The 288,358-nt window shown below is 40.9% G+C and overlaps 1 protein-coding gene, 1 long non-coding RNA gene and 1 other non-coding gene across 10 annotated transcripts; 2 read left to right on the top strand and 1 right to left on the bottom strand.

The window, feature by feature from the left end:
• Nucleotides 1-148,935: 148,935 nt before the first annotated feature.
• On the bottom strand, nucleotides 148,936-272,041 carry TLE4 (TLE family member 4, transcriptional corepressor). 8 transcript variants are annotated; one of them, XM_050944159.1, is made up of 22 exons: nucleotides 271,070-272,041; nucleotides 270,118-270,215; nucleotides 268,766-268,829; nucleotides 267,373-267,417; nucleotides 260,630-260,680; nucleotides 238,329-238,391; nucleotides 225,081-225,155; nucleotides 207,799-208,003; nucleotides 207,417-207,433; nucleotides 163,587-163,706; nucleotides 163,030-163,083; nucleotides 162,267-162,419; nucleotides 159,897-160,029; nucleotides 159,562-159,755; nucleotides 159,292-159,368; nucleotides 156,564-156,813; nucleotides 155,294-155,541; nucleotides 153,608-153,755; nucleotides 152,886-153,036; nucleotides 152,503-152,579; nucleotides 150,278-150,722; nucleotides 148,936-149,744 (listed from the first exon to the last, which is right to left on the bottom strand). In XM_050944159.1, exons 1-21 carry the CDS (start codon nucleotides 271,112-271,114, stop codon nucleotides 150,615-150,617), a joined length of 2,376 nt encoding a protein of 791 aa, XP_050800116.1. In that variant the 5' UTR covers nucleotides 271,115-272,041; the 3' UTR covers nucleotides 148,936-149,744; nucleotides 150,278-150,614. The 8 variants fall into 8 exon arrangements, with proteins under 8 accessions (XP_050800116.1, XP_050800117.1, XP_050800120.1 ...); XM_050944160.1 differs by having other exon boundaries at nucleotides 207,799-208,000; XM_050944163.1 differs by lacking the exon at nucleotides 225,081-225,155.
• LOC127048554 (U6 spliceosomal RNA) lies at nucleotides 175,495-175,596 on the top strand. Its single transcript, XR_007773730.1, has one exon. It is a non-coding gene; the product is annotated as a U6 spliceosomal RNA (small nuclear RNA).
• Nucleotides 272,042-272,503: 462 nt separating the features above from the next.
• Nucleotides 272,504-277,456, top strand: LOC127046762 (uncharacterized). Its single transcript, XR_007773189.1, has 3 exons — nucleotides 272,504-272,590; nucleotides 274,063-274,205; nucleotides 277,177-277,456. It is a non-coding gene; the product is annotated as an uncharacterized LOC127046762 (long non-coding RNA).
• The last annotated feature ends 10,902 nt before the right edge of the window (nucleotides 277,457-288,358 follow it).

Below are 288,358 nucleotides of genomic sequence, written 5' to 3'. Positions count from 1 at the left end.
ATTCCCCACTTTCCTGGTGTTCAATTCAGCATGCCAGAGTCAGTACACAGGGGCTTTATTATTGGATTAACTAAAAATGAGATAGTGAAACAAGTTTTCAAAAAAAAATAAATATCCACTGTGTCATCTGGTGACATCTGTGAATTCCCTAGGCTAATGATACTGTTTCTTCTTAGCTATTCAAATAAAAAGTATTACCCACATGACACAGCAGGGCCTGCTTTGACTGATCACAGCAGGGCCATGCATTTAAAGACTAGGCTATGTTTTGGGGGGGGGGAACCTATCTTCTTCCAAGTCCTTAAAAGTTGATGTCTCAAAGATTTTTATGTACAGACAAAAGACCTCAGATCCACTGCCTCTATGGCAACTGAAAGTCTTAAAATCATTCACTTGTTCCAGTGGTAATCCATCTGAATGGCATTTTTTGCATTAGTATATCAAATCAGTCTCTTCCCTGAGGAAATCCTGATTCTGTTAGGTCCAGTCAAAACATCCACACCACGCGACACACGGTTTGCTCCAATAATCCCCCATTACTCTAGCCTGCATTGGTTTCAGGCTCAGGTCCCACAGGCTAAAGAATGGATCATTAAATCTACTGTGCAATCAATCCCCTGCAGTTTGCCCATTCTTTGATGCATCACTGATTTAAGCGAGCATTCTGCTTAATGGCAAAGGCAGAAATGAGCAGCTCAGGAGGAGATGATGCAAACAAATAATCTGATCTTTTAAAATCCTCCCTGTGACTACTTAGCAAGGAGATGAGAAGGGGAGGAGAGAAATCGGGGGGAGAATTAGTTTGAAGGTTGAATCATAAACAGGTTTGACTTATTAAAAATAAAAAAAAGGTTACTTGAACATCCCCCAAAACCTCACACCCATCCCCTTTAGGAAACCAAAGATGCCCATCTGGGTTGTCATACATTTAACACACACCCGGAGTGTTAAGTGTCACTGGCTCCTGCACAGAAAATGTCATCATTCCCACCTCCTGGTTGGCATCTTTAAATAGCTCACTTTATTTATGGTGTACATAGTGTTAATGTCCTTCAGTTGCTCTATTTTCAAGGATGGAAAAGCAGTTGCTAAGCATTTCTAAATGACAGCCCCAGGGTTCATTAAAAATATGGCAAACATTTGCTAAGCTCATTAAATGCTGTGTGTGTGTGTGTGTGTGTGTGTGTGTGTGTGTGTGTGTGTGTGTGTGTGTGTGTGTGTGTGTGTGTGTGTGTGTGTGTGTGTGTGTGTGTGTGTGTGTGTGTGTGTGTGATTCCTCCTCTGCATGTTATGCGTGACCAAACATCTATTAACCCTAATCCCATTGATGAGTCTGATACATTCAAACCAGCAATTAGACAAAACAAAAGGGATATTTATCGAGAGAGACTCATAAATGGGCTTTCATATTGGTCTAAGCTGCTGCAAAATGACAGTTTAATTCCCTTCTGTTAATCCCTACCTACTAGAGTACTCCCTTTGTTTGATTATAGGTTGTCAGATTTAGGGATTCTGATTGAATCAAAATTTGAAGTAAACTAGAAGTACACAATAATTACCCTGGCTAGGCACTGTTGCCTACTGTATAAGCAAAATAAACAACACAAGTCAGAAAAAAGGCTGAGCAGGAGAGGTTTCGGAAATCTGCTACTTACAAAATATCCTCAGCTTTTCTAGTTTACTCTGATAACAGTAACAAAAAACCTTTTGCTATCCATTAAACAAGAATATTTTGAAACCCTGAATTTCTCCATGACCAGAGAAGCATTCTCTCACTCTTCTCAGGAAAGAGTCCTCTAAACCAGAGTTTATCCCCATGAACACTGGCATCTTGTATACATTTTTCAATCACTCTGAACCATACACATAATTACAAGCCCTGTGAAATATTTGCAGAGTTTCATTATGAGAATGAAATCCAGAGCTTGGGTCCTCACACTCATCAGAACATTACTCAAAGGGTTCATTAACCCTCTGAACAATTTTGGGCCCCATTTTGGGTGCCATAAATGACTTTCAAGGAAGCCTGGTCAGGTTTTTGTTTTGGCAAGAAAATCATGCAAGATTCAAGGTTTCTCATTCATTCGTGGAAAAATGGGGAAAACATTCTTTTTTAATTTTAAGAGAAATTCTCCAGTCAGCTCTACTTCTTATGCAAAACCAAATAAAGGTCATGTGTTTGGACTGGATTTTTGCTTAAATATTTGTGGTTTATTTGAAACTGAATCTAAGGGTGAGATCTTGAGGTATACAGAGTCCATGTAAGTTCTTTTAGATCTGTCATTAGATTTTTATATCATTCATCATGGCATGTGTTAATTCACTCAGATGCTCTACTAGAGCCCTACAGAGTTGCTTGAGAACCTCCATTTTCATTTTGAGAGACACCCCCTCCCCCAAGAAAACAGCTGTGGATAACTGTTCCTCTGTACCAACTATTCACATACAGCTATCTATGTTATCACCTTTCTCCCTTGTTTGACCTGCATTTGACCTCAAAAAGTTACTTAGATTGCAATCCATACCTTATCAGTATGTTGACACCCAACTCTATCTAACCAAAAGATACGGGAATGCATAACTCAATCGATGGGCCCTTGGGACTATCCAAGAGCTGTGACCTATACTGGAAAACCTGAGATTCACTTAGATTATAAATTCTTCAGGACAGTAATTTTCTTCATTTTGTGCATGTGTGCACACAGCACCTGACACAATGAGATCTGGATCTGTGATCAAGGCTCCGAGATGCTAGTATAATAAAAAAAATTAACAATAATAATGGCAAGTTAGAGAACCAGACAGAAGAGCTATCAGAATTTATATCAGCACCCTGATTAGAAGAATTTGACCATCATTGTAACACAGGTGTGCAACTGAGACGTAATCCTGGGCTGCCCCTGTAATCTGCCATATTTTGTCTTTCATGCAAACCTCACCATAATTTTCTGTGCCTCTCTCACCTAAAAAACACCAGAGAGTTCTGATATGCTCCATATGGAGTTACTCAGAAAATTAAGCTAGTGCTGAATAGAGCTCTCTACTTGGCATTTCACAATGGATAACATTAAAATCAGAGCTCCAGGAACTTCATTGGCTGTCAATACATTTGAGGATGAAAAGCAAGCTGTTGGTTTTAAACCTACAAAGTCTTGAATGGTTTGGGACCTGTTTGGCATCTCTTACACAGGGATAAACTAAAGAAATGAATGTTAACCAAATGAACCTTTGTCAGCTTTTCACAGTTTAAAAAACAAACACAAACAAACAAACATTTTTGCCCATGAAATCTTTTCATCTTCACATAAGATGATTTAAGGCAAAAAAAGGAAAAAAGTTTCACTTTTCCTTGAATCTGTGGCTTTTTCCTGGCAGATTTGTTGATCACAACAATGGTTTCCACTTGGATCTGTAATAGAAATGCCTTATTCAACTTGACATTTTATAGCCACAAAAAATAAAATGGTCTGTTTTATTTAGTTACAATTTTTATAAGCCATTCCCAGATACTTTGCAAAACAGGAAATTATTCCACTTCATACCAGTCTAAGTCTTCTGAAAAGAGAATCAATTGATTTCCTCAGAGGGAAAAGTACATATCATAGGGATTTATTGTAAATAATCCATCTGCTATCCATCCAGAATGAAATTCAGAAGTTATAGGAATCTACAGGAGGAACATTTGTATATGCATATGCACTCACACAAATCCCAACAGATTCTGACACTAACTAGAGTAGCTTTTGTCACCAAAATCCTGGAATAAGAGAATTAACAATTTGCTTATATCTGAAACATACTGTATATTGAGGATTGAACATTTCAAAATAGCCCCAGAATCTCTTACTCTATTAAACTGGCGCGCAATCTTCAGTCTACTGAACATCCAAAAGTGTATGACAGAAGATGATAACTATCATCCACCCCAAATTACCTAATTCAAAAACTCTTCCAGAACTAATATGATTTTGTAATTCCTCCAACTTTTTGTCAACTCCAGCACCCTGAAAATAACCTCTCCAAAAACCTCTCTCAAGACTCAGTGAAAGTGACACTCACACTCCTCCAACACGTCTGCATCTCTTGGCCAAAAAGGCACTACAGACACAAGAAATTAGACGAAGGTTTCTAACCATTAGAGGAGTGAAGTTCTGAAACAGCCTTCCAAGGGGAGTAGTGCGGGCAAATGACATATCTGGCTTTAAGACTAAGCTTGATAAGTTTATAGAGGGGATGGTATGATGGGATAGCCTAATTTTGGCAATTAATCAAAGATCAATTGCCAAATTATCAGCAGGTAAGTATGCCCAGTGGTCTGGGATGGGATGTTAGATGGGATGGGATCTGAGTTACTACAGAGAATTCTTTCCTGGGTGCTGGCTGGTGAGCCTTGCCCACATGCTCAGGGTTTAACTGATCGCCATATTTGGGGTTGGGAAGGAATTTTCCACAAGGACAGATTGGCAGAGACCCTGGAGGTTTTTCGCCTTCCTCTGCAGCATGGGGCATGGGTCACTTGCTGGAGGATTCCCTGCAGCTTGAGGTCTTCAAACCACAATCTGAGGACTTCAGTAACTCAGATAGATTGTATGGCCTGCATTGTGCAGGAGGTCAGACTAGATGATCATAATGGTCTCTTCTGACCTTAGTCTATGAAGAAGAACAGGATGCTCTGGAAACACTAGATTTCATAAAGCAGAGGGTCTCCCAAGAGCTCCAACACATGCATTGCAGATTCAGCATACTTATGTCCGGCTATAATTGTGTCAAGTGATGTTTTTAGCTTGCTTTTTAATTTTTCAGCCTCAAATAGCTCCATGTAATAACTCAATGGAAGGATGTGTTTGCTTGGAAGAAAAGTAACTAGCCCTAAGTTTTTCAAGTCTGAAATCAATGAACATTAGTGCCTCTGTTCTATGTAACCCTTCTGCCAGGAGGAGTCAGCAGCAACAAGGGCGCTGTTCAATATCTAGGGAGTTCCTCTCCACGATACAAAAGAGAACCACCTTGAGCCCCCACCCTGTAATCTGGGAAAATGTAATAGCACCTGAGTGCCTCTAAGAAGTGATACTTCCCCTCTTGCAAGCACCGAATCTGTGTATAACAAAAGAGAACTTTTAATAAAAGAGAATCAAGCATTAATTTTGGAAAACACCACCACCACATTCAATAGCATGCAACCATAAGCAAACCCAACCTAACAGTTAGGGCCGGCTTTAGGTCAATTCCCCGGAATTGGGCCCCATGCCCAAGGTGCCTTTTTATTTTTTTTAAACTCACCGGGTGGTGGTCTGCTCTGGGGTCTTCAGTGGCATTTCGGTGGCAGGGGTGTCCACTCTGGGGGTCTTTGGCAGCATTTCGGTGGTGGGGGGTCTGCTCCAGGGGTCTTCGGTGGCATTTCAGCAGCAGGGGGTCGTTTGGTGCCACGGAAGACCCAGAGAGGAGCCGCCGAAGTCCTGGACTGCCACCAAGTATTCGAATCGGGCCCCACAGTTCATAAAGCCAGCCCCGCTAACAGTAGATTGGGCAGTGTCCTTTGCATCCGTTTCCCACCTTGTGGTGGTAAAGTCTGATGAACCAATGTTCCTTTGACACATCACTTCCCCCCCCCAATCCCTCCTGTGCACCACACTCACAGATGGCTGTCCTTGGTTAGTGGAAACCTAGAGTTCAGAGGTGCATTCACCGGGTTCATCTCCCACCCTGGGGAGAGAGGGGTATTGAGTAATGCCTCTGCTGCTGCCACCTCTGCAACTGGCTCACAGCTGGTTGCTGTCACATTCTGATATTCCACCACTTAACACAGCTCCCAGTGATTTCAGCAGACAGTGGGGAACCTCACTGCCAGTGTGGTTTGTGTTATCTTTTGCTGAAACGCTGCCCCTTCACAAGGTCCAAAGCTGAGCCCCTAACCCTACTCAGCAGTGATGTCAACTCCAGGGACCACCAAGCAGAAACGAGGACTCTCAACTGAGTCTAATCAGCTCTATCTTTAAATACTGGATAGAGGAAGGTCAAATAAGTTTCTAGGTCTCTTAAGGCAGAGTTCACACCACTGGATAGAATAACAGTCCCCAGCCACTCTGATCTTCACCAGGATTTGGTATCCTTGTTCCCTACTTAGCAAGTGAAGTTCAGTTTAGGGTGACCCCCTCAATCAGGGCATGCTAAGCACAGCTCTGTTGCCCTTTACTCATACATAAAGGATAACATTCCATTATTCATGCTTTCAAAAACTAGAGTGATTCATAAAGCCAAGCCAGTCCAAACTGATCATTTTGACAAAGCAGCTCCATCTACCTACTCTGCCTAGGTATATCTACGCAAACACACTCAGCTCCTGAAGTCTTTTCCCCAGTCTGTCATTAGACCTGACATACATCAGTGATGCATGGGGTAGGGGGGGCAGGTAAACCTAGTGATAGAATGGTAAAAGGTAGATGGTTAAAAACCAAAAATACAATTCTCTCTTGGGCATTTCCTGCAGATGTGACACTGAAATGCTCCTAGAGGACAGCATCCCTTAAACTCCCATGCTTGTTGACCTCAAATCACATTCAAATTCATGAAATCAAACTAAAGACTGAAACCTTAAACTTGACTCAATGTTCTCTAGGTAGCCTGCCAGCAGAGAGTGGGAAGTACAGGGGTTAGAGACTCTCTGTAATCCATGTTGTTGAGGAAATCTAGACTCGTGAAGACACCCCATAGCAGTACACTCTACAAAATATTTTCCTCTCCCTACAAACTCTGTTGGATTTAGTTTCAGCCAAACACTCCATGTGCTAATCTTAGCTAGACATGGAGATATGTGGATAGCAGTGATAATAGTGTAAATTATCAATGACAGGTAAAGTTGGGTGTTATCTGTCTAACTTACCATGATTTTTTTTTAGCTACTGAATTGCTACCCAGCAATGGAAAAAATACTATCATACAGAATGACACTATGGCAAAGTTCAAGTGACCTACCAGTGTCTGTATTCATTTTAACAAGACTTTCTTGACCCTGGTGACCTGCATGAACAACTGCTTAAGATTTTAGCATCTATCCATTGGCAGGCAAAGTTTTAAATGTTACCCAAATTAAAAATAAATAAATAACTAAATGAAAGGAGGTTTTTAAGGAAAAAACAACATAATACATACTCTATCCACAAAGAACTTTCCTTTCATCTGACACTCTTTTTAATTAGAGTGTCTCAGTAAAACAAAATTAAGCAGATTCCATGTCTAACATTGCCTGGATGATCCCTGACCACACAAGACCTTACCATCTCAATTGTCTGATCTACTGAAGCATATGCAACAAAGCAGAAGTCAACAATTGTTCACCAACTCTCCTTCCAGATATAATAAATCTGGAACTGGTCTAAATTCAGCCACAGCTTTCCTTAGGACTACCTCCAAACAGAGACATCTAACATGCTCAAATGCAGCTCACAAAATGGATGTTATTCTCCCAAATATCGACTCCAACTACACGTGGACTCGAGTACTTATAATGAAGTCCATATAAAGGTTGGACCTTCAGTTCTTAGACAGCACTTGCATCCTAGGGCCCAACTAAGGGACATTCAAAAAAAAAAACCCTCAGGAAAACCATCATACAACAATTCTTTCTCTGGATGGGTTGTTTTGATGGCTGGGAAGTATTTTCTCTGTGGGTCACTGGCACTGTCATATTTTGCAGCTAAACCTTTCTCCTTCTTCATTCTTTTCTTGCCAGGAAGCCACTTGAAGCACTTGGCAGTGAGGCATGACTCACAGTACTATAAGCAGTCACATGCCTACATTTGCAGGTTTTTTGCCACCTACACTGGCCTTAATTGAACTGCCAGCACATATCTGTAGGGGCACTGTCTGAACTGACATCTTACAGATAAAATGATAGAGGTGAGTTTTTGCCCTCAAGACTCATTTTTATTACTTAATATATTACTGAAGTTGGTTTCAAAAGACTATTTTCTTGGAGGCTGGAGAGAGACCTTTCTCAGAGGTGCAACAGTATTAAAATTTATGATGATTTTTTAGCTAATCAAATATATATACACACCTACCCATATATATGCACATATTTTACTTACATCCTTAATGTAAGATCAAGAAAATACTTACATTAAAAAAAGGGAGATAATACAATTTCAGTCAGTTTATCTGAAGAAAATAGCTTAAAACACATAAGAGATAGAACATCTGGTAAAATCTGAAAAATCTTTGTTTTATACAGAAAAATAATTTGGACTATGCCACTGGACCTATGAAATTGAATTTGTTCAACTGGAGTGGTCAAGGAACAAAATCCAACCCATAAATTTTAAAAAAAACAACAGCATACATAGAAACGCATCAAAAGTAATCCAATAAGGCTAAAAATAGATTTCTCCTAGGTTTAGGATTTTCTGGTTGAGCATAAAAGTACATTTGTTAATGACAGAAAATGTGCACACGGAAGTTGCACTTTAAAACTTGATTTTTTTTTTAAAGTGAAAGAGCTAAAAATAAAAGAACAATTTAAATTACAGATCTGTGGATTTATGCTAGTGCAAGTGACATCCAGATCAGGCCCTCTGATCTCAGAAGTTCAGCTCTTAATTACTGGAAGCCAAAATCTGGACACAGCATGGCCCCTGCTGTTTTAATTCCCAATTGCTTAAGAGCTTTTTTTAATCCCTCCTCCCCCTTTTTACATTCTCAGCCCCCGACTACAAGCAGCCATTGCACAGCTGCACACCTTTTGCTTTGTGCTGCTGGGCAGGGAACAATAACAGTCCCTGTGCCCCTGCATTCTGACTCTTCATCATAGCATTATAGTCCTGTCCCCAGGACTTCTAATCAAGGGTCCTAAACCACTGGGCCTTTTCTGTTCTTTTGTTAAGCCTTTACCTTAAATAAATCCATGGAATGACTTTAAATCATTATTATATTTGGACATATACATTTTCACTAATCCAGAGCAAAATTGCTGAGCAGTTCTTTTCAGAACCAAACCTCCAGAACCTTCATAGTAACCTATCCCAGGATTTCTTTACAAATTAACAGAGGACCCAATTACGCTAACTCCAACTAAGTTAAGTCAGCTTGTGACAGTCACGTGAGGTGATAAGGGGAGTATTTGAATGAATAAAGTTTTGGAAGATAGGGCCTTTTATATAAAGCCTTCCTCAGCCCCATTTCTCTCTCCATCCCTACCCTATTTAAAAAAGTTACACTTCTTTATTTCCCTCAATTTTCATAAATTCTTTCACAAATGGACACTCTTGCAGTTCTAAACAACATTTTAAGCTTAGATGCAGTTCATTTTTCCAGTAGTATTTTGTCTCGTTGAGACACATCTGCTTATTTTTTGTAGCAAGACATTATTATCCCTTTTCACTTCTACAAGAGTGAAAAGATGAAAATATTTTATAAGTATTTAAAAATTAAAGCATGATCTTACCTTCTATTTAACTTGCACGTGATTTGTACCTCTCCCTCAGTGAGCTATTGTCTGAATATAAATCTTTGAGGTTCTCCTTGACGTTAATACAATAAGCTGCTCTTTTACCGCACCTTTCACACAGTGTCCCATGTCCCAAGGCACTCTACAATCCAGCAATTTAAAAACAAACCATACACCTATTTCACTAGCTTCCTAACCTGCATGTAGTATTTTGAACGTCTGGCTTTAACTACATTAAAATGTAAAGGTTTCCAATTTCGGGATACTACTTTTTTAAAAAGAAGGTTCATTTTAAAGCAACATTTAGAGGGGAAGGAAATCGACTTTAAAAATCCAAGCTCATACACCATATTCTAAAGATAAAACAAGGAGTATTTTAAGAGATAAGCTCCAAATGGAAATCCACCTTTTTGTAGAAGATAAAAGATTAACAAACAAAAATACAACATAGAGACAGGTGTCACAGAAATATTAAGCTTTAAACCTGAAGTTTAGACATAACATCTTTGTGAAATCATAAGTATAGAAATAGCATGTTAGAAGAGAAGGAAAAAATAATAGGATTATCTGCCAGTGGTATGGCAGAAACAAAATATCTACATTAAAAACATGCTGTTCTTCGTCAGTCGTGCATCCAGCCTGTAAGCCTGTTAGGCCCAGCTATTCAGACAGGCTTGGCAGATTTTCCCACTGGCTCACTGAGCCCAATGCTAATATGAGTATCCTTCAGCTTACATAGTTCTAATTTAAATGCATATCCTATTACAATGGAACAGCAAGTTTCTAGATCTCAACTACGTTGGCATTTGCTCCTAAGACAGACAGAACAAAACGGTCCACAAAGGTCCCATTCATGTTAAACTGGTTTCTGCTAAAATCACGAATGGCTTGTTATCGAATAAGTTACGCAGCAAAAAAGCATACCATTGATCAGCTTTGGTTTCACCAGTACGAGTCAGGACCATACCATAAAGGGCTTCTGATAGGTGCTGTAGGACTGTTAGATAATCTAGCTAACTTTAAATAAGTGAAAAAGAGAGAAACAGTAACAAAAACAGGTGTTGACAGCAGTAACAGTTTGAGTATTGTCAAAACATTTCAGTTCACAAGGTGGCCATTTGAGGGTAAATTTTTGCTCAAGGAAATACATGGGGAGTTGCACATTAACAACCAACCCCTTTTAATGCTAATGCAATTTTGTGCACCCTACTTTGAAAATGTAGCCCTTTAGGGCTTTGATACTGTTAGCATACCAAGTAGCAGCGTCCAATAGCCAGGATGAGCGAACATACAATTAAAGCTCCATGTCTTCTGAATCAATAAGAATTGATTGAAAAATAAACACTTGGGTTTAATCTATTAAGGTCAGGCAAAATTGCCCCCTTGCTAAGTGGCGCTGAGAAATTTAACCTGACCTTTCACTTCTTTGCAGACAGATACCTTTCAGAAAGGACAATCTGCAAACTCACAATCATCCAAAGTGCAACCATAGCAAAAAGGGCATCACCTGCTGCACAGATTTGACTGAAGATCTGATTATCTATGGATAAACTATTATTTAAGCATAGTGGATTAGTTGGTTAATTTCAATCACCACTAAATTCCTGTAGCATCCTAATCAGGGTATTCATCAGTTAGAATGACTTGATGTACTCCTTTACTGTGATTCCCCTGACCTCTCTTCATCCCCCCTTGCCCCTTTCTGCTTTACCTGCAACCCTCCTGCTGTCCCTTGACACCCTCATCCTCCTTACTGAAGAATTTGGGCCCAACAGTCTCTGTGCCAGGTCCAAGAACACAACCTGTGGCAGTTGAAAGGCTGACAGACAGGAAAGTGGTTGTGGGGACACCCTCAGGAAATAAAATTCACAGCCCCCCTATTTTTACTTGAGACAAAATCAAAAAGTTGATCGTACAGTGCAGGGGGAGATAATGGCCCAATTAGTCATTTCTGATCTTGATTTGATTTTTGCTTATACGATCAACAGTTGCACTAGGAGGTTTTGTGAAGGAAGTTGGTACGTTGTAAAGACATCAAAATTAAAACACTAACCCATCCAAAATGAATCAAATTCCTTCTTTTTTTTAAAGAAAAGTTTTTCTTTTAAATTAAAATCTTACATTAGACTATATGCTCCAAGTGATTTTCATCTTGTTATTTTTACTCATTTACAAGAAATTAAAGTGGGAGGGATGATAGAGAATGAGAAAAGTGCCAGCCCAGGGGGCTTTAATGGAACAGACCAGAATAAGAAAACAGAATGAAAGTGAGTAGGAAAAGAGAGACAAAAACCCCTATAAAACGAAAGATCATTACATAGAAAAATGGGGAGGAATCTAATTAAAAATGCCTTCTTGGATACAGAGTATGAAGTTTGTTATTTATTCCTTTCCCTGCCTTACCACATACTGCAAACTTTAAATAGAAAGTCATCTCCCTCTGTTCTGCACAACAAACAGTCATGTGTTCAGATGCAAACTGCTGCAACACAGCCACACCCACCTCCCTCTCTCATGGAGACATTGTTTTGGTGCTCCCTTTCTGGAATTAACCTGCTCTCCAAAAAATAAATAAATAAATAAATGGTGGTTCTGATTAACAATATAAACTTGCTCCTTATAAAATATAGTTATAAAAGAATGGGACATAAAAGTATGTGTTACCAAAGGCATAAAGCGTGGGGGGGTACGGTTGGGTGCGGGGGGAGACAATAAGTTGTGATGGTCTAAATCAAAACCTCAAATCCAACCCACCCTCTGTTTGAAATCAAAACCTGCAGTCATGTCCAAATATCATTGCTGAACCCTGCTCCTAGAATGGAGAGAACTCAGACATCGTGTCCAAAAATATTTTCCCATTCATACACTTTGTGGGGAAGGGAGATTCAACATTCCACTCTGAACAGCAGCAGCAACTTCTCTCACGCAAATGTATGTTGCATACACCTTAAAACACTCATTCGCTGGGTTATCCAAATCATTATTGTAGATTAGTTGTAAGGATCAGTTCTGACAACGTCCCTTCTGATCAGCATCAAGGAATCCTTGAACCCAAGAGCAGCCCAAATCAGCCATGTTAATGGAAACAAAACCTACATCTTGACAGGACAGAGTGTGCCTGCTAGGCATTTTAGTGCTAACACACTTTAGTCAAGCTATTGTTGTTTCTAACTGACACTCCCACAGGCTGTTCGACTCTTTACATGAAGCCAAGTAGCACTCAACGATGTGAAATACTTTCCAGACTTTGAAAGCATCAAAAGGGAAAGAAAAAAAAATATCAAAGAAACTGTTTCCATTCTGAGGTGGAGGTTAGGTTCAGCAGTCCAGGTTAAAATACTTTGTCATTGAAAGTCATGTGAAAAAAAAGCAAAACAAAAAACAAAAAACACATGCCCCTTACTTAGTTGCCAGTATTGCTGGATTACACTGCTTGAAAGTAACAGTTAGTACCACAGACTTCCAGCCTTAATGACACAGGATTGTTAGTGTAAAAGGGAACTTACTGTGGAGGGATGTTTATACTTGATTTCTTTTTAGGAACCGTTCAGAACACACAAAACAGACCCAATCCAATTCCCGTATATAAAAACTTAAACCAAAAAATGTTGAAGCCTCCATCTGATACCTTATCTCTGATTACAGGGACTTTAATAGTGGTTTTCTGTTGGAAATGGATTGAAGACTCCAAATCCAATAGAAAAATCTTTGTTATTTTATTGTGCTTTAATTTTTCCAGTGTGCATCATTTAGCTGTTAAACCATAATGGCTCCTTCAGCTACCTTACTTCACAAGCTTATATGTACAAAGGGACTTTTAAAATACACAATAAATAGGTATTAACCAGAGTATGGCATTATTATAGACCTGTAATACTGAATGAATGATTAAAATAACACAACATAAAAAGTTGTAAGTATGCATGGGCAGTAGCTGCTTTACAAACTTGAATGAGAGGTTTACAATTATTGGTGTTAATCAGAGAGGGGTCTGGATTATATTAGCAACCCTCAACAATTCCAGTTTAAAGTCAAGCTCTTACAAAAAAAAATTAAGCTGTCAAGGAGCAAAAAAGCATTTAAAATCTGTAAACTGGAATCAATCAAGCTTCATTTTGATAGCGTCATGCTGGAAAACCCAAGGAGTGTTCCAGTTATATAGGTTAGAAATCCATACCCAACACATAATAGACAAATTGTTTGAAAACAGATCTCACTAACACAATTTGTAAAAGCTACAGAACATTAAGCAAAATACCCACCTCTCTTTTTGTGTAGTCTTGAATAAATGCTAAGTGGCCTCACATCATACATGGAGATCCTGCCTCAGCCATAAACTCCTACTGGAAAAAGCCCATGCTTTGGTAGAATTTCTACTTAACTCCCAGAATTGTTGATATCTTTTCCTCAGGGATGTCACAGTGGTGAAAAGGGATAAGCCTACAAAATACACCAGTTAAACTGCTGGCAAAACACTTATACTTCTTTAAAGGCAACATCCCTGTCTCCTTATTTAGGCCAGATCCACACTACGCAGTTAAAGCGATTTTAACAGCGTTAAATCGATTTAACGCTGTACCCGTCCACACTACAATGCACTTTATATCGATTTAAAGGGCTCTTTAAATCGATTTCTGTACTCCTGCCCGACGACAGGAGTAATGCTAAAATCAATATTAACATATCGATTTAGGGTTAGTGTGGCCGCAAATCGAAGTTATTGGCATCCAGGCGGTAACCCACAGTGCACCACTGGCCGCTCTGGACAGGAATCTGAACTCTAATGCACTGGCCAGCTATACAGGAAAAGCCCCGCGAACTTTTGAATTGCATTTCCTCTTTGGCCAGCATGGAGTCTCATCAGCACAGGTGACCACGCAGAGCTAATCAGCACAGGTAACAATGCAGTCTCCTGAGAATTGAAAAAGAGCTCCAGCATGGACCACACAGGAAGTACTTGATCTGATCGCTATATGGGGAGAGGATTCAGTGCTAACAGAACTCCGTTCCAAAAGAAGAAATGAAAAAATATTTGAAAGAATTTCCAAGGCTATGATGGGAAAAGGCCACACCAGGGACTCAGTGCAGTGCAGAGTGAAAGTGAAGATGAAGGAGCTCAGACAAGCCTCCCAGAAAACCAAAGCAGCAAAGGGAAGATCAGGGTCAGAGCCAAAAACATGCCGCTTCTACACTGAGCTGCATGCAATTTTAGGGGGCTGCGCCACCAGCCCCACCCCCTTGTCCGTTGATTCCGAGGTGGGGGTTATAATCTCAACCATGGATGAGGATTCAGCGGAGGGGGAAGATGAGGAGGAGGAGGAAGAGGAGGAAGAGCTTGCAGAGAGCACACAGCACTCCATTCTCCCCAGCAGCCAGGAGCATTTTGTGACCCAGACGGAATTACCCTCCCAGCCCTCCCAAGCCACTAGCCCAGACAGTGAAGCCATGGAAGCGACCTCCGGTGATTGTACCTTTGTAAATATAAAACATAGTTTAAAAGCAAGCGTGTTTTTAATGATTGATTTGCCATGAGGGCAGTAAAGTTACTGGAAAAGTTTGTTAACATGTCTGGGGATGGAGCGGAAATCCTCTAGGGACAGCTCCATGAAGCTGGAGGTACTCCAAAAGCCTTTGCAGAAGGTTTCTGGGCAAGGCAGCCTTGTTCCATCCACCATGGAGGACACTTTACTTGCTACATGCATGGCGTGGTAATCGGGTATCATTGCATGACAAAGCCTAGCTGCATATGGTCCCGGTGATTGCTGGCATTCAAGAAACATCCGTTCTTTATCTCACTCTGTTGTCCTCAGCAGAGTGATATCATTCATGGTAACCTGGTTGAAATTAAGGAATTTAAGTAAGGGGACAGAGAGATGGGGGAGGGGAGGAAGGATAGCGCTGAGCTTTTTGGCGTTTGGCCAGCAGGAATCTTCCCAGCTACCAGCCACGCGGTGGTGCGGGGGGGAGACAGGGGGTGATTAGCAGTGATCTTCCATGATACCAGCCATGCGGTGGGGGGAGGGGTAAAGCAATTCTAGAGAATTGGATGCGGGGGGAGGGGTTGGCATCTGCTGCTCCTTGTTAACAGGAAAGAAGCAGCAAAGGTAGAAGGTATGCCTTACCATGACAGCATGCAAGCTGAATTGTGATGCCCGGACCTGCGTCTGTGTTGATCTGTAACACCAGCCGCAGGCACTCAAAAGATTCCAAATGCGACCTTGTAGTGAAATCACATGTGCTATGTAAGGTGAATAGTGTTGTTCACTGTGAAAGAGTATAACCATTGTTCTGTAAAATGTATCTTTTATAATCTCTCTCCCTATTTTCCCCCACTCATGCAGCTGCACATTTTTCAAGCCTCCCTACTCCATCCCCAAGGATAGCTCAGATAAGGTGGAAGAAGAAGAGGACGCGAGATGAAATGTTCTCAGAAAACATGGAAGTAACCCGCAATGAAAGAGCTCATCTGAGGGAGTGGAAGGATGTGGTAGCAAAGTACAAGAAAGATGCCAGTGAATGTGAGGACAGGAGAGATGCTCGAGATGAGAGGTGGCGGCAGGAAGAAGATCAGCGGTGTCGGGATGCAACGCTGGAGCTGCTGTGTGATCAAACTGACATCCTCTGATGTCTGGTGGATCTTCAGGAGGAGCAGTGGGGTCACAGAGTGCCGCTGCAGCCCATGTTTAACCACCCTCATTACTCACCATGTTCCATGTCTTCCTCACCCAGACGTGTAAGAACGCATGGGGGAAGGCTTTGTGCACCAGCCCATTCCACCCCCGTGGACAGTCCAACCAAAAGGCTGTCATTACATTGAAATGTGCTTAATGGCCTTTTCCTTCCCTCCTATCCTCCTCCCAAACCACACCCGGGATACCTTGTTAATTCTCTTCCTCTTTTTATAATTACATGCTTTTTAAACGAAGGGGGAGGGTGGGTTGCTTACAGGGAATAACTTTTAAGAAAGAATACATGCTTTCTAAATGATAGTGACTTTATTTCCATAAGCAAGCTGTAATCGAAGAGGGAGGGTGGGTTGCTTACAGGAGGAATCAATAAAGGGGGGAGGTTCATGAAGGGGAAACAAACACAGCAGTCACATCGTACCGTGGCCCGTGATGAAACTTGTTTTCAAGGCTTCTCTGATGCGCACCGCTTCCTGGTGAGCTCTTCTAATCACCCTGGTGTCTGGCTGAGCGTAATCAGCAGCCAGGTGATTTGCCTCAGCCTCCCACCCCGCCATAAAGGTCTCCCCCTTACTTTCACAGAGATTGTGGAGCACACAGCAAGCAGCAATAACAAAGGGGACATTGGTTTGGCTGAGGTCTGAGCGAGTGAGTAACGTTCACCAGCGTGCCTTTAAACGGCCAAATGCACATTCTACCACCATCCTGCACTTGCTCAGCCTGTAGTTGAACAGCTCCTGACCACTGTCCAGGCTGCCTGTGTATGGCTTCATGAGCCATGGCATCAGGGGGTAGGCTGGGTCAACCAGGATAACGACAGGCATTTCAACATCCCCAACTGTTATTTTCTGGTCCGGGAAGGAAGTCCCTTGCTGCAGCCGTTTAAACAGAACAGTGCTTCTGAAGACGCGAGCGTCATGAACCCTTCCTGGCCATCCCATGTGGATGTTGGTGAAACGTCCCTTGTGATCCACCAGTGCTTGCAGTACCATTGAAAAGTACCCCTTACGGTTTATGTACTGGGTGCCCTGGTGCTCCGGTGCCAAGATAGGGATATGGGTTCCATCTATCGCCCCTCCCCCACAGTTAGGGAATCCCATTGCAGCAAAGCCATCCACTATGACCTGCACGTTTCCCAGAGTCACAACCTTTTGTAGCAGCAGCTTAATGATTGCTTTGGCTACTTGCATCACAGCAGCCCCCACAGTAGATTTTCCCACTCCAAATTGATTCTCGACTGACCAGTAGCTGTCTGGCATTGCAAGCTTCCAGAGGGCTATTGCCACTCGCTTCTCCACTGTGAGGGCTGCTCTCATCTTGGTATTATGGCATTTCAGGGCAGGGGAAAGCAAGTCACAAAGTTCAAAGAAAATGTTCTTACGCATGCGAAAGTTTTGTAGCCACTGCGAATTGTCCCACACCTGCAAAACTATGCGGTCCCACCAGTCTATGATTGTTTCCCAGGCCCAAAATCGGCGTTCAATGGGTAGAACCTCCCCCATTACCAGCAGGAGCTCCAAAGCGGGGGGGGCCGTGGTTAGGGAGAAATCAGTGTCCATGTCCTCATCACTCTCGTCGCCGCGCTGCCGTAGCTGCCTCTTCCTCGCCTGCCTTTGCAGTTCATGGTTCACCATAGACTGAACGAGAATGTTTACAACGTCCACGATTGCGCTATTGATCTGAGCAGGGTCCATGCTTGCTGTGCTATGGCGTTTGCTTTCAGTTCACCCAGGAAAAAAGGCGCAAAATGGCTGTCTGCTGCTTTCAGGAAGGGAGGGGTGAGGCTGTACCCAGAACCACCCGCGGCAATGATTTTTGTCCCATCAGGCACTGGGATCTCAATCTAGAATTCCAAGGGGCAGGAGGGGCTGCGGGAACTGTGGGATAGCTATGGAATAGCTACCCACAGTGCAACGCTCTGGAAATCGATGCTAGCTTAGGACCATGGACGCATACCGCCGAATTAATGTGCCTAGTGTGGACGCGTGCAATCGACTTTATAATATCTGTTTTATAAAACCGGTTTAAGTTAATTCGAAATTACCCTGTAGTGTAGACGTACCCTTAGACACATCTCTCATTTAAATCAAATGTGAGTTTTGTGAGCCAGACTCATTCCTGCACTGGTGCAGGGGCGGAAGGAGGCATCCACCTCCCCTATTCAGAGACTATTGGGGGCCATCTCCACCACGGTGCAGTGACCACTACAGGTGCAGGGATGCAGAATTCCTAGGGCACAAGTCAGCACCAGTTACAACTTCTTTCCACTCCAAAACACCCATGCTCTGGAATGCCTTTTACATCAGAGGCCCTTGCAGGGGCAGTGCATAACTGATGGGGTCTCCTGTTGCCCCAAGGATATTCGTAGGAGCCTAGTTAGTACAAAAACTGTCAGTAAATGATGGGCCCTGTATGAGTAAGAGCACTTAACACATGGAAGAAAGGGAGTTACACCAAGCTGGTTTCAAAACGGCAGCTTTAAGTCTGCAGCTGCTTGGCTACCAATTAAGAGAGACTGTAACAGAAAACAAGTAAGAGAGTGTGTGTGTGTGTGTGATCGATCCTATAAAAGAGCAACTTTACATTGGGGAACATCCTCAAAGGAAGGTGTTGCTTTGAGAGTTGCATATCACTATGATATTGCATTTGTTCTCTCTCTCCCTTCATACTACCTATGTTTTATTTCCAGTACAACAGGATTAAATATAGGGTCCAATTCTATAAACAATTATTGTGCATAACATGTATGTAATACCCTTGGATGGACAATGGAGATAGAATATGGAGATGTTTAGCACCAGAAGAACAAGTCTCTTCTATTTGAGCCAAAGGAATAATCCCAATAGTTGCTCGCAATATTCTGGTCCTTGTACAAAAGATTGTTTACCCAGGTTTTGTACAAGGAATGTAAATTTTGTCCATAGCTTTATTCAATAAATGACTCCAGATGAAATGAATAGGAGCTTTGACTGACTGATCTGAACAAGGCATCATGGAGCAAGAATGACACAATAAATTTACATGGGCCCCATTATTGTAATAAAGAAGCCAAGTACTGAATATGCTCTCTCCAGGTCAGGCCTGAGGGATATTAGTGTTGTGAAGTTCAAGAAGTTTTTATTATAGCTATCCAAGTGGTAGCGGATTTGTAAAGAGAAGATTGGTTTTTCAGGCATGTCCATCTACCTTCTTCCACAAGATTAAATTCCAATTATTAAAAAACACAAGAAAACAAAAAAAAACCCGGCTCAGTTCCAACCCTGTAGACAAATGGGTCTGGTTCACAATCGTATCAACAGTACACTCTAAGAGCTTGTCGAGATGAACAGTTACTGGGCAGCAAGCCAGGTTGTAAATCTGCTGTGTTCTAGTGTACTAACTGTACATGCGTACCTGCTAGGACTTACTAAAAGTTCCCTAATGTGTTTTGATTTACTCTGCTTTGAAATAAAACTCGATCAAAGCACACAAGAGAACTTTTAGTGTGCAGTAGCAGGGTTCACACAGAGTTTTAGTGCAATACTGGCTAGTGCAGGACAGATTCACATCCCAGTTTGCTGTGCATGAACGTTTGTCTAGACAAGCTCTAAAGTGAAGAGCTGGTGAGAGGGTTTTTTGTTTAAATACAACCACAAGTGGTACTCAGAAATGTAGTTTAAACAGCACAGAAATGGGAGCAAATCCCCACATCATCACTGGTATGTATACGATTGAGGAGAAGATAAGGTAGCAGTGATAGGGTTGACCGAGGGCGTGGCACAATCAGAGGTGTTACAGTACAATTGGTAAATGCAAAATGAGCTACGTAGTAGCCAGTAGTGGGGTCTTTAATTACTCCTGCCAACCAGGAATAGTTCGTTATTCGAGAGTGCTTATAAATACAGCTCTTAAGTGCATTACAGCAAGGGCAACTATAAGGGCCAGCCACTGAGAGATGATTTTGACAGTTCTCATGAAATCTCTCTCATAGTAAGCTAGTCAGGGCTTTCTGACTTACACTGACCACAGCATTCTTGGCAGCTGGCAGCACTCACTCCCTTCTGCTTACTTCATTTTTTGGATTGTTAGTAACAAAGCACCAGGCTCAGCAGTCCTACAGATGACTCTCTCAACCCTATTCTACACTCCTCCTGGAATAAGCCCTGAATGTTTACAGCTGAGCTACACTTTTTAAATAAAAGGGTGTTTTTAATTAAAAAGAGAGTTTCTTTCTTAATACAGATCCTTAATTCTATAGTGCAGTATTGTTTGGTGTCACTGTATTAAGTGAACACATCTAAGATTCAGACAGACAGTGAGATGCATTTGGAGCACACTCCTACATTCTTTGAGTGACCAAAACCATGAGTTTCTGGTGCTCAGGAATTGCAGGATTGGGCCCTTGGGAGAGAAGTGCGCTGGAAAGAGAACTTCTACCATTGAGCAAGTAACTGCTCAATACTGCATATTCTGACATGGGATGCAAAGATAGGTGCTGCTAGTAACAGAGATTCAACCTGGTCTAAATCTTGATTCAGGTTTTTGAGAGAGTGAAGAGGTTCCATTGTTTGGCTGGTTTTTAGAGCATGTGTCACCAGTTTAGATACAGGAGGAAAGAAGGACACAACCATTAAAAATGTTCACAGGATAGATGTGACTGCCAGCTCATAGTTTTGCAATAATCATATGTCGAAAGTAAAAAGTTCAAATAGGAGAAAGGTGGGTAAACATGATATTCCGTACAATAAAGGATTGACATGCATTGGTGTGTGTATGCAAAGCATAAGATGTTTGTTTTAATGCTAGTAAAGTTTTCTATGCCTGCTAGGTCCCAGGCTTTCACAAACCATTTCTAACTGGAATATTATTTGGTGCTTTCCATTCGGAGGTGACCAGTACTTTGTGGCTAGAAGTGATGAAGTAAGGGATGGAAAGGATCAGAGCTCTTTCCCTCATTAGATCCTTACAGAGCAAAAAATTTGTTGCATGAGAGAAAAATGAACTCAAATATGAGAGGATTGCAGGAGATGTTTTTAGCAGGATAAACTAGTCTCCCTGGAAAACTGTATCCGATAATAATAATTGCATTTATCATTACATAATGCCTTCCTCTGGGCATCTCAAAGTTAATGGTGACTCTAAGTCAAAATTTAGGAAGGGTTACTCTTCTTAGCTTATGATAATCATTAAATCAGGGACACTTGAAAGGATCCTGGAGTCTTCTGCACTGGCTGATAGGTTACTAAATGAAATGAAGGGGCATTCCCTGAAGTCTTGCTGTTGCTGGAAAGCCCCTGCCTGAACAGATGTTACAGTTTAGAACACTTACCCTGCAAGGTTCATTTATCTAGAAGACAGAAGTGCTACCCTTATCAGAACACCACCTTTGAATGGCACACAATTGAGATTTGCTTCGATTTAATTTTTCTAGGCCTGTTCTCATGAACATTTCAAGAGCCCCTGAAAATATAGTCAGTTTACAGTATACTTTAACTGTTATTTTTAGTTTCATAATCATATTTCCCCTGTTTCTCAGTTTCTGTAAACCCTGTGCTCCATGGGAGCGTGTACAGGCCAGTGCTAACTGTCAGGTATTGCAGATGGAGCAGGAAACTAGGACATGACTAATGAATCTGTGACTGTATGGAGGATACAGAAGCAGTAGCCACAGAACAGCCTTTCGGGGGGATCCCGTCTAGCAAACGGCCCATCTTTTTGCTAACATGTAAAACAACATACATGCCTATGGCACTTAAGCGTTAGATAGTAATAATTCCTAATAAGCACCACAGAACCCCCTCAGACAAACCATTCAGGTCTAGCATGGGGACCATTGGCCCATGCAGGGGAAATCTCCCTTTGTGCTGTTTATTTTCATAGCTTTTAAAGTAACCTTCATTTCGTTTGGGCTTGTTTATTTCTAGAATAAATATCTAGGCATATGTATTTAAAAATAATGAACATGTGTGTTTATAATTAAATGGGAGGAGAAGAGTAAAGCAAAAGTATATAAAATGGCAGTTATTTTAAGATCTACCTCAATATGTTTGCCAACCTTTAAAGTCTGGGAGAGCTTCCCATTTCTGTGCCCCCTGGATGTTCTCCAAATCGTTAATTTCAGCACATATTCACTGGAGAATGGCAAGTCGTCCAAAAATGGGAGGATGGGATTAGATTCTTTGTAACACAAATATGACAATTCAATCAAAATGATCTATCTACAGTCGCTTTGTTTGCATGTCTATTCACTGATTAAAGTCATTTTTCAAGTTCCAAACAGGACGTGAGGATAAACATTAAGAGAGCACAAGAGGAAATATAGGGAGAAAGACTGCATGAACCATTTCTATACATCAGGCCCTCTGTTATTTAGAATTTAAATTATGCCTTTATGCACACTAACTGAGCTAGGGGTTTATGAACAACTGCACTAGCTGAGCTGAAGTGGCTTGAAGCATTCTGCATCCATAGCGCAGAATACTTCAGTAGAATTGCACAGACAGTCTGATCTCTGCAGTCAGCACACCACCTTCAGTAAGGTGTAATGTACAGGCAGTCAGATGTTAGAAGACATGCAGGAAAGGATTGGTCATGTCCCAGTCATCAGGATACACCCATTTAAGGTTCAGAATGCTACTGGCCAGGGGCGGCTCCAGGCCCCACCATGCCAAGTGCGTGCTTGGGGCAGCATGCTGTGGGGGGCGTTCTGCTGGTCGCCGGGAGGGCAGCAGGCAGGTAGCCTTCGGCGGCATGCCTGCAGAGGGTTGGCTGGTCCCATGGCTTTGGTGGACCTCCCGCAGGCATGCCTGCAGAGGGTCCGCTGGTACCACAGTTCCACGCCTGCAGGAGGTCCACCTGAGCCGCGCGACCGGCAGAGCATCCCCCGCGGCATGATGCTGTGCTTGGGGTGGCAAAATGTCTAGAGCCGCCCCTGCTACTGGCTGAGCCGTGCACACCGTGTACTCAGGAAGAGTTAGCAGGAACATTCTGCCTGGGTTCTGACTGGAACACAAAGAGGTAGATGAACAGGATCCCTGCAACCTTGTCCTCCCTGGGATGGTCCTCACAGAAAGAGCCACAGATGTCCCTTTTAGAGCTTTGTTCTTATAATGGGAATTCACCACAATTGACCACATTAAGAAAAGAAACCTGAATGCCATGATTTTGTACATGATTTTTTGTAGAAAAATCTAGACACATTAATAAAGTGCTGCATTTACATAGGGATACTTCACATGCACATCTCAAACAGATTTTACAAAAAAAAAATCATCATCTCACTTATTCAGTGTAGAGTTGGGAATAGGACCCAGGCCAATCCATTAGGCCATAGGAAACGCCCAGCTTCTGAGATAACACTCGCTAAAAAGCTTTATGACCTTTTAAAGTAACTGTATCAGCAGCTAGACAGCTAAACCCTGATTATCTGCTGTGCTTGACAAGGAACACACAGTACAACCAGACAGGGGAGGTGTTTCTAAGGTACCTTTCCACTGCTCCAGCCATAGGCCATCTTTTGTATAAGGCCAGTCCCTCATCCAACGGAAGATCCCCTTTTGCTGGGGTGGTTCTTCTGTGAATGACTAGATTGGGTTTAGAGCTGGCACAAAGCTGCTCTAACAGATCTGTGGATCAGGGCCATTTTGTCACATGTCCAATATTCTATTGTACACTCCTTGAGGCAAGGACCACATTTATAAAGAATCAGCTACAATACTGGTATTATTTAAAACATACTTTTCAGGGGCTGTATAAATAGATACCAGTTGGTTACTGAAAACGCCATTAACTGAGAACTACAGCATACACACAACAATGTTCACAGTTTGGGATCTACAGATTTTACAGCCATACTTATTGGGACAGTGAAACAGAAAGTGCTTTGACCCAGTGGATATCCTCATTAGAGCTGGGCACAAAATGATCTTCCCATCCCATGAATATTTTCTCTCTCACTCTGGCTTTGAACAGAAATTCCATGCTGGACCTGAGAAACCTTTCCTAATAAACGTAGGGTCAAAACTGGTCCTGCAAAAGGTTTCAAAGAATCAACATTTTCTAGTGAAAAACCTTTTGTTGAAAGTTTACAGACTAACTGTTTCCAGACTAGCTCTAGGGGCCACAAACGACCCCAATTCTCCACTACATCCAAATGCAGCTAGGAGGTAGTGGACAGTAATGGCTGTACAGGGCACTTTGCAGTTCCCTGATCGTCATCTGCCCAGCAGGAAGAAATTAGACCAGTGAGGGGCCTGCTCTAGGTTCCACCACTCAAATTTTAGACCTGACAGCAGTGGAGAATCAGGCATACAGGAGCTCTGTTTCACCACACCTCTTCCTACCGATGTCTTATCATCCCCAGAATGCCAATGATAGTCACTCCTCCTTCCTTTAACATCAAGGCATGGAGGGCAACTGGTGCAGGAGGTGGCAGAAGGCTGGTGGGATGGTTCTATTGAGTAGAGATTCTCTAAGAGAGAGAAATTCTCCACAGGCTACATACAGCTATTTTAAAGCCATCTTATGCTGTAGCCTTAGTGGTCCAGAGAACTGAGCCAGTAATGTCTGATGCAACCAGAATGCTTCAGGGAGCACTGAGAAAACATGCAGAGTAGGAGATGTGAGGTTTCTTGAAACAGTGAAAAATACACTTATTATTGTGCTGATTCTGCTCCTCAGACTGTGGACTCAAGCTCATCCTAGGTGGCATCCAGCAACTAGAAACCCTCTCAGTTGTGAGCTGGGAACACAAGTCTTTGCTGGTGCATAACGAGATAAAAGGCTCTTTAGACCATGCCCCCAAATTCATGCAGCCAGGGAAGGCCAGCTACCTAAACTATCTCTCTCCATAGATGCTGTGATGTTGCACTCCATATCTTTATGAAAATATGCTTAAAAAGTGAATATAATGTAACTGGAATATGCTTTATGCAAAAAGTCTCTTGTACAGAGGTCTCACCAGGACATGTGAACAGGTCACATGATACTGAAATCCATTTTAAACCTGGGGCTTTTCCATTTAGAAGGAAGTGTGGGAACCCAGAGAAACAGAGGATTTCTGCCTTGTGCCAAAGGCATAAAAAGGGGGTGGAAGAGAACAAAGGCGTGACAGTCATGAGAAAACCCCTAGTTACCACCTGAGCTGGAACTAACAAGAACTGTACCAGGGGAAAGGATTGGGCCCAGACTAAGGAGGAGTCTAGTCTGTGAAAGAACCTTATTGGAACATCTCTGAGGGTGAGATTTGCCTATATTCAGTTTCTTAAATGTATTAGGCTTAGACTTGTGTGTTTTGTTTTATTTTGCTTGGTAACTTACTTTGTTCTGACAGTGATCACTTGAAACTGCTTAAATCCTACTTTTTATACTCAAACAAAAATTGTATTAACAATACCTGGGGGAGCAAACATCTGTGCATATCAGCGTTATAGAGGGTGAACAATTTATGAATTTACCCGGCATAAGCTTTACATTGAGTAAAATGAATTTATTTGAGGTTTGGATCCCATTGGAAACTGGGTCTCTGGGTGCTGAAGATAGGTAACCTGCTGAGTCATTTTCAGTTAAAGCCTGCAGCTTTGGGGGTGTGCTGTGTTGCAGCAGACTAGCGTCATCTGGCTCAACAAGGCAGGGTTCTGGAGTCCCAAGACATCAGGCAAAACAGGCTCAAAGGTAATTTCAGCACATCAGGTGACAGTCCTCCGGGGGTCTCTGTGACCAAACCTGTCACAGATGCATTTATGTTTTGTTATACAAACCTCAGCAAACATTACAAACAAAATTATTAAAATAATTAACTTACAGTTTCAGTCCATTTCATTCATATTAAAAGCATAACGTAGTGGTGGGCAAAATTTCACACAAATAATTTGTTCAATAAAAAATGCAGTTTTGATCAATCCAAACTGATTTGCAAATTAGACACAAATTTGCCAAATAGTTTGAGGGGTGGGCAGGTAGAGTCACAAGGAGATTTTGTCAACATTCACAAAATGAAGAGGGAGTGAACTTGGGTATCCCTTCTCCTTGGTCAGTGCCCTGACCGCCAGGTGAGATAGTCATTCTCACACATGGTCTCTCTGGCCCAATGGCTATTTAACTATTTCATGCAAAGTATAACAGCTTCAACAGATTGAGACCAACAACTCTGAGATATACCCCATAGCCCAGCGGTGAAGGCACACTTTTGGGAGGTGGGAAACCCAAGTCCCTGCCCCGCATCAGGGCAGGGGCATTGAATCCAGGTATCATGCACTTTGGGATGAGTGTCCTAACCCTTAGGCTAAAAAGCTGTAAGGGGACCACCACTTCCTTATGTTTTGTGAATTTAGCCCTTTAAAAATGCCCTGAAACAGTTTTTCTGGTTAAATAAAATGTTTCCTTCAACTTGAAAAGGACTTTTCAAATCTACCCCCCCAAAAAAATCTGATTTTTTGACCCAAACTTTTCCCCCCCCCCAGAACTGCCAGTGAGGCTCCTGCCCCCCGCAAAAAATCAGTTATTTTTCCATCTTTAAGTATAATTAAAAATATTAAAGGACCCTACATTTAAAAAGTGTTATAAAAAGCTACTAGCAGCCTTCTAACCAAACACCCATAATAAACACTACATAATTAATGCTTGGGTGTTCCAATCCAATGGTTCTCAACCAGGGGGATGAGTACCCAGGGAGGTACGCAGAGGTCTTCCGGGGGTACATCAACTCATCTAGATATTTGCCTAGTTTTACAACGGGCTACATAAAAATCACTAGCCAAGTCAGTACAAACTATAATTTCATACAATGACTTGTTTATACTACTGTACATTCTGTACACTGAAGTGCAGTACAATATTTATAGTCCAGCTGATTTTATAATTATATTGTAAAAATGAGAAAGCAAGTGATTTCAGTAATAGCGTGCTGGGACACTTGTATTTTTATGTCTGATTTTGTAAGCAAGTCATTTTTAAGTGAGGTGAAACTTGGGGGTACACAAAACAAATCACACTTCTTAAAGGGGTAACAGTGGTCTGAAAGCCACTGTTCTAGTCTACATTTCTATGGGAATACCCCACCCTGCAGAGCTCCTGTTCTCTCATTCTCCCCTGATTCTAATCTCATTTACACACTTTTTAAAGTGGTGAAATTGCAAAGACTTTGAGAGTTACTCCTGATTTAAATCAGTGTCAGACTATCAGTGTAATCAGAATCTGATCCACTGATTTGAAACACACAGACCTCATTCTGATCTCACTGACTGGGGTAACTCTGCTGAAGCCAGCAGTGTAAATCTAGTCTGCTAAGATCAGAATCAGACCCTCTACTTCCTCAGCTGTGCAAAGCATGTCTGATTATGCTGAAAAGACTTGTAGCCCAGTAAGGAAGTGCTAGATTGCAAGCAGAATATTGTGTCCAAACATGACATGTAATTCACTGCACTTTCCCATATCTCACCTACATCTATTGTCAGGGGTCCCCCCCCCCCCACTACAATAAAGCATAAAGATGTAGTAAAAGTCAAGAGGTTGAATTTTAAAGTCAATTCTTATACAAATGTGCTCATTTGTTAAAGCTTAGCATTTAACCACAGGCCATGACTGGAATTTATTAACTCACTTTAAAAAAAAGAAATATACTATTAGGTCCTCAGCCGTTGTATAATGACTGCTTGCTTAATTTTCCATATCTAAAGAGTTAAAATGGTGGCTCTTACTATTTGTGATTCTTCAAGCTTTCTGCTAGTGTGCAGTGTACTGTATATTAACAACACAGGTCATTGAGTGCCTACTGAAAGCTCACTCTGGAAATACCTGAAGGACACAACAAGCTCTTCAGAAATCTATGTCATGATACTTCATGTGTTAACAGAGTATGTTGCACAGTGATGCATAGCAAAGGATCAGCCTAGGGTGGGCATCTAAAGTGCTCTGCTTCACTGGTGAATGCCAGAGTGAAGCATTGTAATTTTATTCCAATTATACTCTTAGTGCCATGATGTCACAGCATAAATTTGTACTTTTGCATGCAGCTCATGCTGGTGTGATGACAGCTCTTAAAATATTGAGTGATTGTGAGCCCGTCAGCATAAAATTATTCTAACATGGTGCCTTTATTAGTGCTTCAGTAAATGCCATTCTTCTTGTGTTCCAAGGTGGCATTTGCAAATGAGCTAATTTCTCGGCAGTAAAATAATTGCATTGCATTTGTTTTGCAGACGGATATGGGGGGGGAGGAGGAGGGAAGAAAAAGTGCTGTTACATAAAAGGGGTTCTTTTGCCATCAAAACTACATTTGCTGTGGTTAGGCAAGTTTTAAAAAGAACACATTAACTAAATGACTGTACAATTATTCAAATGAGCTTGCTGCTTGATAAAGCCATGGAGGGGGATAAACACTTTGGGGTGGGGGGGGGGAGGTGGAGTAGTAACAGAAGATATGACAGGAAAACATTTTCTGAAAGTCAAGTGCTGTTTGCTGATTGGCAACACATATTTTGGGATTCACAATGCATTTCTTTCATCACACTAAATCCAAACTGGATGTCAGCTAGCTCAGTTCACTGGGGCAAGTCAGAAGGAGGGGGGTGGGAATAAGAGGGAAGACAGCCTTTAAATCTTGCCTGTCAGGTTTTGGTGCTTGCATCATCTAGATAAGCAATAAAATGTGAAGCAAAAGCAGCATAACTGAAGCCAGGTGACATTAATACAAAAAAAAAAACTTAACCAAAAGGCCTGTGTGTGCTATATCGATTGTCAAATGGATGAGCCTGGGGGGAAAAAAACTGACAAAAATTAAAATCTTGGGCTAAAATATGTTCCTGTATGTAGACTTAGGCTTCTAAGTAGCCCGATTTCCAAAAGCGTTGAGCATCCTACAGTCCCCTGGGCAGGGTGCTCCGAACTTTGAGAATCAGGCCACTTATGGTACCTGAGTTCATATTTAAGCACCAAACTTTGGACACTCTTTTTGTTTCTGAAACAGCATAGTTCAGTGGTTCTCAAGTTTTTGTGTGTGTGTGGACCACTTCAAAATTTCTGGGGGTCTCAGGGGACCACTTAATGATCTTTCCAAATATTGTTTGTGCCATTAGCTAACTATTGTAAAGCACTTTGGATAAAAGCACTATATAAAAAGAAAAAAAATTGTTCTACAAATAAAAGTGCACAACTCGTATTTTAATTTCAGTAGTCTTACCTATCTAATGTGATGGATGTGCCCTCTCTCCCCCACCATAGCAGCCCCCAAGCTGGGCTGGGAAGGAAGCGGGGGTCTCTCCCTGGCAGCTGCAGCCCTGGAACTGGGAAAAGTTGCCTCTTTCTTGGCCGCCACAGCCCTGCACATCCCAATTTCCCTCCACCCCCTCTTCTCACCTCACTTCTGCCTCATACCTACCTCCTAATCCCCCAAGGCCACCACCCCACCTTACATGTGCGTCTTCTCCAGGGTCCATTCATCTAATTAGTGGAGCCACGCCTGAACAGAACTCGGGGACCACAGTTTGAGAACCTCTGGCATGGCAATGTGTTAAAAATTCAGGGGGCTAAACCATGTTAGCTTTCTTCAGATCCACAAGCCCAAATAAAGAGGAAATTTCAATCATTTATTCATGATGAGTCACAAATATTTTGACTAGAAAAGTTTTTTTAAAAAGTTTTATGTAATCTGCTGTGGGAAGACAACAAATAGCTGGACAAAACCAGATATATCATGTGACATTTGTGGTAATAACTAGCTTCCTCCACCAACCCATGGGTCTGAACTTTAGACACCCTCAATGTTCTGTCATGCCACAACTGCTAGCAATACACCCCCCCCCACCACCCCCCCCCCCCCCCCCACGCCCCCCCCCCCCAAATTAAAGCCACCATTGGAAGGCATTACACTGAATGAGAATGCCAATTTAAACCATTTTAATGAAGGGGAAAATCCAGCAATTGAGTGAGATGGTATGACATTTCCCAATGAGGATCAAAATCCGTTTCTTTGTTTAAAAACATCCAAGTGTCTGAATGCCATTGGGTAAACCCAAGCTAAAGCATGGCTTGGGAATCCACTTCTCAGGTGTAGGGAGTAAATCTCAATAACTTTTAAAGGCCAAGTTCTGAGCGGCTCTCACATATGACAAAATTGAGATGGACAGGAGGGGAACAAAGCAATACAACTGATCTGACTCCCAAAAAACCCAGACTGAGACAACTGGTCCAGTAGCAGAACCGTATTCTGAGGAGGGGCACAGAGGTCAAGGAGTGTGGCCCAGCTACTGTATTTTCCACACAGATCACCCTAATCCTCCTGCCACCACTACCCACATTTAGGTACCAGCATGACTAGCAATCTATAACTGCCAGGATAGATTAGATAAAAGAGAAATGAAAGACACTGCCTTACTTGGATTGTTTAAACACACGATGAGGATTTTGTCTTTGTATAGGGAATATCATGGAGGCGACAGTAAACTGAAATTCATGTTGCCTTATTAAAAAATTCCATGGGCTACCAATGTATTTATTTCATTGGTCACCGAAATGTTACTGCTCCGGATAGCAATAATATGGGTGATTGTATACCTGGAATACTCACAAACACCAAAAAAAAAAAAAATCATGTTAATTTGTTTCTGATAGCTAGAATTTGACTCTCAGTCTTGAAAGCCTTTTATAAATATCATAAAGCAGTACAAATAGCCACCTGGCAATAGTCATTTCTTTAAAAAAAAAAAAAAAAAAGGGTGGGGGAGAGGGCGAGTAACTAGTCTCCTGGAACTTTTTCAACTAAGCAAGGTAATTTGTCAATGTTACTGTAGTATTAATGGTATTCCCTATACAAAGGCAAATCCTAATAATTTAATTAAAAGCCACTGTGCAAAAAGGATATAATTCCACTCAGAAATTCTCTTGACATCATAAACTACTAAAGCAGAGCTGCTGGAGTGGTTTGCCTCTAGAAACTCAACCTTCCTGAATTATTTTTGTTTATTTGCTATTATATAACGTTATGTTAGAGTTAGGCTTAAACAGAAGGTTCAGCATCTACCCTGATGAATTATCTGAACAGCTAGTAAATTACCCTTTTATTATCTATAGAAAAGATCAGAACAGGTTTCCAATCCCTTTACTAGCCTACAGAGAAATGGGGAGGGAGAAGCATCAAAATGATGGGAAAAAGGCACATAGGGGCACTAAAGTTATATTAGAGATGTTTCAGATCTTATTATTCATACTCTGTCCTTGGCAAACTGCTTAAAAACAGGCAAGGGAGCATTATGGCCATCACAGACACAGGTGGAGAGAGCTTCAGTTAGTGGCTTCTTGCAAATAGGGGACAAGGGACAGGAAGGAAAACAAATATGTAGTGTGCATGATTGGCAAGACAGAAGTACAGTGTTCACATGAACCAAAGTGGACAGGCACATGCTCCAGAATGCATTGCATGCTGTTACAGACAACATAGATCTTGGACAGAGCAAATTCAAGAAGTCCATCTCCAGAGTGGTCTCAGATTTTTTTCCTCTCACTTTGGACATCGCCATCAGTAATGGCTTCTCCTCCACTATCCCAACTTACTTCTCCCTAAGGACTAGAAGTCTAACCTTTAAGTCTCAAATACATGATCATCCCTTTATAAGACTGCAAGTACATGTGTGCTGCATGTTTCAGAGAAAAAAAAATCTACAGCCAGTGGCGCATAACATTTTGCTGCAGTTGCAAATAAACAGAATACTAATGCTTTCTAATCATCTAGTGTAAAGAACTCTATAGAAATGGTAATGAAAGATAAGAAACTAAGGGCCTGATCTAGCCAGGGTACTGAAGGTACTCACTTCTCATTGAAGTCAGAGGGAGTTGAAGGCCTGGATGGCCTCAGCTAAGAAAGGTCAGAAGTGAAATAGAATTATCAGCTAGAGCCTGATGCAGCGGAATACATATAAACTCCTCAGATGCAATAACTATGAAGAGCCACATATGCAGGCTGTGTGACAGACTGATCACAAAAAAGGGTCAGAGTGACCTGCCACAGAAGCCAAAATGAAATAAAAGACTGCAACACGGCAGCTGCCAGGAAAAAGGCAAAGGCTGGGAACCACGGCCAATGGGAGCTGCAAGGGTGGCACCTGTGGACAGGACAGCATGCAGGAGCACCTGGATGGCTCCTACACAGAGGGAGGGGACATGCCACTGCTTCCAGGAGCTGCTTGAGGTAAGCGCCGCTCAGAGCCTGCACCCTTGAGCTCCGTCCATGCCCCAAACCCCTGCCCTGATCCCCTTCCACCCTCTGAACCCCTTGGTCCCAGCCCGGAGCAGCCTCCTGCACCCTAAACCTGTCATCCCTGTCCCCACCCCAGAGCCAGCACCCCCACCCAGAGCCCTCACCCACTTCTGCACCCTAAACTCCAATTTCATGAGCATTCATGGCCCGCCATACAATTACTATATCTAGATATGCCCTCAGGCCAAGAAGTTTGACCCTAGGCCAGGGGTGGGCAATCACAAGCAGGGCCTAGAGCAGAGATGGACAGGCAGTCTTTGTTGTTGCTCAGACAGCTCCCCTTCATGACTTTCTGGTTTATGTACTGGTATCATCCAATCAGTGGGCTGTGTGGGGCCATCACTCAGGTCCTGCTGGGTGGTACTACTTGCTGAGCCCAGCCTCATGGGGTCCTTTCATGGGAGCCCAGCCTATCGTAATACGGAGGCATCAATGTCTCAGAACCCCCATGGTTTCAGATTCCAGCTCTGCAGGTTCCAACTCTCCCTTGGTGGATCTGCTGCTGGAACTGGTCTTCTTTCCATCCCTACTTCCGAAACGATGAATTTTGTGACAGTCCAGGGCTTAACTTTCACTTTCAATGCCCACCCCTTTTTTTTGCATCATCATAGCAGAGCTCTGAAATACAGCAATCAGGTTATGAAGTTATGAAGACATAACTCAGTCTCTTACTTGGGCAATTGCAAGCCAGGAAGCTTAACTCCATTGCAAGCTAAACAGATTGAAACTATAGGAAAGGACAGAATAAAACATACAAAAAACAAGTTATGTTGGAAAAAAGAGTCAACATGGTTTTTGTAAAAGGAAATCATGCCTTACCAATCTATTAGAATTCTTTGAGGGCATAAACAAGCATGTAGATAAGGGGATCTATTCAATATGGTGTACTTGGATTTGCACAAAGCCTTTGACAAGGTCCCTCACCAAAAGGTGTTTAAGCAAAGTAAGAAGTCATGGGATAAAAGGGAAGGTGCTTGCTCTTGGATCACTATCTCATTAAAAAGATAGGGAAAAAGAAGGGGGAACTGACTATTTATTCTTACAAAGTATCTGTACTGAGACTTGTGCTGTCCAAGATATTCATAAATGATCTGGAAAAGGGAATGAACAGTGAAGTGGCAAAGTTTGCAGACAATACAAAATTATTCAAGATATGCAAGTGCGAAGCTGACAGTGAAGAGTGACAAAGAGAACTCACAAAACTGAGTGACCAAATATCAAAAGGATTAGATAAATTCTTGGAGGATAGGTTCTCCAATGGACTATTAGCCAAGGTGGTCAGGGTGCAACCCCTTACTCTGGGTGTCTCTAAACTTCTGTCTGCCAGAAACTGGGACAGATGGTGGGATGGATCACTCAATAGTTGCCCTGTTCTAGTCATTGCCTTTGAAGCATCTGGCTGCTCTAGGGTATTGCACCTAACTCCCCTGTTGCTCACGCACAAAGTCCTCTCATCCAGGGTTGGTGGTGCTTTAAACCCGGGCCAGCTGGGGTACAGGTTACTCAGCTTACTGCAGTACAAAGAACCATGGGATATGACCCCCGCAATCTTAGTGATATAGTAATTTGGGCTAGCCTAGTGGAGGGGTGAGCAGCCACACTACAAAGCCATACTCAAGTGCCAAATCACCCAAGGTAACTCTGCAGTGGAAATATGCCCTCATGCAGAAACATCCAATTAATTGGAAACTACAGTCCTTTCATTTATCATGATTATTTCAGGTTTGATTTTTCCAAATGCTGAACATTCACACATGCAGCCAAAGCTCATGGGAGCTGCAGGCTCTCAGCACCTCTGACAACCAAACTCTAGTGCATAAGTGGCATGATCACTTATAATCAAGAAAGAAAAGGTCCCTGCCTCATTGATCTTACAGACTAAATTAAATGTTAAAAAAACCCACACACCACACACACAGATGACAAATGGCAGCAGACAGTGATGCATGAGAAATTGGGATTGAAGGGGATCTGGAAAGCGTCAGCAGCTGAAGAGGAACCTGCCTGTTAATTCATTGGGGATATCCCTTGATGTGATATCTTGCTACCCTCTGTGCCTGAAGTAATTTTGCTCTCTTCATCCATCAAAGTGCCCTCTCTCTCTCCTCTTTTAAATCCCTACTTAAACCCACCTCTTCCCTAATTTAAATAATTAATAATAATAATCCCTGCATGTACATACTTTCCTGAACTGCTGTCCTATATTTTGCCTCATGTTTGTCATGTTTTATTTAGATTCTAAGTTTGCCAGGAAGGGCATGTATCTTGTAAATATATGGTGCTGCATGAGGGGTGTTGTGAATCTGCCCTGCCTTGTCAATGACCCTGGGAAAGAGGCACCTACCGAGTTCCTAATCTGGCACTCTGGTCACAAGAGACAGAAGGACATCCTCTCAGAATAGAGAATCAGCTAAAAATGAACATCTTTTCCACTAATGTTATTCAAGGATAAGAATTCACTACGACCCCATATTCCCCTTAGGTTTAAAACTGTTTGACAAGTCCAATGGGTCATCACTATTTGTTCAAAAAGGAGGTTCTCTAAATACAACCAAATTAGACCTGAGATATACGCACAAACGTATGTGCATCACACCCACCCACATGCTTCTGTCATACTTAAAATAAAACTGCTGCTTGGTATTTACACTGAGGCAGATGAGCACCTCCGTGCCACGAAGGAACATCTGAATCATACAAGGAAGGAGAAAAGAAATAAAAAGGTTGCTCAGTGGGCTAAGTAGATGAAAACTCTGGGAGCAGCCATTTGGAAGAAAGAAGACAGATCAGACCAGAGATAGGAAGAAGCTACTTGGCTCACAGGAAAAAAAAAATCTGCAAGAAGTTTTGGGGGTAGGGTAAAAATTTAAGAGAGCCCTTTTAGTCACTGACCCTCTGTGACCCTAACAGCATTCCACTGCAAGAAAGCAAGGGTGTCACTGGCATCTGGTAGTGAATTTCAGCAGGCTTGACCAGTTCAGTTTACCCAAACTCATTTATGTCAAACTATCTGAAGTATCATGTAAGGCATCACTAGAAAATTAACAATGCACTGATAAGTGTTCTTCCATAGTATATGCAGAGTAAATGCACAAAGGACCATACACATATAAAGGAAATGTGGAACTAAAGTGTGGGGAGTGGGTAATCAGGTTTATCCCAGAAAGAGGACAAGCTGACACCTCCAGCCAGGCATCAGAGTTGATTATCAATCACTTCACGTGACCATTCATTTATATCAGAGAGGGTACTAAACATCAAATTGTATTTTAGCAAACAGCAGCAGGGGAAGAAACCAGCCTACTACTTCCTTCAACACCAGACTCCATGTCTCCTTCCTCAGAGTTTGAATGAACTGTATTTAGGGGTAACCTTCAGAAGAACCCATTTCAAAAGGCTCACTGACTATGAGAGGGGGGAAGAACCCCAAGTTTTCTTTCACCTAGGAAGACAAAGGGAAGTAGCATCCTGTACTTTTGCAGAAGATCCTGACAGAGTCAGAGCCATGCTAGACAAAGCGATTGGTGAGAGAAGCCATCTCAAAGGCTATACCTTGCTAGATTAATGTTAACCTTTATTTGCTTGAAAACATCTCTATCCTTTTTCTTTCTTTCACTTGGCATCTCTTAGCCTATGTCTTTCTAATAAACTTATTTTACCCAGCCCAGTGCTGTGTCTGAACTGAAGTAACTCAGAAATCCAGTTGATGTGGAAAAGCTGCGGAGTACTGATTCTTTAAGGAGCAACGGAACCTTGTTATTCCTCTGACTGGTCCAGGAGATGGAAAAATTTAGGAATGGGAGTGTGTTGGAGTCACTTGGCTACTAATTACCAAGACTGGTAAGATACTAGAGTGTAGCTGGGATGTTACAAGGAGGCTGCTGGAATCAGAGTGCTTAGGCAGAGCTGCTTAACACACACACACTCGGTGCAGGCTTGTCTGCTGGTTGTTGATGTCCTGGCTGTGAGCCACAGCAGCAGAGCATTTAAGGTGCCCAGAGTTACAGGGCAGGCAGTCATACAGGCCATCAGGTCTGGATTGCACCGCAGAACATGATGCCTTCCTGGCCCAGTCCTACAAATTACAGAGTGCCACCTGCAAGATCCTGAGGACCCACAGCTTTCTTGTGCTTAGACCCTTGTAGGTTTTTCATTGAGGGGATGAGACTAGTTAGGATGGCAAGTGTTTCTGAGAGGCAACTGCCCACAAACCATGATAATCTAGTACAGCTAATAATTCAGTTTAAAGAGCCAGCAGGGTAGTTTGATGCCCTAACAAAAACTAAGCTAAAAACCACTATTGGAACAAGTAGACCCCCAGAAGATAGAAAATTCATATCATACTTCATTTATAGAAGACAACATACATAAACAACAGGCAATATTTAAATAGAAACAAAAAAGCAGGGCAGATGAACAGTGTCATGAAAGAATCCAGAATGCTGAGTGCTCCCTGGGATAGGATCTCTCAAGTTGATTAGCATCCTTGCTCATCTCAGCTACTAAGATAGAAGATAGGGCAACAACCCACTCTGCTAATGGCCTGCCCTCTGGAGTAATCAAGTTACAGTTAATTGAGTTCTTTGTGCTACAGGAAAGTATAAGCTCAGAGAAATGTGAGATCAGTATAGCTTTCTTTGTGTCAAAGCTAACAGCAGCAAAAAGTTAAAACAGTTCTTCTGAGTCCCCCACCCCATTTCCTCAAGAACAACCTAATAATTTGAAGACTAAAACTGAATCAAGCCGAAGACTGAAATTCAATTTGTAATCAATTGAGTGACAACATTAACCATTCTACCTCGTACTGCACCTGAAAAGCAAAACATGGATGGGTTTATTATTCCCAATGCAGGCATATATTTTTTTATAAAAACAACAACAAAATCTATACAAGTAACAACAGTGGGGGAAAGGGTAAATACAAGTAATATACTATAGTAAAAAAAAAGCTTGATTGCAGATGTGAAAATGAAATTTTACATTTCCCCACATCCATTTCCCCATTCCAAGAATTTCAATGGCTTCTTATAGATATGATAGCCATCAACAGTTCATATTTAAAGGCAGAGACCATTTACTACTTCAGGTCTGTAATATGCCTAGCACAAAGGAGCCTCATTCTCGGTTGGTCCTTCATAACTAATTTCAAAATTCCAGCAAACACTGGGTTAAACTCCACCGTCATATACACATGACACAAAACCACTGATTTGTGGTGAGGGTAGAATTTGTTTTTGAAAAATCCCTTCCTACACAGAGTACATCCATTTCCAGAGACAATCCCTGCAATTGACTTTTTTTTTTTTTTTTTAATAGAAAGTCCAATTTCTATGGGCCTCAATTGTGCGTGATGCAGAATGCCTCCAGCAAGCTGGTAGGCATAGGATAGGGGTCTTCACACCTTGTAGGAATAAGCCCATAATTAGATGTGGTTGAAAGTGTCATTTTGCTGAAAAATGGTTCTTTGCTCAACATGAATGTCTTTGGTGAATATTTTCCATGTCTAAATTCCACCCCCACCTCCAGTTTTTCAAAAAAATAAAAAAAATCTGTTTTCTGGGTAGTTTTTTTTCAGTTTTCAAAGACTTGTTAAAAATCAGCTTTTGTGTTTGTTGCTGAAAACCTGGAAAAATTCCTCAAAAATATTTCAGACAAAAGGAACATATTTAATTTCAGGAAGAACAAAAGCTTTAGTCCATGCCAGATTCACAGCTATAGGCTTTCACTGTTATTTTCCCTCACTAGCTCATAAAAAGTAGGAAAACAAACTTTCCACTTGAAGCAATGGTCAATAGCAATAGAGAGAAGTCCTGACTGTGCTCATTTATAATGGTGAAAAGCAGGAATAGGTCCATCAGAGCCAGAGAGTCATATAAGTGTAAAACAAGTGTAACTGAGAGGAGACTCAGGGCTAGCATCTTAAATTTTTTCCCCTCCTACTCCTTTCTCCTCTTATTGCTTTTCTCTTTCTTCCTGTTAGCAACCAATTTTATAACATAACTTAGACCATTAACTCAACAGGGATGTGTCACATTCCAGGGTGCAATCCAGGCCAGTGAGGGGTTGTGTCACTACCTGCCCTACAACCGTGGGTGCCTCGCAATCTCTAGGATCACATGTGGACCCATCTTGAGTGGGGATTAAACATGGGGAGGGAAAGCCCATGCTTTGATGCCTCTATATATTTTGGTGCTAACTCTACAGCTCCAGTCTCTCCCAGTACTATCAGCTCTTTGCTGGGAGTACTTCACTAAATCTTCTTAATTGCTGAAAGCTTGCATTTTGATCCTTCATAACTACTGCCTAAAATCAATTCGTTGTCAGGCAACAGCTGCAGCATTCATTGTTGCTGGTTCCCACGAAAATGGCTAATTCTGAAAAATGTTAATAGCTTCAGCCTTCAATGGGAAGATTTAATAAATTAAATTTTAATTTACAAAAAAAAGTTTAAGAGACAGGTTAACCTGTCAAGAACAACATCACTTTTGATCCAGCCAAGGCAGACAAGGAGATTGTATATCCTCATTAATACCACAATTGGCATCTGGAATCTGTTCAAAAATTCCGATTTACTTCATAACAGAGGATTATGGTAGAATCTGGAGTTCTTTATGGCCCGCAGAGGCTTGTGAAATTCAAATAGAAAAGCTTTCAGTTAAACATTTCATAAAAAGCCTTATCTTATACTAATCCAAAGAAACACTAACAAGTGCTTGACGGGATGAAAATCCACAATATGTTTTGGTAGCTACCCTTATGGAAACATTAACATTCTTGGGCAGGGTCGCTCAGTGAGTTTCTGAAGTTAGACACTGCCGGGATTCAGTTCTTAACACACTTCCAATGCACTAAAAAAAAAGTCAGAAGCCTCTAGTATTTATGAATTATTAATGCTCTCTTTCTGGGTGGTGGGGTTTTTTAAGTTTTGCTTTTGTGTGTATGTTCAGCTGAGTAATTCAATAGACAGAGGCATGAATAGTTATGCTAACTAGCACTGGGGCTAACCTTTAAAGTTCGTTAGAGCTGTCAGCTTTCCCTGAAATATTTTCATTTTTCTGAACAGGAAAACACATTTGTATACTGGGCGCTGGAGGGGGCATCTTCAGGAACTGGATTTTATGATTAAAGAACAGAGAGAACAGGTTCAAGAAGGGTGTCAGGTTCACAATTCTCATTTACAATCCTTGCCATCAAAACGTATTCACATTGTGCCAGTTGCTGCTCTCAATTCTCATTACAGAAACGTTGTCATCCAAACGAGGTGTGGGAACTTGAATAACTCACACATGTCCTCTGTGAAATATAGCAGGATCCAACAGAAAAACACAAGGGGTTGGGGGAGGATGAAATATTACATCAGTGGGTTGGAAGCAACACAAAAGAGGTGAGCTTCAATTCAGGCAGAAGATGGGAAATAAAGATAGCAATAAAACATTTTTGACCAGTTGAGGCCTTTTTAAGAAGCGAACTGTAAAAGGAAAAATAGAGGCAACTGACCACATACTGCCTTCTATACCTTTTCACTTTACGAAAAAAAAGTTTGTTCCTTAACACGATTTTCTTGTGTGACAAAATCAAAGCATCATGATGTTCATTGTACTACATGTTCCTGTTAAAGCTAGAGAAGACCCTGAGTCACAAGTGTTTGGATCTGGAATCAAATAACAAAATAAAATAAATAATAATAATGTGCAATGATTGAGAGATCTTGAGATCAAAAAGCACCCTAACGTGGGTATTATTCCCATTTTGCAGATGGGGAAATTGAGGCACAGAGAAATAAACTTGCCTAAGGCCATGGCTACACTGGAGAGTTGCAGTGCTGGTGATGGGGTTACAGTGCTGCAACTCACTCTGCGTCCACACTTGCAAAGCACGGCCAGTGCTGCAACTCCCTGGTTACAGCGCTGGCTGTACACCTGGTCTGCCTGGGGTGTAGTGATTCCAGCGCTGGTGATGCAGCGCTGGTCATCAAGTGTGGACACCAACAGCGCTTTTATTGGCCTCCAGGGTATTAGGAGGTATCCCAGCATACCTTTTCAGCTGCTCTGCTCATCATTTCACACTCCACTGCCCTGGGCTCAGGTGACCCGCCCTTTAAATGCCCCGGGGAATTTAAAAATCCCCTTCCTGTTTGCTCAGCCAGGTGTGGAGTGCAATCAATCAATCAGTGACCATGCCTCCATGCCCCAAGTGAGCCCCAGCATGGAACACTTCCGAGCTGCAGGACCTCATCAGTGTTTGGGGTGAGGAAGCTGTGCAGTCACAGCTGCACTCCAGCCGTAGAAATTATGATACCTATGGGCAGATATCAAAGTCCTTGCTGCAAAGGGGCCATGAACGGGAAGCGTTGCAGTGCAGGATAAAAGTAAAGGAGCTGCGCAGTGCCTATTGCAAAGCCCGTGAGGGAAACCGCCACTCAAGAGCTGCCCCCACGACCTGCCGTTTTTACAAGGAGCTGGATGCCATATTTTGGTGTGACCCCACTGCCAATCCGAGGAGCACGATGGAGAGTTCAGAGCAGGGAGAAGTGGGAGAGGGTGTAGAGGAAGCCGAGAGTGAGGCTACTGGGGTGGAGGGAGACACCCCGGAGTCCCAGGAGGCATGCAGCCAGGAGCTCTTCTCAAGCCAGGAGGAGGCTAGCCAGTCGCAGCAGCTGGAACTTGTTGGTGAAGAAGAAGCAGAGGAGCATGTTCCCGGTGAGCAGATTTTATTTTTAGGATGGAAATGTTTTGTGAGAGGAGAGTGGGTGTTATGGCTGCCTGCCTGCATGCGTAAATGTGGAATAGCTCATTGATTTGGTCTATCACGTCTCCGTAATCGGCCTTGGCAATCTCTTCAAAAGTTGCAGCCAGAGCGTGGGCAATGTGCTTGTGCAAGTTTATAGGGAGAGCCACCGTGGTCCTTGTCCCGGTCAGGCTAACTCGTCCGTGCCACTGTGCTGCGAGGGGTGGGGGGATCATTGCTGCACACAGGCAAGCTGCATAGGGTCCAGGGCAGAATCCACATTGCTGTAGAAGACCCTCCCTCTCTTCCCAGGTAACACGCAGCAGCGATATATCTGGCAGTAGAAAATCCTGTTGAAAATGTAGTGATGATTGTTCAGTGCAGGTCCCCAACTATCTGCCCTCTGCTTTCCCCACTGCTGGTCCCCAAATGTCTGCCCTCTGCTTTCCCCAATGCACAGAAACCCCAGCCCTCTGGCAGTTCCCCTTCCCAGGTGAAGTCACGGCAGAAACACTCACCCCCATTGCTCGACATGCCTATGCCTTCGCTGCCGTGGCCTCTCTATGCTATGTTAGGTATGTGGGAATGATGCTACAAAAAGTCTACAAACTCCTTCACTGTGATAATAAACAATGTAGCCTCTGTATTAAATGTTTCTATTTATGTTTTTTTAAGTGACCTTGAATAATCCAGCCCTATCACCGCCTGCGCGAAGGTTACAGAACTTGAGGAAAAATCCTAGAAAATCAAAAGAAGTTTTGATCAAAGCAGTTACGAATCAGTACAGGAGAAAGGAATTGGCTACCAAGAAAAGCACAAAGCAGCTGATAAGCCTCCTGGCTCGCCAAACAGACTGTATGCAGTCTCTCGTAGCCATGCAGGCAGATCAGTACCGTGGTAACCCCCACCCCTCCCAAAGCTCTCTCCCTTGTTCCCCAGTGTTTGCACAAAACACCTTTCTCCAGCAGCCTGGTTCTTACCACCACCAGCTGCCCCCAACACCTGTACGTTCACCTACCAGCCCTGATAACTACAACCCTTACCCTATGCACTCAACCCTCATCACAATGCAGCATATTAATCCTGAAGTGCAGCAGGTATTGAACAGCAATCCAAGCAGGACATATTCATACCTCTGAATGTACAGTCCACCACCCTACCCCCCTGCCCTTTTATTACTGTATTTTGAATAAATGATTTCTTGGCTTATAAAACATTTTTTATTATTGCAGAAAGTGATAAATACTGTACCCCAAGGGAAAAACGGGCACAGCAAAGGCACCAAACATTACTGTTGGCTTTCAGCCTCAGATTGCTTCCTTAAGGCATCCCTAATCCTTGAAGCCCTTTGCTGGGCCTCTCTAGTAGCCCTGCTCTCTGGCTGTGCAAATTCAGCCTCTAGGCGTCGAACTTCGGAGGTCCATTCCTCACTGAATCTTTCACCCTTCCCTTCACAAATATTATGGAGGGTACAGCATGCGGATATAACCGCAGGGATGCTGCTTTCCCCCAAATCTAGCTTCCCATAGAGACACCTCCAGCACGCCTTTAAATGGCCAAAAGCACACTCCACAGTCATTCTGCACCAGCTCAGCCTGTAGTTGAACCGGTCCTTGCTCCTGTCAAGCTTCCCTGTATACGGTTTCATGAGCCATGGCATTAAGGGGTAAGCGGGGTCTCCAAGGATCACTATGGGCATTTCGACGTCCCCTACTATGATCTTGCGGTCTGGGAAAAAAGTCCCGGCCATCAGCTTCCTGAACAGGGCACTGTTCCGAAAGATGCGTGCATCATGCACCTTTCCAGGCCATCCTGAGTAAATGTCAGTGAAACGCCCACGGTGATCCACAAGCGCTTGGAGAACCACGGAGAAATACCCCTTGCGATTAACGTACTCTGATGCCAGGTGGGGTGGTGCCAGAATAGGAATATGCGTCCCATCTATTGCCCCTCCACAGTTAGGGAAACCCCTTTGTGCAAAGCCATCCACAATGTCCTGCACGTTCTCAAGAGTCACGGTTCTTCTTAGCAGGGTGCGATTAATGGCCGTGCAAACTTGCATCAACACTATTCCAACGGTCGACTTTCCCACTCCAAACTGGTTCGCCACCGATCGGTAGCTGTCTGGAGTTGCCAGCTTCCAGATTGCAATAGCCACCTGCTTCTCCACTGGCAGGGCAGCTCTCAATCTCGTGTCCCTGCGCCGCAGGGTAGGGGCGAGCTCAGCACACAGTCCCATGAAAGTGGCTTTTCTCATCCGAAAGTTCTGCAGCCACTGCTTGTCATCCCAGGCTTGCAGGACAATGTGATCCCACCACTCAGTGCTCGTTTCCCGAGCCCAAAGGCGGCGTTCCACAGTGCTGAGCACGTCCGTTACTGCCACAAGCAATTTAGTGTCTTGCGCGTCAGGCGAATCAATATCATCGTCTGACTCCTCACTGTCACTTTGGAGCTGAAAGAATAGCTCCACTGCCATGCGTGATGTGCTGGCAACATTCATCAGCAAGGTCCTCAGCAGCTCGGGCTCCATTTGTAACAGAAATCGCACTGCAGACTCACAATGCTGCCAAACTGCTCGGAATGTGTAGCAAAGCACCACGGGGCGTTGGAACAGGAAGAGGAAAGACCTGCACCCTTCCGTCCCCTTCCCACAAGCCACAGCGCCAAAATGGGACGAGGTGCTCTGTGGGATAGCTGCCCACAATGCACCACTCCCAACAGCGCTGCAAATGCTGCAAATGTGGCCACACTGCAGTGCTGGCCCTACACAGCTGTACGAACACAGCTGTAAATCCCAGCGCTGCACAAATGTAAGTGTAGCCATACCCTAAGGTCAGAGTCAGAGTTAGAATCCAGGCTCATTGTTCCCAGTCCCATGCTATAGCTACTAGACCATTCAACTTCTTGAGAATAAAATCTGATATCAAAGTTCAAGGTTGCATGCTTTCTGTGTTCTAGCTCAATCCAGAATGGAAGCAGGCTTAGCTTTATGACCTAAGATCATGATTCAGATATGAACTTGCCCAGAGTTGTGGGGAGTTTAAATCCAGCTATTGCGTAGTTGTAATTTAGACCTAACCCTAATTGCAAAAGCTTCACTTTTTTGCATTTACCTTTTTAATGCAAACTGGATTTTGTTACAAATGTGCCACTTAGCTCAGGCCAGCCTATCTAAGTTGGAGTTCTGGGCATTTTTACACGGTTTCAACTTGAGAACAGAAAAAAAAAATTTTTTTTTTTCCTGGTGAGCTTTGGTAGGGGTGTGTGGAGAGGAGAGTGAGCACACACTTAAAACTCAGAGAAACTCAAGAGCAGAATTTACACTTTGGGTGTTGCATGTTGAGGTTTTAGGAAACAAGGTTTAGCTGAGGGGACACACTGATTTGGGTGCATCCTACCCCAGTAGAAAACTATGAGGGGAAGTTACAGAAACCGTTTGCCATTTGTCAGTTTGAATCCCTCATCTGCAGTGTCTGAGGGCCAACCTGGTACAAAAAGAGGTATAATTTCTTCCTTCATGCACCATGTCTGGTAAATCTGGCTCAAGAGCAGGGACATTTTGCAAAACAAAATATGAACCAAACAGTTCTATGCCTGAGGTAATTGTTGAGCCACAGCCTGTAATCAATGTAAAATTAGGATTTTGTCCTTTCATTATAGATGTCACATGACAATATCCCAGTACTCTGGGTACAAGAAAAGACTAATTTTATTACTTCAACCTCTATAGCCAAATTTTCAAAAAAGAGAGGGATTTATCAGTAATATTTATTTGTATTGTGACAGGGCGTAAGGCCCCCAATCAGAGATTAGGGCACCTTGCACTAGGTACTATACAGACACACAATAAAAAGGCAGCCCCCGCCCTAACGGCTAAATACAAGACAAGAGATGACAAGTAGACATGACAGATGGGAGGAGCATCAGGTAACACTGAGATGAGTCTTAACTTGTCTTCCAATTTTGCATCTGCAATTATTTGCGTGACTGACTGTTGGTGAAGGCTCAGAAATGGAGGCTAATTTTGAAAATCTGGCTTTTAGATAGTAATTAATAACCAAACCCTAAAGCCACACTTCTACCCAAGCTATAGGGGACAGCAACAGTCCCATCCCAAAGAGTGTCTAATTCAATTCATACAGGCTAAGAAAAAATGCAAACTGTATATACTGCATTGCATAGAGAATGAAATATAAAATCTAAAGACAAGCGATACCAAGCATATTACAATTGCAGATATCCTGTTAATCTGGACTCTGGAACAAAAGGGATGAGGGAACAACTATATTCACTCAGATAACAGCTCATAAAAGGAACTTTGACACATTGAACCCCCCAAAAGAAGAGCGCTTCTAATTTCCAGGCAACAAATTGTTCTGCTCTGTTAATGGGTTAAAATCCTTATTACTTGTCTTTAACTGAGATTTATAAACCAAAAGAGGTACAACACTCTATTGTATACAGAGTTTGTATATGCTATTCACGTTCTTGCGCATCACTACTTATATTGTCTCTATTTGCCAGTAAGACTGAATTTTGACGAAACACTTGTTTTTGCCCTTTTCCCAAAATTAATGAAGAAACTCTCTTGGTAGAATCTCTTTCATTTTTGCCAGATAGAGGACAATTGCTTCCATGTTCTCATTTGTAAAAAAGGGTTCCTTGCCTCCATTCTATTCTAATGATGATGATCATCCTGTTTTTCCAGTCCTGGTATTTTTTCCTAGACAGCAGCATTCAGTGAAAATAAAGAGCTCTTCCTCCTCATTTGTTTAGATACCATTGGAGGGATTTTGTTACAAAAGTTAACTGAAATCCAATTCCTTGGATGCCGAAGGAAAAGCCTAAAAACTTTTGGATTATTTGACCTAATGTAGTGCTCAGCTATTCCTAGTCTTCTCTATGCAATTCAAATTCGTCTATACAACAATTTTCTATGCTTTCCTGTGTAAGGGCTAAACTCAGCTTTCAGTGATATCAATGGGGTTGCTAATTGAGAGCAGAGTTCGGCTCAAACGCCCTGTTCTTTTCTCTAAGCCCTCACATTTTCTTAATAAAACCCAATATTTCTCTTCAAATCATGGTAGAGATGTCTGCAATCCATTAGGCTTAGTATGCAAAGGATTCACTAAAGCAGGGATAGGCAACCTATGACACGTGTGCCGAAGGCAGCACACAAGCTGATTTTCAGCGGCATTCACACTGCCCAGGTCCTGGCCACAGGTCTGGGGGGCTCTGCATTTTAAATGAAGCTTCTTAAATATTTTTAAAACCTTATTTACTTTACATACAACAATAGTTTAGTTATATATTATAGACTTATAGAAAGAGACCTTCTAAAAATGTTAAAATGTATTACTGGCACATGAAACCTTAAATTAGAATGAATAAATGAGGACTTGGCACACCACTTCTGAAAGGCTGCCAATCTCTGCACTAAAGCCTTAAGAGCTACTTCGTGCCTGTGGTAGGCAAAGGGCTGTGGCAATGCAAAAGACAGTTATCAAAATGCAGCTTGCATTTCCACACAGGTGGAATAAAGTTATGTTAAAATGTGGTTGTACTTCACCTTTTATCCAGGGAACTCAAAGCATCTTACTAACTTTAAAATAACCCCACAAAACTTATGAGGGAGATAAGTATTATTATACTCACTTTATAGATTGGGAAACCCAGGCACAGAAAGTAAAATGACTTAAGCAAGACCATGTGGCAGAATCACTCTTCATTGCCCTAATTGCCAGATAACATTGTCCCCTCACGCCAATGGTCAGGGAAGACTACTCCTTCAAAAACTCACCCACCACTCTTCACAATGAAAAGGGCAGAAAGACTGTACTCTATTAAAGAAATTGTCTAAATATAGCTCCTTATTGAAATCCTAAAAATGTTGCGTGTGGACTCTCAGAAGTCAAAGCATGAATGTAAACTGGGCATGAGAAAATACATTAAAGTTAAGCAATTGCCAACATTTACCACACAGGAATATCTGAGATACCAATATTAATAAAACAGGAGCTACAGTGGTTGCTATCACAAAGTTAAATGTTCATATTTAAGGATTATTTGTATTTGGGAGGGGATTCATATGTGGAAATAGACTCCTCACTATGAAGGTTATCCCAAGTTTAATTTGACTTCTCAACTCATCCCTTTGAAGACATCTAGCTTCTGAGATCCACTATCTTCACTTCCAAATCTCTCTGGAGGTCAGAACATCTCAAAAGTCTTTGGTATTGGTGAACCATTTGGGTGCTGGGTTCTTTTCTTCCCCAGGAGATGCTGGACACCAGGCCTTGTGAAAGGGAAATGAAAAAGCTTCCCTTTGTTTTCAAAGACTCACTGGAGGAGTTACAGTCACTCAGCATCAGTTCAAATATAAATTGCTGGCTCGCAGAGCTATGAGCAACAGTTTGCATATCTTACAAAGGTCTTCTAGGGCAGTGCTTCTCAAAGCCGGTCCACCACTTGTGCAGGGAAAGCCTCTGGCGATCCGGGCCAGCACATCCCTTGGCTCAACTTTGAGAAGCACTGTTCTAGTGTCAGGGCAGGCTCCAGGCCTGCGGCGGCACGCAGCAGGGGGCGCTCTGCCGGTTGCCGGGAGGGCGGCAGCTGGCTCCAGTGGACCTCCCGCAGGCTTCCCTGAGGAGGGTCCACTGGTCCCGCGGCTCCGGTGGAGCATCCGCAGGCACACCTGCGGGAGGTCCACCAGAGCTGCGGGACCACCAGACCCCCCGCAGGGAAGCCTGCGGGAGGTCAACCGGGGCCGCGAGACTGGCATGTGGCAGAGCGCCCCCTGTGGCGTGCCGCCGTGCTTGGAGTGGCAAAATTGCTAGAGCTGGCCCTGTCTAGTGCAAATCAAAGATGGCCACAAAAATGTTGAAACATCATGGACATGACCTAAAATATTTGATTGCTGAATATTGCTAGTGTGTGTGTTGTTCAATAAATTTTATGTTCACCCATGTCCAATGTAAATGCTAATATTCCTCTCTGGCCACCAAAATAAGGCCTTTCTGTGATTAAAAGGAATAATTAAAAATAAAATAGTAACCTTTTAACAGCTGTGTCTAATGAACATACACAATCCAGTAGTATTGGACAGTAAATTGTACAATACAACGTGTATAATAATATCATTCATACAAAAATTTCAAACAGATAAGTAGTTTGCAGCGTACCTTTACAGGTAACATGTGACAGGCAGGGAAGGCAAGGGGCTGGACTCAATGACCTTTCGAGGTCCCTTTCCAGTTCTATGAGATAGGTATAGGTAAACAGGGTGCAATGGCTGAGCACAGGGAAACTGCAGGAAGGTGAGGGAGCAGGATTTGAAAAAGTGTCAGGAAGAGGTCACAGGTCAGAGAGAAGAGGTAAGTACTAAACTGGGGTTAATTAGGTCAACAGGCTATTATAGTGGGTGGGAAGATCATTGCAGAAAAATGTTCTTCTACCCATAGTAAAGGGTTATAGAGTGGGTGATTTGGGGGCAGACTAGAGATTAGGAAGAGACTGGGAAGGGCAAGCATTCATGGAGGATCATAATAGTCAGAAGGTAGATTTGGTATTTGATTCTGAAATGAAAAATATAGTGAAGGTTTTGAGGATAGGTCTTACCATTGTATCTGGACACGAGTTGGCAAACAAACAGCAAATCACAATTTGGGGAACCCCACCCCCATCAGATGACAAGACACACTAAAACTGAAGCATGAGATTTAAACCAAGACCTGGAGGATGGGATGAATTGCACCCTCAGCAAGTTCGCAGATGACACTAAGCTTGGGAAAGGGGATTGAGGTAGATACACTGAAGAGTAGGGATAGGGTCCAGAGTGACCTAGACAAATTGGAGGATTGGGCCAAAAGAAATCTGATGAGATTCAACAAGGACAAGTGCAGAGTCCTGCAGTTAGGAAGGAAGAATCCCATGCACTGCTACAGGCTGGGGACCAACTGGCTATGCAGCAGTTTTGCAGAAGAGGACCTGGAGATTACAGTAGATGAGAAGCTGGATATGAGTAGACAGTGTGCCCTTGTTGCCAGTATTTAAACCAAGAGCTCTACTAGGTGAGTTCATCTCCCTGAGGGAAAATACAGAAGTACGACTAAGGTCACCTCATCTGTATTTTTTCTCTTTAAATATATCTTATGGCAGTGTGCACATTGCCAATTGGCCAAATTTGAATGCGATAATTACATTCTGCTACCTAAATTCCTCATTCTGCAATTTCAGTTAGGTAGGCTAGTTCTTCACACCCTTTCCTAAGCTAGATCTATAGTGTTGCTGTGTGCTATTAAGCAGCTGCTACATTCCACTCTAATGATGGCTTCAGTTCAGTGGTAGGTGATGTGATCCCCACATATCCTTTACTATCTCAGGAATTTTTGGTGAGGCTCCATTAACTTGGGTTTGTAAGACACTTCAAAAATCCTATGCAAAGCCATATGTGAGAATGACTCTTGTATACAGACAACATATAAATATTTGGAGTAAACATTTACACCCAGAAAAAGATATACACTCTGCTGCCCATTTCCACACATACATGCATATTACTCTAGTCACAAGTTACTAGATGTAGCACAGTTAGGAAAGACTTGAGAAGCTTAATAAATGAGCATTGTATAAAATCGCTTCTAATGATCCTAATAGGTTTATCCATAGAATTTGCCAGTTTACCAGAAGATTCTTAATAAAATATTGCTGAATAAAATGAACCCTTTACACAATTTATACAAGTTTCAGTTTCTGCACCATCTTTTCAACACTACTTTTGCATAGGCCAACAAGGAACTGAAAGTACAGAGATTAATTTAGGTAACAATTACCACAATTCACAATTGCATTAGCACCTATTAAGGTTCATTGTTCTGTGGAAATTTTAATGATATATTCCTGAGTGAATAAAAGCAGAAGATGATTAGAAGTAAAATTGTTTCTATGTACGCTGACAGGACTGCTGAGCATAATTATACATTTCTGAGGCGACCTGTTTGGAGTTTACTCCATAATTTTATGTAAATTTTTAATAACTTCATTTTTTCAGGTTAAATGTTAATACGTTATTTCAATGCACAGGGAGTTGCAGTGGTACTAATGGACGTGTATTGCAACTGATGGAACCAACTTCAGATAAAAGTCCTGAACATTTCAGGGTGATGGACTTTTACTTCATTGTTTTTCCCCGCTCCTAGAATCTTATTCTCGAACTAGCTGCCAACATTTTCAATCATCTCCTGGCTATTAGCTACAGTATCTAAATTCAGAGAAAAAAAATTCAATACCAGAAAAAAAATTTTTTTTTCTCTTTTCCTGATTTAATCACTGCATGATGCTGGCTTAAAACAGTTTCTGCAGCTCCATGTAACACACATGCTGTAAGCTGTAGAACGTAAAGAGACAAGCATAAAACCAGAAATAAAATATATTGAAGACAAATGTGTGTGATCAGACTTGCACAAAGTCCGCCCACTTAGATACATGTGGGTTTCGATTGACCATTCTGGCAGGTTTTTATCCATTGAGCATCATTTTTGGTTTGTGTTCAACACCCCAGAACTGACGTAAACATCAAGAAATCTTCAGCAAGTTTTGTACCAATGTGAAAACAAAACTTATACGACCCTCTATATCACCAGAGTCCTCTCCTTCCCCAATAGACTGACTACCACTCTTACCTTCATTTGTCTCCAGTTCACTTTCCCCGTATACCCGTGTCCTGGCCAGCGGTCAAGCATCCCCCGAAAGGATGCCTCTGGATGATGGCATTCGGTGGCATTTTAGCAGATGCTCGATTGCCGCCATGGTCCTTCTAGACGAAAAAGGTTTGGGACCACTGCCCTATAGAATCATAGAACGGAAAGGGACCTCAAGAGGTCATCTAGTCCAGTCCCCTGTCCTCATGGCAGGACTAAATATTATCTAGACCATTCCTGACAGGTGTTTGTCTAACCTGTTCTTAAAAATCCCCAACGATGGAGATTCCACAACCTCCCTGGACAATTTATCCCAGTGTCTAACCACCCTGACAGTGAGGAAGTTTCTCCTAATGTCTAAACTGAACCTACCTTGCTTCAATTTAATCCCATTGCTTCTTGTCTGATCCTCAGAGGTTAAAAGGACAATTTTTCCCTCTCTCCTCCTTGTAATAACCCTTTATGTACTTGAAAACTGTTATGTCCCCTTCAGTCTTCTCTTTTCCAGACTAAAACCCAATTTTTACAATCTTCTCTCATAGGTCATGTTTTCTAGACCTTTAATCATTTTTGTTGCTCTTCTCTGGACTTTCTCCAATTTGTCTACATCTTTCCTGAGATGTGGTGGCCAGAATTGGACACAATACTCCAGTTGAGGCCTAATCAATGCAGAGTAGAGCAGAAGAATTACTTCTTGTGTCTTGCTTACAACACTCCTGCTAATACATCCCAGAATGTTGTAGGCTTTTTTTTGCAACAGTATTACACTGTTGACTAATATTTAGCTTGTGGTCTACTATGACCCCCCAGATCCCTTACTGCAGTACTCCTTGCTAGGCAATAATTTCCCATGCAGTGACCATGAAGTGGCGGAGTTCAAGATTCTGACAAAAAAAAGAAAGGAGAGTAGCAAAATACGGACCCTGGACTTCAGAAAAGCAGACTTAGACTCCCTTAGGGAATTGATGGGCAGGATTCCCTGGGAGGATAATATGAGGGGGAAAGGAGTCCAGGACAGCTGCCTGTATTTAAAGAAGCCTTATTGAGGGCGCAGGAACAAACCATCCTGATATGCAGAAAGAATAGCAAATATGGCAGGCAACCAGCTTGGCTTAATAGTGAAATCCTCGGTGAGCTTAAACTCAAAAGGAAGCTTACAAGAAGTGGAAATTTGGACAGATGACTAGGGAGGAGTATGAAAATATTGCTAGAGCATGCAGGGGTGTAATCAGGAAGGCCAAGGCACAATTGGAGTTGCAGCTAGCAAGGGATGTGAAGGGTAACAAGAAGGGTTTCTACAGGTATGTTAGCAACAAGGTGGTGGTCAGGGAAAGAGTGGGACCCTTACTGAATGGGGGAGGCAACCTTGTGACAGATGATGTGGAAAAAGCTGAAGTACTCAATGCTTTTTTGCCTCGGTCTTCACAGACAAGGTCAGCTGCCAGACTGCTGCACTGGGCACCACAGTATGGGGAGGAGGTGAGCAACCCTCAGTGGTGAAAGAACAGGTTAAGGGCTATTTAGAAAAGCTTGACATGTACAAGTCCATGGGTCCAGATCTAATGCATCCACAGGTGTTGAGGGTGGCTGATGTGATTGCAGAGCCATTGGCCATTATCTCTGAAAATTCATGATGATCAGGGGAGGTCTCATATGACTGGAAAAAGGCAAATATAGTGCCCCTATTTAAAAAAAAGGGAAGAAAGAGAACATGGGGACCTACAGACCAGTCAGCCTCACTTTAGTCCCCTGCAAAATCATGGAGCAAGCCCTTAAGGAATCCATTTTGAAGCAATTAGAGGAGAGGAAGGTGATCAGGAACAGTCAACATGGATTCACCAAGGGCAAGTCATGCCTGACCAACCTGATTGCCTTCTATGATGAGATAACTGGCTCTGTGGATATAGGGAAAGCAGTGGATGTGATATACCTTGACTTTAGCAAAGCTTTTGATACGCTCTCCAACAGTATTCTTGCCAGCAAGTTAAAGTAGTATGGATTGGATTAATGGACTATAAGGTAGAGAGAAGCTGGCTAGATTGTCAGGCTCAACTGGTTGTGATCAACAGCTCAATGTCTAGTTGGCAGACAGTATCAAGTGGAGTGCCCCAGGGGTCAGTCCTGGGGCCTATTTTGTTCAATGTCTTTATTAATGATCTGGAGGATGGGATGAATTGCACCCTCAGCAAGTTCGCAGATGACACTAAGCTTGGGAAAGGGGATTGAGGTAGATAAACTGGAGGGTAGGGATAGGGTCCAGAGTGACCTAGACAAATTGGAGGACTGGGCCAAAAGAAATCTGACGAGATTCAACAAGGACAAGTGCAGAGTCCTGCAGTTAGGAAGGAAGAATCCCATGCACTGCTACAGGCTGGGGACCAACTGGCTATGCAGCAGTTTTGCAGAAGAGGACCTGGAGATTACAGTGGATGAGAAGCTGGATATGAGTAGACAGTGTGCCCTTGTTGCCAAGAAGGCCAACGACATATTGGGCTGTATTAGTAGGAGCATGCCAGCAGATCAAGGGAAGTGATTATTCCCCTCTATTCAGCACTGGTCAGGGATGTGGACAAAATGGAGAGAGTCCAGCGAAGGGCAACGAAAATTAGGGGACTGGAGCACATGACTTAAGAGGACAGGTTGAGGGAACTCGGGTTATTTAGTCTGCAGAAGAGAAGTGGGGGGGGATTTGATAGCAGCGTTCAACTACCTGAAGGGGGGGTTCTCAAAGAGGATGGAGCTCAGCTGTTCTCAGTGGTGGCAGATGACAGAACAAGAAGCAATGCTCTCAAGTTGCAGAGGGGGAGGTCAAAGTTGGATATTAGGAAACACTAGTTCACTAGGAAGGTGGTGAAGCACTGAAATGGGTTACCTAGGGAGGTGGTGAAATCTCCATCCTTAGAGGTTTTTAAGGCTTGGCTTCACAAAACCCTGGCTGGGATGATATAGTTGGTGTTGGGCCTGCTTTGAGCAGAGGATTGGACCTCACTTGTTATGCCTTTATAGTAGCTTCATCTAGGTTGGATATCTTAAGTTTGTTTATGAGACGGTCATGCGAGACAGTATCAAAAGCTTTACTGACGTCAAGATATACCACGTCTACCACTTCTCTCCTATCCACAAGGCTTGTTACCCTGTCAAAGAAAGCTACTAGGCTGGTTCAACAGGATTTGTTCTTGACAAATCCATGCTGATTGTTACTTATCACCTTATTATTGTCTAGATATTTGCAGATTGATTGCTTAATTATTTGCCTTCAGCTGGCCCACTGTTCCTCCCAGTTCACCAGCTGCTCCCCACAGCCTGTTCTGTGGGGCCAGACAGCAGGCCTTGTTCTCCCCACACATACATAAACTAGTATTTTCTAAAGGACATGCTTTTCTCTCCAGCCCCTCCTCCTTTAGCCCACCATATACTAGTATATTTGGGGGGGGAAAAAGAGGGGAAAAGAGAATTGCCTGTCCCCCATCTCACAGCCTGAAGCAGTCAGAATAGGAAAGCCTCCTTCCTAGTTACTTGCATTATTATCCACTAGGGCTGAGAAACCCCAGGGCACAGTGCAGTAATGACTACTCTGGCTTGGATTTTCAGAGGAGCATGAGGAAGTTAGGCCACTTTCCATTGAATTCTAACTCCCTCCTTGTTCCATGAGTTTCTGCCCAACTCCTTAACCCTGTGCTGGACTCAGATTAGTCAGAGCACCTCTAAAACTTAGAATGATGGGTAGGACCTTTCAAGAAGCAGTAGCAGGATCAGTTCAATGGCTAGGATTGGAGGGAAAGAAGGCAGACCACTTGCCTCCAAAAGAAACTGGCAGGAAGATAAAGGCAATTGAGTCTACTTCATCAGCCCCCTAAAAAACAGGATAGAAAGGGCACACTATCCCTTAACCGCCCCTTCAGGGGCCAGCAGAGAAAAGCAGGACATTCAGCTATTCCCTTAACCTACCCAAAGAAAGAGATTGTAAAAAAATAAAATAAAATCACTGGGTAATATCCTCTACAAGGATGATGAGGGGATTGTTGGGAAGAAGTCTTGAACTGAAAATCAGTGGTGTTTTCAGCAAGAGTGAAATTCTATCCATAAGCTGTTAGGCACAGAATTGACAAGACTTATTTTCTTCTCTTTTCCCTACCAAAGATACCCTCAGGAGTGCATGGTATCTTACCTCGCTCTGCAGCAAATTGGCAAAGATTTTATTTCTTTAAGTCTTTTGGTTTGGATTATTCTTATTTTACCAGTTGAAACATGAAGTGAAACCAGTCTGATAATCAATTGCAAGTGTGAATGACGAAGTAACTGCAAATATAATAATATGCACAACAGAATTTCTTTCCCCTTAAAAAATTTTAGCAGCTTAGTCATCAGTGAGAGGTAACTTTCCGGTCAACAGGAAAATGCTTTTTTCCCCACTAAATCATCTTCTGTGCCTTGCAGCAGAGGGTGGATCTCCCCCTCTGCTGCCCCTCTCCAGTAGAGGGTCAAAGTTGATATGCAGCTTTCTTCAGTACTTTGTTTCAATCCATCTGCTACTCACATGATCCTTAGAGTTCACCAACACAATGGAGAGAGCTTAGCAAGGTTGAGAGAGGCGTCTGAGAATTGGCAAAGAAAATAAAAAGGACAGGACCCTTTTTGTACTTCTTAAAGATGTTACCCAACCAAGAAGCAAGTGTAGTAATCATTTAATATCAGATATGTAGCACAGGAGTATATTCTCTGATCTACTTTAGTTCTATCTCTAAAGCACAATTAGCTACTAGAACCATTTGTTTTAAAACATATTTACTAACTGTTGAGAAATTGGTCTTGAATTCAAGTCCCTAATTTATTTTTCTAAAATGTATGCGTTTTTAAGGTGGCTATCACCTTGGTATCTCAGCCTCACCATGGCATGAAATTCTTCCTACCACCACATGGACTATACATTATGATTTCTGCCTTTCCCTCCTTTATGTATTTTGTCTCCGCTATACTCTGTAATGAAAAATAAGGTATGTTTACTGAGCTCTGTGTTCTCCCATCCAGCCACCTGCTTGGATTTGCTTTATGTTCAGACTTGGGATAGGATAGCCCAGTTTTGCAAACAAACCATAGAATAGTGTTGCTTTGCAGTGATAATGTTGCTTAAAAGTAGGATCAAATACAGGACTGCTAAAATTTAACACACAAGGGCCTCTTTGTGGCTCAGAGAGCAGATGTCTGGTCTGAATGTATAATGAAATATAGCCAGAAGAGGCAAATGTTCTTGGAATTTTAGAAATCACAAATAACTTTTTGAATGATTTCCCAAATACTTCATCACAGTGAAAGAAAACAGCATCCGAACTAGAAATATATGAATTGTTTTACCATGTCTGAGAAGCAGTGACTATCACTTTTCTCCTGTCAACCCCATTTTAGGGTGTTTAAAAAAATTAGCCAGATTGAACGCCTCTAATTTCAACTCTCCAAAGAATCCCTGCCTACCAAACTTCACATATTAATGTCAAACAACGTAAAGAAAAGGCTAGTAGTCCTATATTGGCACAGCCTGATCTAAATCAAGGAGTCTGGATTCATTCTCTCTGTTGAGAGGGCTAAATTACATCTATAAATGTAGGTAAAAAGTGGGTCAGATGGAATCAAAATGGGTACAATATTAACAATGGAATTAAATACTAATACTGAGGGAAGGGAACATGGTTTATTCCATGGACAAGAGATCATGAGTAGTTAGAAACTTTGAATTACTTTTGCAAAGCATGACATCATGCAGTGATTGTCGGGTCTTGGAGGAACAGCACCTTGCCTAAGGGTGACCAGACAGCAAATGTGAAAAATTGAGATGGGGTAGGGGGTAATAGGAGCCTATGTAAGAAAAAGACCCCAAAAATCGGGACATCTGGTCACTCTACCTTGCCAAGATGCAGCAATCAGGGCATAGCTGAGGCAGGAAGTCACAGGACCAGTCTATTCATCACCTGCAGTATTTGAAGGGTCACATTTATTTGGAAGCCATATTTAAAAACAACTGTATACTCAGAAGTAAAGCACCACCAAATGAGGTATTCTAGCTGCATCTGCTATCATTATTCTTATTCCGAGTTAATCAGCATTTTCTCTTCCTCTATATTTAATGCCTTATCCATATCACATCACACTGAGCTAAAAGTTGTTTCTTTGAAGATTCAGTGGACTCCTTACAATAAGGTTTGACAGACTGAAGCTCTGTTTAATATAAAGTACAATGAAAGATTCCCCCACATCACCTCCTGTGCAGTTCCTTGGCACAAACCCCCCATTTAGTTCAGGTCTACCATTTTAACTGATTTTTTTAAAAGCCAAAATAGTTAAATCATGACAGCTCGTAGTGTGGATGAAGTTATATCAGTATAGCAAGAACTTGTACATGTACAACTTATCCTAGGGGAATTGAGCTGTACTGGTTTCAAACTGGCACAGTTAAATCAGGACAAAATTGATTGTAGACAAGCACTTAGACTTTGAGCAGGCTGAGAAGTATTTCACCAACATTGAACCTCCACTGATTAACTAATTTATTTTTTCACAAGATAGTCTATTATACAGGAACTCAACTACACGTATTAAAAAACACCCTGTGCAAGTCTACTCAGATATTTTAGATGTGTAGATTGACAAAAAAGTAATAAAAAACAAACAATATTCGGATAGGTTCGGTTACTTTTTTTGCCAGCCTTTAGGCCAGAACTGATCATCCTGACAAACAACTTTTCAGACAATTAGCCTTTGAAGTGAAATAAATAGTTTCTAGTGTTCTGATTTTTTAAAAAATATTTTGAAATAAATAGTCATTACATTTAACACTAGCAACCATACATGGAAGGGATGTTTTATAAAGAGTGGGCTATGTCCCTCCAGGGCATCATGAAAAACTAGCAGGGATGTGGAAGCTTGAACAGACCTCTCAACTGTTCCTCCATTGTCTCAACTTTCATTTAAAAAAAAAATGAAGTGGAGAAACATGGAGAGCCTAGGCAATGCCAAAACTAAGGGAACTCAGCTTTCAAAAATTTTGGGAAAAAAACAGATATATTTAAATTAACAGCTTTCTTACACAGACTATCATAGGCATCGACTGCATGTCTGTGCCATTTTTTCATGACACACACACCCAAATATCTGAGTTTCATAGTTCTCTGATCCCATTACTCAGAAAAAGCAAATTTCAGTTGTACTTTCTCCCATGGGATTCTCTGTGGGAGAAGGTGATTTGCCTCTTGATCCTTGAAGTGAAGCCATAAATGTATTGTAATGCAACTTGCAAACATGATTATGTGTCAGCTTAACTACAATTTTCCCCCATGACTCAGGTCCACTGAGGATGGTGACAAGAAATTGTTGGTACCTGGACTCCAATCTGACAAATTCCATGGCAGCTGAACTATACAGAAGTCCAAGGAGACTTTAAAGCCTACATTACACAAACTGAATTTTAGGGCTATTAGAGGGTAAAGGCTACGACATGGTATTACTCTGTAGTGTTAAATAGCAAAGATATCTGCACCTACCTCATGTGTTCAGAGTAATTTCAAACCTTCTCAAGGGAAATCTATGAGAAAGAAAGAAGTTAAATATCTGTTTCCGTATTCCTAACCCTGATATAACCCAAAAGGTTTGAAGGTTCACTTGGGGCCCTTTCTCTGTTTATTTACCTAAAGGACTAACCTATTTGTGATATAAGCATCCCCCTCCCCTGCCCCCCACCCCCATTCCTGACACACACACACTTCTGCACACTTGTGGATTTTTTTTTAAAGTAAGTATTATTTACATCCCTTTTTCAATTGCCAGGGCTCACAGATACTATGGTGATAGTGCAGTGCATGGGACTGAATGCAGCAGAATGTTGGAATGGACATCTTGCATTGTAAGCAAAATGAGTTAGCAGACAGAGTATGTAATCACTACTCATGGCAGGGGGGAAAAAACAGGGAAGCATATCAAATTCCTTCTATGGGCTCTTTGACAGAAACATCCTGCTGCTGCCGCCAACCAGCTCTTAGAATACCTATTTTTCTTGTTTCAGAAGGACCTTATTGTGTGTTAATATAAAAAAAAAAGTACACAAAATACTTCGGATTTCATGGAAGGATGCTAAACAAGAGACAAAAAAAGGAAGACACACAGGAGATTTTCTGCAGGCATCCTGAGCACTGCAAAACAGAGAATATCAACAAAGCCTTCCTTAGGTTGCTTTGTCTGTTTTGGTGACAGACAGGCTTTGGGAATTCAGTTCAATGGGTGTTTGAAAAGGAGGTTTTACGATCCACCCATCTCAAAATGTTGCTCTCTTTTGTCTAAGGATTATGTTACTTTAATCCTAATCGCATACAGATGAATAGTAACAAATTCATCATCTTCATAAAGGGCTGGTGTATGCGTTTGTGGTTTATCTGAGAAAATTTCAGCAAGGTTGACTTAATTTTCTGGCAAAAATAAATACTCTGGATAAAAGTTTATGTTATGGCTTTTTAAAAAAATCATTTCAAAAAGTCAGAAAATAAATCAGTCGTGCATGCAGAAAAATATTACTAACAGAACTGGAAACAATTAGACATCAATACCAATTACAATTGCCTCTCCTCACTTCTGTTCCCCATGCTATAGCTTTTATTTTACCATCAATATAAGCAAAATAGTATATACAGTAAATTTTGAACATTCTGAATGTATGCTTGGGCAGAATGATTACATCTATTGAGACTCCTAGATTACTCCTAACATGACATTCAACTCCTGTTATTTGTCTTCTAAAAAGGTAGTTTTCCCTAGACTTGAATTAAGGTCTCATATTTTACTATGCCCTCTATGTAACAATAATCTGGACATTTTTCGTATACTTATTCACTGGGCAGGTATTGCCACTGGTAACTGCACCCTTGCATATTCTATTTGCCATGGGTAAATATTTTTTGGAAGGTAAATAAAAGATTCTCTGATTGAGGATATTGAAAAAAGGGTGGGCAAATCAACTTTGTGCCCAGGTTTGTAAAATTTCAGGACAATTTTGCACAGCACAGGAAATGTATATCTAAGATTTTATTTACTGAACTGATAAAATAATAGTACATGATTCAGTTCAAGTTGGTAGTGATCAAATGTTATAATCTGATAGATCAGTGGTTCTCAAACTTTTGTACCAGTGACCCCTTTCACACAGCAAGCCTCTGAGTGCAACCCCCCTTATACATTAAAAAACACTTTTTAATATATTTAAACACCATTATAAATGCTGGAGGCAAAGCAGGGTTTGGGGTGGAGGCTGACAGCTCACGACCCCCCATGTAATAACCTGGCAACCCCCTGAAGGGTCCTGACCCCCAGTTTGAGAACCGCTGTGATAGATGTTTTGTACTCAACATTATCCTAATGGTCCAGAATACTGTACTGCCCTATAAATCAGTTGAAAGGCACAGGGTTTTGGACCTCTGATGTAAGCACCTGCAGGACTAGAACATAGAATGATGGAGGTTCTGGGCCTTGAGGTTTCCACATCACCACAGGGAGCTGTGTTTCCACTAGGAGACCCCTGTGAAGCTAGACACAGCAGAAGTACCATCCAGCAGGGGCTAAGTGGCAGTTCCCCCTGCAGCCCACTGATTGGCTGGTATGTAATCCAAGAAACCTGACTCAGCTCAATTGCTGCTCCACTACATGCCTCCTGACTACAACTTGGTAACTGACCAGTGCACTATGGTTGTCCAGTCCTGGCAACTATAGTACATTAGGATAAGTGTACCCTTCTTCAAACAGCACAAATGGCCTTCAGTTCTTAGAATTTGTTGCTAGATGCAAAGCAGAATTTGCAAAGTGTAAATGCATCCACCAAATTAGAGCTGCTTGAATACATTGACGATTAAGCATTAAAACAATTCACAGGATGATATATATTATTTAGAAATGACAAAGTAGTGAGTCTATCCTTGGAACTAGTTCTTGATCCCTAGAGTGCTGATAATTAACCTTTTGAAAACCTTTTAGGTCTGAGATCAGCTTGTGATGCTAGTTGAAATTAAATTGAGGGAGATGGGGAGAGACTGATATCACCAAACTGTAAAAGAGTGCAACAGATTTATCAGTGAGTACTAATTTTTTTCAGACAGCCCTTCCATGAACTGATACAGATACTACATCAAATCTGCAGCATGGTAATCTGTCTAGGTGAACCTTCCACTCCTGGCAGGGAAATAAAAACAGATCCAGCTACTTCTGCTTATAGCATACATTGCCCTATGGATAAAAGGAGCAACTTCCTACTTCTCCCAGATGATGCTCATATCTACCTTTCAACAAGCCTAAAAAAATTTCAGTCTGCCCTACTCCTTTTCACCTTGCAGGAAGAAGAAACATTCAAAACAATTCTAAACAAATCAATCCAACATTCCCTAGAACTTTCAACCTGGAACAAAGTCAATTCTTTCTGGCTTTCCTCTCTCACTCTCACCCTCTCCCCCCTCAAATAAAATCTATTATTCTAATCATTTCAAATGTGACATAAGCCAGTGAGTGTAAATTTAATCATTCATATCATTTGAATGATAATCAATAATAAGCAGAAAAAGGGATAAATTCATCAAAGTTGTGAGAATATTCTAGGAGAAAAGGAATTTCCTGAGGTAACTGTCCTTGACCTGGCTCTTTAATCGAGTGAAATTTCATCACTTTATCTAATATCATGCTTCATGCTTCAGGCTCCCAGCAATTCTATTTTAGTGTGGTCTAATGGGCAGCTGACACATTCACTCAGCACCAGACTACATAATAGGTGCTGACACACTGTGTGGTGAGCACCCTATTGAGAGCTGTTTATTTGTGCCTAGCAAGGAAAAATTTCATCCAGTAAAGTCCCCTCATAACAATTTCAGTCTCAGTTTTCAGGGCCTATGTGGACTTTACATTTCAAGAGGTTTAGAAGCACTTGCAGGGAATTCAGTCACTTATTTGGGTGGCTGTACATTATCTGACTTTAGGTGAGAGGTTGTGAAAGCACCAGTTATGGTTGTCTGAAACCTGAATCTAGATAGTGTAATGAAGAGTGTCGTTCTAACTGCTTTGCAAGCTACTCTTCTCAGAATCCGATTCAATTTGATATTCTGAGGTTAATGCACTGTATTGGGACTGAAAATAGGAATGCACATGAAAAGCTTTTATATTTATTCAGTCCAGTAAGCATGGCAAACTCATCAACAGCTATTTGTACACTGTAGGCATGGTGGGACTTACTTTGATGTTCTGATTTATGCTTGCTATTTTTCCTGCAGTATTACTTTAGAGTAGAAAAGCACTTAAAGAAAAAGGAGCAGTCTTGACTCTCAACACAATAGCAAAGGACATCATCATAAACAAAGCAACACAAGAAAATAAAAGAATGACACAATCAGTGAGTCTGGCATTCCATCTTACACAAAAATCAAATTCACTATATAATGCAAATAATTCATTTCCTGTATGTGTATGGATGTAGTTAAATGTATAGCATACATGCATATGTATAATAAAGAAAACAGATATTCTCTAAGCTCTAATATATTTAATCACATACATAATATGCACACATGCACCTCATACAAGATATGTATTGCAGCCTTGTTTATGTTACTATAGTAACAAACTTCTTCACTTCCTGAATTTTGAGTATTTAAAATCATTTCCATAATACAGTATTGCATTAAGACTTTCTTTGGATGGGGGATTTTTCATCAATGTAACATCAAGATTAACACTTAAAAAGGAGAAAGACGAAATGCAAAAGCTACAGTTCTTACAGCCGCATTAATTTACCTATCTTGCTACAGTTGCATTTTTCAGTATTTGCCACAAAATGTTAAAAATGAAAGTTAAAAATGCAAATAAGAACTTTAACTTTTGCATATCTTTACATTGTAGGTTAGTTTAGCTGTGCAGCCCTAATGTTGGGTTAGTGTAGCTTTACACACTAAAATGCAAATCCTGAACCATGCTTCACAGATATGGAGGGCTCCCTTATTATGCAAGATTTGGTAATCCCACACAGATGATTCATTCAAGGTGGTTTAAAGACAAGGAAGATCTGATGCCAGGATAACCACTGAGGGACATGCCACAAGCTCCACAGAGGCTACTCGAACCAGAAGTATAGGAAGGTTGAGAGCTATATAATTCTTGTTGCAGTCTTGCCCCCACAGCCTATCCAGGGGAGTTACTGAAGCACTGGTGGTATGCTCACTCCCCTATATCTTAGGAAGGGGAGAGAACAGAGGTGAGAAAGAAGAATTCTCATTTCAGACAGAGGACTTGGGGTAACTCCTGTGGAGCTGTGCTTGCAGCTCACTGATTTCATTGCATGTGGAGGAAGGATGTGTGTGTCCTAGTTGGTCGCTTGTCCATATGGCTACAAATCTAGGCTCTCTATAGCCCTTTAATTTTTTTTTTTTTTTAAAAGAGGAGAGTACTTGCCTTGTCTGTGTTTAATGTTAGCCTTGAAATGGTCTTCATGGATTCACTCATCTCCTCCCCAAGGTGAAGAGCAGAGGAGAGTTCCCACCTTTGCTGCTGCTCTTGATGTCTGGAGACAGTTTTCTGCACTGTTCTTCTGGATCACTTGAATCATAAGCAACACTAGAACCATTTCCTTCCCAGACTAGTCCCTTTTTAAATCCAGTGTGCTTGTGAATAATTATTAAAAAAACCCAAAACACATTACCTAGGGAGGGCACAGGCAGCCTAGAAAGGGGCACACCCTCACTCTAATACAGAGGAGACTAATAAGCTCTTCCAGGCTCATTCAGCACTAATCAGGTACACCTGTAATCCTTGTTCTGGGGGGAGAGGAGAGGAGAACACATAGGAAGGAAAAACTGTCATAGGAAAAAGACTGCTGTACCTCAGAGACACAAATCAGCCAAGAGGGAGAGAATCTCAAGTCTCTTTGTCCCTGAAACTGCATAGAGTGACTATAAAGCGGTATGCCCCAATTTTATAGGGACAGTCCTGATTTTTGGGGATTTTTCTTATATAGGCTCCTGTTACCCCCCACCCCAGTTTTTCACACTTGCTATCTGGTCACCCTAGTGCCTTAAGAAGAGGGGCTGGTGGTAGACCCTCAACTAAAGATGCTATACCAGGTGACAAGCCAAGCCCCTACAGACTGTTTAAGACAGATCACCAATGCCTTTCTTTGCTTTTACTCTGACTCCCTTCTCTTTCAAGGGGGGGGGGGGAAGGGACTTTTGTGGTTTGGGGAACCCCTTGTGTGTTACAAATAGGAGAAGGACTTTATAAAGAACATGAATCAGGGTCTAATGAGGACTTGGGGAGTCCCAACTCCCCACACAGCCACTTCCAGAAGATTCCTTAGTGACTTTTCACTTGAAGAAAAGGGCCTTATTTCAGTGCTTTTCCTTTGTAAAGATGACTCATAGCTTGTTTTAAGTTCCAGCTAGATAATGTATCAATCTCTCCCATTCAGCTGGACTGAAAATTGAACAGCAAATTTCAGTTTTCAATGTAAAGTGTAATAATTGTGTGTGCAGTGGGGGGTAGGGGAGAAAAGGAGGATATTTTTGAAGTGATTGTGCTTTGAGGAAATCAGAGAGGAAACAGCGCTGTTATTATTAGAAAGTGGATGGAGAGCAATAGCAGCTCATGAAGAGTGTCCCAATAATCATCTGTGAGCCATTTATCTAAAAGCAACGTAAAGGAAAATATAAGCAGTAGATGGAAAGGAGGCAAAGCAACAATCTGCCTTTGCTGCTCCATCTCTGTTTGAGGCAGCAGCCAAAATGAAAAGCAGAGCAAAGAAAGAAAAAAAAATTCTAATGGTACTTTTACTTGAGATTATACCTAAGAGCAAGAGGGATGTGACAAGTAACAGAAATGAGTTTAGACAGAAGCATCAGGGAAGACATTATGTGTAGATCTCTTTTTTTTTGTGGTTAGATACTGTGGGTGATGGTTATTTTGCTGTTATTGTTGAAACTGTTGAAAGTTTGATTTTTCAGTGCTCTGCTTAAGCTTGAAGTTGTGATATTTCTCTTGCCTGTGCTGTGGATGTTATAACTGGCAAATGCCCTCCTGGTTTGGTCTGCAATCCCGGATTAGTAATTCAGTGATAACAATGACACTTGGAAATAGGTGGAGGTTTCTACTGCATTTCCTCCAAGAACTATTAATAAGCTAAAAATCTTGAATAATGCAACTAAAACCTTCCTTAAAGGACCTTGCAGCATAAAGGCCAGTGAAAAATTCATTCATTTTGGCACTGAAGGCACGTTTCATAGCAACACGTACAGTTGCATAGATGCTACTTTTTGGCTAATTCCATAAATAATTAATTTAAACACATTAATGAATGAGGCCCCAGGTCTTCAATATGAAATCAATAACAAACTTTGCTCTATAATGCTTTAGGTTAAGGTCTGTGAATAAAACATTAAGATTTTCATAAGGGAGTTGTGTGTATATATACACACACACACACACCCCCAAAGGAGCATTATGCATTTCTACAAGGCAAGATATTAAACATATTTTAATTATATCTTCTATAGTTAATAGGTGTTCCAATGTCCATTTCTCTCGGGTTTTAATTCTAATATCCATTAAAAAGGTATGAAACAGAACATACAGTAGCTATATTAATGCATTGTTTGGTATATAATTGTGAATATACCTCTACCCTGATATAACGCTGTCCTTGGGAGCCAAAAAAATCTTACCGCATTATAGGTGAAACCGCATTATATTGAACTTGCTTTTATCCACCAGAGTGCGCAGCCCCCCCCCCCCCCCGAAGTGCTGCTTTACCGCATTATATCCAAATTCGTGTTATATTGGGTTGCGTTATATCGGGGTAGAGGTGTACCTATTTACTGTGTATTTAATAGTAGTGTTACATGAACAGGGCTCCATTGTGGCTTTTAGCCACTTACCAGCTCTGGCAGCAGTGCAGAAACAATATCTCCCCCAACCCTGAACTCCCAGGCATACATAGGATGCATGTAGAGTGACCAAACAGCAAATGTGAAAAATCAGGACAGGGGCTGGGGGTAATAGGAGCCTATATAAGAAAAAGACCCAAAAATCGGGACTGTCCCTATAAAATCGGGACATCTGGTCACCATAGATGCATGCATCCTGCACCATACCTTATGGGTGAAACATACTAACCCCTCCCCTCTGCATACACTAGCTTCACTGAATAGGACAGATGGGGAGCAAGACCATAGATATTCCTCAGACTTGCCCACTTTAGCCTGTGCCACTAGGTTTCCTAAAGGAAAGCAGGAAAACACAGGGATTGCAACTGAGGCTGAGCAGTACATGGGGTTGGAACATGATACTAGTTATAATGGGAAGACTCCTTGTGACTTATCCATTCCCACTGTGTCCACCCCCCTCCCCCATGCACATGCCAGTCACAATATGACTCATACATTGAATTTTTTCACATCCCTCAGAAGTAGTGGGCTTGATCTTGCATTGTATTGAACACCTTCTACGAGATATTGAGTGACCTCAATGCCCAAGCTAATAAAGGTCGATATCTATCTACATTAGATAATATACCAGTGGAAGCTAAGAGTGCTAAGGACTATGCAAGAGGCACCTAGGATATCTCAGGATCAGTATTACTGTGTGCAAAGAAACAATCAGAGAGAAAATTGGCAGCTGTTCCCCTTACAATTTAAAGCATGGTAACACCATTGTATTGTTGTCAGGCCAGTGGAATATCTAGTAAAAAGATTTTTTTTTAGCAGTAGTGATAAGCAATAATATATTAATTAAGTCAAGCTGATGTTAGATGACTTAGCAACTACAAGAGCTGGGAAATGTCCAAATATGAAGAAAGGAATGGCAAATCAGTTCCCAGACCCCGAATCAGAAAGGTGCTGATGCATTTTAAAACAATGTAAGAATCAAGCTCCATATTTCCAGGATACATTTTTGCCTTGTGCTAAATTGATTAGTAAAGACATGGAAGCAATTTGTGTTGAACAAAGGCATTTGGACATGGGTCAGGGGTCTGACTGGCCTAGCAAAATGGTTATTTCAGAATTGTTCACTGTGGGAATTTTTGTACTTCCTCTGAAGGATCTAGTCTTGGCCATTGTTAGATACAGGATGCTGGGCTAAGTTCTGGGCTGGTGTGCTTATTTAAACAATTATTTTGGGGTGAAGTAGTAGGTAAAGGACCAAAACCTTCCAGTTCTAAGTCAGTGTTGCCTAGTAGTTAGAGCAGAGAGGAATCAGAAATCTAGCTAGGTACTTAATCACATGGCTCCAATCACCACAAAGCCTCTCAAGGATTCATGGACTTATCTTCACTACACCCCTGTTTGGTAGAAAAATGTTGTTTTCCCCATTTTTTATATGGGGATTTGAGACCAAAGGTGAAATCCTGGCCCCATAGAAATTAATAGGAATTTTGTCACTCACTTCAGTAGAGTCAGGATTTCACCAAGAAAAAAGAAAAGTAACATGCCCAAGATTACAGAAACTGTCTGTGGCAAAGCCAGGAACTAAACAAAATTCTACAGCACAGGACTGGGCCTCAACCACAAGGGCATCCTTCCTAACTAGACTGTTCCCAGCTTAGCTGCTGACTTGCTCTGTGACTTTGAACAAGGTCCCTGTTCTGCGGTTTCTCACTGGTAAAATGGGTATAGCAAAACATACCTACCTGAGGGGTTAGGCAGCTTAATTAATGAATGTTTGTAAAGCACTTGGAGAACATTTAATGAAAGGTACTAGAGAAGTGCAATGCATTATTATTTCCTGTATGTATTGGAAATGAAAGTGCTTTTGTAGAGGCTGACATTTTCACATACACACTGAATGGCTGCAAAAATCCTAACTTCATTGTATTAAATATTTAGCAGGGGAGTTTACAGCAATTCAGTACATATATGAAATGTCAACAGCATCCATTTGTGGCAGAGTTTTCTCTCACTGCAGAAGGCAATGGGGAGGGCCAACCTGCAGACAAATACCCCTTCCTCTGAAATAGATCCTGTGGGGTACTCTCCTCTGTACTAATCGGTGTTCCATGGCCAGAGGTGAAAGTAAGCTGGTATAGTCTGGTACGGCTTCCACGGCTGTGATTTAAAGAGCCCCAGGCCCTTTAATTTGCCCCTGAGCCCCGGGGCTCCCAGCTACCTCTTCAGCTGGTAGTTCCGGAGTGATTTAAAGTCCTACGGCCTTTAAATCTTGAAAGGCCCCGCCTCTTCCTGTTGAGGCCACGCCCCTGCTCAGGACTCTGGCATACCAGTAAATCCTTTAAGTTACTTTCACCCCTGTCCATCACTCAGTGTTTCAAAAAGGTAGACAAAACCACACACAATTCATGCAAATATATGATGAGGGAAATTACAGCCTAGACCTAAATTTGGCAATTACTTAAATGAGGAGGAATCACCATTGTCAAGCATCTGTGATACTGGGTGATATACACATGCACTATTGAACTAAGCATATAAACACTAAAGCATGCATGCAGTTCACTGTTTGAATGTTCACATACGCTTTGAAGATTTAGCTGTGCTGAGAGATGCTGTTTCCCCATTTTTTTCCTTAAATCCTCTTGAGACGAATTCTGTCAGTACAGCCCAATGGAAAGAATTACTGAGAAAGAAAATTCCTGCTACTGTATGTTACCTAAATTTAATTCTATTTTTACCAGATGTACCTATGTGCTTTCCTTTTGCTGCTAGGTTCCAGCACATCCACACCCAAGTCTTTGTGATCTCTGTGTAGGATGTGCTCCTTCTCCAAAGAATATAGGCTGAACGTTCTTGGATTGTCAGAATAACTAGATTTTTTACATCTAAACAGCAGTAAAATGCCTGAAACCTGGTGTGGTATTCACCATAAAGGAGCTATACCTCCACTATCTTCTATCCACAGTAAATTACAGTATAAATACCAAAACACTCCTAATAATTATAGGAGAGCACTTTCGGTGTAAGAGATTCTAAGTGTCCTAAAATCTATATGCTTACTTGGATTGTCTTAATTTTTTCTATGCAACATTGATGGTCTTTACTTGGGATCATTTGAGCAAGGGGTTCCTGAAATACAGACACTTTGGGGATGGAGGGGGTGAAGTATTTTACAAATGCAATAGGTTCTTATAACTTCAGAACGCATCAAAGCATGACCATCATCACAATTCTACTACAAGTTATACAGCCCACGGGGGATTCCTAAGGAATCACATAGCATTTAGCTAGCCACAGCAGCGCCTACGTTGCAAACACGTATGATAACATAACTGCCTAAATGAGCACTAACTCTTATAGAAAACAATTCTCTTTCTGTTTAAAAAAAATGTAGGAAATTCACTGGCAATAATAGACTTAATTAACACAGAGATAAGAATACCCAGTGGTACCTCATGTGTTTTCAGAATATTCAGTTCAGCAAAACTTTGCAAACTAGGAAACGCAGAATTAAGGTACATGCCAAAAATCAGCCTTAACTCTTTCCTCTCTGAGCAATGCCTCCCAATATGCTTATAGCACAAATACTCACACTCTGGCTTTACAGATAGCACAGGACACTCAGGGAATAGGGCACATGACTGCCATATGACAGTCTAACACCTTCATTTTGCTAAGGTAGAACTTGTGTTTAGAGGACATGCACTGAACAGGAGTTACCTTCACCTGCCATACAGTCAAACACTAAACCTACTCCACAAAGGCAGCCCCCTCCCTACTACATTTCACAACCCTTCCACCCAGGATATCATTTAACAAACCTTTTACTCACCCATCATAACAACACTGTTCTCATCTCCCACCTCACTGCTGACAATCTCCAAAGCAAAAGACCAGTGGGGCCTGCTACTGACACACAATTCAGTCCTGAAATGAGGCAAACTGAATCCCCCAGGGTGCGCAACCACCTGTTTCTATTCATCATACATGGGTGGAGAAGCAAACAGAGATTTTCAGACCCCAAGAGGCCTCCCCAGATCATCTTACATCACTATCACGGCTTCGTCAAGTTTCCTCCACTAATCCCTCCACTATTCAATACAGCTTGTCAGGAATGATAACTTACAGCTGTTCCTGCCTAGGATCCTGGCAGCCAGTGAGCACAGATGAGCCAGAGTAAGACCACCTGATTGACCACTCTCACTGATTGGCCAAGGGAGTCAGCAAGCCCTCTCTTCAGCCCAACAGCAACAACTGATCTCTGGCTATATAATGTGCATGTTCATAGAGGTAGTTTTATCTGTGCCTACATTACCCGAGTGCCAGCTCTGAACTTGCCTTTCTCCTGCCCTTACTGCTGTCCTGCTAACCTACTCCAGCTCTGTTTCTCTACTGGCTTTGACCCCTTGGTGGTGCTGGTTACTGGCTTCCTGATTCCAGCTCTGACCCATTAGCTCTAGTTACTGGCTCCTATTCTAATCACTAGGCATAACTGCCTGCGTCCCAGTTAGTGAAACAGCTACACCTAACACAGTGAATGCAGGAAAAGTGCATGCCGATAGTTCCCAACAGCTATTGCTAGCTGTTGTGGGGCAGAGTTAAAATACATGCCCATGCAACCTTAATGCCATTTTGTAGTTTTCAAACGTGAGAGTTTTTGCTGAACTTGACATTTGGGGAAGGGACAAGATATCATCTGCAACCTTAGCTCTGCATTAACAACATTGGGGTGTGGGAAGGGTTGTCTGTGAAAGTTAATACTTGGGCTTATAAAATATTTTAAACTTAAATGCCAGGAAAGAAAACAGATTAGTTAGTGTTAGTGTTACAATTTTAGCTCTAACAATAGTTAAGGCAGTGGATGAAGGGAGACTGTGGAGCAGCTTCTATTAGAGTTATATTCATGGCTGGACTAGATACCATTCTACCAGTGAAATCTTAGGAATGATTAAATCAATCTATCCATAATGTAGGTGGATAGACCAAGTGATCCTCATCATCGTCCAGATGATTCTATGAGGCTCTATTTAATGTAGATGGGGGGGAGGGGCTTGGATTTGAACTTATGGCCTAAAAGGCGCATGGTCAGAATACTTCTAATAACCTCATCCATTTTTTGTGTTTAAAATTCATTTCTACCTGCTATCACCACTATATGCACAAACAAACCCTTGCAGTCTTTGGCACTGAATCTCTCTCTAGAGTCATACATTATGTTGGACAGCCTGCATTTTGGCAATTATCTTGGTATCATCCTGCCATGAAATCCTGCACTGAGATACATCGCAGTCTCTTGGCCCCTTTCTCACTTCAGCCAGAGATGGGCTTTCAACAATAGCAGGTTTAATCCATGCCCTTTGCCTGAGTCCATTCCCTGTTCAACCTAGAATGGAGAGCAATAGGAGGAAACTGGGAGAAATGGCATAAATAGGGAAAAGGCAAATATTATCCCATATTTTAGGGGCCAATGTCCCACATATATTAGGGATTTGTGTATTCATATATATGTTAGGGATCTATGTCCTTCATTACTGGGAAGAAGCAGAGAGAAATGCTAAGACGACAGGAACTATAATGTGATAGCTCTTAAAAGAATTTTCTGTTGCATTTTAAAGTGCAGTATTCTCGATGGGCAAAATTCTGCAATTCTTAACTAAGACAAACTCCCTCCACAAGGAGTTAAAGATAGTGGGAGTTAGCTTAAGTCAGGACTGAGTAAAAAGTAAACAAGGAGACTTGTTACTAGTTTTGTGTGAAAGGGTTACAAAGTGGTAGGTATCCTATATCCCTCATAGCTTTCTCCCTCATCAGACTCCCTCAAACACTTCAACACTCGATCTTTTCATGCTAAAATAACAACAATAAACAATCATCTCCAGTGGCATTTCACACCACCCATCAGTTAAGCAGCCTGAAACAGGAAGCACCATTTTCCAAATCGAAAATGTTTGAATATGCTGTCAAAAAGCCTCTCAGTAAATGTGTTCCATCCAACAGAAACAAACCCTGTGCAAACAAATCAAGTGGTGCAGAAATCCTTTGCACAAGATGATAGGCGAGTCTTCCATGCTGACACAGTATGCGAGCCAAGTTTTCATGTACTTTGATGGCTGACCTCCAACTCCTGACATATTCATTATATTCCAGCATGTTGGGCGCAGATCGCATTGAAGTGATGACAGCTACAAGACAGCCAACGAGGAATATGGGCATTCTGGCAACAGGTGGCCTTTTACTTGTACTGGGAAAGTTAATCTAGTTTATCATCAAAGTGTATTATGTTCAAGGAGTGTCATGTTGGAGAATTTTAGTGACAGATCAAATAGAGGAAGCATTCTTCCATGGAATGTGACATTTTTTGTAGACCAAACCTTTCAAATTGCTCTACTGTTTATGCTTGATTTAAGTCAGTTAAAAAGTTACTATTTCAGGGTTTACATTACTCATTCCAAATTACAGTTCATATCCTCTGTCAAAGGTGGAGGTAAGTGCGTATACGATATAGTATGCAGCTCCAGCAGCACCATCTACTAAACACTGGGAAATCAACTGCATCTCACATAAGGGTGTTTTCACAAAGTCCATATCTTGCCACTCAGTGAAAAGTAAAAGAGAAAATACCACCAAGAAAGTGCATATCATTGTAGCATTGTACCCTACCTGCAAACCTAGCTATGTAAGATTTTCCAAGCCTGTTTCCTTTTTGCTTGTCTGTTTCAACAGACTGAGGAAAATTACGTGTAAAATAAAATTATGGCAAACTCTTGAACTCTATGAGTAGGGGATGTGGAATAGTAGAGGAAGAGATCTCTTGGCCTGCTGTTAGATAGGCGAGAAATACTCCACCCTCACTAAAGCCAAGATGTGTTAAAAGATGCAATTCTTGGCCCTAATTTGGAAAGGTATCTAAGCATTCTCATTGATTTCCATAGGACTAGAGCTGGTTTGTAAAAAATTTTGATGGAAAATTGGAGGTTTTGAAGAAATCATTATTATTACAAAAAAAAGTTGTATTGCCACAGAAAATTTCAGTTTTTCATTGAAAAACTGACACCCCCAAACCAAAATATTTCAGACTAAAACTGAAATAGTTCAGTTTGGAAATACTAGTGCATTGCAAAGATAAATGTTAATGAAGAAACTCAATAGGATACTAGCCTTTGTTTTCACATTAACTGCTCCTGTTAGTTAAAAGATTCAAAAAAAATCGATGAATAAGCAGATGGGAGAGGAGCATTTACTTTCAATTTCTAGCTTTCCAAGGAACAATTGTACTGGCATATTTTTTAAGCTAAAAGATATTAAGGAACTAATTTCTCTACTAACATGGCTTTCAAGGCATTTCAACAAACTCAAAAGATAAAGGTACACCTAAATAGGCTGTTTTACATGAAGAATGGGAAGCCTGTAGCCTTGCAATCCCAGAACTTGACATTACTTCAGTCAGCCATTTTGTGTGTCCAGCTACTGCTAGCTGAAAACCAAATACCACAGAGCTTGAAATAATCTTAGTCTCTGAGGGAAAGCCAAAAAGACCTACATGTTTGCAGTTCTGCTCATCAGAATGGGAGGATGGGACAGAGTTAATGTACCATTAGAATGGAAGGAATGTTTAGACAGTCAATCTTGGTTTTAAGTGCTCCTGACATATACGTTTTATTGTTGTTATGACTAGAGATACTAGGAATGCTTTGATAAGAGATGAGTAGTTTGCTGAAATTAGGAGAATTGGTGAGCCAGTGGGTCACCAAAGTAGCCCCTAATGGGAGTCACTATGGGTTACGTGCTTAGTTTAAGTTAAACAATTAGGCAAAAGAATATACTTTGGAGCAGACTGAGGAAGCTTTTCTTTGGGCAAGGAGCTGGCACCTAAGCTTCACAGAAGCTGGACAGAAGGAGGGCCCCAGAAGCCTGACTGTTGATTACTCAAAAGCATTTCAGACTTTGAGTAAATATAAATGTTTGGGATGCTCTGAACCTACTGCTACCATATATATGCAAATGTGTGTGCGCATGCTTGAGACCTAATTAAAAAGTAGTTTTAGGTAAAAGCACTCTTGTTTGTACCAATCATTTATCAGATGGAGGAGCTGTGTCCCCACTGATTTATTCCTGAGAAAAACGGTTAAGATACCGCTGCTTTGGGTTCAGAAAAGCATGGGTATCAGCCTGTAGAGGTTGATTGACATTTCTGATTTTATTTAGATATGTTGCTTGTACATTTTTCTGTTATCATTCAGGCGTCCCCATTCCTTCTAAATAGCTTTACAGACATTTTTGTTAAGGGGAATAAAATACTTTAATTTGAATGTTGGGCATATATTAGGCTTTAATAGTTTGAGAAACAAGGAAACATGTTTCAGGCTTAAGAAAACAAAGAGCCCTTAACCATGAGAAGTAAAGCCAATGAACTACTTAGAAGAAATACATTCTAAGCACAGGTATAAAGTATCAGGTGAAATAAAGTTCAGGACTTTCAGACTGAGGTGAACAATATGTATGAAGCATGCCAATTTCTAAAAAGGAACACATCACTATCTACACTCCTGACTGTTATAAAGCCTACTTGCCTCTCTTAAAAGGGAATTCAGGGTCTTTGTGCTTTAGGGTTGCTAATTTTGGTTGGATGTATTCCTGGAGGTTCATCACATGACAATCTTTAATTAAAGATTAATCTTTAATGCCTGGAGACTCTGGGACAACCATGGACAGTTAGCAACCCTAGAGAGCTTACCTCGCAAAACTCATTCACATAGGGGGTTCTCATTTTTCTCACATAAATAAGAATCTTGTTTGCCAACTCTGCCCTCATCCCATCTGGTGGAGTTATAGGGCCTGATTCTGATCTCGCAGAGTGCAATTTGTGTAACTATAAGGCTGCTTTCTATCTGCTGTTCCTTTCCTCACTGGGTATTTCAAGATAGATACTGTTTCAGACCGAGTCACATAGGGCCTACCAAATTCATGGTCCATTTTGGTCAATTTCACAGTCATGGGATTTAAAAAATTGTAAATTTCATGATTTCAGCTATTTAAATCTCAAATTTCATGGTGTTGTAATTGTAGGGGTCCTGACCCAAAAAGGAGTTGGAGGGGAAGGGGGTCACAAGGTTATTTTAGGCAGGGTTGCAGTACTGCTACACTTACTTCTGCACTGCTGCAGGTGGCAGCGCTGACTTCAGAGCTGAGCAGATGGAGAGTAGTGACTGCTGGCCAGGATCCCATCTCTGAAGGCAGAGCAACCAGTACTAACAGGGCAGACATAAGGGTGGCCTAGTATAGTATTGCCACCCTTATGTCTGCACTGCTGCCTGCAGAGCTGGACCCTCAGTCAGCAGCCACCACTGTCCAGCCACCCAGCTCTGAAGGTAACAACGCAGATGTAAGGGTGGCATGGTATGGTATTGCCACTCAAAGGCGCTGACTCCATGGTTGCTCCAGCCCTGGAGCACCCATGAGGGAAAATTGGTGGGTGCTCTGAACCCATTGGCAGTTCCCCAACCCACCCCCCCGACCCAGCTCACCTCCACCCCTGAGCATGCCGCCATATCCTGCTTCTCCCCCCTCCCTCCCAGCGCTTGCTGTTTCGCTCTGCAAGCGCTGGGAGGGAGGGTGGAAGGAGGAGGAATACAGTACGTTCAGAGAAGAGGTGGGGCCGGGGTGGGGATTTGAGGAGGGGTCCAATAGGAGCAGGAAGGAGGCAAAGTCGGGGCAGGGCCAGGGGGGCATGAGCACTCACCAGTGCCAAGGAATGTTGTCACCTGGATTGCCACCCTTACTTCAGCAATGCTGCTGGCAGGGCATTGATTTCAGAGCTGGGCACCCGGCCAACAGCCACCGCTCTTCCGCTGCCCAGCTCTGTAGTCAGGGCAGATGTAAGGGTGGCAATACCGGGACCCCCTAAAATAACCTTGAGATCCCCCCATAGCTCGCTTTTGGATCAGAACCCCTACTTTGAGAAACACTGGCCTCTCCTGTAAAATCTGTACAGTATAGGATGAAAACACACAAGTGATCAGATTTCACAATGAGAGACCACAGTTCACAGTCTGTGAAGCATTTTTCACGGCCAGGAATTTTGTAAGGCCCTAGTCGTACACATGGTAGAGACCTTATATTTGTTAGTGTTTTCTTTATTTCCTTTAATCTAAAATAAGTCATCCAGACTGAAAATACATTTTCATTCACGATCTGTGCAAGAATATAAGAGAGATTAACTCCATAGCTGTCAGAGGTGTCAGCTGGTGTTGCCAACTTTTGCAATTGTATCATAGGTCTTGTGATATCTGGTGTTTTTCTTAAAGACCCAGCTTCTGAAGTCATGTGATAACATGAGTCTCTCAGCTTTCAATTAAATAAGGTAAGTTGGGAGGGGTTTTGCTTTTAAATTTTGTTTTTAAGTTTTTCCCTATTGCTACCTGTTACCCTCTTATTAACCACATATGGGCAGCCAGAAGCCAGATGTAACACTGCATTAAGCTACCACGTAACTTCAGGGAGCCACTTATCAACTAACACCTTGGAGGTACAACTGTGTGTAGTTCTATAGCTTGTATGTGCCATGGCAGAACCAGAAGTAACCTGTAATGAGAATTTGAAACTAGATTTTGCCTGGTGTGACCAGGAGATGTCTGCTCTTGTGACTGGGGAGCTTAGAGGGCATTATATTAGCCTTGGTCTTGGCTTCCACCTCCACTTAGATCAGACCAGGCTGGTCATGGAGAAGGCCAGCAACGAAACCTTACGAGGCTCAGTCGAAGACGCTTTTCTTTAGAAATGAACTACACTGAATTAGGCCAGTGCCAAATAAGCCCTACTGCAGTTATATACATTGCTCAGGATAAAGCATGTGTAAATATGACAAGATTATGGCTATTCAGCCACTAACCACATGGGATGGTGCAGAACCCGGAGAGAAATGCATAAGACAGCCCGGAGAGAAATGCATAAGACTAGCCCGGAGAGAAATGCATAAGACATTGTGCCTTTGACAGACTCTTTGAAAGAGTACTCCTGCCTAAGCCAGCTCCCACAGGAGGGGGAAACAAAGAGCTATGGCTCTGCCCTTTCTCCCTCCCCACTAATTTTGAGAGTCTAGGTCCATCGGCAGCACTAGACTTGTACAGCCATTGTACTCATGGAGGGCAAGGACTGTGATTGTGTAAGGTTTGTTCAAAGATATAAGTCCCTGTAGCTGTGCAGAGAGAAAAGGTGGGTGAGGTAATATCTTTTATTGGACTTACTTCTATTGGTGACAGAGACAAGCTTTCAAGCCACACACAGGTCTTCAGTACTGGGAAAGGTACTTGTCACAGCAATATGCAAGGTGGAACAAATTGTTTAGCATAAGTAGTTAGTACATATGGTAAGGGACCACTCAATGTAGAGTGGCCTGTTAACTTTCTCACCAACAGAAGTTGGTCCAATAGAAGATAGTACCTCACTCACCTAGTGTCTCTAATGTCTATTCACACATTCTACTTGTCCACTTGCTTCTGAGTAATAAAGAGAGGTTATCTTATGGGTTACACTATTCATAGTCAAGTAGTTCTCCAACTCCATGGAGGTCTGTAGTACTTTATTATCTGTTACCAGTGTTTAGACTACACAGTAGTTGTGCAGGACACATTTAATAGGATGCTATTACAAGTTACCTTCAGAGATATACACAAGAAGCTATTTGCAGTGCACAACAACCAGAAGTTCTGTTCATCCCAGTAATAATGCTGCATGTCTTTGAACACCATCTATTTGCACCTTAACTATTGACATCCCTCTTTTAAAAATCACTCCAGTAACAGAACTAAGATGTGCTAAGAACAGACATATAGGATATGATGATATTACTCAGTCTGTGTTTGCACAGCTTCTAGTACAATGACAACCTGGTCCTAGGCTCTACCGCAATACCAAAAAAAACCACCATACAGAGCAGAGTAAAACAAAGTCACGAATGAGTTATGCAAGTTCATCTATAGAGTGAAAAATCAGGTATCCCACATTATTTTAATATCAGCAGAGGAAACAGTTAGCTAATGAATAACTATAGGTGTAGTACAGTAGTTTGGGTTATCAGAATAGCTGTAGAACTATTATTTATTGATAGTTTTTGTTCCTGGCTGGTATAGACTAAATATATACTAACACTGTGGAGGTGGCTTAAAACTTGATAACAATTCCTGCAGGATTTTGAATGTTACTGGCAGCACAGCTAATGCTTTGTAAATAAAGATTTCTACAGGATTCTGCAAAATATGAAAGTCTTCCCTGGAGGATTCTGCAGCCATTTTTTTAAAAGCTCTCTTCATTGTACACACACACTAGAGCTGAGTAAATAATTCATAGTTAGTCATTTACTTTAAAATTTTAGCCTCTTTCTCTGTGCAGCTTATGATTTTCTTAAGTTTATTCAGCATTCAAAAGTATTCACTGAATTTACCAAGTCTTTGAATGATGCAAACATTTTGGCTAGTAAATTCCTCTGATAGAACATTGGCAGAGGCAAATTTGTGGGCTTTGTCTTCACTGGCACAAAGGTGGTATTTTTACAGCAAGATAATTAAAGTGGGATAGTTGTGTCTCTGTAAAATCCTAAATGTAGAATAGGAACATGTCATGTTTCCCATGAGGTAGATCAGTAGTATGTCAAAGCACACAACAGAATTTTTAGTGTGTGACAGCAGGGTCCACACACCCAGTTAGCAGACTAGTGCACTGTAGATTTACCAGCTTGCCGCACATTAAGTCTCTGTGTAGAAAGGCCCTAATATAGGGATAGATCATGATTTTTTCATCCACTCTGAGTAAAAGGCAGCATGTTATCTTTGGAGCAGTGGGGTGAGAAGGGAGATTGTGACTCAGGCAATTACCCTTTTTGTCTCCCTGCTGCTCTGGGAAAGGAGTAAACTGTGACAGATCTGTATCCTGCCCAGTGCACAAGCCTAACTATATCACCAGGGGCATTATGAAGGAGCCAAGGCATGGGGAGGGGACATAATGACTGCAGAGCTTGCTTCCTCTCCCATGCTGCTTTCTGTGATGTGGGTAGGTGACATGGAGGCATAAAGGGACACAGTGCTCCCCATTATGCCCCTGCACTGTGGTGTTAGCTGGGGTGAATTTGGCTCACAATGGATTTCTATGTTTATTCTAAACAGCAATCTTTGAGATATTTACCCAGTTCTAACACACACACACACAAATGTGCCTCATAGCCTTCAACTGAGATTGTGGCACTCCTCACAGGGTGATCAGGCAGAAAGGAGGTTAACGAATCATGCATAGAAAAGCCAGAATTAATCATCATTTTCTCTTTTCCTCAATGTCACTTTTTATTGTAGAATCATTCCATAAAGTAGATAGAGACTTAATATAAGCTTCATCCCCTAAACAAAATTAAAAGTTATTTTTCTAAAATCAATGCAGGTATATGAATGCTTGCCAATGTGTCAAATGACTACAGCAATTTCATGGTCTGAGTTTCCAATGGTTCTGTGACATTGCCACTAATTTTTCTTATTAAGAAAAATTACTTTTCCATTCCAGCACACCTATTTCTGGAGGTCTGTGCTGAGGAACTGCTGTACAGTAACTCAGATTAGATATGGCATGTTCCTGCTTAATTTACTTCATGCTGTTAATTACCCTTCTGGAGAGATTTTAATGATGCCACATTTAATAATCTATATCTGTCTTTGTATAGGCATGCATACACACAAACATACACCCCAGTGGAACTCGATGTTTTGGCACCTGACTGACTACAGTAAACTGAGAATTTCAGTTAATGAGATATTGGTAAATTTATACTACAAGTAGCACAAACATTGACTGGTTTTCCAGTCACCGACAGTAGAATATTGCTGAAGAGGTTCCCTCCTTCGTGCCCAAAGTCACAAATGCTGAGAGATACCACCTCAGGGATTATTTTATTTCACAATCAAGATTTTTACTGCTCGTTGCTTTTCAAAATAAAGGGCTCAGTCATGCAAAATTACCAAGCATATCCTTACTGTTGTGAGTCCTCTTATTGGCTTCAGTAGGGTTGCTTCAGTGTGATCACCACTAGGGCTCTGATTCAGCATGGTACCTAAGCCCGTGAGCTGAAAATTATGTGAATGCTTAAGTACCATGCTGAATCAGGGCTTAGGCTGGTAATAAGTGTTACAGATTGGGACCCTATTTGGTATTAGTGTTGATTTCATTAAACCTTTTGGGTTGTTTTACTTATATCATCTTCCACAGGCAGCCCTCTGGGTGTAATGTGGATTTTCAGGCCTGGTCTACACTACGTGTTAATACCGAATTTAGCAGCGTTAAACCGATTTAACCCTGCACCCGTCCACACAACGAAACCCTTTATATCTATATAAAGGGCTCTTAAAATCGATTTCTGTACTCCTCCTTGATGAGGGGAGTAGCGCTGAAATCAGTATTGCCATGTTGGATTAGGGTTAGTGTGGCCGCAATTCGACGGTATTGGCCTCTGGGCGGTATCCCAAAGTGCACCATTGTGACCACTCTGGAAAGTGATCTGAACTCAGATGCACTGGCCAGGTAAACAGGAAAAGCCCCACAAACTTTTGAATTTCATTTCCTGTTTGCCCAGCGTGGAGCACTGATCAGCACAGGTGGCCATACAGTCCCAAATCCAAAAAGAGCTCCAGCATGGACCATACGGGAGATACTGGATCTGATCGCTGTATGGGGAGACAAATCTGTTCTATCAGAGTTCCGTTCCAGAAGACGAAATGACAAAGCATTTGAAAAAATCTCCAGGCTATGATAGACAGAGGCCACCACAGGGACTCAACACAGTGCTGTGTGACAAGTGTAATGGAAAGCCAAAGAATCAAATGGATGCTCATGTAGGGAGTCCCCGCAGTCTCCGAAAAGCATTTGCATTCTTGCCTGAGCTCCCAGTGCCTGAAGGGTCAAAAACATTGTCGCCAGTGGTTCAGGGAATATGTCGTCAATTTAGCCCCCCTCCTCCGCCTCAAAGAAAAGGGGAAAAAATCGTTTCTCACCTCTTTTCAATGTCACCATATGTCTACTGGATGCTGCTGGTAGACGGGGTGCTGCAGCGCTAAACAGCAGCATCCTCTCCCCTCCCTTCCCCGGTGGCAGACAGTACGGTACAATATGACTGATAGCTGTCATCATCATCCTGTGAGTGCTCCTGGCTGGCCTTGGTGAGGTCGCCTGGGCAAAAATGGGAATGACTCCCGGTCATTCCCTTCTTTAAGCTTTGTGTCCTGGAGAGTCAGTCCTGGCAGATGGTGCAATAGGGCTGGTAACCATCATCATAGCAGCTGGAGGCTGAGCTCCTCTCCCCCCCACCCGCTTCATGTCTAATGGAGATTCTGGACTATCACAGCAGCGAGAGGCTGTGCTCCTCTCCCTCCCACCCTTTAATGAGTAATGGAGATGTCCTGCCTGGAATATCATAGCAGCTGGAGGCTGCCTCCCCTTCATTTTATCTCACTAAAAAGTCTGTTTCTTATTCCTGCATTCTTTATTACTTCATCACACAAATGGGGGGATAACTGCCACGGTAGCCCAGGAGGGGTGTGGGAGGAGGGAAGCAACGGGTGGGGTTGTTGCAGGGGCACCCCCTAGAATGGCATGCAGCTCTTCATTTCTGTGGGATATCTGGGGCTCTGTCCCGGAGCGGCTGTGCTCTCTGGTTCTCTAGTATACTTGCCCCATATTCTAGGCAGGACTGACTATTTTTAGATAAAACATAAAGAAGGGAATGACCTGGGAAATCATTCCCATTTTTGTCCATGCGCCCCCGGCAGACCTCAGCAAGGCCAGCCAGGAGCACCCTTGAAAGCAGCAGACGGTACAATATGACTGGTAACCGTCATCTCATCACCAATTTCCAAAGCAGCAGACAGTGCAATAGGGCTGGTAACTGTCTCTGCTACCTTGCAAAGGCAAATGAATGCTGCTGTGTAGCACTGCAGTACCGCGTCTGTCAGCAGCATCCAGTACACATACAGTGGCAGTGAAGAAAGGATAAAGAGGCTCCATGGTTACCATGCTATGGCGTCTGCCAGGGCAATCCAGAGAAAAAGGGCGCAAAATGATTGTCTGCCATTGCTTTCACGGAGGAAGGATTGGGTGATGACATTTACTCAGAATCACCCGCACCACTGTTTTTGCTCCACCATGCATTGTGATCTCAACCCAGAATTCCAATGGGCGGGGGAGACTGCGGGAACTATAGGATAGCTACAGGATAGCTACCCACAGTGCAAGGCTCCGGAAATCAGTGCTAGCCTCGGTACATGGACGCACACCACTGAATTAATGTGCTTAGTGTGGCCGCATGCACTCAACTTTATACAATCTGTTTTAAAAAAAAAGGCTTCTGTAAAATCGGAATAATCCCGTAGTGTAGACATATCCTCATTCAAACAACTTCTGTAGCAGAAGTCTACACTCTCCACACTTTAGAAGTGGAGAACGCTTGTCTTCAGCCATTCAGTCACGTTCAATAATGTCTGTTTCCCTCCATATGCATGCTATAGACCAGACACATTAGTTGGGCAATAACTCTTGCTATTTTCTGTCACAATACAAGACTTGAAATCGATAGGAATGCTGAAAATAATCTTAACAGTGTGTATGTAAACACTCTCACATCACACCCTTTATATGGTGGTAATATGCATTCATGCCCTTAAAGACTCCAGTTTTAGCATCAGGATAGGGATGGTGTTGGCCTTTTTTCCTTTAAGCATATTTCATCGGTCATAAAGATGAGGAACAATCAGAGCAGAAAAGTAAAAATGCAACTATGAAGATGCAAATAAGCAAGCAGTAGGGGGGATTGGAATGGATTCCTTTATTTTGCAAATATCACAGAATTCTAGTAGCATTAGCCCATCTGATTTCCTTCTGAAAACACTCTGTTCCTGAGAGCTCTAACTAGTGTCTTAAATTATACACCAGCTTTAAGTTACCTAACGAAAAATAAATGAATATTGCTTAAGTGCCAACAATGTGCCCAGTGCTACGCAAGATACAGATAGACAGACAGACACTCTCTTCCCCGGAGAACTTACATTGTAGCATTACTTTGTGTCATTCAATACAAAGTCAATACAGCTTCAGAAAAATAAAAGCAATTTATCTAAAGCTTATTGTCAAATTCTAATTAAGCAAGCATAATAAATTGATTACAGAATATGACATCAAGAAGAAACTGAAATATAACCTGGTACAGTGCAGAGAGCTTGAATACCACAATACTTGAGTAAAATCTCAGTAAGCCATACAACTGCTTAATATTATGAGCTATCACATCTGTCTTCTGCTTTACATTACTTGTTATGGACTGTAGGAATCTTTAGCATCCTGATCAGAGTTAGCAGGAGAAAGAGCTAGTGCTTCTTTATTACTAAAATCATATCCAACAGCTTTGATTATTACACTTCTAATCTAAAAGTTTGGCTTTTCTCTCGTATGTGGGGTGGCACAGTTCCCTTTTAGTTCCTTTATGATCACAGGTCTCTGACATACATGAAATGAGATTTTTATTCAGATACTGCCTCCTCCTTTAAAGGAATGAGCTTTGGTTCCGTTTTGGTTTATCCATATATTGTTTGTAACCTCTGTAGATTAAATTCAGTTCAGTTCCACATTTGATTATGGCCAATTATACTGTTTGACTTTGACTGCTGAAGTGTACTAGCCTTTCTGCCCCTCATCAGCTCAAACAGAGTTGATTAGTGTGGTGGTGTTCTGTAGACAATCTGTCCTGTGTAGCTTTTTTCCAGGTTTGACTTCAAGGCTAGCTACTTAGAGACTCTCTTTGATTGGTCTATTCACACATTCTACTTGTCCCCTTGCATTTGAGTAATAAGGAGAGCTTCTCTTATGGGTTACACATAGTCAAGTAGTTCTCCAACTCTATGGAGGTCAGTAGTACTTTATTATCTGTTACCAGTGTTTAGACAATGCTTTTGACAGCATAAAATGTGCTGCATAGACATTGTAAGACAATTTCTATGCTAGCAGAAGGGGAAACTATTGTCATGAGTATCTTAGAATACCAATCCACCAAAATTAGCGCATACCATTTAGAGAGTGACTGATTGATGGCCTCATTATGTCAAAAATCACCTTTTCACTCAAAATGGAAATCCTACTAGGTTAAATGGCGCAGATTTTTTTTAAAGCTTTTAAAATGAAGAAAGTAATTTCAAATTTTGTATTATCTATTTGTTTGTCAGTACGCTGCCACGAGATTTACCTTTGTAGGTGCAGCTTGAGGAGAGACATACTGATATATACAGCCCTTTTGTACAATTTGAATGAAAGAACTTACAGGGATTCGTGTGTGACGCTTTCTCAGGTAACAGGTTTCAGAGTGGTAGCTGTGTTAGTCTGTATAAGCAAAAACAACGAGGAGTACTTGAGCCATAAGTACTCCTCGTTGTATTTCCTCAGTAGTTCCACATATACCAAGGATAAAATCCTGGCTCCACTGAAGCCAAAGGCAAAACTACCACTAATTACAGAACAGCCATGAGGCCAGAAGGTCCAACTAGCACACCAAAGAGTGGCTTCAAATCTCTGGAGAAGTTTCCTTTGCAGCTGGGGGATGCTGTGTCAGACATCACTCAGGTAGCTCTAAGATAGCCTATGTCTACTCTATGAGCTAGGGATGTGATTCCCCTGCTCACGTACACATACTTACACTAGCTTAATGAGAGCTAGTGTGAGTATATACAGCAGCATAGCTATGGCATGGCCCCTACCTACCCTCCATTCCAGGAGTTGGGGACTGTGGCACAGATACTCTGGATGAGAATTCTCCTATGCCAGGGACTTCTCCACTGGGCAACTGCAGCCACATTGTGGTCTCTGTGCAATAATCCATTTAGATAGTCAGATCCACTGACTTTACAGCTTTCATACCCATTTCAGAAATGAATAGCCCTCATAAGTAGAAAGAGACACTACCTTAACCTCCAAGGTTTATAATGCTTGGCTTTAACAACAGGTATTTTCTGGAAAGTAGGGTCAAATTGAAAAAAAATTCAGCAAACATAGTACGTAAAGATTCTAAACAGAATTATACAAAAACCATCTGAAAATCATCTTTACAAGTTAGTCACAAAATTCACAAAATGTACAAGAAAAGTTGAGCTGATTTATGATTTCATGTTGAAATCAGGCAAATGTAATTGTTTCCCATGAGCTCAACGGGAAGCCAGGTGAAACTCAGCACCAGCAGATCTAACTTTCAAGTATGAGTATGACTGAAAATCTACATGGATGCAAATCAAAGAAAATATTTGCACCAACTTTTCTGAGGTGAAGCTTCTAATTATGCCCAAGTCAATACTTTCATTTCAACACCATTCACATTTATTTTGCTATTATGGCCTTGATTTTCTATTTCTGTAACGCCCAGGAGTCAGGTGGGCTGAAGGACATCCCAGATCAGTGGTCAGAATTCAAACAAGGAGTCCTGTTGTCAGGAGATTCAATCCAAGGAGAAAACATACAACAAGGAATCAGAGAAGTGTCATATGATGCAGAAAGGCAGGGTCAGGCAACACAGCTGGGCTCTGTTAGACAAGACAGCAAGGGAGGGTCAAACTGTCCAAGTACCAACTAGCTGGCAGTGGCTTGTTGCTCAGACAAAGCCAGAAAGGAAGCCGGAAATTTATATACAGCCACATCAGCCAATCAGGGTCAAGACCATGTGACTAATCTAGAAGCTGACTCACCCACATCTATGAATTCCCAATGTGGCTGCAGATGCCCAGTGGAGAAGTCCCCTGGCTTAGGAGAATTCTCATCCAGAGTATCTGTGCCACAGTCCCCATCTCCTGGAATGGAGGGTAGGTAGGGGCCATGCCATAGCTATGCTGCTGTATATACTCACACTAGCTAAATGCATTAGTGTGATGTAACAGCTAAGGCTGCTTTCTGAAAACCCAGTGGGCCTAGGTTTCAGACCAGGGCTCAAGACTAAGGTCCTGACAATTACTGTCACAGAGAATATGTAATTCACCTCTTTCCTTTTCAGTTAGCCAGCTATTGCATATAACAATAGCTCTGCAAATACCACGGTCATAAGAACATAAGAATGGCCGTACCGGGTCAGACCAAAGGTCCATCTAGCCCAGTTTCTGTCTACTGACAGTGGCTAATGCCAGGTGCCCCAGAGGGAGTAAATCTAACAGGCAATGATCAAGTGATCTCTCTCCTGCCATCCATCTCCATCCTCTGACAAACAGAGGCTAGGGACACCATTTTTTATGGCTAATAGCCATTTAGGGACTTCACCACCATGAATTTATCCAGTTCTCTTTTAAACACTGTTATAGTCCTAACCTTCACAACCTTCTCAGGTAAAGAGTTCCACAAGTTGACTGTGCACTGCGTGAAGAAGAACTTCCTTTTATTTGTTTTAAACCTGCTGCCTAATTATTTCATTTGGTGATCTCTAGTTCTTGTATTATGGGAATAAGTAAATAACTTTTCCTTATCCACTTTCTCAACATCACTCATGATTTTATATACCTCTTTCATATTCCCCCTTAGTCTCCTCTTTTCCAAGCTGAAGAGACCTAGCCTCTTTAATCTTTCCTCATATGGAACCCTCTCCAAACCCCTAATCATTTTAGTTGCCCTTTTCTGAACCTTTTCTAGTGCTAGAATATTTTTTTTGAGGTGAGGAGACCACATCTGTACACAGTATTCAAGATGTGGGCATACCATGGTTTTATATAAGGGCAATAATATATTCTCAGTCTTATTCTCTATCCCCTTTTTAATGATTCCTAACATCCTGTGTGCTTTTTGACTGCCTCTGCACACTGCGTGGACACCTTCAGAGAACTATCCAGGATGACTCCAAGATCTTTTTCCTGACTCGTTGTAGCTAAATTAGCACCCATCATATTGTATGTATAGTTGGGATTATTTTTCCAATGTGCATTACTTTACATTTATCCACATTAAATTTCATTTGCCATTTTGTTGCCCAACCACTTAGCTTTGTGAGATCTTTTTGAAGTTCTTCACAAACTGCTTTGGTCTTAACTATCTTGAGTAGTTTAGTATCATCTGCAAACTTTTCCACCTCACTGTTTAACCCTTTCTCCAGATCATTTATGAATAAGTTGAATCTGATTGGTCCTAGGACTGACCCTTGGAGAACACCACTAGTTACTTCTCTCCATTCTAAGAATTTACCATTAATTCCTATCCTTTGTTCCCTGTCTTTTAACCAGTTCTCAATCCATGAAAGGACCTTCCCTTTTACCCCCTGACAGCTTAATTTATGTAAGAGCCTTTGGTGAGGGACCGTGTCAAAGGCTTTCTGGAAACCTAAGTACACTATATCCACTGGATCCCCCTTGTCCACATGTTTATTGACCCCTTCAAAGAACTCTGATAGATTAGTAAGACATGATTTCCCTTTACAGAAACCATGTTGACTATTGCTCAACAGTTTATGTTTTTCTATGTATCTGACAATTTTATTCTTAACTATTGTTTTGACTAATTTGCCCGGTACTGACATTAGACTTACCGGTCTGTAATTGCCGGGATCACCTCTAGAGCCCTTTTTAAGTATTGGCGTTACATTAACTAACTTCCAGTCATTGGGTACCGAAGCCGATTGAAAGGACAGGTTACAAAGCTTAGTTAATAGTTCCGCAACTTCACATTTGAGTATTTCCAGAACTCTTGGGTGAATGCCATCAGGTCTCGGTAACTTGTTAATGTTGAGTTTATCAATTAATTCCAAAACCTCCTCTAGTGACACTTCAATCTGTGACAGTTCCTCAGATTTGTCACCTACAAAAGCTAGCTCAGGTTTGGGAATCTCCCTAACATCCTCAACCGTGAAGATTGAAGCATAGAATCCATTTAGTTTCTCCGCAATGACTTAATCGTCTTTAAGAGCTCCTTTTGTATTTCGATCGTCAAGGGGCCCGACTGGTTGTTTAGCAGGCTTCCTGCTTCTGATGTACGTAAAAAACATTTTGCTATTACCTTTGGAGTTTTGGCTAGCCGTTCTTCAGATGTTAAATGTTATTATATTAGGGTCACTATTTGCAAGCGTCCTGCTATAGTTACCTCTTGGACCAGCTCCTGCGCTCCACTCAGGATTAAATCTAGAGTTGCCTCTCCCCTTGTCATTTAAAGTATTGAGAAATTTTATCTCTGCATTTTGTCCTGAAGTGAAATGTTCCCAGTCAATATGAGGATAATTGGAATCCCCCATTATTACTGAGTTCTTAATTTTGATAGCCTCTCTAATTTCCCTTAGCATTTCATCATCACTATTACTGTCCTGGTCAGGTGGTCGATAATAGATCCCTAATGTTATATTTTTATTAGAGCATGACATTTCTATCCATAGAGATTCTATGGAACATGTGGATTCGCTTAAGATTTTTACTTCATTTGAATCTACATTTTCTTTCACATATAGTGCCACTCCTCCCCCTGCACAACCTGTTCTGTCTTTCCGTTATATTTTGTACCCTGGAATGATTGTGTGCCATTGATTGCTCTCAGTCCACCAGGTTTCTGTGATGCCTATTATATCAATATCCTCCTTTATCACAAGGCACTCTAGTTCACCCGTCTTATTATTTAGACTTCTAGCATTTGTGTACAAGCACTTTAAAAACTTGTCCATGTTTATTTGTCTGCCCTTTTCTGATGTGCCAGATTCTTTTTTATGTGACTGTTTATCATCTGATCCAGCCCTTACATTATCCTCTTCCGTCCTCTGCTCCCCTGACTATAACCTGGAGATTCTCTATCATCAGACTCTCCCCTAAGAGATGTCTGTGTCTGATCCACATGCTCCTCTGCAGCAGTCAGCTTTCCCCCGTCTCCTAGTTTAAAAACTGCTCTACAACCTTTTTAATGTTTAGTGTCAGAAGTCTGGTTCCACTTTGGTTTAGGTGGAGCTCATCTCTCCTGTATAGGCTCCCCCATCCCAAAGGTTTCCCCAGTTCCTAATGAACATAAACCCCTCCCCTCTACATCATCGTCTCATCCACGCATTGAGACTCTGAAGCTCTGCCTGCCTACTTGGCCCGGCATGTGGAACTGGGAACATTTCTGAGAATGCCACCATAAAGGTCCTGGATTTCAGTCTCTTCCCTAGCAGCCTAAATTTGGCTTCCAGGACATCTCTCCTACCCTTTCCTATGTCATTGGTACCTACATGTACCACAACCACCGGCTCCTCCCCAGCACTACACATAAGTCTGTCTAGATGCCTCGAGAGATCCGCAACCTTCGCACCAGGCAGGCAAGTCACCACATGGTTCTCCCGGTCATCACAAACTCAGCTATCTATGTTTCTAATGATCGAATCTCCCATTACTAACATCTGCCTTTTCCTAGAAACTGGAGTTCCCTCCCCAGAGGGGTAACCTCAGTGCGAGAGGCAACCCCAGCACCTTCTGGAAGGAGGGTCCCAACTGTGGGAAGGTTTCCCTCTGCTCCCATTGACTGCTCTGCTTTCCTGGGCCTTTCTTCCTCCTCAACAGTGCAGGGGTTGTGTGACCGGAGGTGGGACAATTCTACAGTATCCCGGAAAACCTCATCAACATAACTCTCTGCCTCTATTAGCTCCTCCAGTTCCGCCACCCTGGCCTCCAAAGTCCGTACGTCGTCTCTGAGGGCCAGGAGCTCCTTGCACCGACTGCACACATATGCCACCTGCCCACAGGGCAGGTAATCATACATGCTACACTCAGCACAAACTGGATAGCCCCCACTCTGCTGCTGGGCTTCTGTCTGTATTGTCTCCTAGTTAATGAAAGGATGGTTTAAAGAAGGAGGTTTTGGATATAGTTTGGTTTATATGTTTTAAGGTGACTAAAGGGGCACAGATAGGACCGACAAGGGACCCCCACTCCCTTCCTGCTCCCGTTCCAAACTCCCTTGCGAAACTCCCTGTTAGCAGCCCCTGTTCGCAAAGCTTCCTGGTCACTTGTGCGTGGCTTTATAAAGCCCTGGTCTGAGTGAATGCCCCGCCCACTGATTAAGGCTCAGCCAATTACCAGAGGCTTCCAGCTTTCAAACCTTCCTTTGACGCTCACAGCCTCCAACTGCCAGCCACAGCACATGGTCCTTCAAACAACCAACCAAACAGACTGACAAACACAAGCTCAGCACACAGAGAGTAACCCCCAAACACAAACTACAGACAGTCACTTACCCCACAGATGCTATATTCGCTCCTCCTTCACCTGGAGAACTCCCTTGCGAAACTCCCTGTTAGCAGCCCCTGTTCGCACCTGAATATAAGTGTAATAGAGTCCAGTAATGCCAACAGAAAACCCAGGACAGAGCGTTTATGGGAGGAAATCTCCAGAGGTGAAAGTAAGGAAGAGTGTCAGATGTAAAAGAGAGTAAGAGGAGATCATAGATCTCCTATCTCTTACCGGCTTGAGTAAGCAGCACTCCTTACAGCTCCCCCACTCTTTGGCTGATTCAGTAAGAGCTCCATCTCCTGTTTCATCCTTTAATCCTCCCTAAGGGTGTGAAGTCTGTCCCCCCTAAACACACACAAACAGATAACAGCCTTATAGATGGGCACTATATTTGCCCTTTCCCAATCTTCTGGAATGTCTCCCATCCTCCATGACTTTTCAAAGATAATTGCTAATGGCTCAGGTATCTCCTTAGTCAGCTCTTTGAGTATTCTAGAATGCATTTCATCAGGCCCTGGTGATTTGAAGATATCTAACTTGTCTAAGCAGCAAAGAGTTCTGTGGCACCTTATAGACTAACAAAGGTATTGCAGCATGAGCTTTCGTGGGTGAATACCCACTTCATTGGATGCATTACTTGTCTAAGTAATTTTTTACTTGTTCTTTCCCTATTTTAGACTCTGATCCTACCTCGTTTTCACTGGCATTCACTATGTTAGATGTACTATCGCCACCAACCTTCTTGGTGAAAACCGAAACAAAGATGTCGCGAAGCACTTCTGCCATTTCCACATTTTCTGTTATTGTCTTTCCCCCCTCAATGAGTAATGGGCCTACTCTGTCCTTGGGCTTCCTCTTGTTTCTAATGTATTTGTAGAATGTTTTCTTGTTTCCTTTTATGTCCCTAGCTAGTTTGATCTCATTTTGTGCCTTGAATTTTCTAATTTTTTCTCTACATACTTGTGTTATTTGTTTATAATCTTCCTTTGTAATTTTATCAAGTTTCCACTTTTTGTGGTAAACTCTGCAGAACCAAATCCCAAGAACTCTACTCATGCTGAGAAAATGGAGATTAATTAATTAATAATTCAGATAATGTAGGTAAGTTTAATTAATGACTAAGGTAGTTGTTTTACAAACTAACTACCACAAAAAAAAAAGTGCCAAATCCTGCTCACTTTCCCCCTGTAGTGACTGAGATCAGCAAGACCGCTGCTCAACCTCAGGGTCGTCTGAATCCAGGTAACTAGATTGTCTGCTCTTTGGGAGACAAAATCAATCAACTTACAGAGAAAGTTCTTTCAGTTCAGAGTAAAACGTTCATCGCTAATCATGGGTATCCAATCAACTTGCACCACATGGGATGATTCTCTCATTTATAGGGATTCCCTTCCATCTGCCAGTTAAAACAGCAGACTCCATGACATGACTAGAAAGTCTAATACAAGTGTTTATCAATTTCATTTTGCACAACCAACTAAATACACAGGGAATGTTTTCTCTATTTGAGGAGGGAGAACTAGGGATGATGTTTTAATAACTGTGTTGAACATTTGGCACAGATGTTGAGAATGGCTTAAAGTATTTGTCTCATTTGTTTACTATCAAGCTGAAATAAAGAGATCTCAATATGTCAGACCCATTAACAAAATGCAGGTTATTCTTGTTAATTTACTGGAAGCATATCTTGAAATGTTAGTAATACTTATATAATAGAAAATGTCCCCACCAGTGTAACATTCCTGTTACAGAGGAACAAAAGGCCAGGATTCTATCTAAAAAACTATTTTGAATTATATCCAACAGTGAGCAATGACTCACAGATCATAACTTGGCCCTATATGACAACTGTGAAGTCAACTTGACCTAAAAAAATGACTTAACTGCTTTAAACATCCATGCCCACTTTTTTGTTAGAGAATCTTAAAATGCATCCTCTGGGATTACAATATTTTAATTTTGCATGCCCTTGTGAGTTTTCTAAGTATTTGGTTTACGGAATGAGACTCCTAAACTAGTTATAGCTATTATTTTCAAGGGTTTTATTTTGTTTGTTTTGTTATGTGTTTTTTACTGCACGAAAAAAAAAGAGAGAGATATCACACTGTTAGTGCAAAAATAAACTTTAGTTTTACATTAAATAATTCATTTCCTCATTTTAATTTAAGAAACATGCATTTAAAAATACCTATTGAATGGGCATAAATGACTATATCAAATAACATTCATTGAATACAAAAGCCAGAATATTTAGCTTTTTTTATTTCAGGTATTTGCAAACCATTTTTACACATCGGTTTGGAGTCTGAAAATATCTGATGAATATCACAAGTGAAAAAAATAACAGTGTCTATTATTCGTCAAGTATCTGATACTGGTTTTCAAGTTTTGACAGTGATCACCCAAATCACTAATCAGTCAAATACATACATTCAGCATCAGATGTGTGTAGTTAATTAAGGCTTTGGATTACATGAGAAAGAAGTACTGATTTAACTAAATCAAAAACTGATTTGGTTAAAATAAAGATGTCCATAAGGATTTGATGTAAGGCACTCAGATTGAATTAATGTCCACACAAGGAATTCCCACCCATTTAACTAAATCAATAGGATTAGTTAAAAATCATAGAATATTAGGGTTGGAAGAGACATCAGGTTGTCATCTAGTCTAATCCCCTGCTCAAAGCAGGACCAACACCAACTAAATCATCCCAGCCAAGCCTCTCTCAGGCCGGGCCTTAGAAACCTCTAAGGATGGAGATTCCACCACCTCCCTAGGTAACCCATTCCAGTGCTTCGCCACCCTCCTAGTAAAATAGTGTTTCCTAATATCCAGCCTAGAACTCCCCCTCTGCAACTTAAAACTATTGCTTCTTGTTCCATCATCTGCCACCACTGAGAACAGCCTAGATCCATCCTCTTTGGAACCCCATTCAGGTAGTTGAAAGCTGCTATCAAATCCGCCCCTCACACTTCTCTTCTGCAGACTAAATAATCCCAGTTCCCTCTGCCTCTCCTTGTAAGTCATGTGCTCCAGCCCCCTAATCATTTTCATTGCCCTTCATTGGACTCTCTCCAAAATCAGTGCAAAGTTCTCATGGAGATAAAACTTAAGTAATACAGACCTGTTTTGTAATTTCACAAATACAGGAAGTCCTAGTATTTGCAAAATATTCTCCAATCTTTTTTCCAGTATTCAGCCTGCCCTATTCCAGAAAGATTAATATTAGAGGCTTTTTCCTACTCAAATTGGATATAGCAAAAAAGGAATTCTTAAATTATTCCTTTTCTTTTTGGTATTACTCTGGTCTATACTTATTTAATTTCCTGATGAGGGGATATTTTAGCTGGTTTTTGGGGGGGCTATTTTAGTTGTTTTGGGGTGGAGGGTTGCACCCTACATTTTATTTCCATGCATTTGGGATAGGCAACTTTACAACTGGTATTGACATGACATCTGAATTAAATGTCTTTTGCAATGGGATTTCTATATCTGTATAATGGGAATTTTTTATGCATTTTTTTTTGCTTGTTTAAATGTATTTGTATCTCACTGAATTGACTCTGTGATGTTGTTACTGAATTATAAAATAGATCATGATTTCACATCCTTAATTTTTTCTCCACTTCTTTTACCTTTCTCAGTAATCTCCTTGAGGGTTAAATATTTCTCTTTTAGAAGCAGTTCTCAAGTCTTAGAATTATTTGTCTTTTCAGCTGTTTGATCATGGCTCATATAATCTGCTAGGTTACCAAAATTACAGGTAGAGATTAATCCGCATAACAGGGTTACATACCTGCCCAACAGTTCTCTGGGACTTTGCAGTCTCTGATGGAGATGGTAAAATTCTGCCACAACATTTATCATCAAATCAATGTATTCATCAAATGCAAAAATTTCTTGGTCTGTAGAAACCACTATGACAGGGAAATTATAAATATCTTTCCTCCTTTGGGTCTCAAGCAAAGAAGAAGTGCCTTCTTTCATCCTGCAAAAAAAAAAAAAAAAAAAAAAATCAGCACTGTCAATAGCATGGAAGTAATTCAGAAAACATGATTTCCATTAGTGCAATGGTAGAGTTGGCACACCAGAAATGTAATAGGAAAAATGACTGATGATAGCTAGGTCATATTTTAGTATAATGACTCCCAAAGTGACAAAGAAAGAAGAGATCCTCATTGCCAAATAAATTATATTTAGACTTAAATAAGGAAGTAGTAGGAAGCAGTGGAATAGATTCTTTATTCCAGCACACCCAGAGAATTTTTTTCTTTAAAGTAGAGCTTGGCAAACTTTTTTCGATGAAAAATGAAGGTTCAGTGATACTAAAAGATTTAGCAGCTTCATGTCAATTTTTACGAACTCTTTCGGTCAAAAAACCCATTAAATATGTAACCTTTCTGCCCCTCTGAGTTGGCAGCAACAAGGGCCGGGTTCAGTATCCAGGGGTTCCATTTCAGTAACACAATGCATAACCTGCTCGAGCCCCAACCTAGTGACCTAGGACACTCACATACCACACCCCCCTGGGCGCCTCTAGGAGGCAATACTTCCCCTCTCACAAGCACGGAGTCTGAGTGTAGCAAAATCTTTTAATAAAGGAAGGAATCAATGTGGCATCCCATTGGAGAAACACCACAAACAGGGTTATAACACAAACCATAAACAAAAACCCACCTCCAAGTATGTTTGGCAATGTCCTTTTTCCCCTTAGGGTTTAAGTCCAATCACCCCAAAGTCCAACAACCCAAAAGTCTCTGGTCAATGCCACCCCAGAGTTTGAGAGTTTATCTGTTAAGGTCCCTCCCCACAGCCTGGGTAGAAAGGGGCACCTTACATGGTCCGGGGCCAACTGTCCTGCCTCTCCGTGGGTTCTGCTTCCGCCTTCTCCACAAACTGCTCTGCTTTACCAGCCGCTCCACTCTGCTCCTCCAGCCATCCTCACAAACTGCTCCGCTCCACCAGCTGCTCTGCTCCATGAGCTGATCCAGTTCTCCCTGCAAACTGCTCGGCTCCGCTCGCTCTGTGGGCTGCTCCAGCTGTCCCACCTGTCCCACAGCTACTCCGCTCTGCCAGTCGCTCTGCTCCACCAGCTGTCCCGTGATCCGCTCCAGCCATCCCCACAAACTGCTCCACTCCGCCAGCTGCTCTGTTCCACAGTATAGCTTCATGCTTCCCCACTAGTTAGCACAGTACTCAGTGCTCTCAGCTCAGTAATTGCAGCTCTTTAGTGATTTCAACTCTTAGTGATCTCAGCTCTTAGTAGGGGAGCCCCAGTGCTAGTACACCATTAGTCCAAAGTGAGTTCTGCTCAGTAACCTGTATCTAGATTCTTGAGGGAATAAAAAAAATCAACTCTGACATTCCATAGTGGAGAGAGGAGGGGGTGGAACTGGTGCTTCTGGCTCCACAAGGAGACTGCACCACCAGGAACAGATACCTGTCCCCAACCTCTCTCAATTCACTGGGTTTTGGAACCCATGTCCCTTGTCTAGCAAGTACCACTCAGCTGAGGTTGAGTCATTTCTGTCACAAAGTAGTCCCACAGCTCGGCAGCCTGGGATGGGGTAGGCGTGCCTATGCAAATACACTCTCTGAAATTCTTTCCACCAGATGTCAGGGTAGAGCTCATCCTGACTCTGCTTACAAATAATTTTTAAAAACATAAAATGTTTCACTTCAGCATTTTCTAAATGAAACTTAAATTTTTCACTTGAAAACAGCTTTTTGTTTTGAAATTTCCTTTAATTTCATTTAAAATTTTTCAGTGTTAGAAAGCTTGAAATCTAATGAAACATTTCAGTCAAACATAAAATGAATTTTTTTACACTGTTGAATTAACCATACATTTCTAAAAAGATCTTATCTGGCTCAATCAGAAGATAATTTTTTTCAGATTTTTTTTAAATTGCCAGTGAATCGGGGGAAAAAACCAAAACAGTTATTCATCATGCTCTAGTTTTCACTCTTCTGTACTCCAGAGCTGTGTCTAACATCCCAAATCTTATAATGACATTTGCTCATCATGCTACTAGATTTACTTGCTATGAGATAGAAATATTAAATATGAAGTTGTATCAATTCTAGGCCGAAAGGAGTGGGCCAAGTTTCAGTCTGGAGCAAGTTAATTTTTTAATATCAGCTCTTATACCCATGAAAATAACAACAAATATAAATGGAAATACTAACTAATCCCTTAAGTATGTTGTTGTTTACATGCACTGCTGCAATACAGTACTTAATCTGTGGCAATTAGCAGTTCACCAGAAAGATTCATAATGGAGGCTTTTTAACCCATATTAGATACAAATAAACTCTAGTATTGACCTAGTACAAGAGTCGGCAACCTTTCAGAAGTGCTGTACCGAGTCTTCATTTGTTCACTCTCATTTCAGGTTTCACGTGTCAGTCATACATTTTAACATTTTTAGAAGGTCTCTTTCTATAAGTCTACAATATATAACTAAGCTATTGTTGTATGTAAAGTAAATAAGATTTTAAAAATGTTTCAGAATCTTCATTTAAAATTACATTAAAATGCAGAGCCCCCTGGACCAGTGGCCAGGACCTGGGCAGTGAGAGTGCCACTGAAAATCAGCCCACGTGCTGCCTTCGGCACACGTGCCATAGGTTGCCTACCCCTAACCTAGTACAATACCTTCTTTATACTAACTTTTAAAAATACTGCAGAGTATACGAAACATATTAGAGAGGTATTCACTGAACGCACTCGATGGGTTAGTAAACATTTCTCATCTAAACTTGGTTTCCAGAAATGTATAACTCAGACACAAAAATATGTTTCAAATAGAATCTTAACATGCAAGGACTTAGTTTAACTGTGATTTTTTCACGCTGCTGAAAATAAAATTTTAATAGATATTGAGTAAAAGATTAACTTCGTATGTACTTTTCTCTCTCTCTCTCTCTCACACACACACACACACACACACACACACACACACACACACACACACACACACACACCTGCTTCATGATTTTGTTTGCATCCATAACTCAAAAATAGTTTTGCTGCTTAAACTGATAGTTCTTATAGTAATGTTTATGAAATTTAAAACAAATGAAATAAAGGGACATGGTCAGGAAACTTAGGTCTTAAATTTAGCTTGTTGGAAAAAATAAATACTGTAAGACCAAATAATTATTTGCATGAGCAGTAATTGCACGTGCATCTGCTTTAGAATTTTCAACAGCCTGATATCACTATATTATTGAGTTGTATTAAGGTTTGTACTAAACCTATAGGCCAATCTTTTTCTCAACAGTTTACATAATTTCTATTCATATTTATTAGTCTGGAAGAGACCACATAGAAACTTGCTAACAAAAGGCCTCTTTCAAAGACATGAAAGAACAGTAGTGGGAGGTGGTAAGACTAATTTAAAAGAACTGGTTTCAAACAAGTTTTAATATTCTGATCTGGTATTTAACATAGAGCTGATTGAAATATTTGATTTTTTTCACAACAATTTTAGTATTGGAAAATTTCAAAACTCTAAAATATTTGAGCCATTCTGTTCAAAAGCTGGATGTACTGTGTAGCCTGTCACATCAGCTATGAAGGTTGAGAGAGCTTTATGGATAACAATGGGAGGAGCAGTTTGTCCAAGAAAGAAACAGTACATATCTTCTTGGGGCATGTGATCGAATTCTGAGTTAGCAGGCATTTTTAGGCTGTGGGAGAGCAAGGATCTGTCTTTACTAGGGATTTTTGCACCAGCATAGTTACACTGGTGATGCTGAAGTGCAAACCTCTGGTTGAGATGTCCTTCACTGACTTGCAGTAGTGCAACTTACACTAGTATCAAATTGCGGTTAGCCATCTCAGTGCAAATCACGTTTTTATACCAGTGCAGCATAGATACACATGCTTATGTTGGAGCCAAGACAGAATGAGGCATTAGCACCAGACTCAGCAAGGTGGCACCTCTAGTTTTGCTTACACTGGGAAGGAATTTTCACAACCTTAAAAGGCTAGAAACTTTTTTTTTTTAATTAATGCATATCCTACTCACTGTGATAGTAGGAAAGGGAGGTTACAAAATTCTGCAAACAATGAAATATGTGTAAAATAGACCATTCCCCCTCTTTACTATCTATCACATACAAACAATTAAAAACCAAAATCCTCACCTGACTATTGACCCTAATCAACATGAAGCCAGGTAAAACAAAAGTGGCTTGCATTTCTTCCCATAGGCTATCAGATCAAGACTCTGGTAATAGGTCAATGTAGTATAAAATAAATACCTGAAAGATGTGAGAGGCATGGTTAGATAAAGAAAGGGAAAACATATTACATAAGATGAAACATCAGCTAAAAATACTAACATACGTGCAATAGAACTCTAATTCTGCAAAGCATTTAAGCACGTTTAGGTATCAACTTCAATGGGATTATGCACATGCTTAGATACTTCACTGAACAGAGATGGGATTATTCTCCTGCTTTAATTTAAGCACATATTTAAAAGTTGTGCTATTCATTATGAAAAACAAGAATATCTCACTATTGTTTTAGCCTGAAATCTACTTCTCCTTCCAATCTCGTGGGTTCACTTCTGCTATTACAAAGAAAACATCCTCGGCATTAGACAAAATATTGGGAGCTTGTATTTTTAAAAAACAGCATGACCTACAGTTTAGAAAACTATTGAATGAGGATTGTAATATTAGCACTATAGAGATCAACAATGGTTAGTATGACAAAGGATTAACACTAGTATTTATTTTACTTGGCACACTGAACTTCTGGAAGTTCACACAGAGAAATTACTTACACAAACTGTGGAAAATTTTTGCAAAAGAAAGGTTTCTGCTAATAATATTTGTGATTTCAGAACATATTGCTGGTGACAAGCATTGAAAAATGACATCATCTTTGACCCCAGCAATATGGATGACAAATGTAAGAGGATTATAAACCATTTTCCATCATGCTTTAATGCTAGTTCCTAGCTTGTCAGAAATGATTGCCTTAAAAGCAAAGTAGTAAATATTAAAAAGTCTTAGTTGTTGGCAGATTTAACTTGTTAACCATGAAGGGCAACATTTGAATAAGTATCTTTAAATAGAAGCATCTCCTTTCTCTGTCCTTCACATCACCTGGAAGCTATTGGTGTGAGAGCTAGCTCCTCTGCAGCAACTGTATCCTGGAAAAAGCCTTCTTACTTCTCTCTGACGCATCATCAACTCTGTTTATGCCCCTGCTTCTTTTTCCATTTTCCTTCCCCCTGTGCTATTATTTCACTTTAAAGTGTATTTAACTGCATAGAAAATGTGTGATACAATTTGCATTTAGTTTACACAGAAGGCCTTGATCCTTCATGCACAAGCTCAAATTGCCTTCACTGTGGCTCCTCATGCAAGTAAAGTTAAGCACGTGTGTAAGTGTTTTTCATATTAGAGGCTCACGTTGTACTGCAGCAGATACATCACTTCTCTGCACACAGACACAAAGCAATGCTTGGTCTTACTCTGCTGTGTAAGGTGCTCTAGGATGTGTCAATGAAAAGCCATATACAAGAGCTAAATATCATCATCATTGGTTTCTGAGCATTTCAAGTTTTTTCCACCCATCCAGCATCCCTGACCCCTTTTTTCTTCAGAGCTACTGAATGCAAACAGCAACTGGGTTAAAGGGCTGCAGTTATCCATTGTATTTAGATGTAATAGCTTATAGCATTAATGTCATCCCTTAAACTACTACACCAAACTATCTAGTATATAAAAACATTAAGACCATGAATAAAAAAGAGTGTATGTTATGCATTTTGAAATCCCTCTCCTTTATTTCCACTTTTATTGGGCATTAGCAATAAAATCAAACAGATATTTTAAAAATTAAGCAAAAAAAGTTTTTACATTAAGAAACAGTTTCTCTAAGAGAAAAGCAATGCTAATACATTACTTCATTCCCACCTAACTCCCGCACCCTCACCCTCATTCCTGCTTCTTCAGACATGCAAAAATAATCCAGTGTCTGGCTGTGTTCCACAGCTGAGACCTGAAAATATTCAATATATATATAAATTGTTTCACCAGAATATTTGCTGGTCTGACAATACAGTTGAGAAGGTAAAGGGGCAATAGAATCAAATACATTTGTTTATTTCTGAAAGTCTCAGTCACTTTGCTAACAAACTGTCATATTAGCTATACAACTAATTTTTAATTATAAAGGTGTCATGTAGAGTGAATATGACCGAAGTGAAGTTACACCATTTACAGGTTCTACCTATGAGGACAGTCCTAGATACTCAGAGCTGTCCCTTGGGTAGGGCGAATCGGGGCAGCCGCTCCAGGCCCCTTGCTTTGGGGGTCTCTGTGGGTCAGTGCAATCGGCTGGTGCAGTTGGTCCCAGAAGAGACGAATCCATCACTTCTGCTCCAGGCCCTGCATTCCCTAGGGACAGCCCTATACTTGTACTCTTTTGAGCAGTTCTTTCACCTTTGAAAGGAATAAGACTTCCCATGCATAAGGACCACTCATGAGAGTAAGAGTTTGAAGGATCAGGCCCTAATACTGAGGCAAGCAAGCAAGGTTCTTAAGTAGATGCCTAACTTTAAGCATTGGAGTAATCCCATTGAATTCTATGGGACTACTCACATGCTTAATACTAGGCGGCTGCGTAAGTATCTTGCTGAATTGGGACCCAATATATGAGGGCAGATTCTCAGCTAGTTAAGGTAATTTACACACACTGAGGATATATCCCATAGTCTGATCCTTTGTCCTTAATCATATAAGTAGTGTTAATAAAGGTTATGAGACCACTCCTTTAAGGACAACTCGCATGAGTAAGGGTTTCAGGGATAAGTCCATAATATTGTTATAAAATTTGCAAAGAACACAAATAGGAGAAATATGAAGAGCACAACAAGAAATGCAGAGAGTGGATACGCAACCCTCATATTTCTACACAGCCAGTGGAAACAGAGAATAAAGTGAAATTGGTATGGAACAAGCAAGAACAATGAAGATTAATTTTAAACAGCAAATGTTTTGTTCAGAATTCAATTTTAGGTGACGGCAATTTGAAAATAATTAATTTTCTCACCATTCCTGTTGGAAACTGATAAGTCATTGCAGTTTTTCATCTAATTATTTTAAATAATTGATGATTGTTTACCACTGTCAGCTTTCCTTTGATATTTGTCTTTTTTCCTTTAGAAAACATTTACAGTTTCCTAGCTATATTGTTTGGTTCTCCGGATGTCAGAAAAGTCAATGGCAAAATTCACATTAATGACAATAGGACCAGAAAGAGCAGTTTCAACCTTCTGAGACCTTTCAATCAGTAAAGCATAGAGGCACTCAAGAGCACTACTATGCATAGGACCACAGGATAGTCAACACTATCTAATGATTGATGGACTCAGAGACAGCTAATACATAGGGCTGGCTAGAAAACCAGTATTCCATTGCCTGAAAAATTGAGGTTTCACATTTTGGTTTCCTTCTGCCTTGGACTTAAAATGGTTCAGTATTTCTCACAAATAAACAGAGAGAAGGAACTTCAGTGTGGTTCTCCTATGTCCCTGGTGGATGCACAACCCATTTTGACAATCAAGCAGAGTGTGGAGGGGAATATTTCATATTATATATAAATTAGAGTCTTGTGACCAAAAATTCCTTCCTGGACCTGAGAAGCCCTCCTGATTAAATTTGCACAAAAAGTTTTGGTTTCAACAGATCTGCATTTTCAGATGAAAAAATGTTTACTTGATAAATACCTGACTAGCTCTACTCATAAATCTAATAATATCTGATCATTACCCATCATTAGGAAAAGATCATGGACCAAGATAGCAACTGCCATTTCTATACTATATCCGTATCTGTACAGTGGTCCTGGAGAACTTAATCCTCAAGATTTTGAGAGAGTTGTCTTGCCACCTTCTTAATTTTCCTATGCAATAGAATATCTAGTGATTTTATCCCAACTCTTGTGATATCTATTTTCTTATAGCCCCAGCTTCTTCAGGTGTGTGATTCAGTGAGCATCTCAGCTTTCATTAAATAAAAGTAAGTTTCTGGCTTAAGAAAAGCTTGAACATATGATCTAAGTGAACCCTAGAGAAATGAAAACATAAGGCAAACAAAAAGAACCTAACATTAATTACACTGCTCTACAGCTAAAATGCTTCTGAAATAAATGTAGTCCAACTTTACTAGTTCTGGGTCACTAAGAATGAAAATGATGCTTAAAATCGTTGATTGGCTCTAGTTTTCAAGATATGCTATTGGGTCAGTATATACGACCCTTGACTTGGGAATGGAGGAGGATAAGTGAGTTATAAAGGGAAAGGATCTCAATTTAAACCAGAAATGACTAAAATACATCTTTGACTGGATCTATGAATAAATCTATGACTGGATTTGGACAGTACTTGCTTTTTAGGCAAAACAATGAATGATGCAATCTGAAGCTGGTATTGCATCATACATGATATGAATTGCATCATGTTATTCCTAGAAGTCATGGATGATGCAATCATAACGAAGCTTACATCACTCTGCTGGACAAATTCCCCTATATCAGCTCTAGAAATCATACAGTGTCGTGCTCTCTTATTTGTCAGTGTTTGATTTTGCAAAGGGACACATTTCTGTTTAGCCAAAGTGAGCAGAGATGCCTCGTACTTGTGTGAACAGTGCAGATAACTTCTGCTATGTTTGTGGTGAAGTGACTTTTGCATCACAAAAGCGCAGTATAACCACTATGGTTAAGAAAGTCTATCACCTTTATTTTGGTTGCAAACTTGGAGATCAGGACAAGAGGTGGGCCCCACACATATGCTGCAACACTTGTGCAACAAATCTTGGCCAGTGGTTGAACAGGAAAAGGAAATCTATGCCTTTTGCAGTGCCAATGATTTGGAGAGAGCCAACAGTTCATACCAGCAATTGTTACTTCTGCATGGTGCCTCCAGTTGGGAAAGGTGTGTCAAAGAAGAAAAAGTGGACTGTGCATTATCCAAACATTCCATCAGCTATACGCCCAGTACCCCACGGAGAAGGACTGCCGGTTCCTAATGCACCAGAATCATTCTCACTTGAGTTAGAAGAGGAAGAGGAAGAGGATGAAACTTCTGGTCCTGAACCATCAATGTCACAGGACCCACATTTTCTCCCACCTCCTCCTCCTCCTCTGAACCACACCTCATAACACAAGGTGAACTGAATGACCTTGTCAGGGATTTGGAACTACCCAAGAGTAAGGCAGAGCTGTTGGGCTCCAGACTACAGCAGTGGAATCTCCTGGCAGGCTATCAGGGCAAATGAAGCCCATCAATGCTTGCAGACTATTGCTGGACAGTGACAAGAGATGCTCCATTTAATGAATACAAGAGACAAGCCAAGAAGCGCCGACTAGACACTGAATAGGACAAAACTATGTACATAATAGTTTTTTGCCTTTTGTTTCATAATAAATTTTATTTATATAACCCTCTTGCTGATTTTTAAAGTGTTACATAAACAGGACAGGTGAAATATCATGTAAAGCAACCATAAACACATGAAAAGACCTAGGTTTATAATTTGTGATTAAAACTCTACTATCTACACAATATACACAGACATAAAATGTAAAAACTTAAATATCTTAGAAACAGTAGCCAATCAGTTGTTTTAATTGTCATATTTGAATTCAGCACATCAAAATACATAATAAATAACACATTTTATCTCTGAAGCAGATGACTTCTCAAAAATTGTAGACTAGTGTTACTTAATGGCAATTGCATGAGTTTTTGGGCCCTGATTCATGTTGCTGGGTTTTTTTTTTTAATGCTTGAGAATACCAACATTGAACTGGTATCTTAAATCTTTATACAACTTTTAAAAAATGAAAAAGTATAAGTATATAAATATTTATAGAAATGACAAACACAATCCAATAGTAAAGTAGTAAGGGGATAACTATGTTTTTTTAGAAATGTAATTAATGACAATAAAAGCCACAAGGACGCTTGTGCCCAGACAGTCATTCACAATAGGTAAAATCAGTTTTTGAGTTGGATTTGTCAAATTCTGGCATACTGCAGTGAATCCAGAAGTATGAAAGAGCAATCTGTTTCATGCTAGTGAAGTAACATTCTTTAAATAATCAGAGTAAGTAATGAAAAAAGAGGCAACTTTTATTCACTTTATTTGGTGGGAACGATATAACATTAATGAAGAAAATTACTTAGGGCTGGTCCACACTGGGGGGGGAAATCGATCTTAGATACGCAACTTCAGCTACGTGAATAACGTAGCTGAAGTCGAATATCTAAGATCGGATTACTCACCTGTCCAGACGGCGCGGGATCGATGTTCGCAGCTCTCCGTGTCGATTCCGGAACTCCGTTGGGGTTGATGGAGTTCCGGAATCGATATAAGCGCGCTCGGGGATTGATATATCGCGTCTAGATTAGACATGATATATCGATCCCCGAGCAATCGATTTTAACCTGCCGATACGGCGGGTAGTCTGGACATACCCTTACTTCAGTTCATGGTGTTTTTAGATTCTAATGTGAATCCATATAGTATGTGGTCTTCATGATCACTTCAAATGGCACATTAGAAGTAATGTCGGAAGTATGGCTTGGACTGGATCTGTGCTGATGTCTGCCATTCATGTCCTTTTGTGTGGGAACATGTCTCCATTGATTAGCTGCTGTGAGGTGGAGGAGGTGCAATACACTTTGGAATCATTGGAATTAAGTTGAACAGTTAAGGGACCTGAAGTTTGCATATGCCAAATCTTGTGAAAGGCTGGACATGTTATAAAGCATGACAGATGATGCAAAAAAATAGTGCAAGGTTAAAAAGCTTGCAAGAAAATGTTATCTCAAAAGTAAGGAAAAACACTCACAGTGTATGTGCATGCAAATAAAGATGTTGATAATTTCACTTTGCTGGGCAGCCAAACATTCTAAAGGGAATACGTTAAGAATGAGATGACTGTCAAAAAAAGGCCAAAAAACAAAAAAAAAATGTATTGCAACAGGTGCGAAAGACCTGATGCTGCTGCATGATCAACCTAAAAATGAAATTGAAAATTGTACAACACCAATGCCTTAACACACACACAAAATATAGAGCAAAATGCATTGAGATATTTAGAGGTTTTTCAACACCTCTTGCCTGCAGAAGACTCTCAGCTGGCAACATCAAAAAGATTCCACTGTGGCCATCCAAGTTTGTTTCCAACACCATCTGCAATGCTTAGGCTGCTGGAAACTAGATTGTCTGAAGAAATCTCTAAACAGGTTGTTATATCATGACCTTGCTTGACCTCCCTAGGCACCAAGTGGGACTGTTACTGACCACAACTGTAGTGAACCTCAAAGATTGCAGCAGTCTTCTAAATAATAAGATTGCAAATAACATCAGCTAGTAAATGAGCTGGTGGGGGGAGAGAGGGGAAAGGGAGAAATTAAAACATTGTTCAGATCCTAGATTCATAGATTCCAAGGCCAGAAGGAACTATTCTGATAACCAGTCAGACCTCCCATAAAACACAAGCCATAGAACTTCTCTGAAAAAATTCCAAAGCAGATATTTTTTTTAAAGGAGAAAACACTAATCTTGATTTTAAAATTGCCAGTGATGAAGAATAAATTATTGCAGTGGTTAGTTACCCCCACCATTAAAAACGCATGCCTTATTTCCAGTCTCAGTTTGTCCAGCTTCAGCTTCCAGCCATTGGACAACCTCATTCAAACGAACATGAACTCTTTATCTCTACTCCACCCTCCACAGAAATGAAGTACTTTGATGATCCATCCCATTTCCTTGTTCAGACTGAGATTACAACAAGGAATTTAAATAACAGTCAAAGGTAGACCATGAGATGAGCAGATCACCAAATGTTAGCATAAAAAGAAGAAACTTATTTTCAACAGAGCATTGAAGGTCTTCATAGACTATCAAGGTTGGAAGGAACCTCAGGAGATCATCTAGTCCAACCCACTGCTCAAAGCATGGCCAATCCTCAATTAAATCCCCCAATGGCCCCCTCAAGGATTGAACTCACAACCCTGGGTTTAGCAGGCCAAGGCTCAAACCACTGAGCTATCTCTCTGGTCTCTCTCATACCAGCTTTGGCGTTTCCTAACTTTTGAGCACTTAATCATGCCACCTTGAAATGTTCTTTTTTTTATTTTATTTTATACATATATAAATTATAGACTCAGACTCATAGGTCAGAAGGGACCAATCTGATCATCTAGTCTGACCTCCTGCACAAGGCAGGCCACAGAACCCCACCCATCCAATTTTATACAACCCCTATCCCAGGACCGAGTTATTGAAATCCTCAAAAATGGTTCGAAGACCTCAAGCTGCAGAGACACCACCAGCAAGCAACCCGTGCCCCACGCTGCAGGGGAAGGCGAAAAACCTCCAGGGCACCTGCCAATCCGCCCTGGAGGAAAATTCCTTCCCGACCCCAAATATGGCGATCAGCTAAACCCTGAGCATGTGGGCAAGAGTCACCAGCCAGCACCCAAGAAGGAGTTCTCCGCAGCAACTCAGTACCCATTGCATGCAACATCTCCCCGCAGACCATTGAGCAGACCTGTCTGGTGGTAATTCAAGATCAATTGCCCAAATTAACGATCCTATCATAACATCCCCTCCATATACTTATCAAGCTTTGTCTTAAAGCCAGGAAAGTCTTTTGCCCCTACTACTTCCCTCGGAAGGCTATTCCAGAACTTCACTCCCCTAATGGCCAGAAACCTTCGTCTAATTTCAAGTCTAAACTTCCTAATATCCAGTTTATACCCATTCGTCCTTGTGGCTACATTAGTACTAAACTTAAATAATTCATCTCCCTCCCTAACGTTAACCCCCTTGATATATTTATATAGGGCGAGCATATAAATTGCCTCTCTTTGTATAGTAAAGTAGAAAGTTAGTAAGATTAAACTGAAAATGCTTTTTGAGCTAGAAAGTGGGATTTGCTGTTTCACTTAGGAATATAAAATCCTAGCATTTCTGTATATGATTACTGACATGACACTTATTTTGATTTGGGTGACAAATAACTTATTACTTTAAAGCAGAAAATTATGTGTACGCTCTTGGATTCTAAAATGTTCTAGGTAAGCATTCGAGAATAAAAATTGGGCAACTCAGTTTCATGATCTTGTGTCTTCAAATCTAAATCCCACAGGAAAAAAATCATGCAGAGTGAGGAAAATTCAAACATGTCATAGCTGCAATAAATAAGGTTAAAAGTACCCCATAGGTCACTGTATAGACCAATAAAGATAAACATTGCTATTTGTTTTTACAGTAGAAACTAGAGGCTTCTGTCAAGCGGAGATGTGCTGTACTGTACTTGCACTTAAAGAGAATCCTTGCCCTGAAGAGTTTAGAGTCTAAGCCCTGGTCTATACTACAGGGTTAGGTTAAATTTAGCCGTGTTAAGTCAATTTTATAATGAATGTGTTTAACAAGCAACCCTGTTCTGTCAACTGAAAGGTCTCTTAAAATCAACTTCTGTACTCTTCCCTGGCAAGTGGAGCAGCGCTAAAAATCGACCTTGCTGGGTCAAATTTGAGGCAGTGAGGACGCAAATCTACGTTATTGGCCTCCGGGAGCTATCCCAGAGTGCTCCAATATGACCGCTCTGGACAGCACTTTCAACTCCGATGCACTAGACAGGTACACAGGAAAAGCCCTGGGAACTTTTGAATTTCATTTCCTGTTTGGTCAGCATAGCGAACTCAGCAACACAGGTGACCATGCAATCCTCCTAGAATCGCAAACAAACTCCAGCATGGAGTGAATGAGAGACACTGGATTTGATCACAGTATGGGGAGAAGACTCTGTGCAGGCAGAACTTTGATCAAAAAGAAGAAATGCTAATATATATGCCAAAATCACACAAGGCATGATGGACAGAGGCTACAACAGGGACACACAGCAGTGCCGCGTGAAAGTCAAGGAGCTCAGGCAAGCCTACCAAAAGACAAAGGAGGCAAACGGTCGCTCTGGGTCAGAACCCCATACATACCACTTCTATGATCAGCTGCATGGCATTCTAGGAGAGGGACCCTACCAGCACCCCACTACTGTCGGTGGACACCTGCAAGGGGGGAGTCTCACACAACACAGAGGAGGATTTTGTGGATGAAGAGGAGGTGGAGGAGGAGAATGCACAGCAGGCAAGTGGTGAATCTGTTCTCCCCAGCAGCCAAGACCTTTTCATCACCCTGGAGCCAATACTCTCCCAAGGCAGGATCCCCGACTCTGAAGGCAGAGAAGGCCCTTCTGGCGAGTGCACATTTGTAGCTACAGTACAGAGTTTAAAAGCAATAGTGTTTAATGTTTGATTTGCCCTGAAGACTTGGGATGCCTTCATGGCCAGTACAGCTACTGGAAAAGTCTATTAATGTGTCTGGGGATGAAGCGAGAATCCTCCAGAGACATCTCCATGAAGCTCTCCTGGAGATATTCTGAAAGCCTTTGCAGAAGGTTTCTGGGAAGAGCTGCCTAATTTCTGCTCATTCACTTTGCTTTTGAGTATTGTAGGTCTGACAAGACTAGTTTAAGTGTTATAGGCTGGAATTCTCTAAGGAGTTAGGCATCTAACCACCACTGAATATCAATGGCACTTGGGCCTGTAATGGGCTGTACTCACTGTCAGAATGCCCCTTCCTCACTAGATGAGGCATTGCAGGGACTCTTCTGCCTTGTGTGTCGTTCTGGTGCTGGCTCTCCAGCCAGGTCACCATTCAGTTCATTTTTCTTTTGGAGGTAAGAGAAAAAGTACAAACATAAAACCTAGAGTCTAGTGGTCTTTATATTTTGGCCTTTATCTCCCCGACTCCCAACGTGGACTTTTCTGCCTTTGGCTCCTTAAGTCCTGAGGCTAGCACTTCCCCTCTTGCTGTGGGATGGCTAGGGGAATCCAAGGCCACTCTTCCCTCTGGGTTGCAACCCAGGGACCCTGTGTTCGCAGCTAAGGACAGCTCTGTACAATCCCTCACTGTGTCCATGTCTGCTCCTACGACTTCCATGCTTGTCAGTCTCTCTCACAGGCCTGCAGACTTTACTCTTCCCATGCTGGAGGTCAGTCTCCTTGTGCTACTTCTTCCCAGATGACTGCTGGGGAGCTTCCTCAAGGCCACTCCCAACCTCTTTGGCAGCAGGAGCAGGGTCATATTTCAGACTGGTCATGTCTCTCTCTCTCCCCCTTAAGACAGGAGTTCCCCTCCTGGAGCTGAAGTTGTAGTTCAAGCAATTATTAACTTCCTTCTTCCTCCTCACCCACCTCTCCTTGTTGGCTTGGGGTTGTAATTTAAGCCATTTGTCGGGCCTTAGCCAGCTTCTCTCTCAGCTGGCCCCTTTCCTGCAATTAGTCCTCAGGCTCAGACAGTCATCAAGTCATCCTTCTCATGGTTTGAGGGATGCAGCATATATGCTGGTCCCTTTCCTAAAACTCATCCAGCTTGGCTGTGAGAGGGGGAAACCTTGCACCACCCACTCTGCACGGCTACTGGTCCGGAGTCCTTAAAGTGGCAGTAATGAGTTTTTTCCTTAAACTACTTATTCACAGGACTGCTCCCTCTATTAATATCTCCTAGGTCCTCGCATACATCAGACTTCCCAAAATCTTAAAGGGCAACGCTATGTGATGGGGTGAACTGAGCCAAAGGCTCTACTGCACTTAAGGGTACAGACTACTCTGTGACAGAGCATATAATTCCCTTCAACTCCATTTAAAACCCCACCCATAGTAAATAAAGGAATACAAAACCAAGTAGTAATATCAGCTCTAAAGAATAAATATAGTTGCCGGAGAAATATAGCATTGCATAAAGAAAAAACCTCAACAAAAATTGAAATTTAAAAAATGCAGAACATGTCATACACAAGAACTGATTCTGTCCTGACCAGAGATGTACCTGCTTCAATGATTTCCTGAAGTTGGGTCCTATATACTTTGATTTAAAAAAAAAAAAAAGTGTGTGGTTTTGTATTTGCAGTAATTAAAACATACACAAGAAACCTATTTACAATATTATTAAGAATGAGACATCAAAAATGCATCAACTCCCACAGACTCTCTCCCCTTCCTTGCCCCATTTCCCCAAACACACATGCCCAGTGTCTTCTAAATATTTGTCTTGTTATGGACTTCTAAGGAATAGTAATAGTCACTTCAGGCCCATCTGCACTTCAAATACAACCATATCAGGGGGACTGAATTACAACATTATTGTTCCCTGACATGCATGCTTAAAGCAGGTTTCCATATAGCAAGGCACAAGACACCTTTATTAGGTCACACAACCATGCTAAAGCTTTGGACAATCCACATGTTCAGGTCCCACCTAACTTTAAAAAAAAATTGAATCATATTTTCAGTCCAACATATTGTAATTGCATCTGGATGCCCTGATTTGGTTGAAGTTACAGGGATGGGTTAAAAGAATACAAGACACCTTAGTTTAATATAAATGAAGTAATTGGACCACACCTGGTTCACAAATGTGTTCTGGATTTCTTGCTCTCTGTCAAAGTAGCTTAAAATACACTTAGTACATGAGCTCTCAGAAACTTTACAAAATGGTGTCAGGTGGCATGATCAACCTACTCCTCCCATAATGCCAAATGGGAGGAGGGTCCTGGTTGGATCCCAGCAAAATGGGAGGGGAATTTAGGTATGGAAAAGCTTGAGAAGCACTGGTACTTCTACTTCAAACATAATATGAATCTCTCAAAACATGACAACCTCTTAATTGCAGAAATGGCCTGGATGCATGTTTACTAGCTAGTAGTGATGAATAGACTCATAGACTCATAGGTCAGAAGAGATCAATCTGATCATCTAGTCTGACCTCCTGCACAAGGCAGGCCACAGAACCCCACCCATCCAATTTTATAACAACCTCTATCCCAGGACCGAGTTATTGAAATCCTCAAAATTGGTTTGAAGACCTCAAGCTGCAGAGAAACCACCAGCAAGCGACCCGTGCCCCACACTGCAGGGGAAGGCGAAAAACCTCCAGGGCCCCTGCCAATCCGCCCTGGAGGAAAATTCCTTCCCGACCCCAAATATGGCGATCAGCTAAACCCTGAGCATGTGGGCAAGACTCACCAGCCAGCACCCAAGAAGGAATTCTCTGCAGTAACTCAGTACCCATCCCATACAACATCTCCCCGCAGACCATTGAGCAGACCTATCTGGTGGTAATCCAAGATCAATTGCCCAAATTAACGATCCTATCATAACATCCCCTCCATATACTTATCAAGCTTTGTCTTAAAGCCAGGAAAGTCTTTTGACCCTACTACTTCCCTCGGAAGGTTGTTCCAGAACTTCACTCCCCTAATGGTTAGAAACTTTCGTCTAATTTCAAGTCTAAACTTCCTAATATCCAGTTTATACCCATTCGTCCTCGTGCCTACATTAGTACTAAACTTAAATAATTCCTCTCCCTCCCTAACGTTAACCCCCCTGATATATTTATATAGAGCAAGCATATCCCCCCGCAGCCTTCTTTTGGCCAGGCTAAACAAGCCAAGCTCTTTGAGTAATAACTCCAGTTATGAAGAGGAAGCCAGCTGGGATAGATTGGATGGAGTTCATGACCTCAAGCCTTAAGGTATTATATATCTACATGATGCAAGGAAAGCTGATCAAAGTAGGCTTATTGCCCCCCCCCCCCCCAGTCATTTCTTTCCAGCATCTGTTTCACTGTTTTCTTAAGTGGTTTTTTCCCTCCGTTTGTGGAGTGCTTAATGTTAGACTTATAAACTACTCAACCTAATTAATTGCAATGCAGAACAAAATTACTGTATTCCCATTTCTTGTCTCCTAGCTTAATAGTTTAGCCTCGATAGTTTCCCCAGTGAAAGTTGGATGGTCCTAGCCAGCCCCGGATTCACTCATCAACATGTCACATGGTCGAGAGTGGCTTGCCACTCTCAGTGGTGAGCCACTCTCGACCATGTGACAATCTCTTCCTGAAAACAGGGCACACACCCAAAACTGGTGGTATGGTCTATAATTAGATTTCACCAAACCAGTAAAACATGTGCATTCCTGGATCACTATTACCAATTTTACCATGGACTTAGACAGTCCCCTTAGCCTTTCCAGTCTATCTTGCCACCCAGACAAACTGAACTTTGTGATAAAAGGTTATTAAAACAAAAAATCACACTACATCAAGTTTCTCCCAGTCCCAAGAGACCAGTCACTTACCCCAGATCAATTGATACTACATATCTGACACCAACAACAATGGTGGCAGCCAATTCGATAGTAAACTCACTATAGGTTTATTAGCTAAGAAAAAAGAATGAGAGCTATTGAGAGGTTGAAGCAGGTAAAATATAAAAATGTTTGTAAGTCCAAAATGATAGTTAAGAATCTGCCCATTTCCCAAAAGTCTTTTCAGGGCTACTCAGAATAACTCTGGGGATCTCCATCTTCTTGTTCAGTTATTCTACCCTGTTAGAATCCAAACAGTCCAGAGATAAGGAATCTTTCTTTGAATACATATTTACATATTCTTCTCACACAAAACAAGCTGACAGTCTCTCTAATCTACCTGGGCCTTTCCTCTGATGACGGTGGATGAGGAATACACTTAGACTTTTGACCTCCAACCATAACATGATGGCTGCTTGCTTGAAATTAGCATTTTCTGTTAAAGCCCTTAATTCCTTCATTAACTATTCACAAAATTTCTTTGATGGGCAATTTAGTTATAAGGATATGCATAACGTAAATGCCATTACATTGTAATGGGAATAGATAAGTGAACGCAATACAAATAACATTTTTTTGGTTGTCATAAAGTTCTAACACCTGAATACACTCTTACATTAACACACACTTTTGATCTAGGGTTTTTAATCACCAGGTATGCATAATGTAATTTCAATGTAATAGTAAACAGGTTATAGATAGAGATCAAAGGAGATGTTGTATTGTTACCTATTAACACACAGGTGAATCATCCTGAATATATACTAAATGCATTTAACTCCTTTGATATTCATGCAGAAGTGAATTGGCCTCTGGCTCTGGCCTGAGCTGGTCCATCAGCATCACGCAACACACAAATGTGCATTTAATATGTTGGAGGTAGCATTTATGAGATGAAACAGAGATTGGGATGGGAGGAAGTATTTAATGAAAGAAACCCCCTTCTCCAGTTTTTCCATCTTCTTTTGCGGTGGATAAATGCACCATTGAACCTGTGTAACACAAACCAATACAAAAAGCCCGGTATTCATACGAGTACATAAACTGTACTCCTAAAATTTTAATATGTGGGTGCAAATGGATAACAGTGTAAAATTTACAGTTTGAGAAATTACCCATTTTGCTTAGATGAGGCACACTGTACACACAATTTCTTGTTTGTGACGATGTAGGTGTATTTTATGTATTTGAAAGTTTAACCCTCAGAATTCACAGTGAGTACACTGTTAATGTAGCTTCATTGCAGTTCACCTGGTACAGTTCTGATTTTGCGTTGTCAACTGTAGCTTCGCTTTTTGCTAGTGACCAAGCGAGCATGCACCTACTTCCTAGTCCACTTGATAGCAGATCCTGCACCAGGCTCAACAGGCTACTGTCTGACTTGTTCAGAGTTTCCATAACTATACACTGGCTTAGACTGATTTCTTCCCCACACAGTCTATGAGGCAGCGTTGCAGACCATTACTGATGTGGTGGAAGAGTGCACAAACCAACATCTGGAGGGCAGTTTACAATGCTTAGTCTCCCTTGATACAGAGGCTACCCTCTGGTTACAGAATCTGGACACTGAACTCTGACATCTGCATATGAGAGATGCTAATCTGGTATAACAGTGACATTTATTTTATTGACTTAGATTTTTGCAGAAGTATAAAGGTGATCTATAAATTACAAAAAAAATGATAAAAAAATTAAACTAAAGATCTAGCAGAACACAAAAAGCACCTAACTCCACAAATCTAATCCCAGCCATATCCTACCGTCCTCAGCAATCCCCAGGAATAGAAGCAATTTTGCAGTGTGCCCTGCAGGTCAACAAGCCAGGACTATTTCATATTAGTGGGGGAGAATCCTCTGCAACCAGCTCCTCTTTTAAATCGAGGGGGATCCGATTCAAACACTTCCACCAATCACAGCTGTAGCAGTATGGCCTGAGGAAAGCACAGGGGGTGAGGGAGCACTCCACAAGTAGGAAGGCCCCAAGCTACATAGGGCTTTATAGGTTAAAACTAACATTAAATTCATTCCAGAATCCAACAGGTAGCCCGGGTAGATCATGGAATAACAGGAAGTGACATTACGGCAGGATGACATGAACAGTCCATTATATCCTCATATGGCAGCCAGAATGCACATCTCTGCCACCTGTAAGCCATTCTTTCCACTTGGTTATGTATAAACATTCTGTATTTTTAATACAGTATACCTTACCTGACAGCACTTGTTTGAAAAACATTTAAAGACATCTACCCACTTACTTTTAAAGAAAAGGTGGCTCCCAATTGTACATTTGGCCTCAGGCACATGCAGCTCCCCAAAGGCAGGATTGGTGAGAATATAACAGCCTCTTTGAACATTGGGCACATTTATTTATTCTTTTGTCTTTATTTTTTTAACTAACCTACAATAAAAGAGCCCCCATTCAACACTCTGGGTGCCCTTGACAATCTTTTAAAAGCACACTAATAACTAAAGAGATCTGTAAATTGCCTCAAGTATAATCAGTAGCCAAATCTTCACAGGAAAGGTGGAAAAGGCTAGCCTTCAGGGCATAGCCGCAGGAAAGACTCACACACCAGGCTGTTACAGACGTGGGAGGAAGCAAGTTCCAAAGACCCAGAGTTCTGACGGAGGATTCCCTGCCTGCCACCCCCACACCTCTGCCTTACAGTGATATATCGGGAGCTTTTCAAAAGGTGCAAATGGGAGCTGGGTGCCTACTTCCCATTGACTTACAATGGAAACCGAGCAACTAACTGTCTTGTGTGCCTTTGTAAATTCCCCCTAATTGTTTGCTTTTAATTAAAAACCTAAACTAGTGAACATGAGTTATAAAAACTAGTAAGAATTGAAGTTGTGTTCTTTAGTTCCACTTTCAGAGTGTGTGAGGGTGTGTACATTTACCCCCAACATACACACTACCAAAAAATGACAATATCTAGTGTGGGACCTATGGTAAAATCTGTAGATAGCATTAATTCACACTGGCAAAGATACAACATTTCCAAGTGGAGAAAAAATGTAAATATAATTAATGCAAATGAAAAAAGCCCAGCAGGGATCAATTATTGTGTTTAATTGGTTTTCCACAAAGCAGGATAAGTTTCCCTTGTCTTGTGGTAACAGAATTTCTTTTGTGGATGCTTTTTCAGAGCTGCCAAGAATGTTTGCCCCCTGGCAAGCAGCCAGCAGAGATATTAGGCCCATTGTAGGAGTTGCTTTCTAATGTGGTTGCCTTCCACAGTAAAAGGAAAAATTGAAAGGAGCTCTCTCATCACTGCTGCGGTGGCTATTGCTTCAGTCAAAACGCACTTGAAAAAAAAATGCTCCGGACAGCTATAAAATTAGGGATGGGGGATGCTGTAAGAAATAGCTTAAAACTTTACCCATCCATTCCAGGAAAAACTTTTTAATGGTTTGAAAATGCTGTTCAGGAACCCGCGCTGTCACTCCCCAGTCTGCCATATGCCTGAAATTAAAAGTCTTCTTGAGGATGGGAGGAAATGGACTATTCACCTGTTTTCCAGCACTACATTTCACTTAATGAGTTTTTTCAAAGGGCACTTTGCTCCCCCAAGCCATTACCCAAGGCTTCTTCAGTGAAAAGTCTACTCCTTTTCCAAGTCTCATCTCAGTTGATTGCCAGCTACAATCTCTTTTGCTCATCAGAATGACCAGTGGAAATCAATATGCAGTCAGCACAACATACGCACCCATATTGGGTTAGTAAGAGAAATAGTAAAAGTAATACAGTAAAAAATGAGAGGCAGGAAAGGAAAGGAAAGAGCAGATGAGAACCCTCCCCATAGCAGTTAGAGACAGAAAAACCCCTCTTACGTTTTCTAGTCTATCAACCTGCCAGTACTGGATTGTTCTTTGCAGTATATTCTCCAGTGTTTTGTTAGCAGTTGGAGAGATCCTTGTATGCTCACAACTTTTACTATTTTGATGTGCATTCCAGTGTGTCAGTTCTACGAACACCCCAATGTGATTTTTAAATCAAGATGAGGAAATAAATTTACTAGAATGATTTAGTCTCTGCTTCTTGTTGTGGAATGCATAAAACCACATTGCAGTTTCCTTATGAATATTTATTATTCACATTTATATGACAAATATTTTTTGTAATATTTTTAAGCCTCTGGACTGAGTGTGGACAGTTTGCTTTGGTCATTTCAATCTCTTTTGTGATTCCACAGCATGATTCAAACTTCCAACCTTCTGAGGATTGCTCATCATTTCTCCATAACCCACCCAAACTGATATTACTAGGTACCAGAGTTGGTCACTAAACTACAGGCTCCCCTTGACCAAGAAAAAGATGAGAATTTCAATTAAATACTTGTTAGTTAACAAGCATAGTTTTAGCCTTGTACTCAAGTTCCATTCTCTGGAGTACACCCCACTTCCACCACAAGTGTGGTTTTGCATGGCTTTCCTCTTGATCTTCTGCCATTTCAATGCAACATTTATTTGACCTAAAATCATTTCAGGTTAAGTTTCTTGGTGAGCTTATGCTACAAAACCATAACATAATCAATAAGTAAATGTCTGAATGTTGGAAAAACCTCAAACTAGCCCTCTTTAAGACCTTTGGTGATACTTCTTAGAATAAAAGCAGATAAGTGGCATTTTATCCTTTGCTTTTCTGCCTAGGAAAACACACATCTGCTAAACCTGCTACAGAAAAGCTATTCGTGTTGCTTTGTTTCTTCCCCTTCTCCCATCAGCACATAAACCAACCAATCAACCGGTTTACAACACTGCAAGGGACAAAACCAATTTCATCTGCAAACAATGTCAAGGCTGCACTCGTATGGGATTGGCTGAAATGTCTCTCTTCCCCCACCCCATTTTAAAAAAAAAGAATGTTACATTCAAATGGAAACTGTATGGGATATGGTTTTCTTCAGACTATAAGAAGAGTGGAGAAGATGCTCTATTTTGAGAAGTTCAAATAAGAATATCTGAGATGAAATGTTGAGTTTCACAGTATTTTTTCTATTTCAAGCTCATCCTATGAGGTAGCTGAAGCCTTAGTTTTAGCCAGACCTCTTTTGAAGGTTAAAGGTCTCATTTCAAATGGTCCAATAACAAATATTTTTGACATAATAAATCAGTCTTTGCTGCTGCTTGAAATTAAGAGATATTTTCTGCTGCGTTTAGGCCCAGCCTTTGGTATGCAGGTGTAATTTGCACACCAAATCAGTCTATGCTTTTTTGCACCTGTGGAATGAATTGCAGGAAATATTTCCAAAACATTTTTTCACATGGTTGGTATGTAAAATTTTATTCCTTTTGGAGCAAATATACCCTAGCTCAGTGTCAGTCTTCGATTTTTTTTTGTCGGAAGAAAGTCACAATTTTTTGGTGTATTCGTATCTGAATCCAAAACAGAAAGTATATAAATGGCTTCTGAAAAGCTATGTGTATTGATCACATACTTAAAGCAAAAAAGTTGTTTAAAATTCTACAGTAAAACCTAATTAGATACCCAATCATTGGGTCAAATCTTGGGGCCCATTTTTGGCCCCTCAGGCAAAAATATAAGGGAGGTCATTTGAATTTTACCCAAGCAAGAACTTGGAAATGAGCTTAGGATTTGGCCTGTCAAATAAAAATAAATAAAAAAAATATATAAATATAGTTTAAAATGACTGTTTCACAACACCGTTAATATCTGTAACCCATTAAGTACTTCTCATGAGAAGTACAAAGTTAAATGGAATGGCACATCACAAAACCACAAGAAGCGAATTATGGCATGATGGGTTGACATATCTTCTACAATCTTTCTCAGGTTAAATTATACATATAGCCATTATAAAAAGAATAACTTGAGAGATCCAGTTTGCTGTTAATTTTAAAAAATGCTTTTCTTATAAAGAACATGCACCATGACTACTATTCAAATAAGTTCAGATGGCAGATTTTTTGAAAGATTTTGATGGCAAAAGTGAAGGAGAGTAAAACAGAGGTGAATAATCACCAATAGTCGGGAAAGCATTGCTGATGGTGTAGAAATAAAAAAGTATCTTAACACCATTTCCCCTCCCTCCCCCCCAACAAAATGTGGATCTTCTCTGGCAGCACTTATCCAAACCACAGGCAGCCAAAATGTGACACATTGAATGGAAGCTCCTCTCTATCTTGTAAAAAGCTTGATGACTACTATGGTTCAATCTTGCAGGGGACTGCCTGCCTTTGCTGGGCGATTTCCATTGAAAAAGACTGAGTCCCTGTTGAAAAAACAAGAACAACTAAATCTGTCCCTTCCAGCAGGAGAAGAGTAATTTTAAACAGCCAGGACTATATGGATAAAATGAAGCAGATTGCATCATAAAAGTGAGAAAGATTGCAGCCACAATCAATTTTAACATGGAAGTAATAGCCATGGAGTTTACAGGCCAAACATAGGCTATATTGCAGAAGGCTGAGGTATGCATTTTGGTCACCCGGCTCCCAAACCCATGTCCCTTGAACTTTAAGGTGCATTGTATAAGATCACCACACTGGATAAGCTTGGTTCATATTGAGATGCCAGGATAAAAATAGTTAATACTTCACAGTGTATCATGATCACTGGAACTGGAGTCAGAGGGCCCACGTTACCTGGAAGGACTGTTATTGAGGGAACACCAGGGGAACAGGGAAAGCAGGGATTTAGCATAGAAGCAACTCAGCCACATGGACAAAACAGTGCACAGGGTTTAATAAAGTTCCACTTTTTCACCTTGACCTTCATTCAGCATCTCTTTGTGAACTAAACATGATGGCAGAATGCACCATGGAATTTGGTCTGAAGACCCCACTCCAGGGCCCTGGATTTTGCAAATATAAACCTAAACTGTGGACCTTGTGGAAGGAGGAGTTTAAGCTATACACTGACCTGGCTGTGCAGGAGAGCAACAGCAGCAGGGAAATTACACTATTTTCCCTTATTGGGGAACAAGGCAGAGATCCTCACCACCACTCTGAAGCTCACCACTGCTGCAAGCCTTACTGCAGTCCTAGGAGCCCTGTGGATCTATTTACTCCCCACAGCAAAGCAAAACAGAACTCTGGAGTGACGCAAGTTTTTCACTAGAGACCAGTTGACCCCTGTGATACTCTTAGGCTCATTGGCTGCTACATGCAATTTTGGGGACTTAGATTCCCTGATTCAGGACAGGATAGGCTGCAGCACTTGGGATCACCATCTGCAGGAACAACTACTCTGGGAAGGCAATGTCACCTTAGATAGATGCTTAGACATGGGGCATGCAATGGAAGCCTCAAGAGAAAGATGAAAGCCCTAGAAGGCCCAACAGTGAGACAACAGCAAAGGAGAGCAGGTGGCCAAGGTTGCATATCCATAAAGAGATGCATTTACTGGGGGAAACAACATGATTGGGTAAAGGAGGGGATGTGTCCTGCACAAGGAGAACATTGCAAGGAATGTGGCAAGTTGAACCATTTTAGCAGAGCAGAGGAAGGTGTCAGAAAAATTCAATCTGACTTGTACAAGAGAGGGAGGGTGCATCAGACAGCAAGCTGTGATATCACAACTTTTTCCTTGAGTTCGAGAGCATATCAGGGCCCCACTTTCAGGACAAGAAAGCAACAAGGCATAATACCAACCTCCAAGCATGCAAAGTTAATATGGAAACACCCTTTGCAATTTCAGCTAGATTGGGGGGCCTCCTGCATTGCAATTCCTCAGGATGAATTAGATGCGGACACATGCATTACCAAGAACAGGTATAGTCTAATAATGTACAATGTATAATGCAGAGAGTACAATGCAGCCCCTAAGAAAATATGACCTCATAATAGTTAACCTGGAAAATAACAGATGGTACTAACTGCCGTTTGTAGTGGTAAATGGTAAACACCACAGACCCCATGGTGAATACAGCTGTACAAGCCACAGATCTGATCAGGGTGCAGCATTAACATTTTATAACTCCATAAGCAAAAGGGGGAATGGAGACAATTATAAAAGCATATGGGGATGTTTGGAAAGATGATAGGTGCCTCCAAGAAAAGTTGTGATTGCAAGTAGAATCCACAGTGGTTCCTGGGTGCTTACCATGAAGGAAAAATCCAGTGGCACTACATAATCCAGAACTCAAAATTCTGCAGAGGAGGTGTATCATAGCACACGTACAGGCCAGTACAGCCTGGATAATCAGTTTGTTGGTGGTAAAGAAGCCATCAGAAAAGTAATACATCTGCACAGACTCAAAGCCACTGGACTGGGCATGGAAAAGATGCCACTATCCAATGCCCACAATTGATGACATCTTGCCAGAGCTTTCTAAAGGCAGAATCTTTGTGGTCTGTGATGTGAGAAATAGGTTTTGGCAAAGAAGCCAGGAAAAAGGGTCTAGCATGATAACAACTTTGCAACACCATGTAATTGCTACAGATGGCTGCACATACTGATAGGCATAGGCCTAGCACCACAGATGTTCCAGAGAAGACTCACCCAAGCACTGAAAGGACTGTCTGAATAACTGCAGATGATATCCTCATTGTAGGTGAAGGGAGCGATGAATGAGACTGAGCCCATGACAAAACTACAAGCTTTTCTACAGCAATACAGGAACAAAACAAAACTCAGCCCAGAAAAATTGTGATTCAAACAGCATGAGGTGGCATACACTGGACATCTGCTCTGGAAAGAGAGATATTTCAGATGTGAAAGGGCTACAGCATTTCATGGGAATCAAGAATTTTTTGTCCACGTTCTGACCACACTTGGCTGCAGTAATGGACCCATACATCAGCTCACAAGGCAGGATGTTGAGGGGGCCTGGGCAGGTCCCCAACAGCAAGCATTTGATATGCTAAAGCAGATAACAGATGCCCCTACCGCAAGCACCACCAACCAGGAGAATCAATGATACTCCGGTGTGATGCACTGGAGAGAGGATTGAATGCAGCTTTTTTGCAGGGGCAGCCAGTCCCTTATGCCAGCAGAGCTTTGCCAGAGACTGAACAAGGATACACCCAAATAGAAGATTTTGGCTTTGGTATTGGAGTGGAACTATTCCATCATTACATGTGTGGCCGCCCACTAACAGTACAATCAGACCCCAAACCAGTAGATAACATCAAGGCAAAGTGCTGCACATATTGATGGGACTCCAGCACCACCAGGTAAAAATCATATATTGTCCAGGACAACTCCTGGTGGTAGCTGACACCTTGAGCAGGGCATATATACCCAGTATCAGCATGTTGGAGGAAGGGAACCAGGACATTGAATCCATTAGCACATTGCACTCTCTTTCAGTTTCAACATGTTGGAGGAAGGGAACCAGGACATTGAATCCATTAGCACACTGCACTCTCTTTCAGTTTCAACAGTGAAGTTGATGGACATCCAATTACAGGCATTCAAGAGTGATACTAGCAGGGTGGTCAGAAGACAAAAACCAAGTACCAGTAGGAACAGAACCATATTGTCAAATTAAATGTGGCCTGTGTGTGCAGGATGGAATCATATTTTGAGGACAGAAAGCTGCCATCCCCACCTCATTACATATGAATGTGTGTATTTTGGCATTGTCTCACACATAGGCATTGACAGCTGTCTTGGACTGCATCTACACTATGAGCTACAGGTGTGATTCCTCTGCTTGTGTATGCATATTCAATCTACTCCAAGTATAAATAGCCAGGTAGCCATGGTAGCACAGGTCACACCAATGGAGGCATGGTTGAGCCATGCCAAGTACAATCCCACCATTTTCAGGCAGAGTGGCATAGCTCGGCTATCCCTCTGCTGCCACTACTGGTGCTACCGTGGTTACACGGCTATTTATACTTGTACTACCTAGAGTATGTGCACATAAGCAGGGGAATCAAATGTCACATGACCACCAGACTTCTGAAACTAACAAAACCTATTAGCTTGGGTGTTGAACACAGACCTAATTGTAGTCCTAGCTTGAAGAGTAGGCATAGCCCTAGAGGAGCTTGCAAGTGTATTTATTAGCTAGGAATGAATACACAGCTCCACTGCTGGACGGAAGGGCATGACACCTGCCATTTGAGTGATAGCCACCAGCAGAAAGACTCTTACTACATGAGCTACACACCCAACCACTGAAAATGGCGGAAGCAGATTTATTTGCCTTCTAGAAAAAGCAGCACTTGGCTACTGTAAATTACTCTTCAGATTTGGCACCAGGGGAAGGGGGTGAATCCGTTCCCTGCCAGATACAAGCAGCAAGTCAGCGATTGGCAAACCAAAGACACATTTTGAGAGGTATGGCATTCTGGACACTGTATTTACCAACAATGGACCCCAATTTGCCTTGGAAGAAGTCAAGAAATTTGCAATCAAATGGAAGTTTGACTCTCCTTGGCACACCCACAGAGTAATGGTAAGGTGAAATCGCTGTGAAAATGAAGAACAGGCTGTTATGGAAGGCTTTTTCTTCTGGTTCCGACCCCTAGGGAACATTTTTGACATCCGGGAATACCCCATCACAAGGGTGCCAGAACAGTCCAGCACAGACACTGATGAGCAAAGGACCAAAACCCTGTTACAAATGAGTGGAAATTTGTTGCAGCCAGAAGGATGGGGACACCATTGAGAGGAGATGGCTAACAATTAGAGAGAGAGCATACACTAGAATGTGACAGGTTGGCCGAGACTGGTCAACACTGGAACCGGGCACACCTGTGAGGATTCAACCATTAGAGAGACACTAGAAAGAGTGGAATAAAGAAGTCTTGAAGGGTGCAGTGACACCTGAGAGCATGAGATTACACAAGAGGAACAAGTGATCCAAAGGAGCAGGAGGCAGAGACCATCACAGATTGGAGAGACAGAGAACCATCCAGAGGCCAACCCCACAGGGAGGGAGGAGACTCCACAGAGATAGTTTGCTAGACTCAGACAGGGAGACACAGAGAGGTCACTCCTGGTGTGGTCACCTGTTGAGCAGACCAAATGATGTAACCAGTTGAGTCTGTGATAAAGATGAGATTCCAACTCATCTATGTGATAGCAACCTCTGGTCAAAGGGACACTGTGGGGCGGTCTGGCCATCAATTATTTGTTTTTAATGTTTACATTAAAATGTTTGTAAAGTATGGAAGATGTAGCATGATCAGCGGAACTGAAGTCAGATGGCCCATGTTCCTTCCCTGGAGGGACTATTATTGATGGTACACCAGGGAAACAGGGAACATATGGAGTTAGGGTGGAAGCAACTCAGCCACCTGGACAGAGCAATGGACATAGTTCAACAAAGTTCAACTTCATCAGCATTCAGCATCTCTTTGCAAATTAAATACACAAGACACTTTTGAAAGTTAATCTATCAGTATAAAGAATCCAACTACAAATACCCAAGGTTTAATGAGTACAGGAGTATTCCAAGCAAAAAGCTCTAGATTTTTCATTCAGTATCTGGTTTACAAATGCTATTCATTTTCAATGTCTCTTCATGTGACTGAAGGAGCTATTAGATAGGTAAAATCTAAAATATACCAAGGATTTTTATATTGTTGCTAGCAATGCAAGTTTAACCACTGTGAGAAATATGGTTCTCTTTGGAGAGCCATAATCTAATCTACATGTATATGCACAAACGTATTTCAAGAAAATTATAAATGTTCCTTTTATCTTACCAATATAAGGAGATTTATTGTAAACATTAATGTACCTACTTGCCATACAAATTTATAGCAAATGAAGAGTTTGAAATGCTTTCATGTAAACAATCAGATTTTCCTGTGGTTGCTAAAAGGCTGTTTGACACTCTTTGTAAATGGCAGAGAATCTCAGAGTGAGCACCATTCCTGTTTAATATCAGAGCTTGCTTCCCCACTGGAAAACCTGTTCCATAATACATTGTTTTAATCTTTGAAGCCTTAACTGTTACATAATGTTTACTTAATTGACACCACCAAGGATTGACTCAAATTCTTATGTAAACAAAGTTTGTAATAAATCCTAATATATTGTAACCAGCCTCATATAAAGCAGGGTTTGGAGTAGGAATGCAGTAGGATACCCGTGGATTATATTAAGGGAAGAATCTAACTTCTAACCTCCTATCAGAGCAATAATGCATTTTAATTATCTCCCCCGAAAGAAATGCAGCTTTTACATTAAGGCACTGAGCTGGAATTTTAATGGACTCCAAATGTCATATGACCACCAGATTTCTGGAACTAACAAAACCTATTAGCTTCAGTGTTGCACATAGACCTAGTTGTAGAGGACACAATTATAGATTTGCTTTGCATCCATTACCCATGTATTTATGGCAAATGTGAGCTTCATTGAACCAGAGCAAAAATACATCAACAGTAAATCTTTGTAATGCACCAATTTAGTGCAAAACAAATGACAGTCCATACAGGACTTAAATTTTATATTATCTTTTAAGATCAAAGTGGATCATTTTTATCTTGAAAATATTTTATTTGACTATATTAACAACATACCTAGATAAATTAAGTTTCCATTAATTACCTTCCCCTGACTGCTCATTCCAAGATAGCAAATGATAAATAAATTTGGAGGTTTTTATTGCTCTGCACTCCAGATCTCGTTCTTTTTCATTCAGTCTACAGGTAAGAATTATTACTACAAAAATAATAGGAACACAAAAATATTTTTCTTGTCCATTTTTAACCAATCATGTCATACAAATGAAACTTTTACTTAACAGAAATTATCATGTCACACACAATGAACAATTCTCAAAGATTTATTCCATTGGATTCCAGGACCAGAGAACAGATCAATAAGTTCTGAGCAGGGATAAACTCTAGCTGTTTCTTGGAAGGATTTTTGGAGACCCACGGGCATGTTAGGTATCTTAAAGGTCGAGTCTGCTTGGGAAGCTTACTGCGTGCTGCCATATTGTATTAAGTCATTCCTAAAGAGAGTGGTATCTCTGACCGTAACATCATGGTGTTGAGCAAATGACAATTGACAGACATTATGATATCCCTAAGGGAGGTACCTCCTTCTGGAAGTCATGCTTCATGATGTGACAGCATGCCCAGCATTTTGGCATATTTATAGGTGTATCGGGTTTTCATATTGGTCTGTCTTTTGGTCTGATAGGTTTTAACAGAAACTCTCCTCAGGAAACTTGTGTTTTCCCCATTCTTTACAAGCATCCACAGAAAATCTATTCTCTATTGTTTTGTGAAAGTCCGAATGAACTCCTATTAATAGACAGTAATACCACCTAGCACTTTTCATCCATAGATCTCAATGCACCTTATAAAAGGAGCATATTTATTATCCACATTTTACAGATGGGAAAATGTTAAGGGATGTACCCAATACTGGAATAAGTCACTAATTTCTTCAGACATCCCTTCTTTCTAGTCCACAAAACTTTGCAAAATTCTCTAGAATAAGTCTTCACATAAAAGGTCATTAGAAAGCAAGACAGAATCTACAATATGTCCTTGTGGGACTCAGAGCATAATGCAAAATTTCTCTCTTCACATTTTTAATCTATTCACTTTGACCCCCTTTTGCAGCCCTTACATGCTGCAAACATTTAAACAATCAAGTGTTACTAGCACAAGTGTTCACAGAAAGCTAATCTGAAAGTCACTAGCACAAGTATTGATGAAAATCGAATCTTAAATTCACATATGCTAGCATGTGTTCTAGAAATGCTTGCATGCTCATCCAGTCAGGGAACAGAAACAATCCTTTATAACTTCTCTGATCAGTCATAACTATGTAACTGGACACATTTTGAATAATCACAGTCAGAGTCAAAACAGTTCAATCATCTTTTTTTAATTTAATCATTCTAATTTCTTCAATTAAAAGTCTTGTTTTTCCTCTGATAGCAAACATAAAAGAGGCTATATTTATCAAATAGTTTCTTGAGGATTATTCACTCAGCTCTGTTGTGTGAATGACCATATTATAAAGGTTCATTTCTGTGAACCTTTTTGGTTCTTCAAGACAATATTCTTGTAGAAAGTACTTGTTTTACTCAGGTAGTATTGTACAGTCCTGCTGGATTCCTGATTTTGCTGTCAGTGTGAATTTCAGGTTCCAGAAGGTAGAAAGATCTCTCAGCTTAGGTGATATTTTGTGGACATTCTAACAAGGAATTACAGGGCCATGCATGGTACCCCCAAATTCTTGTAAATAAAATAAAATAAAGGAGGAACTGTAGGACAGATAACATTACAATTGAGATAACCAGAAAAAGAGAGGCAACTTTCAATTTTTAAAAAATGATAGCTCTCCTATTTGCTCTAAAGAGGAAATCTGGACACACTTTTAAAGAAAAGGAGGTGGAAGAGGTGGATGAGGCTTTTTTAAAAAAACTAACAAAATCATCCAAAGCCCAAGATTTGGTGGTGATGGGGGATTTCAACTATCCAGATATATGTTGGGAAAATAACACCGCGGGGCACAGACTATCCAATAAGTTCCTGGACTGCATTGCAGACAACTTTTTATTTCAGAAGGTTGAAAAAGCTACTAGGAGGGAAGTTGTTCTAGACTTGATTTTAACAAATAGGGAGGAACTCATTGAGAATTTGAAAGTAAAAGGAAGCATGGGTGAAAGTGATCATGAAATCATAGAGTTTGCAATTCTGAGGAAGGGTAGAAGGGAGTACAGCAAAATAGAGAAAATGGATTTCAGGAAGGCGGATTTTGGTAAGCTCAGAGAGCTGATAGGTAAGGTCCCATGGGAATCAAGAATGAGGGGAAAAACAACTGAGAAGTGTTGGCAGTTTTTCAAAGGGACACTATTAAGGGCCCAAAAGCAAGCTATTCTGATGGGTAGGAAAGATAGAAAATGTGGCAAAAGACCACCTTGGCTTAACCACGAGATCTTGCGTGACCTACAAAATAAAAAGGAGTCATAAAAAATGGAAACTAGATCAGATTACAAAGGATGAATATAGGCAAACAACACAGGAATGCAGGGGCAAGATTAGAAAGACAAAGGCACAAAATGAGCTCCAACTAGCTATGGGAATAAAGGGAAAACAAGACGACTTTTTATCAATACATTAGAAGCAAGAGGAAGACCAAGGACAGGGTAGGCCCACTGCTCAGTGAGGATGGAGAAAGTAACAGGAAACTTGGAAATGGCAGAGATGCTTAATGCCTTCTTTGTTTCAGTCTTCACTGAGAAGTCTGAAGGAATGTCTAACAAAGTGAATGCTTATGGGAAGGGGGTAGGTTTAGATGATAAAATAAAAAAAGAGCAAGTTAAAAATCACTTAGAAAAGTTAGATGCCTGCAAGTCACCAGGGCCTGAGGAAATGCATCCTAGAATACTCAAGGAGTTAATAGAGGAGGTATCTGAGCCTCTAGCTATTATCTTTGGAAAGTCATGGGAGACGGGAGAGATTCCAGAAGACTGGAAAGGGCAAATATAGTGCCCATCTATAAAATGGGAAATAAAAGCAACCCAGGAAACTACAGACCAGTTAGTTTAACTTCTGTGCCAGGGAAGATAATGGAGCAAGTAATTAAAGAAATAATCTGCAAACTCTTGGAAGGTGGTAAGGTGATAGGGAATAGCCAGCATGGATTTGTAAAGAACAAATCATGTCAAACCAATCTGATAGCTTTCTTTGATAGGATAATGAGTCTTGTGGATAAGGGAGAAGCGGTGGATGTGGTATACCTAGACTTCAGTAAGGCATTTGATACGGTCTCGCATGATATCCTTATCGATAAACTAGGTAAATACAATTTAGATGGGGCTACTATAAGGTGGGTGCATAACTGGCTGGATAACCGTACTCAGAGAGTAGTTATTAATGGCTCCCAATCCTGCTGGAAAGGTATAACAAGTGGGGTTCCCCAGGGGTCTGTTTTGGGACCGGCTCTGTTCAATATCTTCATCAACAACTTAGATGTTGGCATAGAAAGTACGCTTATTAAGTTTGCAGACGATACCAAACTGGGATGGATTGCAACTGCTTTGGAGGACAGGGTCAAAATTCAAAATGATCTGGACAAATTGGAGAAATGGTCTGAGGTAAACCAGATGAAGTTCAATAAAGACAAATGCAAAGTGCTCCACTTAGGAAGGAACAATCAGTTTCACACATACAGAATGGGAAAAGACTGTCTAGGAAGGAGTATGGCAGAAAGATCTAGGGGTAAGAGTGGACCGCAAGCTAAATATGAGTCAACAGTGTGATACTGTTGCAAAAAAGGCAAACATGATTCTGGGATGCATTAACAGGTGTGTTGTAAAAAAGACACGAGAAGTCATTCTTCCGCTCTACTCTGCGCTGGTTAGGCCTCAGCTGGAGTATTGTGTCCAGTTCTGGGCACCGCATTTCAAGAAATATGTGGAGAAATTGGAGAGGGTCCAGAGAAGAGCAACAAGAATGATGAAAGGTCTTGAGAACATGACCTATGAAGGAAGGCTGAAAGAATTGGGTTTATTTAGTTTGGAAAAGAGAAGACTGGGAGGGGACATGATAGCAGTTTTCAGGTATCTAAAAGGGTGTCATGAGGAGGAGGGAGAAAACTTGTTCACCTTAGCCTCTAATGATAGAGCAAGAAGCAATGGGCTAAAACTGCAGCAAGGGAGATTTAGGCTGGACATTAGGAAAAAGTTCCTAACTGTCAGGGTAGTTAAACACTGGAATAAATTGCCTAGGGAGGTTGTGGAATCTCCATCTCTGGAGATATTTAAGAGTAGGTTAGATAAATGTCTATCAGGGATGGTCTAGACAGTATTTGGTCCTGCCATGAGGGCAGGGGACTGGACCCAATGACCTCTCGAGGTCCCTTCCAGTCCTAGAGTCCACGAATCTATGAATCTATAAATCTATGAAAAGACAATACCAAGAAAAAGCACCATAGCTGAGCTACCAGTGTAATCCTAAAGAGGAAGTTACTCACCTTGTACAGCAATGATGGTTCTTTGAGATGTGTCCCCCTATTGGTGCTCCACTGCAGGTGCGTCTGCATCCCTGCACTGCTGATCAGAGAACTTAGGTAGCAGTGTCCATGCGGGCCGTACATCTGTTGTGCCCTCCCTTTGTACGCTGCCATGAGGCTAACCAGTGCCGTGTGGACAAACCCTCCTCACTCTACTGCAGAGTATATGATGAGAACTCTAAAGTAGAGAGAAGAGTGGGTCATGGAACACCCATAGGGACACACCTCTCGAAGAACCATCATTACTGCACAGGGTTACTTACTCTTCTTCTTCAACTATTGTCCCTATGGGTGCACTCCACTGTAGGAGACTCCCGCGCAATACACAGCACTGGAGACTGGGGCTTTGGGGCAGAGTCTGTTATGGATGATAGCGCCATGGTGCTGAATCTGGCATCTGCAGCAGAGTCCCCAGGGTGGCATTGTGCACTGCAAAAGTATGTGCAGATGCATGGGTAATGTCTCTGCATATTTCTGATATCGGGAAACCCTGGGAGAAGGCAATTTAGAGGAAACCGATCTCGTAGAATGTGTATGGATTATGAATGGAGGTGCTAAATTACTAATCTGATAGAGAGTTTGAGATTCATTTAGAGAGTGAGTTGAAATCGCTGTACCTTTAGATCTATCTGCAACAGAGAGGAAGAGTGAGATTTTCTAAAAGGTCTTGTACTGTCCAAATAGAAGGCCAATATTCTCCTTACATTGAGCGTATGGAGGATGGTGTCCCTATTATCCTAGTGAGGTTTGAGATAAAAGGTCAGAAGGTGAATGAGTTGGGTTCTGTCAAATGCTGAAGTCACTTGGGGGGGTGAACTTCAGATGTGGTCTGAGTATGACTTTGTCAGAGAAGAATACTGTGAAGGGGGAGGGGAGTGCACCATCCGAGACACTTTCTCCCCAATCCTTCTTGCCAAGGTAATGGTGATCAGAAATGCTGTCTTCAAAGAGAAATGAGTTAGAACAAGTGGCCATGCATTCAAAGGGCAATTTAGTCAGCCCTTTTAAAACTTGATTTAGACCCCATTGTGGGGTAGGAAGCCTGGACTGAGGAAGAGAGATTTGCTAGGCCTTTGAGAAACCACTTCATCGACAGGTCGGCGAAAATTGAGTACCTGCTGGTGGAAAGTTACTATTGCTGCTAAGTGTATTTTTAGCAAGGTAATAGAGAGAATCCCAATTTCTTGAGATTCAGCAGATAGTCTAGGCTTACAGGTAGAGTGGCCAAATCCAGAGTGACTCCTTTGTGCTGACACCAAATCCAAAATCTAGTCCACTTTTGTAGGCAAGTACACTGAGCAGTCACTTTCCTACTTTGTAATAACACTTCCTGTACCTCTTCAGAGCAGGATGATTCTATGTGCTGGAATCATGAAGGAGCCGGGCTTTGAGCCATAGTATCCACAGGCTGGGATGGAGAATGCAGCTCTCGTTCTGCAAGAGGCAGTAAGGAGCCGTTGGAAGAGTCATTGATGGACACTGCGCCATTTGTAACAAGTTAGGATACCACGTCTGTCTGGGGCAGGTGGGAGCAAATCAGTATGATGTTTGCTTATTTATTTTCAACAAGACTTTCAATAATAGAGAGAAGGGGTGGTGTGTGTGTGGGGGGAAAAGAGGTATAAAGAAGGCCTTTGTTCATGAAAGGAGGAGAGCATCCCCCAGGGAGTGCTGGCCAATGCCTGCTCTGGAGCGGTACCATGGACATTTCTTGTTCTGGTAAGTGGTGAACAAGTCTATTATTTGAGTCCCCCACTGTCAGAATATGCCATGGAGTATCACTGAGTCCAACTCCCGTTCTTGGTTGTATGGGAATTTGTGACAGACAGTTTGCTGTCATGTTGTGCACTCCTGGTAGGTAGGCTGCTGATATTGCAACATTGTGGGAACTGCACCAGTTTCATAACTTTAGTGCTTGACCATTTTATGTAATACATACATGCTATATTGTCCGTCATGACCTTTGGGTGTATGCCTCTAATCAGTAGAAGGAAGCAAGTGCATGCATTCCTGTCCACTCTGAGTTCAAGTAGTTTGATGGGAAGGCACATTTTGGATGGGAATCATTTGTCCTGTACTGTGAGTTCGTTGAGATGTGTACCCCAACCTATAAGGGATGCATTGGTGGTAAGGAGTAGAAAAGTGGGAGACTGAGCAAAGGAGATTCCCATGCAGACATTTTCTGGATCTTTCCACAAATTCAAGGATTGTTTAACCTTGAATGGCATTGATAGCAGTTTGTGTAGGTTCTCTGTTTGGTCTGTAAACTGAACTGAACCATGCTTGGAGGCCTGCCATGTGAAGTCTGGCATGAGTTATCACCTATGTGCCCACAGCTATGCACCCTAGAAGCTAGAGGCAGCGTCTAGCCAAAATTTGGGTCTGGATTGCACTGTCTCTAGAAGCGAGGACAGACTGAGGAATCTGATGTGGGAGGAATACCGTCACTCAGATGGAGGCGAGGTCGGCTCCTATGAATTCTAGCCTGTGAATAGGTGTTAATATCGATTTCTGTGCATTGATTTGTAGATATAGATTCTTGAATAGATCCAGTGTGGTATGGGTGACTCGCTGGGTTTTGGCAAAGGAATGTGCCCTGAGGAGACAATCATCCAGGTATGGGTAAATCATAATGCCCTGGGAGCGAAAGGGCGCTGCCACTACTGAGAGGACCTTGGAGAATACTACGGAGGCCAATGAGAGACCAAAAGGGAGTACTCTATACTGGTAGCGGTCTTGGCTTAGTGTGAATCTGTGGTATCATCTGTGACTTGGTATGATCGAAATGTAGAAGCAAGCATCTTGAAGGTCGAGGGCTGAGAATGAGGCTCCGTTTTCTAACACTGGAATAAATGTTGCCAAATGTGACCATCTTGAACTTATGAGCCTTGACAAATTTGTTAAGTGCTTGAAGGTCTAGCATGGGTCTCCAACCTTCCTTTTTCTTGGGTATCAGGAAATAGCAAGAGTAAAAGCCTTTGCCTCTTAGATGTATGGGCACTGGGCCTATGGCTCCTACACTGAGGAGATGTTCCATCTCTTGTTGTAGCACGCTCTTGTGAGAAGGGTCCCTGAAGAGAAATGGGGAAAGGCATTGGGGTTGGGAGGAGGTGAAGTGGATGGAGTACCCATCTCGAATAATCTCCAGCACCCATTGGTCAGAGGGCATCCATTCCTAGGTGCTGCGGAACCAGGTGAGATGGCATCCATAGGGTTGAGAGGCTTTCCAGTGTCATATGGCATTGAGGAAAGTGGTCTGCAGGCACCTCAACCAACCCATCAAAACTGTCATTTTGAGATGGATGTCTGTGAAGAAGTTTCTGTTTGGGGAACTTGGGCATCTTTCTCTGGGGTTCATAGGATCTGAGATTAATATTGTGATGAACGGGGTCTGAACGAAGTCTGAGGATTATATTTTCTCTTCTGCCCAGGCAAGTAAATTCCAAGTGATTGAAGAGTAGCCCTGGAGTCTTTTGAAGTGTGGAGGGAAGCACCCATCTTTCTCAGCAAACAGTTTTGTACCTTCAAAAGGAAGGTCCACCACAGTTGTTGGCACCTCTTTGGGGAAATCAGGTAAGTGCAGCCAAGAGGCTCATCTCATCACAGTGACGGTAGATATGAAGCATACCGCCTTGTCAGCTGCATAGACTGCCAACTGGAGTGATGTCTTTGCCACTAGTTGGCCTGCATTAACAGATCTGGGAGCCGCTTAATAAAGGAATAAATAGCTTCCTCCTCCACTTCAGCCTCTTGTTCCTCTCTTTAATTGTTCAGGGGGCTTGGAAGCCCTGGATGCAACAGCTGAAGGAGATGCCTCCTTGGCTCTTGATAGGCCACGCTAGAGCTACGAGAGGCATGGTGTCTGTTCTGCCAAGGGTCCCATAAGGCCATTGAGAGAGTGGGAAAGGGCCCAGTGATTGGTATCACTGCTGCCCATACCAGGTAGGCTTGGGTCAGAGGGACAGTATGGTTGAGGTTCATACTGGAATTGGGCGCCATAGTGTGGGCGAGAAGAGCGGCAGGAGACTACATCCTTTTGCTCACTATCTGACTCAGTAGATGAAAATGAGGGTGCACAGCTTATGTTGCCAGTGAGTCTGGAGTTCTGGGTGAACTCAGTACCAGGCCATGGTCCTGCGTAGAAGTGAATCTGGGTTTGTCAGACACCAAAAAGGTCTGTTATATACTAGAAGCCCGGCGGTGCTGAAGGCATTGGTACTTGTTCCAGTTGATGTGCCGAGATGTCTGCACTGAAGGAGTTGGTGATGTGGACCTGATAGTATGGTCCGGTGGTGCTGGTGTGCTGAAAACAGTACCGAAGTCAGTGTCCATACCGAAGGAGACTTTCCCAGGGCAGATTCTCCGGATTTCTTGTGACTCAGCCAATAGGATTCCTTGCCTGTTCCCACTGGGTCCTTAGGCAGCCCAATATGCTCTGCTGGGGCAATGCCGCACGAGCCCTAAGTATCAAGCTTAGATAGCTTCTGCGCTGTCTGTATCAAAGTCACCGAGTGAGCTGGAGATTATTTTTGGCTTGATCGGGCTTGCTGTGTGGACTCATAGTGCTTATCTTAGAGGCCTTGCATGAGTGACTTGTGGCGGTCTTCTTGGGCTCACCTCCCTTAAGTTGAGGGCTGTGGTGAGGCTTCCTGCTGTCCAGGGTCTTGGTGTGGTGCAGAGGGTTATTGAAGAGCTGCCTCCATTAGGAGAAGCTTAAGTCTCAGTTCTCTATCCTTTCTGGCTCTGGGCTTAGTTGTTGGCATAAACCACAACTCTGTGGTATATGGTTGTCTCCCAGACAGCTTGTCCAGGTTTTTTTTTTTTTTAAATAAGAAATAAAGGAGTAAAGAAAAGAAAGGGGCACTCCAAAAAGATAGCTAAAATGAACAATTCTGAAAAAGTTAACGATCTACTAAAGGTCTGTCTCTAGCCAGGGATGGTTGAGAAGGAACTGAGGATTCGTCCTGTAGTGATAGTTAACTTTGTGGCAGAGCACTGAGTGGGAGTCACAATACATGTGCAGGCTACGCGGACACTGCTACTAAAGTTCTCTGATCAGCAGCGCAGGGACAGATACACCTATAGTGGAGAATCCATACGGACACTAGTCGAAGAACCACCGAACATTAGAGATTGGTTGAAGGAATCTGATTAGAAGACAGTGGAAACCTTTAAAAAAAAGGTGGTCTTTATCCTTTGGGTACTTAGGGACATTTACTCACTGAATCTGATTTGAAATAGTCCATACTACTTGGCAACAGCCTTGACAGTAAAAAAGTATGGCAGCACCTTTTACAAAGGAGACAACTTTGGAAATCATTGGAGAGACTTCTCAAAGTAAGAATAGAGAAAGGCAGGTGAGCACAAGAAGGAAACTCCATAGAGCAACACTGAAGTGTGCCTGCGGGGATGCAGGATGGGAGGTACTAAAACATCATCACCACAGAATAGGAGTCCCTTGTCCCATGTCCTCCTTCACGCAACCTACCCAGCAACAGACTTAACAATCCACAGATGTGGAAAACAGAGGAAAAAAAACTTACCTGCAGCAGTAGTGGTCTGCTGAATTCAGTGTTTATGGCAGACAGGTACAGATAGTAGTAGATGAATGTATGTGAAGATGACCATGTGACCCTTTGGAAGCAGATACCTCAGCTCTCATATACCGCTGGTCTGGGAGGAGTGGGAGCTGACAAACTGATTGTGGTTTTCTGGCTGGATCATATGCTGTAGTTTTAAACTCACTGTGCTGTCACTGCCTTGCAAGCTGTCTTGCCTTCATCAAAACCCAAAAAATTCACAAACAAGTGCTTAGACTTCAGAAATGTTTGACAGAACTTCAGTGCCCATTTCAGTTGGAGGGAACAGAGCTTCCTTTGTGAGGCAAAGGATGGCTCTGAAACAAGATTAGGGAAACAATGGTGTCATAAATAAGAAATTCTGTATTGCCCTTTGGAATAAAGTCTGGCAAGAAGAGGAAGCACTTCTCCGTCTGCAAAGATATGGACAGAGAGAAAAGAAACTCTCGCACACAGAGCGAAACTTGTGACTAGAAAACCACATTGAGAGAAAGCAGCTTCCAGGGAAAGGCTCCTGTAGGTTTAAATGGAGGGGATCTGAAAGAATATTTGGTCAGTTCCACAGTGTCCAAAACATTGTCAGTTGCTCCACAGTGGGAAGAAGGAAGCAGAATAGCTGTTTTATAGAATGTCCCTATCTTGATCACAATTGCAGACACACAACTGAAGAGAGAGCTTCTTTAAGGATTCTTTTAAAACCTGCTAACGAGTGTTCAAGGTCATGCTGGCATGAACAGCTGTGATACCAATTATCTTATCCTTAATATATAGTGAAAGATGGTATCCCCGACCCTACAGTATTTAGTTTAAGTGGAAGTTTATGATGCGTGGATGGTCAGTCAACAATATCATAGCTACTCAATCTCCAGATTACTCGTGCTAGATGCTCTGGTTAGAGGCCTGAATTAGACCATGGACCCAGAGGTCCTATCTCAGGAGTAGCATTCACATTGTTATTTCTTATTTGTTTGCTGGTAGTGGTCAAAGACCCAAACCAGGGTTAGGGCCCCGATGAGTTAGACATGGTATGCACAAGAGACAGACAGTCTCCGAAGAGATTACAAACTGAAAGAAAAACAGAGACATAGATCCACAGGTACAAGACTGACATATTCATGACTTTGTAAATACCTCTGCCTCAGTCTGATTTTTCTCAACAATTGGGAAATGCCATTATTCTTGCTCTTAGAAAAGTAATGTGGGTTTCATTCTGAGGCAAAAGTTTTGATGTGCCCCCTTCTTGCTTACATATACTACCACTGCCCAGCTGTTACATTAGCCTAGGATGTGACTAAGGGCAGCTCTCAGGCAGGCAGGCAGGACCAGATATCACTTGGAAATCAAGCATATTGATGCTGGAGTTCCTAAAACATGAAGAGGTGTGGAGGAGAGGAGGAAGGGCTGGGGGAAGATAAGAGCAGAGCATTTGCACTGTTGCCCAGGTGAGAACTTCAGTCCAATAGGCTAGCATAAATGGAGACACAAAAGTTTTAGAGACAGGGCAAAAATTGAGTCTACTCTGACTAGAGGAAGAACTATTGACTCAGAGTAGGAAAGAAGAGTGACCAGTCCAGAGGAAAGAGTGCCAGTGATGGAGGGGCAAAGACTAGAGTGGGATTAAATGAAAGCCGGTTCACAGGATCAAGTCCACACGCACACACTGCAAAGTGGCACAGATGCTGAAAGGTGCGTTTGGAATGAGATTTCAGGCCAGAATCTTGAAAAAAAAAAAGAGATAAAAGAGCCTAGGTCCCTGTCCAGAGAATTGATTATCCTGATAATCCATCCAGGCTAGGCTAGTTCCTGCAGTGGATAATCAACTGGGAGAATGTGGGAATAAAAATAATAAATAGGACTTCTCTCAGTTTACATGGTTGCCATGCACTATAAGATGCTGTTAGGACACTATCCCTTAATGGAAAAGGGCAGGAGTTACTCATGTATATGTGCATATGTATCCGTCCCAGAGAGTGCTGAGTCCAAGGATGACCAGGGATCTTGGTAAAGATAGTAAGTGGAATGTGCAAAAATTTCCCAGTAAAAATGGTAGATAACACCCTTGTGATGGATGAATGGTGATATGAAGTTATGCATCATTCAAGCCCACCAGACAGAGGAAATCATGCTGCAGAATACCCTGAAGAATAGGCTGGGATGTTTCCTTACAAATTTTCTTCTGTGCCAGAAGTCTGAGGCACCAAAATCCAGAATTGGTCTAGTGCTCCATATATACTTGGGCATTAAAAATATTGAGTGTAAAATGGCGTCCTTACAAAGGAAATGCTTGATCTCTGATAGCAGGAAGACTAACCGGTCATGGAAGAAATTCAAATGGCATACCTCATGGAGATCATCTCCTTTTCACCTAGATGTCCCAGGAGGTGGTGACCCAGGCACTTCCAAGGAACTGATGATGACTGACTAAAGTTGATGGCAGAAGGAAAAATGGGGCTAGGCCCATCAGAAGAATTGCTAAGAAGTTTTGAAAGGACATAAAAAAGGAACCTTGTCTCTGGGAAGATCTGTGTAGGAATCTCTGAAAGAAAAAGGATTGTCTGCTGGAGGAAAGGGAGGATAGGCAAAATCTCTTTCAGATAGGCACAAAAGGAGGCTAGATTCTAGGAAAGGCCTGATTAGTTAGGGCAGGGGCAGCTGAGAAGGGGACCCCTTATAAGAACCCAGAATACTCCCTACTCACTCTAAATCCACTCCAAACTAGGGTAGTTAGCTACCTTGCCCATAGTCCAGACTTCAGTAGTCCACCATTTCAGACATGCACCTCTGGCTCCCATGGGGATGACTGTTGACCTAGCAGCCACTCAGATGTTATCAAAAGGTTGAATCATAGAAATCAGAAATTATTTGGGGGAAAATAAGCTAAAATTTCCAGGGCTTTGTGACTTGGTCTATGGGAAGTGATGAAAAGGCTTGGACTCCTGTCTATGTCTGCCCAGAGAGAAAAGCTTTTCAGTGGAAATGAATGTCACATAGGTGGCGACATGGAAGACAGTTGCAGACAAGCCATTGTTCCAGTGAAGCGCTGTGTACAGAAGAAAGGCTCCATGTACACAGCGCTTCACTTCACAGAGGGGGAAGGTGCACTCTCAATGTCATTAGCACAGTCAGGCCTGGTCAATATTTGAATAGGAGACCAGCAAAGAAAACACAGATGTGCCCCTGAAGCAATACTAGCAATTCAGAACCCTCTGGCAGGCACTCTTCCCCCTGCATCAGTTCTGAAGCAATGCCAAAATTTGGAGTTAGGGATAGTGTAGTGCTAGAGGTGTCATCTACCAGGAAGACAAAAAAATGAAGTCTTGACCACATGGTCAAGACTGCTATGCCTCACCTCATTGCTAAAATTCTCCTGTATTTTCAAATGGATATGATATTCTTTACTTTCTGTCCTGTAGGGTTGCCAAGTACTGTTAAATGGTTGCTTCCTTCCAACCCAGAGATGGCTGGAATTCAGCAATGAACGAAGTAATACCTGTAGCGTACCTGCAGTTTGAGCAGCTCTCTGAACAAAAGGTGATCTATAAATGTCAATAGTTATTTTAGGTGGTACCCTGAGGGGAAGCTGCTGTAGACTAAGTGTACTACATATCTGTCCCTATTCACAATACCCTTTTAGATATATCTTCAGTGGTGTCCTCTCAAAAGCCACCACAGCAGAATGATTGATTTAAGCTCTATTGACCTAGGGCCAGAATTGGCAAACAGGTATTAAAGTGCTGGAAGGTCACTGGCATGCAGACAAAGTTACAAACCACACCTTCCTGAGTCACACAGGAGTTACCAAGTATGAGCCTGTTTCTCTTGATCTCACTTACAGTGTAACAGAAGAATCATAGAGAATGTATTTTACGGTACCTGCTGTAAATCAGCATTACTCTTCTGCTTCCTCCAGAGTGAAACTGACCCATCTGTATCTCCTCTCTGTCCCTTCAAGTGTCCCTCAGCATAGTGAAGAATTTTCCACTTCACTTTCCAAACCCCAGAATGTGATCCCTTACCCAGCCATTCTATTTGAATATAAAATCATATGGGATGCATGACTTGTATGATACCAAACCCTTCTGTCCACAGAAATGGTCTGCAACGATTTGTGATCTAGCATATGATGACATTTTCCCATGGTTTTTATTTATTTATTTACACTCACACACACACACACACACACACACACACACACACACACACACACTATTCTCTGGGGTGTACCAAGGGTGATCAGCAGTTAAACTCCACTATACTGGGAGAGAAGGAAATGTTAGAAATTATGAAACATCCCACAAAGTGAAACAAATTGCCCATATAGACAAGTTAATATTTAATCAAATCCAGTGAAAGCCCCTGCCCATGACATGTAAATAGATCTGAATGGGAGTCAGAAATCTTCCTTATACTATGCCTTTGGAAAACTCAAGCCCAGGAGTGAGGCTGGCAAGACTTAATTTGGTATAGGATGTAGCCTTTAGTACTGCCTGCCTGTGTTCCACACAGAAGGATTTGGCTTGCAATACCATGAAACAGTAAGTGAAGAGAACCTCAGCAATCCCTGACTTCAAGCCAAATCCAACAACAGTGCATGTTAGAAAAAAATTCTACTAACCTACCAAGGGCTATAGCTATCTATCTTCCCTCTCTTCCTTTGCTCTTGTTCTGAGCTGCTTATCGTTATCAGTTGCCATAACTGTGATCTGCTGGTACTTCTCTGAAGCCCAGGTTCTACATACATGGCTAATGAGAGTCATGGGGTGGAAGAATTTGTGGAATCTCAGGGCACAAAATATCCATGCAGTATAGCTTATAAAAGCAACCAGGTCACCCGTCTGGACTGATGGAGTTTAAATTTAAATGCTCGAACAATTTATATTAGTGCTTGAATAACGCTTAGTTTTCTTTTAGCTATAGTTTTTAGATAAGATCTTTACATGAAAAAGTTAGATCTAAGCAGCACACCATTCAAGAAATCTCTTAGCCATACAAGAAATTTTTGGGAAGGTTTCTTTCCTACTTCATCCCCCACCCCCACTTCTCCCCCAAACTTTTCCCCTTCATTTCATCGCCATTAAAAACGTTTCAATTAAGCATCTCAAACATGTATAACTCAGTAAAGCAGAAGAATCAAATAGAATGAGAGTTGCTCATATCACATTTCTTTATTTAAGACTGCTTAGAGGAAGAAACAGATATAAGCTTGTCTGTAACAGCTGTTGCTACAATTGTTGTAGACATCTTGTTCCTGTGAACATCTTCAACTCGGATTTGTGAGCAACTCATGGGATCAGGCCTGCAGTACTTCAGCACTCTAGAGATGCTACATCTTAACATCTACTTAAATAAGTTCCTCAATAAGGGGCGGCAACACTGTCACAGAAAACCCTTTACACGTTGTAATAGGCACAAAAGGTTCTGCACATTTATTAAATGATCTCGAGTAACAGGAAATGTGTCCCCCCCTTTTTTTTTTTTTTAATTAGAAGGGACAGTTGAGAGTAAAAGTGAAATTGAGTGTTACTTCGAATATAGCTTTGAAATAACTTTCATTGTTCATCTGAGTATGCAACAAAGTAATGACTTAATATTTTATACAATGCAAGTTAACACAAAGTGTGCACAATCACTTCATTACAGGGTGCCTGTCAAATTTCTGCACTCATTTCAACTTCACCAACTGCATAACTGCACAATAGTTAAAACTGCTTGAATTATTACTGTCTTAAAACTAGCACATCATTTGCACCTCACATCCAGATCTAAACCCCACATGTAACACTCAAGTATTGTAATTTTGAGACCAAGCTGTGGAAGAGATTTTTTCCATCAGCAGCATGTGGCCGATAGGTAGACTCGCTTTGGCAGTTTATATGGCAGCTTTGAAATGGTTTTATTCAAGCCCTTAGGTTGTTTGATAAGGGGTTGAGATGCTTGATACTCAAGAGATTTTTTTTCCCGCTAAACACATTTCAATTTAGTTGCGACTAAGACCTGGCTAAATGAAGAATATCTGACATTTGGATACCACATTTCATCCAGAAGACTATAAGAACACTTTATACTGTCTAAATAAGGATCATTTCACCACCCACTAAATGTGGATGCCTCTGGGGTGGAAATGGGAGATTTTAAAATACCAGTTTGGCCAACAGACCTATGCCTATGCCCTATACTACTTCTCCAGAAAGAGCCATGGGATCCTTAATAGCTCTATATCAGTGGTCAGATGTTTGAGTTTATCCTTCCTTTAAAGGAGGGAAACTCCCCTACAGTGTAGTGCCCCCTCCCTGATATCACAATGGTGTATTGATTCCTTATTGACACTGACAAATTAATTGCATGACCAACAAGGTGCAAACTTAACGTATATTAAAAGACCATGACCAGAACTGTACACATCTGTATTTGGTCAATTTCTTTATCTTGTTGGGTAAAGATCCTCACTTCTGGAACTGAGGATGAATGTAGCAGAGTTTCTAATTTTCATTAGAGGAATATCAAAGTATTAAGGCTTAACATCAGAAAATCCCAACTGCAGTTACTCAAGACTTATGTCAACACCCGTCCTTTGACTCATATTAATCTTCTCTGAGAATAGGACCCTGTGCTAAGCCCCTATTTTCTCCACACAAACATAAACCACCCCCTTTTAAATCATTATAGTCGTTTTCTTTAGAAGCCACTGAGCCACAATGTATTTGTTACCAAAAATTATTCTTGACTGATGATTGTACAATTAAAGCGACTCAGGGCACTCAAAGTTCTATTTATTCATTAAAAAAAAAGTTTCTATTTTGATGGGAAGTTCATTTTTAACTTTAAATTCCTCCACCTCTTCCGTTATTTGAATGTGGAAAGTAATAGTATTAGTGCTTGGCTTGATCTGACATTAAGAGACATTTTGGGTTAATATAATAAAGAAAGAATAAAAACCATCATCTATTCTGCATTTTTGTATGTGACTGAATTTACCCTTCTCATGCATCTTCAGAAGTTAGAGTAATTCTTAACTACTGATATGTGGAGTAACTGCTACAACATTCCTCCTCAGATTTATATATATACACATTACAATACCATAGGATTACAGAGAAACCAAAAGAGCTGTGTTTAACCAACATTTTAGAATAGATCCATGTGAGGCCAAATGTCCCTTAGAAGTGCTTCTTTGTACTTGATAGCAAGTTTACAGACATGTTGTAAATGACAGATGATGCTTTTTTAATAAAAAACTCACTAATATTGTTTCTTTGTAACCAGGATAGAAAATCATTTGGTAAGAATACGAACATTTATTGGTTTTGACATAAAATTCTCTATGAGTCTATGAGTCTATAAAATTTTCTTGCTGTGAGGTGGAAATGCTGTACTCCAATACCGGGAGAAACATGAAATCAAGAGTTATGTTCAGTAACTCTTGGTTCAAAAGCAGACACTGCAGGTGCATTATTTAAGAGCTTTGTCAAAGATGATCTTCTACAGCACACTACTACAGGCTTCGTCTCCTGTGAAGGGGCTTCTTTTTTTAAATACGTGGAACTATCAGCTATGTCGCAGATCAGTCCCTCTCACTCCATTTCAATACTATCTTGGCCACCAGAAAAACTCATATTAGCAAATTTCTTAATTTTAAATGCAATCCTTTGTCCCATAAATCCTGTGCTAATGCAATTCTATTGCCAAGACTTTCAATGCACACAAATTGAAAAATTCAAAGTGACAGTTTAAACAGCCTTCTTATATTTTGTATCATTGCATACAGTGTTAATTTTAATGGCTTAAATATATAAAATATTCAATATGGATGAGAAATAGTAGCAGAGCAAGCCATTACTTTGAATTTTCTGACTCCTGTGCATGTAAAAATCTCAGCCATGACTCATTTAACAGTTTTTTGCATTTCACTTTTTGAAGCATCATAAATACTTGCATATGGATTAGAAACTGCAATTCAAATAATCACTCATTCAGATTAAAACACGTCAGGATTTATGTCACATATTTAAATAAACAGTGGGGGTGTGAGGTGGAGGAGAAGGTTTGGAGAGGGCCCAGAGCAGTAAAGTGTAGGAGAGACAAGTTGGGTTGTCCGGGTTTTGTTGTGTGACATAGCACAATGTGCTAGATCCTCAGTTGGGATAAATTTGCATAGCTTAATAGACTTCAGAGCTATACCATTTACATCAGCTGAGGATCTAGCTTGTGGTTATGCGTGATGCTCAACATATATATGGCCACATAGTTGTGGGTGTTTATCTAGAGCATCACACCTTTAAAATTTGGAGACAAGGAGGAATCATGTGCTTTTCGTGTGCAGTCTGTACTATCACAGTGGAAAAAATGCCCAGTAAAGAAAAAGGATGTTTTCACCATCTGATTTCTCATGTTTGAATAGCTTAAAAACAGGAAAAAAAAAAAAAAAAAAAAGGAAAGGGACAAGAGAGTCACCTTAAGGCTGAGAACAAATTTAATTTCAAACATAGTCATATTTTTAGAAATGTATAAGCCTTTGAAAGTAGGGATTTAGACTTAACGTGACTCCTAAACTTGGCTAGAGTGTTCATACACAATAATAAATGTTGAAGGCTTGTCTAATGTGTCACTGCATCAAATGACAGACAAGTTTTAGTAGAGGGGGAACTAAGAAAAGGAAACCAAAGATAGTTAATTATGAAAAAACAAAGCAAAAAGGTACTAAAGACAACTGGCAGCTACAGATTCTTACAGAAGAAAAGAAGCAACCAAGCAGTAACTTCAAGAATTAAAGGATGAAAAAGGAGTGTGAACGTAATGGATGTTTTACCTAAAAAAGTTTGATCCAGGTTACTTTTCATTTGCATTGAACACTGGGGTTGGGGAAGGAGGAAAATCAGGATGACTGTACATTTAATTTCAATAATCCTGGGATTCAGACATTTGATCCTGTAAACTATTCAAAGAGCATCGATACAAAACAACAATATACAGACCTATTGCATGGTGTTTTGAAGTATATCAGAACACAGTTAAAGCTACATTTTGAAATTCAGAAGGGTGCACTGAAAAAAAAAGTTAAAGAATGAAAGCCTTTGTGTTGGGGGTGGGGTGCAAAACCCCTAATGATTCTAATATATAAATATGTGCTTTTGGGTACTCTTGGGCATAGTAAGTCGAAGGTTTCCTTTCCTTAAGTAAAGGTAAAATACACAGCCTTTCAAATTACTGAATGGTTCTGAAAACAACAGGTCTCTCCTATTCCTATTATGTATGTTCAGATTAGAATAACAAAACAGAAAATTTCTACATCGTGTTTATCTCTGTGAAGCCCTGGTGTAATAAGTAGTTGAGAACTTCCTTTTAAAAGATGTAATTGCACTTGCAATTTACATCAGCTTGGAAGACATTTTGGAAATTCCTCTTCAACGCAGTCCTAAAGAAACAGATTGCTCAGGGGCGAAGGAAAAAAAAGAGGATGTTACTTACCTATAATCAGAGGTTCTTTGAGATGTGTGGTACCTGTCTGTATTCCACTGAGGGTTTACACATGCACAGCATGTGTATGTAGCCAGATAATTTGAAAGCAGTAGTATCAATTGGTCCACGCATGCACCCTTGCCTTATGGTTTCATCTGAGACGATAAAGGGTGGGGCAGACTGACTGTGTCTCCAGTTCTTTATCCACTGCAAATCAAACAGATCCACAGCAGAAGGGAAAGCGGGTGCGAAGTGGAATACAGACAAGGTCCACACATCTCAAATAGCCTCCAGCTACAGTTAAGTAAGCTCCTCTCCAAGTGATGGTCTATTGTATTCCACTGAGGGTGAACAACAAGTGGTGCGAGGATGAGGCTGGAATGGTTGAGTGGAAGACAACTGTGCTGAATGAGGTATCCATTGCAGAGTTCTGTGATGATCGCGCTGTCTGGAGAGGATGGGAGAAAGCGAATTCCTACACAGGTCTGTGTTAGATGTGTCCACCACTGGAGAGAAGACAGCTTGGGAGGGACTGTAAGCGTAAGGTCCATGGCATGCTGCGTGGGTGAGTAAACTCTCTGGAGCCACATCTGTAGGCAGCAAAGGTGGTGACATTCATGCAGGCTGCCACGTGGCCACGGGGAGGAAAAGGCAAGTCCTGACCAGGACAGATGGACTATTGACTACTCGGGTGACGAGTTCTTGCAGAGTCTGGAATCTGTCCCTTGGTACTTAAGCTTGTGTTGTGACTGAGTTGGAGAGGTCAATGAAGCCTAGGGACTGTGTGGAAACCAAAGTTACATTTTTTGACATTGATGCTGACTCCTAGTGAGGAAAGACATCTCAGAAACATGGAGGTCGAGATCTGAGCTTCGTCTCTGGATCACACTGCTAGTAGCCAGTTGTCGAAATATGGGAATACATGGATCCCATAAAGTCTGGAGGCGGGCCACTATGACAAAAGAAAATAAACTTAGTGAAGACCCTGGGAGCAGTGGTGAGTTCAAATTGTATTGAAAATCCTGGGTGCCTACCATGAACCAAAGGAATCTGTTCACGCTGACACCCATCCAATGTATACAGGCATCCTGCATATTGAGAGCTGTAAACCATGTGTCTTTCTAGTGATGGTATGACGGCTGCTAAAGTGAACATAAGATATTTGGGTTTGCGAATGAAGCGACTGTGGTGACGGAAATCCAGGCCTTCATTTTGGGTATCAGGAAGTTGAATAGAACCCTGTCCCTTGATAGTTTGGAGGAAACTGCTCTATCCCTCTTTGTAATAAGGAGCCTACCTCTAGAGCAAGGATGCAGTCATGAGAGTGGACCCTGAAAAGGGAGCAGGGCATGGGTTGTGGATGAGGTAGCATGATGAACTCGATCGTATAGCCATAGAGGTTGATATCTTGCATCCATTTCTCTGTTTTTATTGCACTCCAAGCTAGTAGAAAGAGTGCTAGATGACCTCTGCAGGAGGTGGACTGGTTGTATGGCAGTAGGCATAGTGGTTGATTGCTCTCCAGTGGTACTCTTATCTCTTTTCTGAGATGACTGCATGTGTGATGATGAAAGCAGTGAAGGCAGGATTGTTGGGTCTTTTGGTGCTTGCATGGTGATTTGTATGGTCTTTGGATGAAGAACTGGGGATTCCTGAATCATTGTTCCTGAATTGGTAGAAATTTTGCTTGGGTGCAGGTGTACAGATACCCAATGATCTAAGTGTGGCCTTAAATCATTTAGGGTGTAGAGGGAATCGTTGGTTTTCTAGTTAAAAAGATGGGATTAATCAAAAAAAAAAAAGGGAGGTCCTCCGTGGTATTTTGCATCTCCCTGTGGAAAATGAAGGCACATGAAGCCAGACGAATGAAGCCACAATTCCCTCCAAATGGCAATGCCTGTAGCCATCAAGCAAGATGAGTATCTGCTGCATCTAGAGCAGACTGAAGCACTGTCCTCACCACCCGTTTCCCAGACTGGAACAGGACTCAATTTTGCTGAGGCAGTTTTTCAGTAAAGTCTTATGGTTTGCCATAGTTGAGGAAGTCAGATTTGGCCAACAAGGCTTGGTAGTTCAAAATTAGGAACTGAAGACTAGCTGAATAGAAGATCATGTGTCCCAGAAGATTCAGTCATTTACCCTCCTTATTGCTAGAGTGGAGCACGAGTGTTGCTGTCTGGATTGTTCAGTTGCTGCTTGCACCACAAAGGAATTGGCTAGGGGAGGAGTGTGAGAATTTGAACTCTGACCTCTTAGCTAGTACATAGTATCTCTTTTCTGCCCCCTTCGGGTAGGTGTGCATGTGACTGGGGTATGCCAAACTATTTGAGCTGGTTGGAGAAAGGTCTCATTGATCGATAGGGACACACTACTTGGTACCAAGAAACGAAGGATGTCCAGAAGCTAATGCTGTTTGTCTTGTAGTTTGTCCTATGAAGATGTTTGCCATCCTTTGCAGGAGACCTTGAAATTGCCAAAACAGTCTTCTGGAAGCAAGGGGGAAGCTGAAGTTACTGCAGCATCTGGAGAGGACGATGGAAAATGCTCTTGCTCTGGCAGTCTGAACTGGACTGAGTGATTCTTCCTCCATAACTGATTCGGAGCATCTGCTCAAGGGTGTCCTTGGCAGGGATAGAAGCAAAGCTTCCCTGATGGAATGAGATGGGTTCTGAGGGGGTGGTGGTACTGGGGCCAGGATCTCCAATAGGGCCAGCAGGATGGATCTGGTGGGTGCTGCACAGGGCCCCATAGTGTGGTCCTCTGCTGTTGGAGATACATGTTGTCAGCGGTCTTTTGGGAAAACTGTAGTTGTGGTAGGGAACTTGTGCTCCCTCTGAATCCTCTAAGGGCAAGATCCCATTCCAATGGCAGTACTGTCGAGGCTGACAGAAGCGCGTAAACCATAGGAGGATGTATTGAAGCATGCCTTGACTGTGGTATGTCCTGGGTGGGAGATCTGGCCATCCTAGATGTGGATGGTAGTGGAAGGCATGGAGATCTCAGTTCTTCTAGGGCAAGTTGTTCATGTGGTTCTGGTGTTTTCTTCAATCTCTCCAGGGTTAATGGTAGCTGGAACCAGGGTTGCAGAGGAGGACTTCAACGGAAACGATGGATCCCTTGTCTTAAGGGAGGCCAATGCTGAGTGTGTGGGGGGCGCTCGATACTGGCTGATGCGTCAGTTTGCACAGGGTTTTTTCCCCCCCATGCTTGTGCATCTTGGAGTGCACTGCCTCCCCGTGGCTGAAACTTGTGGAAGGAGTTGGTTGGAGGAAGACTTACATGCTTGCTTCCTTACCTCCTGACTAGGCCTAAGCACAAGATTCACAGAGGCTATAATGCTGGAGCCAATCTGCATCTCCAAAGTCAAAGGTGCATCTTGGCTGTCTCAGGCCAATGTATGGGGGTGGGGTGGGGGGGAAGAGATGGTGGTGGTGGCAGCGGTGTTTATCCTGGGTCTAATGGAGGTCTCATGGCAACTTCTGTGAGGTACTTCTTACGGCAGAGAGCCTGGCCTTCTTGGGTATGGCTTGAGGAGGACTAGCAGATACTGTACCTGGATGAAACATGGGCTTCTCCCAAGCAGTAGAGGCAGTGTTGATTTTGGTCACTGATTGAGAAGGACTGAAGGCAGGAGGCACAGATTTAAAATCCTGGCGCCTTCAGCATAATCCAGTGCCTGCACGTGGGTACTGGGGTGGGGATGAGGGGGTAACCAGTAAACTGATTCCCCCAAAGTCTCAGTTCTATTAAAAATATTACTAAAAGCTAAAATGATGTTAAAGCAGTAAAAACAGCAAATGTTACAAGAAAAAAATAACTAACTATCTACAGTTCAAAACTGTTAAAGGTGCATCAAACACGAGAGGACACTAGTAGCTCTGACTCAAGACCATGTGGCAGTGAGAAGGAACTGGAGATGTAGTCATTCCGCTCTGTCCTTTATCACCTCAGACAAAACCATGAGGCAAGGCTAGTGCACATTTGTGGACCAACAGACACTACTACTTTTAAATTCTCCGGCTCCAGATGCATTGCGTGCATGCGTAAACCCTCAGTAGAATACAATAGGGACTATCACTTGAAGAAATTAGTATATCACTCTCCATTCCTCCTCACCAATAAATATTATAAAAGTAACTGATTTAAAATAGTAGGTTAAAAAAAAAAAACTAAAAGGAATGGGCTCCCAATCATTGGCTCCCATATCAGTACCCTTCATATTTGTGTCTGGTGGGCTAGATTTCTTTTCCCTAGCTTAGGGCCCACTGAAATCAATGATAGTCCTTCTGTTGATTAAATGAAAATTGGTTTGAGATCTTTAGGCTTGATCCAAAGCCCAGTGACGTCAATGGATTTTGAATCAGTTCCTCTATAATGGAGCCCATTGAGTTGTGCATGCTTTAGCAAGCCATGGAACATGGGCTGTTCCAAACTTAACTCTCACTGAGGTGTGGAGGAACCCAAACTTCATAGGAGATTAGAAAATGCACAAAACAGGAGGTACTATACTCACAGATACAGCTGAGCTCTTAGCATGGTATCAATCTCTAAAACCATTGCAATAGTATAACTAACTATAGAAATTTTCAGTTAAAGTTTGTTGTGAAACCAGACAATTGGTGGGAAGTGTCTTTTACAAAACACATTGTTCTTTTTCAAGAGTCTATAGTGATATGCTGTGCAATTTAGAACTTTTCTTCAGCTGCCTACTCTCTTTTGACCAAACTGAAATCTGCCCGCAATACTGAGGTGTGCAAATCCACAAAGGGAAAAAAAATTAGAAAAATAATACCATCATAGAAGTTACTTATGTTTAATGCTTAAAAGTCTGAATGCACAAACAATAATCTACCATTATAGATTATGGTGGTCAATACAATGCATTAGAACTATGTACAATGACACAGTTTAGTATCAAAATCTTTCTACACTGTAGAGTATTACGAAACTGTTAATGACATCAAACACTAAGCACTTAAGACACTATTTTTTGCTACCACATTTGGAACTTCAATGAACAGTCCATTTCAACTTGCAGCATCAATCCATTTCTAGTATGAAATTAAGTAATTTTCTACTTATACAATAAGATTTATCTACACCGTTCTTTTGATTTTGATCCATAGCAGCAAAGGCACTGTACATCAGCAGATCCACAGACTTAAAGATTTTTTTTTTTAAAAGCATTCAAAAAAAAAGTCACAGATCATAGTTTAACAGCAACAACAACATAAAAAGATAACACAATGTCTCTGGCACAATGGCACAGCCTGTGTTCATTTCAGGGACATCCAACTAAGACTTGGATAGAACGGGTGGCAAATAAAGCAAGTCCTTCTCCCAAGTAAGAATCCATTCTTTTCTGAACTTCAGAATGAGTGCTCTTGTAAATCCTACCTCTGAGATCCTTGCTTTTGTAGTCTGTACATTGGTAGGAATCCATTCTCATTTCAGTGCAGTTTCCAATGAATATAGCAAATATTTTCTGTAATCTCTTGTAACTGCAAAATTGCTGAAAGATGCACATCTCCCTTCTCAAAGAAATGTAGCAAAAATATCCAGAAGAGATAAAGTTTGCTCTCCAAGGCAAGTTACTGTATTTCTCTCTGCAATACAACAAAGAGATGTTATATTAAAAAGCCTGGATCAACACACAGGATTTCACCATCCCCAGAAGCATTGAAAACAAATCTATTTACAAAACACTACATGACAGCAGATTCCTTTTAATGTATGTAGATCTCATTTTTGGCCCATTTTTCATTACAATTTATTTAATTCAACTCTGAACTTAATTAGCAAAAAATCACAGGCATATTATATACATATATACACACACACACATACATATATACACACACACACACACATATATACACATACACAGACACAACCAGTTTTAGTTCGTAATTACTATTCTAGATTTCCAAGCCGGTCTAAAATAGTTAAATTAGATCATCTTCCTCCCGCAATAATTATTTATATTACAGTAGCACTTAGGAGGTCTTAACCAAGAGCAAGATAAATAGTCAAAAATTTAATATAAGCTATTATTCTATTTAGTGCACTTGTGACTTCTGACTTCCCACCCTCTCCTGCTTTCCACCCACCAGCAAAAAACACAAAATATACAACGCACCTTTCAAACCAAGGCAGGGGCAGACAGCTTTATTTAGTCAGTTCATTGTTAGAAAGCCTTCTTTAAACAAAATAAATACATTACAGCTATAATACATAATTAGAGAATCAGTTCAGTTTTAAGTATGCTTATCCTCTCTTCTTCCAAGCAGATATCTTAAGTTTGGTATCACAAAGTTCTTAATGAGCATTCACAATTCAATAGCAAGTTAGATGAGGAAAAAATCAACTCCACAACTGTGATGAGCATTGTAAGTCCTCAGTTTGGAAAGGGAAAAAAAAAGGAATATACAGCAAAGTGCTAGGAGGAGGAGTCCTGTTTGCATTCAGCTTTGTCTCTAATAAATAACTTCATAGACTGTAGCCTTCTTGTCCCCAGAGCCAGTGACAATGTATTTGTCATCCACAGAAATATCACAGCTAAGCACAGATGAGGACTCTTTGGACTATGAGAAACAAAAGAAAAATACATAAGCATAAAGAAATTAACTATTTTTCTATGTTAATAAAAATCAGGTGAACACAAATGGCACCAGACTAGAAGATTAAATCAGTAGAGAGTTTACTAAGGGGGAAGTGCATGGAAGAGCTTATCTAAATACCAAAATATATTGACTCACAGCAGAGCTGAAGGGCTGGCAGATGTAATTGCAAAAATAATTCCCCAAACTTCCCTCACCTAAAGTATTTAAGACAATACAGAGAGCAACATAAAAGGACAGGGAATGTTTTATTCAGTATTACAGAACTGAAGACAACCTATAAAACAAACTAATTCCTCCAATCCTGTGCCCACTCCTCACACTTTACTCACAAACAGTGAGTATTTATTAAATGTTTATATAACTCAATTATTTTTTGCCTGCTTAAAAACATGCCAAAAGCCATTTAAAAAAAAAATACATTCCCTTTTTGGAGAAGTCTTATAGAGTTTAATTGGGATAAAACCAACAGGGTTTAGAAAAATTTAAGAGGTTTCTATACATGTTTAGAGTGACTTCTATAGGATATAATAGAGAATGAGAATCATTACTGGTTTTAGTACCCTCTTCTTAGCACTTTCGAAATGGAAAAGAAGGACCATCCCTGCACCAAGGAACTTACAATCTCAGGAAAAATAAAACAAACAGATAAGACACGAGAGTGACTGGCATAGTAGAAGCACTTCAGTGGAACAGAATGCAATAGACAAATAGACAGTACAATGGGTACAACATAAAATTGAGAGCAAGAGAGAGAATTACTTTATATCTACCTAGATATAGTATATGATACATATATTTATATTTAAATATCTGGAGCTCAATGAAGAAGCATCCAGGATTTTGGCAGAAGTTGCTGGAGGCTGGGTGGCACTACTCCTCAATGATATTCTATTGGAATGGGAGTTTGGAGACAGGATTAGAGTGGGAAAGGTTTTCCTAATCAAGTGCAGGTTTCTTTATAGTCTGACTAATCTATAAGAGTTTAAACAGGGTTTGCTTTTCTGAAGGAGGCATCATTAAGTTCCATTAGAAAGAGACAGTTAATATTTATGGGATGTTTAAAGGAAAAAAAGATAACCTTTCTATATGTATTTCCTATTACATTCCACAAGAATCTTCCATAAGTGTCAGCTCTTAAGTTCAAGAGTTTTCCTGCTTAATGTAATGACTTTTAAATCTCAATACACATTATGACATCTTAACGGTGCTTATCTAGACCAAACCTGTTAAGCTATTTCATGAAATAAAGGGGAATTTTTTTTAAAATGGCATGTCACAGATATAAGTTAGGGAAAAAAGTGCTGATGAGGCTTTATTCCTCTTGTCTGTGAACTGAAAAAGATACATGTGTTGAGTCTGGTTTTCACTATTTTCTGCAGGATTTTGGATATGCAATGAATGCTAAAGTTAACCACGCGACACCTGCGCTATATTCCACTGTCCACAGCATAATATACAAAGGAGAGGAAATAGGCACAAGAAACTCGAGACAAAGAGGATTCAAAATGAGCATTAAAGCCCAACTTCAAGATAAGGGTCCACTTTATTGTAATGTTAAAATTATTAAAATATTATTGAGGACAAAATCTTGTACACCTCATTATAACAGACAAAGTCTTAAAAGAAACATAATTAGTCAAGAACATCCATTTAAAAACTCCTTAAGTTAATGATGGACCTTGAAAAGTGCACCTCTATTGTACTGTAATGTGGAAGATAGCTTTTAGGAGGAGATTATTACCTGGAATATGCTGGCTCCATAAGGTGTTCTCCAGGCATTAAGAAGATTATCTTTTCCAGTGCTTACAAACCATTTGCCTGAAATCAGATTTTAAAAACTTTTTTTATAATTATTTACATTTTCAGTGAACGCATGCACAAAACCCCCAGATTATGCAGAAAAATGATCAATTCACATTGATGAAAAAATTATCCAGAGAACAGTCAAAGTTACATGTGGCTAGATTAAGGTATTTCACTACAAGTCATTTGTATTAAAAATAAATCATACAGAAAAAAGTTTAATTTTAATATTACATTGAACATCTGGTTTTACATTTCCTTGTTTTTATTCAAAAGAGATTTGTTGGGAGAGAAAATACTGGCATAGATGTTGTAGCTTACCACAGTGAGCAAATTTGAGTGACAACACACAGCTCTCGTGAAGATGCAGTTGATACTTGTCTGGTTTAGTAACATGCAACACCTCAACATTACTGTTCTCCATTCCTACTGCCAACCATTCACCAGTTGGACAATAACCCAGTGAGAAGATCTGGAATTAACACAGCACATGCTTCAGTCAATAAAGGAGGAGCTTGAAATAGTCAGAGCTAATTCCTGCTACATTGTTATCACTGTTCACAAAATGTGAGCTACATTTTGGGCTGCTATACAAGTTTTAAAAGATGCTAATCATTTACTATAGTAATCAAGACAAATTAGTTCATGTAAATGCAACTCATTTTGAACTGTAATAGTAAAGCATTGAAACAAGCTATAAAAGTTACTGTCCCAGCCCATCCAACAGCATTAGAAATATTTTTGTAAAAATATCTTTTAAACCAAGATCTACAGAACTGAAGACTGGTTAGATAGGAATACTTTAATCTGGCAAATCCCCTTCATAAATAGGGCTCTCTGCTGTTCTTGTGGGAAAAATACTGACCGGTCAAACTGAGAGCCATAATCTAGAAAAAATGTTTAGCTGCCATATTACAAACAGTGCAAGAGACTAAGTGAAAAAATTCTAGGAGCTCTTCTTCAAGTCTGCTTTTTAAAAAATGTGCTCATTTTATAAAGCCACCATGGATTTCTCTAACATGTCAAAGCTTCTGAGAGTGAACCTGTGATGTGAAATCATGCTGTTGTAGCTGTCTTCCTTCTCTGAGGTCCCAGGATCTGACGGTATTGTCCAAACCTCCCGTCCAGAGCTTGGTACCATCATTAGAAATGTCAATACAGCTGGCTCCATCTGTGTGGCCCTGGAATTGTCTGAAAATGTCAAAAGAAAACACATGCACACACTAATGGTAGAATGGTTTTGATCCATCTTCATTTTTCCGTGCAGATCATGCTAGTTTTGGTTTATTTCTTTTAATCACTCTAGTTATTAAAACGTAGCAAAAGCATATTTTAGTAGAGTGACTTGAATTTATTCTGAATGTGTAGATAACCAAATCAACTGTGTGTGGAATGCATCAAATAATCAGCCTAGTCAGCATAGCACTTTTTAAGTACCATATATACTTGTTCATAAGCCGAATTTTTTGGTAAAAAAGTGAAGCATCAAAGAGCAGGGGTTGACTTATCAATGGGTTTATACCAAAAATTGACGATTTTAAGCTCTAATGAATTGAGTATCTAATTCATTGTCATTGTAGATCGGGGTTGGCAAACTTTGGCTCGCGGCCCGTCAGGGTAAGCCGCTAGTGGGCTGGGACATTTTGTTTACCTGGAGTGTTTGCAGGCACGGAGCCACTTAGTTCCCAGTGGCTGCTGTTTGCTGTACCCAGCCAACGCGAACCACAGGAAGTGGCAGCTGGCATATCCCTCGGCCTGTGCTGCTTCCTGCAGCTCCCACTGGCTGGGAATGGCAAACCGCAGCCACTGGGAGCCAAGAGGCTCCACGCTTGTGGATGCTCCAGGTAAACAAAACATCCTGGCCCGCCAGCAGCTTACCCAAAGTTTGCTAACCTCTGAAATATCGGGTTGGCTAATGAAAGGGTCAAAGTTTTGGCCATTTTTACCTAAACATCTGCGGGTTGGGGTGGGGGGTCAGCTTATAAATGAATGGGCTAGTGAACGAGTATATACGGTATGTTTTAAGGTTCAGATTTGGGGATCTCTGCCTGAGACTGTGAAATCACATCAGGAACTGGGAATGTCACATCTTCCTGGCTCTAAAAATCATCTGCAATCACTTACACGGGCTTTAATACAGAACAGTCTCAGTGGGATCATCAGACCACCTGATAAAAGCCCATCTTTTACATGTATTACTACAATGCTTTATAATGCAGATCTGTATTATTGGGTGCCGCTTAAGATGCTTTACACTAGGGATGAGAAATAATCAAACACGTGCATCTGAAAATCCCCAAACTTTGTGCTGTCCAAAACCAGATCTGAATGTGGTGATTCAGGCCCATCCTTACTTAGAATACAAACACTAAGCACAGATCAAAGAGGTGTGGTTGTATGCAATGTATTACGCAATATCAAACTATTCCATGTTTTATAAGAACCTAGGAGAATCTTAGCAAGGTCAACACAAGCTGATTTTACTCTAAGCAGCCATCAGACCCCAGTCTAGCAGCATTAGAACAGAACTGTAAAGTTTGCCATTATAAAACCCTCTAAACTTAAAAATAAGGATGTAGTTTTTAATCACGATTTTATTATCCTGGCTCCTTAACAACAAAATACTGAAACAGTTAATTAAGAGCACATTAAAGAAAAATTAAGGGAGAATGTACATGCTATTGTTAATTAATTCTTCACAACCTGACAATCCAGTTCTTTTGACCTACCTGACTAATGTCTGGTTGTGCAGATCCCACACTGCAATGTTCCCATCACTACAGCAGGAGAAGCAGACCTTGGAATCGGGGCTGATAGCCAGAGCATAGCAGGCTGGGGCAGAAGATGTCAGCTCTGCTTTTATACGTGGGGTAGGAGCTGCCAGGTCCCAAATGGATAACGTGCTGGCTTCCCCACCGACAATCAGGGTGCGGCCGTCTGGAAGCAATCTGCAGGAACGGATGTAGTTGTCTCTGTTCTGTGGAGACAGAAGCCATCACGAGATTACTCATGAGGAAAGGAAAACAGCATTAACATGAGAGCCGAAATCTATAAAAGTATTGTATTCCCTCCTGGTTTTAATGAGCCAGTTACACTTATGACAATGATAAAGTGTATTAATGCCAGAAAATTACACGACATCAGGGAAGTACTTAAACTTGATCTACAAAATTCAGTAGTGAGAGCTATTTAATCTTAATTAGCATCAAAATGCAAAGACCTGCACCCAACTCCAAACACTTCAATGTTACTGCATTTGACAGCTTTTATAAAAGGTTTCATTTTTATACTCTGCTCATTTCAGTACATTAACTCCTTGATGACTGCGTGTACCAAATTCTGACATACCTCTGCCTCCCATTTTAATGAGCCCTGCTGCCACCACCAAGGAGGTATTAGGGTCACACATTCTGCACAGTTTTGATGTAGCAGCAATTACAGCATCTCATCAAGAACATTAAATTACAAGAGAAAAGTTGCCAATAATGGTGCATCTTGTTAGCACAAGCAAATAATTTGCCGTTCTCAGTAATAATTTAGGGAGATTTTTAAAAACTGTCAGAAGACATACATGGACCATATATTAGAATGAGTCTGCAAGTAATTTTTAGCACATGAAAGGATATAAGGCTTCAACACACACCCATAATCTCAAAGTTTATAGACAGTATCTACAGCACTATTTTTTATCTTGCCTCTTGCCCATATAGTTTTAGGAGATTTTGGTTTGTCGGAAGAAAAAGCATGTGTATTATAACGAACACACCAGAAATGAACAACTCAGCAGTACACGTAATAAAAAGAACCTGAATGAAGCTCACCAATCAGCACGAGCTGAAGAGCTGGTTGTCAATGTTGATGACACTAATTGATCATCATAACCCATATCTTAATGCTATCATATGACTCTTGCAAAATCTGAATATTTTCTAAACTGCTTTCTTCTACCCCCTTCCTATCTGATCAAGCTTCATTTTTCATTCCTAGAGGTTCACTTACAAGGCAGTCCAGCTGAGAGACAGGGCTCTTGTTCCCTGGGTGGCTGATGTCCCAGACTTTGACACATCCCTTTCCACCAGTATACACGTGTCTTGTGGGGTTGCTGATGGTAACTGCACACACTACTTCCCCGTGAGTCAGAGTGTTGATCTGACGAGCATGACGAGGGATTCCTGGTCCAATGAGGGCATCAGGAGGGAAAGGTACAGGTTGCATCTGACCATCTGCACTTACATGAAATGAATAAGCTCTGAGAAAAGGAGAAGAGGAAAGTGATTTAACGAGTTACCTCTAGCATCTATTTAAGAAAGAGAACAAGATACATAGGCTAATATTTTCAAACTTGACTGTATATATTTTGGCATCCAACACCATAGTAAGGTACCTAATGCAATGGTCAGATTTTCAGGGGTACTGCACATCCTCACCTTCCATTTACATTAACAGTAGCCAGGGGAACTCAGTACTTCTGAAGACCTGAAGTTATTAGCTTCTAAATATGGATTTAGTCACCTATCATTAGGCATCCAGTTTTGAAAATGTTGGTTTTAGTCATCTCCACAAGGAAAGTTATCCAGACACGGACCAAATAGCTTTTCAGGACTCAAGCCATGTGGTTCTGATTTCTGGAGTGAGTAGAGATATGTTTCCAACCTTAAATTTGCACGTGACTGGATCTGAGATTTGGTATGTGATTTGATATACATACATAGCAGAAGTAGGGAAGCCCAAGAGTATGGATAGGTCACTATTCCTTTAGAGGCTTTCATTTATGAATATGAACCCTCAAGACAGTATGGAATTACTTCATTGCCTGGCTTTCACTGAACTGAATGATGGGGTGCACGTATCTTAAAAGCTTATATTATATTTTACTGTACTCTATCAATAGAAGGATTGAAACCAATGACACCAAGGAGTTAAAGGTTTTTAGGCACAATTCCTGAAATGGCAGTACAGCAAAAACATGCAAGTAATTTGTTGTTGTTGCACTTACATGACAAGCACAAATCCCAATTCCTTTTGCTGGAATCAGGACTCTCACTGAGAAAGAATGTGTTGTGTGACTGCCAGTTATGTCACCTGTGAATAAGCTATCAACAACTTCATCTCCAAATGTTTTCTATGGAGATCACTTGGCTTGTGAAACTGTTTTGTTTTAAGATGTGACATATTAAAGAATATATATTACTGAACACAAACTTTATTAGACGACTCCTCTGTACACATAAATGTATGGTTAATAGAGGGTTAATTTCCAAAGACTACCTAATTCATGGTAGTACTGATGGAAAAAACCATACAGCTGTAATAGCAGAGATATGAAAATAGCTCACAGAAATATCATTTGGAGGAGACTTGCTTTAGTTATTGCACTGAAATTGTTAGTTTAAAAGGGCAGCCTTTAAAATTCAACCATTTTATTTGTTATTTAAGTTACACAATGTGCTAATATTACAGCGGCTTTTTCAGCAGTATAAAAATTCAACCATATGTACATGATCTCTAGTTTTCCCTTTTTTATATACTCATAACCGCAGACTTTTCACTATTTCTGCATCCTATTTTCTCCCTTTTCTTGTTTCGGCAGGCCTGAGTGACAAATTGACACTTCACTTTATGACACTAAATTCAGGAAAAGCTCAGGCAGATTTTTTTGGTTTTTGCAGTTAAAAGATACCAACTTCCTAATTTAAGTAGATTTGGTTTCCACTATCAGATTTCTATAGGCACTATTTTGAACAAGCGTGGGAAAACTACAGCCTGCAAGCTTTGGATCTGGCCCACGGGACTGCCCCCTGTGCCAACCCTGGAGCCTACACAGAGCCCCAATGAAGTTATCATGGCTCTGTGTAGGTACAGGTACATCAACGCATATCTTAAGCTGTCTTCTGCCAGCTGCTAACAAGTGACATTGGGGGAGAGGGATACAATCATAGTATGTACAACTTTTATATATTTAAAGTCAAGTTACATCAACTATACTCAAATATCCCTCAACCTCTTCATTTTTAGCTAGTCTATTTTTTTTTTAAGTGTCACAAAGGAAGTGGAACTTGAGGCCCTTCAGATAAAACCTAGATCAATATGATTTGCATTACTATTTTTTCCCCCTCACTCTAACTCAAGAGGAATGTGAGTGGGGAGTTTGCAAGCCCGGAAAAAGAATTACACAGCAAGCAAAGCCTCTTAGAGTAGGTCACCTTTTCTGGTGAGTTCCATCAAGGATGAATTTGAACATTACGAAACCATAATTTTTTTCAGTATTTTCAATCATACAAAACATTTCAGCGTTCCTTTCTCTGCACACTGCTGTTTATAGCATCTAATAAGTTTGCAAGTGATTGCAAGGCTTTCATGCCCAATGGAATTATTTTTAAGCTGAGAAACACAGTACAGCAGACATGTATACCACAGATCCTTTTATAGTTTGTATTTCTATACAGAGATGGGGCCCCTACTTCAGATTTAGCAAAGGAGCCCCCTCTCCCCACCACAGCTGCTCTATGCCATCTGATACCTTCGGGCTGGTAGCAGATTTCAAAAGAAAACTCCAAACAAGCTTTTAAAATAAAAAACAAGGATTAAACCATGCTCTCTACCCCCTCAATCCTAAACTTACTTCTATTCAGGCAATAGTATTCAGTAGCCCAGGGGAAATCTAGCCAGCAAGGGAACACTACTTCAGTAAATGATTAACTTCATAAGTTTAGTGTTTAAAACTCACGGTTTTCCTCCTGGGATGCCTGTCAGATTGGGAGGGATGCCTGGGACTCGCATGTGATGATGTGGATCAAAACCAACCTGCAGTTTTCCCCAAGCAGAACAAAAAGATGTATTAAACGAAACTCGTGTTTGCTTACCTCTTCCACAACATATTCCCCAAATTAGGAATAGGCTGAACTAGATTTAACCCTGCATGTCTTTAATTTAACAGGACCCACCCCGCACCCCTCCAACTCCAAACATATTCACATCCCCTGGGGCAAACACTTACCACTGGAGACCTCCCGTAAGCTGCTGCTGCTGCTGCTGCTGCAGCTGCTGCACTCATTTGAGGGGAAATATTATGCAGCCCAGCATACGCTGCTCCTGGACTGGTCAGCTCCCCATTCATTCCAGCATGTGGTACAATTCCAAAGGGAGCAGGATAGGGACATGGTACCGCCATCGGAGTCCTTAGACCGGAAGCTGTTGAGGGAATAGTGCTCAATTTAAACAGGTATAAGTGATGCTCAGCACTTCAAGGAAGAAAACAACAGAAGACACAGAATGCAGTGTTGTAAAGGACCGAGAAGTTAGATGCTTTTCCAGAGGCCAATTGTTACTAACCTAAAGGGTCGACTCCTGATGGCTTGCCAGGCACGGTCCTTAATCCAGGAGTAGAATTGCTGCCTGGAGTTGGAGCATCAGTCCGTGGAGTTGGTGTATTTGATTTAGACACAGGAGTGGTAGATTTCTCATTCTAATATCAAGAGAGAGAAAGACAGACAGTTGTTTTACTTTTTGGCTTCATATACAAGATATTGCAGATGACAAAATGTGGTTTGATTAGTGAAACTGAATTTTCAATTTTTAATGCTCAGCACTGGCAATGGAAAGCAGCATGCAGAGTGGCTTAAAAGGGAAGGGAGATCATAGGAATTAACACTAGGATTCACAGCTTTTCTCCTTTAGGTCACTGATGTGATTCCGGATGAGATCAATGACTGAAAATCATTACCATCTGACAATCATATTAGCAGCATATGTGAAACCTGTTGGTGGTCTCAATCTGCTCCTGGTGGCAGGGCCGCCCAGAGGATTCAGGGGGCCTGGGGCAAAAGGAGGAGCTGTGGTGCATGTACTCACCCGGCGGCGGTCCGGGTCTTCAGCGGCATTTCGGTGGTGGGGGGCCCGTCAGTTGCTCCGCGTCTTTGGCAGCACTGAAGGGCCGCCCGCCGGCAAAATGCTGCCGAAGACCTAGACTGCACTGGGCCAGGGCTCGTGGGGCATTTCAGTGATGGGGGCCCTTCAGTCGCTCTGCGTCTTTGGCAGCACTGAAGGGCCCCCTGCTGCCGAAATGCCGCCGAGGACCCAGCCTGCCGCCAGGCCAGGGCTCATGGGGCCCCTAAGGGGTCTGGGGCAAATTGCCCCACTTGCCCACCCTCTGCGCAGCCCTGCCTGGTGGACATGTGTCCACATCATGATTAGCACCTTTCTTGACAGTGTGAGGGCCAAAATTGGACAGACAAGCAGACTGAAACAGTCGACTCACCCTAGCCGTGATCCCTATAAAACAGGGTTGAGGCACAATGATGGGGATAGTGTGAGGAATCTTGCACTGGCACTGTCCACCAAACAGGCATACAACAACAAACAGCAAACTTCTGTGTTTAAACCCGTCACTCCAGCACCTCTCCTGAGCACTAAATTCACTATATAACTGCTTTAAGTAACAACGTGAGAAGTGGAAGTGTACTGATATGTTGAGAATTGAAGGAAGAGTTACAGTGCAGTTTAGGTTTCAGTGGTAGCTGTGTTACTCTGTATCAGCAAAAAAACAAAAGCAAAAAAACCCAAGGAGTCCTTGTGGCACCTTAGAGACTAGCAAATTTATTTGAGCATAAGCTTTCGTGGGCTAGAACCCATTTCATCAGATGTATGAAGTGAAAAATACAGGAGCAGGGATAAATACATGAAAGGATGGGGGTTGCTTTACCAAGTGTTAGGTTAGTCTAATGAGATAGATCAATTAATAACAGGATACCAAGGGAGGAAAAATAAGGTTTGAAGCAGTAAGAGAGTGGCCCATTACAGACAGCTGACAAGAAGAAGCAACAGTAGGGAGAAATTAGTATTGCGGAAATTAAGTTTAGGTTTTGTAATAATCCAGCCACTCCCAGTCTTTATTCAGGCCTAATCTGATGGTATCCAGTTTGCAAATTAATTCCAGTTCTGCGTTGCAGTCTGTTTTTGAAGTTTTTTTTGTTTAAGAATTGTCACTTTGAGGTCTGTTATTGAGTGACCAGAGAGATTGAAATGTTCTCCTGTTTTAGGAATGTTATGATTCCTGATGTCAGATTTGTGTCCATTTATTCTTTTGCATAGAGACTGTCCAGTTTGGCCAATGTACATGGCAGAGGGGCACTGCTGGCACATATCACATTGGTAGATGTGCAGGAATGCGATAAACTACGGTCACCAAACGAAAGGGAAAGAAGGCCCCCCCCACATACTTGCAAGCAATCTTGTTTTGCATTGTGGTTTGTGACACAAGTCAAGGAAGACTCTTGTATATGACGGACAGAAAATGAAAATTATCTGGTCATTCAAAGCTAACAATCAAATCATATCCAAGCTGGAAGCTGAATTTACTATAGAACTGTAGCACAAAAAAATTTGTCAAGGAACCTGCATGTACTTTTTTTTCCCTTTATCCTCAGAATGACATGTTTCTCTCCTTCCCCACATGAAAAATTACCACAACACAGGCACATCCATTATCTTTTTACATTGGTAGTTTAATAAACCCTTCTAATCCCAAAAAGGCCTCTGGGCTTTTCAACCACCATTTTGCTGCATGTCTTTAAAGTAGAAATTAATGGAACTTTATATTCAATGTGAAGTTTACAGATCCCATTAGAAATTCAGATATGATCTGGTGGATGTGCACATCCATCTGTGTACTCTCTCAGGTCAGGAATGTTCAAAATCACTTACAAGGCTAAGTTCTTTGGATTTTGAGGAAGGAGTACTGCTAGAAGATGCAATAGAGGCTGGGCTAATTGGTGCATCTTTCTTAAGCAGTCGGGTCTTGTCCAAGCCATTCTCTCTTGGAGAATGTGCTGGGCTCCCTCGAGGGGAAGAAGGATCCTATAAAAGAATAACACGGGTTAGTTTAACATCTTCTAGCAGCACAAAGCACCTATCCCCAGTAATTCAGACTTCTGGGGAAGATCTTTAAATAAAACGTGAAGCATCACTTCACCAGAACTGATTTGGCTCATACGATTTTAAAATCCATATGTATAACAAAAACACAAGTAACAGTTAATATTGTATGTTGTTAACTAAGTGCCATATAAAAACAACGATAATGCTCGGGACATCAAAGTAGTTAATTACATTCCTCATGTTACAGGTGGGGAAACTGAAGGCACACAGAAGGCTAATTGTCTTGTGCAAGGTCACACAGAAGATCAGTGGCAAAGCAGGAACAGAACACAGGCACCATAAATATCACTGCCCTATCTGCTTTAAGATGGGTGAGGTAAGATTTTATTTTTTTAACTATATAAACTGCAGAGAAAAGCTCTTCTGCAGAAGTGTTACTGATATAAATACTATTTTAGAACTGATAAAAAGACGAAGCTGGATTTCTTTAGCAATTACAAGCCCCTTTGTGAAGGTATACATCTGACCTACACTGAGATTTGAGAGACACCCTCAATTATTTTAAGGTACAGGAAGCAGTATAACATACCTCATTGGAAACATCAACCACCAAGTTATCATCACTCTTTTCACCATCACTGTCCTGCAATGATAAGTCAAAATTCTTAAAAAATATCTGAAGATTATTGTCCCTTTAAAAAGCAAAAATATCTAGTAATATATTATTCAATATTTCCTATTTCTTTGGTCTCATTGAAGCTGCTAATAATAAATACCACCTAGGTTTTACATTATAGATAAGAAGTGCTTTACATTTCATTATCCTTGTTTTACAGATGGGGAAATTGAGGCATGGAGAGATGAAGTGACTTGTCCAAGGTCACCCAGAAAGAACTCAGATAAAGCTCAGGTCTTCTGACTCTCAGTCAATGGGCTACACTACCTTGCAGATGCTCTGTATTCTTACAGGGCCAGATATTACTAGGTGCTGGACTCCTACAACTCACATTTATGCTCAGGGCCCGTTCCTATTTGGTCCAAGTTTAAAAAAAAAAAAAAACAGAAAAACAAAAAAAACATGATATGGTTGCTGCAACTGCAGAAAACACTTAGGTTGGCAATACACCATGTAAATGTTTTACTCACATAACGAGCTGCCATTTCTTTCTCTTCTGTTTTCTGCTTTTTGCTATCTGAAGAGTAATCTGTCGAGTTCCTATGCTTCTCTGCTGTTCTGAAGCTAGCTGATGGAGACACAGAAGAGCTCTGAAATTAGAGGGGAGAGAAGGAAATGTGACCACACATTTACACAATCTCATTTCTGATGACTTTCAACAGACAACCTGAAGGTGGTGGTGGAGGTGGTTTTGAGGTCTTCTAATGGATAACAGTTACAGCTTTAATCAATGATAGCTAACTAATAAGATTTATATTGACACTTTGAATGAAATAATTGGTAGATACTTCTGTATAAATGATCAATTACTGAAGCACTAATAGTTGAGGTCCAAAATGACACACAACTGCTACATCTTAATTTAAGAATACTATTTTTTGCCATGGTTATTGGGATGTTTACTTTACAAATATACAGAAGGCTACCAAGAAAAACAAGGAGGAAGGAAAAGAATGGCTCAAGATAAGCCACCCCTCAGCAAATATTTGAAAGTTAAGGAACAATGCCAGACCTATATTGGCTTTGATGATTTTACCTCTAGCTCTAGCCAACCTACAGGACTGGTTTTGACCAGAAGGGTCAAAGCTCAGAAACACAGAAGAACAAAGGAACTATTGCAAGGTTTAAAAATTGGACTCTTTCTCAAGAGAGAAGGGATAATTGTTTGGGGAAAACAAGCTGAGATGCAGGCTCAAGGGTGGGTGCTGGGGGTGTCTGAAGAAGGTAGGCCTGCCTAAGTTACCGCCAGGGGATGCTAAGCCTTTAGGAAAGATATTTGCAGTCTGTTTCAGCTGTGTTGTCCCAGGATATGAGAGGGGCAAGGTAGGCAAAGCAATATTTTTCATGGGATCCACTTATCTTATTACTTCACCTACCTTGTCTCTCTTTAAGGAAGATAGACAGACATATGTGTAGACTGTTTTAAAATCTTCTCTCTAATGCTTTGTTCCTACTGTTAAAACAAAGTACTTTTGGTTTTCAGAAGGCTGTTTTGTCACTACCATTGGCCACAGACTCCTGAAGGAGAGAATTGCAGGTGCCCAAGTTCAGTTGGTCCTACAGGTGTACTGTAGTCCAGGGTCTGGACAAGTAGTGAGGTGGAATTTCACGTTTCCCCTCAGATACATAAATGTATAAAGGCACAACAGCTGAGGGGGTGCACTCAGAGACCAGAAAGAGGATACAAAGGTGCAGCCAGACCTGTAACTGTGACAGTCACCTACTAGAGCATGACATTCTACATTTAAGGGAAAGGAGGATTGGGTGGGATAGGAAAATTATTAACTCTCTATTGATGTACAGTATTAACTTCCTATGACTTTATTTTGCTGTTACAAGCAGGAAAGAGAACACAAATTAACTCATAGTGTATTCCCAGAACTTGATTGAGACAGTCTATATCGTGAAATAGAAAAAAGGATATAAAAAGTGACACAGCCAGGTCGATTCATTTTTTATGGGCTTGATCCTGCCAGGTGCTAAGCACTCTGGCTTTGATCCTGAAAAGCACCTGAGTTAAAGTTAACCATGTGCTAAAGTGTTTTGCAGAATCGGAGCTGAAAGGAATGAGGAGGAAAATAAATGTTTCTGTTGAGCCAGCACTTGACGACTATTTGCCCACCTATTTTCTCTAAAAAACCCAAAACAAACGTAAGATTTTTGGTCTATTCTTTAAGGGATTTTTCCCCCCCTTGGGCACTGTGCCCAATTTTTGTTTAACTTTGTATTATGTCCCAGATAACATTAATTTTTTAAGCGTCCTCCTCTCAAAGTTCGACATTTATTTTAATGCTTGTACAAAAATGGAGTTCAAGCCCAGAAATTAATTATATTTTTAAAAAGTTTTTTCTTTATTGCTGAATTTTCTTTTCAGTTTATTAAACCAGGGGTTCTCAAACTGTGGGTCAGGACCTCAAAGTAGGTCACAATCCCATTTTTATGGGGTCACCAAAGCTGGCGTTAGACTTGCTGGGGCCAAGTGTCGTGTAGGAAGGGGGTTATGGTACAATGAAGTTTGAGAGCTGCTGTATTAGACCATTAAATTTTGATAAGGATAAAAGAATACTTAACCACAGAAGGTCGCTGTGGATGCTCTAGTCATATTAGAGAATGCTTTCCCTATTCCTGAACACTGAGGTCTACTTTAAATGTATTTCTCTAATATTTCCCACCATTTCAAACACTGATTCAGCTCTACTAGTGCTAGCAATGGTTGGAGCACTGGTATAAACAAGATACTGGCTGTCACTGGGATTATAAGTATCATTATATTGACCAGTTAACAAGCACTTGTGCTAGGTTTCCCGAAGTTGTCTCTACATGAGCACTCACAAATGAGCAATTGGGGAACTACACCACTGATAAAGGTGGAGAATTTTTAGCAAAAAAGCCTGATGCAGTCACTGCCAAAGGGTTTAAGTCTTCTTGCCATGCTTGACCAAAATTCCCCATATTAGAGTAGGCCATAAATTTTCTGTCAATGGTTTTCCAATAAAAAATGCAAAACTGAAATTTTCTATGGAAAAATGTCTATGAAATTTTTAGTTTCAGATTGGTCGGACCCAAATCTGAAAACTTCATGTTGTTGAACTAACCCAAAATGTTGTGTTTATAATTTGAGTTAAATTCATTATAGTTTAACTTCACTGTATAGAAAGCAATTTGTTTTAAAAGGAGAAAATCATCATCACTAAGCTGCAATTAGAATGATGTCTAAAGAATCAGAGTAAACTACTGCACTTAAACAGAAATATTTATTTTCATGAATTAGAAACCACATGGTTTCATTTTTCTCAATATAGTTAACCTTGCTACTGCAGATATTTTAATCTTGATTTTGCTGCTCAATAAAATTATAATTTAGAGCTCCCTATTAGAATGATAAAGTAGTTAATCATCACCAGCACTTAAAGGATGATCACCATATTGGGCACTGGGGCAGTGCATACTGTTTAATGGCGTAGTTGCTTTAAAGTCCAATCAGACTTGATAATAAAGTGGAAAAATGCTAGGCAGCCCCATGCAATGGAACTTTTTGGCTAGTAGTACGCAGATAAGCACTAACACGATGTAAGCAATAGTACTGATAGACACAAACTTGTATTGTCAACAAGAGAAGGTTTAGTTTTGTTTCTTTCATGAAAAATCCAGCTATGTAGATACTACTAGAGATCACAATGCAAATTTCAGTTATTGGATTATATGTGTAAAAATGAGAACACACATCCTCCCCCAGCCCACGCATTTTCTTCACATTGATCACCACATTTGTGAAGATTAAATTTAGAGTTCTGTGAACAGGAAAGCCTGTGCAGTTAGTGAATTTTCTGAATTAGTATAATATAACTTGTCTGCAAACAGCCATTATTATCCTTATGTTTTTATCCTAATTCAGGCTTTTCTGCATATTAAAACAAGATTATGAGTAGATTGTATGTTTTAAGTATTACAGTACACTTAGGCTTGGTCTACACTTATAAGTTATATCAGCATAGCTACTTCAAAAGGGGCAAGAAAAAACCCTCAACCATGACCGATGTAGCTATGCTGACAACCCCCATGTGTAGACAACTGTGTCAGTGGAAGAGTGCTTCTGTCTATGTAGCTTATGTCATTTGAGGATGTGGCATTCCTACAGAAGAACATCATCTTCTGTCAGCTTAGGCTGCACCTACATTAGGGAGCTATGCTGGCACAGGGTCTACAGCGTAGACATTGCCTTACTTCGTAAACTGCCACCAACATTTCCCAGCCAAAGTACAAAGAGTTTCATTTGCCCTTTACATCATGACGAGAAAAGAGAAGACAGAAATTGATTTTACTTTTTCATCAATCCCAAATAAAATCCCTGTAATTTGCATGTGTGATTGTGTGAGTATAATTTTGTAAGGCTGCTTTAAGGCTATTTAACTGTTCCAGATTTGGGTGTTGGGCTGAAGCTCAAGAGTATGAGGTTACAAGTTAAGGTTTCAATCACATTCTTGGGTATAGCGTGAAGCTTGACACTTTTTAGGAGAGAAAAAGAAGAATAACTTTCCAATTGAAACTAAGAGGGACAAAGGCAGAATGCAGTTCTGCAACTAGAACACACAGGGGCTAGTATTGCTTCTGCTGAAAGATTAATTGGATCTTCAGTTACAACAAGCTGTTAAGAGCTGGGCTGGATTTGAACTGACAACCTAGAGATAAAAAAAAGCTTCTGAGCTGGTACGGTTCACTTTCCCCCACACCCCTAACCCTTCATTTTAATTCCTACCCCATAGGTTTTGGAGAGGAATGAAGACTTGGCTTTGGGCCAGTTGCTGAGAGGACTACAAGGCTAGACTTCAAGAGTGAGATGCAAGAAATAGCAGACTAACTCTGATCTTCTTCATGGAGCCTCAGTTCAGATTTTAAGCAGAAATTTTGTAATGGTGCTGGCAAACCTAAAATTGCCCCAAATACAAAATGGCACAACTGCCATGGCCTGTTCAGCCAAACGACTAAGTGACAACTATCTAGATGTAACTGTGGTTGTGCATCAGATATCTACAAGTGACACTGGCATCTGTACAAGTGTTTCCTGAGTCTACACCTAGGGATCCTGTGGGAGATTCCATGACTAAAGGACTGCACACAAAAACCTCCATCAAAGCACGGTTTAGCTGTCAGACTTCGCTCTGTTTTTCGATTAAAACATCAAGGCTCTTCTAACAGCTTCCTTTAAAGAAGATGGAACAGGGTTGCTGCTTAGAGAAATTAAGTGATTTAGCATTATGTCTTGGCAGACTGTAACTTAATGGCCCAGAATCCTCCTCCTAATAACTATTAAAATTTATAGAGAAAGAAAACTGCAGTGTGAAAAGATTTTCTTCAATAAACTTTTAATCTACTAGAAAACCAAGCATTTTCCCGCTAAGCAGTATTGAGTTTGTTCACATGTAATAATTGAACAAGATGTGGGGAAATACATTCTTTGGTGATAGTAGCTGTTTTAATTTTTCTTTTAGCAAAAAGGCACTGTATTTTCATTTTTCATACATGCAAAATGGTGATGCAAACCTACTGAACAGATATAAGAACAGCAAGGCTCAGCAGTTTGATATTCGCATTTAGTTCATTTAAGAAGCACTACATCAAATACAGTGTTGGATCTTTAGCACAAGACTGTAAAATACGGGCCACTGTGTTTCCCACTATGTTTTGTACAGTGCTGAGCAACACTACACAACGAGACCAATACTATTCAGGAATTTCATGAGGTAGCGTATTCTCTGATATTTATATGATGCCAGTCACAGTGGAATGTAGGTGCCAGACAGCCTGAAATATCTCCGGACCATGCACAAATTAATTGATCATAAAGAACGCTATAAAACCACAAATATCACACAAGCAGCAGTGGAAACATCAATGTGCGGTCTACTCGTAATAATTAATACTTCAAGTTACTTGAAAAATCCAAGAATTACTATAACCTTTTAAACCTCAACTTCCAATGAAAATTACTTGTATTACCATAAATGGCTCACACAGGACAAAGAAAGAAAGACAAAGGAAGAAAAACAATCTAGTAAGATCAAGCACAAGGGCTATCAAACCTTTCCCAAGCCCTATAGTTCAGACTGTTATCAGGTAGCTCTCTCGGATGACTAACCTTGCTTGGATAAAAATTAAGTGATAATTAAATGAAACCACTGTTAGAAATAATGACTAGAGATGATAGGACCCCCAAACCCTCCCATACAAAACTGGTAACTCTTGAAGCATTTGTGATTGTGACCATTAACAGCTGTAACTCTATAACACTAATAAAAGGATGTATTTTAAGTGAAATAATTAAAACAATAACTCCTAACAAAGTGGGAATTATGGAGATAATTGACCATCCTGAAGTGTTACACAAACTGCAGTAAAAGCCAAGGATGTTCATTGCTAAGCTCAATGATGATATAATTATCTGAATGACATTATTGCTGTTATAAAGTCTGTTCAGAGCGAAACAATAAAAATGGATGCATCACAGGAAAATGACTTCAGAGGAATGCTAGCTCATTAACTGATGCTCACACTTAGGTCGGTGAAACACAAAAGCCAATGTTAGGATTCAGACTCACTCCAGTGTTTGGTTTGGTCCTTTTAATTCTTTAAGAGAGATGTGAAATCAGCAATATGGAGCAACTGAATTATTGTAACTCCTACAAAAGTCTGAGTTAAGACTGCCCATACCCAGACTTGGCTGGTTACTGACTTGGGTTAAAAGCTGGACCAGCTTCCAGTCCTCTTTAGGGGTATCAAATGCAGTATAGCGCTGCACTAGTTCTAACCTTATGCCAGAAAGAATGGAGTAACAATCACAAGAAAATTCTCTCTGCCTGAAAAAGCTTAGCAGCTAAGCCTCTGAGGTCCTGGGCTTTACTTTCCACAGAAGTCCCAAGGCCAAACTCCTCTAGCAACTCTCCTTGCCAATGAAAGATTAAAAACTAGTATTTTCCAACATGGCTCTTCACTTATTTTGTGTGTGTGTGTGGGGGGGGGGGCGGTCAGCACACTATTTTGATCTATTTGTAGCACACTAGCTTGATCAGAGTTAAGATGGGTACGTTTACTAGGGCTGGAATTTACACTAGACTAGACGCGATAAATCAACCCCCGCTGGATCGATCGCTGCCCACCAATCCAGTGGGTAGTATAGACATACTCCGAGACAGATGCTTGGGGCCAGGTTCTGGACTATCAAGCTATTGGTCAAGATTACTTGCCTTTCTCTCTCACATTTTGACTGCCCAGGATCATTTCTCTATTGATCCTTTTCAGGCCCGGACTTACACTCCAAGGTTAGGTCGACATAAGCGTGCATCGACCTAGTTGCACATGTTCTGCACTTAAATTGTCTCCCACCTATGTGAATGCCCCATTACAGCGACACAACAACACCACTGCCCTAAGCGGTGTTGAGCTATGGTCGATGTGCTGACGGCGACATAGTGCGAGTGTAGACACTGAGTTACTTATGTTGACCCTAACAGTCCTCCAGCAGCTGTCCCACAATGGCCTACACTGACCAATCTAGTCACAATTGTGAACTGCACTGCCCAGGGTTCCCAGAGAACAAGACAGCTACATACTCCAGACGTGTTCCAGCTTGGAGTAGACAAGAGATATTGGATCCCCTGGGCCTGCGAGAAGCAGCTGTGCAAGCACAGCTATGGACCAGCCATAGAGATGTGGACATCTACAAGCAGGTTACACAGGAGATGCAGGAGAAGGTACTACAGGGACCAGTAGCAGTGCAACACGAAAGCAAAGAAACTGTATCAGGCATACCAGAAGGCCAAGGAGGCCAACAGTCGACTGGGTGATAAGCTGCAGGCCTACCGCTTTACAAAGAGCTGCATACCATACTTGGCCGAAACCCCATCACCAACCCGCAGACAACCATGAATACCTCCGAGGAGCCCAAGTCGAAGACTCCTGACATGAACAGCCATGACAAGGAGGAGGAGGGGGGTGGGGTGGGTTTTTGCTATGCCACAAGCCAGGACCTGTCTCAGACTCCACCAGGGTCCAGTCAGTCCCTGCAGTTGAGCACACGTGAGCCTGATGCAAGGGAAGGAACTTGGGAAATATAATTATATACTACTCAATTACAGTGATGTAACGATGCTATTCCCAAGTTAACAGGATACAGCTATCGACTGTTTCATTCATTTACTAGTACTACAAGAGGTAGCGTTACCAAAAAGAGAGAGAGGGTTTTCTTCTTTTCATTTCCCTGTGGCAAGGGAGGGGCATGAGGAGCAGTTTATGTATACAGGGGTGAACCCTCCTGAGAAATCTCCATGAAACTTTCATGGAAGTACTCTGCAATCCTCTCCCAAAAGGTTTCTAGCGATGGCCACCTTATTTCTCTTTCACGGTAGGGCACCTTCCCACATGACTCGGCGGTAACTTCAGTAGCCACTATCGCAATAAACAAGCTAGCAGCAGCATATGGGCCAGGTGGCTTTGGAAGGTCAGCAGCAGCTGTGCTCTCTGTGCCTTTGTTACCCTCAGGAGGAGATATCAGCTAAAATCATCCCTGCCTGTGGAAAATGGTGCCAGTATTCAGTTCCACTGCCCTATCCTCAGTTCCATGCAACCAAGAAATTCCCTCCCTATTTCCTTAGTCTCTGGCAGGCGATACTCCCCATGGCTCATGCTGTGAATGGCATCATGCACAAGCACTCTGCAGAAGTGTCAAGAAGCACATCTTGTTTAAAATCTCAGGGGAGCAAGGGAAGGGAATTCTGAGTCTTAACTTTCACTTTCTGTTGTGACTTCACGGACAATGATGCCTTTGGGTGTTTTACCTGCAGCTGCTGCTGTGATGGCCTTGCGGGGTTTCCGCTCTACACCTGGGAATGCCTGAGCCAGATAAAGAGGAGAAAGAAGTGGACTCGGGATGACATGTTCAATGAGATCCTGCAAGCCAGTGCTGCATCAGACTGAGCAAAGGGCTTGGAGAGTGAACGCTGCAGACAGCCTGGAGAAGGAAAGAATGGACAGGAGGCAGTCCCAGCAGGAAGAGGAGAGGGAGTTGCACCAAGACATAATGGGGCTTCTCTAGCAGCAAACACAGATACTGCAGACTCTTGTGGACCTACTGGTTTAACAAACACAATCTTGCCTCTTTTCAGTCTATGGAGAACTGTATTATAGCACCTCCCCACACTCTGCTGAACATTTCATGTGGCATCAGGGGCCACATCCCTACCCCTGCCACTCCACCCTGGGGGACATTAAGCATAATCACAGCTTCACATATACTGACCTGAGAGCGCCACGGCTGCTGTATGTGTAGGTAAAATGGACATGAATGTAGCCCTTGCAGTTGATGCACTCTGTGGCAAGGTGCTCTGTTGCCAAAAAAGGGGTATGCGTGCTGTCTAAAACCCCACCCCAGTTCAGGAACCTCACTGCTGCAAATCCTTCCACTTTGTCCTGCACATTGCCAAAAGTCACAATCCTGTGTAAGAGGAGACAATTAATGGCCCTGCACACTTGCATGACAACAGCCCCCACAGTGGATTTACCAACTCCAAAATGATTTCCCATTGACCAGAAGCATTCTTGTGCTTGCAAGTTTCAACAGTGATATTACGACTTGATTCTCCACCGTCAGTGCAGCTCATATTTTAGTGCGTCGGCACTAGAGGGCTGGGGCAAGCCTGACAGACAGATCCACAAATGTGGCCTTGTGCTTCAAAAGTTCTGCAGCCACAGCTCGTCATCCCAAACATTACAATGCAATCCCACCAGTCAATGCTCCATTCTTGGGCCCAGAAACAGTGCTTCACCATCTGCAGCTGCTTCATCAATGCCACCAACAATCACAAATTTGTTCTTGCTATGCTCCATTACAGTTGTATTCCTGCTGATTCAGTTCCTCTCATGGCTCTGCATGTACTAGAGGATTGTGCATCCTTTGTTTGCAATGCCAAGGACAAGAGTGCAAAGCTGTGGAGGCTCCATGCTTCTGTCAGAGATGGCAGACAGCGAGGAGGGCTGGGGGGTTTATGGTATGTTTTTTAAAAAAGGTGTGAAAATTATGGGATAAAGATGCATTTGCATGCTGGGAACTTGACCCCTTGCTCCCAGTCACCCCTGAGAAACTAATTTCTGCCCCACTGTGCATTGCCAAAACATCCCACAAGTGCCCTGAACAGCGGCAGGTAGCATGCTAGGATACCTACCCATGGTGCACCACACTTTTCATCGACACAAGCACTCCTGGTGAGTAGAAACCGTGCTGATGCAAGGAGCAAAGTATGCACTCACACAAGCAACATACCGTGGCAATTTTATGCCACCGTAACATGCATTGACCAAAGTTTGCCATGTACACATGGACTGAGTCTTGTTAAAAAGAGAGCCCTTAAGTGGTATCTGAACATGTTTTTCCTTCTGCCTTCCAGTTACTTCCATTCCCCTCTGATGTAAAATTCTTTCATCTTCTCCACCATTAACCCACCCAAGGTCTCAGTCCAGAGCATTTTCCACTCATTCTATTGAATCTTGCTTCAATGATTTCCCTCAAGAACTCAGTCTGCTGTTTGATTTCAGTTGAGCCCTCCTATCTTCTTCAAAATTCAAGCCAACCTGCCTTTCATGTATGTGTTATCCTTACAGACTTTAGGCAGAACTGTTCCAATCAAACTGCCTTTATATTTTCAGTGGCCATTCTATAGCTTAGCTAGTGCTTCTTAGATGAAAGAGGTCTCTTAATTCACTGAGGTCTATGGCCTTGCCTACACAAGAAAGTGTTTGCCAGTATAGCTATATCTATATTCCTCCTATACCACAGAATTATTCTTTTGACAGGGTAGTTTATACTAGTTCCCTGAATGAATTTAGCCGTATTGGCAAAAGGACTGTGTTTGTTGGTATAACTGTGTCTACACCAAGGCTTTTGCAAGCATAGCTATGTTGGGTAGGAGTGGGGGGAAAATCAAAATGTATCTACACTAGGAGGATTTGCTGGAATACCTATCCAGGTATTTTCTTTCTAGTACAGACAAGGCTTAAGTAAACTTATTGCATATTTTCACCTTCCATTGCCCACAACTCTAGTCACTCCCTCTGTTTACCCAATCAGCACCTTAACTCCCACTCAGCTGGACTGAATCAGTGTTTGCTTCCTTTTTCTCTGTGGCTAGATTCTTAGAACTCAGATGGACTGTCTCAGTAGTTTTTAAGCGTAAAAAGCTAGGAAAGCCACAGTACAAAGCTATTTCATATCACATGGTCCTGTCTGGGCTACTTGGTTTGAGTCAAATAATCCAAGCTTGTGATGATTTTTTTTTATACAATCTATAATTAAAAAGGCAAACTGATGTTTTATATGGCATTTTACCCACTAATTTACTTCACTAATTGCAAAATTAATGAAGTTAATTAGTGGATAAGACTGTCACATAAAACATCAAAGTCCAGATGTTTAGTGTCTCTGTCAGAACAACTAAACAGTAGAAGAAATCTGGAATAAAAAAGAAAATGGTGTATGTGCAGCAGTTAACTTTCCATACCCCAATAGTTTCAAAATTAAAAATATCCAAAATATCAAAAGATGCTTTTTACACTGATGATCTAGTTGCTCTGGCAGTGCTACTATAACATTTAATATAATCTAATTAAATGAGAAGGAACGATCTGAAGGAATCCAAGTCTAGATCTTTAATCATAGTTACAATAATGGTGATAAATTCAAAATTAAACATACCACTACTCCAGAGTCTGAATGCTACATTCATAAACTGGCTCCATGCTAATTCCAGTCAAGTATTTGAACACCTGTACATCTCAGTTTTGCTATAAAACTAGTTAGGCTACACAGCGGAGGTCAGAGATACCAGGCAATTTTGAAGCATACTTCTATCAGCATGGGCTGTTGACTCTCTGGCCTCTCCGGGCATACAAGCACACAATGGCAAGGAAAACAGGTGTTTAAAGCAATGGCTGCAGCTGCTAGCTAGCCTTCAATAGGTGGATCTTTAAAATAAATCCTTTAAAATACAGCTTCCTCTGTAATCACTGACTGTGAGAGATGTAACACAGGTAAGGCCTAATCCCTTACTTACACATTGAGGGTCAAAAGATAGAAAAAAAGAACCAATGCACTTAAGTACAAGCAGTGAAGTAGTTAAGGAGCACAAATGTGAAGCAAAGACAAAAGTCAGGTTTAGGGGAAAGGATATCTAAGCACACATACAAGGAGGACTGCAGCAAGGATAACAGGCATCTTTTGGTAAGGAAGGCAGTTTGAATAAAGAAATGGATGGGAGGTAGAATATTAGAAAAAAGTTGTGGAAAAATAAAAAGCTTTTCTGATCAGCTTATAGGGACTTCAAGGTTCAGCGATTACAGCTCAGCAGCATATATTTTAAAATTGGTACAACACAGAAATTAGCATGGCCCCTGTGCAAGGATGGCACACACATTTGTGAAGCATTTCCATCAAGTCTGCTCTTGTCCACATCTGCCAGCTTGTAAATATTGAAGTTAACAGATGGCAACAGCCAAGGCCTAGTTAAACAGCCTCCATTCTAATCCAGAAAGCAATTCACAGGGTCCTTTCTATATCACCCAACCCGTTTCAATTTCTTCCAATTCAAAGCTTCAGCATACCCTAGACTAGACCACATACTTCAAAACAAATGTGGATAGAATGAAGTGTTTCACAAGGACATATTAGCACACAATTATAGGTAGTATGTGCAACAGAGGACGTGACACAGTGAGAGAGCCCAAGGGTGTACATGCAAAGGATTTCTAGCCCTAATGAGTCTGAAATAATAAGCATTCTGGAGTAATAAACGGGTGAGAGCAAAGGAACACAGACAGAACTTAACCACAAATTGCATTTCTGGTGTTTTAGAAAGAAAAAATACAGACTAATTCTTGATATTGGAATGTATGAGAGCAGCCCCAACATATAAAATACCAACAGTTACTTTGACCTAAAGCAGACATACCAAAGGTCACAAAGTTATACAAATTCAAAAGAATTGAGGGTAAACCATCTCTGGGAATCAGAAGAACACCACAAAAGACAAGGAAACATCAGATCCTCTCTTCTGTTCTCAAATGTTAAGGGGTTCCACTTACTGAACTTTCATGCAATTTCCTAAGGCAGAGATCTGAGACATGTAGAGCAGCACCACCAAAATGGAAACTTAAAGGGGAGTATTGGGAGTGAGCTAGTAAGAGGGAGAGCAATCACAGGATAAGAGAAGCAGTTCAACTAGCCATAGCATTCAATACAGCAATTTAATTGTGGACCGTGAAAGACCGAAAGAATGATAGCCATCAGCCTGTCTTACTGGCCCTGAATTTTGCAACTTGGGAGCAAAGCACTTACTATCTTTAGGCATTCTTCAAAAAAAGTGAGGACTGACAAAATAATTCAAGCCCAGCATGGTTCAAGGACGCTAGTGGTAAATGCATTTTTATGGCAACTGAATTTAGACAAAACACAGTTTTAGAATAGTAGGAAAATGCTAAAAAGAGAATGTTTTATACTATGAGAAAGAGCAATTATATGCGTATTTGAAACCTTAATGTATAAAGAACCAATATGTAAGAAACATTTATAATAAGTATTGAGGAATCCCTTTGGAAAAAAAAATTATCTTTTGGTTATAGCTCTAAAAAAACCACACCTAAGCACAGTAAAATACTTACAATTTAATTTCAGATTGTATATTATACAGCAAAAAACAAGCGGAATGTGAAATATAATGTCTCAAGCAACTAGGGGGTCGTAAAAAAATCACATCAGAACTAGGAATAGAGGTAATTAGACAGAAAACAAAGTCTGTGCCAAAGGTTTCAAAGCAAAAATGACCAAGCTGTACACTCAGGGGACAGTTAAGTGGATTCTCTTTTTCCTGAAGATTGGTACTAGCAACATCCTCCAGAGATAACTCTCTATTTGACTCCTGGCTTTGATCAGGAGATAACCAAGCACTAATTAGCTTTCTTTTGTTTCAAAAATCACACAGCTAGTTTCTGAAGGCAGAATCATGAAGAATTGCTTTTAAATTCTTTCAGTGTGCATTCTAAACAATAAATACTTAGCTTCCCTTCCCTGCTTTTCAGTTCCCTGAAACTGGCTTTTTCTTTTTAACTCAGGCCTGGTTTACATTACGATTTTAGGTTGAATTTAGCAGCGTTATGTCGATTTAACCCTGCATCCATCCACACAAAGAAGCCCTTTTTCTCAACTTAAAGGGCTCTTTAAATTGATTTCTTTACTTCACCTCCGAGGGGATTAGCGCTGAAATTGGCCTTGCCGGGTCGAATTTGGGAGTGTGGACACCATTTGACGGTATTGGCCTCCGGGAGCAATCCCAGAGTGCTCCATTGTGACCGCTCTGAACAGCGTTCTCAACTCAGATGCACTGGCCAGGTAGACAGGAAAAGGCCCACGAACTTTTGAATTTCATTTCCTGTTTGGCAAGCATATTTGCAGAGCTCATCAGCATGATGTGCACATTGCCGGGGCACAATGCCCGGCCCATACTTTGTGAGAAGTCTATGACCATGTCCCTCTCATCATAGTGCTGCCGTCACGTCCTCGCCTGGTTTTGCACAAAACAATTGTCTGCCGTTGCTCTGACGGAGGGAGGGGCGACTGACGACATGGCTTACAGGGAATTAAAATCAACAAAAAAAAAAAAGAAGTGGCTCTGCATCAAGGAGAAACACAAACAACTGTCACACAGAATGGCCTCCTCAAGGATTGAACTTAAAACCCTCGGTTTAGCAGGCTGTTGATTTCACAAAACAAACTGGATCAATTTCTAGTTTTGATCCATCTATCTTTCACATCTTAGGCTGGCAGCAGACGGTGCAGTAGGACTGCTAGCCAATGTAATCTCCTGGGTGCTCGGCAGACAATGCTGTATTACGATTGCTAGATATCATCATCTCCTGGCTGCTCACCAGAAGACGGTGCATTAGGACTGCTAGCCATCGTCATCTCCTGGGTGCTGGGCAGAAGATGGGACTGACCTGGCTGAATCACTCCCATGTCTGCCCAGGCACCCTGTCCGATCTCACTGAGGTTGGCTAAAAGAGCACCCAGGAATACGATGACAATAGCTACCAATCATAATGGATCATCTGCTGCCAAAAGGCAGTGAGTTGCTGCTGTGTATCAATGCAGTCTCATATTTGCCAGCACCCAGGAGACGTACGGTGATGGTGAGCTGAGGGGGCTCCATGCTTGCCATGGTACGGCGCCTGCTCAGGTAACCCAGGAAAAAAGGCACAAAACGATTGTCTGCTGTTGCTTTCACGGAGGGAGGGGGGGCCTGACAACATGTATCCAGAACCACCTGCAACACTGTTTTTGCCCCATCAGGCATTAGGATCTCAACCCAGAATCCCAATGGGCAGTGGCGATGGCAGGAACTGTGGGATAGCTACTCACAGATACTCACAGCGCAACGCTCTGGAAGTCGACGTTAGCCTCGGTACTGTGGATGCAATCTGCCGACTTAATGCACTGAAAGCATTTTGTGTGGGGACACACACAATCAACTGTATAAAAATGATTTCTAACCAACCAACTTCTATAAATTCGACCTAATTTCATAGTGTAGACCAGAGGTTGGCAACCTTTTGGAAGTGGTGTGCCAAGTCTTCGTTTATTCATTCTAATCTAAGGTTTCGCGTGTCAGTAATGCATTTTAACACTTATAGAAAGAGACCTTCTAAAAATCTATAATATATACCTAAACTATTGTTGTATGTAAAGTAAATAAGGTTTTAAAATGTTTAAGAAGATTTATTTAAAACTAAATTAAAATGCAGAGCCCCCCCGGACCAGTGGCCAGGACCCAGGCAGCGTGAGTGCCACTGAAAATCAGCTCGCGTGCTGCCTTTGGCACCCGTGCCATAGGTTGCTTACCCCTGGTGTAGACATACCCTCAGGTTACATTCATGGGAGTGTGGGTGGGAAGGCATCTGGTCTCAGTTTTCAAATTTGTGGCTCTCATCCCTTACACCCTTGGTGCAGCTAAGCTGCTTGGGGCAAAAACTTTGGTTTTCTGTCTGTAAAGTATCTTTACTTCTATATAAAGAATAAAAACAAATTATTAACGTGACCTGCTGAAGAAATGATTTGGGACATTCAAAGTTATATTAATAGTTTTGCCAGTACAGTTGTGCTGATACAAGTTTGTAGTGTAGATTTGCCCTTACACTATTTGGGCAGCCATCTTTTAAAGCTGAACACTCAATGAATTAATTAACTCATCATTGCATTAACTGGGTGCTAAAAATATGAACAGGGGGTATTGAGCAAAGCTGAAATCCATCTCTCATTTGTATACAACATACTATATGAAATTCCAGTGAAATATTGCCAAGTAATCTTTGTTCACTACTGCTCTGCTTTCCAGCCCAAATAACATTCAAGCACATTACCAGTGCCTGACTTCATCTATTGCATTTTCTTAGGAATATAAAACAATTGTGTCAGAAGAGGCCCTAATTCAGGAAACTATCCCTATTCAGTGAAGCTCTCAAGCATGTGTTAAAGTTTAAGCATGTGTTTAACTTCACTGAAGTCAGAAAGTAGCTAAAAAGTCTGAGGGATTTAAGCATGTGCTTAAGTGCTTTTTTGAATTGGGGCCTGAAAACCCAATTTGTTACAAAAAGAAATTTTCCAAGAATAGCTCTTTAAACCAAGGATTCTAATGGATAGAGTTATGGGAGAAGAGCTCTTCCAACAGTCTTGAAGCATTACCATCCAAGTAAGGGCCCAAAGTGAATCCACTATACATACCACACCTTCTTCAAAACAGCACGTAAATATATAAAACAGTGCTTGTGCAAACTTTTTGATGTGCAACAGACTCTTTAACATCGAAGAATTATGCAAGAGGCAGCAGTAGCTTTTACTTTGCTATGCCTTTCATTTTTTACATTAGACGGGTCACTCAATTTTTTAAAAGTTAAAAGCATGGTCAAGTACTCACTTTAGTCTAGCTAGAAATGTTTTGATGTCAGCAATGAGCAGCCAATAAATTTTTAATTCAGGCTAGAGCAACTGAAAAACAGAACTCCATGTCTTGTACTCCCCTACATCCTGTCAAGTAGTTAAGTGTGATAACTGGCATTCATACACATGACCTTCTGTTCTACTCAAATGAATTATCTTTAGATGCTTTGAGAAGACTATTTTCTTAAGTACTTCATAATATGATCCATCTTTCCTTTTGCTTTTGTTAAGAAAAGACTGCAGTAATCCGCCTAAAACAGTGTTCTGGCAAACACTCCTAAATTATGTAATTCACCAGGTTCAACTCTGCTGTTACAATCACTTTCAAGGAAGACGGGTATAATACATTATCATTATAGTTATACAATCCTGAGTTGAATTTTCCTTGGCTGAATTCCTAACATTTTAATGCTGAAATTGATCTGTTTTAAAAACATCATGTGAAAGGTTTTTAAATACCATACATACTCAAACTCTTTATTTTAAATGGTTTAGAAATGAGCTTGTATAAACAAAACAAAATAAAAAAAAGCTTCTGTTCTCTAATCTTGCATTAAGTACATTTTAAACAACAACAGGCATCTCTCCAAACAAACTATTGCAGTGTACAAATTACTCAGCAGGGATAAAGATAACAATGCCTCTGGTGTGGGTTTAGCTCCTATAGCAAAGCCAGATATTTCATCTGGGTTGTCTTGGAAACTATAATGTTTCATTTATTTATTTATAAAAATGAAAGGTGTTCATTCCAGTTTGGGATGAACCCTGAGAAGCTGGCATTAACAAGTTCACTTAAATGACAATTTCAGGGTGTTTCCTATTTACAAGGTAATACTGTACACTGGATTAAACAAACAGGTAGAGGTCAAAGGGCCAAGAAATATAATTAACCCAAGATACATTGATTACTGAGTTCAGATAAAGGACCCAAAAGTTACTTTTATATTGAAATGTGCTCTCCATCTTCTCAATCCATCACTCTGACCAACATGTTCAAAATTGGTGCCTAAAGTCAGGTGCTCAAGCCCATATGCAGACATTTACGTAAATGACTTGATTTTCAGAAATCCTGAGTGCCAATAATTTAAGTGACCAAATATGCATTTTAATGTTTAACTTTAGGATTTGGCTATGAGAGTTCAATCCAGACAAGACTGACATCATGCTGCTAGTTGGGGTAAACAAGCAGCAGAGCTGGTGAAGGTTATAATGGCTACAATGGCAGTAAGGAAGCATGGCTATAATTTGTAACACATGTTCACAAGTAAAGTGTCTTGTTAGATCATGTGCTGCTTTGGTAGCCATTCATATCAAATGCACTTTCCTCCTATTGTTGGTAAGAGGAGCGTGCCCTTTACTTTTCAATAGAGATCTTATAGTTAGCCACGTTTTTGTCACTTCCAGCCAAGATTGGTATATGGTTCTCTACATATACTAACAGGACAGCGAAGTTAAGTGGGTACCAACATTCTCTGCTACTAAGAGGGACTTTTACACTGAAAGTCCAAAACACTGCTGGTGGGTTTCCAGATGGAATTTAAGTGCTTGGTTTAAAAGTTATAAAACCTTACCACAATTTGGGACCTATTCACTTTACAGACTGTCTCATGTCCCATGCAATGTCATGTTGGTTGCTCTCAGGGATAGTTATGAAGCTACTGCCCAAAGATATCAACAAGATGAGTCCTTCTTCTGTATAGGGATCCTTAACTATCAAAATCTGATTCCTACTTGGTCTGCTAGTGCCCAGATGTGTTACCTTCTGGTCATGCTACAAACCTAGCCAAAAGTACTGTTTCTACTTAATTTAGATGTAGGCATAGTCTTGTGAACTGTAAAAGACCAAAACATTTTTGCAATGGACATGAAGTTTATCTTCAGCTGAACTTAAAGTAACTGAAGCCACAATTCATCTAAAATTTGACTGCCATATACGACTCCAAATGAAGTTTTATGAAGGAAACAGACAAAATTTCTATAAATAGCAACAGAGTGCCAGACAGTCAGTTACGCAAGGCGGCAGCTATCAACAATCCTGTGCACATCTCTTTGGAAGTACTTACTTTTTAAACAAACCCTTCCTAACAGGCATGTGAACAAAACAAAACCATGCAGCTGCCTAATACATTCAAACCTGTATTCCATAGTGCATGTGGCCACCTCAAAGATAGAACCAGACGTACAAATACGCTGATTTCACAGATACAGAGCCAGTCTTTCCATTAACATTGCTTTCACTGTAGCCCTTAAATTAAGTGTTTTTCATTGTGTTTTGTGTAAAGCACTGTTCACACTTATAGCACTCTATACATAAACACAAATGGAATATGTGCATTTATCTGATGACAATCCAATGTAAATTATATGCAAATTACGTGCAGCCCACAGGCACATGGCACATTGCCAAAGACGACCTTTTTTGCTATAAGGTTGTGTACCACAGGCATATCCCTCTTTTTCCATTTTCCAACCCTAATCATATTACTTTACACTTTTCCATGTTAAATTACTTGAACACTATGCTCTCATTTTTACTTGGCACTTTAGGATTCTATTCCCCACCTAACTGACACCAGTATACCTTACACTTTGATGCATTCCTTTATGATGTGAAGGAGGCCACAACCAAACAAGAATAAGAGCATACCGTGTCTCTCTCTCTCCTGCTTGTTCCTGTGACCATTCACCAGATTCCCACACGAACACAAACTCTTTACAACACTACTTGCCCCAGTGTTCAGTTTCAGACTTTCCAAGTCTATTGTTCTTCCTAGCAGATGACTGCTTTGGGCAGAACCTACAGGTCACAGGGAGAAATTGGATTAATCTGAAAGTTTTTCTAGTACGACTCCCTTGACTCTGTGCAGCAGACATAGGAGGAATGGATTTCATATGAAATCAGAGAATGATCCATCTGTGTTAAGAAACAGACACAGCCCTAGAATATTTACAAGTTGTTTCCCTACCTTTTCTCATTACCTAGTTTATCCAAAAATGGATTTCTCAAATGCTCTCAAGACAGAATTCTAGGTATGATACTTATTTCTGTTTGGGTGTTCACCTTTCACTGATTTCTCACTTTTTCCTCATTCAAGTTTTAAATTTGCTGACAACTTCTTAGGGCCACCTGAGACTCATTCAGGATATTCCCTGGAGATTCAGAGAAAATACTTTTGCAGAAGAAGCTCTATTGGGATGCACTGTGCATAATCTATTTACAGTAACATCACCACCAATTCTTCTAAACTCTCCAGCACAGGAAATGCTTGATATTTCTTCACTTTCTTTTTACATAAGTAGGATTAATCAGCAACTTGGCCTCTGATCCCACAGTGTTTAGCACGTAGGCAAACTGCTGCACCCCCTGAAGTTAGAGGGGCTGTGTGTGGACGCAGTAGTCCCCAGACATAATACATGTAGCAGAACTGGAGCCTCAACTGTGGCAGTTGTAAAAGGCAGTTTTATTCCCATCCTCCCACATCTTCTCTTTTGTAGCCACAAAAATATGAGCAGGAACAATATTACTACTGTGGCATTGGAAAAAAAGTGACTATCAAAAGATCCAGGTGCCCTATAAGCACATGCAATTTTCTCCCCACACTGGGATTTTGTGATAATTGTGTGAAGGCAGGAGCCAAATATTTTTGACAGAAAACCTTGCAAGGTTCTGCTCATGCTGGAACATCAGCTCACACTGGACATAGAGCAGTGGCAAGGAATGCCTACAACCATCTTCAGACAGCCAGGAGACCCTGCTGCCCTTCCAACTCAGGTGATGCCCCTGCCACTGTGATCTACATCTTTGATACTCCCACACTGAACTGTCTCTCACTCTACATGGGGTTGAGTACTATGTGAAAGCTTCAGCTCAAGCAATATGTAGCAACTCTATGGCTGAGTGAAAAAGACCTTCAAGATCATATACCATCAGTGCTGCAGCACATGCATGCCACTGGCTCCCTGGTTGTTTCAGGATCAAATTAGAAAGTCCCAGTCCTTTAAGACCGCTTCCCTCCGCCCATGACTCACAAGACAGGGGGACAATGTATTAAGAGTCTCAGGTACAAGGCAAAGTACGGCCACACATGCTCCTAAACAGAGGAAATCAGAAGACTGAGTCTGAGGCTGTGTCGAGGGATGCAAGACATAGCTCTTTTCAGTAAAGCCTTCGCAAGGGACACTATCTTCCTCCACAGTCGAGCTATATGACTGAAAGAAGAGCATGGATTGCTACACTGGCAGGGAGGGGATGAAATGGGCACAGCCAGGGCCACCCGTTCTCCAGCATCATGCAGGGAAACTCCTCATATACCCCAACTCTGGGGGTACCAGAAACCAGTGGTGCCTCCTCTCCCCCCGCCACATGGCCCTTGTGGGAAAACTGCAGAGAAGCCAGACAGACTCCAGCCAGGAGGGAGCAAAATTAGCCAAAGCCAGGACCCTTTGCAACAGAACGTTCTGACTTTCTCCGTCCTGCCACTGACTAGCTATTTGTTCCAGCCCTCTTCTCCCTACTCCCTCAGTCTCCGCAAACCCTGCCCCCTTACATACTTCCATTGCACCTGCACCTCCTTCCATTCCCATTTAGCGTATCCCCTCCTTCTCTCTCGAAAAAAATATGCGACACTTATATACCATTTGCTGCCATCACATTGCTTACTTTGCTTGTGTGTTAAAAACATTCCCTCCACCCCATGGCTTGATCTATACCTAAAACTGAGGTTGACCTCACTGTGTTGGTCATGGGTGTGAAAAACTCACACCCCATGAGACAGATTTAAGCCATCTTAAGCCTCAACATAGACATCACTAGGGTGGACAGTAGAATTCTTCTCTTAACTGAGCTACCTCTTCCAGAGGGGGAAGATTTACTACAGCAACGGAAAACCCCTTCTGTCGCTGTAGCAAGTGTCTACACGATAGCCATGTAACTGCAATGTTGCAACTGTGCCCCTGCATCTGCGTTGTCTATTTAGATGATAAACTCTTCAAGGTAGGGAATGACTACTACTCTGTGCCAGTATAGTACCCACCATAATGGAGTCCCATTCTTGGTTAATTCTTCAGCACTGATGTCAAATGAAAGAGAGAAAAAAAAAGTAGGAGTAGCAAAAGTTCTAGGACAGGGAAAAGTAGAAAGACCAGATCCCCCTCCCCCGCCACCAGGTACCACAACAGGCATCCTAAAGGTTTAAAAAATGCTTCCTTTCTGTCTCCTTGCTCCCTTCCTGAAAGACTAAATGCAAAATTAAATCTTACATAAGGACAGACACTTCCCCCTGTGCTCAATCATTTTCAATCACATGATGTTGTCCAGTGACCTGCATTGATAATTCCCCATGAATAAAATGCCAATATTATCATCCAAAGCTATGTTGTTAACATGCTTTTGCTATTTCACTAAAAATACCATTAATTTTCTGGCTTCACAACAGCTGAGCTATTCCATATTTGAATATACAAAAGAGTATTTTGTTTAAAGCAAATTAAAAGCGTTCCAGTAAATGACTTCACTTTTGCTGGCTATACTATTTCAGTGTATACTGTTCTATTTAATTCTCCAACCTCCCCAATTCCCCCCCTCTTTTTTACATTTAATCCTTTCATGCACAGAACTGGATTTGCCCAGTAAAACCACCCAAGCCACAAATAGATGCTCCAAAAAAATTACCTACTGCCAAAGAGTTAAGGCACTGGTGTTAGCACCTCCACTATGCTTGAATCACCTTTATTTGCCAAAACATGTTTAACAGAAATTGAAATTGGAAGGGGGAGGGGGGGAAGAGCACAAACACTAAATACACCTTCCATTTCTTATCCAGATAAGTGTCCACATTCCCCATTTAAGTCAGCATGAAAACCAGCATTACTGCCAAGCCCTCCTGGCATCTCACCACTTTATTTGTTCCCATTTGTATCTAATGCTTTTGTCAACAGTTCAACAAAAGTCAAAGCAAACAACCCACTACAAACACTGGGGGTAACAGCAACAAGCATGAATCCTTCACAATTATCCAACCCAGCTGCTCAGTGCCTGTCCAGGCTGCTTTCATTTACAACAATGTCAACAAAAGGCTGAAACCCAATAACTAGGTGAGTCAATACTACCACTGTAAAGCCTCTGGAGAAGGAAATGCTGTTCTCCTGCTTTACAGCTTCAGCAAACATGCAGAATAATTCAGTCAGATAGACAAGTGCTTGTCTAATCATTTGTTGTGTGAATTATTCAAGGCTTTCCACATAAACTACTAAATGATGTCTCTTCAAATATTTCTGAGGAATTACTGGCTGTCTCATTGTAGAGGAGAAAACAGACAAGCTCTGACATAGCAGAGGACAGTTGTAACCTATGACCTTAAAAAGCATAATGTTCAGTAGGTTCGGTACTTCTGTGCCCAGTGCTCCTGGTATAATTGCTGTATAGAGGGTGAGGGGCTTTGCACCACGTAAAACAGAGTTCTGGCTACTCATGCCTGTGAATTTATTAATCCCAATGTATTATTCATTTACACACAAACATACATATAATATTAAGGTTGTAACAGGTGCAAATTGTAGAGACTTATCTCCAGGGATTATTTAAAACTAGGTACAAGTCATAAAGAACATAGGCACAAAACAGGCACACGAGTTTATTCCCAGCTCTGCCTCTGACTTAGTGCATTTTCTCTGGCAAGTCAACTGTGTGTTTCAGTTTCCGCCCCCCCTCATCTGCAAGATGGATATTAAATGTACTTGTCTCATGGGGTTTTCATGAAGATTAATGTTTGTACAGGTCTTTGAACATGTAAACCCTAGTCAAAAACTAGGTGATAGGTAAGTGCTCAATATTACATTTTCCACCACAATTCTCTCCACTGTGCACAGGAAGCAGCAGCCAACTTCAGATGTTAATTTCCTTGTTTTTGTTGGCTGTGGCCACAACTTCATTATGTCATCAATACAATATTTTAAAATTACACCTTCTTTTAAAAAACAGGATCAGGTAGTTAACAAAAGTTTGTGCTTGTTCTGCTTTAATCATATTATTGGCAAGAGTAACACTGTGCATATACACCACTGTCTTTTTTCTAAGAACAGTTTACACAGAAGTCTCAGTTTAGAGTTGGTGAGATACATAATTTGAGCTAGAACACAGATCAAAAACACTTATGAATATTTTATTTTTGGACATCTACAGTAATAGTGGTGCAAGCTAAGTAGCTAGTTTTCCCAAAGAGACTATCTGGTTGTTTTAAATTTTAGCAAAATGGTAACAGCAATTCTTACCATATTTCACATTAAACTGCACAGTTTTGTCTTTATAATTAAGGATCACATCACAATTTTCTTAGTGGGGTGTTAATCTCATTGTATTGGCCAAATTCTAACCAACATATTTCTGTTGATAGATATATCAGATTCCAAGACTGGAAGGAATCGCTGTGATCCAATCTGACCTTCTGTATAACGCAGGCCATAGAATTTCCACACACTAATTCCCAGAGCATATCATCTGGAAAAACATCCAATCTTGATTTAAAAAATTGTCTGTGGTGGAGAATCCACCACAACCCTTGGTAAATTTCCAGCCTGAATTTGTCTAGCTTCAACTTCCAGCCACCAAAACATGTTATACCTTTGTCTGCTTAGAAGAGCCCATTATTAGATGTTTCGTTTCCCACGTAGATACTTACAGACTGTAATCAAGTCACCACTTAACTTTCTCTTTTTAAGCTAACTAGATTGAACTCTGAATCTACCACTATAAGACATGTTTTGCAATCCTTTAATCATTCCTGTGGTTCTTTTCTGAACCTTCTCCAATTTGTGAACACCCTTCTTCAATTGTGGGTACCAGAACCAGACAGTATTTCAACAGAAGTCACATTTGTGCCAAATACAGAGAAATAACCTCTCTACTGCTACTCAAAATTCACCTGTTTATGCATTCGCTTTTGACTACAGTGTCACATTGGGATGGCACCCAAATTTTTTTTTAAAAAGTCACTGCTTCCCAGGATAGAATCCCCTATTCTGTAGGTATGGCCTACATTCTTTGTTCCCAGAGGTATATGTTTACATTTAGCCCTACTAAAAAGTACATTATTTGCTTGCGTCCCATTCACCAAGAGATCCAGCTTGCTCTGAATCAGTGATCTGTCTTCTTCCTTATTTACCACTCCCTCAATTTTTGGGTCATCTGCAAATTTTATCAGTGATTTTATATTTTCTTCCAGGACATTGATAAAAATGTTAACTAGCATAGGGCCAAGACCAATCTGTTAGGGACCCCACTGGAAAAAAACCTACTTGATGATTTCCCATTTACAGTTTGACACCTGACAATTAGCCAGCTTTTAATCCATTGGATATGTGTTGTGTTAATTTTATATTGTTCGAGTTTTTTAAAAAATTCAAAATGTAGTGATGTCAACATAATTACCGTTATCAACCAAACCTGTAATCTCTTTTAAAAAATATCAAATTAGTTTGATAAAATTTATTTTCTATAAACCTATGCTGATTTGAATTAATTATATTACCGTCCTTTAATTCTTTATTAAATTGAGTTCCATATCAGCCGCTTCATTATCTTGCCTGGAATCAATGTCAGAGTGACAGGTGTCTATTACCTGGGTCATCCCATTTAGTCTTTTCTGCCTATCTCAGTTACTCTGATGGCAGGTAGGGAAATTTCCTGCAATATCCTTGGGAGACCATATTTTATTAAGGGTATCATTGTGGGTAAGGGACTGTATGTACTTCACTAGGGGAGGGTTACCACAGCTCCTCCAGGAAATGAAAACACTACAGGATGATTAAGACAAATCACTCAGATTATAACACTTCCAAAGAGGTACCAACTCCCAGGAAGTCTCAAATTCTGGTTTAAACTGGATTCTCCATCCAGAAATCTAACAGACAAAGAAATAACTTTTGGATAAAAAGACCAAGCTTAAACAGACTTGCAGCCTTCATTCTGGTTCCTGAGCCAAAGGAACCTGATATGAACTTGTAACCACAGGGAAAACCCAGTCGTGGAGTTTAAAGGACTGGCACATACCAGAGGGTTGTGCTGGAGTTGGGGGTGACCGCTGGCAAGTTTTGTAACCTGTGTGTAAGTTCTTTTATTGTTTTTATATGCTTTCTCTGTAATGTTTTTACCTTAAGAATAAATGTGCTTGCTTAGAAGAACCTGTGTGGTAACCTGTAACTGCCAGCAATATGCTGGCTTAGCCCTCAGGGAGAAAGCTAAACACAAACGCTGGCCTTTTAGGCAGACTGGCTTGCTGGGGATATCACAGGGAGCTGTGTAACCTTAAAAAATCCACCTAGAAGAGTGTAAGATGCAGGTCTCTGCCCAGAACTGGTGAGGGCTGGGAGCTGGAAAACTTTAAGTGGGTACCCTCCAGGGGAAATACAGGTGCAGTTACTTTGAATCTGTAACAACTGTGACAAAGTTCCTCCTCTACCTTGGTGGGTCCTGTGCTTATTGACAGATTTGCTCACCTCAGTTATCTTCCCCACACTCTAGGTCAACTCCTCCTGTGTCTAATCAGGAGTTGGGAGGTTTGGGGGGAACCCGGGCCCACCCTCTACTCCAGGTTCCAGCCCAGGGCCCTGTGGACTGCAGCTATCTAGAGTGCCTCCTGTAACAGCTGCATGACAGCTACAGCTCCCTGGGCCACTTCCCCATGGCCCCCTCCAAACACCTTCTTTATCCTCACCACAGGACCTTCCTCCTGGTGTCTGATAACGTCTGGACTCCTTAGTCCTCCAGCAGCACACCTTCTCACTCTCAGCTCCTTATGCCTCTTGCTCCCAGCTCCTCACATGCACTTCTGCCCCTCTGGCTCCCCCCAGCCTGACTGGAGTGAGCTCCTTTTTAAACCCAAGTGCCCTGATTAGCCTGCCTTGATTGGCTGCAAGTGTTCTAATCAGCCCATCTGCCTGAATTGGTTCTAGCAGGTTACTGATTACTCTAGTGCAGACCCTGCTCTGGTCACTCAGGGAACAGAAAACTACTCATCCAGTGCCCTGTATATTTGCCCTCTACCAGACTCCTGTACCCCACTGGTTTGGGTCTGTCACATATCCTCCTCCCTGCTCAACACCAAGGGGTTGGGCAGCTTGAGATGCCAGACAGTACACACGTGACAAGCCATCAGCATTGCCGTGATGGCTCCCTGCTCTGTGTTGCACACGGAACTGGAAAGGTTGAGGGATAAGAACCACCTGGTCACCCCTGTGTTCTTCTCCTTGTTCCGCTGTATCCATTGAAGAGGGGCACAGTCGGTCACGAGGACAAATCTGCGCCCGAGCAAGTAGTAGCACAATGCTTCCATGGCCCATTTTACGGCGAGACGCACTCTCTCCACCACTGCATATTTTTGTTCCCTCGGAAGGAGTTTCCTACTGTGGTAGAGAATTGGGTGTTCCTCCTCCCCGACCATCTGTGATGGAACGGCCCTCAAGCCTACTTCCGATGCATCTGTCTGCAGGATAAATTCCTTGGTGAAACAGGGTTACTGCATAGGGCAGTCTTTAGGTCTGTGAATGCTTCCTCTGCTGCGTCAGACCATCGTATCAGATCAGGTCCACGGGCTTTTACAAGGTCTGTCAGGGGGCTTGCCCTTGTGGCAAAGTAGGGGAAAAAATCATCGGTAATACCCCACTACACCTAGGAATGCCCGGACTTGTTTCTTGCGACGTGGTCGGGGCCAATTTTGGATGGCCTCCAACTTGTTCTCTTGGGGTTTTACCAGACCTTTTCCCACAATGTAGCCAAGATATCTGGCCTCCGTAAACCCTACAGCGCACTTGGCAGGGTTTGCTGTAAGGCCAGCTCGCCTGAAGGTATTAAGGACTGCCTCCACCTTCTCTAGGTGAGTTTCCCAGTCTGGGGTATGAATGACCACATCGTCCAAGCAGGCAGCAGCATAACTTATGCGGGCGTAATAGCTTGTCCATGAGGTGCTGGAAAAGTAGCTGGGGCCCCATGTAGTCCAAAAGGGAGGACAGTGCATTGAAAAAGGCCCTCTGGTGTAGAGAATGCAGTCTTTTCCTTTGCATCTTCCGCAAGGGGAATCTGCCAGTATCCCTTTGTCAAGTCTAGAGTAGTCAAGTACCAGGCTTTACCCAGACCGTCCACCTGCTCATCTATGCGAGGTATGGGGTACGTGCCGAACTGGGATACTTCGTTTAGTCACTGGAAGTCGTTGCAAAACCTTGTGGTGCCATCAGGTTTGGCCACCAGCACGATTGGGCTGGACCACTGACTGTGGGATTCTTCGATGATTCCCAACTCCTGCATTTTTTTTTACTTCTGCTTTTATTTCCTCTCTTTTGGTCGCTGGCACCTGATAGGACCTCACTGTTATTCTGGCCCCAGGGTTTGTGACGATGTGGTGATATGTCCTGGTTGTTCGACCCGGTTTTGTCGAGAACGCATCTTGGTTCCGGAAGATCATCTCAGACACCTCATTCTTCTGGTCTGGTGTTAAAATCAAGAGACACTCTCACCTGTTTGGAAGGCTTGTTTTCCTGGGTTAGGTCTTTTTGGATAGTTATGCATGCCTCTTGTGCATGTCAGGGTTTCAGAGGGTTGATGAGATAAATCTGTTCTTGTTTTCGGCATCCTGGCTGCCGCATCTTGTAGGTTACTTCCCCCATGGGTTCAACCACTTCATAGGGCCCCTGCCATTGGGCCAGAAGCTTGCTTTCTGCAGTGGGTATCAACACCATCACCCGATCCCCTGGTTGGACTGTCGGACTTTTGCCTGGTGATTGTAATGGGTTCTCTGGGCCTCCTGGGCCTTTTCCAAATGTTCCCGTACAATAGGGGTGACACGGGCTATCCGGTCTTGCATCTGTATTACATGTTCTATTATATTTCTCCTCTCACTGGGTTCCTCTTCCCAGATCTCTTTGGTGATGTCTAGTATGCCATGGGGGTGACGCCTGTATAATAACTCGAAGAGGGAAAACCCAGTTGAGGCCTGAGGTACCTCTCAGATAGCAAACATAAAGGTAGGGTAGTAAGGTAATCCTTCCCATTCCGACTTACCACCTTCCTTATCATAGCCTTGAGGGTTCGGTTAAACCTTTCTACCAACCCATCAGTCTGCGGATGGTAGACTGAAATTCTCAAGTTATGTATATGAAGCAGCATACTGAGGTCCTTCCTTAGTTTTGACATAAATGGGGTTCCTTGGTCTGTTAATATCTCCTTTGGTAGCCCCACTCGGGCAAAGATCCCCACCAGCTCTTTGGCTATTGTTTTAGAGGCTGTGTTCCTTAGAGGGATAGCCTCTTGGCAGCGAGTAGCATAGTCCAAAATAAAAAGTATATATTGGTCCATGGCTATTCACTCAAAGGGGACCTCTATGATGGGAAGGGGTACTAAAGGTGCCCTCAGGTGGGGACGGGGACTGTGCAGCTGACACACTAGGCAGGACGCACAGTACCTCCGCACTTCTTCATGTACTCCGGGCCAGAAGAACCATCGTAGGACTCGTGCCAGGACTTCTCTACCCCCAAATGCCCCCCAAAAAGATGACTAATGAGTGAGACTTAATACAGTGTTCTGGTGTTGTTGAGGTACTAGGATCTGCTGTACCTTCTGCCTCTGTACTGGTGCAACCCGGTATAAGATTCTTCTTCATTATGAAGTAGGGTCCTGGTCCCTGGGTTTTCCCTTCCACGGGGACCCCATCTATTTCAGTCACCTCCTTCCTAATGTTGTCTTACCTTGGGTCTTCGGCCTGGTCCCATCCAAAATTTCCTCTCCCGGGGCTAATCTGCCCAAGATCTAGGGGCCCTGTCTCTGTTACCTCTACTGGTTCAGAAGCGTTAGGGTGGGCATCAGACTCGGGTGCTTCTCCCTCCTGGGTGGCCTCCTTTTCAGCTGCTCGGGTCCGCCTACCTACAAGAGCGACCCTGTGGCTTTGAGTCAGTATTCGGGTTCTCAAGGCTTTAGCTGCCCTCCTTTCCCTTTTCGACTTTCTACCCTGTCTGGGAATGGAAAATAAATCTGGGGATATTTCAAAGATGACTGGGGGTTGACAGTCTACTGTGGAGGCCTCACTAACTTCAGGGTTCCCCTTTCCTCCAATAGTCCTACTGGGAGTAAGTTTCCAAATGCTGGGAAGTCCCTCCCTATGAGCACCGAGTATGGGAGTTTAGGGACTACACCAGCTGCTACCTCAGTAGTGTTCCCCTGAATCTCGAGATTTACTGGGATGGTGGGAAACCACCAACTGTTCCATGGACGCATGTTATCCCTGTACACTTAGCCCGCAGCAGCTGACTACACTTCACGAGCTTCCCCGAGACAAGCATGATAGCACTCCCCGAAACAACCAGTGCTGTGGTCTCTACCCCATTTAGCTTTACTGGTCTGGTGTACATATGTGGGGTTAGTGAGACTACCACAAGGTGGATTAGGAAGCATGGGTCTGCCCAGTTCCCCAGGTTACGCTGCATCGCTCCTCAGCATTGGGACACTGTGCAGCTATATGTCCCCACTCCCTGCAGGCATAACATCTGTATGGAGCCCTAGGCATTCCCCGGTCTCTTGGTTTGGGCAATCTAACATCAAGATCCTCATCTCCCTCCGTGCTCTGACTCTTTGTGGCCTCTGGTGAGCCTTCAGCCCCTCTCTTTTTCTACCTGGACCCTCCTGGTGGTCCAGTCACCCAAGCGTTAGGGCTTGGTGCTGCTAGTTTAACCCGGGGTGCCTCTTCCTTAACTGACAGGGTCAGCTCCCTCGCTGTCCTTCGCCTCTCTACCAGTGCAACAACCTCATCATACGTGGAAGGTTTGTTCTGGCTTACCCAGGCACGAAGGTCTGGCGGTAGTCCCCTCATGTATCGGTCGATGACCAGAACCTCTAGTATCTCTTTCAGATCCTGGGACTCCGTTCGCCACCACTTGCGTGCGAGATAAATGAGGCCATACAATTGGGACCGCAGGGTTTTGTTTTCCTGATACCTCCACTCGTGATACCGCTGGGCCCGCACTGCGGTCGTTAAACCAGATCTGGCCAGGATCTCTGCTTTCAGCTGGGGGTAGTCTGCTGCAACCTCTTCAGGCAGATCATAGTAAGCCTTCTTGGTCTCCCCACACAGGAATGGAGCAAGCATGCCAGACCTCTGATCTCGAGGCCAGGCCTCCCATAGGGCTGTCCTCTCAAAGGCCAGAAGATATGCCTGTAATCATCCTCCGGTGTCATTTTCTGCAGCCAATGGCTGGCCCGTATGATCAGTGTCCCATCATGGCCGCGGTTCAGTTCTGTAAAGGTCTTTACTTGATTTACTAGTTCCCACAACATTGCTCGGTCTTGAGAAGCCTGGTCCATCAGCAGGCGATTAGTCTCTTGCTGCAGCTGCACTGTCTCCTGTTGGGCAGCTGCCTGGACACGAGTAGCATCCTGCTGGGCCGCCGTAGCTTTTATCAATGCCCGTACCAAGTCATCCATTGTGGTAAAAAAAATAAAATCCTCTAGTTTTTTTTTTTTTAAATCACCCTCCTTCTGCCACGCTGTGCACACCAAATCCCACTGTTCACACCAGTTGTGACAAAGTTCCTCCTCTACCTTGGTGGGTCCTGTGCTTATTGGCAGATTTGCTCACCTCAGTGATCTTCCCCACACTCTAGGTCAACTCCTTCTGTGTCTGATCAGGAGTTGGGAGGTTTGGGGGGAACCCGGGCCCACCCTCTACTCCAGGTTCCAGCCCAGGGCCCTGTGGATTGCAGATGGTCTAGAGTGCCTCCTCTAACAGCTGCATGACAGCTACAGCTCCCTGGGCCACTTCCCCATGGCCTCCTCCAAACACCTTCTTTATCCTCACCACAGGACCTTCCTTCTGGTGTCTGATAACGCTTGTACTCCTTAGTCCTCCAGCAGCACACCTTCTCACTCTCAGCTCCTTATGCCTCTTGCTCCCAGCTCCTCACATGCACTTCTGCTCCTCTGGCTCCCCACAGCCTGACTGGAGTGAGCTCCTTTTTAAACCCAAGTGCCCTGATTAGCCTACCTTGATTGGCTGCAAGTGTTCTAATCAGCCTGTCTGCCTTAACTGGTTCTAGCAGGTTACTGATTACTCCAGTGCAGCCCCTGCTCTGGTCACTCAGGGAACAGAAAACTACTCATCCAGTGCCCAGCATATCTGTCCTCTATCAGACTCCTGTACCCCACTGGTTTGGGTCTGTCACACAACCCTTTCAATTCCAACTGGCTAAAAGTACATTGGTCTGTTCAGCAGTTTTAGCATTCTAGCCTAGAGGTGGCAACAGCAATTCCTAGATATTTAGGCCCTAATCCCTCAAGGTGAGCTGCTTGGGTGGACTCTCACCCTACCTTTGGAGCCTTACTGAAGTCAATCCAGATGTTCATAAAGTTAAATACATAAATCAGTGTCGCAAGATCAGCACCTTAGTTTGTGCAGTCTGTCAGTAATATTTGTAGACTGTTTTAGGGGCCATTTAGATGAAAGGCAGTTTACAGATACAAGGTTATCATTTCATAGCCTGAAAAACACATGAAATCAAGCACTGTTGAGAGGGGAAAAGCAAAGATGTTTGTAAGCTGAATAAATTGCGCAGTTTGGTGCTAAATACCCTGAATAAAAACAGGGAAGAGAGGTATGCTTTTTAAAAAAGACTTACATTTTCTCCCTACTGCTGGTCCCATCAATTGATGGGCTAAAGGGCTGAGCACTCAAGTGCTATGTTCAGCATACACCATTGCTGGGGATAGCACAGCTATCACAGAACCCTTGATGAAGCAGAGAGCTGTCCTACAGAAAGCGCTGTCCTCCTTTCCAACACTGGTAAGGCTTATACCATAGAGAGCTTCTCACGTCACTGACATGACCCTGTATAGGCTACCTTCACGCTGGTACCAATGCAGCTTATGTATACTGCTGGGATATTTAGAATGGTTCCTTACTTCATGAAAAAGGCAGCCCAAAAGGTTTCTTTCTTCTAAAGGGCTTATTGATAATGAAGAGACTTATTTTAAAATTACGCAGGTGCTGAATGCCTCTCTTACCTTATTACATAAAGCCCAGAAGCTGATAAATAGGTCACATTTAAAAGAAAACAAAAATACCCCACACATTTGCAGGTTATTTTAACAATTATTTTTTTCAGACCAGAGGAAAAAGGCATCCAAACCAGACACTTACTTGGGGCAAAAATTAACTCTGGTTTTATATTTTAAATAAATCAACCCTGAAAAATAGTGAGGGAGTCAGTTAACAGAAACACAGCATCTACAGATAAGGATTCAACTTACCTACTGCAAGCATAGGTAAAAAAAAAATATGCATGATATTTTTACTGCAATCCATTCACAATGATTTCCTAAACGCTGGGAGTGGAGCCTCACAGTGCATAGTTAATACCATTCAGGTTAAAATTTGCTTAGTTAGCTGAAATTTTGCAATGATTAGTATAAAAAGAGTGGTCAACCTCAATACAGTCTGGTCATTTGGTTTTGCAATAAAGCGAGCAGAGAACTAAACAGGACGTGGCTGCAATGATAGATTTGCATTACGTGCAGTCTATGCTAAACACCAAGCCACACTTATACAAACACTCCTTTCTGACTGAAAAGACTGAGAACAAAAGTGACGCCTCCCAACCTGTCCTTCATACACCTGTGCTTCTATGATAAGTGAACAGATTCCATCTTAGCCCCACAAGCAGAGCTTATGAAATAGGGAAATTTCAAAAGGTAGTTTCCTGTACTATTTATATAAAAAGATAATATAGCAAAGGCAATACTATCTTTTGAAATAAAAAGGTCTTCATGTACTTTAGCTTCATTGCACTGTTTACCTTCAAGTTCAGCTACGACAGGCAGCTATGTAGTAAAGTGAACAAACCTTGCTGAAATTGCTTTCCCCTCCTTTGCTCATTAAGTACGTATTAACGAAACCTCCACAGCTGCATTCATTGCCTCTCAAGAGACAGAAAACCCAAGGTACAGCTGTGCTTGTTAATATTCGTATGCAAACATGTAGCATCCAACTGGCTGTAATGCTTCACTTAAAAGTACCTCAGTATTCTTTGGAAGCTTGTAGCTCCAAAGGAAAGAGCGATACAGAACAATCTGTTGTCCTCTTAATACAATTAGCAGATTAAAGCAGCATTTCACTTTCAATACTGTTATTTCAATTAAAATACTGATTGCATCCAGCATTAGCTGATTATATGACGTACACAGTGTTCCCCCTACAGTCCTCTCAGAGAGACAGTGGAAAATGACAAGGGTAAGCTAAGCAGTTTACAAGTGAGCATCTGGTATTGACTCTAGGAGCTGAACACAAAAGTTGCAGTGTAATGTGCCCAAGGGGTGATGGAGAGGAGGAAGTGAGAGGAACTCAGAAGACTTCTAGAAGCTAACTACCTTGATGCTATTGTGTTAAGTAATTTCTGTATACCATATCTGAACACCTCCACTCACCCCACCCCCAAAAAAATCTCTTACTCATCTAGATTTGAATCCTTAACATGAAGTCATGAGAAACCTCCTCTCTATTCTGTTATCAACACAGATTTTTGTTTTATGTTTCTGTTCCATGGTTTCCTTCAAACCAGCCCAATATTTATTTATTTTCTGCTATAATCCAATAAGAACAAAGCAGAAAAGTGGTAAAGTCCAGTAAATTGTGATATAAACACAAGTGATAATTTCAATTTTCTCATCAGATTATTTTTTCACAGTGGACCAACAAACCCAATAATGCCTAGATTTACTAGAAATTTTTTTTATTCATTTCCCCGCGCAGCAGAAAGTAAGCTAATAACGTCCCATCGAGAGTGCTGTCAGGCTAAATCCCTCAACTACTGAAAGCACTGCCTGGATAAATCTCACTTCACTTTTCATTCTGCCAACCACTTAGGGCAGGGCCCAGGGGAACTCTTCAGCTTATCCTTCCTCACGCAATGTCACAAGCACAAGCCAGAGTAGCCCAATCAGTGCCAAGAAAAGAACAAACTAAAAAAGATTAATTCACAGATGTTCATGCATTTCACATACACTGTGCCCTATGGTCCGTTGCTAGGGCAACTGGAGACCACCAGTGTGCGCTTTATTGGCTTTATGAAGTGCGTCTCAGGGACTATAGTCCGAGAAATGCTGCATGATAATAACGAGGCTTTTCAGAAGCCTTGTTTTGTGTTTATCCACATTTAACCCTCTGAGTATTATTAAGAACATCGCTATGCACAAAAAAAGGGGAAAAAAGGAGGAGAGGAGGAGAAAAAATTGTCTTTTTTCAACCTAGAAAGGCTCAAAAGCACTTCCTGAGCTTCAATTTCAGAAAGGTGCATGTTAAAATTCTGACCTATGGGCTGCAAGTAAATGAACTTTTGTATTTATAGTGTGTGTAACACGATGGTGCGCCATCCATGACTGAGGCTTCATGGTCCTACTGCATTATAAATAAAATAATAAAATCTACAGACTGACTCTGGATACCACACACTTTCTTGGAAATTTTAGATGGGAAAAAGAAAAACAAAAATCAGTTTTTCAACTCCATCACAAAAAAGCAGCACATACCTCAAAACTTTGTGGTCCTTGTACAAGGGGAAAAAAATCCTTTGTTCATGCAATGTTCAGTGTTATAATGTCAGGGACTACAACATAATCTATAAATTCACAGAAATCCTAGAGCAATAAGCCATCTATGATTTGGCTACTCTGCCTCGCCCATACCTTATTTTCAATCCTTGGCTTAATCCGAGTTCATTTGCTCTGAAGAGGCCTGCAATCTGATTTTTTTTTTGGGCGGGGGGGGCGGGAAGAGAGGGAAGGAAGAGAGAAATAGGGAGATGGTGTGTGTGTGTGGTGGGGGTTGGGGGTTAAAATCATAAATGTCACAACTCTTAGAGCAGCAGCATATCAAGCGTTAATCCAAAAAAGAGAGGGGAAAAGAGAATGCTGGCAGAATAGATCAATAGAAGAAATTGCTTACATTCAGATTCACAGAAGGAACATGCAGAGACAATCATTTCCTGGGAAAAGCTAAAGCCTAATGAGAATTTACTCTGTCTTTTATTCAGACAACCAACCCTTTTGTGGCAGGGACTTCCTGACTGACAGAAACCCAGGGCCCCTTAATAGGATTTCCATATTATTTTCAACACCTGCCTAGAAGTTATTTGTTTACATCGAAGGAGGCAAGATTCTCAAATCAGACATCTGCTTCTAGTTCAGGCATATCTTAGGAAGCCATCTAGAAAGCAGCTTTGTTGCCATGGTGACATTTTTATTTTCTTCCTTAGTTGGCTGAAAAACATTAGCATTTCCAATTTTATTTTCTTCTTCAAAAAGGCCAAATGTCACTCAAGAAAACACAGAACTTTTAAAATTGCTATATAAAATAAGTTACAAAGTTTATTTATTTAATTATTTACCTTAATTAGAACAGTATTGGGAAGAAAAGATGGGGACAGGTGGAATAACTTCCTTGGAAATTCCTCTCATTGGTTGGTGCTTACTGACTGGGATACTTATTCTGCCCCCCCTTCTTTGCCCCTCCCACTGCCCCCAAAAATTAACACTTTGTAATTCACGATGTACTTATGAGTTCTCCATAATAGTGCATGAAAAACTTTGACTTTGGAAGAAATAGTCTAAGAAGCTGACAACAGAAGACAGGAGTGCTACCGGGAACATACTTCTGCTTCACTGTGGGAGACAATGCAGTAAGTGTAATTTAATACAAATATTAACCTGCTATTAGTGCTCAGTGACTTATGGTCAGATGAAAAGTTAGGAAGTTTTGATTTTTTTTCTACTACTTGGCAGCCGAATGTGATTTCTCTCCCCTTCCTTCGTTATTTTTTCCTTTTAAGAAGTGTTTAGAGTTTCTGATGGATCTATTATTTTGCATTAAAATAAAGAACATTTCAAAATAACTGAGACCCATGGAGTATTTTAAGAGAATTTAAAATTACACACTAACTGCTCAATGTAGAAAAAAAAATCATGAAGATGAGGGAAATCTCTAAAATAGAAAGCAATCGACTCCCTTCTGGATATTGTTTTGATAAAGTTTAATCAATACTACTTATTTTCCTCCTTCACTTGGACTAAAAGCTATTTGAACATGAAGAAAAAAGCATGCTCTTCATTCTGGTTTTGTTCACTATGAATAAATTGTGGCAAATCTTGAATGCGAACATCTAACACACTAATTATGACTGTACACTTACATTTCAACTTCAAGGAATACAGTACAGAAAAACTTTTCCTCTCTTCTCCAAAATAGTGCATTATTGAAGATACTGTGTTCAAGACGACCTCTTCAGCCACCTCAACATCTCTTCACTCCAGCAAACTTCTTTTTCTACTCTATCATGTGAAGTCATAATTTTATATTATTAACATCACAGTCTTTTGCCACGGAAATAATTAGACATGACTGCTCAAGTTAGACATTACAACTCATGTAAGTGTTTGCTTCCTGGGTGATAAGAGCATCTGGAGAGAGAATATTTGAGTTACTCTAAATCAATGAGTGGCAAAATAAAGTTTGATAGTGAGAAGCATTGTATGAGTTCACCCAATATATGCACTGTGGCATACTGCAGCCACCAGAAATTGTCACTGCAGGCAATTCTTCTGACAGAGTATGATGGGGCAAAAGGGTGGTGTATAGTTTGTATATAGTGTAGGGAAAAGGAGTTCAAGAGATGTATGTACGATATACAGGAGATGAAATCAAAAACACCCTGAGAAGATAACTTTTTTGAAACTAAATTACATGCTGTTACTATTAAATGAATGCTCTACACTGAACAAATATACTCCACTGGCTTCATTTAAAAAGTCAAGTGATATGACACCAAATGAAATACAAATGCAAAAGTGAGTTTTTAAAAAATCTGTAAGGGAGCTATTGACCTTGAGATAAAGTTTGCCATTTTAAATAATTTGTTTAAAAATTACAAACATGTAGTGACATGTTACTAATCAAACAATGGAAGTTTTATTTGTTTTAAAAGAAATGCCAAAAATCAGTGATGTAAGATAGACCAAGAAAAATAACAGGGCCCTGCTAATTAATATTTGATCTGCTTCAACAGACAGTTACTGGACGAGACTGCAAAACACAAGCATGTCTTACCCAATCACATCATTAATCCGTTCATGCTCACCACCTGAGGACCAGCTATGCCCCAAAGATATTTATTCGTCTGTTCCACAAACAAACAATTACAACACATTTTCGAGAATTAGGGCACCTGTTCCATTCTGCACTGTCTACATGCCCAGAGGCAGATATCAATTAATACTGAACAAATTACCGTATCACAAGCCAACAGAACAAAAAAAGTTACTAATTATACTTTGATATGTCTACTCAAAAATATCAGTGCGCCTAGTGAAAATTCAACAAGTCCTTTGTGGACCAAAGTGTAGCTCAAATATGCTCAACATAAAATGAGCACATCACTAATGTAAAAAACAAAACATATGCTGATCATTGCTTTTTTTGATAAAATGCACGTTTTATGTACAACACAAAAAGAAACAGCGATAGGGGGAAAAGTGAAAAAACACTTCTACATCAGCTCAGATGGTGATGTTTTTAATTTAACCCACATCTGCAGTACTTTTCAAATGAGTGGAGTTTGTGTAATAAAAAGAAAATAAAATAAATTCTGTACTTCTTTAGAGACATATTTTGGGGTATCTTTAAAATTATTTATACTCAATAAATGCTTATATATAAAGTGGTAGATATGCTGGAGGATAGGGACAGGATACAGAGGGATCAAGACAAATTGGAGGACTGGGCCAAAGGAAACCTGATGAGGTTTAACAAGGACAAGTGCAGAGTCATGCACTTAGGACGGAAGAATCCCATGCACTGTTACAGACTAGGGACCGAGTGGCTAGGCAGCAGTTCTGCAGAAAAGGATCTAGAGGTTACAGTGGACGAGAAGCTTATCTGAGTCGACTGTGTGCTTTGCCAAGGCGGCCAATGGCATTTTGGGCTGTATAAGTAGGGGCACTGCCAGCATATTGAGGAACGTGATCATTCCCCTCTATTCATCTGGAGTACTGTGTCCAGTTTTGGGCCTCATTCTACAAGAGTCCAGTGGAGGGCAACAAAAAATGATTAAGGGGCTGGAGTACATGACTTATGAGGGGAGGCTGAGGGAACTGGGATTATTTAGTCTGCAAAAGAGAAGAATGAGGGGGGATCTGATAGCTGCTTTTTCAACTACCTGAAAGGGGATTCCAAAGAGAATGGATCTAGACTGTTCTCAGTGGTACCAGATGACAGAACAAGGAGTAATGGTCTCAAGTTGCAGTGGGGGAGGTTTAGGTTGGATATTAGGAAAAACTTTTTCACTAGGAGGGTGGTGAAGAATTGGAATGGGTTACCTAGGGAGGTGGTAGAATCTCCTTCCTTAGGAGTTTTTAAAGTCAGGCTTGACAAAGCCTTTGCTGGTATGATTTAGTTGGGGATTGGTCCTTCTTTGAGCAGGGGGTTGGACTAGATGACCTCCTGAGGGTCCTTCCAACCCTGATATTCTATAAACTCAGACTTTTATTCCAACACTATGATTGCAATTTTTAATTTAATTATTTATTATTATTGCTTATTTCTAATTGCAGTAGAGTCCACAAGCCCCAGGCAGAATTGGGACCCCGCTGTACTAGAGACTGTATGAATACAGACATGGGCTCTGTTCCAAAAAACTTACAATCCAAGATGAAACAAGCAAGCGAGTGTAATAAGCAATAGGGAGTAGGAGGCTAATAGAAGCAGAACCACACAGTTACATAGTTTAGCTATATGCCCAAAATGATGGTTCAAAATGCTTTTATTAAAAAACTTACAAAGACAACAAATACCATCAGCTCTCTCTGACTGTCCCACAACATAGCCGACCCATAGTTGGCCAATTTCTTGTAGGCGTCATAGCATAGAGAAAGCTACACAGGAGGGAGAGACCATTAAACTTACATCACTTGCTCCTAGATGGTACTTTTCTCCACACGTACTTCCTCCGTTTCTTTACAGGAAAATTTTGCTACAGGGAATTTTGTTAGGTAACAGAAGAGAACCTGCTACCTCTTGTTAGGGGAAAATCTGGCTGGATTGTGAGGGGACATTAGGAGAAGAGTCAGGTCTCCTATTTGAGCAATTTCTATAGACATGGAAAAATCCTGGAACAATTTGCCATCAAGAATCAAGTTTTTCCATTGCAAAGTGCTTAGGAATAGCTTTTAAAAATAACCCCCACTGAGTTTTAATGCTTGCGAGAAGGAGTCAGAATATTTTGTAAAAGGTAAATTTAAATTTAAAAAGGTCTATGCTCCGTCACAGTCCTTGAGACATCAGCACTTCTAGACGTGCCCCTGTGACTCACCTCTCCCTTCTGTTTGTCCTGCTGGCTTTGTATCTGTACACAGAGTTCCCATGACCATTTTACTGAGTACTGAGTTTTTCCATACTTTAACTTTGTAAAAGATTCTGAAGACTAAAACCAACAACAAAAAAAATCAGAAAGCTCTAAAAGCTTTCTTCCTCCCTGGACCCTATTGTGTTGATGCTGGACAATCTCATGGTTTTCTAGAAGGTTCCTAATTAGTTTCAATTGTCATCTGCTTACCCCAGAGATGAGTCTGGAAGGATCCCAGTCTGGTTTGGTTTATCAGCAGAAAATGTTCCATTTAGAAGGGTGATATAAACTGAAATAGGATTGTGCCTTTCTTGTTTGCACCACTGCCTCAAGAACTGGCTTTTGATGTCCGTCTGCCTTACTTCACAGTTCCAACCATTGATTTTGGCTTTAATGTTCGGCAAGGACATGAATGAGGTTTTTTTTTAAACCACATTCCCTGAAGAGTCTGTAAAATCTTGTGTGTAAGAAGTATTACCTATCCCTTCCCTTCCCCTCTCATGACCCACACCCTCCTTCTTACCTATAAGGAGTAATTTCATACAGTGGATCCCTCTGTATGGATTCAAATTTAAATTCTCCAGTGTTAGTGAATCAACTGTTATCTTCGTCCCCAGTCAGAATTAAATGTATGGTAAAGGCTGGTGTAATTATGGAGGGCAAGTTCAATGAAGACAACTGGCTGACAGGTCAAGAGCCCTAGAATCAGTGGCAACAGATTTTTTTTTTTTTTTTTTTTTTTAATAAAAGAGGGAGAGGGAGAGAGAGAGAGAGAAAAGCATATGACTGAATTCTTTTCTTCCTTCTTTATACCAATAGGTAAAAGTACCCTAATTACCTGAATCTTACAGTAAAGCATAAATTTATATTTTATGAGCTATTCTAAGATCTGCCCTGCTTAATAATCTATATCGTCAAGAAAACACTTTAAAGTTTCTCTCACAATTAAACCCAGCCACACAACCTTGTATAAATCAAAATTTTGCTACCATATCAAAACGTTACACTGGGGCTGTATAATGTTGCCCATATCCTCATTACATGCTACACTAATTACTACCAGCAGATTCAGGATTTTCTGCACATTAGAGGCTTTTAGAGGAGCTATAAAAAATTTCAGGCACCATTAATTTAAATTTGTATTGAAATTTCCTTTTGACAGATGGCCAAAAATTACTTATTATTTAGAGTACCAGAGCTGCCTGTTTGCACATTAGAAGAGGAAAGGGAAAAATCAGAAGCAAGAAGGAAATTTATGTCACGTTCATTACCTGTTAAATGTTAAGGAGCATTATCCTGCATGAATAAATTATTTCATACAAGCACACAGTCTCCAGCTGCTGGCAACTGGCACGTTCTGGCTGATAAAAACCATCTCAAGTCACACAGCAGACAATCATAAAAGCCTCTCTTAACCAGGAGCCACTTAAGGGAGGACAGATCAATAGAACAAGCGACGAACTGCTACTCTGGGCATCACTGAAAACATTTAAGGAAATTAGCAAACTATTTCACCTTGCAAAGCTGGCAGCAAGCCCTAAAAACTGACACAGTCCAACTCATAATTTGAACACTATACAAGACAAACATCTATTTATAGCTATCATTCCATAATAAATCAGTACAAAATAGTCACACCTTTCTCTCAGTCTCTCTAGCCATATGTATGATCATTCATTGAATCACTCCACATAATTGCAAAACAATTTACCTTTCCAGCATGAATACAAAATACAGTGTACAGCCCTCACCTCTTTTTTTGGTATGGATGAGGAGGGAGAATAGGGAAGCAAGATTTATTCTGTACTATTAGCACTATACTATTTTAATATAGTGATTAGTGTAATATATATGTTAATAGAACTCCATTCAGTTTTGTGTATGTATGTACGTACATTTTGCAAATGTGCATACATAACTCATAATGAGAAAACAGTGAAGTTTTATTGTGGCTTCAGATTAATTAGACGATACAGATAGAGGAGAATTCCTGGGTAATTCTAGTCTAATGTGTACAGATTTACTTATATATTTAATCAGAACTTAAAAAAAAAAGTCACCGAAATATTTGTCCAGGGTGAGTAGGAGATGCAGTGTCATTATCTCCTGTACCACCTAAGCTTTTGTTTAATAACAAAACTCCTGTTTCTAACCCTTGTGGTAGAGAACTTAAATAGACAGAAAAACTAATGCAGTGTTGCCTTTGCAAGTCTGCAGACAGACAGCTGCAGCGCCTCTGCTGCTCACAGTGAAAACCGACAGTTCATGGCTGATATTCAGACACCCTTATGGCCAACAATAAAACTGACAATCAGATCAATTTCATTGTGCTTTGACTTGGCGAAGTTGTCAGTGGCAGTTAAGGCAGGCTGGAGAAAGTTTAGAGTAGAAGAGACACCCAACCTGCAGCAACAAGACCAAAGAAACACCCCCTTTCGTCATTGCATCCAAGGGACTTGGAGGTGAGAAGGGGGAACCGAGAGTAGCCAGGGAAGAGCTTGGGGAGGAATGATTAACATTTATCAGAGATCTACTAGCCAGAAGATAATATGACAGACAAAACTCCAGAGCAGAGAACTCAGGTAAGAATCCTGACACCTTACCCTTCCCCAGAAGCTTTTTGTCAAGTGGAACAAAGGGTGATGACAGTGAGTTATCAGCTGTGTCATCCCCCTGGACAATGTGATTGACCTTACTACCAATATTTTTTAACCATGTGGGCAGTAAATATGGTCCTCTGGCTATTAGGCTTGGCAATATTACCAAACACCTATGTCAGATTTATTCAATTAATATATTTTTCTGCTATTTGACCAGCTCTAGTTGTAAATTACATTTTTAAATAAAAATTAGAAAGTTGACTGAAAATTTGTTATAACTGTTAAATGTACACAAACGTTTTATTCCTTTGGAAGGCATGGCCAGAAATACATTCCCCAACCCACATTTCATACTTGATAGTGCCTGTTTAGGCTTATTCTTATGCCTAGTAGAAGACAGGTACATTTTTTAAAACCTGGATTTGGAAATTCACACACAATTTGATTGTACTCCAGGTATGAATGAGCATCCTGGTATACGTGCTTATACAAACAAAAATACACTAGTACATTCATAAACTATGCAAGTCACTCTGTACATGTCATGTGTCCCTTTATAAATATTGGAATTTATATGGCCTTGCAAACACCTCATGCTATCTACCTATAGAGATTAATTCAGGGTCAGGAAATTTAGGGGATGTGGAGAAAAGGGGAGGAGTGAGAGGGGATTAATGTGATAGTCATATTTTATGGGCTGGAAAAAAACAGGTTGCCTATACCACTTCAGATAAGGCTAAAGAATAAACCATTTCTAACAGGGATAACCTGAGTGGTTAGGAGGTAAAGAAAATTTTATTTCCACAGCTTGTACAGTTTATTTTATCTTCCACGTTTGCGGACAAGTTTATATTTTTAAATATTCAGAGTATAGGTCTGCAGTCTCGAAATAGTTAATACCACCTGCTAGCCCATTTCCCCTCCACCCCCTTTGCTCTCAAGTGGGACATAAGAACTGCTCTGCTCTTCCAAATGTAGGAACAGGATGTAAGTCTGAAGACTCAGCCAAAGAGAAAAGATGCGATAATTAAACTCATTGGCTAATAAATCATCCTGCAATCCTAGACGTGTATATGATTAGACACTTTCTTAATGAAATACTGTATCTACGGGAGATTCTGCTCATCAGTACAAACATCACAATCCAGTTTCAATTCATGACATTTTGTACATTTCTAGTTCAAACTGCAATAAAATGTACTGCACATTCTTTTTAAGTTGCTCCTTCCACCTATGAAATAGAGTCCTACCTTTATGGAGTCTCTGTCTGCATAGAACAGCAGCAACACAAGCAGGAAGAGGAGGCGGTGGCAGGGGGAAAATACAAAGAGAAAAGTACTAGTTAGTTTACATAAAATTACACATTTATCATACTTGGAAGAAAAAAATCATGATGTCTTAAATAATAAATTGCACAGATGTTAACTTCTCTGTACAGTTAATTATTAATATTGTACAACCAGATTTATAAGCCTGATTTCCACCATTTGAACACATTTTCTTATGGTCTACAATTAGGTAATAAATACTGGAGCAATTATATGCGAGTTCTTGTGAAAACTGTTTTCTTAGAGAAGAGACAAGCAAAAAGCATGGACGAGCTAAGCCTTGTGCTCATCTAGCAGCTCCTACCTCTTTGATGATCATTTTCATGATGCTTCTTTTCATCTTTAATTGGTAGGTGGGACTGTCCGCCCAGCGCGCTGGATAGGGCCAGGAGGCCAGCACTGCTGCCAATTGGTGGGATGGCTGGAGGCTGCAAGCCTGAAGGGTGCGGAGTGAGAGGCACTGGGAGACCATGTCCATGTGATAAATGCTGGGCCTGGAGTTGTTGCTGCTGTGAGAAATTAAACACAGATATTGAACTTGTTCTGAGAAAGTGGGTTTAAACTATTGATACATATAGATATATGTCAATAAACACACACATTTTGTGTTTTCAAAGATGACTACATATTTGGGCACAATACTGACTTTAAATCTCATTCAGATTGGAGGTTGAATTAACCAAGAAAAAAAAATATTGAGAATCAAGTAAACAGATTTGCCAGTTCTAGTTCTGTCTTCCTCTGATAGAAGTCATGGATTTTCTTCTTACAGGAAGACACACCACATACATGTCTAATCAAAACATATGTGAATAACTATACAAGCAGTTATAGCAGGGGGAAAAAAGCTGAAAATTGAGAAAATTAGTGTTAAACAGTTCTCCCAGCGCTACTACACAGCATGCAGTGAGAGTTAATTTGAAAGAGAAAACCTGAATTAACAATCCAGAAAAAGGAAACTGGTTGCAGTCACCGTTTTAAGCCCTTTAAGTGTCCTCAGCGGTACTTCAGCAAATTACTAAAGAAAATCTAATGTAGCAAGGCTTGGGTCCTCCTGTAGGCTTGCTCAATAATGCTGAAATAATTGGGCACTCTGTGCACGTTTAGCGATGCTCGAATGAAAAGCTAGAGGCCTGCCCTTGTACTCTTCTCTAGCTGCTGACTCTGTGTTGTGACAGGTTTATTTGAGTGGGACTGTGATGCATGCACCAGTAACTGCGCTGACAAGAGTTTAAAGTCATTTTTACCAGTACACTGGCAACACACAGAAAACCCTTGAGAGGTTAGAACTGGAGTGCTTGACCTCAGCCAAGGCTGCATCAAGCTCTGTGCTTTACTAACCATTGTGGGGTAGATGGTTTGTTGTAGATATTGAAGGGAAAGAAAAAAAAAAAGGGGGGGGGGCATGTTACGTTAACTATATCCCATCAGGGATCTGCTCAGCTCAAGACTTACCCAATAATAGTCAGTCAATCAAATTTTTGTTCATACAGTTACTAGATTAGCTTTAAAATTTGTTTTTACTTTTAGAATTGCCACTTCTCACGACTAACTAATGGTAAAATCAAATCAAATCCCTTATTATGAGATATCTGGTCCTGCTTTTTTTTAAAAAATCTTTGATTTAATAGAAAATTTACCCCCCAACCCACCACTCCGTCTTCTGATTTTAATGGATCAAGATGCTTACGGACTGTCCATTAGTTCTCCCTCCCCCTCCCTGGCTTTAAACCTGAATCAAGAATGAGTTTGGTTTAAAATAGTATAACCAATATAAAAAATGATGAATAGTTTGTCTGAAACGTTACTGGTAGGTGTTTGCATTTTCTAAAGACGCTACTCTTAAAACACAGACACCCTTTCATAGTTTTTGAAATGTAACACTGGTTTTGCAATCAAAATGGGTAGAGCCAATCCTATCCTACCCCACCTTTATCAATAATTCTGCTGCTTTTGTTTTCTCCTAGGAAGAGGGAAGTAGCCGCCAGCCCTAAACGTGCTCATCAGCCAATATCATTCTAGTAAGGTTCCACTCCTTGTGGAAAGCATCAACTGTGTGTGTTTAATGCTCTTATGGAACGATGCTTTATTGCTCAGAATTTAAAATGACAATGATGCATTGTTTAGCTGCAGGGGTTGAATGTAGCTGCTTTGCAGCTACTCTGCAAGATGGTATTATTTATTTAGGAGAATGACACGCAGTACTCCAGCATCAAAGTTTTGTTTTTTTTTTAAATAAAAGAGCATTGGGAAGAAAGCTGCCAAACTGAGAACTGGGCATAAACTGATGCAGCACTGTCTGCCTGGGTCTGCAGAGAGCCTCAAATGATAATTCAGAGGAGTCCGAAATTCTGTCCTCAGTGGGGTGTTAACACGGACAGAAAATAATGTCAACATTAACTATCTCCCAGAGGATCAAATTATATAAGAAAAAAAGGACACTCGTGAAGTACAGTACAGCAAAAATCTACAATGTATTGTGTGTCTGGTGGCTGTACCTTGATTTGTAGACAGAGCTTGGGGAATATCATTCCCCCCCACACCCTAATTCCATCCATTTTTCCGCTGACATTTCTAAAGTAAGCATCTGCTTTCATCAGTACTATAGTGGTACCATGCTCTGTATCACTGATGCAGCAAACAGCATTAGCATTTTCTATAAATAAATTAGATGTTATAAGCAATATGCATAATGACACCTCTGGTAGAAGTCTACATGTTTCCTTTACAACGGCTCATCCTCAGTGGCTTCTAACTTTCTCAAAGTTGTATCTTCAGATGAAATTTGGCTCACTTGCTCTTGGTCAAGAAGTGATTTGTTTTCTCTGCCAGTTTAATTAAAAACAGTTGAGCTGTTTTCAAGCATGAAAGGAGCGGGAGGACAAAATGGCAGGTTTTCTGCTGGGGGCAAAAAACCCAACCCATTTGCAATCTCTTTTTGAACAGCTCATGCACCTCAGCAGAAAGGGCTAGAAACTTGAAATTCGCCAGGGTCATAGCCCCTTAGTCCCAAAGGTGCCTTGACTGGCCAAGGGGAAGTTAGATTTGATTTGGCCAAGTTGCAATGATTTAAAGAGAACAGCCTGAGGACGTACACTGGATTGTATTAAATGATTAAAACTACAGAACTTCTATGGATACTGAATATGTGTACTTTATAAACTGAGTGGAAATTTCCATGGAATAATGTCTCAGGATCCCACTGGATGTGCACATCTGCTTATATTGCAGTGGAGCTGCAGGTTTAAGAGGTTATGATTTGTACTCATGCACACAGAAGGAGGAAGGGCTCTGAGTACTGGGAACTGAAGGCGGCAGGAGTCCTGAAGAAAAAGTAGTATGAACATAAAATTAAAGGCTGTGTGGTAGAGTATATGCACAAGGGGTAAGTGTTAGAAGTTTCCTGTGCATCTTTAACTGCCATTTTGTGATCTTTGGCATGTGTAACTATACTCAGACAATAATACACACACTGGCACCAATTCTCCACTGTGTCCAGCTGGGCTCACTGGTCTCAAGCCTCTTGACCCCAGTGGAAGCTAGACCAGCATAGGGCCTACTCTAGCCTCAATCCCTGGTGCAAGCACTAAGTCAGCAGGGGATCAGATGTAATGGATGCCCTTCCCACCCAGCGCTCACCTTGGGGTAGGGTTGGGTTGGGCAGGGCAGCTGGCATAGGGCTGTTGGACATTCTTCTTTGCAGAGAGAGTTCTCCAGGAGAAAGCTCCAGCAGGTTTAAATTTACTTTTTGTCACACAACTGACCACAGAAGATCAGAAAATCTGGCTCTGTGCTGACAGTTTTGTGAAGCTGGAATTTATCTTAAACTGAAAAGCACTAACTTTGAAATCATGATTCATCTATGTTCCAAAATTGTAAGGCTTTCTCCCCTTCCTGTGAGAGAACTGTACACCAACATGCAACACAACATTAATTAGCATACTCTTCATCTGAAGTAAAGTTTAAAAGGACAGGACATTAATGAGAAACAATCTTTAATGGAAAGAGCTAGCTGTGTACATGCCTAAACTGAATACCTAGGTGATTTTATTGTTGTAATTATTTTGCTCCCTTTACCCCCTTCCTTTATTTGTTACCCCCTAATTATATAACTTCGAAACATTCGCATATGTGGTTTGCTTTACACACACCCAGTCCTGTGGACTACAGTGGGATTATCCACATACATAAAGTTAAGCATGTGCTTAAGTGTCTGCAGGATTAGGGCATAAGAGTGTAAACTCTAAGGCAGGACATATGTCTTTCTATTTGTACTATAAACTGCCCAGAATAATTTTGGGTGCTTAATCATAACAATTAACTCGATTGAAGCAGCTTTTTTTTTTTATCTAAAACTAGCTGAGAAGTACAATATAGAATACGGCTGCATGTATTTGTTATTTCATCAAGTGCTGCTCAAGACGGAACATTACAAAGGTGGAAAGGAATCAAGTAAGTGAGAGGTAACCCAAAAATGCAAATATTTTTAAAAATACATTAAGCAAAATGCTTTTTGAAACAATCTAGGTATTTGAAACAGAGATCAAATGTTTGAAAACGTATCAAAAAGATAAAATACTGATTAATAACAGATGTTAACAGATTCTCTAAGATTTTTCTTACAGATACTCTACAGTGACATCCTTGTTTACAATTGTGAAACTACTTTTGTCTTCTAAATGGATAGTTTGAAGTATTTTACAAAAAGTTTCTCTACCTGGAGACTGAATATCACTGATTTCTACCAAGGAGATTCTAAATATTGATGCTAAGCTTAACTCCCTTGCCCCATCATCTTAAAAAAAAAAAAAAATCAAATTTATAGTAAAATGTGATAATAAACCCACTAACAAATTAGCTTCTAATGTTCTCTTGTTATAGTCAGCACAATCAAAGCCTATTTTCCTGGAAAGGATTCAAGTTTCTACTGGATACTTTCCAAGCAGTTCTGTGTCAGAGTAATCTACCGCTTTTCCCTTTATAGACCCTGAAAACTCACTGCTATTATCCAAACCACCCAAACATCCTCCTCTAACCCGGAGACATTTTTGATGTGAACAAATGAATCTATATATTCTGTGTGCGCACACATACATGCGTGCACACCCACACGACTTTCAACAGAGTAGAGGAGGGGAGGAAACATCAAGGAAGTATCCAGAAAAAATATTATTAGATTTCATAGATTACATGATTGCTCAGGTCAAATCATAATTAAGACTGCATCACATATAAAACAGCTACAAGAAACTGAAGCAGGTGAAAGGGAAAGGAAGGACAAAAACCCATGGAGGGGGAAGCAGTTAATATCAATATCTGGTTCAAACATCAGCAAGTAAAGCAATTAAATAAGAGGAGATTAGAGTACTTTGGCACCCATGACTCTGGGTGTGTTAAGAAAAAAAATAGTGTCTTGGAAATCCTGCATCTAACATGACATGCACAGACCTCTTAATATCACCTGCCACAATCATCACTAGTTGTATATTTCCTCCCACAGGCACACAGGTCTCCCTTCTGAGGTAATGCCACACAACTCCTCCCCGCCCCATACACACACACAGATTTTTGTGATAACCTAATGAATAATGTAACAGTAAGAAAAGACATGGTAAAATCAGCTGCAAAAAGAGATCCATGCAAGAGCCCCTCCATAAAGATGAAAAATATTGCTAAATGTATGCAATATATGAGACTGGTTTGCTGTAACTGAGGTAGCAGAATTCACGTAACACAGAAGATGGCCTGATTTCTTCGAAGTCTCACTACACAGAGAGCCATCACTTTGCAAATTGGAATGCTTGGTATGGGGAGTGGAAGGGTATTAGATACAGGTGAGCTCTCAGAACAGTTCCTTCTCACACACACAGCTAATTTACTGGAAAAAGCTGATGGATTTCATTTCTGACCACAAAGAGGAACAAGAGTGCTTTCAATGAATGCCTGGGAAAGACTGGGAAGAGAAAGTAAAAAAAGAGGCAAAAAGGAGACAGGGAAAAAAAGACCACAGGAAAAAAAACAATGGCAAATTTCTTATTTCTTCACAGACATGGATTTAAATCCTAGAAACACTGGACAATGTGAAGGAAGGAAAGGGAACCAGGCTTGGATGACTGGAGGGGTGGGGGTGGAGGGGGAAGGAGATTGTCACTGTCATAATATGAAGTAGACTATTTAACATAACCATATATACACAAAATACTGAAGAAACTGTTGGAAGCACATATTACCCAAGTGCCTCCAGGATTCTTTGAATGGCCTAGAACAGTGGGTGCCAGCCAATGGACCACTGCGGTGGTAGAGCACCCGCCGGAATACCGCTGAATTTCAGCAGCATTTCGGTGGCGACGCCTCTCGATGACGTCGCTTGCCATCAACAAGCAACGTCAGTGAGAGGCGTCCCCAATGAAATTCGGGGGCGACGCCTCTCAATGACGTCACTTGTCGGCGACAAGTGTCGTTATTGAAAGACGTCCCTGCCAAAATGCCGCAGCGGCATTTCGGTGGGTGGTCTCCCGGGGGCCAGGACGCAAGCCCATTAAGATGTCCCTGTGGGTGTCATTGGGTACCGCGTTGGGGACCCCTGGCCTAGAAAGATAATACACCCAGAAACACCAATGGAATGAAAGAAAATATGAGTACATTTCCATTCTTCGTCTTGAGTACAGATACTAGGTATCACCGTTCATCCATTCTGTACAGAGATTTCTTAAACAATATAGCCTAGGGCTATAAAAAGGAAACAAACAAACCAACCAACAAGAAAGATTCAGCCAAAGAAATGTAGCAAACCCTTTATAAAAGAACACATGTTTAGTCACTTGCAAAAATCAGTGTGCACATTTTTGCTGAGCATTTGGAATTCAGGATCTTATTTTAATGACAGGAGTTCCCACCCACACATTTTTGAATTATAAATGAGGGCTTGTCTATCCTTTAAATGCTGCAGCGGCACAGTTGTGCCACTGCAACCATGCTGCTGGAGCACTTCAGGTAGATACTACTACGCTGATGGGAGGCATTCTCCCCTTGGCATAGGTAATCCCACCTCCCCAAGAGACCGTAGCTAGGTCGATGGAAGAATTCTCCCGTCAGCCTGGTGCTGACTATATGGGGATGTCATTCAACTCATCTACACCACTCAAAAGTGTGGATTTTTCCCACCCCTGTGCAACGTCAATATGGTGACCTGGATCACCCATAAAAAAAAAAAAAAAATAGTGGGTGCTTAGCATCCACTGGCAGCCAAGTTTCCCTCCCTCCCACCCACCCTCAGTGCCTCCCATAACCACCAGCCCTGCCAATCAACTTCTCCCTCACCCTCCCAATGTCTCCTGCTCACTGTGGATCAGCTGTTCTACAGTGTGCCAGAGGTGCTGGGAGGAAGGGACATGCTTGGGGGAGGGGCGGAACTGAGTGGCAAAAGGCAGGGTGGGGCACTGGGGGAAGGGGTGGAGTGGAGCAGGGTGTGGAAGGGGGTCTGGGGCTGAGCAGCGGTTGAGCACCCCCAGGGAAAATTGCAAGCCAGCACCTGTGATGGCGACCTAATTTTCTAGTGTAAACTAGGGCCTGAATGGTAGGAAGAGAAAAGAGAACATTTGGAATCACCTTCTGGATAAAGGGCAGAAATTCTTGCAAAAAATTATTCCACTTAAGCCCTTTTTTAAAAGGGTCACCACTGTCAACTGCTAACTAATAAAAGGCAAATTTTATTCCTCATGGATGAAATTCACCTGTCGCAACAGAAAAGGCAGAAGTCTCCATATACAGCAGAACCTCCAACATTCCACTTGCAGGAGCACTGGGACCTACACCACCACCTATGCACAGATCAGAATGGAGAACAAAGATGAGGGTGGTCTGGCAAAGGCTAGTAATGGCAACAATGGGATTACAATTACACACATTCAATGGCAACAGCTGCCCACACATAGGGTGCACAGAAGTACCACCACCTATTTCAGCTAAATGCTCTATCCACACATTGAGAGAAATGGATTTAATCTCCATACCTCTTGTGTGTGTGTCTCCTTGCACAATGCCTAAGAGACTGTGGAGCGTTTGTGTCATGCACTTATAACTTACAGGCTGCAGAAAGGTTTGGTGGGGAGAGGGAGAGGGATCTTTGCACCACATCCCTTTCTTTATGGGTGGATGCGAGGAGGTCCATAAACTACAAAATAGGTGGTCCTAAAACTTGTGTTGTAAAATAGGTTCATGGTATGAAAAAAGTATGGAACCACTGATCTATGGAAATTTGAAGGAATGCCACATGAGATTCATGAGTCATACTACAGAACCTTTAGGGGCTAGAAGAGTTTAGCAATGCCCCTCACCACCTACAGGTTTGAACTTAGGGCCTCTAAATCTAAAAAGTGAGCTTGTATTGCTTGAGCCATTAGCATGGAGTCAGCAATAGACTCAAACCTCTGAGGTCTAACCACTAGAGGAGGGCAAAGAGCCACACTGAGTTAGCCTGAGTTACGTAAGAACGCAAGGCCCGACATTAAAAACAAATAGGTTTGTATTTGTTTATCTTGCTTTTACATCTAAAATGATTCTTCATCCTCCTGGTTTTTAACTGCTAGGCGCAAAATTGCTTGATGGCTATTTTTAATATCCACAGTGACTAATTCTTATACTATGCAACATTTTTAAGTATTTAAATGTTTATATTATATGCCTATTTTTTACAGACACATACCTTCAACTTCAGCACACCTTTTACTTGGGATAGAAATTTGTTAGTAGGCAACTTCTTGGCATCAATCCATTCTTTTCAATACATTCTGTTCCTCAGGAGATCTCCACTTATGTTACACTTCTGCTCATATTTAGGCCAATTAAAAAATTCCCATTGATCTCAGGGAGAGAAGGATTGGACCCACAGACCACAATTCTGTACTGACATAAGTGGATACACTCCCAGCTCTTCAAACAGGGCTCTAATTAGGACCTACGCCCTTTTATTTCTGAAATTTCAGCATTCCAGTCTCTCTCTCTCGTCTCCATTATTCAAATAACCGAAATCCAGAATAATTTTTGTTGCCCTCTAGGGCAGCTTCCGCTTACAGCAGCTTGGGTAAAGAAAGGTCCTGTCAAGTGCTTTAGGAACTTGGACTAAGAAAAGGTAGGTTAAAATTACAGCTCTGTCAGACAGAGAGAGATCCTGGGTGACCCACTCAAATCGCTGTACCTCATAGAATCATAGACTTTAAGGTCAGAAGGGACCATTATGATCATCTAGTCTGACCTCTTGCACAATGCAGACCATAGAAGGTCACCCACTCACTCTTGTATCAAACCCATGTTTGAGCCTCAGTTTCCACATCTTTAAAATGGAGAAAGTACTTCCTTACTCTACAATCGGTTTTTTAGGATAAAGTCATTCACATTACTGAGGTGTTTAAACACGATAGTGATGTGGGCTGCACAGATACATAGTACATAAAACCCTCCAAAATTGTAAACAGTATGCAAGGAATGGTCTTAAATAATGCATCATCCACTAATTTCAAACAATTTGAACTTCAGACAACGTCTGTTTTATTCCTTCTGCCACACGCTAATGTCCCTAAATATTTTCCTTTTCTATATTATTCTTTCTCCAATAATTTAGACTCCCAGGCCACAACAGCATGGTAGCCCATGCTTAACTTGACGCACATGACTAGTCCATCAGAGTCAACAGACCTATTTGTGCTTACAGATAAACATGTAAAGTGCTCTGTTGGATCAGGGCCCTGTTAATTCTTGAGTGCTTCAGCCTACAAAATAGGACTGAAAAAAAGGTCTACATCATGGGTGTAGTGTATTTAGAGACTATTTTAGAACACTAGTTTTAAAGAAACCATGACTCTCTTGATAATGACTTCACATATTCCCCAGGCAGGCTCATGTAAAGACAACTGCATTTCCCTCTGGTACTTTTGCATCCTTATTTTTCCAGTTGTGTATTTTCCAGGATGTGATCATTAGGAAATCTCCACCCACACCATACTGCACAATCACATATGTATATTACAGAATCCATTTTCCCTCTGATGCACCAATGAAGGCCATTGCTGAAGGCAACATACTGTGCTTGATGGACCAATGTCTGATGTGGAATGACAAATCCTAGGTTTGGTTTGTCAGCAGCTTGTGTGTGTTAGATTACAGGCCACCTAAGCAATTTTTTTTCTCCCTCTTTTCTTCTTTGTATGAAGTGCTAGCTTATAAAAAACCAGAGGGAAAATATTGCAGGTGGTTGTTTGTAACACATGCTGTTGCCACAGAACTTGAAGCAAATTCTCCACAGGGCTTCACACACCTGCAGAGACTAAAATTCAAAGAGATATGGTGGTCACATAGCTTAGTTGCAAGGATTTTGAAGACCTTGAGAAACGTGGAGTCAGAAGCCATGCCTTCCCCCGTTCAAATATGATCCTGATCATATCATACGCACTTATTTAAATTGCAATGAGTAAGACCTCTGACTTCAACTTACTGGTGAGTGGGAAGTAATAAGTGACTTGCAGCCTGTATTGCAGCATGTCACTGGGTACTCTGGTGGTGACAGGCCAATATAATTCAACAATTAGGACACCTAGCAAGAGCAGAGAAATAGCAAGGTTCTGTTCCAAACATAAACAAGGCTCTTTTAAAAATATACACACCAGGAACAGCTGTCAAGGAAACATAGGTACTGGAACTAGGGGTGCTACTGCACCCCCTGGCTTGAAGTAATTTTCATCATACACAGGGTTTACAGTTTGATTCAATGGCTCTCAGCACCCCCACTATACAAATTGTTCAAGCACCCCTGCAAGGAAATACTAAAACAAATAAATATCTGCACTAAAATTAACTGCCTAAAACCCCCCAAATAGGACTCAGGTTCTCTTATTTTTTCAGCCCTTCTGAATTACAGCAAGTGCTAAGAAGGGGAGGAGACTTGTTTAAATCATGCTTCAACTGCTATAAGGTTCTGTAGCTCACACGTGGGTATGGGGAGAAACCCAACCACCCCAAGAACAGCATCACTTGCTACTAGGGTTGCCAATTTTGGTTGGATGTATTCCTGGAGATTTTATCACATAACATAATCTTTAATTAAAGGATTAATCTTTAATTCCTGGAGACTCCAGGCAAATTCTAGACGGCTGGCAACCCTACTTGCAACCTATCAGTTTTTAGATGAACAATTCAGAAGTAGTTACCAATATTACAGCCTTCTGCACCAGGTTAAATCAAAACTCAAAAAGGATAAATAAATCACTTGAAAGCACTAGATAACATCACAAATTGCAAGCCATCTTGCATTTTCAATACACAAACACTGAATACAGTAATTAAATACGACACACAGTGCATTTCAATATTTTCTTGGGCATAAGATGCAAATAAATACAATACAAAACAGATACACCATTGAGCCAACCTCCTCTTCTGCCTTCCCACCATAACAATCTGTGTACAGTATACAGCAGGTGGCCAATTTGTTTTTACAGCCTTTAAGCTCCAAGCACTGCTTAATATGGGCAGAGCCTTTGATCAAACAATTAAAAAAAAAAAAACAGAAAGAAATCATTGTTGCATACGGGTCACAGTGCATTTAGTAATTTATACTGCACCCTCCTTCCTCTCAGAAGTTACCATCTTTGAATGCACACAGTTGGCAAAGATGACTTTACTGAACAAACTGAAATTAAAACATCCACAATTTACAGAGAAAAAGCTCCGCTTGCCCCTCCGACAAATAGATACAATGTCTAGATGTTTAGATCTGGAAGAAAAGCTAGCTCCTCTTCCCTTCTAAAAACCCAGGGCCAGAGCCTCAGTGCATCTTCAACAAAGCTACACCAGATTACATCACGTGAGGATCTGGTTGAGACCACAGGCCCTTACTCTTACCTACACTGTAATCTCATTTGAAAGTCAGAGAGAAGACTTTGCACACGGAGTCAGAAATTGCTCTATATGTTAAGCACCAGTGCAAAAACACATTAGCATTTAGCAGCAGGAGCTCTGGACCACTGGTGCCAAGGGAATAACAGCATGCATTGATGCTAAGTTTTTATTAGAACTTGTGTGCACTTATCTACACCACACCGCTTTCTAAGATCCTCATATCTGTGAATGCATAAAAGATGACATATTGTTTTCTTAAGAGGTATTGTTCCACATTTCTGCTGTGAAAGTATGAGAGGTTTGGCTGATGGACTACTCATATATTAAAAAAACCACGTAGCTTCCGCGTTCAAGCAAACAAGTGTTTCAGTCTAAAACACGGAATGGAAATTTTGACAACTGGTGTATTGAAGAGGGAACTTGATAGCTTGATAATTACATGTCACAATATAAAAAGGGTCCTTTTCTCCAAAAACTGCCAGTTGCTTTAAAAAACAGAATCTTATTTTTAAAGAAGATAATAAAACTGACATAATATAACAAAATGCTTACAAATTAAACCAAAGCTGCTTCTTATTTTTTTTTTTATTCAAACATATAGATTGGTAAAGAGAAAATCATTTAAATCATATCCTTAGTAATACAAGTAATATTTAAATAGATTTAATAGTGCTGCTCCAAGCCAATGAATTATGAGTTTAAAACCTATTAAAATGTAATGTTTTTTTCCTGAGCTGAGGGGAGAGAGATTTAAATCCACTGAATTTTAATATTTCAGCTTGAGCTGCAGGAGGTAGAGAAAGTCCAAATGAACTATTCCATCAGCACCATTCAAGCATGAACATTTTAATCAGTTTTACTTCCTTGGAGTTCTCTAACACAGTTTACGCTGTCATTCTGAAAGCACTTAACACAGAGAGTGTGAAAAACCACCAAGGCTTGTTATTGCCTTCACAATTGATGGCAAATAATTTTGCAGACTTCCTATCATTAAAATGTCACTGCTAAAAATGGAGGTTCAGCATATCTTGTGCTAAACTGCTTTTTCTTTGAATACCATCACATACCTATTCTTTTTGGGGTTTTGGAACATTTCTCTCTCTATGATAAACAAGCATATGAACGGTAGCCTCCATTTCTGTCTTACTATCTAGAGTAGAGTTGAACATATATACAATTCTAAATATGCATACTAAAGAAACCAAAAACAGAAAAAAAATATTCTGATTACACATTAGTGCTTTTTCCCTTTATTAAAATATAACTACATTCACATAGCATGTTCTGATTATACAAAATAATGGATTAAAAAATATTTTAGAGATGTTAGATGAGTGTTTAATAATACAGGAAATGAAAACATCATTCCTAATTAGATCACAGTACTGATTTAAGATTACCATGTGTGTTGCTCCAACAGTATGATCTTGCCATTTCTAATTTAAAAACACAGTGGCACATGACAAGATCAACTGGAAACAATACTCCTTATCCCAACAGTGTGAACATGGAAGGGTTCAAATTGTTCAAGAGAACTGACTCAAAATAAGATCTCTAATCAATATAGACTATTGAAAACATCATTTAAAAAGTCTGCATACATTTAGGTTTAAAAAATATTTCTCTGGTATATTTAGGATATCTAGGTATTTTGTCCTCCCCCAATCCTTCACCATTTCTTTAAAAAAAAAAAAATTACTTGTTTCAATCTGTCAACAGCTTTAAACTGAACATGACCTGTGAAATAAGTCATTATAACCGTGTTTCATTCCATTAAACACAACTAGCTTATTGTCAAGAGAACAAGCAGTCTCTCCAGGTTCCAGGCTCACTTCAGTATTTTGCATTTAAACTGCATGGATCAGTGATTTGGTTCATTTACCAATGAAGATAGAATAATACTGTGAAGTTAAAAAGGTGCTTCATCAGATTTCATTAAATCCAAGTACATTCATATAAAAATATATACATGAGACTCAAAGAAAGAAACTCAGATAATTTGCGTACATTCATTTTTCTCTTGTGCCATCCTTAGCTCTCACAGTATCCAGTTCTGAAATCCTAAGCCACAGTCCACTATTCAAATCAAAAAGGCTTTTGCCCTGGGATCTCAGTATATAATAAGCATTATACAGGGCCCTCAGTATACAGAAACTTAATATCCACAATTATATTTTAAAAGCAGCAAAGAATCCTGTGGCACCTTATAGACTAACAGATGTTTTGGAGCATGAGCTTTCGTGGGTGAATACCCACTTCCTCAGATGCATGTAGTGGAAAATTCCAGGGGCAGGTATATATATATGCTAGCAAGCAAGCTAGAGATAACGAGGTCAGTTCAATCAGGGAGGATGAGGCCCTGTTCTAGCAGTTGAGGTGTGAAAACCAAGGGAGGAGAAACTGGTTCTGTAATTGGCAAGCCATTCACAGTCTTTGTTCAGTCCTGAGCTGATGGTGTCAAATTTGCAGATGAACTGAAGCTCAGCAGTTTCTCTTTGAAGTCTGGTCCTGAAGTTTTTTTGCTGCAGGATGGCCACCTTAAGGTCTGCTATAGTGTGGCCAGTGAGGTAATACACATTGCACACCGCACCATAATAACTCTAGCTCAGGAACCAATCCATGCAACAAACCTCGATGCCAACTCTGCCCACATATCTATACCAGCGACAGCATCACAGGACCTAACCAGATCAGCCACACCATCACTGGTTCATTCACCTGCACATCCACCAATGTAATATACGCCATCATATGCCAGCAATGCCCCTCTGCTATGTACATCGGCTAAACTGGACAGTCTCTACGGAAAAGGATAAATGGACACAAATCAGACATTAGGAATGGCAATATACAAAAACTTGTAGGAGAGCACTTCAACCTCCCTGGCCACACTATAGCAGACCTTAAGGTGGCCATCCTGCAGCAAAAAAACTTCAGGACCAGACTTCAAAGAGAAACTGCTGAGCTTCAGTTCATCTGCAAATTTGACACCATCAGCTCAGGATTGAACAAAGACTGTGAATGGCTTGCCAACTACAGAACCAGTTTCTCCTCCCTTGGTTTTCACACCTCAACTGCTAGAACAGGGCCTCATCCTCCCTGATTGAACTGACCTCGTTATCTCTAGCTTGCTTGCTAGCATATATATACCTGCCCCTGGATATTTCCACCACATGCATCTGAGGAAGTGGGTATTCACCCACGAAAGCTCATGCTCCAAAACGTCTGTTAGTCTATAAGGTGCCACAGGACTCTTTGCTGCTTTTACAGATCCAGACTAACACGGCTACCCCTCTGATAATTATATTTTAAAAATTCTAAGTCCAGTACAACTTCAGCTCAGAACTAAATGGTTATTAAAAAGATTATTTAAAAAAAAAATTGTAAACAGCCACTGAGTAGTGGATCTTTTTAAAAACACCACTATGTTACAACAGGAATTCAGGCAGATATAACAAACTGCAAACTAACACAAGACAGAGCATAATTAGAGTTTTTTAAAAAGACCTCGTATGTTCTAATTATGTACTTTGCTTTTTAAGTGTGCCAGAGTTTTTCTAGTGCTACAGTTATAAATTTTGCTTTTATTTTCTGTGCATATAGTTTTATTTATCCAAACACCTAAAATTTACACTGATTTGATAACTTGCTATCCTATTCAATCAGTTTTTCTAATAAATTACAAACAGATTACTCCTTTTATAGTAATAATTTAGGCCACAAACAAGACTTCTTCGGTCAGTAATACTGCAGTTTTATCAAAAACTATGAGAGATCCACATAAAATACCCTCCCTTTCCAAATAAAAAAGAGTATACAAAAGAAATACAGTAAGTACAAATTATTTTTTGTGGGGAAGGTAAATGGGGAGTTATCTTCTTCAAGCCACAAATTACAGCCATTATGAAATCTGGGACAGGTAGAATTTCAATCAATCTGAAAAAGTAGGTTCAGATAGCCTTGGACAAAAATAGGAAATTTAGTTCTATCCTTTAGAAAAGAAGATCCCCAAACTCTTGAATAAGCATCTATTTGTTTATATTTAGTGTGTGTGTTTTAGTTGTTCATGGAAAGCAGGATAAACTTTAAACAAGCAAAATCTGCAACATCTGTAATAATGTCACGAATTTTACATTAATACCTGATTCTCCACTAGGAAGAAAACATATTATAGATTCTTCAAGAAATGTAATGTTGAGTCACACACACACACAAATTTGTAAACAAAGTATGTGTATATATGCAGGCACACGCAAACTGCAATGCACAGAGACATGCAGCACATACACATCTACCTTTAAAAAAATCTTTTGCAACTTACTTTAGGCAAAGAATGTTAATAGTAGGCAGTATTTTGGTTAGGTAATGAAAACTAATTGGGAAATTATTCATCTCCCACTCTCCCCACTGGAGCGTAAAAGACATACAACAAATGTTATTCATGAGTCTACACGACTCGCTCTGATTCATCCCCTTCTTTCCAAAGGGCACTTCACAGGAAATAAAGGTTACTCTTTTCCATTTATATCTTCTAATTGACTACCAGTATATTCTTGTGGTCAGAGGGATACAAAATAGAGAGTTAGAAACAGACTATTAAAAACAAGCTACAATCAGACAACTGCTCTATGCTACCGTCAGTAATGATCAGAGAGTCCCAATTCCCTTGTTAAAAGACAGAGGCATAATTGAAGCAATATCTTCACTTCAGATTGATTATTTGGCGACCCTTAGCCACATCTTCACTCAGCAATTTGAATTTTAATGAAAGTAAATGGAATAATTAGCATTTCAAAGTGTGTTTGATACACTGAATAAAAAAGGAAAGACTTGTGTATAATCTATACACAAAAGAAAAAGCATTTTGGAGGAGGGGGTAGAATACGGAAAGTACAGTTGTAGAATCTTCATTCGAATAGCTTGAACAACTGCTTGCACCAGCTGCATAATTATAGATGTGAATAATGTGCTATTAAGCTACGATTTCTCACCTTTATTTTATGCAACGTGAACAGCCAATATTTAATAGTTTTTCCTTTCCTCTTGAGTCATAAGATGTAAAAATTATGGCTGCCCAAACTCCTAAAACCTTGCAGGACTTCTACACTATGCTATACTGTTGGCAGAAATGTTTTCAGAAGAGGGGCCCTATATTTTTCAGGCAAATGGGAGAATGGCACCAATCACTTCCTTTGAGAATTGTCATTTACTTGTAGATGGGGGGGGAGAAAGAGGGGATTTTTTAATTTAAAAAAAAGTGAGTTACAAAGTGGATACTCGCTATTTTTGGCCACCATGCGCATGGACGGGGGGAGGGGGAAAGGAGAAACCTTCATTCAGTAGCAGTGCGAATCAAATGCTACCTATAAAGGTAGTTACAGAGGCAGACTGAACAGCACTAAGCAAATGAAAACAAGTTTGTTTTACTTTAAAAAAAAAAAAAACCTAAAAGAAAAAAGGTGATTCCCAGAGGGATGGATAAAACTGTTACATCATTCACCTTATGGCCACGGTTCAATAAAAATTTTTATGTAGCAATCAGTTTTTATGCAGATTATGTCAGAGTACTTAACTTCACTGCTGTCCACGACTTTTGCTCAGTTGATGGAGCAAAATTTTTAATTTTAATTTTTTAAATAAAGAAAGAGAGCTAATTACAAACACTATTAGAGCTAAAATGGAAAGACCACATACCCCAATGATTGCGTTCAGTTCTGCCATGGTCACTTGCTTGGCACGTTCCACAGCCTGCACCACTTGTTGCTGGTGCTATAAATGAAGATCAGAAACAAAATAAAATTATTTGCTTTCTAGTCAATTAAGCACAGATTTTCCTCCCGCCCCTCCTTTCTTTTTTCTAACCCTTCAACCACATGCAGGGCTTGAAATAATGGTTCTCTGAGTAGATAGTAAACTGCTGTGTGGATGTGTGAAAGGAGGTAGAAGGGAGAATTTTATCTAAGTAACTTCCTGCCTAGACATGTACCATAGTCCCTCTTTTGCCAAAGTGAACTGCTCCAAGACCTGTCTTCCTTTTATTCATCAGGGCAGTGTATTCTTTTGTTGAAAAATGCGCTTCATCCTAAAACCCAGGACCTTTCCATACAACAGAATCTTGTTAAATAAAAAAGATATGTACTGAAAAGGAAAGGAATACATTTCAGTAGTCACACTGCTTCCTCGTCACAGGAAATGCAGATTCCCTTTCCTAGTACATTTCAGAGCATTTCAATCATGGGACAGAAATTCAAAATTCCATTCTCACTTCTGTCAAAAATGTGAAAGTTAATTATTTCAGTCCCTAAAAGTGTAAGTTTTAATAGTTTAAACAGTTCCATCAAAAACATAGCCTAAGTAACAACACAGTTTAGAAGCTTCAGCTATTAGATTATCTTCCTTTGAGTGATGCTTTACTTCTGTTATCAGTTAGGATGGGTACATCCTGAAAGTTATGGGACATTTATTTCAAAACATTCATTTAAAACAGAATCCAGTCCCAATCCTGTACTCAGATCCATATTTCAGTAGCCGAGCCTAGCTGGAGCTGCACTGTGCTGATGAGACTACAGAAATGAATGCCATTCTGAGGGAGGAGGGCAGGAAACACATGCACACACCTTTGGAGATTATGGTTTCCACAGTATAAGCTAACTGTGGACGTCTCTGCATTTGTGCAGAAGAAGGTTCAGCCAGATCTGAGGCCTTTATGGGGAGTGTATTGTTCTTTGATCTATAGCCAGAGGCTGAATTGAGTATAGTACAGGCGAGACCTCACATCACAAGGATGCACCAGGTATAATAGTGTCTTTATGCTGTAGTGGAATTGAAGACTTTGAGATGTTGGCACTGAACTATATTTCAAAACTAAGATCCAGATTTTCTGATGTGCAGTTTGGCTCAGCACACTGCAGGAGATGGAGTGTGTCAGGATCCTATTAGTTGTCATGATTTTTAGGACCAATCTGCATACCAAGTGTATGCAGGCTGCAGATAGCCAGAGTGCAGACCACACCTCTGCCTCCCACCCCACCTTCAAACAACAACAATACAAGCCTGTATTGGGGTTGGGAGAAACAGTTGGTTCAGGAGCCAAATATACTGGTTCTAGACCAGCTAAGAGTGACCCATCACCAGCGGTAAGTCTCAGCTGGCCTGGTCCAGTTTTCCTACCCTTTTGTGCCACAACAGCTGTGCACAGAGGCTGGAATGAAAGAAAATCCAACCCTAGGACTCTAGGCACAGCTGTCTGAAATTTTGAAAGATTTCAATGAATTTAGGCTTACATGTACACTTTTTTTTTTGCGCTAATTCACCTCCTCTCCCCCATCCCAATCAGCTCTCACCCAGATATAGTTTCCAGCAGAGAGTCACATGTCAATCTCAAATGCAACTGTTCATTAAGAGTTTTGGAGGACAAGAGAGAGAGTTTGATCTGTATTAAGAGAGAATACCATGGACAGTGGTAGAAAGGATGTTTACGTTACAGTAGGGATGTGGGGGAGAATTAAGGTTAATGTCGGAATCTTGGGGTAGATCCTGTGCAAGTCCCCTTTAAACAGCTTTGGTGACAAAGGGGACTTAAAACAGCTCCCCCAGAGAGCTCCCTACACACAGGGGTAGCAAAATGGCAGCATAAACAACATTACGTTACCCCGTCATTGGGGGGGGGGGGGGGGAGAGCACGAGCGAGAGAGCTACAAGGGAAAGCTCAGGCAACTGTGGGAAGACACTGTCAGTTACCACAGCCCTTAGTGGCTTCTCCAACTTGTACCAGGGGCTATGTTGCTAGGGTGACCAGATGTCTGGTTTTCAACCAGAACACTTGGTCATAAAGGGACCCTGGCGGCTCTGGGCAGCACCGCCAACCAAGCTGTTAAAAGTTTGGTCGGTGGTGCTGTGGAGCTAAGGCAGGCTACTCCCTACCTATCTTGGCTCCATTCTGAGCCCCGGAAGCAGCCTGGCTGGGAACTGCGTGCAGGGGCTGTGCCTGCGGGTAACAGCAGCGCGCAGAGCTGTGCTGCCCAGGAGCTGGACCTGCTAGCCGCTTCCAGGGCAGAGTGCAGAATCAAGACAGGCAGGAAACCTGCCTTAGCCCCACCACTGTGCCACTGACTGGGAGCCATCAGAGGTAAGCTTACACCCCAACCCCCTGCCTCAACCTGCAGCCCTCTCCTGCACCCTGAACCTCTCCTACCCGGCCAACACCCCAACCCTCTGCCCCAGCCCAGAGAAAGCAAGTGAGGGTGGAGAAGAGCAAACCACCGAGGAAGGGGGAAATGTAGTGAATGGGGGCAGGGCCTCGGGTGTTCGGTTTTGTGCTATATGAAAGCTGGAAACCCTACATGTCATCCTGCAGAGGAGCCCAGAATTTGAAAGACACAAAGGGGACTTAATGACATTTTGGCTTCCCCTTTCCTCCCCTAGGCTGTTCTTTCCACACTGAGGCGGAGAACAGACTCTGACTCTTAGATTTTCCTTTTTTAAAAAAAACTTGAGCATTTTGTTTTCTGAAGTACTGAAAAAAATATACAAAAAATATAGACACACACACACGATTTCCAAACAGCTCTGGCAAGAGGCAAAATCCTCCTCACCAACACTACAGTAAAGGACATTTAAGTACTAGTTTTAGGGTGGGGAAACTTAACAGGAGATGTAACTCCCAATAAACTTCTTTAAAACCAACATTTCTTCTTGTATACAAGCAAATAAAGAACAGATTTTCTTCCAATTATAATAACCAGTTCTTTTCTTCAAAAAGGGTTCTCTCTACCCTACTCTGATTGTTTCATATTGGATTAACAGGCTGGACCAAGGAATCCATTCGCCTACCATGCCTGTAACTCAGACTAGTATCATTATTCCTTTTTCTATTTATCCCTGTGTCTTCTCACCACTCTCTTGTTGCCTCTACTGAGCTGTGTACACACTATCCACCATCACACCACCACCAGTGGTAGTAACAGAGACCATACCATAAAAAAGGCACAGGCATTGCTACCACCATGCTGATTAACGCTGAACAGAGGGAGTCAGACATGGCATAGTAGTAAAAATGCCTGTGCTCTATCTACTATGTCTTGCTCCCACCACCAGGGGAGCAACACCAGTGGTAATGAAACAATGAGAGATCCTCCAAAACAGACTTGTGTACACAAGGCCTAATTACATCCTCCACTCCAGCACTGGTAAACAGATGCATTTAATGAAGCTACAGCAAAACTTGATGAACTCTTCACTTTGCAGAGCCCAGCTGCTCTGTCCTGTTCTTATGTGCTGTGTGTTCAAAGGAGTTGCAGACCAAAATGTCAGAATGTAGGTAGTTTCACTATACATGTCAGCTGTACAGACAGCACAAGGGAAGAGAACAGTGCAAGAGATACTAATCCTGAGCCAAAAGTCAGACAGATTTACAAGGAAGGTACAGCACACACAACATAGAACGGCTAGACAAACTATTAGCAATCCATGCAGCATTTGCTAATACAAATGCCTAATACCAAGGTGGCAGAAGCAGGGGTGAAGCCCAGAGCCTATATTTGTAAATATTTTTAAAAAATAATAAATGGTATTCTAATATTGTTTAACAGTGTGATTAAAACTGTGATTACTATTAATTTTAATCGTTTGACAGACTTAATTTTAACTAAGTCAAACTTATTATAACCTATTAAGTAGAAAAAATATTAAGCAGTACAGGTTTGTTGCCAAGTTTTAAAGAAAACTAGACCACTGAACTCGTGGAAGTCACTGACTAAGCACCTCAAACCAGAATTTTTTGATTTGCTAAACTAGCTTTTGACAGCAGTGGCCTCTTTTCAAGTACAGACAGAATATTTTCTTCATTTCAGTTCAATGGCTAGTACATACAAAGTTAAGAAACCAATTGGGAGCTGAAAAAGCAGGAAAGCTTGTTTTCCTCTTCCAATCTATGAATAAAATCTAGATGTGAGAGGGTGAGATCTACTAGTTCTAAAATATTATAGGGCATGGAAACCAGAAACAATCTGTTCAATTCACTAAACTATAGATAATACATCCTTTGTTAATCAGTATTAAATGCAGAACAGGTTTTGATAAACCTATGATAAACATTTTTCCTTGTGCATACAGTAGTTTGAAAGTAGTAGTATTTAACAAAAATAAATTTAAAATACTGTTGTTGTGCATTTGTCATTGAAACTGAATTTCCATCCAAATAGAGCTTGAAAAAAAAAAAAAAGTTAAGTCATCTAGTAAATAAGAAATGCATCATTCACTATTTTCTAACAGACAAAATATAAAAATTAAAAATGAATAAATATAAATTAAGCTACATAAGTGCTTAAATAAATGTTTATAGATACAGCATAGCTTCCTGGTTACGAAAAGTATATCAAATTTAGTGTAAAGGCTATATTTAGTTTCAAATCAACATGTTTTAATCAACCATTAACCGTTTAATTACATATTTAACAACTATTTTAACTAACGAAAAATCAACTTCTTGGGGAGGGGGATCAGGACAAATGCAAACCAATTAAAATTGATTCTTTAAATCAAGGTTTCCTGCTTGTTGATTTAAATCATGATTAAAATCAATGATTTAAGTCGCTTTGATTTAAATCATTCCACACTTCTACAATGCATCTTTATAAAGAGATCTGGCAATTTTGGTCATAATCTCTTGCATCAAACTGAGTTACTGCAAACCACTGATTCCTTATGAAGCTAACATGAAAGACGACAAATTAACCTGGTGCTATTATGAGGCAATAATGTTGCCATCAGTGCATGTAACCACTGTATTTTGTTCATTTCCCCCCAGGCACAATACTACAGTGACTGGTCACATTTTAAAGCTACTATTCCACAATTATATTGTAAGCAAAATGTGCAAACAGCATAAGCACAATGTATATCAATTCTACATTAATCTAGATAAGCGGTTCTCAAACTGTGGGTCAGGACCTCAAAGTGGGTAGCAACCCCATTTTAACAGGGCCACCAGTGCTGACTTTGGCTCTGGCCCCAGCCGGAGGGCTTCAGCCCTGGGGCGAAGGTTACAGGCCCCCTGCCTGGGGCTAAAGCCCTTGGGATTTGCTCCTCTGGCCTGGGGAGGTGGGGCTTTGTCTTTGCACCACCAACACCCCAACCCCCACCCCCCCTGGGGTGGCAGGGTTTGGGCGGGCTCAGGCTTTGGTCCTCCCTCCTGGGGTCCTGTAGTAATTTCTTGTCAGAAGGGGATCACAGTGCAATGGAGTCCGAGAACCCCTGATCTAGATCATGAAAAACAGGATTTAATTACCCCCTTCTTTTTTTAAAGACTGAAATTATAAACCAAATTAGCAAAACACTCAAAACTGCTACATCTATGTGTGCCAACATAACATGATTTTAACAGATATTAGTATTAGGTAAAGACTATGCAGTTACTAGAATTTCACCACTTCAGCATAAAGACCTTATTTTGCTCAATCAGTGGCATTTTTAAGAGAGATTTTTTTATTCCTATTAAAAGCATTACAATTACATATGCTTATATTGCCCCCAAGCAAGACAAGCAAGACAAATTGGCGCAGTGACTTTTTGGAAATGTTGCCTTTGCTCTTTGTAAACGCACGCAAAAAAGGGGAAGTTCTGAAATTTTTTTTGAACCTCTTCCTATCCTTTTTAGCCTGTAGAGCTCTGACATGATGGCACATGAATACCGCTTGAGAAATGTGAGGGAATGAGACGGGAGCAGGTGAAGAAATTATGGGCCAAGATTTTATAAAGCGGAGGCAAATTGGCACAGACAAATATAGAAACCATAAAAGATTCTATTTGTAGACCTGAAAATGCTTAACTTCAGGGCCCAATCCAAAGCCCAATGAAGTCTTTCAATTGATATCAATGGGCTTAGGTAATTAGTAGATAGTATTGTATCCATAGAAGAAGTGGGGCAATGTCCTTTTGTAACTATATCCTTTAGATCAATTCAGCTGTCTATCATCTAAGTTCCTTGTAATGAGGATGGACTGTGGGAATGGGTAGTGCAGTTCAGGTTGTGTGATTATTTCTCTAAAAGCTTGTCTACACTTAAAAGGTGCAGCAGTAGTGTTTCAATGAAGACGCTAATTATACCGATGGATAATCCGCCCTAGCAGGAATCCCTCCCGTCAACATCGCACTGTCTATGCTGGTAATTAGGCCAGTATAACTGCATCGTTCAGGGCTGTGGATTTTCCACATCCCTGAACAACAGTTATATCGACATAAGTTGCTAGTGAAGACAGCCTTGATCAAGCATTGAAAAACTGCTCCCAACAGCCAGCGCCTGGATCTACACTACAAAGTTAGATCAATGTTAGCCGCCTGGCCTAGATCTAGTTATAATGTATTTACACTTAGATTGGTTTTCCATCGATATAAGCACCCTGTTTAGAGCGACACAGTAACACCATCTCTCCACGCGGTGCTGAGCCATGGTCAACATGCTGCACTGACTTCAGTATGAGTGTAGACACAGCGCTACGAACAGGGACCCTCACAGTCCTTCAGCTGTTATCCCACAATGCCCTATACTGACTGCTTTGGTCACAGTTGTGACCTCCGCGGCCCAGGAGGCATGGAGACCACAAGGTCTCCCTGCCCTTCAAAACCCCACAAATTTTTTGCATGCCCTTTCCTGATTGTCCAGCTTAGCAAGCAAACCTAGCAGCTCTCCCTTGTTGTGTGTAACTGCCCAGCTGACCATGCAGGCTACATCCTCCAGAAGTGCTCTGGCTTGCAGTAAAAAGATACTGGATCTCCTGGGTCTGAGGAGAGAAGAGGCTGTGCAAGCACAGTTATGGACCAGCCACGGAGACATGGACATCTTTAAGAACATTGCACAGGAGAAGGGGTATGACAGCGACCATCAACAGTGCCGCATGAAAGCAAAGGAACTGTACCAGGCATATCATAAGTCCAGGGAGACCAACAGTCAATCAGGTGCTGAGGTGCAGACCTGCCACTTTTACGAAGAGCTGCATACCATACATGACAGAAGCCATCACCACCCCAAAGACAAACACAAGTTCCTCTGAGGAACCTAGGTCTCAGGCATGAACAGTGAGACCCAGGAAGAGGTGGAGAAGGAAGATGGGGGACATGCGACCAAAGGGTCCAGCTATGCTGCAAGCCAGGACCCTTTGAGACTCCACCACAGTCCAGTCACTCCTGGCAATCGAGCCTGATACAAGGAAGGAAACTCAGGTAAGTATATAATTATTTTTCCCATTGTAATGATGTACTGATGACACCCCTGACATAAACAGGATACAGGTATCAAGTTTTCATTAAATTTACTTGTACTACAAGGGGTAGTGGTACAAAAGTAAAAAATAAATAAATAAATAAATAAAGGGGGGGAGGTAGCATTATCTCCTTTTCATTCCCCTGCAGCAAGGGGAGCCACACAGAGCAGTTTGTTTGTGTACATAGAAACATCCTTTGACTGCTCCTCAGAGATCTCCATGAAACTTTAATGGAGGTACTCTGCAATCCTCTGCTAAAGGTTTCTAGGAATGGCAAACTTATCTCTTCCTCCACGGTAGGATGCTTTCAGCAATAACTTTGGCAGGCACCGCTACAGAACACAAGCTAGCACGTACGGGCCCAGGTGGCTTTGGACACCAGCAGCAGCTATGCACTCTGTGCCTTTGTTGCCCTCAAGAGTGAGATATCAGCTAAGATCACCACCACCAGAGGAAAATGGTGCCAGTATTCAGAGCCATTACCCTTGACCTCAGTTTCATGCAAGAAACTCCCTCTCCATTTCCTTCATCTCTGGCAGGCCATAGTTCCCACGGTCTTGTTTAAAACCTCAGGTGAGGAAGGGAAGGGAGTTGTGAGTCTTAACTTTCACTTTCTGTTGTGACTATATGGATAATGGTACCTCTGTGTGTTTTACCTGCAACTGCTGCCATTATGGCCTTGAGGGGTCCCCTCGCTAAGCCCTTGGAACACCTGAGCCAAATAAGGAGGAGAAAGAAGAAGAGGAGGACTCAGGATGACATGTTCAATGAAATCCTGCAAGCCAGTGCTGCATTCAACTGTGAGCAAAGGGGCTGGCAGGTGAACACTGCAGACAGCCTGGGGAAGGAAAGAGCAGACAAGAGGCAGCCAAGGAGTCCTAGCAGGAAGAGAAGGAGATGCACCAGGACATAATGGAGCTTCTCTGACAGCAAAGACAGATGCTACAGGCTCTTATGGACCTACAGGTTCAACAATCATGGGCTTGCCTCCATTTGCAGTCCATAGAGAACTTCATTACAGCACTTCCCTACACTCCCCTAAACATTCCATGTGGCATCAAGGGCCACATACATTGGCCTGTGGTAGGGATGGGTATGTGCAGGTAAAATGGACATGAATGTTCCTTCATTTTGTTAAGTTCTATTCCATTAGTTTATTAAATTTTTAAGGTATTTGCTTCTAAATTGCACACACTTTTCTTTGCCCTGATTTTGTTACAGAATAAAATTCTATTTGAAAAAATAATTCATCTTTATTGCTTAAGAACATTAGCTGCAGAGTGCTTAGCAGTTTTGAAAGCACCCACTGTTAACTGTTACAGTGCGACAACTCATAGGATCAATGACAGTGTAACAAACAAGCGTAAAGCAAGCACTGCAAAATACATAAGTGAATTGATGGAGTAATATTCATAAATTTACACCAAGCACCATACAGTTCCTAACAGGCCCCAAAACACCAGGGCCAAGTAAAGCATAGTATTCCATAATGCATTACTTGGCTCGCTGTTGAAGTGCTTTTTCAAAGCTGCCCTGAGCCATACAACTTCACGTTGAGCGCTTCTAATACTGCTCATGGCTGGCTATTCAAACTCAGACAGCCACTTTACTTCTGCCTTCCACTCCGATGGCAACTTCCCCTCCACCTTTGCTTCACAGACATTATGCAGGACACAGCAGACAGCTAGCTATACAAACATTGGGATGTTTTTTCCCCACTGAGATCCAATCTTGTTAGCAAACAGCATCAGCCCTCCTTCAATCTACCAAAAGTGCATTCCACTGTCATTCTGCATTCGCTGACCCAGTAGTTGAATCTTTCATTGGTGCTGTCAAGGTGGCCAGTGTACAGCTTCATGAGCTAAAGGAGCAAGAGATAGGCTGGATCCCTGTGATGGGGTGCATGAACCCAACACTGAGGAAGTAAAGGTTAAGGAGCAGCTCTAGGATGAGAAAACCCTGCCCAGTTGCCCCTGCTGGGCATGCTCACAGCGGACACAGAGCTCAAAAGAGAGCAGTTTAGTTTGGTCTGGGTAATTGAAGCAGGAAGCCAGTTGTGTGTTGCAAGTTCCTGTCAAGAAGCCACCGAGGCCTCACGTGGTTGGGCCTGGTCCTCAATACTAAGCTGCCACAGGCCTTTCAAATTGTGGAGACTGGTAACAACGAGCCATGGCTCAGAGCACAGACTTCAGAATGGACCCAGAATTACTGCCTCAATGGGCCTGGGGTGGAATCTGGTGGAGCAGGGAGGGCCCAAGTTCCCCTAGCCCTGGATGCTTGATGTTGACCACAACGCAATGCGAGCGCTTGACACTCGCCAGGCAGTGCAACCAGGACTGGCCCTGAATCCCACCCAACAGTCCCCCAGAATCACTACTGGAATTTCATCATCACCGATGGTAATTCGCTGCTTGGGGGAAAATAGTCCTTGCTTGTAGCTCTCTCAACAGTTCTATATTCTTAAAGATGTGAGTGTTATGCACCTTCTTGACCAGCCAACATCGAAGTTAGTGAAGAGTCTCCAAGGATCTATCAATTCTTTCATCACCGTAAAATAGCCCTTTCTGTTGATTTACTCTGTGGCAAGGTGCTCTGGTGCCAAAATAGGAATATGTGAGCCATCTCTCACCCCACCACACTGCTGGAACCCCACTGCTGCAAATCCATCCATTATGTCCTGCACATTGCCAAGAGTCACATTCCTGCATAACAGGACATGACTAATGCTCTGCACATTTGTATGGCAATGGCCCCCACAGTCAGTTTTCCAACTCCAAAATTATTTCCTAGTGACTGGTAGCATTCTAGCAAAGCAAATTTCCACAGCTCAACCACCACTTGATTTTCCACCGTCCGTGCAGCTCCCATTTTGGTGTCCCTGCGCTGGAGGAATGTGGTGAGTTCGGCCCACAGACCCAAGATCATAGCCTTGTACATATTCAAATTCTGCGGCCCTGGCTCCTCATCCCATGCCTGTGTTACAATGCAGTCCCTCCACTCAGTGCTTATTTTTCAGTGCCCAAAGCGGTGCTCCAACATCTGCAGCTGCTCTGAATGCCACTAAAAAAAAAAAAAATACTTTGAATTCATTCTCTCTCTGTCCCACAGCAATCTGTCCTCCAAGAAATCATGTTCCTTGCTGATTTGGTTCCTCTTATGGCTCTGCAAATGTCAGAGTATCATGTGTCCTGTGCCCGCAACACTTATGACATTCGTGCAGACTTGTGCATGCTCCATGCTTCTGTCTGAGATGGTGAACAACAAGAAGGGCCATGTGGGTTTGCGGGATTTTTTAAAAAAGGTGCAAAAGATGACATTATGGGGTCGAGCCAGTTGCACACTGAGAAGTTGACCCCTTGCTCCCAGTCACCCCTGCATGGCTCATTTCTCCCTCACCATGCACTGCCAAAGTTTCCCAAAAAAAGACAGCTCACTGGAGAGTGGTGGGTTGCACACTGGGACACCTACCCTATGGTGCAGCATGCTATGCACTCTTGGTGAGCAACCTGAGCACCAACAGAAGGAGCCAGGTATGCATGCGCACAACTAACTTTGGTGGCTTTGCGCTAACTTAATTTGCGTTGACCGAAGTTTGTGATGTAGACGTGGCCTAGAAAGTTGGTAGATAGTGTAGAGGATAAAGTGTAGAGTCCTAGCACAGCTCCCCAATTTCTGATTATGCATCCCACACAGATTATTCTCCCTGCCTGCAGAAAGAGGAACAATGCATCCTTCATGATTCCTCCTCCTTCCAGTGGATCACTTAAAATGCATCAGTGCAAGTTTTCAGCAGATTGACTGTGGAGTAAGGTAAGCTGGATATATGTAGAGCAGTAGGAGAGAAGAAATCTGTGTTGAACAGACTGGGGCACCACCACTTACACACAAACCCCAAAACCTTACCCCTTATTTCACATGAACACAGAAAGGGTCAAGCTGAAGATGAACAAAAGGATGGCAAAAACTCAAATATCACCAACAAACCACTTTTTTTTTCTAATTAATAGGTTTTCACTGTGTGTGGGGGGAAAGGGAGAACGGAGAAAGTTATAGCTGAACAATTTGGCTAATTTATGTATTAAAACAAAGATTTCTTTAGGACTGCAATTGAAAGTCCTAAAACTGCAACCACTAAAATAAAAATAAAATAAAAATAAAAAGCAAGATCTCTGAATGCAGGACCATACTATTCCTACCTAAGGCAAAATGCCACTTCGTACTACATTTGAACCTGATTTTTTGCCCAGATCACAGCTTTGCTTGCCAAATGCTCTCCGCCACCTGTCTTTCAAACTCTTGTCAGTTTAGGACACAGAGCAAAGGAATGAAGAGCACTGGCTTGAATCAGGAATAGATACAGTGACAGCTTTCCAAAATAAAAGCCAATACATCTCAATCCTATCTCTCTTTCAAACCCTGTGTAACTCCTCAACAGAGGAATTTCCAAATGTACAGTGTTTCTGTAGCATTAACAAATGAGTACAAGGATTAAGCTAATTTTCATTTGTGACTCAAGGTAGGACTTGAATTCAGGTCCCCAGTGGCAGTAGAGAAGGGCTTGTGCACTAACTCACTACAACATTTAGTGCTCATAAACACAACTTTATAGGCCAAAGGGAATAGTGGCAGCTTTTGATCTAGTCTTGTCAATATTTTTTCTCTCTCTCACACACACCCTCCTACCTGTATGCATCAAACACATGACCTCCAGCTAGCAGAAGGATGAACAGCTCTCTTGAAAAGCAATGACACTTTGTGGAACAATTGGAAGGGTGGGAGAATGAGAATGTACTATGATTCTGACTGCAATACAATGCTTTGCAGCTGCACTACAAAGAAACACTGCTGTAAGCTCTGACTTCCCACCACTGATTTTACTGAAATGAATTCCTAAATTATACAGCATCAAGCCAGTCACCCCACTTCCAATGGCAACCCATGTCCAAATCCTGCCCCTGCACAAAAAACAAAAACTTTTTGTTAAAGCCACTATACACTTAAACTCTTTCACGAACCACACTCTCATTTTATCCCACACAAGCCAATAGTAGCAAGGTTCCCTCAGCCAGCACCACACCCTTCCCTCAAGTTCCCTGTCTCTCTCAGAAGTCATCCACAATGCACTCAAGCTCATGAGAATGAATCATAATTTTGGGGTCAGTGCTTACAGAGAGTTAATCTGTGTATTCTCCTCAAACATACAGAAGACATAAAAGAGGAAGAATATGACAGACAAAAGCTTCATTAGTATGTATACTATCTAGAGCATCACCATTTGATAAACCTACATACATTTCTGCCTACTTTTAATGCCCATTGTCAAGAATGTACCACAAATCATGTATTTCTAGCAATTTTTCAATCTATTGTATTAGAAGCCAGTTTGACAAAGTCATTATTCTGAGCAACACTACATTGTACTTGACAGCAAATATTTTAAACAACTAAATTTTGCTTAGCACATTAGAACGTGATCTATTCTATAAATGCACTTATTAAAAATTCAGTAGAATATAATTTAAGACATTGACGTTGGAACAGCACCTTGGAAAATGAAATACAGTCACCATGAGTTTTACAAAGCCAGAGAGGTCATTACAAAGCTCCACTTTTGCAACAAACAACCACCACCACCAACTGCAGAGCATCTTTTAAGGCCAGTACATGCAAACTACCACCTTACCTCTTGGGATAAGAACGGGATGACTTGTGCACATATAGCATTCAGCCTCTTGACAATTTCTGCCTGCACATAAGAAGAGGAAGAAAGTTAGTGTATTCTATATTTCTCAAATGTTAATGTTATCACATGAACAGCTAACATATCAAACTGCATCTATCAGTGGTTTTGTGTAACCATGTTCTAACTGGAATAGTTAATAAGAATAAAAAAATTCAGAGACCCAATTCAACAACAGGTGATGGCTATTGTTAGTCATTTATAGCTCACATTTTTAACAGTTTCCTCACAAAAAAAGCTTTTGAGCTTCCACATGGTCCAAAGAGAATTTTCATTTCCATTATAAAAATCAGAGGGGTATCATGATGTCTCCAGGCGGAGCAGCGCACAAATCAGCCATACTTTTTTCCAGTACTATTTTCAAACCTTACAAAAACCTCAAAATTATTGAATACTGATGATACATTTCATCCCCTCACAGGGAAAAAGACAATTTAATTCAAGGAATATGACGACAACAACAACTAAGATTGTGTGTGTGAGTGAGAGAGAGAGAAACAAAACACTAAAGATATATTGTGGGAACATTACAAACATTACATGTAACTTCACAGAAGATCGTGTTAAGATACAGCTTGGACATTGCAATTTGAGATTCTGAATTTAGAAAAATAATTAAGTAATACTTAGATCTTTGATAGCACTTCTCCTGGATTAATACTAGAGTCATTTCACTGAAGTCAACTGATTGGCTGGAACTACTCTGGATTTAGACCAGTGTAACTGATTAGAATTGGATTCTATATGATACTGTATTTCCACAGGGATGGATAATTACATAGATTTAACCTGCACACCTCAACATTGGTAGAGGAGATATCACAGTTACAATTACAGGGACTTTCTTAAAATAAATTCTACACATCAGTTCCCCATTATATAGGAGGGCAAAACGCTCTTTTTCTTGCAAAGTCACTACCAGAATGACAGACACTCATACTTGTGCAATTTTGGTTTCCTTCTTTCTTTAGCAACCCTTTCAACCTTCTCACTATGCAATCTTTTAAATGACAAAACCTTAAAAAAAAAATCTAACTAACAGACTAGTAAAGTATCTAGCATTCCATATAAAAATCTGTGTTATTGAAACATTACAGTTATAAAGCTATGTCGTCAGAAGTCATGATATGCTACAGCCACGGGTTATGTGAAATTTTAACTTTGTTCCCTTGCACATGACGACACTTTGACACTCACATACGACACATTTCTGCTTATCTAGCAGTACAGCCTTCCTTAAGTACAGTTCACGAACTTACACAGTTAACTACAAAGCTAGTTTACCTAAAAATTTAACTGACCTATACATGCCTGCAATTTTTCAGTACCTCTCTTATGTATTAATATTAAGTAAATACAGTTTACTATGCACTTCTCATCTACGAACAAGAAGATTGAGTTGTAGTTGCTAAAATTAACGTTGCTGGAGCATTTCTTAACTCGAGGGTTTAGCCACCATACGATAAAATTTTTATACAGAATTTCCTAGTTTTAATAAAAAAGCAACAAGCTACAGACACTGATCCTGCTGTTCTGCATTTGGCAGACCCCTGCATCCACGAGGCGCCCCACTGACTTCAGCAAGGCTCCCTTGGGTCCCTCACAAAGCAACTTGCAGAACTCAGGCCTTAATCTTCACTACTTCATAAATTCTCCCAACTTGTAAAATATCAGCAACTGTAACAGTTGGAAAAGAAAATCCCTGCATTTTAAGTCATCCACAGAATATACCTTCCTCAGCTGCAAAGCTCCCTCTGGTGCACCTGAAATGTATGCAGTAGCCTTAGTTAACTTCTTTACAATTTGAGATTTACAGGTACCGAGGACAAAGGCCTGGTCAGAGTCTTGCCTCAGCCCTTGGCTTGACAGACATCTGATTTTCAGCCAGAACACCCAGTCAAAAAGGGACTCTGGCAGCTACAAAAGTCTGGTCGGCGGCACAGCAGGGCTAAGGCAATCTCCCTGCCTGCCCTGGCTCTGTGCGGCCCCCGGAAGCAGCTGGCACGTCCGGCTCCTAGGCACACAGGCAGCCATGGGGGCTCCATGCACTGCCTCCACCCAAAGTGCTGGCTCTGCAGCTCCCATTGGCCATGATTCCTGGCCAATGGGATCAGTGAGGCTGTAGGCGCAGGCAGCACACAGAGAGTCACTTGGCAGAGTCAAGGAAGGGGCAGGGCAGGGCCTGGATGTTTGGTTGTGTGATTAGAAAGTTGGCAACCCTACTCAGCCCATGCATGCTTTCAGTCCCCTTTGTACTCAACAGATAAGTTGGGTACTAGGGTTGCCACGTGTCTGGTTTTTGACCAGAAAACCCAGTAGAAAAGGGATCCTGGTGGCTCCTGTCAGCACCACTGATCGGGCCATTAGAAGTCTGGTTGGCAGCCCCGAGTGCCAGCTCTGCAGCTCCCATTAGCCAGGAATCATGACCAATGTAAGCTGCAGGGGTGCAGCCTTTGGGCAGAGGCAGCGTGCAGAGCCTCCATGGCCACCCCTCCCCCTAGGAGCCTGAGGGACGTCACCACTTCTGAGACCTGCCTGAGGTAAGCGCCACCCAGAGCCCGCACCCCGCACCCCCTCAACTCCCTGCCCCAGCCCTGAGCCCTCTCCTGCAACTAAACCACTCATCCCTAGCACCACCTCAGAGCCTACACCCCCAGCTGGAGCCTGCACTCCCTCCCGCACCCTAACCCCCTGCCCCAGCCTGGAGCTCCCTCCTGCAGCCCAACCCTCTTCCCCAGCCTGGTAAAATGAGCAAATGAGCGAGGGTGGGGGGGGGGGGGAGAGCAAGCAATGAAGGGTGAGGAAGGGAGTAAGCAGGACACTTCAGAGAAGGTGCAGCGCAGGTGGTGGGGTAAGAGTGTTTGGTTTTCTGAGACTAGAAGACTGACAACCCTAATAGTCACATGTACACTGAATATTCTTCCTTAGCTGCACTCTAAGAGTGAGCATAAATGTTGTACATAAAGTGCAGTGAAAAGGCTCAGAGTTAGATTTTTAAGCCAAGAAAGGATCATTATGATCATCCAGTCTGACCTACCTAACACAGGCCGCAGAATTTCACCAAGTGATTCCTGCATCATGTCTAGAACTTCCTGTCGAGCTACAGCATAACTTCTCCACATCAAAGATCATTTTACCTAGCATACTTAAAGGCACTTCTCCCCTATTGCAGTTATGTCCATGCCAAATTTCAAACATTCAAGCACAGCTGTTTCAGCTATGGAACTCACACACACACACACACCCCTTCCCTGACAAGCAGAGTCTCAGCCTGGGAACCATCAGCCAGAAAAGTGAGTTTCTGAAAGGTCTGAGTAATTGTAAACAGGAGGTTAGAAGGTAAACCATTATGCAGGCCTTAAGTATTAGTGGTCCCAGAATACTAATAAACTGCAGCACTTCAATGCTTGCTTCATACGTGAAAGTCAGGCTTCCTGGACTTGTGGAGACAGCAGTCTACACCTGGATAAAGTATGAAAGAGTTGTATGGGAGAAGAGAAGATTTTTTAATGATAGCAAGACATCTCACAAGTATTCAGCTTTCGGGAGGGATCAACAAGAGGGTGGAAAAGACTAAAAGAAAAAGCTCGCACTTAAGATTCAGATGTCTAGCCATGGGCCAACAATATTTTCTAGTTTTGCAGTTTATTTATATGAACAACATAAAAGTCCCTTGTTAATATACCCAATGCATATGCATTTTTAGGTCTAGTCAGTACTGTTCTTTATTGAAAAGTTCCAATGACATTAGGAATTATGGTAATCTTAGGGCGGCAGATGATTGCACGTCAGAGTATAAGCAGAATATAAGCAGTAATAAATGTTTGTAACTTCACAGTCCTAGGGACACAGACACGATTTTCATCTCAGGGCCAAAAGACCAAACACAACAAAACACTCGATCATACCATTTGATAGGCTGAGAGACTACTTGCACTTGATCTGAGCTCCATGGAGCCAACTACTACAAAGCTTTCCAACACACTGGTGTGTGAACAGGTGAGAGTCCTCTGATAGAGGACATACTCAAAGCTCCAGTGCTTCTGCTTTGGCATTCCATTAGGCAGGTGACTAGATGGGTCCTTCCCTCAAGTTATGTTGCTTTGAACTTTTTGCTGCCTCCAGCGAATGATCTTCAAACAAGACAGGCTTGCTTAGTGACAGTATTCTTCTTTCATGAAGGCCTAAAAGCGGAGGCAAGATGTGACTGGAACATGGTAGCCTTCAGCAATAATGCAGACAAGCCAGGAAGGGAGGTGGGCACAGAGACAAAGCATTGTGGAGCTGTAGCAAACCCAGAAAGGACATTCAAATTTCTGAATTCTGGATCCACCAGTATTCAATCTGTGTGTCTCTTTCAGAGAGAGAAAAAACACATTGAACCATTACTTTCGCACAGATTAATCCACCATACTTCTGTGTGGCCTTGCAATGATGCCAGGCACCCATGCTGAACCAGTCTACAGAAAGTTATCTAAGGTGGCCCTCGATGTTGCCTGGATACTTCTGAAAGCCACTGAGCTACCATGGACAAAGGTACACAGTGGAGATAAGCACTGTTTCCATTTTGGACTTGAAGGGTATGGAAGAGAAGAGACAGACATACTGGGCAGGCATTGGAGTAAAGGGGATGTGGGCTAGTACATGAGTTTACGTTTGTTACCTAAAGTGGGATGGGCATCTTTGCATTAAAGTATGCTTATATATTTGAGTTTTGGGCTGTCACATTTTCAAAGAAAAGGCTTTAGTTTCATGGTTTGGAAAAGAGGCAAATATCAAAACCATTAGGAAAACTTACAGCGGATACATACTTGGTTAAGAAAATCAGCCTGCTCATTGCTAAGTAACAGCCAAACAGCACCTGTAAAAATATATCTATAATATACACCAATACATTTCACAGTTTATCCACTACTTACTTATACCTGGAATACTGTGAACTTCTTAACTGCACAATCTTTAAAGGCCCTGATCCCACAGATATTCCACACAAGATTGGACCACTGGCATTAATACTCAAGTGCCACCAAATTATTTTGGCAAGAGCTTTACTCCATTTAGACTAGGAAAGGGAAAGCAGGGCTCATTTTACAAATGAGTGAACAAAATGGTTTTGGAAGATGACTAGAGTTAGTTTAGGGCCTGGGTTTTAGATTAGATAACAGCAAATTCTCATGAGCAGTTATCATAAATTCAGTAATCTTGCAACGTCAGCCAGTCTCATAATTTGTAACCATATCAAAACTTAAAATAAATTTTGGATCTGTTTCAAAAATAGGACAGTGGAGGCCAGTTTGTCTCAAATGTTACGTACACTACAGTCTTCAGAGTTTGAAGGGGCTCACATTCAAGAATCTGGTCTTAGCGTCTCTCTTTTTGGTTTTGATACAAAGAAACAGTCTATCTAAATTATCATCTCACACCAAGAGATTTTCACCTTTAACATCAACTAAGAATTTACAGTAAATAAGTTGCTCTGTGTGTTCACCCAAAACATGCATCGAACTATCACCTGCTAGACCAGGTAATTAGAAGAGGAAGAGACTAGCTCAATTTGAGAATAAAAATGTATTCCTTCCCTACAGTGGGGGCAGGGTTGGGTGGGGGAGGGGAGGGAGAAGAGAGAGAGAGGAAGAAGAAATCTTGTCTAAAAATAAAGCCTTGAAGCACCCTGACATTCTTTATTAGTCAAATACTTATGTGAAAACACTTTAATTGGAAAATTTTAGGCATTCTTGTAGATTATAAAAACTCTTCGGGGCAGGGACTGTTTTGTACTGTTTTTGTACAGGGACCGTTAGTGCACTGTCTGCACTAAATTAGTAATACACAAGTTAGTCTTAGGTTTGTTCAAACAATTCTTCTTCCACTTCCTTCTTTCCTATTTAACCAAAGCAAATATATGTTCACAGTAAGCACATCTACAGCCTGTGTTGCCACAAGTCCTATTATAAAGGATAATGTAAAATGCCCCCCAAATCTCAACACTTGTGTATCTTTTGCAGGAATAAAGCAAATGAAGACAATCAAAATCTAAAGAATTGGCATGGATTCATGGAATAAGTAATTAAAAAGTATTTTGTCTAGGACTATGCAGTCCTTCACACAGTCAAGTCTGCAGACTAGTATGAGCAGTTTTAGTGGGCTGAACTATTTATTACAAAACATAATAAAGAGAGTTAACCCCTGGAAGCCAGATAGTGTGATTTCTTGCTGTGCCATTCCATTATCTACAGGGAGAGGCACCAATAATGTGGGTTAGTATTTCAGTGGGCCTGTGGTTATTAAGCCCACAGAATACCTCCTAACAGGCAAAAAAAAAGTAAAAAGTTTTAAATATAGATATACAAAACGTTTTTAAAAACGTTCATTTTAAAATTAGTTGCTTTGTCAATGAATATCTTTTTGCTTTGAGATGTTTTACCACTGGATTTTTCACAATCTACCTAATTGGGAGAAGGGGGTGGGGGCAGTATGATTTCATAAACGTAAGCAGCCAATTCCTCATTTTGAAACTAAAGTTGCCTCGGAAACACTGCTGCTTCCACGGGCCATCTAATTTTGCCTCTTGTCTCACGGGACCAAACTTTAGAGAGGCATCATTTATTTACAGGCCTTTCCACGGGGCTTCAGTTATCGGCCAATAATACTGTGGACACACACTTCTAATGGCCCATGTTTTGAAACCAAGTCTAATCTAATGGCGCAGAGCCCAAACTCCTTTTCCAGCACAGCCATTAAAGCATGTAGGTTATTGCTGTTGTCACCATTGATATTTGTCATTGTAATGTAATTAGGGCCCTAAAATGATGCATTACAGCCCTTGGCACAGCTTCTATTAAAACCTTTTCTTCTGCTCACTGAACTGCGACCTGCTTTCTGATAAATAACAGACAGCTTTAGGGTGAGGAGCAAATTCATCAAAGTAGTATTTTTCAGCTTTGGAAATAAGGGCGGGGAAGGAGAAAGAGGAGGAGAGGGAACCTAAGAAGCAAAGCACAAGAAAAAAAGCCACACTGCACATTTGAGTTTCATCTGACCACTTGACATTCTGATTGCATCTGATGAATCTTGCTTAGGACAATATATTCCCAGCCTGCGAATCACATAGTTAATCAGGGTTCTAATCTGCTATCCATCAGCCTATGCCAGCACTGTAACTTCCAATCACATTTATAGGTTATATGGGTCATGCATCGCTGAACAACTACATTTACAGATATCCCATTTAAACAGGCACAGATTCTGAAATGCTGTTAGGGTTACTGAATGTTAGAATACTATTCAATGCTTTACGAAAGCTCCTGATAAACAGCTGCTAAATTGTCTGTGGATGCTCCGAAATACCATTAATGGCTCAATAAAAGGGCAATTGTTCATGCCAAAATATAAAAAAGGATAGTTTTTGCTGCCATAGTTTGTCAAATATGTTAACAAACACTGACACTTCTATTACTTCTTTCCCAAGACAAAAAGATGTTTATTTTTGCCTAAAAACACACCAACATTGAAACTGAAAAGAGGGGTAGTGGTGGTGGCAGTTGTGTTTATTTATTTTTTTTGTAACTAGTCTGGTATTAGATTCTTGATGTAACTGCAAAAACAAAAAAACACTGTTTAAAATATCTTAAAAGGCACAGATATGGAAAGATTAACAACTTTTTTTTTTAAAAAGGCAAATAGTGAAACAAACATTTACGAACTATAAAATACTCTTCTGTAACGTTTGGTCACCTGTTTGAAGGCACTATGACTAACCAGGCCAAATTACGACCCAGACAAAAGATCCAACACTTGCGTCGGTCAATATTTCCTAATCATTATAAAATACAAGTGTAACTGCTTCAGGCCCTGAATCAGCAGACTATCCCTTGCAATCTTCACTTGGGGCAGATTTTTAAAGGTATTTAGGCACCTTAAGATGCAGATAGGAGCTTAGTGGAATTTTCAAAAGCACCTACCGGCATCTTTAGATGCTCCAATACCTTTAAAATTGGGCCCTTCGGGTAAAATTTCCAAAAGCACCAGAGGGACTTATGAGCCCAAGTCCCATTTTCAAAAGAGACTTTGGAGGCAATCGGGAGTCTATGGGTATGTCTACACTGTAATTAGACACTCACAGCCGGCCCACGTCAGCTGGACTCATGGGGCTGACGACTTGTTTAATTGCAATGTAGACACTCAAGCTTGGGCTGGAGATTGAGCTTTGTGACCCTCTAATTGCAGTGTAGGCATACCCACCGGCTCCTTAAAGTCAGTGGAACTTGGAATTCTGAGCCTAAGTTCCAATGACTTTCAAGGAGACTTACGCGCGTCAGAGCTTACTAAGTCTCTTTTGAAAATGGGACTTGTGTTTAAGAGTAAAAGACTTTCAAAAGCAGCTGACTTTAACTGAGCTTAAAACACATGATTAAGTGCTTTGATAAACAGGGATGAATTTAACCATGTGCTTAAATGTTTTGCTGAAGTGTGGCCTAAAAACAGAAACAAACAGCTCTATAAAGTTTAGATATTAAAATACCTAAGCTACTTTATAGGAAATTCAAAATTAATTTGTTGTTTAAAATATTGGCATTTGTATTACTTTAGCAGGGGAAAAACAAAATTGGGATTTTATTTATAGTACATAAGGTTAGGAAAAATATTTCCATTATGTTTCACGATGTTTCATTAATTATTACTAACTTTTTTGTAATTGTAAAGAATTAAAACTGGAGGCTATAGGTCTGTCACTGGAATGAGAATAATAACTACTACATATGTATTGTTGAAACAAAACAGAAAAATAAAACACTATTGGGAAACCCATTTCAGTAATCAGTAGAAAATGATCAGGACCAGTTATTTCAGATTTAATTTGTTTTACGCAGTGCAGCCTTTGCCAAAAAGATCAATCTAGTTTATTAAGTGCTTACCAAAAACATATGCATATACCCTCATAATAGCTAAACAAGAATTTCATGAATTAGTGGCAACAAACAAAAGTTTATTACATTATGAGACATACTACATGATTCTGAATAAAAACACACAATAAGCTAATCTTAGTATTTCACACAAAATTAACTTTTCTTTCATAGGAGAGGAGAACATTTTGTTTTAATTACAGACTAAGCTGTCTTGTAACACTTACTCCAGACCTACAGAACTGTAGAAAATATTGTAAGTCTTGACTATAAAGTTTATTCTCAGCCATAGATTCATGCTGTTTGGAAACTAAGCCTCAGAGAATCTAGACTTAAAGTGAAAAAAAAAAAAGGTTTTCCCATGGGGAAGTGTCAAACAGATAGCTAAGGGTTAATGTCTCTTACACCTGGAAAGAAATAATCTGAAACACCTGACCAGAGGACCAATCAGGAAACAAGACTTTAAATCTGGGTGGAGGGTTTTTTGGTGTGTGAGTCCTTTGTTCTGGGTCTTCTGCCTGCACTCTCTCGGCTATGAGAAGTGATTTCTGTTTCCTGCTTTCTAATCTTCTATTTCCAAGTTGTAAGTACCATATAGTAAGGCAGTAAGGTTTCTATTGCTTTCTTTTGTATTTACATGGTATAGGTGCTGGAGTGCTTTGAATTGTATTCTTTTTAAATAAGGCTGTTTATTCACTATTCTTTTAAGCAAATGACCCTGTATTTGTCACCTTAATACAGAGAGACCATTTTTATGTATTTTTCTCTCTTTTTAAGACCTGTTGGAGTTTTTCTTTAGTGAGGAACTCCAGGGAATTGAGCCTGTGCTCACCAGGGAATTGGTGGGAGGAAGAAGTCAGGGGGAAATCTGTGTGTGTGTTAGATTTACTAGCCTGACTTTGCATTCCCTCTGAGTGAGGGGGAAAGAGATTAGTACTTCTGTTTTCCAAGGCTGGAAACGGGGAGGGTGGAATCCCTCTGTTTAGATTCACGGAGTTTGCTTCTGTGTGTCTCTCCAGGAACACCTGGGGGGGGGGGGGGAAGGGAAACGGTTTATTTCCCTTTGTTGTGAGACTCAAGGGATTTGGGTCTTGGGGTCCCCAGGGAAGGTTTGGGGGGACCAGAGTGCTCCAAAACACTCTAATTTTTTGGGTGGTGGCAGCTTTACCAGGTCCAAGCTGGTAACTAAGCTTGGAGGTTTTCATGCTAACCCCCATATTTTGGACGCTAAGGTCCAAATCTGGGACTAGGTTTATGATAGGAAGTTATTATGTAGACAACTGCTTCTTCACTGTGCCAATTGCTCAAGTTTAGGGGCTTAGTTTTTGTCTCTCTACAATCTGCAATGCCCACATGGGGTTCAATATAAGTGTGGCCATCAGACTCTGCCAAACGAACATGGGTATAATATCCACCTCACTTTCCTTATCAGCTCTCTTTACAAACATCCCACCTAAATTCATAAGATAATGTAAACTGGTTACTTACACTTTATAAATTAGTTTACATGCTTATTTTGCATACAATACTGCATACAGTGACATAAGCAATAAATTGAAGTACCAGAATTTTCGGAATCAATTTACTAATGTACTTACAGCTCTCTGGGCTACTGAAGCAAACTGAATAAGACAAGGCTTTTATTTATTTATATATTTAATGTCTCTGGAACTACGTAGAATGCAATTTAGTATTAAAAATACACATGGACTCGCTTATAATTAAGAGACAAAAACCAAGTGAACTAAGTTGACATTGGGACTTTTCAGGCCTGCCACTTGAAGAAAGTCAACCTTTTTTGGGGTGGCAGAGGGGTTAATATCTACATTTAAGAAAGGCATACAAAAACAATCAGTATGGCCATTCAATTCACTCAGGCCCAAACCAGACAATGAGATAAAGTCACCTTGGATTTATACTGTTATAGACTCTGACAGAGAAAAGGCTGCAGTTGAAGGTCACGATGGCAGAAAATGGCTGCAATTTTCCTTCCACTATGGTGGAAGGAGAAGCTTGGAAGATGCTAGCCCATACCAAAAAAGTATGCCAGTGAGAAGGAAGCACAGCCATTAGCAGAGCTCTTGCAAGCTCTGAATAGTTACCCCTCTTTCTTCCCTAGGGGAAATCCTGAGTGCATGATTCATCACCTGCTCTTGGACCAAATTCTCCCTTCGGTGCAATGTAGTTCACTGGTATAGGGTTTTCCACTTCTCTCGACCAGTTTTTGGGAATCTGGCTTGATATTTTTAAAACTAGTCCCTTTTAATCATATGTAGTTACAGTACCACACTGGGTCAGCTTCTTTATTAAACTCAGATTTCTGACTTGCCACACAATTATATTTACACCTGCATTTCGCCTTTTTAATCCTTCCCTATACAACTGCAACAGAGTTGAACACACATACACAAGTGATCTTAATTAAGCTTTGATTCTCTTTCATCCTCTCCCTGCTGGGTAAGATTTTGACTTGCAACTGTGCACACACGTTTCAATGAGACTCCTTGCTAGGGCAGGGAAATACACAATGTGAGGTCCTAAACATGGCCAAATGTTGTGCAAATCTTTGTTCAACTCTGCTGCAAATCTTACGGGCTGATCCTGAAATCGGCTCCATTTAAGCAGACCCCTGAGGCCATATAGAACTCAACTGAAGTCAATGGAATTCTATGCAAGGGTTCTCTCTTGTCGAGCCAATTTAAGGCCCCCTTTCCATTTTTGCAGGGTAAGTAGAAGAAAGCCCCAGCTTTTGGAGACAATTATGTGAGAATCTCAGCTTCTATATTTAACAAAAAATAAAAAACACACAACTACTTCTGTTAAATTGTTTCTGCTTTGGAGTTCAACCTTTGTGTGGCTGCAGCTTTCTATAATTCTCACTATTTTTGCTTAAATTGGGGAGAGGTGAAAGCCAGGAATTTTTACTTTCAACCACTTTATCAAAGTGTGAAGCATAACCTAGTTTTTAGATAACAGATTTTTAACTTTCTAAAAAAAGCAAGCTTGCGAAGAGAAAATTGAAGACAGTTGTATGTGATAAGAGTATAAGAATGGCCGTACCGAGTCAGACCAAAGGACCATCTAGCCCAGTATCTGTCTACCGACAGTGGCCAGTGCCAGGTGCCCCAGAGGGAGTGAACCTAACAGGTAATGATCAAGTGATCTCTCTCCTGCCATCCATCTCCATCCTCTGACAAACAGAGGCTAGGGACACCATTCCTTACCCATCCTGGCTAATAGCCATTAATGGACTTCACCACCATGAATTTATCCAGTTCTCTTTTAAACGCTGTTATAGTCCTAGCCTTCACAACCGCCTTGGGTAAGGAGTTCCACAAGTTGACTGTGCGCTGCGTGAAGAAGAACTTCCTTTTATTTGTTTTAAACCTGCTGCCCATTAATTTCATTTGGTGATCCCTAGTTCTTGTATTATGGGAATAAGTAAATAACTTTTCCTTATCCCTGATGAATGTTGAAATACATTTGGGAAACTTACTGTCTAGCGCACTTGGTGACATCCAATACAACTTGATGTTCAATTCCTGGGAAGAGCCATTCAGACTAAAACTCTTACAAGACACTCAGAGTCCAGCAACACTAAATGACCTTTTCTTTAAATGACATGACTGCAGTTTTCAATGACAGATTTAAATTTTGTTTAAGTTGAAAAGTAGACTGAATGAAAAGAAAAAGCTTTAACACAGAGCAGAAGTAGGAGGCAGATGGAGCTGTCCGTGTAAGAAATGGATAAACTGTATCATGTACAATTTAGTAAAAAGTTTTATGGAGCCATGACCTACTCTCTACTGGGATCACAACTTGTTTCAATCAACATCATGAGCTGTATTAAACTTCAAATGAATATATCAGAAAATGAGAACCCTACTACATATACTCTTCATAAACCCTCCGCAGGTAGACGATAGCAAATACATCTAGAACAGAAAGAGCAAGGTCAAATGTAAACAGCTGCTAATGGTTAAAGAAAACCTACTTTATGTAAATTGGTTAAATATCTCAGAATAAAATTGGTTTAAAAAAACAAGATACTTGGCCTACGGACAGTGAGGTGGGTGGTCTCAGTTTAAGTCCCAATGGATGCATGTCACTATGACAAAAGCAATCACTGTAAAAAGGGATTCTCAAAAAAGTATCAGTCTAATTCAGTCTTTACGGCTCTCTCTGACTCCACCACCAATCCAGTGGCCTCTTTAGTTCAGAACTGAGAAAAAAATCCGATGGTGGATACTTGCACTCTCACTTATTATACTGTATCAGTTCTGTGGATAGAGTGCTGCAGTGCCCACATCTGCTGAACTGAGACCTTTTGTGAACAGTGAAGTAATCTTCGCTCCCTTTCCTTGTTTTAAGATAAAGAGTAAAACAAAGCACAGTTAAAAGAGCAAACCACACAATAATACTCTCTGCAAACTGCACATCTTGTGACATATACTGATACTTCTCTCAGGCTAGGAAGGCACTCTGTTTCACTTCTTGCACCATACTACAACCAATGCGTACTGCTATCACTCACATCATAAACTTTTCACCTCTCGAGTTACAACTAATACAGATTTTGATGCTAAGTTTGAGTAATACTTTCGGCCAAAGATAGTTTGATAAACTATGATATGCCGTTACTCCATAATAAATTTAAAGTAACAAAAAAAAATAAACAGTCTGCCAAAATTTAACTGTGGGTTTACTGCCAAGGGAAAAGAAAGGGGAGGGAGAGAGAAGAGCAGAGGAGAGTATAAAACTGAATACTGTGGTCAGACTTGTGAAAAGACACCATACGACAACATATGTTTTGTCAGTTACAGCAAACTGCGTGACAGACAGCAAAACCACATTTCCGCACTTCTTTTTTTTTTGTAAATGCTTCTGTGGCTTTTTGCCACTGAGCAATACTATGGTTTACCAAAATGTAGCCTATGGTCTTGTTAATTTCATCTTTATTTAGCTAGGTCTATAATCTTGCCACCCTCTTAGTCAAACTGAAAAGGTTTCAGTCAAGTGTTCATAGGAAAACTACACATCAACATTAATATATTTTATTCACACACAAATCCATGAAGGTTATGTCTATTGTTTTTCAGATTGGTTTGTACATCTATAATTATTCCTTTTCATAAATATCACCTTCCCACGACAACTAGAGACTCAGTCCAATTATTACATTTATGTTAAAAAAGTTCAAGCATATGATGTGGAAATGTGAAATCACTGAATACCTACAAATTGTTTGCAAACTTATTTATGAACAATCACTACCTGTTACTCAAAGAAAAAAAAAAGGGAAGAGTGATGTGGAGGAAAGTGAGTTTGATAACTTGTAGATAGTTCAGAGTATGTTTTCTTTGTGTGTGTTTCAGTAAGGGACATGAAAATAAGGTGAAAAATATTAACCTTAAAAGAATTTAGAATTATTGAATGCTTCCGAAAGGTTGCTGACCCCTGCTCTAAACTCACCCTCTACACCAAGGGTCAGCAACCTTTCAGAAGTGGTGTGCCGAGTCTTCATTTATTCACTCTAATTTAAGGTTGTGTGCGCCAGTAATACATTAACATTTTTAGAAGGTCTCTTTCTATAAGTCTACAATATAATTGTTGTATGTAAAGTAAATAAGGTTTTAAAAATGTTTAAGACGCTTCATTTAAAATGCAGAGCCCTCCAGAGCAGTGGCCAGGATCCGGGCAGCATGGGTGCCACTGAAAATCAGCTTGCGTGCTGAAGGTTGCCTACCCCTGCTCTACACATAAGCCCTGTTTACATTGGCAAAAAGGTGTGATTCTCAACTGAGTCATCCAAATCTATTGAAACCCCCCCTTTAACATCTTTAAGAACATCTGGTCATAGATTAGGCTTTTTTTTTTTTTAATCATGTAGACAGGGCCATAATGTAAATTAGCAGATACTAGGGAGAGGACAGTACCAAACACAACTGTTTCACATCCTAATTTAGTACCCTTCACAGCAGAGTAGCCAAGTCATTACCAGATATAAAGACTGATCTTCTTACACCTAGAAGTAGGCCCTGACAACTGAGACACAGGATCACCAGTTTGGGAAAGCTCACACTAGTGGTTAAAGAGAGAGCTTCAGATCTATCAAGCCAACATCTTTCACTACCTGTTAATTTCAAAAGCATCATCAGTGCTTATCTATGACAAGATCATAGTGTAACACTCACGCAATACACAATGGAATCTCTATAATATCATATCTCCCTCCTCCTATGCCACAGGTAAAGCAGTCCCAAGACTAATTTTTTTTTTTTTAAAGTATAACTCTTTGCAGTACCACATTTAAATATTTTATGCATTTTGGGGTCATGAAATACTTCTGAAAAACTAAAACTGAAGTCACATGTATTCAGCTAAGATTTGTGGTCTTCCCTGTTGCCCTACAACAAAGGAGATTTATTTACAGTTTTAATTATCATTCTCCACATTAACCCCTGCAAAGAAAAGAAGAGAAAGCAAGAGAGTCAGTTACAGCTCCATGTTTTTAAATGAATGAGAGAAATGTTACCAACTGGTTAAAGCAAAGAACTGGCAACATACACTCTAAACTACCGCTGACTAACTGTGGCTAAATATACAGAGATACAGAAAAGTTAAATGAAAAGCCTACTTTCCCCATCTCTAAATTATTTGTAGTGCACCACCACTTAGAGGGTACCAGTCACAAATTAAGGCCCCACTGTGCGATGCACTTTGCAGACATTCACCAACAAGTCCCTACTCAGTGAGGTAGGGAAGTACTGTTATCCCCATTTTACAGATGGGAAAATAAGGCACGGAAGCCAAGATTTGCAAAGGTGTTTAGGTGCCTAAAAATACAGCTTTTGAAAATCTGTACCCCTGACTCTTGTTGAAATCAATGGGAGTTAGGTGCCTAATCTGCTTCGGTGCTTCTGAAAATCCCACCAGGTACCTATCTGCAAAGTTAGGCACCTACATACCTTTCAAACCTGGTGCAGAGAGACCAAGGGATTTGCCCAAGGTCACATAGGAAGTCTGTGGTGGTGCAAGGAATTGAATCTGGGTTTTCCAAGTTCCAGGTCCACAATGATCCAGCAGTCAGTAAACGAACATTACAGATGCACGATGCATCAAGATCTTTAGAGGAAAGACATAAGCAGTATTTCAAAATGAAAGTTACTCATTTATGCCACTAAACTTGAACTTGCAATGCTAAGCAAGTTACAGTACTCTGTTTGCGTAAGAAAACCACAGAAGCTCTCTTACGTACCCAACACTAATTTCAGGAGTCATTTTTTGCATCTATAACTTTAAGTCACCAGCCTTCCACCACAAATTTAGATCAACCTTATGTTGCCCAATATAATGTACACCTTAGAGTGTATTTTCCTTTACAAGTACGTAGGCTAAGAGTATCCCAGTAGTCTTCCCACTAGTCCACAATGATCCATCAGAATCCATGTAGAGAGAACTCCCCTCAAAATAGCAACTGAGTTTCAGACATAAAACAGAGCTGGGTCGATTGCACCTATACTAGAAGTATACTATTTTGTTTGTAGGTAGGGCACACAAATCCATTCCATTGTAGATCTGCTATTGAAAAGACCTTCTTAAAAACAGGGAGAATTCGAACATTAGTATTTTGCAAATGAAAGGCCTTTAAAGTTGGTAGGGTAGACCAAGCCTTAGTTATGTTGGTATAACTGCATCACTCAAGGGTGTAGATTTTCTACACTGACATAGTTATATCAATCTACCCCCCCCCCCCTTTTGTAGAGAGTGCTATGTTGATGGGATGGCTTCTCCCATTGACACAGCTACTAAAGCTCTCCTGATGGCATAGGTAGCGTCTTCACTAAGCACTGAAAGTGCAGACATGTCCTAGAGTTGCTGAAGAGTAGCGAAGTGGGCACAATGAGGTTGCTAATGCCTGTTTGAAAAACATATTGATATATTCAAACTCAGCTCTTTCTCTTCCAGTACAACAGAGACCCATAACCTCAGAAAATCCCACCTCCTATATTATTCTCATTTGGACTCCATTCATATTCCCATTACATATTTCAAAGGTGGAGATAGAAGTGTGTAGTGCTAGCATCCTCTGTATCTATGTTCAGTGTAAGAAAACTTAAGCAAAAATGCAATGCAGTTTTTTGTTACAAGAGGTGAGAAAAATGTCACCAGAAGAAGATTTTAAGGATGCAGCATACAGGACAACTGCAGGTTAAAAGAGATCTCTTATGCAAACACTTTTGCAGTTGAAACCACAATCCTATGCCACAGTGATGAGGGTGATACAGTTTACTCAGACAAAGAACTGTTAAAATTTACTCTAGAAATGTGTGAAGAATTCCCATTTCCACATGATGTCTGGTTTACAGATTCAGCAGCAGCATTACCTACCTGGTATAACCGTTAACCACAGGGTGGAACTGACGAAGAGAGGATGCAGACTAAACCAGGCATTAGAAACAGACAGACACTCTCCTAATGCACTGATTGAAGCATATGTAGTGTATGGTACACAAAGCCTATCCAGTCTTCTGGTAAACACTCTGGTCTTAAAACTAGATATCTACTTTGTACCAGGTCACATTTTTTGAAATTAAATAAACCAGGCAGTAGTGCTATTGTGGTGGACTCTCACCCTAGTTCTTTTTCACATTCAGTTGTATCACAGAGTGATACAGTGCCCTCTTTCAAAGAGGGCACTGTGTAGCTGGAGAATTGTCATAGAAGGAATGGTACTGCAGGGACATATGAGATGTGAGGTGAAAACTTATCAATAATTCCCTCCAGTTGTTCCTTGTTCTGTGTCTCTTCCTCAGACCAAGAATCCAGCATGGACTTTTTGATCAACTTACATCTTAGTCTGCTTTTACATTTGGACAGGGAATGAATTTTCAAACTGGCATCTCCCATTTCCCACCCTCTCCTCTCCCCCACAAAATTCATTTGGTAGAAGACAGAAGAGCAAGTGTTTTTAGTGTTACACTTCACTGATGTGAAATATAGGATGGCACTGTTGGCCATGACACCAAATATAACTTGATAGCAGTGTACGTGCTGAAGGACTGTGTTTTAAAGTGAATTAAAATGGCTTAAATTAGCAAATATGTCCTCCCTTCCCCCTATATTAAATTCATATTTTTCACTTCTAGAGCACCTTCCATTTGAGGATTTCAAAGCAGTTTCAAATGTTAACCAGTTAAGCCCAACACCCCTCCTGTCATGTAAATATTATCACCCCCCTTTCTGAAACAGCGGCACAAACAAGTTAAGTGATTTGCCAAGGTCACACAGAGAGTTCACAACAAGAGAGCCAGGCTAGGATTCCAGATCTCCTCAGTTCCAGACCTGTGCTTTCAGTTACAAGATTTTTTCCTTGATTCAAAAAAGAGTGAAAAAAAAAGTTAAATTCTGACAGAATTAAGATTAACAGTTCCAAAATGTATGACCCATAGTCTCTCATAAATGGGGAGTGGGGGAAACCCACATCTCTGGACATCTGGCATAAAGGACAGCGCCACCACAAAGATCCTTCAGAACCCATGTTGCCACAGATCCGTTGGCAAAATCTCAGGAAAGCCACTCTACTACTGGGGTCCTGCAGCCATCAGAAATTCAACCTAGAATCTAAATGAATCTTCAAACTAGACTTCAACCCAGAAGTTTAAAGTCCACTCCCAAGCTACCAGTGTTTCAGAACTTGAGCAATATTTTAAAAAGCTAAATATTTATTGCAGTGAATCAAAGAGGCCCTAGTACATGAAAGATCAAAATTTTTCTCCCTCTCAACTCCAAGCTATGCAGTCATTCCAACAATAGTTGCGATTAATTTTCAAACACAGTTATGTTAACACAACAATCGTGGTTACAACCAGTAAGTGTCTGTGGGGAAGAACATTCAGAGTGGCTCAGACTTGCTGAGTAGAGAAATTAATACACCATGATCTCCTTTATCTTACAATTTATCTATGCAAAAGAGCACTCTACGATGGAGGCTTAGTGGCCTTGGAGTTCAGTCCCCATTTCTCGTTCTCTGATGTCACCACACACCCAGCCACACCACAATTACTTTTCAGGAAGCCTTCTGTCTTAATTACAGAGCAGATATGGACTAGAGCTGCTTCTGTCCCCCTGCCCCCACTCTGCCTTTCCGTCGCTCTCCAGTATTAAATTCTAAATAACTTTAGCTGTCACTGATTACAAGTACCAAAATGTTTTATTAAGTCTTTGCAAAGCGCATAGGTCATCCCTCTTGTATTTTGATTTGTTGATTCTGGGTTCAAACTCTGAGAAAGGGAAAGGGGTCTTTCTGCTTTCAAAAAAACGCCTTTCCAAGACAGTAAATCTGCATCACTAGCTATGGCTGCAGCTGAAAAAACAGGTAATGGATTAACAGCAGTATTACCATATTCCTTATATGCTATTCTGGTGATCCCAGGGGGTGTTAGAGTGCTATTAACTACTTAGTGCTCCCAGGTTTTTATGCTGGTGTTAGAGGTTCCTATTTGGGTTTTTTTTGCATTTTCAAATTCCTCCATAAGCAGACAGTGGGCAAGAGGCAATATAGACACTAGGGGAATCCAGTCACAGAGGTACATGGTAAATAAGTTAGAAGTTTATTGTGATTGGTGTAAGAGGGATGAAAGGAATATTTTTAAAAAACAAATGCTTTCAGAGAACACACACACACACACACACACACACACCAGCGTGCAAGCCAAAAAACTGAATCTGATGGCAGGACATGATGTAGATGGTACACTTCGCATAGATTGAATGGGATACTCAGACTTCTGCTCAAGTGTGAGATACTCTATGGCGGTTTTAAGCAAATACAAGAAAAACAAACAAAATTTTCTATTGCCAATGTTCCACATCCCAAAACACAAGAGTAACAGGTTTTCCCTCCTTTGAAGAAGTTGAATACAGTCCAGCAAATGTCAAAAATCTTTGGCTGGATGAAATCCTGCAGAGAACCCATTTAGGCAATGCAACAGGAAGAAGCTAAGAGAGTACCTTACCATACATGCTGTGCATGCTTCTTTCTACCACTGAAAGCAGAACTGCGGAGAATGTCATGACAGCACAAGATATAAAAGCACTTGCAATACAGGAGTGAACAAGAAATAGCAGAACAAATATTTTAAGGGTTTTTTTTTCCCCTTTTGTCTTAAATGACTAAAGCCTCATATGTTTTCAAAGTACAAGAAATAATGACAAGACAGCAGTTCACTTATATTTTAACAGCGCATACCCAGTGTTGCCAACTCTCATGATTTTACTGTGAATCTTGCAAAAATTGATGTTTTAATCAAAACCTCTGCCTGCTAAACATGGAGTGGAATTCATGAGAGATTCTTGGAGAAAAGCTTGAAAATGTGAGCTGAGTGCAACCTGAAGGCTCAAAAACCAGAAGGCAAGTAAAACAAAAAAGTCAAACTTCATTGGCTTTAAAATCACTAGATTTTTAAAACACAGCATCTTGATTTTTGGGGACCTGACTCATTATTCTTCAACATTGGTCAATAGTGCATGCGATACAAATGCACAGCCTTAAAGAAATCGATTCAATTTTACTGTGCAGACGGTAATTTTGACTTGCCTGACAACTGTGTATTTAAACATCTCAACAACAACACCCCAATAGTTTTCCAAGCTAAAAAAATTATGTATCTTTCCTCAGCCTGGAAAGATAACTCCAAGAGGTCTAAGTCTCTCACTCAGAACAAACAACAACTATTTAAAGCTCTGCTTACCATTTGTGACATATTTGATTACATACACGTTTTAAACAAATTAAATAAATAAAAGTTAGACAGCCATTCCTTCTATTTCACTGGAATCCTTCACACTATACTGAAGAACACAACTAATTTTAAAAAAATTTGTATTTCAAATTCAAGAAAATAGGGTTACCATGAAAGTGGCTTTGAATCAGTGCAAAAAAAATAAAATTCTGCAAAATGCTTTATTCTTTCAAAATTTAAGTTGTGATGTTTACTTTTTAGTTCATGATAGAGCAGTCAGCCTAATTTTGATAACTGTTTAATTATGTGTTCCATTTTTTTCCCCAATCAATAGGGTTATGAGGAATAGCCAGTATAGATTTGTCAAGAACAAAACATGCCAAACCAATCTAATGCGGTTATTGGCCCAGTGCATGGGGAAGCAGAAGATGTAATGTACTTTGCTTTAGTAAGGCTTTTGACGCAGTCCCACGTGACAGTCTCATATACAAACTAGGGAAATGTGGTCTAGATTAGATTACTTATAAGGAAGACCGACCATATTCAAAAAACAGTTATTAACGTTTCACTGCTAAAAAGGAGGGGCGGGGGGCCCACAATGGTCAGTCCAGGGTATGGTACTATTCAGTATTTTCATTAATGACTTGGATAACAGAGTGGACAGTATGCTGATAAAATCTGCAGATAACACCAAGATGGGAGGGGTTGCAAGCATTTTGGAAGCAGGATGAGAATTAAACACGACCTTGACAAATTGGAGAAATGGTCTGAAATCCATAAAATGAAATGCAATAAAGACAAATGCAAAGTACTACATTAAAGGAAAAACCAAATGATCGGCTACAAAATAGGGAATAACTGACTTGGTGCTAATACCGCTGAAAAGGAACTGGTGTTATAATGGGTTACAAATGGAATGAGTCAATGTGATACAGTTGCGCAAAAAAAAAAAAAAAAAAAAAAAAACCTAATATTCTGGGCTGGAGTCTCATATAAAGACGTAGGAAGTAATTGTACTGCTTCTCTCTCACTGGTAACGCCTCAGCTGGAGTACTATATCCAATTCCGGGTGCCACACTTTACAAAGTATGTGGACAAACTGGAGCGAGTCCAAAGGAGAGTAACAAAAATGACAAAAAATTGAGAAAACCTGACCTCTGAGGAATGGTTTAAAAGACTGGTCATGTTTAGTCCAGAGAAAGACGACTGAGGGGTGTGGGGCCTCATAACAGTCTTCAAATACATTAAGGGGTGTTGTCCTACCACCAGTGGACATGGAGAAGAAATAATGGGCTTAATAAGCAGCAAGGAGAACGTAGCTTAGATATTAGGAATTTTTTTCTAACTATAAAGGTAGTTAAGCTCTGAAATAGGCTTCCAAGAGAGACTGTAGAATCCCCATCATTGGGGGATTTAAGAACAGGGGCTGGACTTGATGACTTCTTTAGGTCCCTTCCAGCACTAACATTCCTATGATTCAGTCTCTTCTAAAATAAAATTAGTTGAGGCTCTATTTATTCAGCCACAAAATAAGGTAATTATGCTAGTTAACAAGTATCAGTTATCTTTCTTCTAATCCCTTCACATCCATCACCTCACAGATGAGAGGACTTTCTGGGACCCAATGATAGTAGATGTGCTCAATCTGTGGATAATAAAGAAGCGATTTCTGTAATGATCACGATCAGACCATTCACAAACTGGCTCAGAGTGACAATCTACCTGATTCTCAATTATTTTACACAATATTTAAGTATATCCCGCCAGCAAGTGACATACCTAAAACATAAAATAAAACTAAATCAAGTCTGGGTGCTCTGTATCCAGAAACAGAGCATTATATAAGCTTTGGTATTTGAGTAAAGAAAAGTCACTAGCTTGTTTTACTTAACCTAGTCAACTGGCACATGTGTATACTGAGCAATAAAAGTGCACTCCTCTTTGTACAAACAAAAAGGAAAACAAATCCCTGCCTTGAGGGGCTTACAATCAAATAAAATTGGAGATTTTATATAAAACTAAACAAATACAACACAAAGCATCATTTACCAGGAAATTTTAGCTCAAATAAGCAAGTCTTAAAATGTCAGATTTACAGTTGCTTGTGCAACCTCTTATGACCCCTTGTGTGTCTACTCTGTGCACTAAATGAGGATCTGAAGATGGACAGTTCTTGTCCTGTGTGGTGCTCCCATGGGAAGTGGACAATCTGGCCCGACCCAGCCCAGCTCACACCCATCTTCACTGTTACACCTGCTTTGGAAGCTCCCAGGTGTTCCCTGTAAAGCAGTGATTTTCAACCTGCAGTGACAGCAGCAAAATGGATCTGAATGTTCATGTTCAGTTCTTAGTTTGGATGCCAACATTTTCCCAGAGAATACAAGCAACACAAGTGAAAGGGCAATCTTTAACAGTTTGTAACTCAAATAAAGCTGAATGGAACTGCACACAGCAAAGAAAGGCCTTGGGTAGAGCAGGGCCTCTTCTCCCTGGTCAGTTCCCAGTGCCTGCTCCAAACAATGGAGGTGTTAAGAGTTTCTCAAAAAAAGATTGCAAGACTCTTTCTATTATAAAAAAGTGTTAGACAACCTAATGATAGGACTCACTACCAGCTTCCCCCTTCCCCTTCCCACGTCCCACAAAAAATGAGGCAGCATTAAAGCAAATCAGCATCCTTCCAAGAGAAAAGAATGCTTTTGTTTAAGTGCTACAGAATAATGCCTTGCTGAAAACAAAACATGTCTTCATTTAAAAGTTTGCTCAGCATGTTTTATATTGTTTCCTATGTCTTAAGCATCTGTCTGAACAGCCAAGATACTTAATTTGTTGGTTTTTTCTTTCCTTATCAATGAAAAGGCCATGATGAAACACAAGTGCTTGCCTTAAAACACGTGTTCTTCTGGTGCGGCAAAGCGCAAACTTTTCACTAACTAAAAGGTTCCCACCAGAGGAAGATAATAAAAATAGATGTTGCACTATTTCCCTAGCCCAAAATATCAGGGTTGGAAGGGACCTCAGGAGGTCATCTAGTCCAACTCCCTGCTCAAAGCAGGGCCAATCCCCAAAAAGATTTTTGCCCCAGAATCACTAAATGGCCCCCTCAAGGATTGAACTCACAACTCTGGGTTTAGCAGGCAGATGCTCAAACCACTGAGTTATTTTCTCAAAGGACATGTTTAAGAAAGGTTTCCTGCTCACCAACCTCAAGACTTGGCAGATACATGAGGAATTTTTTGTTTTGATTCCAGAGTATTACAGATTTCTAAACTTCTTATCCAAATAGGTGGGTGAGCTATTTAGCTATACTGGCTTCACTGAGTAGGCTGAATAAACTTACACTAGGGCAGATAACGTTTGGTTGTCAAATGGATTTGTCAATCTATATTTTGAAACTAATGGAAAAGCAACAAGTAGGCTTTTCACCCTTAACAGCATTGTGCAATGCTGCAATCTTCAAAATTTCACTTCTAATCTCTTATTTTTAAGTTTTCCAGCTCAATTCTGACTACCCACTACTTGTATCTCTATTAAATCTTTCCTACTGTTTATAATGGAGAGCAAATTCAGCCAGTGTAATTTTAGTTGGTTCTCCAGCTATTCTTCAAATGAAAGACAGTATATATTCAACCACAGGCTAACTTTTTCCTAAGTAATTATATAAAGAGTCCAATCCCCTGCCTTAAAAAACAAACAAACACTTCCTGTTATATATGTAGCATATATACAAAATAATTTTCAGTGATATGCGCATTTTATGGCCATGATGATGAAAAATAAATAGTCACAACTTAGCCCTTAATTAAACAAATTGATTCCCATCTTTACCCTTTTACCAGAATAATTTGCTAAGGAGCAAGAAGCAAGCAGATTCAAGGCTAGGATGTCATACAAGCCATATATTAACTCAGTTAGCAATAAATCTCCTCTTACTCTCCAAGCTCTATACTACTTTCTTAAATAGCTCACTATAAAGCCCCAACCTAATTAAAAACAGCTCTCTCTGCAACAGTGGCCTTGATTTCACTTATTTACACATTAACTGCAGCCTCTGTTTGGCCAATCCAGTCTATTCCCTGTACCACACAGGGCCTTTTATCTGCCCTGGACAGCATTTTCTCTAGCAGATGAAGTAGATGCCGATTGATTTGCTGTCAAGCATGGTAAATTAATAGCAACAAATTGCTGAGGGCCCCATCTCGCTGCTCCACCATGCTTCGGCAGTTTTGCTTTATTTGCTCCATGATGGGCAGCAGTCAGGCCTCTTCAAGTCAATTTCTTCTTAACAACCTGCAATACTTTTCAATGGTGAAAATAGAGCTGTTCCTTGTAAGTCAGAAATCAATATCCTATTGCCCTTAGAAAATGCTAAACAAGCAGTATTGGCAATCCACTTGGTACTAGAGGGTATCAGATATAATGCAAATCCATACTGCTTCCCTTCTCGTGTTATTACAGTTTGCTAAAAGGTTCCTAATGTCATTTATCATCATTTACCATCGACTACTGGAGCTATGATTATGATATCCCATCAGCTAGTAGAGCCCTTTCATTTCTATTCAATTAATATTTTAGCAGCACTCAAACGGTTGTTGCCCAAGTCCTCTAATAAAATTTAGATAGATTGGAGTGAAATTCGGGGGAGGTGGGGGGGGGAAAGACTTTAAAAAAAAAAATCAGTATTTCATTTATATTTTAATATCCAGTTTCTTGAAAGCTGAATTTAAAAAAAAAAAGCTGTGATCAATTTTTTCCCTGAGAATTCCTTTTAAACAGCAGAAATGTAACTGAAAGTAGGCAACACCTTTTACATTTACTATCTCTAAAAACACACTCAAAATGAGCAAGATATTTTTACCCTAGTTAATCTTCCCCATCAGTCCCATTCATAAATGTTTGCTGTCAATAGCTAAATACTGATACTAATTTAAATGATAATCACTAATATTGGATTAAAGCCATCAGAATTCATGTCTGATTACAGCAATTTAAATGAACTCTTGACCATGTGATTAAAAAACCCTAATTCTAAATATTAGATCAGATGACCATCAAAAACCAGCACAAAATAAAGAGTCAGGAACAGCATGTCAATGGATACCCACAACCACTTCCTTAAATTATTACATATAAATATAATATAAAAAAGTGACTAATTCTACCAGTCTAATGCTATTTACTCAGTTACCAAAATTTAAATTAATTATGTTCTCAAACATAATTGTTAAAAATTGGCAACATTATGCAGGCTTAATTAAGATTAAATCCAATTTACTAAATGTACTTTAATTGGTACTAATTACATTAGCTTTCCTTTCAGAATGACAAATTCCCCATAGGTTTCACTTTAATAGTCTTCTATCAAAATCAACATAGGATGACTGACGATGAGCATCACAAGAGGGGTGGGAGAAAAAAAAACTATCACTCCCCCCTCCCCATCACACATGCACCCACACTGTCACTGCTGTGTGTGTGTTTATCCTATCAATTTACTAAGTCAGAGTCATGACTCCATCACCGCCATCATTTTCTGTTCCAATGAAAGATTTCTCTAAAAATAATCTGTGGCTGGGAGCAGCCAAGAAGAACAGAAGCTTTAACAGGAAAATACACAAAGGTTTCAAATATCAGGGCCACCAATTACTAGGGTACTTCCAAGGACTCCAGGGAGTCCTACTCTTGAACCCTCTGAGACGCAAATCTAATAAGGGAATAAGCCTAACCTGATCTTGAGAACTAGGCCCAATTACGCTGCAGGGCAACTTCACTGCGTTATTGCCTGCTTTCCATTACAAGGGCATCCAGTGAGTACATCTGGAAAGGAAGCTAAGAGGAACCAAGGCTGTCTGCCTAGGAAAACAAATAAAGACAGATATGCCTCTGTGCTTAAGAGGGGGGGAAAAAAGAAAGAAAATATAATAAGTAGGTGGTTTGCAGGGCTGTCTGTATTTCATAATGTGATAAACTGCCCTGGGGATTCTTGATATGATTGAATTTAGAAAGCAAAAAAAAAAAAAAGGGGGGGGAAGGAGGCGAGTAGAGGGGAATTGCTCAATTTCAACTATGTACAATTTGAAGATTGGGGGGCAGCAAGAAAGGAAAATTTAAGGTGGAAGCCTGCAAGTACTTCACACACACTACACGAAAGACTATCAGGGATTACTATGAAAAACTGGGTCTTACTATTACAGTTATAGGGACAGACAGGAAATATTTTGTGGTTGCTACACCAGCAGGAGAAAAGAAGAGAAATGCTGTGACATTAGTTATTAAGATTTCATGTTGCGGGGGGGGGGGGGGGGGGGGGGGAGGGGAAAAAAAAAACACAGCACAACGACAGAACAACAGGAGCCATGTAAGACACAGAGATAAGATTTCAGTGTGATAGTGAATAAGTTTCTTAGCTGTAATTCATCTGAGTCACCGGCATTTGATAAAGTATTAAAGTGTCTTGGGTGCAGCGTTAACAGCCCAGATCCATAAAAGTATTTAGGCTCCTAGCTTCGTTTGGAGAAGCCGAAATTCCTTTGTGAATCTGGGTCTACGTTACTAATCCGAATAAAAATGACAATGGAAAATTTGTATTTTATTTGAAATCAGTCCTTAGTAAGTCCCACATTAAATGTATAATTTCTTCAGAATACTGTGAAAGTTCCCAACACCATAACAGTATCTAGTTTCTGAAATGGAATACTTAAAAAAATCCAATTTTTGTTGTTTTTAATTCTTAGCAATGTAATTACTGACTTTAGATCTCGGCTGGGTTTGCTAAATGTATATAGGTTTAAGTGCGCACACATTTAAATCCTTTGTATTTCTAGATACTTTGTTGATTTCTCAACGTGTGCTGCAATGGTGATCTTGGAATGCCTGTGGCCAAGGGATTTTGGATTCCTATTTATATTTAACAATTTACTTTTTAAAAGTTTTATTCAAAACCACCTAGCTGGGCATTGAGGAGCAGATCAAAAACCTGAGGAAGTCTATGGGAGTCTTTCCACTGATTTAAATGAACTTTGGATAAGGCCCATATAAACTTATCACTGTTACCCTTGTCCTTCATATACCCACTATTCCTTTCAAGTGTTTGTTACACTCACTTGTTTAGTCATAAATTAAATTAGGTCCTGACCTTGCAGAATTGTACATGTGCTTAACATCACTTGTGACTAATACCACCAAGTTTAACAGTACTACTCACATGTATAATGTTATATACATACACATGTCATTGCAGGATTGAGAACCCCTTGAGTCAAGGGCTCTTTCCTTTTGTTTGTGATGTACAATGCCTACTATGGTGTGGCCCTGATCATAACTGGTGCCTCGGGATGCTAATGTAAAACAAAAACAGTATTTAACTACTTAACCATTATCTGACAGCTTTCAACAAGATAAAGAAATCTAATTTCCACAACTCAGAATAAAGTAAAAATGTTCAAATGTGGGATTTTAAAAATTGGTTTGTACAAATTTCTATTTCCTCTCCCATCCAATCAATTCTGTTGCTTATATTATCCAGTTTTTTAAAATGTTTTTTATTTCCGAGTAAACACCAAGTAAGCACTTTTCACTCTAGAAAATGGAAGTCAGATGTTTGTTTCATTCTCTTTCATACAGAGTTGAAGCCCAAACTTTTAAATGAATTTTAAAAAAAAAAAAAAAAAATCTGATTTACACCATGATGCTAATCTTGGCCTAGTTGCTAGATTTCAAGGCACAGAGTTGACCAACATCCTCACAGCAAGCTCATTTACCCTGCAGAGTTTTGGGAACTAATGGACACAATTTCTGTATAAAGGTCCAATTAAGTAGTCTGAAGGGACCAGTATGTGGTTTTGCATCCATTTCTTGTGTCGACCCATTTTAATTTCCTCCTATTCCAGTTTCACTGTTTAAAGATAATGGTCCCTTTTCCACACACAGACTATACTGCTTTTTGCCTTGATACCTAATGTTCAGAATGTAAGTTTGGCTCCAAAAAGTATAAATATATGTCTAAAAATCAAGGCTCAGAATTTAGATAGCTCTGATCCTTACTCATGCACATAATCCGAGCTCACAAAAGGAGTCCATTTACTACAATGAGACTATGTGAGTAAGTGTAACAGAATCTGGCTTCTTATTCATGTGGAAATAATGCACGATTAGGTACAGACACAATAACCTCTCTAAGTTCTTATACTGAACCCATCAGTGAGGTACCAGAGTGCCACAGTGCACAAAAAATATTCAGCCACTAAAATGTGCAATTGAACTAAGTCACAGAACATAGATTCCTACTTAAAAATTAGACTGATATGTAACTTTCTCACACAGAGTGAAATGTTTGCATACCTGTTTATGCATCTCTATATTCAACCCATAGGACATCTCGTAATACTAAGAAAAAAGGAAAGATTGATTCTGTTAGACCCTGTAATCATACAAGCGCTTCCAATATTGAGTTTGAATGGCAGCTATAACAGCATATTATATACCTAAAAAACAAAAACACACACCAGTATTTGCAACCTCCCAACATTAGAATGGGAATTTCCCCCAACATCTTATTTTTCCCCTCTGCTTTTAGCTCTGCATTGTTCCATGTCAAATTTATAGGGAACAGACACAAATGAAACCTACAACACTAAAAACACCTGACAATCAGAGTCAAAGATGAGAAATGGTGAAAATATATGGAAAATGCTCTAAATTTTGTACCCCAGTACACATTAAAGATGCAAAAAAGATGCCCAAAGTGCTAGAAACCAGACAGGCACATAAATCAGCAACATGGTGCAGCCTATTTATTCAATATTTTAAATTAAAAACACAAAATGCTAAAACGTAATAAAAGGGTTGCAAAAAAAATAGAATAGCAAAGAATTTCAAAGTTAAAGAAGACATTTCATTTTTAATATCTCCTGTTTTGTCTCAGTATCACGGGGGAGCTCAGTTCAGCGTGTGATGTCAGTAACATATGTGCTCCTGTACGTAGGCACATCAGGCACGGGAAGGACAAAATGCGAGACTTAACAAAATGCTTGTGCTTTTGGTAAATGTAGGTTTTTAAGGTTATTCACCCTGTTGTAAATATTTGTTATAGGCCATGTACACACACAAAACAACTATTCCCTCAGACGTACAAGAAAGCAGACAGAAACAACTCTTTTGCTGTAGTCATGATACATCATGCAATTATGTATTTAGAGTCTTCTTTATATGCGAGTTATTTATCCATACGGACTACAACTATGGGAGAAACCCGTTTTTTACAGCTCTGGTCACTGACAGTATGAACAAGCAGCTCACAAGCAATATTTTTTCAAAGACCTAAGGCTTCTGAAATTCTTGATTCTGTCCCTTCATGAAAAATAAAAAATAAATAAATAAAAGGATTGACCTTAACAAAAACCAAAAAAAAAAACAAAAACAAAAAACCCCAAACTCATTATGGACAAATGACAGGAGTGGGAAGTAACAAAAAAAAAAAAAAGGCAGCAAAAGGTATGCCTATCAATTCGGGTATGTCTTTAAGTGTATGGGAATACTAACAGGTTTCCTGTTAGTATGTTAAACATTGAAAGGCAATTTGAAGGAGAAACAAAATTTCTAAAAGCAGGTTATACATCCCCTGAAAGTAAAGGTTTATAATGGAAACACTGGTGTAAACTTATCTATAGCAGCGCTACTATCCTAATCTATATGAATGTATTTCACATTTGAATTTGTTGTGCAGCTTGCTTACCATAACGTAATGTCGCTGCATCTCTGTCTTCTCACTGGCCAGCTTCTCACATTCTAGCTTTAAACTGTTCAAGACATTAAAATAAAAATAAATAAATAAATAAAACCAGCTACATGAGTACTACATAATGCTAGTTTTACATCCTTTTGAACACCAATTTAGTTCCCTTTCCAGTCATCTTCTGCAAAAGATAAATACAAATTTAAGTCTGAGCTAGTTTGTGGGTGGAGTCTTGTTAGTTTCCCCTTTCAACAAGTATTGTGCAAAATCTTCCTCTCATGAGCCAGATGTATGTATATGGTATATAGCAAAAATCTATCTTACGCTGAAAAAAGTAGACTGGTTCATAGAAAATGCTTCTTATGAAGGTCAGTCTGTATAATATTAAAAGTGTTAAAAAAAATCACCTACAGACACATAATTTAGTTCCTTTGAGTGCATCATCTTTTGTTAGGGAATGATGTCTTTTCAAGGAAAAAGCAGTGTTTTTCTTTACAGTTTCATCAACAGGAAAAACAATGTTGCACATCATTCCATTGACATTGTAGTAAACATCAAAACCATCTTTGGCTGTTTTGTTTTCAAAAGTGCACAAAAAACAATCTTGTGATGAGTCGGTTCCTCACTTGAAAAATAAAATGCTCTTCTACCCTAAAAAGCTATTTGACTAGCCCACCAGCTATGCTTCCAGGTTATCAGCACTCAATATTTCAGGGGAAGGCATGAAGGAGCTGGGTCAAGAGAAGAGAATGCCATAAGCAACCAAATCACTTACTTCCCTTGGCTTGATCCACCCTCCCTCCTGCCCCCCCCCCAAAAAAAAACCCCACCTATTTCCAATATTTGACATTTGATTCTTCCTGCCTCCTGCTTCAAAGTGTTTTCTTAGTGGCTCCATCCTCCCAACTGCAGACCTTTTATGTATGGCTGAGTGTCCAACCTGATAAGTCTCACTCACTTGGAGGGAGACTCCAAGATTTTAGATTAAATTCTCCATCCCTTCTTAAGAGTCTCTGACAAAAGTATTTTAACAACATATTCAACGAGACATTTGAAGTCTCAGTCACAATATTTTGAAATCTCCCTCATTCAAATGTTCACAGCTCCAGACAGCCCCTGTACTACTAGAGAGGTAGAAACGTTGGCTTCCTGACACTGGTCTAGCAGGGCTGGGAACTGGTCTTTCCACTTGGGAGGAGGCACAAAAACCAACAAACAAACAAAAAAAAAAAAACCCCAACCCACAGGACACCAAAAGCAATCCACACACGTTCACGCCTTTGCAAACAAAACAAAACAAAAGTGACAAGAGCTAAGCAAACACGAGGATCAGGGAAAGTAAACATCATTACCTGTGGTACTGAGCCTGTAAAAACTGAAACTCCTCCTTAATCCGATCGCAGGATTCGGAAATTGTGAATTTAAAGGGTTGAGCAGGTTGGTGCGGTGCCTAAAAATAAAGATCACGATACAAGGTTTTAATTATGCCCCATCTCAGCCAGCCCCAGAGACGCACACACATGCCCAGCCCAGTGGGTTTAAGGGAGTCGGACTAGCCACACAGCAGTAAGGACAAAGGCTGTTAAAACTCACCCCCTTTACATACACGCGCACACACCAGTGTTTCCTCTTTTAAATATGAGTCCCTCACTCTTTACGCACATACACAAGCCCGCTCCAGCCTTGTCCGCACCTTTGCCTCCCTCTATTAGGAGTCTGTAGTCATGTCTGTATCATCTGTCCCCATCCCCAACCACTAACCCTGTAATCAAACTGTCAGGCTCGTGGAGCGGGTGAGGGGTCTGTGACCCTACTGCTAAACTGGGGTGAATGTGAAGGGAGGGCGGAGGGAAAGAGAGATGAGCCAGAGGAGAGGAAGGGAGGAAATCACAGGTCCCTCCGCGGGCTGCTGGCAAAGGAAAACACTTTGGGGATAATAAGAACCAGATTAAGAGCTGGCACCCTCGCTCCCTCTTTAGTTTGCCTTTGACTCTTTAAAGGGCTGGAGTGATCGCAACTACAAGCAGCAAAATCGTTACCCTGGAGAGCCTGAAAAGCCAAAGACAACAATAAGAAAATGGCTACAACTCAATTGTTTCTCTCCCCCCCACCCCCTTTTTTTTTCCGTTTGCTTTCTCCAAGCAGGAGGCAAGCGGACAGCGGGAGAAAGGCTGGTGTGGTGTATTGGGCTGATTGTTCCCAGTTGCAGCCCTCCCTTTCCCCTTTGGCGACCAAGGCTTAGGGGAGGGGGAAGAAACCAAGAGCCACATACAAGTGTCTCCCCCCTGCCTCGTCTCTACTCACCGGGTGTCTGGTTTGAGGATACATCTTGCTCAGATCGCGAATCATCCAAACCGATTTAGTTGGTGCTTTTGGCCAGAGCAGCTTGGTTCATTGGTTTTAATCGCAACAATGCAAAGGAGGCGGAGGAGGAGGAAAGGGCTGCCCGGCGCTAGCGCTCTGAGGAGCGTCTCCGGCTGTCCCCGACCTCCCCCGCCCGCGGGACTCGCGCGAACACACAAGAGGAAGGACGCTCGGCGGCGGCGGCGGCTCTGTCCCCGGCCGAAGGGAACCGCTGCCACATTCCACACGGGCTGTCACTCGCGAGCGGAACGGCAGCTCCGGCGCTCCCTGTCCCAGCGTTCTGACGAGCGGAAGAGCCCCGCGTCCTGGAGCTTCCTCACCCGCTACCCCAGCGGCCGGCAGGTCCCTCTTCCAGTGTCTCAGCGCTCGGCAGGTCCCTCTCCTAGCGCCCCACCGTTCCAAGGGGGTTTCCTCCTCCCCCCCGAGCCGAGACGGGGAGGAACGAAAGAAGACAAACTCCACTCGCCCCAGCTTCCGAATCCCGCCCCCCACAACACCCCTCTCGCAGCGTCTCCCGGCTGCAAACTTTTATGGGTCTCAATTGTTATCCCGTTCAAAAAAGAGAAAAAAAAGACACTCTCCTTTCCTTTATCGGGAGAGGAAAGCTCCTGGCTGGAAAAAGCTGTGGTTGGTTTGCTCCTGGCTTTTTCTCCGCCTTGCACAGAGTCGCTGCTTTTCAAAGGTTCAAGTGCAGTAACCTTTTGTTGTGATGTTTCTGCTCTTTCCCATTCACCAGCTCGCAGCCCGCCCTCCCCCTTTTTCCAGCACGGCAGGGGGGAAGAAACGCGCTCTTGTTCGCTGGTCTCTGCTGTTTCCCTCCTCGCCTCGCAAACTCTTGCAAGTAGCAGCCCCAGAACAGGATCGCCAAAGCCAGCACCAGCAGCCGCCGCTCCGAGCAGCTCTAACAACAAGCTCTGGCGAGGTGACTTCTTTGACCAAATTTAGCAGCAGCAAATCATTAACATTCTGATACATATTCACTGCAATCGGAAGACAAGGAGGCCGCGATGCATCCTGGGAGCTGTAGTTTCAGCTGGCTGGCTTTCCACCGCCTACCTTGCAAATTGCAGTCAAAAAGACTGCAGCGACCGTCAGGCAAAGCGAGCCCTCCTTCCCCGCCCCCTCCCAGGTGCTACCCCTTCTCCTGCTCCGCCTATGAAGGCGTCGTCGGCGACCAATCAGCAGCGGCTACACATTAATCGCCGTTCTGTATTAATGCCCATCATTTCGCTGCTGACAAATGGACGTGCGGGTCTGAGAAGGGGGTGGGGCTCAGGACTGAGTCCCCACGTGGGTTTGAGACGTCTCTCCGCGTGATAGCCAATCGCGCTGCTTTATCCGATGGGCCACACCTCCATTTCCTCGCTTCTTCCCCCTGCCCGAGGTGGAGCTTTGAGTTCGCTGACGTTTCTTAGCGCCGGCGTTCGAACAGGGGAAACATTTGTTCAGCTGTCAATCAAAGTAACGTGGGGCGGCTGGAGCTGCTGCTGCTGTGTCTTGTGCGCTGGGTGGTGGCAGGAGAGGAGGTTTGGAGGGGGAAAGGGAAGCGCTCAACCTCTGTCCCCCCATCCTTGTGCCTCTTACTTCTGCTATATCACCCGCACCAGGAGGAATGCGGACTAATTAGGGGCCAGTGTCTCCTTAAAGAGACAAGCTCGGCCTTGTGTAACGTGCAGGAACCCCTGGTGAGACAAGAGAGGGAGGATCGCGCTGATCCCACGTCTTTCCGCTCACATCAATTTTACGCACCACTGGAGCTGGCGTAATTTTCCTGTGAACGGGACTGACTCGCTGCCCTGTTTGGAGCGAGAGACGCGAGCGCTCGAGGAGCGGGGACAGTGAGGAGATCTGCTAATTTCAGGGTCCCAGGGGGTTTCTCCCTTTCGAGGGATCGAACAAGATTCCCTCCCCGGAATGATTCGCGTCTAAATGATTCGAAGAGGCAGCCCCAGCTACCGTGAAGACAGCATGTAAAACCTGCCTGGTTTGGAATGATGCCTCAGGAGGGGAGGCTCTTTCCTGTCCCGGCCATTGGAGAGAAGCAATTTTAAAACTGTTCGGGTTTTCTTAAGTTTCTTTGTCTAGCGGAAATAGGAGAGAGTTGATAGCAGATTTGTTTGGCTTTAGCTGCTACAGTCCACGCAGCTATTAGGAACACTGACCCCGCAGTTATTACTCATGCCGTGGAAAAATGGCAGAGGCCTCCAAGTCCACTATCACTCTGTGCAAAAAGAAGCATCTCCCACTGGCTACACAGAGTTCTACAGTACTTCACATCTGGATTCTAGTTACATCTCTGCCGCTACTCTGTCCAGCGCAATAACCTAACGCAGTTCAGCGCTAGGGTGAAGACTGACCTAGGCACTAGCTTCACATAAAACATTGCAGCAGAGAGGATAATGGGCCGGGGTGGCAGGAACTGCATAGGTAGATACCATGTGTGCAGTGCTGTCATAGCCCTGTGTCCCAGGATATTAGAGAGACCAGGTGGGTGAGATAATATCTTTTATTGGCTCAATTTCTGTTGGTAAGAGAGAGAAACTTATGAGCACAACAGAGCTCAGTCTTCTGCTCTCAGCACCAGAGGTTGGTCCAATAAAAGATACTACCTCATCTTCCTTGTCTCTCTAGATAGTACTAACCATACACACACTACAGCTCATGGGGGCCCCTATTCATCAACTGCACACACCACAGCTTCATCATTGTAGATTTATGCTGTCATTACAAGGAAATTCAGCCACTTTTCTTCAACTATTGGAAGGATCTTGCTGCCAAAAATGAACTAAGCGGTAAAATAAATGGTTGCAACATCTTTTATCCTGGGAACAAGAAATACATGTGTGTTCTGACCATGTGTTACTTCTATGATGCCTCATTTGCTTCGATGTTTTATTTTCAAAATTAAAGTTTATTTGGTGTTGCTTTTACAGATGCAGCCATTGTTCTGGCACAGTACTGTAGAATGCCTGTTGCATTTGACCCGAAGAGTGATGTGATGGTACAGAGAGACCCATGGATGTAGAGTCACCAATATATGATGGAAGATTCATAACTGGGTGTCAGAAACCCATTGGTAAGCTGATTCTTTCCATTAGCAACTATAACCATATGCATTTGAGTTTGGTTTTCTTTTTTTTACAGGTATTCTAAAGAAACAACCCAAAACACAACATCTTAGGAAAGTTCTGTTACAGCATTTTGCACCATAACCATAGCATACATTTGTATTTTTTTATGGGTTGGTTTAGCTCACTCTCTCTTTAGTAGTGAAGTAATGTATCAATTGTGCAAAGTTCTCTTTGATAAGCCTCATTTTAGACCCTTGTCCTATACTTTTATACTTTTATTGCTCTAAATTATTTACATCAGGAATGCTATGCCACTGAAACAGGTTATAAAACAAATATTTATTGAGGTCAAAGGCAGCAATCCCACATCATTTAAAGCTCCTACACTGTTATTTTTCTTCTGTACCTAATTACATGGTGTCCCACAATTGGGCTTTGGCAGGTTGAGACATATATGTTAGTCTCGTATATGTGCAACATAATTAAGGATTTGTTTCTGCAAGACTTCCCTATGTGAGTAATCCTTATTCATAAAAATAGTTCCCTTGAAAGGAGGCTATTTTGGGCTACTCGCATGAGGTTCAGATTGTTACACTGCCTACTTTAAGGACCCATTAACAATAATTTATCAGGAATTTTTACACTGTCGTCAAATCAGAGCAGAACTACAATTTACTGAAGGCCCAATTTGTAAAGGTATTTACGTGCCCAAAGATGCCAATAAGAATCTAGTGGCTCCTAGATGCTTTTAAAAATCCTACTAGGTGCCTAAATACTCCAGAAATCCAGCCCTGAGTGTATCCTGCTAGTTGCTCAGCACCTTTCATTCCCATTTAAGTTAGGAGGGAATCACGTAGCAGGATCAAATCCTCTAAAATAAGGATACAGGGACGTCAATCCCACAAAAACGTACAGGTGTGCTTACCTTTAGTCACATGAGACGTTACATGTGCATGTAAGTATTGCTGGGACAGACCCCAAAGAGATTTTTGGGCCTGATTGAGCAAAATTCTGAACCTGATAGGTAAGGAGTGTCCTCATCCTCCAATTTCAAGGATTAGACACTAAATCTGGAGAGGAGCTACTACAAATGTTATAAAATGAACACCAAGAAATTAAAATCTAAAATGAACACCAGTTTTGTTCTGTTTTAAAAAAAATCCTCTATTTAATTTGACATCAGGTGTAGTGCTTGAAACATTGTCATGTGATTTGAAACATTAAACTCCTTAGAAGGGCAGATGCACAGGTCCCTGTGGTCGAAACAGGTCACTATATCTTTTTGTCAGAGTATTTCACCAAAAATGATAATCATGATTGGCCAGCTTCTGTTCATATAATCTATTCACCATTCGTTTTCAGTGGGGTTGTATGAGTGGAAATAGGGCAGAATTTAGTTTGTTGTGTTTAAAGTGTACTATGGTCCGGATTCTACATAAGCTCATGTGCGTGCTTAATTTAATGGGACCTCTGACAATGTATAAAGTAAAGCCTGTGCATAAGTTTTTGCAGGATCAGGGCGTAATTTTTCAACACATTGACAAAAATCTATGAAACTTGAAACTGATGCTGCATCATAACTTGCCATTTTAAAATGATGTAAATTACAATCAGAATGGCAGTGTCGCTTTGATTTTTCCAGCTTTTGTGAATTCTGAAAACCCTGATGGGTCTTTAAATATAGATTTTTTTAAAATTTAAAATTTCTTGTAAAATCATATGAAAAATCTTTTATAGTAGATTGTATAACTTGTATTATTTTCCAGAGAGTAGAGAAGGTCATATAATATTGCTAAAGAAAGATTTTTCAAAAGATTGCAAAAACTATTTAGGTGGTTTTATATGTACCAGGAGTTTTGATTGCCAGTGCAAAATCCTTATGAATTTTCATGCATGAACCAGCATTTGTTGTTTAATATCTCAGCCATTTGCATTGTTTTGTTTAAAATTCCAAGAATAGTTGGATCATATTATGAACTGATCATTTGATTTCAGTCATTTGAGAGTCCTATGAGTTCTGAACTAGTCAATTGACGCTTACATTTTAAAATGAACAAAACAATTTGTATATTTTTTGAATTATAGCTAATATGTAAAATCGCTTTCAGGCTAGGATTTTGTAGCCTAGTTTTAGCCTTTGTTGAACTTTTCTAGCTGAGTTAAAAATTTAACAATATGGGTTTATAAGTGTCAAAGGACCCTTAATTATGGGCCCAATACTGAAGCCATTTTATAAGTTTAAACTCATGGACTGCATGTGAGCAATAACTGCAGCTCAGATCCTGTGGCATGATGTTCCGTGCTGCTTTAATACCATTTATTTTGGGATCAAGTTACCAGATACACACACACACACACAGACACACACACACTCTCTCTCTCTCTCTCTCTCTCTCAACTGTTTGTCACTAATTGATTTATCAAAGGCTTTCTGGTAAATCTTGTATCAGTCCACACATTTAAATACACTGTGTAACAATTTTATAAAAATAAATCCAATGAGGTTTGCAATTGAATTGGCACCTGGTCCAGAGTGTTAAAAAAATTGAATTATGGTAAGTGAGGTTTTTTTTTCCTAATAGAATGTAGCAGCATGACACCCTAGTTCTCGGGGTTTTTTTACAAGTAGTACAAAATGACCCTATATCAACAAGTTTTTTTAAAGCTTCATGCCTTTAGCATGACATTAATTGTCAGTGATTGTGAAGATTCACTGAAGTTAGTTAGCAAGCCAAGGGAATTTACAATACTTGATAGTGTTGTGAATAATGTGATGATTCATGTGTTAACGATTTATAGGGTAACTAGTCCAGAAAATACAAATCTTTGCAAAGGAGTCTAAATGTTACAAAACTCATTCTAAATAAGTTTTTTAATTCTCCTTTACTTTTAACCTTGGTACATTCTATTTTTGTTTGAGACTCCCATATGTGTAAACATTTTAGATTAATTGTCTTATTCTGTTCAATTCTCCAGATGCACTGGCACGTTATTCTGTATGATGTAAAGCTTCAGTCTTTGCAAACAATACACTTCTGCATTTGAAGTTTATCTACAAATCATTTGCTGTCATGGTCTTGAAATTTCCCTACTTAGGTAGGAAAACGCCCATTGAAATCTATGGGAATTTTCCTTGCAGAGGGAATCCAGTCTACAGCCAATTTTGTATTAGTATAACCAGATAGATTTTGCAAAAACATATTTTGCCAAATACCTTTGACAAATATTTGAAATCATTAAAGTGATTTTTCCCCTATGAACATGATATGCTGCCTTCTTTACTTCAGATGTTTACGCTACAGTAAGGCTGTAGCTACTGTATATTTTTGGAGGGCATAGCTCTCAGGTGAAATCTACTCCTCTGCAGAAGGCAAGCACAAGGTCTGTGCATCACTTAAGTCCAACTTGAGGTTTCAAAACAGGGCTTAAGATATGAAAGATGCATAGACCTTGCCAAGGACTTCTATGGGGGAGTGGGGAGGGGAATCTCACCTTTAGGGCCCTCCTACGGTATTACAGTTTTACTAGGAGACCCAATTAGTATGCTGTTGCTCCCTGACTTGCTTACAGAATGGTTTCAATCTGTAGTGTAAATGGGACTTTGACCCCATTACATGACCAGGCAAGGCTGGACATAACCAAAGGTTTTAGCCTAGTTATACTATTGTTAGAACCAATACACTACATATTGCAGCCACGATGGCAGCAGATTAGGGAACAATTCAACCTCAGTTGCTTATGTCTATCAATTCAGTTAAAGTGCTGGAGCCAAATTTATTTTCATTGTCTAAGAAACTGATCACACAGGAATATGACTGTTTTACAAGACTTAGATTTAGGGCATAGTTAAGGCTCTGAAAGCCAGAGTCACACTGACATGGTTCTGCTTCCAACGAATTCTGCCTGAGTGTAGGAAGTGCAAGGACAATGCATCCTAAGAGAAACATTTTAGAAGATATGTAACTTGGACTCTTACCCAGCACTGACATCCTGGTTCTTGCCACAGCTTTGTTCCTTATCCAATCTCTAGGTGTTCAATACCATTGAAAATGCTAGGAAGTGCTTGCTGTAGCATTATAGGATAAAGGAAAGGAGCTGTCTGTGCCCTCTTGCTGGATAAGGCCCAATCCAACTCCTCCTGAAGTCAATGAATGTCATTCCAGCCCCTACTGCACCCATAACTAAGCAATCATTATTTAGCCCTTGTTATTGATCAGTTACTGTCTCAATCTAACAGACATAACTAGTAATATAATACTTTGCGAATGAAATCTTGATTTAATCACATGCTTTCACAGATTCTGTGGACAGTTCCCACCATTTTCCTAAATGTTTCGGGGACATCAAAAAAAAAATCAGTGAGAGGGGTTCAGATATTCTATGGTGTGATTGGCTGTAAGAATTTCATAACCAATATTGAGATAAAAGAAAAGTTTGCTTAAATAGTTTTTTGTTAAATATGATTTAGATAATTCATAGCATCAAAATTAATTAAATTAAAACCATTTCTTTTGTCATATGAGAGGTCACTGAAATTTATAAGTTCAAGGTACTTTAAGTGTGCAGAAGGAAAGTTACACCAAAGGTAAGAGGTATAAATTAAGAAAAGAAATTCAATATAAATATAATATTTCCTCAGTTTAATGTTGGCTCTTTATATTGGCACAAGTGGGTAAAATAAGGGAAAACAACAAGTATTATCTAGGGCAACAAATTAAAAAAAAAAAGGAAATCATTTTGGGAGCATGAACAAGAGTTTGAACTTCTCTTTCACATGGAGCATGCTGCAAATTTCCTGGTTTCTCTTAAAAAGTAAAGACATCAATTCTATTTAATCTTCAATTACATATTAAAGTTGACCTGCATGCTATAATTGTACTGCAGACTCAGCAAATATAGTAGTTAGAGGAATAAGAAGTTCAGATATTGTATATAGTTGCAATTTTGCTTATTCTTGCCTTAGGAGGGAGAATCATGAACAAGAAAATATACATGCCTCTTTTTTATGGAGAGAAATGTATTGTTTAAAAGAGTTTATATACAAAGCAGAGACGCATTGTTGACTGCATATTTACTCTAGTAAGCAAGGGGGATTCTAATTCTTTGACAGGGGCGGCTCCAGGCACCAGCACACCAAGTGTGCTTGGGGCAGCAAGCCGCGGGGGGTGCTTTGCTGGTCACCGCGAGGGCGGCAGGCAAGTTGCCTTGGGCGGCATGCATGCAGCGGGTCCGCTGGTCCTGTGGCTTCAGCGGACCTCCCACAGGCGTGCCGCCAAATCTGCAGAACCAGGGACCTCCTGCAGGCAAGCCGCCAAGGGCAGCCTGCCTGCAGTGCTTGGGGCAGCAGAATACCTAGAGCCGCCCCTGTTCTTTGACACTTTTTGTCTGATGAACACTTTTAAACACACTTTTAATTCCCCAACAATGGGAAGAATAATCACTCTCTAGTTATTAATTATTATTATTATAGACAAATATCTGAGCTATCCTGTTAACTTTCTGCTGTTTTAATAGCATCAGGACAGATTTTAGTTGTTAGTATATTTTAACACTAAAAAGCCCCATGCCCCCCAAGTCTTTGAACAGCAACCATTGTTTGGGGACTACCAAATTCATTAAAATATGTCTTACGCTACAGCTTTCTGTACATCTGAAGGTGGTAAAACAGGTCAATGTGCTAGATCAACAGTGCTTGGCGTATGTGAGGAGATTGTGGGGGCACTGGTGGCTTTATGCCACGTTCCTGTCCTCCCTGTTTCCATGATTCTGGAGGCTGATGAAGATTGAACCAGTCCCTGGCACGAGCTAGAGTGTTGTGCTCCAATCCTGCTCTTTCTTTTCCTGACACACTCTTACCTCTCACTCCAGACAGCCCTTATGCTGAAGAGAGGGCCAGGAGCACTTTAGACTATGCCAGCAGTATGCTATCTGCAGATTCTCTGAATTCTCAGGTATTGCGTAAAGGACATTTTAAGTTCCCTTTGCACGACAAACGGGACTTATGAAAGCCTGAGGATCGGGCCCAAATTCTAGATATGATTTACAGAAAGGGATAAATCCCGATCCCATGGAAATCAATGGTAACTGTACTATTGACTTCAATGGGATTAGATTATGGAACTTTACAAACAACTACATTTAAAGAGAGGGAAGAAGAGGAAACACATTGTTATCTGAAAAGAGCTTGATACATATTAGGTTGTATAATATGCAATGATCCCTAGTCTACATACAGTACTTTTATCAACAGCTCTCACTGACACACACCTTTCTCAAAGGTAAACAATGTAATGTTGTTACTGATAACTAATCCTTTTGGTGACATAACTGCATAAGTATCTGAAAGGTTTATTTAAGAACAAGAAATCAAAGTTTACATGAAGTCCAGATGATTTTGCTCTCAATTTACTCCCAGTGTAAATCTGAAGTAACTCCACTGACTTTAGTAGTGTTACTTTGGAATTACATTAGTGTAAATAAGAGCAGAATGTGACCCAAACTGTCCAGGTAGTTGGGAAATAAACCTGAGGGAATCTAAGTGTTTGTTTTCAAAACCCTTGACAAAGGGATTGGATTGGATCTGAGAGGGCTAAAAACAAAACAAGGGGTAGTTTACTAAACAAACCATCCTTCTGGTAACAACTGAAACAGTGCCTGCCCTATCAGAGTCCCTATCAGGAAGGGGAGGGATAGAGGAAACCATAAGATCATCAGTGAAATAGAATCCTTTAACAACAGTCACTTCCTGCAGTCAAAACCAGGCTAGCATTTGGCTTGTTCCACTGAACATTACTGGTCTGGAGCCAAACAAGGAAAAAGTAATTGATAATGTAGTTTTTCAGAATCCACCCATCCATCAAATGTGTCACTCCTCCATAATATTTTATTTCCCTTTTGAACAAAGATCTTTAAAATTCTTTGTATGCACTTAAAAACAAAGTATCCTTGTGCTGGTTTATAATGATTCTCTTTTAGTTTGGGTTTGTTTTGTTATTTAATTACATTCCCTTCTATCTTGCATTTTTGTCCAGATAGTTGCTGGAAATTTCTGCTGTTCTTAAACAAAGAATCTTTGTGCTGTATCAGCTTGCATTTTCCTTGAATTGTGTTGTGCTGGTGTCTTTTCACTGACTTCAGCACTGGAGTATTGTAGCCATAGCTTCACTAAGTAGACTGTAACAAACAGATTCACTAGCCCTTTCTCTATTCTGCATCTTATTAACAGATCTGTGAGAAAAGCTCTTTAGGTTGGTAAGGCGTATGAGCTATTACAAACAATAAATTAACCTTAACTGGAGAAAGATTTAAGACTCCTAATACAGTAAACCAGTTGAGAAAGCAGTTTCTAAAAAGCTCTTTACCCTACCAAGATATCTACATTTCAGATGGCATTTTGTTAAAATTCATCATAATTATCTTTGACATCAGCCTTACATTTATGTCTTTACCGACTAAAGATTTGAGGAATATTCTATATTTCCTTGATACCAAATAGCAAGTAGAAGCTAATGTATTGAAAATCATTCAGTAAAACTGTCAAGTTATAAGATTGTTATTTAATTCATGATACGTTTCCTTTGCTCAATTAGATTTTTTTAAAAAGCAAAGCAAACTGAGATCTATATTAATTGGAATTAGAGGACCTTGTTCACAATTTTTTGACCAATTTTATAGGGGCTAATGATAACCCTCAATTTACAGATTACTCTTGTTAAGAAAGGAAATTCTGTGCAGCTAATTAATCCACAACGAAGTGGTTGGGACTTTCATGTCTTTATACTGTATTTTATATTAAATATTAGGTCTTACTACTGTGTGCAGAGAAAATCCTACATACCACTAGTGACTATCTGATGAAGTGGGTTCTAGCCCACGAATGCTTATGCCCAAATAAATTTGTTAGTCTCTAAGGTGCCACAAGGACGCCTCATTGTTTTTTCCAGAATGAACACTGCTTCTTGAACTGAAAATAATGTGGGTGCACAAATGCTGCTCTGGCAATGAGAGGGTTCTGGGAGAGCTGTGAGGCTTCTGTGTGGCCTAGAGACACCCAGGCTCCCCTGCATGTGCTGTTTCACTACTCACTAGCTCGAAATCTGGAAAGAGTAAGGCTGTGCATGTGGTATTCTAACCCATCATTTTACGTGTGTTGATTCTGTAGTTATACTCATTTATTTTGATAGGTTTTAGTCAAATTTAGTTAAGTTATCAGGTGAGAATTACATTAACAGCCCCAGCCCCTCCCCAAGAAAGGTTTTTACCTGTTAAAATCCTCCATTCTAGGACTGCTTCAGAGAAGATGTTAAACTTGCAGGCTCAGGTAACCATAAGATTGGTCCATGTAAGCATTTGGTGTAAACATTTAATCAGAGAGGGAGTGTTGTTTAAGATTTAAAGCAGCTAGAGAATGGAAACAAGCTATATTGACAACTCTGCCACTGACTCAGTGTCTGACCTTGGGCAATTCACTTAATATCACTCAGTTTCCCCATAGGCAAGTGTAAGAAGACTCTCCTAACTTTGTTAATTAATATCTGAAACTATTAATCACAATTATTTAATAATTATTTATTACATCTTATAAAAAGAGGCTCGAAGATTAGCACATACAAATCCAGGAATTGCTGCAAATAAATTAGATTGGTCAGCCTGATAGCTTTTACAAAATTGCTTGAGATTCCCCTGAAGCTGAAATCCTCATACAGCTACCACTCTAAGTCTGGGTTTGAGAGTCTCTGTTAAGCTAGAAGGTCCTAACCTAATAACTGTATAATAATTGTAAAAAGTAGGTCTTGATTCAACAAAGTAATTACTCATACGCTTAACTTTAAGCTCATGAATCCCATTGACATCAACAGACCTCCTCACAAGTTTGTGCTTAAATGCTTTACTGGCCTGAAAAGCGTATCTTAAAACCTTGATTTTGGTATTTATGTCTTAATCCTGTTTACATCATTGGCTGATTTAGGAATTTTTGCTCCTACTGAAGTCATTGGCATTAATTTCACAGATTTCAATGGGAGTGGGATTTGGACTGTTACATATCTGAATATTTACATATTATTTTGTTATCTAAACATTCCAGATGCTAATATGTACCATACAGGTTATTAGAGATCATATTTAACATTTTGATTTTTCCAAAGATAGAGCACCAAATCCTAAATTGGTGTAAATTGTCATGGTTCAATTGACTTCAGTGGAGCAATGCTGATTTACACCATCTGGTCCATAATTTGTAGCCACTTTTAATGTAATAGTCAACAATTGTAATGTTCATATTAGTTAGAGCTGACAAGCAATTAAAAAAATAAATCATGATTATCACACTGTTAAACATTATTAGAATACCATTCATTTAAATATTTTTGGATATTTTCTACATTTTCAAATATATTGATTTCAGTTACAACACAGAATACAAAGTGCACAGTGCTCACTTTATATTTGTTTTTAATTACAAGTATTTGCACTGTAAAAAACAAAAGAAATAGTATTTTTCAATTCACCTATTACGAGTACTGTAGTGCAATCACTTTATAATGAAAGTTGAACTTACAAATGTAGAATTATGTACAAAAAAAATGCATTCAAAAATAAAACAAACAATGTAAAATTTTAGAGGCTGCAAGTCCACTCAGTCCTACTTCTTGTTCAGCCAATCGCTCAGACAAACAACTTTGTTTATGTTTGCAAGAGATAATGCTGTCTGTATCTTGCTTTCGACACTTGAAAGTGAGAACAGGTGCTCGCATGGCACGGTTGTAGCCGGCATCGCAAAATATTTACATGCCACATGCACTAAAGATTCATATGTCCCTTCATGCTTCAATCACTATTCCAGGGGACATGGTTCCATGCTGGTGATGGGTTCTGCTCGATAACAATCCAAAGCAGTATGGGCTGATGAATGTTCATTTTCATTATTTGAGTCAGATGGTGGTTTGGCTTCTGTAGTTCCGCATCAGAGTGTTGCTCTTTTCAGACTTTTGTTTAGCATATCTGGCACATAAATACCTTGCAATGCCATCTACAAAAGTTTCAAGGAAATGCTTGTTCTCACTTACTGGTGACATTGTGAATAAGAAGAGGGCGGCATTATTTCTTGTAAATGTAAACAAACTTGTTTGTCTCTTAGTGATTGGCTGAAAAAGTAGAAGGACTGAGTGGACTGGTAAGCTCTGAAGTTGTACATTGTTTTGTTTTTGAGTGAAGTTATGTAACAAAAAAAATCTACATTTGTAAGTTGCATTTTCACAACAGAGATTGCACTACAGTACTTGCATGAGGTGAATTGAAAAATAAGATTTCTTTTGTTTATCATTTTTACAGTGCAAATATTTATAATCAAAAATATACACTTTGATTTCAGTTACAATACAGAATACAATATGTTTAAAAATGTAGAAAAAAACCATCCAAAATGTTTTATAAATATCAGTTGGAATGCTATTGTTTAACAGTGCAATTAAAACTGATTAATAGTGATTAATTCTTTTAATAGCGATTAATTTTTTTGAGTTAATCGTGTGAGTTAACTGCAATTAATTGACAGCCCTCGTTCATATATATTATATAAGAAATGTATGTAGAAATATACAAGGCCATCACATCTCCCAGTTGCAGACAGGACTCAGATTAACTACATCAAATGATTTACAAGACTACTACTCTAGGTAAAAGGCACTATTGTCTTGCAATGTCAGGCTCAATCTGTATTTTAGGATTGAAAAAGAAGGCTATGTTATCAAAACAGGGTTTCTATACAGATAATAAAAAAATGTTTGTACACTCCTAAAATTTCTAAGGTATAGTTAAGAACAGGTTAAGATAATGTGTAGCGGATGCAGTATTTTAAGTACCTAAAAGAATGCGATATATACTCATCTAACCCTTTATCCTGCACCATTCCACACAAAGTACAAAGATAATGGTCTGAAATTCACTATGAAACTTTGATATTCTAAATAATGTGATATATTTATGCTATGGTTGTCTTTACTTGTGTCTTGCGGAATGGGAAAAGAAAGGCAGAGCAATGAACATCTGTCATCAGAAGTATATGTATCTCAAAGATGCCACACCTTTAAATAACCACATTAAAATATTGATAGTTCAGTTTGCTGTAGGCAATTTTTACATCTTTTGGATTAGCTCTGAGGAATGTTTTATTTACACTTGATATGACAATTTAGTTTGTTAGAAAATATGTGCACCATGGCACAAGGAATAAGAATTTGTTTTAGACTTTTGGGAAACCAATTTTTATTACTATTATCCTTAAACACAGAACTTCACTTAAAAACAGAATAATTTTTTTTCCAATAGCAAGTTCATTTGAATGTTTTGATTTATCAAAGCATTTTATGTTTACTTAAAAAACACATTTTCTGCTCTCTGGAGAAGTCCATAATGTGCTCTGTGAAAACTGAGCATTAGAAAAAATGTTGTCAAATGACAGAGTAAAATTCAGAAGAAACTGCTCAAGCTTTCCTTTCGAAGAGATGTATGTTGCTGAACTTTAGTGTGTATATACCTAAACATGTATGTCATAATTTGGGAATCTGAATAGGATACACAATAATTCACATATATAGAATCGTTCATGCAAAGATCAAAGTCTTATCTGAAAATAGTAATATCTTAGAGATCTTAAATTAAAGATCACACTGAATAACTGACTCCTTGAACAGATCAATTGATTTCAATGAGACTCTCTGAGGAGTAACAAACTATTAAACTTGAGCAAAGGTGTCACAATCTGTCTTATAATTATTTATTCTCATAATACCCTAACAAGTTAGGTCTGCTAAATAATCTGTTCCACCTTGTACTTAGCTTTGACACTCTGATTATGTTTCCCAGACTGGAAGAAGAGCTCTGTTAAGCTTGAAAGCTTGTGTCTCTGACTAGCAGAAGTTAGTCCAATAAACAATATTACATCTCATACACACAGACGCTCTGAGTCAGAGCCAGTCTCTGGGAAACCTAACAAGCTCAGCTGACCTATAGCAGACTGCATCCCTTGCTACACTGCCTGGTTGGTGGGAAGAGTCAGCAGGCCAGCTCTCCAGTCCACCAGAAGCAGCAGTTTGGTGGCTGGTTAAAGCATTTGCCCATGGTTGCAATAGCTCCTGCTGGTTTTCAGCTTTGTCCCTGCCTTGCCTTACGTCAAGTAATCCCAGCTCTGACTCTTGGCTCTGATTCTTGGCTGATTGACTCTGGCTCCAACCAGTAGGTCTGGCTCCAACCACTACATCCCAGTCTCTGACTGACACATCACTGGAAAGGAAGGAAGCAGTAGTTTACTAATGCACAGTAAATCCACCCAAACAGATTTGGGCAGGAAGTGAAGAATACTTTAATTGAAATTGAAGAGGGAATTTAGAGAGGCACAATGCAATTATTATTACTGAAATATGGCCAGGAAACTGACCTGCTCTTATTAAAAATATGTGGTGGATATTATTCCTTGACTTCACTGGCAGTACTATTTCTTTTAGCCTGTTTTAAAGATATCTTTCACTCTCAGATTAAACAGGCTGCCTGCTAGTGTGGACCAGACATAAATGTTTTTAAAACATGCATGCCTAGTCTGTGGTCGTTCAACTTGTATTTGAACTGTGATACCCATTTAAAAACAGCTCCACTGAAAGATTTTCAGTTCTACTGTAGACAGGCTTAAAGGAAGACATGTGGTCAGGACTGCAGTTTTGGTCTTCCTTCTGAAGGTGGATGTGCTATGCATACCATGGAAGATGATATCTTTATTGCACCAAACATTGATCAAGCCAGTTGAACTCCTCCCAATGGGAAGTCCTCCATGTGGGAGGCTGCAATGGGACAAGGTGGCCAGAACCTTTTCTCTTTGAGGGACCTGTAGGCAGCCAGTGCAGTTCAACATGTGGATGGTGCTGAACAGAACAGAGGCATGGCCAGAAAATGCACATTTTCAGGGCAGCTTCTACTGTTCTAGTTCGTATGAAAAAATCCGCCATCTTGGATGCGGTGACAATCCAGTAACACCTACATACACCAGTAGAACCAAACACTGTGAAACTCCGCTGACAACTGCTTCTTCAGACTTACCCATCACACAGTCAATGCTGATATAGAACAAGGAAGTTGACAGAACAAAGTATTGCCAAACTTCTGTGGAATTAGGAAGCCATATCATATATCTGCCATTGACTTGAGCACAGCTTTCCATTCTATGGAATAGAAGACAGAAATTATTTAATGGCCATCCCTTGCTCAGTTCACCAAGCCAAAAGCAGTTTCCTCTATCTAATCCAGGTTTTTATCCAGGAATTTTTCCTGCACTAATCAATGTAATGCAGAATCTGAGTGCCTCTGTGATCTCTACATGCACCGCTACTGAGTGCAATCAGCCTTCTACCACTGATATGCATATAGTAAAGGTCATGAAGTCTTTTGGCTTTCCTGCAGTAGATGGCTCATTTTTAAATGATAGCAACTTTAATCACAAACATTCAGTTATTTCTGTTTAGTGAACAGACCAAATAGGACTGAGGTCTAAAGAAAAATAGAGGCACAGATTTCTTTTATACCTTATTTGAGTGACTGTGTTTGTCTGTTTGTTTGATCATCTCAAAATAAAACTGTTGACCACATTTGCTGAAATATAAAACAACATATGGCTGAAAGCATATCTGCATGGTAGTTTATGTTTTTATACCAATTTGCACTGAATTTTCCTGAACGTGTTAATATTTTACAAAATAGATTTTGGCACTGACTGTTTTTAAATCACACATGCTGGTTGTCCATTTTATCAATCAACTGCCATTATGCCAACATGAGAAAGAACAAATCTCTATAATTAAAAATATTGTGTTATTACAGTACTTGATTTTCATTTCTGACTGTGAACTACTTTCTGCATTTTTTGCTTTCTTTTATGCATTAATTCCAAAATGATATGCACAACTATGTATAGTAGAGTTTTTAAAATTAGATAACCCATTGAATAAATCTACACCAAAAGCATTTTTAAACAGAGTAGATAAGTTACTGCATCACAGCGGCAATTTAGACATGGTGATGTTCCTCTTTTGTCTACTCCTCAACAAATAAATGGACACCAAGTATCTATATGTAATAAAGGATTTCTGCTATTTCTGAGATACTGAAAAAG

The sequence above is a fragment of the Gopherus flavomarginatus genome, chromosome 3 (assembly GCF_025201925.1).
Source record: "Gopherus flavomarginatus isolate rGopFla2 chromosome 3, rGopFla2.mat.asm, whole genome shotgun sequence".
In the NCBI taxonomy this organism is placed as follows: domain Eukaryota; kingdom Metazoa; phylum Chordata; order Testudines; family Testudinidae; genus Gopherus; species Gopherus flavomarginatus.
This window is presented reverse-complemented; position numbering and strand designations above follow the sequence as displayed.

Coding starts and splice junctions, on each gene's coding strand:
- TLE4 (XM_050944159.1), bottom strand. CDS start 271,114: ATGATTCGCGATCTGAGCAAGATGTATCCTCAAACCAGACACCCG. Junction 163,084..163,586: donor AAGAAATGGCAGCTCGTTAT/GTGAGTAAAACA, acceptor TTATCATTGCAG/GACAGTGATGGTGAAAAGAG. Junction 155,542..156,563: donor TCTCTCAGCTGGACTGCCTT/GTAAGTGAACCT, acceptor CTGTCTCCACAG/AACAGAGACAACTACATCCG.